General features: G+C 38.6%; 19 protein-coding genes and 2 long non-coding RNA genes across 32 annotated transcripts; 9 read left to right on the top strand and 12 right to left on the bottom strand.

Annotated features, from left to right (window-relative positions):
* Positions 1-1,882: 1,882 nt before the first annotated feature.
* Positions 1,883-5,314, bottom strand: LOC149692833 (uncharacterized). Its single transcript, XM_089868780.1, has one exon. It carries the CDS (start codon positions 5,312-5,314, stop codon positions 1,883-1,885), a length of 3,432 nt encoding a protein of 1,143 aa, XP_089724906.1.
* A 451-nt stretch (positions 5,315-5,765) lies between these two features.
* On the bottom strand, positions 5,766-11,888 carry LOC149692832 (uncharacterized). Its single transcript, XM_089868761.1, has 2 exons — positions 11,739-11,888; positions 5,766-8,828 (listed from the first exon to the last, which is right to left on the bottom strand). Exon 2 carries the CDS (start codon positions 7,449-7,451, stop codon positions 5,766-5,768), a length of 1,686 nt encoding a protein of 561 aa, XP_089724887.1. The 5' UTR covers positions 7,452-8,828; positions 11,739-11,888.
* Positions 11,889-20,050: 8,162 nt separating this feature from the next.
* LOC149692831 (uncharacterized) lies at positions 20,051-24,204 on the bottom strand. 3 transcript variants are annotated; one of them, XM_089868763.1, is made up of 8 exons: positions 24,119-24,204; positions 23,924-24,057; positions 22,900-22,976; positions 22,769-22,835; positions 22,540-22,710; positions 20,656-20,827; positions 20,351-20,574; positions 20,051-20,223 (listed from the first exon to the last, which is right to left on the bottom strand). In XM_089868763.1, exons 1-8 carry the CDS (start codon positions 24,144-24,146, stop codon positions 20,149-20,151), a joined length of 948 nt encoding a protein of 315 aa, XP_089724889.1. In that variant the 5' UTR covers positions 24,147-24,204; the 3' UTR covers positions 20,051-20,148. The 3 variants fall into 3 exon arrangements, with proteins under 3 accessions (XP_089724889.1, XP_089724888.1, XP_089724890.1); XM_089868762.1 differs by lacking the exons at positions 23,924-24,057; positions 24,119-24,204 and adding an exon at positions 23,603-23,683 and having other exon boundaries at positions 20,075-20,574; XM_089868764.1 differs by lacking the exons at positions 23,924-24,057; positions 24,119-24,204 and adding an exon at positions 23,050-23,166 and having other exon boundaries at positions 20,075-20,574.
* Positions 24,205-24,748: 544 nt separating this feature from the next.
* On the top strand, positions 24,749-25,765 carry LOC149692830 (uncharacterized). 2 transcript variants are annotated; one of them, XR_016382881.1, is made up of 4 exons: positions 24,749-24,983; positions 25,105-25,218; positions 25,331-25,409; positions 25,479-25,765. It is a non-coding gene; the product is annotated as an uncharacterized LOC149692830 (long non-coding RNA). The 2 variants fall into 2 exon arrangements; XR_016382880.1 differs by having other exon boundaries at positions 24,749-25,218.
* A 4,164-nt stretch (positions 25,766-29,929) lies between these two features.
* LOC149692829 (uncharacterized) lies at positions 29,930-35,108 on the bottom strand. Its single transcript, XM_089868834.1, has 4 exons — positions 34,943-35,108; positions 34,633-34,856; positions 30,843-31,150; positions 29,930-30,374 (listed from the first exon to the last, which is right to left on the bottom strand). The coding sequence occupies exons 1-4, from the start codon at positions 35,067-35,069 to the stop codon at positions 30,149-30,151; spliced, it is 885 nt and encodes a 294-aa protein (XP_089724960.1). The 5' UTR covers positions 35,070-35,108; the 3' UTR covers positions 29,930-30,148.
* Positions 35,109-49,390: 14,282 nt separating this feature from the next.
* On the bottom strand, positions 49,391-53,901 carry LOC149692828 (cytochrome P450 2U1-like). Its single transcript, XM_089868755.1, has 5 exons — positions 53,615-53,901; positions 53,438-53,547; positions 52,853-53,108; positions 52,043-52,227; positions 49,391-49,637 (listed from the first exon to the last, which is right to left on the bottom strand). Exons 1-5 carry the CDS (start codon positions 53,761-53,763, stop codon positions 49,459-49,461), a joined length of 879 nt encoding a protein of 292 aa, XP_089724881.1. The 5' UTR covers positions 53,764-53,901; the 3' UTR covers positions 49,391-49,458.
* A 5,142-nt stretch (positions 53,902-59,043) lies between these two features.
* On the top strand, positions 59,044-59,956 carry LOC149692827 (uncharacterized). The gene is made up of 3 exons (XM_089867519.1): positions 59,044-59,067; positions 59,249-59,508; positions 59,568-59,956. The coding sequence occupies exons 1-3, from the start codon at positions 59,044-59,046 to the stop codon at positions 59,833-59,835; spliced, it is 552 nt and encodes a 183-aa protein (XP_089723645.1). The 3' UTR covers positions 59,836-59,956.
* Positions 59,957-61,634: 1,678 nt separating this feature from the next.
* On the top strand, positions 61,635-62,697 carry LOC149692826 (uncharacterized). The gene is made up of 5 exons (XM_089867518.1): positions 61,635-61,670; positions 61,775-61,869; positions 61,934-61,976; positions 62,051-62,230; positions 62,289-62,697. Exons 1-5 carry the CDS (start codon positions 61,635-61,637, stop codon positions 62,601-62,603), a joined length of 669 nt encoding a protein of 222 aa, XP_089723644.1. The 3' UTR covers positions 62,604-62,697.
* Positions 62,698-63,274: 577 nt separating this feature from the next.
* On the top strand, positions 63,275-64,509 carry LOC149692825 (uncharacterized). Its single transcript, XM_089868833.1, has 2 exons — positions 63,275-64,025; positions 64,085-64,509. The coding sequence occupies exons 1-2, from the start codon at positions 63,769-63,771 to the stop codon at positions 64,350-64,352; spliced, it is 525 nt and encodes a 174-aa protein (XP_089724959.1). The 5' UTR covers positions 63,275-63,768; the 3' UTR covers positions 64,353-64,509.
* Positions 64,510-76,998: 12,489 nt separating this feature from the next.
* LOC149692824 (uncharacterized) lies at positions 76,999-81,280 on the bottom strand. Its single transcript, XM_089868832.1, has 3 exons — positions 81,029-81,280; positions 78,416-78,707; positions 76,999-77,963 (listed from the first exon to the last, which is right to left on the bottom strand). Exons 1-3 carry the CDS (start codon positions 81,256-81,258, stop codon positions 77,583-77,585), a joined length of 903 nt encoding a protein of 300 aa, XP_089724958.1. The 5' UTR covers positions 81,259-81,280; the 3' UTR covers positions 76,999-77,582.
* A 731-nt stretch (positions 81,281-82,011) lies between these two features.
* On the bottom strand, positions 82,012-90,758 carry LOC149692822 (cell adhesion molecule Dscam1-like). The gene is made up of 3 exons (XM_089868760.1): positions 90,202-90,758; positions 82,792-82,928; positions 82,012-82,342 (listed from the first exon to the last, which is right to left on the bottom strand). Exons 1-3 carry the CDS (start codon positions 90,327-90,329, stop codon positions 82,212-82,214), a joined length of 396 nt encoding a protein of 131 aa, XP_089724886.1. The 5' UTR covers positions 90,330-90,758; the 3' UTR covers positions 82,012-82,211.
* Positions 85,988-86,446, bottom strand: LOC149692823 (uncharacterized). Its single transcript, XM_089868759.1, has 2 exons — positions 86,250-86,446; positions 85,988-86,189 (listed from the first exon to the last, which is right to left on the bottom strand). Exons 1-2 carry the CDS (start codon positions 86,444-86,446, stop codon positions 85,988-85,990), a joined length of 399 nt encoding a protein of 132 aa, XP_089724885.1.
* On the bottom strand, positions 90,347-92,157 carry LOC149692821 (uncharacterized). 4 transcript variants are annotated; one of them, XR_016382878.1, is made up of 8 exons: positions 92,022-92,054; positions 91,923-91,962; positions 91,589-91,841; positions 91,344-91,511; positions 91,104-91,272; positions 90,757-90,940; positions 90,576-90,689; positions 90,347-90,518 (listed from the first exon to the last, which is right to left on the bottom strand). XR_016382878.1 is itself a non-coding variant. In XM_089868757.1 (8 exons), exons 5-7 carry the CDS (start codon positions 91,497-91,499, stop codon positions 90,765-90,767), a joined length of 501 nt encoding a protein of 166 aa, XP_089724883.1. In that variant the 5' UTR covers positions 91,500-91,511; positions 91,589-91,648; positions 91,733-91,841; positions 91,923-91,962; positions 92,022-92,054; the 3' UTR covers positions 90,347-90,689; positions 90,757-90,764. The 4 variants fall into 4 exon arrangements, 3 of the variants coding, with proteins under 3 accessions (XP_089724883.1, XP_089724882.1, XP_089724884.1); XM_089868757.1 differs by having other exon boundaries at positions 90,347-90,689; positions 91,589-91,648; positions 91,733-91,841; XM_089868756.1 differs by lacking the exons at positions 91,923-91,962; positions 92,022-92,054 and having other exon boundaries at positions 90,347-90,689; positions 91,589-91,648; positions 91,765-91,838.
* Positions 92,158-98,919: 6,762 nt separating this feature from the next.
* LOC149692820 (uncharacterized) lies at positions 98,920-100,613 on the bottom strand. 2 transcript variants are annotated; one of them, XM_089868754.1, is made up of 6 exons: positions 100,481-100,613; positions 100,239-100,403; positions 99,913-100,081; positions 99,569-99,786; positions 99,182-99,501; positions 98,920-99,121 (listed from the first exon to the last, which is right to left on the bottom strand). In XM_089868754.1, exons 1-6 carry the CDS (start codon positions 100,586-100,588, stop codon positions 98,920-98,922), a joined length of 1,182 nt encoding a protein of 393 aa, XP_089724880.1. In that variant the 5' UTR covers positions 100,589-100,613. The 2 variants fall into 2 exon arrangements, with proteins under 2 accessions (XP_089724880.1, XP_089724879.1); XM_089868753.1 differs by having other exon boundaries at positions 98,920-99,501.
* Positions 100,614-111,695: 11,082 nt separating this feature from the next.
* Positions 111,696-145,126, top strand: LOC149692819 (intermembrane lipid transfer protein Vps13-like). 2 transcript variants are annotated; one of them, XM_089868751.1, is made up of 18 exons: positions 111,696-111,917; positions 114,122-114,260; positions 115,532-115,668; positions 115,738-115,844; positions 117,084-117,255; positions 118,288-118,459; positions 121,088-121,256; positions 123,688-123,765; positions 123,832-124,033; positions 124,101-124,159; positions 129,861-130,013; positions 130,099-130,298; positions 132,511-132,625; positions 132,702-132,840; positions 141,039-141,182; positions 141,771-141,930; positions 144,798-144,917; positions 144,987-145,126. In XM_089868751.1, exons 1-17 carry the CDS (start codon positions 111,729-111,731, stop codon positions 144,836-144,838), a joined length of 2,376 nt encoding a protein of 791 aa, XP_089724877.1. In that variant the 5' UTR covers positions 111,696-111,728; the 3' UTR covers positions 144,839-144,917; positions 144,987-145,126. The 2 variants fall into 2 exon arrangements, with proteins under 2 accessions (XP_089724877.1, XP_089724878.1); XM_089868752.1 differs by lacking the exon at positions 111,696-111,917 and adding an exon at positions 113,784-114,060.
* LOC149692818 (intermembrane lipid transfer protein Vps13-like) lies at positions 145,005-159,689 on the top strand. Its single transcript, XM_089868779.1, has 11 exons — positions 145,005-145,135; positions 147,837-147,918; positions 147,992-148,181; positions 150,167-150,330; positions 152,087-152,164; positions 152,541-152,710; positions 154,131-154,245; positions 154,866-154,960; positions 157,708-157,831; positions 159,431-159,511; positions 159,579-159,689. The coding sequence occupies exons 1-11, from the start codon at positions 145,005-145,007 to the stop codon at positions 159,687-159,689; spliced, it is 1,341 nt and encodes a 446-aa protein (XP_089724905.1).
* Positions 159,690-162,643: 2,954 nt separating this feature from the next.
* LOC149692817 (uncharacterized) lies at positions 162,644-163,356 on the bottom strand. Its single transcript, XR_016382920.1, has 3 exons — positions 163,103-163,356; positions 162,944-163,029; positions 162,644-162,797 (listed from the first exon to the last, which is right to left on the bottom strand). It is a non-coding gene; the product is annotated as an uncharacterized LOC149692817 (long non-coding RNA).
* Positions 163,357-166,843: 3,487 nt separating this feature from the next.
* Positions 166,844-175,049, top strand: LOC149692816 (leukocyte elastase inhibitor-like). The gene is made up of 3 exons (XM_089868778.1): positions 166,844-167,142; positions 169,641-170,293; positions 174,749-175,049. The coding sequence occupies exons 1-3, from the start codon at positions 166,844-166,846 to the stop codon at positions 175,027-175,029; spliced, it is 1,233 nt and encodes a 410-aa protein (XP_089724904.1). The 3' UTR covers positions 175,030-175,049.
* A 679-nt stretch (positions 175,050-175,728) lies between these two features.
* On the bottom strand, positions 175,729-183,828 carry LOC149692815 (G2/mitotic-specific cyclin-B-like). The gene is made up of 3 exons (XM_089868750.1): positions 182,382-183,828; positions 181,518-181,824; positions 175,729-176,377 (listed from the first exon to the last, which is right to left on the bottom strand). The coding sequence occupies exons 1-3, from the start codon at positions 182,877-182,879 to the stop codon at positions 176,019-176,021; spliced, it is 1,164 nt and encodes a 387-aa protein (XP_089724876.1). The 5' UTR covers positions 182,880-183,828; the 3' UTR covers positions 175,729-176,018.
* Positions 183,829-187,328: 3,500 nt separating this feature from the next.
* On the top strand, positions 187,329-192,742 carry LOC149692814 (uncharacterized). Of its 2 annotated transcripts, XM_089868749.1 has the most exons (4): positions 187,329-187,646; positions 188,759-188,913; positions 191,201-191,696; positions 192,661-192,742. In XM_089868749.1, the coding sequence occupies exons 1-4, from the start codon at positions 187,529-187,531 to the stop codon at positions 192,672-192,674; spliced, it is 783 nt and encodes a 260-aa protein (XP_089724875.1). In that variant the 5' UTR covers positions 187,329-187,528; the 3' UTR covers positions 192,675-192,742. The 2 variants fall into 2 exon arrangements, with proteins under 2 accessions (XP_089724875.1, XP_089724874.1); XM_089868748.1 differs by lacking the exon at positions 192,661-192,742 and having other exon boundaries at positions 191,201-191,759.
* On the top strand, positions 192,717-209,740 carry LOC149692813 (uncharacterized). 3 transcript variants are annotated; one of them, XR_016382877.1, is made up of 11 exons: positions 192,717-192,987; positions 194,890-195,081; positions 196,362-196,589; positions 197,748-197,873; positions 198,000-198,059; positions 202,212-202,358; positions 207,485-207,577; positions 208,132-208,271; positions 208,369-208,683; positions 208,800-209,280; positions 209,413-209,548. XR_016382877.1 is itself a non-coding variant. In XM_089868747.1 (11 exons), exons 1-11 carry the CDS (start codon positions 192,717-192,719, stop codon positions 209,675-209,677), a joined length of 1,770 nt encoding a protein of 589 aa, XP_089724873.1. In that variant the 3' UTR covers positions 209,678-209,740. The 3 variants fall into 3 exon arrangements, 1 of the variants encoding a protein (XP_089724873.1); XM_089868747.1 differs by lacking the exon at positions 208,800-209,280 and adding an exon at positions 209,664-209,740 and having other exon boundaries at positions 209,413-209,596; XR_016382876.1 differs by having other exon boundaries at positions 208,369-209,280.
* The last annotated feature ends 61,767 nt before the right edge of the window (positions 209,741-271,507 follow it).

Below are 271,507 nucleotides of genomic sequence, written 5' to 3'. Positions count from 1 at the left end.
CGTAGCCAGTAGAGGGAGCCACTAAATTTGCTAAAAATGGGTTCATCCCTCATAGTATGATAGGCTCTTACGGGGTACTGAAAATGCTTTGTTCTTAATATGAGTAAATCAACAACAGAACAAATCTACTGGAATAGTTTTCTCCTTTTTTCGCGCTTATGAATGCAAATATTTGAGTATTGCAATTGTTCGTTCTGCGTCCCTTTTTTGAGTTTTATAAGCTCACGGTTTTTTGGATGTTCAAGAAATTTGAACTTGATTTGGTGATGGCAAGGGGAGCGGGTGACATGATGAAAGTCCAAGTGTTTCGAACAACGGTACTCAGACGAGAGATATTGAAATTCTTGGATCTACTCAAGAGGGTGTAATCGAGCGGCATGAAAAAGATGTCCATTACCTACGCGCATTTAAAATAGTTTCATGGTAGAAATCGAAACGGAAAAGTTGTATCTGACAGAAATAGCTCGGACAAAGGTAGGCTGAAAGACAGCGCTACCACTGACAACATTTTACATCAAAATACCATACTTCGGGAATATCATTAAATAAATCCATGTCTTCAACTTCGTATTTCGATATGAGAATTTCTTCGACACTGTAAAAATGAAAGGCAAAAATAATACAACATTAGACATCGATAAAATAAACTTGTTATCTTCATACCTAACATTGCCAAAGGATTGAAGAATTTGCTTCACTGTTCGAATGAAATTTCTAGTGATTTCTACAAGTAATGTTTCCTGATAACAATTGAGAAAATTACCGATTAGATTTCCCATTGTACTCGATTATTTCATTAAGGTATTCACTATCGTATTCTACAAAGGTACAACCCTTCAATTCTCTTGATAAGTGTGGATATTGACCTAGATACTAGAGAGCTGCATTTCAGTTTCAAACGTTACCATTTCGATACCATTTTTGTTAATTTTTTTTACCAATTCCAAGCATAGATTTCATCAACCTACCCATCCGTTATCTATCCGTGGTTTCCAAATACCAACCTTCCCATTCCCAATTTAGAAATGTTATTGCATTTCCAACCATGAAATGAACGAAAGCAGAAAACTATTTCCATTCCATAGTGTTTGGCCCAAAATTGCCACTACAATACTGTAGAATTTTTACTTTGACGGGATTCTACCAGACCGCGGAGAGCCATTTTAATTTTTTGCTCGCTATCAGACTGCTATAAAGTTTATTTTTAATTGGACTAAATCCGTAGTTTTTCTACTATTCGGCTATACTATAGTTAAAGAATTGCTATACCATTTCTAAGTTTCAAATCAAGTTTTATTTTTGCAAGTTTCTATTTTGGCTATTTTAAGTTAGCCCTATTTGGGAGCTTTTATGTCCCGCTACTGTTCAGTACAAATTTTGTTTTCATACTACCCAAAAATGGGTTTACAGTTTCGAAATATTTCAAAGAAGAGCCGATGCAATCAGAGGGTCACGTGACAGAGGGAGTGGACTATATATGAAAAAGAGTACGACCAAGGTGATGTTTTATTCTATTTATGGCCGGACCCGTATTTCTCCTCTGGGTCCAAACACCGACCCTGAGACCCTCTCCCTAACTGCCTCGGCTCTGCTCAGTTACAATAGAAAATATTTTAAGTGTTTTCTTACCGTTCGGTTTCTACGAAAAGACAGTTTTATGGTTACATATGATACAGTTCTTTGGAAAATGCCGCTTTTAGCGTGTATGTGAGAAAAGTATCTTTTCTTTATTTGCTTTGATTTTGAAAGTTAAGATAGAGAAAGGTATTTTAGTTTAAAGGTTTATATTTTAAATTAATTGATTTTATTTTCTTAAGACGCTTCTAAAGTTTTTACACTCCCCCCGTGAATACGGAGGAGTGAACGAGGTATTCACTTAACTTTAAATTTTTGCGTCTTGTAATTCTAGATTATATAACAATTGTACTGGTCGTCTAACTATGTGACCGTTTACTGTTCGAATCATGCACGACCTGACTTTTTTATCTCTACCTTCCATGGTTTCAGTCACTAAACCAATTTTCCAACACTGTTTAGGCAGTTTATCTTCCATTAAAAGCACTACGTCTCCCGTTTTAATTTTAATTTCAGTTTTAACGCTATCACTATGGTGGGCAGATCGTAGCTGCATTAGATATTCATATTGCCAGCGCTTCCACAGTCGTTCCGTTAACAACTGTGTATATTTCCACCTTTTGGTTGCTGCTAGATGTGTTAAGCTAATTTTAGGTTCTTCGAGATTAGCCGGTGGCAAAGAGCTAACTCTTTTACCAATAAGAAAATGGGCAGGTGTAAGCGGCGTTGGCTCTTTTGCGTCGTTGTAGACATAAGTCAACGGGCGCGAATTGATTATTGCCTCTGTTAGCACCGTAGTCATTTCAGAATAATTTAATTTTGCCTGCCCTAAAATCTTTTTGAGAGTTATTTTTGTCGATTTTACCAGGCGCTCCCACCAGCCACCTTGCCATGGGGCGCGTTCAGTTATGTATTTCCAACTTATTCTATAATTTCCGAGGAAGTCTCGAACCTTATCGTTTTCAATTGAATCGTATAGGTTTCTTAAATCTAATTCCGCTCTTTTAAAAGTTTTAGCGTTGTCGGAATAGACAATGCTTGGGGTCCCCCTTCTCGCTATTGTTCTCCGCAATGCCAAAATAAATTCCTCGGTGGACAAGGACGAGACTAACTCCAAATGCACTGCGCGAGTAGTAGCACAGGTATAGAGGCATATATATACCTTAATAATTTTTTCTTTGTCTTTGGTTTTTAGGAGTAAGGGGCCCGCAAAATCTATGCCTACAATCATGAAAGGCATTGATTCTTCTATTCTTTCGCGGGGTAAGGGAGCAGCTTGCATATCTCCCCTTTTTGCCTTTAAACGGTTACACTTTAGGCAATTTTTGACAATAACCTTGGCCAACTGCCTACCTGCCCATATCCAATACCTCTCACGTAATTGCGTAATAGTATCATTTACTTCGCTATGTTTGACCTCTTCATGTGCTTTTATTGTTAATAATTTTGTAAATCTATGATTTTTAGGCAATATAATTGGGTGTTTGTTTTCATTGCTTAATCTACTTTCGTTTAATCTACCTCCGACTCGCATTACACCGTTTTGATCCAAAATTGGGCTGAGCGTAACAATTTTTGAATCTCTGTCTATCTTTTTATTTTTCTTCAAATTGCACAGTTCTTTCGTAAATTCCGATTCCTGAACTGATCTAACCCACAGAGTCTCCATTTTTTCTAGCTCCTCAGCTTCTACTGATTTGAATTTTGGAATTTCAATCCTTCTAGCTTTATTTAGAAACCTCATTGCATAAGCAGTAATTCTAAGAACCTTCGGCAGCGAACTATATTTATTCAAATCTATCAACTTGTGCATACCCATTTCCTTTTCATAGCTTACGGCGAGGACTGTTTTTCTTTCTTGTAAGTCTAAATTGCCAGGGAGCTCTAAGTGAACATCGGCGTCCGGCCACTCTTCTTTGCTTTTACTTAAGAAGGGAGCGCCTTTCCACCACTTTTCACTATTTAACAATTCTTTCGCAGTGAGTCCCCTCGTGGGTAGATCAGCGGGGTTATGAACCCCTGGACAATGACCCCAATTTTTAACGTCCGATAATTTTCTAATTTCTAGGGTCCTATTTGCTACAAACGGCTTCCAAGATTTATCTAATCCCTTAATCCAATATAAGGCTACTGTGGAGTCGGTCCACATGTAAATTTTGCTTACTTTTTGTTTGAAGACATTTTTAACATTGTTTACTAGCCTTGCACCCAAAAGGCAACCCATTAACTCTAGTTTTGGGACTGTTATTTCCGTAGTATTCCCGATAGTTTTTAGGGGCGCGATTTTAGATTTGGAAGTAATAAAGGTTACGCCAATATTTTCATTTGCGTCGACATATCTAATGTACACAACCGCTGCGTAGGCCCTTTCACTAGCATCACAAAAACAGTGAATTTCTTTTTCAATTATCTCGTTATCTGTTTCGTGATGGTAGTATCTAGGTAAACTAATGTCATTTAATTTTTCCAAATCACTACAAATGTTTTCGAATTCCGTTTTTAATTCTTGCTCTAAGGGTTTGTCCCAATCCGATTTTATTTTCCATAACTCCTGGAATAACAATTTCCCTTTTACAGTAAATGGTGATAGTATCCCTATAGGATCAAAAATCTGAGCCACAATACTAAGCACAGATCTTTTTGTCTTAGGAAGTTTCCTTGAGCTTTCCATTAATTTTGAAAATTCAAAAGAAACGGAATCTAATACCGTATTCCATTCCATCCCTAGAATTTTGATTTGATTTCCTTGATCTATAGTGGAAAATAAATTTGCCTGGCCTGAATTTGAATGCTTTTCCCACATTTGTTTTAATTGGGGCGAATTAGATTCCCATTTTCGAAGCTTCATGCTCGCTTTCAGCATGAGCTCTGCGCATCCCTTTGACACTTGATACGCGCCTTCAACACTTTCATCTCCACCTGTCAAATCATCTACGTAAAGGGTTTCGCCTATTGTTTCCTTCACTCTTGCATCTTCAATTTTGCTCATTTCTAAGTGCAGCTTTACAGTCGCAGCCAACAAGAATGGTGATGTCGTCACTCCGAATGGAACTCGCGTCATCCTATACTCTTTAAATTTGTTCGTGCTAATTTTGCCATTCTCCTCGACCACCCACAGAAATCTTACACTATCTCTATCCTCTTCAGCGAGGCCTACCATCAAAAATGCTTTCTCTATGTCACTAACAAATGCAATTTTATGTTGTCTAAATTTGAGTAAGAGCAACAATAGATCAGGATTTAAATTTGGCCCAGACTCTAAACAATCGTTCAGAGAAGGGGCACCCTTTACCTTTGACGAAGCATCATTCACCACTCTTAGTTTTGTGGTTGAATGGTCTCTTTTGACAGGTTGTTGGGGCATGTAGTAGACTCCCTGCTGAGTCTCTTCTATATCTAATGGTGGGACTTCTTCTATAATACCTAAGGCTATTTGCTCGTCTATGACCGCATTGTACGAGGTGTACAAGTTCATGTCCCTTGAAAATCTGTTCACCAACCCTTGGATTCTTTTTAAAGCTACACTTTTGTTGTTTGGCAAATTCTTTTTATCCACTTTCCAGGGTAACTTAACATAGTATCTACCATCCTTAAATTCCGTATTTTTCTTAAATCCCTCAATGATTTTCTGTTCATTTTGATTAAGCGTTTCTTCCTTGCTATTAATTCCCAAACTTTCTAGTTCAAAGAACTGTTTCAGGGTTTTGGCCACATTTCTTTGTTCAATGCTAATTCTCATGACAGTGGTTAAATTACTTCCTATATGTGAGGGATTCTCTTTTCTATTTGTGGGGCCCAAAATCACCCAACCAAACATAGTTTCTTGGGCTACTACTTGTGGGTTAAATCTTTCAAAATTTGTTTCTGCCATTTTCCAGTAATTATCTCCCCCCACTAGCATGCTAATTTCTGATAAGCCCAAGGGTGGATCTCTTGGGTCATCTGCTAATGGTAAACCCTTTTTAATCATTAATTCCTCAATTTCTGGGCAGTCCAGACTTTGAGTTGGATTTCAAATAAATGGAACAACTACAGCTACTAGTTCCAGCCATTTTTTGGGGTCTTTTTGGTTTTGCAAAGTTAATTTTACGCTTTTTCTCATTGCTTTCTTAGGAGTTTTTTCCATAAAAGACCCTACATTGTAACTTTCTTCTCTAACAACTGGTAGATTCAAATTTTCTGCTACCTCCTCAGTCACGAAAGTTCCCTGACTCCCCCCCATCTAAAACTATTCTAATTGGGGTTCTATATTCGACTTGGGATGGATTCAAGGCTATGGCTTTCGCTGTTTGTAAAACCACAGTCTTTTGAGAAGTTTTTATTGAAGTTTGGAGCGTGTTTTCTATAGTAGCAACGTTTGCATTAACATTGTCATTCCCGTTCGCACTGCGGTTTTCATTGTTTTGGTTTATATTTTCACTACTACTATTTTGACTAATCCCAATTACCTTAGGACTTGTTTTTAAGTTTGATTCATTTTTCTCACAAATTGCCATATTATGACCTTTACGGCAAATTCTGCAAGTGCGAAATTTGGAATAACAATTTTTTGCAGAATGCCCAAGCTTAAGACATATAAAACAGCGATTTGCATCCTGTATGAATTTTCTTTTATAATCCAAACTATAGTTTGTGCAATTTGAAGTTTTATGAGTTTGCTTTTGACAAAAGATGCAAAACACATTATCAATACTCTTTTCGATTTGTGCATGCAAGGCAGAGGCGGTAAATTTATTATTACTTTCAGCTCGGGTAATTTTAAATGGTTTATTTTTATTAATGTTACCTCGAGAATTTTCCGACTTATGGTCGGAAACTAAACTTTTCGCCATTTCTTTACTTTCTAGCTGTTTACGCAGAAATTTAACTATCGAGTCAGTATCCCACTGCTGTTTTAAATCGGTAATTTGACAAAACAATTCTCTCATATCTCTGGGTAAACATCTTAGAAGCTTTGGGCAAAGAAGGGAAACACTATCGGCAATATTAACCCCTGTTAATTTTAAGCTTCTGAGGCTAATCTCGACAGAATCAAGGAGTTTGCGTAGTGCTTTCAAATCATCCGAATCCACCACTGTGGTTAAATCTAACAAATTATTCATGTGAGCATGCTTTATCGCTTCATTGTTCCCAAATCTATCTTTTAAAATAAATACAGCTTCTGCATAAGAATTTTCCGATTCGAATAGCTCATCTACTGCTTTCGCCGCATCTCCTTCTAGATTCGAGATTAAATAATGGAATTTGTTTACCTCATCCATATCCGATTCTCCTATTAAAGTGCGAAAACGGTTCCAAAAGGATGTCCATTTCATTGGATCACCGTTAAATTTTGGCAAAGTAATTTCGGGTAGCTTAATGTTGGCTTTACTAGATGAGTTTTGAGAAATGGGCGTATTTGACGCAACGTTGATATTTGTCGCTCCATTGTTCTGTTGTCCACCTAACGTTGAGATAATACTATTCGCTACTGAATTCACTCCGATGTGGGTTCCTCCGTTAAGCTCTTTCAGCCTGCGTGCTGCGTTAGCTTTGACCGTTACGATTCTATCCAAGTAGTCTTCAGCTTCTTCAGCTTCCTTTTCTATTTCTTCATCGCCTTGCAAGAGACTAGAAACTTTATTGTTCACCCTTTGCAAGTTCTCCTCTTTCGCAGCTAACACGAGGGCCGCGTTTTCAAGCATATCGTACGTAGTGGTGGCACGTTCACTTTCATCTAACAAGTTTTTGATGACATTAATTTGCCTTGTTATTGAACTTTTAATTCCTTTCCGCGACGCTCTGGCCTTTTTCAATTCTGGATCTTGGCCACTATTACTTTGCTTAGCTCGCATTAAAGCTCCATCGGCATCCGCATAAACATCATCTTCCTCCATTTTTAATCGTTTAAAGTTCACTTACAATTTTTAATCGGATTTCTTTAGTCCAAAACTATTTTTCCAAAGGTTTCCCGGGTTTCGGCACCATGTAGAATTTTTACTTTGACGGGATTCTACCAGACCGCGGAGAGCCATTTTAATTTTTTGCTCGCTATCAGACTGCTATAAAGTTTATTTTTAATTGGACTAAATCCGTAGTTTTTCTACTATTCGGCTATACTATAGTTAAAGAATTGCTATACCATTTCTAAGTTTCAAATCAAGTTTTATTTTTGCAAGTTTCTATTTTGGCTATTTTAAGTTAGCCCTATTTGGGAGCTTTTATGTCCCGCTACTGTTCAGTACAAATTTTGTTTTCATACTACCCAAAAATGGGTTTACAGTTTCGAAATATTTCAAAGAAGAGCCGATGCAATCAGAGGGTCACGTGACAGAGGGAGTGGACTATATATGAAAAAGAGTACGACCAAGGTGATGTTTTATTCTATTTATGGCCGGACCCGTATTTCTCCTCTGGGTCCAAACACCGACCCTGAGACCCTCTCCCTAACTGCCTCGGCTCTGCTCAGTTACAATAGAAAATATTTTAAGTGTTTTCTTACCGTTCGGTTTCTACGAAAAGACAGTTTTATGGTTACATATGATACAGTTCTTTGGAAAATGCCGCTTTTAGCGTGTATGTGAGAAAAGTATCTTTTCTTTATTTGCTTTGATTTTGAAAGTTAAGATAGAGAAAGGTATTTTAGTTTAAAGGTTTATATTTTAAATTAATTTATTTTATTTTCTTAAGACGCTTCTAAAGTTTTTACAAATACCGGTTCTTCATCGGGAATTTTAGGAAAACAAGGGGGCTGAACAACTGTAGAAAAATCTGACTGGACTGGGGGACTCTTGCTCGCCTTTCGCCAAGTAGCATGAGTCACTTCCCAAAATATTTATTCCAAGAGTTTGGCGCCTATGTTATATAGCCATATATAGTCTAATACAGTCAAAGGCAGAGAGCTGCCATTACTCTGTGGCTAAACCCTTTTTAAGTCTTTTCAGAATTTTAGGATCTTCTGCATAGAAAGAAAATAGATTCTATCCAATTACCAAGCACTTCCAAACTAAAATGTATATCAATTTAACCACTTCCATTCCATATTGGCTTTTTCCGTCCATTCCCGATCCGAATATGTGATATTACTATAGAAAAAATATCCATTCCCACGGTTTTCCATGGTTACCACGGTAAATGGATATTTACCGTTTCCATGCAGCTCTCTACTTGATACGTAAAGGTGGCAGTGCATGAACGTGGCGTTATTTCTTACCTCAATGACGCCAATTCGAATTTTGCGATTGACGTTATCCATTTTAGACCAGAAAGTTTATCTAGAAAAGTGTAACTATTTTAATATAAGCCTCCCTACATCTTTAGTGTGTTTTACATATTTTTATATATATTTATATAAAACAAGATGGCTGACCTCTTTTAATTAGCCTGAAACGTCGCGTCAAATTTTAAATGGGCTTATTTCAGTCTTAAAGTGCGCGATCATCCCCTTGTCTAAGTTAGATCGAAGAGGGTTATGGGAGAGGTCACCTGCTAATCCCTGTGTATGACGCTTAACCCCTTCCGCTCCATCGGGTGATCAACCTGGTGGAGCAGATCATAAGATAAGAAGGGGACTCGTCCGTGTTCGGTATGCCGGTTCGGGTGTTCCATGGTTTCGCCCCTGGTTCCACCCGTTCCTTGCCCCGTTCCGCGAACGTTATGCTCGGCCGCTTCGCCCTCGCCCAGGTGTTGCCTTGGCCCGCCCCCGGTTCTGGCACCCCTCTGAGGGTCGAGGATACACGTCTGGACCCTTTGGCCCGGCTGTGCTCGGAGGGAACTCCCCCGTCCCTTCGAGCCTTCTGCTGCCTTAGGGCTCCTGTCGGGGCTTGCCGCCGACGGTGTAACGCTTTTATCACCAGCTCAAGGGGCGATGGCCGTGCCTGCTGGCCGATCCCGCTTGCCTTGACGGTGGTTCCGCTGGTACCATTCGGGAACAGAGATGAGCGACAATTAGGGGAGGGGGGGGGCTGATAAGACTCTCCCGCTAGGTTCGGCGCCTAATCAAATGTACTCTATCACACAAGCTTTATTACGTGCCCTCCTTTAATACTAGTTCCAAGACGCCTCTCATTTTACATTTCGTTCGTGTCCATTTTATTCCATAATAGTAGGAGAATTAATCCATAATCCAATCGGAACATTTATACTTCGACTTAAAGGTTTAAATAGAAAAATCAATAATTCATTCTAATTTTCTCTAGATTACTTGTTAGTCTAGTGGTTATGATCTATGGATAGAGTGATTTTGAATCTAATAATGTGCCTTTAAAGTATTCATTTCATGAAACCAAAACAAAAATGTGTTTTTTAGAAAAGTGTTCAAAATTCGAGCTGTTAAAGGAGGAAAGTTTAACTATATATTTTCTTAACTATAATCTATCTAAAACATTTTGACAAAACTCAGTACAAATATTGGGCCACTTTTTCTTAAAAGATCAATGCCCATATATACACATTCACAAAATGGAAGTATTTCTCTTAAAAGCAAATTGAGCTTACTTTTGACCAGCAGAAACTATGCAATATTACAGTGGATAGTTTTTTTACTTCGAATTTTGTTCTTTCTTCAATATTCTTTGAAAACACATATTAGTTATATTTTTCCTTTAGTTCTTGAAATTACCCGCAAGGTAATTCGAGGTTTACTAGTTCACCGTTGTAGTTATTATGACTCAAGAACATAAGCTAAAGTTGGCTTCAGTCTCATGATCCTAAAGCCTACAGCAAGGCGCCAAAAAGCGAGACGTGTTTTATTGGATTTTTGCCTATATACATCATTAAATTAAGTTATAAACAAATTAAACTTCCCAAAAGCAATAACTTCAATTAACTCGACGGAAGTGTAATTATAAATCGCTTAGAAACTTCTGCTGCACTTCTACGCATTAAAACACTAGGAAATTCAGAAAACCTACTTTACATTCGTGTTTGTTTACGTAGTATAGGGATAGACGTAATTTTCGAGGGGGGGGGCTATGAAAGAAGAGGCGGGTCATAGTGACTGAGGTAAAAAGGAATTACATATTTTTCGCCGTCCCCCCCGATCAATGCCCATATATACACATTCTCAAAATGGAAGTATTTCTCTTAAAAGCAAATTAAGCTTACTTTTGACCAGCAGAAACTATGCAATATTACAGCGGATAATTTTGTACTTTTGTATTTTGTTCTTTCGGTATATCTTCAATATTCTTTCATTAAAGTTCGCTTTGAAAACACATACTAGTTATTTTTCCTTTAGTTCTTGAAATTACCCGCACGGTGTACTAGACTTTAGTTTAAACAATTTAACTGAAGGTTTACTAGTAGGTTTTATGACTCAAGGACGTTTAGTTCCTCGTCATTCGTTCCGTTCTCACTCGAATAAAATATTAAAAGGCGTATGATTCCCGTTACACATAAACAAGCTAAAGTTGGCTTCACTCTCATGATCCTAAAGCCTACAGCGCGACGTGTTTTATTCGATTTTTGCCTATACACAATTAAATTAAGTTATAAACAAATTCAACTTCCAAAAAGCCATTAACTTCAATTAACTCCACGGAAGTGTAATTATAAACAGAAACTTCTGCTGCACTTCTAAGCATTAAAACACTACGAAATTCAGAAAACCAATTTTAGTTTCGCGTTTATTTACGTAGTACCAGGGATGGATGTAATTTTAGAGGGGGGGTATGAAAGAAGAGGCGGGTCATAGTGACAGAGGTAAAAAGGAATTATGAATTTTTTGCCATCCCCGTCCGCAACGTCATCGAAATGTAGTTTAAGTGAGCCAATAAGATCATTTAAAATTTTCGTTTCGTCTTCAACTAAATATTATAAGAATTTTAAAAATTTCACCAGCGAATAATAGTAGACTCGAAAACTACACTAAGCCTTGACTATGTATCAGCGGTATCCCGATTCCCGAGCCGCCGGCGGCTGAGCTCGCCGCATCCGCGAGAATAGAAAACATTCCTCGTAAAAAAAACAGATACATGGCGTCTTAAATAGTCCAAGCGAAAGCTACCCAGATTGATAAGATCTTTGTTCCTTACTCCCAAATAATCTTTGCTATTGTGAATAGTTTTATCTAAAGAATATTTTAGACATCCTACTCAGTCTTTATAGTAGTTCCCTAATTTATGAACCTGGTAAATTGGTCCTTAAGGTGGAAGAATCCCAAGGATCCGAAAGAGCTGCGTTACCGAATTTTGTTCCTCCGCGTAAGGGGAGGTTGATTCCTAGGAGATTGGAGAATGTCGTGTAGCTCCCCCAGGCACATGTTACGTACTTCGCGGTGAGGCACTGGATAGGATGAGCGTCTTCTTGTACTTTTCTGCGGTCGTTCAAGCATTCCAAATCTGTTTTTTTTTAAAGCTAGGGGTTGGTAAATTTTAAATTGTTTGATTGGAATTTTTCCACAATGAGGAAGAGAAAAAAGTTAAGAAAACCATACCTAGCTAGACGAAACAGACTCAACAACAGAAGAAACATCAAGTAGTAGTTCAGAAGACAATCAGGGCGGACTCCCTAAGGGCTGGAAGAAAGAAGTAGAAAGAAAATCATGGGCAACGAAAGGACAAATTGATGAATATTTCCGAAACTCTGAACGAAAACGCATAAGGTCAAGACCGGAATAGAAATAGTATTTGAAACAAACTTAGCAAGAGATCGGCATAACGAAATTTTAATTTTTCGAAGACGAACGCGGAGGAACAATATGATGCTAATTTTACGCAAGTGACGATTCCACAATCATATGACGAAGCGATAAACTCACCTGATAACCTGTAATGGGCAGAGGCCATGCATGAAGAAGTCAAAATGCTAAGAGAGAGAAACGTCCTATCTCAGGTATAAGACATCAAGAATCTAGGACCCATTAAGAGTAGACACTGATAGGTAGGACTGTTCACGAGCTCGAGCCAGCTCGGGCTTGTGACGAGTGAGCCGAGTTCGAGCCGAGCCGCCACTTTTGCGGCTCGATTAATTAACGAGCGAGCTTTTTAATGGTCGAGCCGACAGGCATCGAGCCCCTACGACTCGCGAGCCGGCTCGAGAGCTTAGTCACTGATATAGTGCTTTCCCTTTAGTCTTTATTCTCTCTACCAATAGCGTTCCGTTGTAATTTTACATGAAATAAAGCGTGGGAAATATCTCTCGTCTCTAAGCTTGAGCATATTTTACCGAGCGGGTTTTACTGAACCACTACATTTCTAAACATGGGATGGCATTTATAGTCGTTCTCAAGGTTGACGTTGGCAGTAGCAATATTTTTTAATCATGCATATATAAATCGAGTCGCCGTTCTTTTGACTCGAGCCGAGCCGAGCTTTTAAAAAGCTCGCTCAGCTCGGATCGTGAACAGTCCTACTGATAGGAGTGGAACTTTAATGATCGAGTAGAGGAGTGAGAAAGGCTGTTATCACAGTAAGTGATTCAGTCTTCAGTATGAGTTGAGATACGAAAGATAGTGGTTGCACATTTAACTTAATAATAATCTTTTTGTCTAATAATCTAAGCTAAAGCAAAGTAATCCGTTTATTTATTACCACATATTACAACATAATTCTCTTTTGTAAATCATGACCGCAATTAGATCGCCGCGGTTAAAGGTATGATCGGAAATGCTTCCAATTTTTGTTGCATGTTCTTTTTTTTGAGCGGCCAATATCTTTAGTATGGAGAAACGTTAACAATCATGCCGGATAAATAAGAATATTATTGAGGTGTACATGAGAGGGTAGGTAGTCCAGTTGAGTTGTTGGAACTATTAATAACACTTGAATAATTTATTATTTAAAATTTCAAGGACTGTTTAGTTGCTTATATATTAATAGCGATAGCTGCATATCCAGTAAATTAAGTGGGTATATAGATAGCCCTCGATTCGGAGACGTAAAATTTGGTTTCCCAACTTGTTTATATAATCACCATCGAAGCTAAAACAACGTACTGCAATATCACTTGCTACTGTGTTATTTGAAGCACAAATTGTAAACTTGAACTGTGTATTCAATGATGAAAACTATAATTGCGATGATGTTTCCCGTGGCGTAGAGGAGAAATACGCTTTTGGCTCCTTCGAAAGTCAGCTCTGTGTTCTCTGAAACCGGTTCAGTCCATTTCAAGAATTCCAGTGTGAAATACACGGGCATGGCTATCTTGTCTCCGTAACGTTGTTCAAAAGCATTCCTCATCCTGAACAATAATCATAAAACATTATGCTTATTTATTTTACTTATTTCGGTAGAGTATACGCGTTTCATTATGGGAACATTACTGGGTGCTGTCGTTGGTTTTTGGTAGTTTTTGCTAGCGATATCTAGCCTTCTCAAAAAGTAAGTAGTGCGCGTTTTGCGGCTTCTATACCTTTCCACATAAGCGGAAACAAATTATACCATCGTATATGAATTGCCTCAGTGATTTAAGGTTAATTTTTAAAGTTTAACAATAATTTTAAATTTAAGTAGACCGTGTTCATTCCATTTTTTAGGGATTAAATATGTTGTTGTTTGACGCAAGAACGACTCTGGGTTTAACTGGTTATTAACTCTTTATTAATTTAATTGAAACATTTTAGTTAATTTCCGGGAACGCTACTGACAACTGATATCTGAGAACAGATAACTGGGAACTGATCAACTGTGAACTGACCACAGGCAACTGACAACCGTTATCGGAATGTTATCCGGTTATATAGTTAAGGCATCGCGATAAAAAATAAAGATTACAAGAATGACGCGATGCATAAAAAACACAAGTATAGAAAATATAATCTGGATATAGATAAAAAACACAACCGGTATTATCTCTAATTTACAACAGTCCCTCTTAATATCGGTGGTTTCAATCTTCTATCCAGGGGGTGGTCATTCAATTATTTCCAGTCCAAGGGCTTTGACGCAGAAGAAGTGCTTCGGACGGAACAGGCTCTTTGTACAGATGTCAGCTGGCATTTCCTCTGTTGGTAGATACCGCAAGGCTATATGTCCCTGGTCGTAGGTGTCTCGAATGAAGTGGTGCCGGATATCAATGTGCTTCGTTCTGGCATGGAAAACAGGATTATGAACGAGTTTCTGGGCACCCTGGTTGTCGTTGTACAGCTCGATCGCCTGAACTGATACTCCAAGTTCGTTGAGAAGTCCCTTGAGATATATGGCTTCTTTGGTTGCGTCGGACATTGCCATATATTCTGCTTCTGTACTGGACAAGGCAACAGTTCGCTGTTTCCGGGCTTCCCAGGATACTGCAGCGCCGGCTAGTTTGAAGACATCCAGTATATGACTTCCTATCTTTCGGACAGCCTCCATAGTCTGCATCAACGAAACCCTGGATTGGCAATCCGGTCTTCCGATAAAGCAACCCATGATGAAGAGTTCCCTTCAGGTATCTTAGAACTCTTTTCCCAGCAATCCAATGAGTTTCGTCATAACTTGTGTTGAACTGGCTCAATGCGCTGACTGAATACGCCATATCCGGTCGTGATGACACTACCAGGTACATGAGAGAGCCGACCAGAGATTGATACGAAATACGACTGATGTCTTCTGCTACTGGGTGTTCCGGATTTTGCAACTTGTTGTTGGCATCCATTGGAGTCGCTATTGCTTTGGAGTCTTGCATGTTGAAACGTTTCAGGACCGTTTCTGCATATTTCGCTTGGGAAATCCGGATGGTATTTTGTTTTAAATCTTGGTGAAATTCCATTCCGAGACAGTGATGGATTGGCCCCAGGTCCTTCATATCGATTTTTCTCCCAAGTTCAATCTTTACTTCAGTCATCCAATCCGGGTTGTTGCTTGCAAGGATCAGATCGTCGACATAGACTCCAATGATCATAATATCTTCCGCGACTCTTAAAACGTATAAGCAGGGGTCGCTCTTCAATGGTGTCATTCCGATTTCCGAAAGTCTTTGATGTAACTTCTTGTACCATTGGCGGCCCGATTGTTTTAAGCCGTAGAGGGATTTCTTGATACGACAGACTTTATGTCCCTCTTCTTCCAGGTCGCTGGTCCATTTCTTTGCTCTGGCAATGATTGACTTGTCGAACCGGGTTGACTTGACGATTTGTTCGAGGGATTCTGTCAATCCTTCCGGGACGACCATATATATTTCCTCCTCGAGTTCGCCATTAAGATAGGCCGTGACGACATCCATCTGGTGGACTTCCAAACCGATTTCCACAGCAAGGGCCATAAGCAGTCTTATCGAGCTGGATCTAATGACGGATGCGAACGTCTCTTGGTAGTCGATCCCTGGTCTCTGGGCAAAACCTTTCGCTACGAGCCTGGCTTTCCTTTTCTCTACTTCTCCGCTGGGTAAGTACTTCGTTCGGAAGACTAAACGATTTCCAAGGACCTTCTGGTTTTCCGGACAGTCAACGATGTCCCAGGTTTCGCACTTGATAAGTGAAAGGAACTCTTCCGTTACTGCTTTCCTCCAATCGTTTGCGTACGGAGAAGCCAGGGCTTGCTTCATGGACAAAGGTTCTGATAAGATGGCTAGGTTTGCTGACTCATCGGACAGGGTTTCTTGCTCGTCAGTAGCCTCTTCAGTAGACTCTTCTGAGACGCTCGGAATCATGTTGAACGATTTCTTCGGTCGTCCGGGTACTCCAGTTCTTATTTTCTTCGGTCTTCCAGGACATTTCTTCAGAACGAGGGTTTCTGAGGGTTCTTCGAAGACGTCCTCGTTTTCCTGGGCATTAAGTTCTTCCGGGGTTTCATCTTTGAACTCCTTTTTGACTTCTTTGAATTCTTCTCTGCCTGGCGGTTTTACAGCGTGTGTAGTGGCCGGGATTTCGATTTCGCCTTTAGCTTTGCCTCCGTATTTCAGGTTGACTTCTGGAGTGACGAAATCATCATATCCGCCTTGTTTATTGAATTCTCCCAGGAACTTGACATTGCGACTTCGGTAGATTTGCTTCTTGGACGGAACCCAGAGTCGATAGGCCTTCGAGACTTGAGAATAGCCGATGAAAACGCATTCTTTGCTCCTGGCTGCAAACTTCCCCTTCCTTTTATTTTCGTCCAACATCAAAGCTTTGTCGCCAAAAATCTTCAAATGTTGCAGGGATGGCTTCTTTCCGGTCCATCTGGTAAATGGTACTTCTCCATTTATGCTCCGGGAAGGACAACGGTTTCGAATGTAATTAGCCGTGGCCATCGCTTCTGCCCAGAATGATGGTGGAAGTTGCGCTTGTATCATCAGGCATCGGGCCATATCCAGGAGTGTTCTGTTCTTTCTTTCAGCAATGCCATTCTGTTCCGGGGTGTATGGTACGGTGAGTCTTCTTTTTATCCCAGAATCTTTCAGGAATCTGTCGAATTCATTGTTGCAGTATTCGGTTCCGTTGTCGGACTGCAATATCTTGATTTTTCTCCCGGTTTCCACTTCAGCTCGATGCTTGAATTCTTTGAAGGCTTTCAACACTTCGCTCTTGTGTTTTAGAAAGCTGACTTCACTCCACCGGGAATATTCATCAGTGAAAACGACGATGTACTTGGCTCCGCTCATCGACGTTACTCTCATCGGCCCGCATATGTCAGAGTATATTATTTCGAGGACATGCGAGGTTCGGCTATTTTCGGTTTTCGGGAACGGCTCCTTCGATTGCTTTCCTTTGATACAGATTTGGCAGAATCCCAGGCTCCCATCTTTTTCAATGTTGAGTTCCGTAGCCAAATTCTTCCGGGCCATTTCCTTTAAACTTCTCTCGTTCAAGTGACCGAGTAGGAAATGCCAGTTCTCCAGGTTGCTTCTAGGCTTTATTTCCGCTTGCACTGCACGGACCGATTCTTCAGCCTTTCCCAGGAAATAAAGGTCTCCAACTCTGTCAGCAACTGCAATCACTTCCCCGGTTGCCGTTTCAATCCAGGCCTGCGACTTCTTGAATGTGACCTCACGTTCTTTGTCTGTCATCTTGGCAATGGATAGGAGATTTGTTCTTAAATCCGGGACATGAAGGGCTCGTTCCAGGCGAAGAATTCGATTGTCACTGCCATTCGTTGCGGGTACTTTTACTTCGCCAACACCTCGTATCTTCGTTGACTCTGCAGTGGCCAGGTTTAAATATTTCGTGGTCGCTTCGTAAACGTTGAAGCAGTCTCTGCTGGGAGTCATATGTGAGGTGGCTCTGCTGTCCAGGCACCAGGAATCGTGATAAGCCTTCAGGTGCAATGCGAATTCTTCCTTGGCCAAATTTTCTGCCAGTACATGATGGGCGTTTTCTTTCTTTCTGGTTCTTATGCCTGAACCATGGTTTCTGTCGGGGCAATCGGCTACCTTGTGGCCGGGTTTCCTGCATCCATGACACTTGTACTTGAAGGTCGTGCTTCCTCGTCCACGTGAACCTCTTCCTCTACCCCTACTGCCCATCATCGCATTCTGCACGGGTTCGTCTTCTTTAGATTGCTTGGCGTCCGATTCCTCCAGGATCTTTATTTTCAAGGCTTCTGGATCAGGTAACGTATCCCTGGACTCTATTGCGCACCGGAAGTTCTCGTACGATTCTGGTAGACTGTATAACAACATAATGGCCAGTAGGTCGTTGTTTACAGCTACTCCCATGTCAGCCAACTTGTCTACTGCATCGAAGAATTCTCGGACGTGATCCCGGACATCTTCTCCCTCCTTCATTTTCTTGAGGGTCAGTTTCTTCAGCAGCGTGGCTTTCCGGGCAGGTCCACTGGACTGGTAGATGGATTCGAGCTTCTTCCATAGTTCCCGTGAGGTGGTGCAATTCTTTACTTGCTTCAACTCCGACGGACTGATCGACAAGATTAGGTCCGCTCTTGCTTTCCGATCATTACTGTCCCAGGTAGCGACCGCCTGGGCGTTGCCTTCCGTTCCCCGTACCAGAGTTGGCCTCGTTGAAGTTCCATCTACGTACTCCCAAAGATCGTTCTTTTGAAGCAGGGCTTCCACTTGCATTTTCCAGGTATCATAATTATCCTTAGTTAACGTCTCGATTCGTCCCAGGTGATTTCCGGCCATTCTATGTCTGACTCCGCACCTTAAAGGATAATCTTCCCGGCGTTGAACTTCTTATGACTTCTAAACCTTTGCGCAGTGGAAGCGTGCTGGGCCCATAACCTGTTGTTGTTTGACGCAAGAACGACTCTGGGTTTAACTGGTTATTAACTCTTTATTAATTTAATTGAAACATTTTAGTTAATTTCCGGGAACGCTACTGACAACTGATATCTGAGAACAGATAACTGGGAACTGATCAACTGTGAACTGACCACAGGCAACTGACAACCGTTATCGGAATGTTATCCGGTTATATAGTTAAGGCATCGCGATAAAAAATAAAGATTACAAGAATGACCGCGATGCATAAAAAACACAAGTATAGAAAATATAATCTGGATATAGATAAAAAACACAACCGGTATTATCTCTAATTTACAACAAAATATGCTGGTAGGGACTAAAAGGAGTAGAGATCTGTCAACTTCATTATGGTAACTGACAAAGGGTTCACATAGTGCTGTGAAAACGCCACCCCTTTACTCCATCTATGGATTAATTTACCATTGGCCAATGGGAAACGGCATTAGTTAACGGCTATCGATATTACCTAATCGGTACTAATATGTGGTCTTATACTATTTTTCAACATTTATCAGAAACGGCCGGATAAAAACCGATTTTTGGATTGGTTAAACCGGCCTTTTAAATTAATCGGCTAACCAAAACCAGTTTTTTTCGTGAAGTTGACATTCCTATACTACAGTCGCGTAAGATGGTGGCCTCCCCCTGTGTGTTGGTTTCTCTGTAAGTAATTAATGGAGTGATCCATTAATAGAAATGTAAAAGGTGATCGTTCTCACCTGATGTCTCCAAACTAAAGCGTTATAAGCCTAGGAGGTGTGTCGCTAAAAAATCGTAATATTCTTTGGAAAAACTAACAACTTATTAGTCATTTTAGCCAGGGGTGTTCCGGCAAAGTGTTTCGAGTAGAGAGCAACAGCGTAGCTGTTGTCGATGGGAGGCGACGTAAAGTAGCTCTCTTTCCAATTGTAGAGGTTCTCCCTATCGTAAAATCGGTGAGTCATGAGGCTCAAGACGACGATAGAGCCGGAGATTAAGACCAGTTTCCTTTCTTGAATGGCTTCGAACACGTTCCCGACGGAAAGTTCCTCAATCGACACTAGACGACCATATTTTTCATCCTGGAGAATTTCCTCCAACACAGCGAAGCTTGAATCCGTTGAACTCTAGAAGTACAGCAAATTGGCATGAACAAGTAATTATTCTACGTTGGCTTCATGGACTGTTATTTTTCTACTAAGAAAGCCGATCCTGCAAAACGCTTAATTGCGCTTGAAGATTTAGTATTATAATTAGTCACTACTGGTAAATTTTTCTGTTGATTAATCCAGGAGTTATTGACTTCTATCTTGAGAAGTTTAGTACTCATATTTGTTAGTCACTATATTAGAAATGTACCTACACTCCGGCTTTTTGAATTTCTTTAGTTGAAAACAAACGGTGGATTTGAAGCCGAACACCAATTCTTTGATCAGAATCAGAAGTTAATGTCAGAATGTCTTGCTTGCTCTATTGAAACAGCGGTTCTTGGATTGTTTCTCATTAGGTAACTCAAATCACACACCAAGTCACAGAAGAGGGCGTGGTGTGATAGGAACTGATAAAGAAGCTGGCTAACAGCGTTGCCTACACAACAAAGAAGTAAGACCAGTTCTCCATAGGGTTTCCAGACTATAATTTTTGATTTTTTGTTTGGCCTGTAAAGTAGTCGGCGGACCGTTGGATTACTTTTGAAAATGTAGTTCTGGGGTACCTTTTCTTGTATGAATCTCTGTTCTAAGCCTCCTTGAATAACTCCTATCTTGAATTTCCCACGTTGTTCGATCTGATCTTGCACAGTTTTGATTTTGGCGTAGCTTATCTCCGAGAATTCGGACTTGAGGTAACTCGAGATTTCGATGTTGACAAACATGACGCAGAAAAGCCAACACGCGCAAACTACCTTCCACTTGCCAATCAATGGAATACGAGAGTAAGCTGCAACATAAATAAGTTGATAACACGATTCATCGTGTTCTTAGTTTGCAATGAAGCTGTTTGTTTAGTGGCGATACATACGCTCGAAGAAGAATAGAAATGTATTGTTCCATATGTGATGTTCAACGTGTCTGAAAAAAGTTCTTCTTACACGAGACCATAGTTGTTTCTTTCTATTTGCGATTTCAACGGTGGTGAGCCAAGACATGACCACTGAGACTAGAACTAAGCACAAGACAAAGCATACGCAAACCTGACCAAAAAAACTTGATCATTAAAGATCTTCAACATCTTTTTCATCTATTACCAAGAAGTAAGAGCGTCTATTGGCAATATTGACTAATTATACCTTGCACTCATAGTTCTTCACAAAATTGTTATGGCTACTCTAATGCCCTAAAATTCGTTCATTGGGCTATCGAGAGGCTACAACGTCAAAGATTAACGTTTTTCGAACATTGTACCAAGTGAGAGCCACTAAATTCGCCAAAGAGGTTCATCCCTCATATTATGATAGGTTTTTACGGGCACGGGCCACTAAACTAAGAGGACATTTCAGCTCTAGCTTTGCCTATACGAACGGTTTGGCTCTTCAAAGAAACGGGCATCTATGTGAGTTAGGAGGGAAAAAGGGGGTCGAACCGGAACGTGTAACACGTACCGCAACGTCATCTACCGTACAATAGACTAATTACTCTGCCAGTCTGTCTTCTGCTTATATTATTATAATAGCTTTAGGCCTGTCTCGCTTTTTAGTTTTGACGTTTACTTCTTAATTTAACTCTATTTTTTATAATGGGTGTAAATTATTGTGTATTCCCTAACTGCAACAGCGATAGTTGCTACAGCACTAAGCCTCATATGCAAGTTTAGTTTATACCCTATAACTGCAACAGCGATAGTTGCTACAGCACTAAGCCTCATATGCAAGAAGTTTAGTTTATACCCTTTCCCAAACATAAAACTAAACAAGTATATTGCGATCAATGGGTAAACTGGCTAGCAAAGTATAAGAACGGATTTACAGTAGATGACATTGGACCTAATACGTACCTGTGTTCTAAACATTTAAAAGACTATTTTTTTTCAAAGTCAGCTATGGCTTAAAAAGACAGATGGTAAGCTTTACTCAATACTACTTAGTCTAAAAATACTGTTTTCCGGCCTCACTCGCCTTGTTACCGAAATGGGGTATAATTCCGCTTTTTAAAAATTACCGCTAGAGGCGACAGTAGTAAAATCCGTTTAGCTTGAGCGCCGCCCGATAGCAGAGCTGAAATGTCCTCTTAGTTTAGTGGCCCGTGTTACGGGATACTGAATATGCTTTGTTCTTAACATGAGCATAAGTTTATCATGCCACTAAGTAGAGATATGGCTGCTACTTCTACGGCAATAGTGTTTGTCTGGCTACCTTACTCTCCTCGTATCATTTATCACCTCAACTTCAATACAAAATTGTACTGTCTAGGCTAGCGGTTCTTTCATCCTTTTTGGAATGTTTCAGAACTGAAACCGCCACTATCTCACGAGAGAGAGAGAGAGAGAGAGAGAGAGAGAGAGAGGAATTTTGCGGTTGCTTAAGTAAAATTCTTCTCCCCCCCCTTATGCGAAACTAAAAAAATCTCCTTTATTTCATTGGATGATTTTTTTCATGTGACCCATTTAGTAATCGTCTCGACCGTTTGGTGGCTGCACCGCGACAGGAATTTCAAAGTTTTCTCTCTTTGGATCTTAGCGCTATACGAGTTCTCACGTCACAGTAGCCTGCGGAAGATACCCAGTCGTAACCCATATTTGTGTACTTAGAGGCATGATAAACTTATGATATGAGTAAATCAACGATAAAACAAATCTACTGGAATAATTTTCGCGTCTCCTTTCATCGCGCTTATGAATGCAAGTATTTGAGTATTAATTGCAATTGTTTGTTCTATTTCCTCTTTTTTTTAAGTTTAAAGTACTCACGTTTTTTTGAATGTTCAAGAAATTTAAACTTGATTTCGTGATGGCAATTGGAGCGGGTGACATGATGAAAGTCCAAGTGTTTCGAATAACGGTACTCAGACGTGAGATATTAAAATTCTTGGATCTACTCAAGAGGGTGTAATCGAGCGGAACAAGAAACATGTCCATATTCTATGCGCGTTTAAAATAATTAATAATAATAATAACATTTTGCATCTAAATATCATACTTCGGGAATATCAGTAAATAGATCCATGTCATCAACTTCGTATTTCGATATAAGAATTTCTTCGACGCTGTAAAAAAACGAACGGTAATTATATCATCATCCTTGATAAAATAAACTTGTAATCTTTTTACCTAACATTTCCAAAGGTTTGAAATATTTCCTTCGCTGTTCGAATGACATTTCTAGTGATTTCCAGAAGTAATGTTTCCTGACAAATAATAAAAACAAGTTGGGAGACCAAAATGAACCTCTACGAGTAAAGACAAAGGCTATCTACCTACCCATGTGGTTTTTGTTAAATAATAAAATAAATATAGTTGATATCAGGGATAGATTTTTTGGAAGTAGGAATGGAGAACAGAGTAATGTGAGCGCGTCAAAGTCCCGGACCCCATTCCATGGGACGGAGGGGTATGAAATAAGAGGCGAGTGATAGCGACAGAGATAAATCGGAACTACGTATTTTTCGCCGTCCCCGTCAGTAACGTCATCAAAACGTAGTTTAAGTGAGCTAATACTAATAAGATAATTTAAACTTCTCGTTACGTGATGGAGGGAGGGGCTCTATACTAGGCTATGAGTCGGACTGAAGTAAATACTAACCGTTCTCCATTCCTACTTAAAATTAAATCTTTTCCTGTTGATGTTAATTATTCCGATCGTCAGTAATTTAACTTAAGAAACGTTATTGCTAAAATCATTTTTAACATAGGCCTAACTATTGTTGACGTTTGTATCCAAGAATACGCGCCTTTTTGACAATTTTTGGAAATTTAGTGTACATAACTTGGGCGTTTCCCGATAAGTAATGAGAAATAGCGCAATTGCGTGTACCTTTGGTGGAAGCCACATCATTGGGAGGCTATAGACGTTTCTCACAACCCTAGCTTATCGCCGAGTTCAGCTTAATCCTAAAGATGATAATGGAGTGGAAGCCAATATTGCTTTCTGTGATCTGCGAACGCGGCCCGGATATTACAAATAAGTTTGTTCCGATTTGCCAACTGCGAACGTCCAGTGTAATAACTCGTCACTTGGAGAGGTACAAATTACTTCCTATCGTACTCGTGGATTTCACTATCGTATACTTAAATAACCTTTCAATTCTCCTGATACGCAAAGGAGGCAGTGCATAAACAGATCGATTCTTCTTACCTCAATGATGCCAATTCGAATTTTTCGGTTGCCGTTTTCCATTTTAGACTTGGAAGTTCTAGAACTAAGGAGACAGGGAACGTCCGCAGCTTGTGCCAGATCTCCAAAATCTATTGCAGTGGAAGGATTGGTATCTGAAAGGGAACATATGTCGTGTGTTTACCATAAACAAAAACTGATGGTTTTTCGTCCAACCGAAACTTGCAGCTGGTGTTTCCGACATAGAAACCTGCCTTTATCAGATCAGATCGGAGCCTCCGAAATGAACTAGGCCCATGCATGTCAAATTTTATGTGGGGATATATCCAGTTTGTTAAGGAAAATATTTTCACCATATATGTGTACGAGATGGCGCTTATATTACCGTTGTGACAGGGGTCTTCCTTAAATTATCGTTGATATTTTAGGGGTCAGTCATAACATTTTTATGATAGAGAAAAGTTTCATCCTAAAATTAACGTAAATGTTTTTGGGGCTATTCACTTTTTATTGAATCTTTCGGTTAGATTGTATTGATGACAACAAAATAAATCATTTCAATTAAAATAATTCAGTAAGAGTAATAAAAACGTAAACTTACAATCCGCGACCTTGGCCCAAATACTTAAGCAGTCGACAGGGTCACGGGGTTCAACTTTGTTTATTTTACGGTACTATAACCGCCCCCAAGCGTAAAACCACGGCGAACTAAATTGGTTATAAAAATATTCTCGCCTCGCGACACCCATGGGCCTAGTTCATTTCGGAGGCTCCGATCAGATATTGGAAGAAATATACGAGGCTTGTTATGTAGATGAATAAGTCTACGAACCACTCTTTAAACCAAAATATTTTCTGATTTAGGAACAGTTGGATACGCTTTGTTTCTTCTCCGAAAACAAATATGAATTCAGAGTACTACTTTCTTTTCCATTAGGTTAAGCATTGGCAATTCTTACCCTTTATCGTATTTTATAAAGTGCACTTTCACCAACTTATAATTCTACTTATGGAGAAAAACTGCGTTCACATTTCTATGTTTGCCGTCATAAGCTATTGGCGCACCTTTGTTATTAACCTTGTTAGTAATGTCTCCGTAATCGATGTGTATGATACGACTTTATTACTTACGTGCCCCCCTTTATTATTATCTCCAATACGTTTTTCATTTCGTTCATGTATATTTTTTTCTATAATAAAAGGAGAATTAACCCATAACCCAATCGGATCGCTTTAAGGGGAAGTCTGGTGTTTTGAAGTAATGAAAACAAACCCTGAACTAGATACAGGAAAACTAAATAAGATAGTACATCACGGTATGTTTTGAAAATAAATTTAGTGTGTTAGTTGTAGCGATTGAAATAGTATTGCGAATTTTTAAAGCATAATTACTATTCTTCGATTTTAATTTAAAATTCTCTGAACTAGAATCGCCAGTTCTTAGTACTCGAATTGCAAAATTCGATTGTCAGCGGTTCATACTGAAGCTTTGTAAAGATTTACTTTGGTGACTCTAGCTTAAATAGTTTTAAATTAAATAGCAAATTTTTATTAACTTCTGTTGCAATTGTGTTAGTGCAACACTAATGGAAAATGTGAGTGTGTAGCCCCTCGATGCGAACTTGAGAAGCCTTTAACTGCACTAAAATGATTACCTCTATATGCCTAACGCTCAAAAGATGTAATATTTTGAGTGAATAGTCCCTCGATGCGTTATCTTTAATTGTTCTAAAATGATTACCCGTAATCTTTACTTCTGTTATAATTGTAATTGTTAAATAAATTATTTAATCAAATGTTTAATCTTATAATCCTTTCAATCTCCCTTGAAAGCGGAAATAAGAACTCTTTTTTAAGTATATAGGTTTTGAATACATTGCAAGCATTTACATTCTTAATAGGTTTAAATCCAAAACTTCGTCCGATACCACAGATATCTGTTTCAACGGTCTACAACATCGTTTTTATCTCAGATAAGATGAGATCCGAAAGTGTTTCTGAAAATGTCATCTGATCTGAACAGCAAATGGCTCTCAACTAAGTAAACAATAGCTGAATTGAAGCAAACATCCCGTCACAAATTATATATCGGTGTACGGTTTAAAGCACAACCCCAGACTAGGAAAATTTAAGTATATTTCTAAAATCTCTTAACAACTTGCTATAAACTCATTTCACTTCACATCCGAATTAATCCCAACAAAAACAACTCTGTAAAAATATGCCAAGTTGTTTGGCCGTAAAAAGAAGTGAGATCTAAAATACGGCCAAGTTATTATCTCCAGGTGAACCAACATTTTATTCGACTTAAAACTTCTGAAGAATGTTTTTCTGACTTGGCTTTTCTTAAATCGACTTTTACCACATTACCACATTTATCACAGTTGTTAACCGTATTTCTATTCGAAGAACACTATAATCACATTTGTTAACCGTATTTCTATTCGAAGAACACTATATTGTGGCAAGTAACACTTTTAATCAACAGAATAGATTTAAGAAAAACTAAATGAATCAAAACACGCTTAGAACCATTTTAGACAAAATGAAAAGGAAATGAGTAAAAAATTTATTTACTAAAACATTAAGTAAAAAACATAAATTTTACAATACGAAAAAATCATATTAGTAAAAAATATTAATATTAAAAGACGAAAAAATTAAATTATAATGTCCTATTACGAGGGGATCTAAATTATAATGTCTTATTACGAGGGGATCTAAATTATAAAACCCCCATTTCAGGGGCTAACAGGGGAAAATTCCCGCTTTTGGGACTTTTTCCTTTCTTTGTATGCTAAGTCCTACTAGTATGCCAAATTTTATCATTCCCGCAACACCAGAAGTGCCCTAGAGGTTTAGATGATGACCATTATGGTGATCGAACCTTTTATTGGTCAGCTTCAAAACAAATATTGAGCCACTTTTAATGAGGCCGCAAAGATCTTTTTCTGAAAAGATCAATGCCCATATATCCATCCACAAAACCAAAGTAATTCTATTTAAAGCAAATTGAGCTTACTTTTGACCAGCAACAACTACGCATTATAAAGGTGGACAGTTTTTTACATCTAATATTGTTTTTTCCGTATATCTTCATTATTCTTTGACTAAAGTTCGCTTTGAAAACACATATTAGTTATTTTTCCTTTAGTTCTTGAAATTACCCGCACGGTGTACTAGGCTTTAGTTTAACCAAGAAGTTATATCAGTATCTCAGAGAGAAGGTATAAGATGCCTTTGTATTCGCGCGCCATAGTCCCAGTCCCCCTTTCAAAATACAAGGGGGGACGTAAAAGGAGGCGCCGGGCTATTTCGCCTCTCCCCAGTCGGAAAATATGACTGTAATTTTCGTCACTCGCGTCGTCGCGCTGACGTGAGTTTTCAAGAACCAATGAGATGCTGGTTGTAATTTAGAGACGGGGATTGACTGCGGACCTACGTTTGGACTGGAGATAAAGCTGGAAATCTGGAGAATGTATACCTTCTCTCTGAGATACTAGATATAACTTCTTGGTTTAACCAATTTAATTCAAGGTTTATAAATATTAAAATTCCGCTCCGTGGTGATTTAACTGTTAATTTTTTAATAATAATAATAATAAGTCCTGCTACTTCATGGATTTCAATAGTTTATTCAAACTAAAAGTCTTAAAAATTAATTCCGGGAGCTTTCGAACAGTGGTCCTTCTTCAGCCGTAACAACTAATTCATTCCGGGACTATTGAAATCCATGAAGTAGCAGGACTTATTATTATTATTTAAAAATTAACTCAAGGTTTACTAGTTCGCTGTTGTAGTTATTATGACTCAAGAACGTTTAGATATTCCTCATTCGTTCCGTTCTCACTCGAAGAAAATATTAAAAGGCGTAAGATTCCCGTTACACACAAACAAGCTAAAGTTGGCTTCACTCTCATGATCCTAAAGCCTACAGCGCGCGAGACGCCAAAAAGCGAGACGTGTTTTATTGGATTTTTGCCTACGCCATTAAATTAAGTTATAAACAAATAAAACTTCAAAAAGCTATTATCTTCATTTAACTCCACGAAAGTGTAATTATCACCCCATAGAAAATTCATGCTCTGCTGCACCGCTACACATAAAACACTAGGAAATTCTGAAAACCTATAAAACAGTCACGCAAAACGAGATTTTCGTATTTGTTTGGTACGTTTTGAGAAGGGGAGGGCATTTTAATTTCCTGTTTATTTACGTAACACAGTACAGTATGCCTACCAATATTTGAGAAAACACTAAAGAAATATACGAGATCTTTAAATAACCACTATTATTGAAAACCTTACTAGGTATATTGAAAACCTTTTTTAAATATGTAGTATTACACAAAAAAATAGGAAAATAGCAGCGAAAAGAATTATAGTCTTAAATTATTATATTATTATTATTGTTAATAAACTCATCCACCACTTTTTGTACTTACCTGCCCTTTTAGAAAAATTGAACTTTCAGGTCCATCAGGCTTCGCGTCACCGCTCCACCTTTTATATAACACATAATAGTTTACACCCCTTAATTCGGATGCAAAACATTTGAAATAAATTCAACGATATTTTTGATATTTTTTCTATTCAATTTTGTGAACTACATTTTGAATTGTTTACATTTTAATGATTTTTGAAATTACTGTACATAGATTCAAATTCTGACAATTTTATCAATTATTGAATATTGTAATCTGTACTTTGCTCTGTTTAATTTTTTATTGTTTCCTCATTTTTCTGTAAATATATTCTAATCCATGTAAATACCAATTTACTGTGTATCATCCCGTGAATCCTGCGTGATTCTTTTTATGCACAATAAACTTCTATTCTATTATTTCTAACATACCAAATAACCCATTCATTTTAGTGTCATTTTTATAATAATTTAAAGATACTGTGATGTCGTATGTGTATCGAGTTTTGATTCGCTAGCATAACGTCCAATGACAAGAAAGGGGCAAACAGCTAGGTTCTATCTCCGACTAGGCCGCCACAGTGCATCAGAGCCCCGGTTTTTACCGAAAGGCTTGCTAACGGTTTCAGGATCGTTCAAGCTCCTCTAGCGTATACTCCGGTTCTAATTCATGTTCCTGCACTCTCCTACGTCGAATTATATTAATTCGACTAAAGCGTCACAGGTTCTAAAAAGCTGTACTGGCGCCTCATATCTATTCATTTTAATTTTCGTTTTTAGTTTATAATAAACTAAAATTAATTGAGAAACACGAACTACTCATATCATGGCCTTTAATTTAAAATTAACATGCAAAAGTAATGATCCTTTCCTTTCAGTTCTTATAGGTAAGCTCTTACTGAAAGAGTTATTTTTAGGCTGGTTACATCAAAAGCTGATTATGCTTCACACATAAAGTACGCAAGTCCCACTTTTCCATAGCTTTGGCCATGGATTTCATGACATTCCCGAAGTAAAATTTAAGCAGACGAACAAAAAAGCTTTTAACCAATCATAAGCCCCCTAACCGTAGATAACCTCTTTAATGCCAGACCAATCGGTGACGGCTATTACTATTTTCTTGCATGGGACCTCGACTCGACCTCGCCGTCGACATAACCGGGAAGCTCGGAAGGCTTATTTGCGGTATCGTTCGTTAGTCTTTATATTATATTCAACGTTTTAAAGCTCAAGTTTCGAAAACTTTTGAGTCATTTAATAAGTCTTCAACTAAATATAATAAGAATTTTTTAAATTTCACCAGAAAAATAGCTCTGCGAATAATAGTAGACTCGAAAATTAGACACTCTACTCAGTCTTTATAGTAGTTCCCTAAATTATGTACCTGGTAAATCGGTTCTTAAGGCGGAAGGATCACAAAGATGCGCAGGAGCCGCGTTACTGAATTATGTTCCGCCGCGTAAGGGGAGGTTCTTTCCTTGGAGCTTAGAGAATTTCGTGTAGCTCTCCCAGGGCACGTTTTACGTACTTCATGTGTAAAGCCTAATCGGCTTCTGGTTACATATGCAATATGAATTAAGTATTTCATGAAAGTATGAAAAACCATCAGAAAAAATCAAAATGCCGTTTATTGCAATATTCAACGTGTTTTAAATCCCTTTCTGTTGAACATAGACCAACAAACCAGTCAGTCAAACGTTTCATTTAAGCTAATAAAAATATGCACGAATAATTTTCTTCGATGCACTTAAATTATGAGTGAAATACCAATAATTTGATTTTATATAATCACAATCGAAGGTTAAACACCATACTGCTATAATATTACTTGAAGCACAAATTGTAAACTTGAACGGTATAATATTCAATGGCAAAAACAGTAATGGCGATGATGTTTCTTATGATGTAGAGAAGAAAGACGCTTTTGGATCCTTCGAAGCTCAGGTTGGTGCTCTCTGTAACAGGTTCAGTCCATTTCAAGAACCCAAAAGTGAAGTACACAGGCCAGGCTATCTTGTCTCCGTAGCGTTGTTCGAAAGCATTTCTCAACCTGAGCAAAAATAATTTTATGTTATGCTTAACAAGCTTATTTGTTTCAGTTAAGTACAATTGTTAATCTAGAGAAAAAATAATTTGTGCGGAATTTGCTTCTTAGTAGTTTTTTATCACTATTTAACCTCAAAGAACAGCATAAGCTTGGGAATCCAAAATATTACGTCATTAAGTCGAAAGGAGTATAGTAACAAAATTATTTCCCTATAGAATTTCAATAATTGCTTTTTACTGATAAGCATCTGCAGACGGTAAAATCTTCATTGCTTCAGTGTTTTAGTTCTTTTTAAGATTTCAGATAATATTTTAATGATGATGTGTAGGACGTTTTCGTTCTAATCTCCGAACTAAGAAGGTGAATATTAAATATCTGACAACTGCAATCCTGGCAGCTGACAAACTAAATCGTCTAATATTGATTTGAGTCAATACGAAAGAATCGTAAAATTCCTTGGGGAATGCTCACATTTTATTGAATATTCTAGCCTGGGGTGTTCCGGCAAAGTGTTTCGAGTAAAGATTAACCGCGTAGCTGTTGTCGATGGGGGGTGACGTAAAGTAGATCTCTTTAAAATAGTAGAGGTTTTCTCTATCGTAAAATCGGTGAGTCATGAGGCTCAAGACGATGATAGAGCCGGAGATTAAGACCAGTTTCCTTTCTCGAATGTCTTCGAAAACGTTCCCGAGGGCAAGTTCCTCAACCGACACTAGACGACCATATTTTTCGTCCTGCAGAATCTCGTCCAACATTGCAAAGCTTGAATCTGTTAAACTCTGGAAATACAGCAAATTGCCAAATTGGCAGTAAGATGGACATAAAAAGTCAAATTGTCACGATGCATGGGATGAAGAAAAGCAGTATACTAAATAAATTATATCGGCGGATTGTACGGACGTTTATAATTTTCAGTTAGACAACAAGAAGAAATGTACCATAAGAAAGCATAAAATTGCGTCCGGTGTCGCCTGAGAATGTAGGACATAATACCCCTGGACATAATCCCCCGGACATAATCCCCCCATTAGAGAAGAAAAAGACATAATCCCCTCAGGTAGGAGACAAAATCCCCCGGACAATTTCCCCCGAATGGATGATGAAGACAAAATACCCCCAGCCCTAGGACAAATTCCCCCCAGCCCTAGGACACATTCCCCCCAATAAATGTAAAAAATAACATTTTGGAAAAGGCATACCTTTGTTGGTCGCTAATATATTTTGGAAAAGGTGGCAGCTAATTAATAGGAGAATATTTTAGAAAAGGTGCCTGCTAATTAATAGGAGAATATTTTGGAAAAGGTGCCAGCTAATTAATAGGAGAATATTTTGGAAAAGGTGCCAGCTAATTAATAGGAGAATATTTTGGAAAAGATGCCAGCTAATTAATAGGAGAATATTTTGGAAAAGGTGCCAGCTAATTAATAGGAGAATATTTTGGAAAAGGTGCCAGCTAATTTATAGGAGAATATTTTGGAAAAGGTGCCAGCTAATTAATAGAAGAATATTTTGAAAAAGGTGCCAGCTAATTAATAGGAGAATATTTTGGAAAAGGTGCCAGCTAATTAATAGGAGAATATTTTGGAAAAGGTGCCAGCTAATTAATAGGAGAATATTTTGGAAAAGGTGCCAGCTAATTAATAGGAGAATACTTTGGAAAAGGTGCCAGCTAATTAATAGGAGAATATTTTGGAAAAGGTGCCAGCTAATTAATAGGAGAATATTTTGGAAAAAGTGCCAGCTAATTAATAGGAGAATATTTTGGAAAAGGTGTCAGCTAATTAATAGGAGAATATTTTGGAAAGGTGCCAGCTAATTAATAGGAGAATATTTTGGAAAAGGTGCCAGCTAATTAATAGGAGAATATTTTGGAAAAGGTGCCAGCTAATTAATAGGAGAGTATTTTGGAAAGGTGCCAGCTAATTAATAGGAGAATATTTTGGAAAAGGTGCCAGCTATTTAATAGGAGAATATTTTGGAAAAGGTGCCAGCTAATTAATAGGAAAATATTTTGGAAAAGGTGCCAGCTAATTAATTAACTACGCCACCAGATCGCTGAGGCTTCCAGTGTTTTAGATAATATTGATATTGTATTTTTTATTGTCGGGGGATTATGACCGGGGAATTTGTCTAGAGCGTGGGGGATTTTGTCTAGAGGGTGGGTAGATTTTGTCTAGAGTGTGGGGGATTTTGTCTAGAGGGTGGGGGGATTTTGTCTAGAGGGTGGGGGGATTTTGTACTCTTAACTACGATGGGGGGAAAATGACCGGGGGATTTTGTACGTTTTTAAAAATGGGGGGATTATGACCGGGGGTCTTTTGTCTTGGGGGTATTTAGTCCGTATACCGTCGCCTGATAGTCGATAATCCCCTTTAATAGCTGGGGTGGGGGTGAAAACGGAGGCAGGACTTAAGGCGGATGCATACATGGGTTTGGGAGCGGTAAACGGAACGGTAGCGGCAACGGCCAACGGAGCGCGTCAGCGGAAAATCATGCACACCTACAGTTTGGTTTGACGCGTCGCTAGCACCAACGCCACCGATTTCCATAGATATATGTGGCGTTGTAGGCACAAAATATAATGAAACCCAGTAGCAGACGAATACTTGGGTAAAATGGATTCCCATTTATTGCTCTTGAGACGACGAAAATTATTATTAACTTTACTTGTTAATAATATAAACAAGAGAGAGAGAGAACCAAGTGTCTTAAAGGTATATTTCTCAAGAGGCGGCAACAAGGAGATTTCCAAATCCATATTATACACTATATACGGACCGCATGTAATTATGTAATAAAATATACATATATATATATAAAATAAAAATGTATATATAAATAAATATATAATAATAATATATATAAATATATATTATGTAAAATAATAATATATATAAATAAATATATATAATAATAATATATATAAATAAATATATATAATAATAATATATATTATATAAATAATATATTCGTCTGCTTTCAAAAGAAACCACGTGATCGTCTAAACTGTCGTGATTGGATTGCGCTTCTCCGCCGTTCCGTTACCTTCGGCGAAAATAGAAAAATATCCTATTCTCGTCAGGGCTCACGAGCGGCAAGTGGAGCACGGCGCGGCATGAACCGAGATGGTTTAGCGCATGCGCGCCGGCGACAACGGAGAGCGGCAACGGCTCAGCGGCGTATGTATGCATTCGCCTTTAAAACTTTATCTAACTCTATGTTTTCCACCATCTATCCCTTTTACCTTTTCGTTAAGCCTGGCTTTGGTTTTTGGAACTCTTTTATGAAATCGTAAGTATAGTACACCTGATTCGATTTAGAAATAATTATAGAACGATTTTCACGTAGAGACACATATTCAAAATCCATCAAGTTAGGTTCAAAATCTTTAACTAACTTGTTAATGGCAATTAAAAACAACTGGCGTACCGTTTCAGCACCGCGGGCAGCCACCATTTTATGTTTACTTTGCTCGAGGTTTTTTTTTTCTCTAGTCGGAATACGTCATTCGCGTCTGTATGACCTATCCTCACGGGATCCAATAGGAATGAGCAGAGCAATGACGAAAATGAAAAGGAGTGAGGCTTACTTGCCCACTGACACCGGCGTAAGAGTAGAAACCTAAAATCTCACGATTGATGCTTTTTATGGTATATTTCTTCTTGAGACAGTCAGTCAGGTCATTGAATTGAATTTGTTTTCGGGGTTTTAGCGCTCAAACGTTTTACTTACTCTTCTAGTTTTCTAAGAAACGTTTAGTTTTCACCTAGTGACGTGAGGAAAATACTTTTGTCTATTCCTCGACACATTTTATAACTACCAATTAAGTCGCAAGTTAATGACTTCTCCTGGAAAGTATAGTACCCTTTTATGTTACACAAACTGCTTAAAGTATCCGTAAGGATGGTTGAAACATTTTGTCCCATCTATCAAAGTGCTCCTGAATTCCTGAAATATCCCCAATAGCTGTTGCGCAAAGGCAAGGGTATGTTCCGAATACTCCCAAGGCTAATACCGGCTCTAGGAATGGTTTTATCTCCCACCTCCAACTCAAACAACGAAATGTCTCGCAGGGTCCATTGATACAACTGTACTTTTCTTACTGGGCTACACAAACCACTCACCATGCCTAAACGTTTCCCTTCTATGTCTATTAATCCGGCATCCAAGCACCGGAGGGAGTCATAAAAAATCTCTCGAATATACTTCGCAGGAAAGAAGTCATTAATTTTTGATACAAGTATAAGTAGTTCAAAGGTACCTTTTCTTGTATGAATCTCTGTTCCAAGCCTCCTTGCATAACTCCTATCTTAAATTTCCCACGTTGTTCGATCAGATCTTGCACAGTTTCGATTTTGGCGTAGTTTATCTCCGTGAATTCGGACTTGAGGTAACTCGAGATTTCAATGTTGACAAACATGACGCAGAAAAGCCAACACGCGCAAACTATCTTCCACGTACCAATTAACGGAATACGGGAATAAGCTGCAACGTAAATGACTCGGTAACACAAGTCCATTGATTTTTATGAGGCTCTAGGTTATAATTATGATTGCAATGGCAATACTTACGCTCGAAAAAGAAGAGAAACATATTATTCCACAAATAGTCCTTGAAGTGTTCGAAAAATATTCTTCTTAAATTAGTTCCTCGTGTTTTTTCTTCCTTCGCAATTTTATTAGTTTTAAAGAAGGACATGAACAGTGAGACCACAATCAAGCATGCGACAAAACATACGCCAACCTGACAAAAGATTTAATAATTTAACATTTTCAACATTACTTCAGGACTATCGAAGGCTATCTCTCTGTAAGTTATATTTAGTACCAGAAGTGAGATGAGACTAGAAGTGAAGGGCTCTAGCATTGGTAGTAGATCCTGGCACTAGTGAACAAATTTGAGGATTTTATGCCGCTTCAATCGCGCCTACCCTACAGAGAAAAAAAATTGGTCGAGTTCCAAAAACATTTCCTACCCCCTTCCCCTCACCCTAAAGCCGCGGAACACTGACGCCTGTGCTTGAATCTAGTTCGGCCGTCTACCGCCACGAGCGTCTCACGTTTTGGAGGGAAAATTCAGAAACCGCTACTAGAGGGCCAACCGTTGGTGTGTTATCAAGAATATTCACTTTCGCCGAGTGACAAATTTGGTTACCTCGATACTTCTAGTCTCATCTCACTTCTGTTAGTACTCACCTTTTCTTGGATGCTCAAGAAATTTGAACTTGATTTGGTGATGGCAAGGGGAGCAGGTGACATGATGAAAGTCCATGTGTTTCGAAAAACGGTACTCAGACGAGAGATATTGAAATTCTCGTTTCGACTCAATAGGCTGTAATCAAGTGGCATTAAAAAGATGTCCATTTCCTACGCGCATTAAAAATAGGTTCATGGAAGAAATAGAAGTGCAAAATTGCATCTGATAGAAATAGCTAAGTCAAAGTTTAGCTAAGTCAAAGTTTAGCTAAGTCAAAGTTAAGCTAAAAGAAAGTATCATATACTTCGGGAATATCAGTAAATAAATCCTTGTCTTCAAGTTCGTATTTTGATATAAGAATTTCTTCGACACTGTAATAACAAAACGTATTTTCAAAACTCGAAATTTTCGAGACACTCTATTGGATAAGATTTTCTACATAAACTGCATGTTTCAAGTAGATTTTTCTTTTTGACCCTTTTAAATCACAGATTTCATGAATAATCGGACCTTAAAAGCGTCGTAGAGCCGAACTTAATATTTTGTTTTATTTCTTCCATTGTAACCGAAACAAAACCGACTGCAACTACGACTGCTATGTTACCAAGATGGGGTTTTAATCTACACGTCGGTTTTACCTTTACTTTAAGAAAATGAACTAGCGAAGGCTAGTGATGATTGTTTTAGAAATTTTTACTTCAAGAAGAAGCTTTACTTAAATCGTAAAATTTTAAACACGCCATTAAACGTGTCTATTATTTAGTACATTATGAAAACAATAAAATATTTAAGCAATTAATTTAAAAATTTACTTTCTGATAGTATAGCTAAAAGGTGTTGGGATCACAATAGACATTAAATAATAGGTTAATAATAGACATTAAATAATAGATTAATAATAGACATTAGATAACTTTCCTGCGGAGAGAAGTAAACGACGAGGGCAGTTCGGCCGGAGATGGCATGCACAGAACAACATGGAATCTGTTTCATACGGGTAGTCTTTTAATTAGTAATGAATATATGTTTTTACCTTATCGCGTTCTTTCGCTTAATAAAAGACCTTAACATAAGGTATACAAGAATTAAGGCTTAGATTAAAATCCAGTATAGATTAAAACTTGGCTGAAGAAGGACCGCGGTCCGAAAGCTCCCACTATATTTTTTGTTTGTAAATAAACTTATGATTCTAATAAATTACATGAAGTATCATTTCCTTACTTAAATAACTCAAAATTGCAACTAAGGCTTAAGCCTAATCTTAATCGTAACGTTACTCCTAAGTTTAGTTTGAAGCATGAGAGCGAACCTCTCACGTAATTATGACACAGAAGAGGGGAAACAAATTAATGCACATTTCAAATATCAGAACAGATTAAAGGGTGAGAACCGGGTTTTAAAATTATTTCAGGAAAACAAATTGTATCTTGGTGAAATGTTACTTATTTTACCGAAACTAGTCTTACTTTGAAGACGAAAATTTTATTTAAAAAATACATTTTAAATGAGTCTTGTCCTTCAAGTAGCAAAGAGATCTGACCTTGACCGTCAGGCTTTTCTTTTTTGTTAGGTTAAACCTTGACGAAGGGCATGTGCAACCCGAAATGGCATCAAGCCCCTCAATAAGCAGTAGTACTAGTACTACCAGAAGTGAGATGAGACAAGAAGTACTGAGCTAACCAAATTCTTCACTCGGCGAAAGTGAATATTCTTGATAACACAAGAACGGTTGGGCCTCTAGTAGCGGTATAGTCTGAATTTTCCCTCCAAAACGTGAGACGCTCGCGGTGGTAGACGGCCGAACTAGATTCAAGGAGCCGCGTCCGTGTTCGGCGGCTTTAGGTTGAGGGGAAGGGGGTAGGAAATCTTTTTGGAACTCGACCAATTTTTTTCTCAGTAGTGTAGGCGCGTGGGAAGCGGCATAAAATCTTCAAATTTGTTCACTAGTGCCAGGATCTACTATCAATGCTAGAGCCCTTCACTTCTAATCTCATCTCACTTTTGGTACTAGTATACTAAGTATTATTGCTATCAGTGAAAACCTGCGAATGTGCATTTCTGATGACTGAGATTGATTTTTTTTTGTCTTGCAAGACTAGCTTCGGTTACCTAGGTAAAGCGAAGTGGCATCTTAACATTACAGGTCCCCCGTGCACTGCAATTCACTGTGCCCAACATAGTAATATATGTTTGAATCAAGGGGACCCCACAAGAGGCTCTGTGTGTGAAGCTCGTGGGCCAGTGCCCATCAGGCCCAATGGATAAGCAAAGGGTGTGATCTGGGCATTAATTATCATTAGTGAGTACTTTTACAGTTTTACTTATACCACAAGCAAATCATCTTTTAGAAGTAGCCATCAGTGGCAGTTTGGTGAAGCGTTTTGTGGGGGAGAAATTATCATAATGAACCCCTCGCCGGAATCTGCCTTTAGACAGAGTAGTCATCTATAGAAGCCATTCTGACTTACCTACGTATTGGAAGATCATAAGCTTATATATAGTTATAGGTAATAATAGTGAATTCGGTTCAAGAAAAATTACTTATTCTCTAGGTTACTTAATTATTTAAAAAATTGGTTTTGAATTTTTCTAGACTACTGTGTAGAAATGCGTTCTGAATGTTTGAAAAAATTTAAAAGCGTCATACCTGACATTGGCGATCATTTTTAAAACTTCCTTCACTAAGCGAATAACATTTTTGGTCACTTCCACATGTAATGTTTCCTGAAAAATGACAATTAGAGCTTTTAGAATTGGTTTGGTTGAATTCCTTAAGGTTGTGTCTGCGAACTCCTAGCCATTAAAGGGACACTATTGGCAAAAATTAAATATTTTTATTCTGATTCCTTATGTTAAAATATGTCGCCTTGAATTTTTTCTCATTTTTTGAAGCGCTATTTTTTGTATTAAACAATATTTGAAGTTTTGTATCGAAAACATGCATTTGAATTCTGATAAAGCGACCTACCGGCCAATCAGCGCCCGCGATTTATAAGAGTCAACTCCCAAACAGGGTAGGAAATAAGACAGGTTTACAGGTCAAAAACCAGTTTATTAATAGCTTGGACCACTTTTTTTATTCAAAACGTGATGGTCACTGGTCCCAATGACTAGTATATTAATTCCTACTTTTATTAAAAATTGATATGGGGACCTCTTTAATTATTTTCATTTTAACATAAATTTCGACTCCATGAGTCCAGTTGTGTATACAACCCTAAGCCGAGAGAGATTTTTTTAGAAGAGAGAACGACCACAAGTCCTGGGACCAGTAGAAAAATAATTAGGGGATGGGTCACTGGTCCCGGGACCAGTTTCATATTTAAGACATCAGGGGTCACTGGTCCGGAGGACTAGTTCAGAAATAAACCTTATTTCCAAGCCTGCTCCCGAAGGTTTTCTCGGGCGAGTCTCATTTGCGTCGTCTGCATTAAGTTCAGAAATATGTATTCTACTTTTTAGCACTCGAAAGAAAGACGCGTTTTAGATCGTCTAACCAAGGATTATTTAAAATGTCTAAGGATAAAACGCACACACAGATCTCTATAGTAAGGGAATGTTCTCTAGTTGTTCCGAAATTTTAACCCATCCCCCTCTTCTCCACCTACTGTTTTGGTGCGTCAAACGGAAAAGAACTACCGATATGGCGCCACCTATCTTATTATCGCGAAAGCATAGACGAAAGAGAGATAGTTTTCGAAAGCTGTATAGTTCTATTTCAAATTGTTAACGGTCTTTAAGAACATTTAGTTCAAGATTCAAGAATGAGGTTAGTTCCTAAAAATCATAATTTAATTTTAATAATAGATTAAAGCAACAATCCTTGATTAAAGCAAACATTCAGTTCAAGAATATATGAGGTGAGTTTGCACTAATTTAGTTTAATAGGCAAGGTTTAAGTAGATCTGCTAGAGCAGACAGAGAGCGACAAAACTTTCAAGAACCCGGTCACGTGTTGACGCTTCAAAATATTGGCTTTCCGGTTTGCCGATTGTGTCCGCTAGGTATCGTTTGGAACATCTACCTTCGATATTTCCTTCTCTGCGTTTTATCCTTAGACATTTTAAATAATCCTTGGTCTAACGATAAGCGGATTAGGAACTTTAGTAATTAGCAGGTTTATGCTTTTATACGTTTCACTTAAACTCAAATTACTCTCGTAATCATATTATACTAAAATGTGGCGGGTCGTATTTTGTTGTATATCTTGAGTGTCTAGTTATTAGCCTTTGGAATGGGAAGATCTGTGTTCTTAGATTATTGTTACTATTATTTTTTGTGATCTTCGAGTAGGAAAGAATTAAAAACCCATCTTTTACACTTCAGCAGAGTCAAGCTGCAACACAATTACTATCCTCCTCAAACTGTAGCAGACGACGGGCACCGCGGAGTCACTGGTAACGAGCCCACTCTAAAAAAATACTTATTTCCCGCCCTTGGGAACTCAGTTTTTCCTGTTTGAAGCAGACAACATACCACTTAATATTTTCTAACCCTCACGGGATTGGCTGATTTGGCTCTATCCCTAAAGAGGTTTTTATTGGCCGGTAGGTAAGTGCGCTAAAATCGAGATCCACTGCTAAGCCTAACAAATTTTAAAAAATTTAATTTTCATTGAAATTATTGTTTGAAAGATCCGAAAAAAATTTTAGACTTCATATTTAATAGAAACGAACCAGGAAAAAAAAAACATGGCACTAAGATTTTCAGCTGAGAGTCTCCCTTTAAGAGAAAGGTTCGCTGTAACTGACATTAATTAGTCTTTAATTGAAAGTCCTGGTTTGGAAAATCTCGAAATCGATAAAAAAAATCTTTCCTAATTACGATTAATACCCAATTAGTTGACCCTAAAATTGTAGAGTAGAACCGTGCCCTTTTTTAGTCACGTTAAAAAGTGGAATTCTCAAAATGCGGGAAATGAACACTTATTGTTTTCCTTACCTCAACTACGCCAAGTCGAACTATACGATTTTCGTAAACCATTTAGACAAAAGAACTTTCAGATCTAAGTTGCAGCAGTCATAGAGAACGATAGAAGACTAACAGCTATTTGGGTTAGCTGCCATGGATCGTGACATTAATTTATATTAGCTCTCTGAGTGTCGTGTGTGTTACCAAGAGGTTCTGTCCCCGACGCTTCTGTCTGTCTGTTTTGTCTGTTGTTACACTGCAGAGGACCGCGTTTACAATTCACTGAAATCTGTATTTCACTACGCTAACTAATAGATAATTAACCACCATTTTCACTTGCGATCATTGATCAATATTAGGTTGTGACACCAGTCTGTACTTATTGGCTTCTAAAAACACCATCATGTACTGATGTGCCGAAACACCAAAATGTCACATAGCAAAGAATAAGATTTACGCGACGATATGCAAGGGTCACGAGAAACGTCTAGCGTCCAAATGGCGTGGCTTCCACCAAAGACTCACGCAATTTCGCTGTTCTTACTCGAAGGGGTGATTCGAAACCATTATATATTATAACTGGAATGTATGGAGGGGCTGGAATGGCAAAGGGGGCTCTCGTTGTACCCTTGATGGTGGAAACATAAGGCGAGTCCTTTTTGTTGTTTAGCTGTCTACCGAAGGCGAAAAATGCCATGACTCGTTAAAAAAGGCATGGCAGAAGTGACCCTTTAGATTTTTTAAAGTTAAATGCGCTGATTCGCCGCCGTTCGCGTTCATATTCGATTCTCTCAGCCTAGGAAGAGCACCAAGGGTAGAGGGTGCAGAATTATAGCAAACAAGTTTTTTTTTTGGCAGCCAATGAATGAATGAAAATAATTTAACTGGTAAACACGATTTTTACGTCAGGCTATGACGTCACTAGCGTAAATTAAGTCACGCCAGTTGTTTCCAAGATCATTTCAAGCCGATTAGGATTTGAACTTAGCCATTCCAACCCCTCCATACATTCCTGATAATGATGATTTGAGTAAGGCAGAGCAACAGGCACTTGAAACGTTAATTTTAGTCACGTTTCTCAATAATGTTCAATTGTTCTTTCTTAAAGCGATGTAACGCTCAATAAGTTAAATAAATAACAAACAAAATATATTCTAGCAGAGCGATAGCTCTCTTAGATAAGACCTCATACCGACTTTAATGTATAAGGATGGTTTTTTGATTGGTTATAACTTTTTTTGTATCGTATTAACTGCTTTGAAAAAATTCCACAGAACTACAATTCGGGCCCTCAATATGTGGTTAAAATTTCAAGAAGATCCACCCATTAGTTTATTGTATGAAAAATAAAGTTGCTAAGGGTGGTTTTCATTTCCATAAAATTAATCAGCCCTTTTGGTGAAAAAGTTAAATTTTCCCATAAAAATAACATGGAGTTTTTTTCAAATTTAGCCATTTTGTGGCCACCTTTTTGACATGAAATATTCGTTTGTTGTGTTTGGGAACGGTTTTATATCAAAATTTAAACCTTTTTCTAGGACCATTTTTAAGGTTTTTGAGAAAAATTAATTTTAAGTATGTTTAATTTTAAAAACTACCCCAATCTGCGATATTTTAGCATTTATACACTGTTTTATTAGGAAATATCAGCGAGACCAATGTTGGCCTTTTTTAACGTATAGTTGCCTCATAATAATCCGATTGTTTCTTCTTAATGCCTTTTGGTTGGAATGGCCTATCGATAGTGAGATAAGACGGCTTTAATATTGCTGCAGTGACGTTGACGCGGCCGCTACAGCGACGCCATCAAAACACACGGGTCTAAATTGTCGCGGATATAGTCAAATTCAAACTAGCTTAATGGACATTTTAACTTTTCCCTGCTAATTATTCTGGATTACCAATAAAAGATAATTAAACTAGACTCCCAATTAAAGATAATTAAACTAGACTCCCAATTAAAGATAAAAAAACTAGATTACGAATTTAAATAATTAAAGTAGTTTACCAATTAAACGTTCTTAAAATAAATTATCAATTAGAGTTAATTAAACTAGACTACCAATTAGAGGTTATTAAACTAGATTACGAATTAATGGTTACTAATTAAATTACGAATTAATGGTTACTAATTAAATTACGAATTAATGGTTACTAATTAAATTACGAATTAATGGTTACTAATTAAATTACGAATTAAGGGTTACTAATTAAATTACCAATTAAGGGTTACTAATTAAATTACCAATTAAGGGTTACTAATTAAATTACCAATTAAGGGTTACTAATTAAATTACCAATTAAGGGTTACTAATTAAATTATCAATTAAGGGCAATTAATCTAGATTATCAATTAAGGGTAATTAATCTAGATTACCAATTAAGGGTAATTAATCTAGATTACCAATTAAGGGTAATTAATCTAGATTACCAATTAAGGGTAATTAATCTAGATTACCAATTAAGGGTAATTAATCTAGATTACCAATTAAGGGTAATTAATCTAGATTACCAATTAAGGGTAATTAATCTAGATTACCAATTAAGGGTAATTAATCTAGATTACTAATTAAGGGTAATTAATCTAGATTACCAATTAAGGGTAATTAATCTAGATTACCAATTAAGGGTAATTAATCTAGATTACCAATTAAGGGTAATTAATCTAGATTACAAATTAAGGGTAATTAATCTAGATTACCAATTAAGGGTAATTAATCTAGATTACCAATTAAGGGTGATAAATCTAGATTACCAATTAAGGGTAATTAATCTAGATTACCAATTAAGGGTAATTAATCTAGATTACCAATTAAGGGTAATTAATCTAGATTACCAATTAAGGGTAATTAAACTAGATTACCGACGACTGGTAATTAAACCAGATTACCGACGACTGGTAATTAATTCAGATTACCGACGAATGGTAATTAAACCAGATTACCGACGACTGGTAATTAAGCTAGATTACCGACGACTGGTAATTAAGCTAGATTACCGACGAATGGTAATTAAGCTACATTACCGACGAATGGTAATTAAGCTAGATTACCGACGACTGGTAATTAAGCCAGATTACCGACGGCTGGTAATTAAGGTAGATTACCGACGGCTGGTAATTAAGGTAGATTACCGACGGCTGGTAATTAAGGTAGATTACCGACGGCTGGTAATTAAGCTAGATTACCGACGGCTGGTAATTAAGCTACATTACAGACGAATGGTAATTAAGCTAGATTACCGACGACCGGTAATTAAGCTACATTACAGACGAATGGTAATTAAGCTAGATTACCGACGACCGGTAATTAAGCTAGATTACCGACGACCGGTAATTAACCTAGATTACCGACGACCGGTAATTAAGCTAGATTACCGACGACCGGTAATTAAGCTAGATTACCGACGACCGGTAATTAAGCTAGATTACCGACGACCGGTAATTAAGCTAGATTACCGACGATCGGTAATTAAGCTAGATTACCGACGACCGGTAATTAAGCTAGATTACCGACGACCGGTAATTAAGCTAGATTACCGACGACCGGTAATTAAGCTAGATTACCGACGACCGGTAATTAAGCTAGATTACCGACGACCGGTAATTAAGCTAGATTACCGACGACCGGTAATTAAGCTAGATTACCGACGACCGGTAATTAAGCTAGATTACCGACGACCGGTAATTAAGCTAGATTACCGACGACCGGTAATTAAGCTAGATTACCGACGACCGGTAATTAAGCTAGATTACCGACGATCGGTAATTAAGCTAGATTACCGACGACCGGTTATTAAGCTAGATTACCGACGACCGGTAATTAAGCTAGATTACCGACGATCGGTAATTAAGCTAGATTAACGACGATCGGTAATTAAGCTAGATTACCGACGACCGGTAATTAAGCTAGATTACCGACGACCGGTAATTAAGCTAGATTACCGACGACCGGTAATTAAGCTAGATTACCGACGACCGGTAATTAAGCTAGACTAACGACGACCGGTAATTAAGCTAGATTACCGACGATCGGTAATTAAGCTAGATTACCGACGATCGGTAATTAAGCTAGATTACCGACGACGACCGGTAATTAAGCTAGATTACCGACGACCGGTAATTAAGCTAGATTACCGACGACCGGTAATTAAGCTAGATTACCGACGACCGGTAATTAAGCTAGATTACCGACGATCGGTAATTAAGCTAGATTACCGACGACGACCGGTAATTAAGCTAGATTACCGACGACGACCGGTAATTAAGCTAGATTACCGACGACCGGTAATTAAGCTAGATTACCGACGACCGGTAATTAAGCTAGATTAACGACGACCGGTAATTAAGCTATATTACCGAGGACTGGTAATTAAGCTAGATTACCGACGACTGGTAATTAAGCTAGATTACCGACGACTGGTAATTAAGCTAGATTACCGACGACTGGTAATTAAGCTAGATTACCGACGACTGGTAATTAAGCTAGATTACCGACGACTGGTAATTAAGCTAGATTACCGACGACTGGTTATTAAGCTAGATTACCGACGACTGGTAATTTAGCCGTATTACCGACGGCTGGTATTTAAGCTAGATTACCGACGACCGGTAATTAAGCTAGATTACCGACGACTGGTAATTTAGCCGCATTACCGACGACTGGTAGTTTAGCCGTATTACCGACGGCTGGTATTTAAGCTAGATTACCGATGGACGCGCAACGGCCTAGGACTTTTTCTCCCATATTTTCTAAAGAATTTTAATTAATATGAAGACTGAAGTGACAGATATTAATAAAATCTGTCATTGTAGACAAAGACTGGAAAGTGTAAAAGATAAGGTTTGAAAATGAACTGCCTGAAGTAACAGATATTAAAATTTTCACTTTTGAAGACATCATTATAAAACATCAATTATTTTAAAAAATTCTTATCTTACTTTTTTTCACCAAAATTTCATTTTCCCAAAATATTTTTCAGCAATATTTACCAAGTATTTTGTCCTCAATAGTAGTTGTCACCTAGAAGGGTTTAAGGGATATTAGCTTGGTACTGGTTTTACTTTCAACTAACATTTGATTCTGGGAGATTCAAATGCTTGGATATCTGAAAAGATTTCTCTTGAAGAGTTTAAATTTTTATATTTTGAAATTGAAAATATTGCGTAGCGGAAAATAATATAGGCCTTTTCTTTGTGATTTAGTTATTAGTGTCGAAAAGATCTGTAGATTGATCGTGATCTTTGAGAGCAACACAGCACGTTAATATTTAATACTTTGAAAGCTTTACAATTTAAGAATATGTTTTGTAAAGTTTTAATACGGTTTATATTTTGTAAGCTCTCAACGATTTTCTCACGATATAGGGTCAATTTTCTACCTAATTTTAAATTTTTGATAAAAAATAAAATGTAAAGCCGTAGTATTTTTAAAATAACGCGCATGTTCCTTTTTAAAATACTTTCCCGAAGTAATTTTGGTGAAAAAAAGTAAGATAAGAATTTTTTAAAATAATTGATGTTTTATAATGATGTCTTCAAAAGTGAAAATTTTAATATCTGTTACTTCAGGCAGTTCATTTTCAAACCTTATCATTTACACTTTCCAGTCTTTGTCTACAATGACAGATTTTATTAATAATATTAGTTATTTTTATTTTAATATTTAAGCTAATCTTCTGTCCTAACTCAAACTTAATACTGAAAGAATAATAAAGTCGTTTGTCTGTGTGTGTTCGTCCGTTGGCACCGCTCTAGAAGTTAGCAGAATAAATGCATCCCAGGTCAGGAGCCTATACCCACTCAAAGTTTCCAAAACTTTATTTCAACACTCGAACTCAGGAACATAACCTCAACTAGGCCTAGATCGTCATAGTAATAAGTCATGTCGTTCTACACCTTCCATTCCTAAGTGCATACTCGCTGGGGGGTTTTTTTTTCAAGAGATCTTAAAGAACTAGGCTTAGAATGACAAAAAAATCATGCTGGGACAGTAGAATTTAGATAACTTAGTGCAAATAGCAACCAAGCTGTAAATAGACTTTTCTATTACGCAAGAATTATGAATAATTCATAAGTATAATTTTAACGAACATAAAAGATGCGTATTCAGGGAAAAATAAATGGGAAGATAATATTCCACTTCACTGGGAGAGGTAATATTTTGGTTTTTCCAACTTTTTTTTGTAATGAGCAAAACACAACAAAAGACGCAACAGACTGGCCTGGTAGTTTAATTTTAATGAAATACATTGTGTACCTAATTAAGATGGCACGAACTGTTTTTACCCTGCAGCGTTAATATTATTGTATAAGGACGTGTGGTATCAAAAGCGGATTATGCTTCACACATAAAGTATTTAAGTCCGACTTTTCCATAGCTTTGGCCATGGATTTCATGACATTCCCGAAGTAAAAACTAAGCAGACGAACAAAAAAAGCTTTTAACCAACCATAAGCCCCCTAACCGTAGATAACCTCCTTAATGCCAGACCAATCGGCGACGGCTATTACTATTTTCTTGCATGGGATCTTGACTCGACCTCGCCGTCGACATAACCGGGAAGCTCGGAAGGCAAATTTGCGGTATCGTTCGGTAGTCGTTATATTATATTCAATATAAAGTTTCGAAAACTTTTGAGTCATTTAATAAGTCTTCAACTAAATATTATAAGAATTTTTTAAATTTCACCAGAAAAATAGCTCTGTGAATAATAGTAGACTCGAAAACTACACTAAGCCTTGGCTATGTATCAGCGGTATCCCGATTCCCGAGCCGCCGGTGGCTGAGCTCGCCCAAAGAAAATATAGAGCTATCGTAGCCGCGAGAATAAAGGCGCGGGGGTAAAACTCTGCCTTCCATCTCGCTTTTTAGCGCCTGCGCTGTAGGCGTTTTGGATCTGAGAGTGCGCAAACACGGCACTGGAGCAACCTCCTTGTATCTCCTGATACTAAGGGTTGCCTACCCCCCTTTCCCCGTCGAAAGGGTGTATAGAAAACATTCCTCGTAAAAAAAAAACAGATACACGGCGTCTTAAATAGTCCAAGCAAAAGCTACCCAGATTGATAAGATCTTCGTGCCTTACTCCCAAATAATCTTTCGTATTGTAAATAGTTTTAACTAAAGAATATTTTAGACACCCTACTCCGTATTTATAGTAGTTCCCTAATTTATGTACCTGTTAAATCGGTTCTTAAGGCGGAAGGATCGCAACGATCCGAAGGAGCCGCGTTACCGAATTATGTCCCTCCGCTCAAGGAAGATGGAGATAGGGAAGTTTTTTCAGTATAGGAATCTCTCTTCACGGAATGTAGCAGGTCACATGACTTATATTCGGTGTTAGTTTGAACTGCGCAGGATCGAACAAATCGGTAGTGCCGCCTATCCTCAGCACGAGTCGCGAGAAAAGTGCGCACATGCACATCCTCGCCGAAAACGGGATTTTTGGGCGACCGGAGTTGTAGCGTAACACGAAACTTCCCTATCTCCATCTTCTTTGCTCCGCTTAAGGGGAGGTTCTTTCCTAGGAGCTTAGAGAATATCGTGTAGCTCCCCCAGGCACATGTTACGTACTTCATGTGTAAAGCCTAATCGGCTTCTGGTAGTATTGATTTCGGTCTTTTTTAATTCTGTATTTCACGAAGGTTATTTTCATGGGCAAATGGAATGCTATGTTTGCCTTGTTTCGAATATTATCTTGTGTTTACCTCGATGCATAATTGAAGCTATGTTCGATCGATAAACTTGCGCTTTATTGCAAAATTAACGTCATGTCGAAAGAATCGAGAAACGTACTATTAATATTAAAATAGAATAATCGTTTAGGTGCACAAATACTCAAAAGTCTTAACTTTTCATTTAATTTCTTGTACGAATTCTTTACTAAATGAAGTAAAGTTAAGTACAACCAAAAAAAACTATTTTAAAGAGAATAAATCTAATAAAAATTATCGTATCCCACGGAAAGCATATGGAAATGGGACAACTTGTTTTTGCAGGTAACTACAGCTACGTTTACAACATATAATTATTTAATGATTGTAAGGGGATTCACCATCACTTGAATATTGATCCTTTACGAAACCAAGAAGTTAGATATTTTGAAATGCGCTTTTGAAAATCATTACTATATGTTACTTATAATGATGTGAAGATATTGAATTATCAAGAAATTGCACAATATGAATGAATGGGTAACAATGGAATATGTATTTTGAAATGTTCTAATGACAGACAAAAGAAATTGTGTTTTTTTTTTAAATACTATATCTAAGCACTTCTCGACTTATACAGGGAATATCTTGCATAATTTGTAGGCCTAGTAGTCTATAATAAACTGCTTTCGAGAAAGAAGCTAAACACAAGAAACGTCTTGCTTTCTCCGTAGTGCAGTGACACAGATTTTCTACGATTAAGAAATTGACCCCTAATTGTTACAGTGTAATCATACACGGGTGCTGTAGTGGTCTGTTCTGTAGTCTGCTCATACTTGACAAATAAAATGGAAATGAAGAATAAAATCAAGTACGAAAGACAGTCACAAAGTACAAAACTTGTAGTGAAAAGAATCAATTTTGATCGGTGTGTTGCACTTCTTGAGGGTTATAGGTGTTTAGCTTCGTACTTTTTTGTGGCGAGAGTTTTACATGAACTAGATTATAACGAATTTTTCGGTGGTTAGGTTCTGTAACATTAGATACCTAGTGCTCGCCATAGAAAAAAATATTTAGTCACAAGTTCAATCTCACTTCTGGTTTGTTCGTGGATCATATTCAATTATTGTTTTGTAATTAAATTCTCGGTTAAAAGTTGTGTGTTCACACTTGCATTACTACGAATCCGTTTCAATTTTAAGAATGAGCATACAGGAACCTTCTGGTTTGGGGTGAATTTGCAAAATGAAGGGTCACAGTATAATAATCAAAGCATTTTAATAAGTGTTGTAGATTTGATTAAAACCAACATAACAAACTAACTATTTATTAACAGTGTCGTGGCTCGAATCGAAGGAAAGGCTTTTTTGGTCCCGTCACCAGGGAATTGTTTTCTTCTAGAGATACTCCTTCTACCGGTGGAAGTATTTTATGCTTCTGGATTACAGCCACGAGAAAAAGAAACAGTTCCATCATAGCTTGATTCTTTCCGGGACAGTCACGTTTACCTACAAGAATCAACAACACATGCATTTAATTTGCGTGTTATTTTTGTCTTCACAAGATGATGTAGAATTCCAAGGGACCAACTTTCTTTGTTAGTGTTACGGCTGAGGGTATTTTTTTCATGTTCTCTAAATGTGAAAATGTCTCATCTCTGCCGTTTATAAAATTTCTACAGCCTCGAACCTTTTTCACTGCATCTTTTGTGTCTAAATCAACGAGCCCCAGCCTTTTATATCTGGGCTGTATTTTTAGCCACATCGTAGTATACGATGAGGCTCTTAGTTTGACCCGACCCGTAGTAGTAATAGTAGTAGTAGTAGTAGTAGTAGTAGTACCAGTAGTAGTCGTGGCCGGAGTTTTCGCTTTCGTTATCGTCAGATTTTAGCTTGAAAGGAACTTTATAATACCACAACCCACCCATAGGGGTAACTGGGCACGGTTAGAGATTTAATTTTAATTAAAATTAAACCCGGGCCTCTCACGCAGTAAACAGAAATTCTACCACTGAGCTATAGAGACTTGATAGAAACCCCGAGTTTTTTACTATTTATTTTTATCTTTAAAATGTCGGGGTGATGTGGGGTGGGGTACCTCTTAATCTGTGGGGTCGGATACTTATGAATTTGTATGTTTGGGGTTTTTAGCCTTATCGTATCTTTGGGGTCGTATACTCCACCAGACTTCATTAATTAAAAAGGAAAGTGGCGAATTTAATTCTTAAATGAACTTGTATCTTTGGGGTCGGATACTTTTGAATTTGTATCTTTGGGGTCGGATACTTTTGAATTTGTATCTTTGGGGTCGGATACTTTTGAATTTGTATCTTTGGGGTCGGATACTTCTGAATTTGTATCTTTGGGGTCGGATACTTCGGAACTTGTATCTTTGGGGTCGGATACTTCTGAACTTGTATCTTTGGGGTCGGATACTTCTGAATTTGTATCTTTGGGGTCGGATACTTCTGAATATGTATCTTTGGGGTGGGATATTTCTGAATCTGTATCTTTGGGGTCGGATACTTCTGAATTTGTATCTTTGGGGTCGGATACTTCTGAATTTGTATCTTTGGGGTCGGATATTTCTGAATTTGTATCTTGGGGGTCGGATACTTCTGAACTTGTATCTTTGGGGTCGGATATTTCTGAATTTGTATCTTTGGGGTCGGATACTTCTGAATTTGTATCTTTCTTCTCGTTCGGTAGCTTTGGCGGTTAATTCAAATGTGTCTCAAGAGTCGAGGATGGGGGCGTGGGGGGAGGGTACCTCTCTATCTGTGGGGTCGGATACTTTTGAATTTTTATCTGTGGGGTCGGACACTTCTGATTTTTTTTCTTTTAGTTTTTTAGCCACATCGTAAGATGTGAGCTATTAGTTTCACTGGGGATGGAAGTGGGAGTTGCCGTTGGCGTTGTGGTGGCCGTGGGTGTGTTCGTCCTCCCTCGTAATACATTATAGTTAATAATAAAAAAAAAACTTTAATGATTCAAATAAAAAATATTAGATTTGCATTTAATTGAACAACATAAAATTAATTATGTAATAGAAAAATTTAAACATTGTAGTTTTATTTTTAATATTGTAGTTCGACTTGGTTTAAATAGATGTCGCTGTGTAAGTTGCCCTGACACTATCTCCCCGATTTCAAAATTTCAAAGAAATCGAGGGGAATTTTTAAGAAGCAAAAGCAAGTAAATACCGACGTTATATATAGAATGGTGTTTATTATTAGAATTTACGTGCATTTTTCCTCAAATCGAGAAGAATTTTAAAAGAAAGTCCGAGCGGGCGAGAATTCTACAAGCGCGCTTTGGAAGTTTTTTAGTTTCTTCACAGCTACAAGGTATCGATGGGATGGGACTAATAGTTTTACCTGATTAGTAGTGGTAGTAGTAGTAGTATTAGTAATTTAGTAACGGGCGTTGGCGATATTTGATTCTCTTTGCCAAGCAGCCATTGAAAAATTATTCCCTCTGACCGGTATATTAATGGATATTTCACTAGAAGTATATTTATTGTAGTAGGGATAGCGAGAGTACGTAAACGATGTGGCTTAATTATGGGCTAGACCATCTTGTTGTATCTACACCACTCTGTTCATTATCGTTGAATTTAGTACTTCGTTTCACCTAAGTCTAGTTTTTACTGAAGCAAAGAGCTGGAGTTTCCGTAATTGAACCCCCTCCCCTTTTACTTGTCGTCTATGATATTTTTTATTATTATTATTCTGAGTATGAGGCGAGAAGCGGTATCTAAAAAGCAGTGATTTTCTGTTCTCTCTGGTTACCTTGATTACGTCACATACCCTACACATCACAAAACTAGAGTCTATGACGAGAAAAAGAAGCTGGTCCCTTGGAATTGCATTATTAACTTTTGGCTTTTTTAAATTATTTTTTTTTCAGATTACCGTAGGAATATGCAAAAAATCTTTCGTTTATGTTGAGCTTCCCATCCTTTGTCAGATAGTGTTGCGGATTAAACTCAGCCGGTTTGTCCCAATGGTTCTCGTCGTGATGAATAGCCCAAATATTAGCCGCAATACTCGATCCCTTGGGGATCCTGTATCCTTTAACGGTAAAGTCTCGCAACGCCCTAAAACGTGAAAAAGTAATAGTATAAAATATTATGAATACTGATTTTTCGGATCAAGTTACCCGCCCCCCTTTTTTGCAAAAACAATAGAAAGGTGATTTAAAAATATTAAATTATCAGAACACCAACCAACCAGCTTGTTTTACAATACGTTTACTGTTTTAGTCTACGTTACTAATATGCGTCAGTACGAAAATGATATGTTATATATAAAATACATTATCGGTGATTCACGTTGAACTCAGCCAACAACGTCAACAAAGTAAGATTGAAAATTGAATGGCAAGCATAGACTCATATGCGTCAATAGTTTCTACGATCCCTATTTGGTTTGCTGTGTTTATGGTTTTTTAAAATAAAAACTCATGAACACAGCAAACCAAATAGTTCAATTAAATTAGAATTTGATACAATTTGCACTTTTTTAAGCATCCTGTAATCAAACACGTCAACAGGGAATCTAAGCCGTGAAAATTCCTATCAAGCACTGAAACTGGGAAAAGTCAGAAATATTGAAATAATAGTGGGCAATTGGTAAAAAAAACGCTTCATAAGTACGGAAAATACCGAATTAGAAATTATGTGACAACCCTGTGTAATTAATAAGTTAGTTTCAGTCGTTTACATTTTAGTTGTAATTATGGGAACTATAGTTTTCCAACGTTGACATTCCATAACAGTGGCCATTGTGTAGGGCAACAAATATCGCTGTTCCCATTTAGGCTTTTGATCCACTCCAAAAACTTCCTTTATTTCTTTAAAAATGTTCTCTTGAACTTCGGGAAACTTGGCCATTAACATGAACTCCCATTCCAGCGAGGTACGAGTCGTGTCACTACCACCCGCTAAAATTATTTGAATATTGCTGTTCAGCGTGCCATCTGTAATACAAAACCAGTCAGCGCTCTACTTTATTATTGCATAAAGTAATTCGAATTTAGATGCATTCGTGGCGTTAAAATATTTTTGATTCTCAGAGGTCTAGTTTTGTAGCGCATTAAAGGGAGGGTGAAATAAAAAATCAAGTGATTTTTATCGAACTAGGGGAAAAAAGCAGCTAGTATTGCCAAAACGTTTTCTCAATCATATTCTCCCTTATCATCATCCTCCTAGGTGCATCACATGTCGACTACGCTCTCCTTATAATTAAGCTCTCCAATTATCTTTTGTGTTATTATCCGATCACAAGTTGTGTTAAATATAAACAGACCCGAAAACGTTGAGCTTGTTCCACATTCTCGTTCTCTCAAAAGAGCATGTTCAATAAAATCCCTTGGATTGTCGGTATCGAGTGTTTTCTTATGATCCTCAATTTCATCACTGATGGTTACAAATAAATTTTAGTTTTATAATAAGTGGAATGAAAATAATGGGAAAAATTACGAACTCAACAAATTTCTCGACTATTTTGCACATTTTCTTTAGCTTCTTCTGTTTAGGTAAAACTCTGCGCGTGAACCATCGTAATTTAGGCAAACATACTGTCCAATCGGTGATCAACGCTACCTCGAGTAATAACTCCTGTTGTTCGGCCATTGCCAAAATAAACGGATGGTCAGGGGGCAAAGTTTTGTTGAAAATATATTTTAACAGTGTGTTATTGGTTCCTTCTCGAAACAACTCCCGTATGTTGACTGAATCCACCTTTTTGATCTTTTTTAAAACTTCTAGAAGATGATCTATTTCATCCTAAAATGCGGTAACCTTTAAGCCTGGTTCTCACTTGGCGAAAAAATGCATTTTTCGCCACGCGACTTGATGCCCGCGACTAAAATGAGCGAATTTTCTTCTATTCGTCGTCAAAATCGCCCCAAAGAGTCCCAAAGCGACTGTTCTATTTTTTTTCGCTAAACGCTCGGCGAAAAAAGACTTCAGCCAATCAGGTTCAAGTAGTGGGAAGGGGAAGGGGGAGTGTGCTACGTCGCCAATTTTAAGCCTTGGTCACTTGGTGTAAAATAACCATTGAGTTCTAATATACAGGGTGTTTCTGATAAGTCTGCCATAAATCAAGGGGCGTGTTCTTTGGGTCAAACTGAGTGGAAAGTGTCAAAGAACATGGGGTGTACAAGAATTTGCAACGAAGATATGGCCCCCCAAACATTGGCCCCTAAAACAAGAAAATATTCGAATATGTAGACTAAAACAAATTCAGCCTTATCAACTTGTTTAGAAATAATGAGACAATTTCAATAGTTTCCCTCTAACATCGTTATTGAACTTTCACCTGGCAGAAGTGTATTAAATGAGTAGAAGTATGCCTACTCTAGTAAAGTAAATTCAAAGTATCATGGTACCTTTCGGTTGGTATTACTTTTATTCTTAACAAGTTAACATGGACGTTACAGGTATTGTTCAAAATGTCCACCAACGGCTTTAAGACAAACATGAACCCGTCTTTCGAAAGATTCTTGGACATGTTGGAAGATTCCTGGCATGTTCCTGATTGTTTGACAACCTTCAATAATTCGTCTTCGCAAGTCTTCCTCATCACGGACTTCATTCTTGTACACGATGTCTTTGAGATGACCCCAAAGATAGAAATCGCACGGATTTAAATCCGGAGATCTGGCTGGCCACGCAACTGGTCCTCCACGCCCAATCCACCTCAAATTAAACGTAGCATTAAGATGTTCTCTAACTGCACGGCTGAAATGTGGGGGTGCCCCGTCGTGCATAAACCACATGTCACGAAGTAATGCTAACGGTATGTCCTCGAGTAGTTCAGGTAAAGTGTCTCTTAAGAACGTGAGATATGCTTCACCATTTAGTCTGGGTGGAAGAAAATGCGGACCTAGTAAATGATTACCGACAATGCCGCACCATACGTTTAAAGAAAATTGCTGTTGGTGACTTCTAACACTAGTTGCGTGTGGGTTTAATTGGCGCCATTCGTGGTGGTTGTGATAGTTCAGAATTCCATCCCGGGAAAAATGTGCCTCGTCGGTTACTAAAAGGACCCGTGGAAATTGATTGTCCTCTACTCTGGCCAAAAACCACTCGCAGAAGTCGATGCGTCTTGGATAATCTGCCGGGTTAAGAGCTTGCACCTTTTGAATATGATACGGGTGAAACTGATGTCCGCGGAGAATTCGCCAGACCAAAACGTGATTAACATGTAATTGTCGTCCAACTTGTCTGGTACTTGTCGAGGGGTCCTCATCAAACATGGCAAGGACGTCTTCCTCGATTTCCTCCATGTCTTCTGGAATGTCTCGCTCTCGAACGTTGTTGGGTTGTACTTGTCCGATGTCCCTCAAGCGCCTGTCAACAGCCTCGAACGTACGACGATTTGGTATGCGTCGTTGCGGAAATTGTTCCTGGTATCGCCGCTGTGCTTCCACTGAATTGCCCTGCGCCAGTCCATACATGAGATGCATGTCTGCATATTCTGCATTGGTATACGCCATACTGTACTACCACACGTTCGTTCGAAGTGATACTGTGACGTTATCAACAACATCGCGTTACTTTATAGCAAACCACCGTTTAGTTTTTACGTTTGCGTCATGACTGTCAGCATTGTTTTTTATTCACAAACGTAAACAATAAACGGTGGTTTGCTAAAAAGTCTTTGGGGTCATCTCAAAGATTTTTTTGACATCGTGTACAAGAATGAAGTCCGTGAATAAAAAACAATGCTGACAGTCATGACGCAAACGTAAAAACTAAACGGTGGTTTGCTATAAAGTAACGCGATGTTGTTGATAACGTCACAGTATCACTTCGAACGAACGTGTGGTAGTACAGTATGGCGTATACCAATGCAGAATATGCAGACATGCATCTCATGTATGGACTGGCGCAGGGCAATTCAGTGGAAGCACAGCGGCGATACCAGGAACAATTTCCGCAACGACGCATACCAAATCGTCGTACGTTCGAGGCTGTTGACAGGCGCTTGAGGGACATCGGACAAGTACAACCCAACAACGTTCGAGAGCGAGACATTCCAGAAGACATGGAGGAAATCGAGGAAGACGTCCTTGCCATGTTCGATGAGGACCCCTCGACAAGTACCAGACAAGTTGGACGACAATTACATGTTAATCACGTTTTGGTCTGGCGAATTCTCCGCGGACATCAGTTTCACCCGTATCATATTCAAAAGGTGCAAGCTCTTAACCCGGCAGATTATCCAAGACGCATCGACTTTTGCGAGTGGTTTTTGGCTAGAGTAGAGGACAATCAATTTCCACGGGTCCTTTTAGTAACCGACGAGGCACATTTTTCCCGGGATGGAATTCTGAACTATCACAACCACCACGAATGGCGCCAATTAAACCCACACGCAACTAGTGTTAGAAGTCACCAACAGCAATTTTCTTTAAACGTATGGTGCGGCATTGTCGGTAATCATTTACTAGGTCCGCATTTTCTTCCACCCAGACTAAATGGTGAAGCATATCTCACGTTCTTAAGAGACACTTTACCTGAACTACTCGAGGACATACCGTTAGCATTACTTCGTGACATGTGGTTTATGCACGACGGGGCACCCCCACATTTCAGCCGTGCAGTTAGAGAACATCTTAATGCTACGTTTAATTTGAGGTGGATTGGGCGTGGAGGACCAGTTGCGTGGCCAGCCAGATCTCCGGATTTAAATCCGTGCGATTTCTATCTTTGGGGTCATCTCAAAGACATCGTGTACAAGAATGAAGTCCGTGATGAGGAAGACTTGCGAAGACGAATTATTGAAGGTTGTCAAACAATCAGGAACATGCCAGGAATCTTCCAACATGTCCAAGAATCTTTCGAAAGACGGGTTCATGTTTGTCTTAACGCCGTTGGTGGACATTTTGAACAATACCTGTAACGTCCATGTTAACTTGTTAAGAATAAAAGTAATACCAACCGAAAGGTACCATGATACTTTGAATTTACTTTACTAGAGTAGGCATACTTCTACTCATTTAATACACTTCTGCCAGGTGAAAGTTCAATAACGATGTTAGAGGGAAACTATTGAAATTGTCTCATTATTTCTAAACAAGTTGATAAGGCTGAATTTGTTTTAGTCTACATATTCGAATATTTTCTTGTTTTAGGGGCCAATGTTTGGGGGGCCATATCTTCGTTGCAAATTCTTGTACACCCCATGTTCTTTGACACTTTCCACTCAGTTTGACCCAAAGAACACGCCCCTTGATTTATGGCAGACTTATCAGAAACACCCTGTATATTGGTTGGAGAAAGGATTAGAATGGAGTTAGCTATACCTTTACATTTAACATAAACTCTGCCTACCTTATTTATATCGATACTAGCATGAGTGAATCATATACTTGCTCCCTGTAAGTTCCTCAGTCACACTGGCCTACTGTATCCAGCATTTTCTTCCGAATAGTCGAGAGGAAGGGAGGTGGGTGAAAGTGATAGTAGACGGCGCTCTCTCTTAGGGCTTTGAAATTAATATATCAAGAACTTGAAAGTGACGATAGTCCAAAATGGTATAAACGGTTTTGGAGGTTTGGTTTCATCGCGTTACATTCATTCTTTTTCGTATTTAAAAACAATTTGAGTTTCACAACAGGCTTCGTTCAAAAAGGGTTGGGCCTTTCTTTAAGTTTTTCTATTAGTTCTTTAGACGCATTATTAAAACGTTCAGTAAGGTTTTCGAGATGACTATTAAGTTGTTGTTTAGCTCTTATTTTTTGATAAAGTTTGGTTCTCTCACCATAAATAGTTCCTGCCTCTGCATGTTGCCTACGGAATAAAAATTCCTATTCCGTAAGCAACGCTCTGAATTTAAATGAGTTTCTTTCATTTGGGCTTTGTCAAAAAATATCCAATATTCTGCCATTTTAACGCGAAAAAATAAAACTTCCTATTGCGTCAACCTTAACCCATTAAAATAATTTCAAGGATAACCGTCCGCAAACAATCACAACATATCTAAAACGTCGTCTGCTTTTACTAACTAACTTTCAGTTCAAAGTTTCATTGGGTGATCCCCTTTTCCGGTTTTTTTACCGGAAATACGAAAGTGCTGAGAGTAGTGTTTTTTTCTCTCACTGGAGGTCACATATAGTTATCACTTTCTTTGGCGGAAAGAAAATGCTGGATACATTACACAAGGCTAGTGTGGCTGAGTAACTTATAGGGAGCTAGTATATGATTCACTCATGATACTAGTATTATCGGAGCCTCCGAAATGAACTGGGCCAATGCGTGTCGCGCAGCGAGAATATTTTTCAAACCAATTTAGTTCGCCGTGGTTTTACGCTTGGGGGCGCTTATATTACCGTAAAATAAACAAAGTTCAACCCCGTGACCCTGTCGACTGCTTAAGTATTTGGGCCAAGGTCGCGCATTGTAAGTATACGTTTTACTTACTCTTACTGAATTATTTTAATTGAAATAATTTATTTTGTTGTCATCAATACAATCTAACCGAAAGATTCAATAAAAAGTGAATAGCCCCAAAAACAATTACGTTAATTTTAGGATGAAACTTTTCTCTATCATAAACATTTTATGACTGACCCCTAAAATATCAACGATAATTTAAGGAAGACCCCTGTCACAACGGTAATATAAGCGCCATCTCGTACACAATATATGGTGAAAATATTTTCCTTAAGAAACTGGATATTTCCCCACATAAAATTTGACATGCATGGGCCTAGTTCATTTCGGAAGCTCCGGTATTATAAACGTGAAAAGTAGTAGTCTGTGTGTCTGATACGTTGTCCCGATATTGTTGAATTTTAGTATGGTGGTTTTTTGAATGGCCAATGTGGATTAAAGAAAAAATCAGTGTTTATCTCACTGGAAACCCCTTTCTGGTATGCTGACGCGTATCTGACCAGCAAAATGCATATGCGCTTGCAGCAGACGGTAAAATTAAAGAAGTTGATTACAAAAGTGTTCACTGTTGCCTTAGGATGTTCTTTAATTCCTATAAAATCGAAAAGTTTTTCTCCTTATTTCAGTTTCCCTTTCACATATATTATGGTAAAAAGGGAAGGTCTTTATTTTCGAGTGTGTACTTTAGGAATTTATTTTTCTTTATAATTAGAAGATCCGTCAAGACGTTGTCTTAGAATACCTAAGAAGATTCCGAAAATTCAACAGAATAAAGGGTGACGACGACGACGTCTTCAATCGAGGGAAAGCCGTCTTCATCGCCACTCATACACATTTGGAATATTTTTGCCTTCACCACTACGAAGCGGGAAAAGCTTTACATTACGGCACAAATCCTTTCCACTCGGTCGCCTCCGCTTACCTCTTGTCGAAGGCTGCTTCGACTACAGTGAAAGACGTCGCCAATATAAGGTAATTAATAGACTTTTCAATTGGCCAATATAGTTAGGTGACACTCTCTTTCTCAACAGACTAATGAACTTTTGGGAAACTGGGCATCAAATGAGAGCCAACTATCTGCTGAACCAGCACGCCTGTTCAAAATACCTCAAGACAAAGCGAAGCTTGGAGTTTTCGAAGACGTCTCTCGGTGATGTTGGCGCCATATTTCTCGTGTACGTCTCTTCAGTGACCATGTCCATTTTGGTAATGTTTGGCCAGTTACGACACGCTTTCACCAACAGAGATGTGGAACGAAGACTTCAAGCTCTTGAACTGCGGACCTACAGCCTGAGCTGAAGATTAAAAAACCAGATGGAATATTTAGGACATATTTAAATTTATGTGAAGTATTAAAACATGTTTCCATTTGTGTAAAATATTTAGAACATGTGTCTGTAGAATATTTAAAATATGTTCCTTTTAAGTAGGCCTATAATATATGTTTCTATTTAATTAGAATATGTAAAACATGTTTCTATTTATGTAAAATATTTAACACATGTTTCTAGTGATACAAGATTTATACACTTTAACCTCTAATCACATAACAAGTTCACGAAAATAGAGCATTTGGACTAAATATTGGGGAGTGCTTCTAGTAGCATGTAAAATATCACGTCAAATTTTTCCGTGTTCTTACTTCTCCATGGTTTCTTAATCATAGCTTTTCAAGATGATCAACATCTTTAAGTGCAATTTGCTAGTTAGCTTTCTTTCAAAAGTCCGTTATTATTCTCCCTGTATAATTTTCTAATGCGTGAACTTAGTTATTCTGGGTTATTACTGCGAAGCAACAAGAGCAAAGGGATTCTTTAAAAAGTAACTTAATAAAGTTAATAGCTGGATATAATTATCAGGACAAATAATAAAACCCTTGATTCGCAATATTAAAGATAATGCATATTTTAATCTAGAGCCCATTTCATTTGACTCATATTCTCTAATGGAAATGTAGAAAATCGACTGAATATTAAAAGCTTTATACAAAACTTGGCTGTACAGTACATGTTATCTCATAACTCTGTACGGTGTAGCAGCTCCAAAGTAAGGCGTGTTATCGTTTCTTGTTAGAAGCTCACTTCTCTTCGTAGGAATACATCTATTTTCCACTTCTCTAAAAATTAATTACAATTTAAACCCAAAAAAGTCTTCTAAAATTTTTTCTTGCAATTTTGATGATCTGTAAGTCAATGACCAAATAAGGAAAAACAAGGCCACTTTGCCTTTAGATATTTCGCAAAATGCAATAGGTTCAAACTTGTAAGACGAATCATTTTGAAGTTTCATTTGAGGTGAAAGCACCTTGCTGGCCGTGAGAAATGTTCAGTGCTTTTTTTATACTTATTTTGACTCTAATTATAGGCGGTCGGTCGACAATTCTTCTGTTGGTCATATTCTTCTGCATTACAGTCCAAAAAATGGACCATTCGGTCGACTCTCCTTTTGATTGTCATATATTTCTTTCTCTGCAGTAAAACTGGGTCGGGTCAACTCTTTGGGGTTCAGGGTACCTAAAGAATAAAAATAACTCGTTTAGGAAAAAAATTAAAAATCATGATCAGTGTAATGTAGCGTCCATTTTTTATCGATCCCTATTGTTTCTCTAATGGAACCAACACACCATTAGCGAGATTCAAAATCGCGAGGAAATTACTAGTGCAATACTTAATGTACGCCAATAAACCTCTCGTTAAAAAACGCTATCATTGCGAAAAAACACTTCTCTACTTCGAAAGGTGGATTGTGTCAGAGATGGAAGTTCTCCAATTGCTGCTATCGAGACTTTGAAATATTTTTGAAATCATTGCGAATTTTATTATTAAATAGAACAAGAATTTGTTCCGACTTAATATGTCCATGAAGGTCGTGATATTAAGAGTAAGTATTACTTATGCCTTAATGCACCGGTTTCCACCTTCGAATCGCCTCTGTGTGCTCTTGGTTGTCACTTAATTTGAAAGTGAAAATAAAAGTAATCTATACCGTTGAGGGAAAAATAGACATTGACACAGCATGCAATGCATAACCCTCACATACCAAGTTAATATCCTCAATTGTGAAAATAGAGGATTGAACTGCAAACATGGTGAACGTTAATGGCGAGCTGCATGCTTGAAATCAGACGTTCTCAGGTTGTTCACGCGTCAATGATAGACAATCCGCTCCTATAACTACTCGAGGCGCTGTCGTTACTTTCTTGGCGAGTTGAGAAATGAATTGTAAAATCTTATTTTAGAACGAATATGACGTTGGGAAGAAAGTTCATGACATTGGAAAATATCACCCAGGCGATAGGCTCTCTTTGGAATTCCTATGCTATCCGAATGACCGGTATATTTTGAAAAGGTTGCCAGCTTATTTAATGTTAAAACAAATGTTGAATATTTATGGGCAGAATTAACTTTACGTACATTCCCAGCGATAATATTTTCAAGACGGTAAGTTTTGTTTTCGGATTAAAACTGATGTAACTGCGCGAATAAGAATTTCAATTATTTTACATTCGAATTAGGATGGAGAAGTTTATCTTAGTAGGGTAAGGGTAGATTCCAACTCTCTGGAGTTTTTCGAGAAGATTAATCGAACTCTAACGTACCCGAATTGGCTCTACGAGTCGAATACGCTGTCTTATTTCCAAGAAGCCGATTACCAAATATCACTTAGTGGAATTTTTGAGGTTTTTAGTCCGAAGGTGTGTACTTATACTAACTTTAAGATCCTTTGTCTACCAAAACTACTGTCTCTCGAAGGTGTGGACGGTTATCGTTCTTTTTCTCTTCGTGTTCAATTTCATGGCGATTGCGACTCGTTTCGTGCCGAGACTAAGGAAATTTTTCGTTGGGATTTCTGACAATTTCCCGAACAAATGCGAAGCTGCCAAGAAGGTTTTATTGTCCACCTATTTCGTCGGCTGTTTCATTTTGGTGGAAGTCTTTAAAGCCCATTTGTCGACCAAATTGACGGTGGACATTGATCGCAACATAAATACCTTAGACGATATTTTGAAATATCCTGGCATAACAATTGTTATTCATCATAGCACGCTACAGGAGCTGCAGGTATGAATCACTGTTTCCGAAGAAGTTATATTCGAGGATACCAAGGTCCATTAAGTATCAGAATAAATTAGATATAACCAAAAGTAATATAAGAAACCTCCCCTCGTTACTTCTGCTGTGAATTAGCAACTTCAAGAAGTTTTGTTTTACCCAATAAAACAACAATGTTAAAAATCTCATAATTAATTTTGTTTTCCACACAATCTAACCAAAAGATTTCATAAAAAATAAATGTCCCCATGGAAAGTAATAAAAAATGTCCCGACGGGCTGACGGGCAACGCCGAGTGCCTTCACTCCTAGGGTGCTACAAAAATATTAGTCATCAGTAAAATCTCCCCATTCTTTATATCATTTTGATGGAAGTTCTTATCACACGCGAGCGACGCCGCGGGTAACAGCTAGTGTTTTATAAAATAAACTATTGGATGGATCATCTTGAAAATTTTACCACTTATTAAGGGCTCGGAGTTTAGTTGAGTAAAAAAATTTCAAAACAGTAAACTTAATACGAAAAAAGTTATAACCAATCCAAAAACCCTCCTTGTACATTAAAGCCGTCATCAGGCCTTATCTTAAAACAAAATACCTCTATAACACAATATAGAGAAAATCCATCGTTTAATTTCAAAGGGATCAATTTGTTGAGTAGAACCAGAAGTGAGATGAGACTAGAAGTGAAGGGCTCTAGCATTGGTAATAGATCCTGGCATTACTGAACAAATTTGAGTATTTTACGCCGCTTCCATCGCGCCTACGCTAGAGAGAAAAAAAAATTGGTCGAGTTCCAAAAAACATTCTTACCCCCTTCCCCTCAACCTAAAGCGGCGAAACACGGACGCGGCTGCTTGAGTCTAGTTCGGCCGTCTACCACCGCGAGCGTCTCACGTTTTGGAGGGGAAATTCTGAAACCGCCACTAGAGGGCCAACAGTTGGTGTGTTATCAAGAGTATTCACTTTCGCCGAGTGAAGAATTTGGTTAGCTCAGTACTTCTAGTCTCATCTCACTTCTGGTAGAACATAGAAAGTGGACCCATAGTTTAGTGAAAGCTTTGTTAATAATTTGGATGTTCTTTAATTGCTGTATAGTCGAAAGGATTTTCCCGTTATTTCATCCTCTCTTTTACATATATTATGGAACTTTGGCAGTTATTTTTCATTATAATTAGAATATGCGTAAAGACGTTGTGTTAGAATACGAAAGAAGATTCCGAAAATTCAACAGAAGAAAGGGTGACGACGACGACGTCTTCAATCGAGGGAATGCCGTCTACATAGCCACTCTTTCTCATTTGGAATATTTTTGCCTTCACGCCTACGAAGCGGAAAAAGCTTTACATTACGGCACAAATCCTTTCCACTCGGTCGCCAACGCTTTCCACTTGTCCAAGGCGGCTTCGACTACAGTGAAAGACGTCGTCAATATTAGGTAATTAATAATCTATTCTATTTGCTAAAATAGTTCGGTGACACCATCTTTCTCGACAGACTAATGAACTTTTGGGAAACTGGGCATCAAATGAGAGCCAACTATCTGTTGAACCAGCACGCCTGTTCAAAATACCTCAAGATAAAGCGAAGCTTGGAGTTTTCGAAGATATCTCTCGGTGATGTTGGCGCCATATTTCTTGTGTACATCTCTTCAGTGACTATGTCCCTTTTGGTAAAGCTTGGCCAGTTACGACACGCATTCAACAATAGACATGTGGAACGAAGGCTCCAAGCTCTTGAACTGCGGAGCTACAGCATGCACTGAAGATTAAAAAAACCACTCTTGTCATACTTCAAATGAACAAAACTTTAAAATAATGTGTTACAATTTAAAAATAAGTTATATCAAATAAGTGACTTTGAACAGGTTCCTTTTTACGTCAAACACGGCAAAAGTGTTTCTAATTGAAGATATAAAATATATTCACGCGTTTCTATTTATATGTAAAACATGTTTCTATTTATATGTAAAACGCGTTTCTATTTATATGTAAAACGCGTTTCTATTTATATGTAAAACATGTTTCTATTTATATGTAAAACATGTTTCTATTTATATGTAAAACGCGTTTCTATTTATATGTAAAACGCGTTTCTATTTATATGTAAAACATGTTTCTATTTATATGTAAAACGCGTTTCTATTTATATGTAAAACGCGTTTCTATTTATATGTAAAACATGTTTCTATTTATATGTAAAACATGTTTCTATTTATATGTAAAACATGTTTCTATTTATATGTAAAACATGTTTCTATTTAAGTAGAAAACGAAAAATATAATTCTATTTATGTAGAACATATAAAACCTGTCTGTGTTTGTGTAGAATATGTGAAAAATGTTTCGATTTATATAGAATATAGATGAAATATTTCTGTTTGTATATAATATATAAAACATGTTACCATTTATGTAGAGTATTTGAAACATGTATTCATTTTTGTAGAATATTTAAAACGTGTTAATTTATTTGTGTAGAATATTTAAGACATGTTTATTGTTGTGTAGAATATTTAAGACATGTTTCTATTTGTGTAGAATATTTAAAACATGTTTCTATTTGTGTAGAATATGTAAAACATGTTTATCTTTATGTAAGGTATTTAAAACATATTTATCTTTATGTAAGCTATTTAAAACATGTTTATCTTTATGTAAGCTATTTAAAACATGTTTATCTTTATGTAAGCTATTTAAAACATGTTTATCTTTATGTAAGCTATTTAAAACATGTCTATCTTTATGTAAGCTATTTAAAACATGTTTATCTTTATGTAAGCTATTTAAAACATGTTTATCTTTATGTAAGCTATTTAAAACATGTTTATCTTTATGTAAGCTATTTAAAACATGTTTATCTTTATGTAAGCTATTTAAAACATGTTTATCTTTATGTAAGCTATTTAAAACATGTTTATCTTTATGTAAGCTATTTAAAACATGTTTATCTTTATGTAAGCTATTTAAAACATGTCTATCTTTATGTAAGCTATTTAAAACATGTTTATCTTTATGTAAGCTATTTAAAACATGTTTATCTTTATGTAAGCTATTTAAAACATGTTTATCTTTATGTAAGCTATTTAAAACATGTCTATCTTTATGTAAGCTATTTAAAACATGTTTATCTTTATGTAAGCTATTTAAAACATGTTTATCTTTATGTAAGCTATTTAAAACATGTTTATATTTCTGTGGATTATTTAAAACATGCTTATATTTCTGTGGAATATTTAAAACATGCTTATATACATGCAAAATATTTAAAACATGCTTATATACATGCAAAATATTTAAAACATGCTTATATACATGCAAAATATTTAAAACATGCTTATATACATGCAAAATATTTAAAACATGCTTATATACATGCAAAATATTTAAAACATGCTTATATACATGCAAAATATTTAAAACATGCTTATATACATGCAAAATATTTAAAACATGCTTATATACATGCAAAATATTTAAAACATGCTTATATACATGCAAAATATTTAAAACATGCTTATATACATGCAAAATATTTAAAACATGCTTATATACATGCAAAATATTTAAAACATGCTTATATACATGCAAAATATTTAAAACATGCTTATATACATGCAAAATATTCAAAACTCGTCTCTTTTTGTGTAGAATATTTGAAACATGTTTCTCTTTATGTAAAATAAATAAAACATGCTTCTAGTTATTCACATTTTTCTCTTTAAATGTTATCCTAATCTTATAACAAGTTTGTGTAACGAAAATAGAGCATTTGGACTAAATATTGGCGTCGACGATAACTGTTTGATTTTGGCCAATTGGCTGAATTCCTAGATAATAGATACAAGTGAAATATCACGTCAATTTTTTGTCTTACTCCTCCATGGTTACTAAATCACAGCTTTGCAAGATGATGAATATCTTTAAGGTCAAATTGAGAGCTCTATTTCACTAGTCCATTGTTAATGTCTCTGTGTACCTTACTTAAGTGCATCGCGTCAATTTGGTCGATTCTGAGTTATAACAAAATACAATTTCTAAAAACGTCGCGTCCTCAAGCACAAATTACGAGAACAAAGGGGTTCATTAAAAATTAAGGTAATAAAGTTAATAGTTGGATATAATTATCGGGACAAATAATAAAACCATTGTTTCACAATATTAAAGATAATGTATAGTATATTCTAGAGCCCATATCTTTCGACTCCTATTGTTTCTCTAATGGAACCATTAGAGTTGCACTAAATCGACTAAAATTATAAACTTCATATAAAACTTGACTGTACAGTTCATGTTATCTCATAGCCTTTTACGGTGTAGCAGTTCCGAAGTAAAGTGTGTTAACGTTTTTTGTTAGAATGTTAGAATTTCCATTTCTATATAAATTAAATACGATCTAAAACCCAAATTTCAAGTTTCTATCTCAGCGAGAAGTACCTTAGAATACGGAAAAATAAGGCCACTTTACCGTTAGATATTTGGTAAATAGTAATAGGTTCAAACTTGTAATGTTAAGGGTCATTGTGAAAAAAAAACGCTTCTATTTCTAAAAATGGATTTTATTAGAAAGGTACGCCTGTAGTAAATGAAGTCCCAATAACAGTCGGGATAGTCTCCACAGTTGCATGGGGTAGATGATTTTGAAGTTTTATTTGAGGCCAAAGCACCTTGTTGGCCGACAACATTTTTCAGTGCATATCTACATACTTATTTTGGTTCTAATTGCGTTCGCCAGACACTCCTTTTGTTGGCCATATTCTTGTGTTCAACAAATGGAATTCGTCCGACTCTTCTTTTGATTGTCATATATTTCCTTCTCTGCAGTAAAACTGGGTCGAGTCAACTTGTTGTGTTTCAGGGTACCTAAAGAATAAAAAGAACTCGTTTAGGAAAAAGTTGAAAATCATGCTCAGTGTAATGTAGCGTCCATTTTTAATCGATCCCTATTGTTTCTCTAATGGAACCAACCAACCATTAGCGAGATGCTAAATCGCGGGGAAATTACGAGCGCAATACTTAATTTACGTCAATAAACCTGTCGTTCAAGAACGCTATCATTGCGAAAAAAAACACTGCTCTACTTCGAAAGGTGGATTATATCAGCAAGGGAAGTACTCCAATTGCGGGTAGAGCTCGGCATTTTCTATCCATTATCCTGAAATTGGTGGATAACCGATTATTTATAAGCAAAGTTGTGGATTGTAATACGATTCAACATGTAAGTTCTGTGGATAATTTTCGAGTACGGATAAAGATAAAATAACGTGGATAATGGATAGATAATGCCGAGCTCTACTTTTTAGAATTTGAAATATTTTTGAAATCATTGTGAATTTCATTCTTAAAAAGGAACAAGAAGATAGAAGCCGTTGCTGAATTTGCTACGACTCAATATGTCCATGAAGGTCGTGATATTAAGAGTAAGTATTAATTATGTCTTAACGCATCAGTTTCCTCCTTCGAATCGCCTCTGTGTGCTCTTGGTTATCACTTAATTTGAAAGTGAAACTAAAAAGAATCTATACCGTTGAGGGAACAATAGACATTGACACAGCTTGCATTGTATAACCCTCACATACCTAGAAAACTCAAATGTGAAAATAGACTATTGTGCAGTACTGTATACATGATATTAAAGCCCAAGCATGATAAAGTGAGCTGTATGCTTGAAATCGGACATAATTATGCAGTTCCCGCTTCAATGATAATAATCCGTTCCCGAAACAACTCGAGGCACTGTCGTCATTTCCTTGGCGAGTTGAGAAATGAATTATAAAATCTTATTTTAGAAAGATTATGACGTCAGGAAGAAAGTTCTAGATATTGGAAAATATCACCCAGGAGATAGACTCTCTTTGGAATTCCTATGCTATCCGAATGGCCGGTAAATTTTGAAAAGGTTGCCAACTTATTTTAGGTTAGGATAAATGTTCCATATTTATTGGCAGAATTAACCTGTCGTACATTCCCAGCGATGATATTTTCCAAACGGTAAGTTTGGTTTTCAGATTAAAACCGATGAAGGTGCGCGAGGCTGAATTTCAAATACATTAATTTCGGTTTAGGATGGAGACGTTTATCCTAGCAAGACAGATATTATTCCTCATAATCTGGCGTATTTAGGGAGGTTTAATCGAACTTTCACCTACCCGACTTGGCTCTACGAATCGAATACGCTGTCTTATTTCCAAGAAGCCGATAACCAAATATCACTTAGTGGAATCTTTGAGGTCTTTCGTCCGAAGGTTTGTACATATTCTCTTCTTTAGAATATTTCTTTTACCTAAAACCACTGTCGTACGAAGGTGTGGACGATTATCGTTCTTTTCCTCCTCACGTTCAATTTCATGACGATTGCGAACCGTTTCCTGCCGAGACTAAACAGGTCACTTGTTTTGCTCACTGACAATTTCCCGAACAAATTCGAAACTACCAAGAAGGTTTTATTGTCCACCTATTTCGTCGGCTGTTTCATTTTGGTGGAACTCTTCAAAGCCCACTTGTCGACCAAATTGACGGTGGACATTGATCGCAACATAAATAACTTGGACGAAATATCCTGGCTTAAGGATTGGTATGCATCCCAGCGCGCTGCAGGATCTGCAGGTATGAATCACTGTTTCCGAAGAAAAAGTTATATTAGAGGATACTAAGGTCCAATATATATATCAGAATCAGTGAGATATAACCTAGAAATCTTCGATTATTGCTCCTTGTTTTAAACTATTGTCACTCAATTATTTTTTGTCAAATAACTCGCGAAAGTTGGCAAAACCAAAAACTTTGTTTACACAAGTGTGTTTGCTTAAGATGTTCGTTAATTCCTGTAAAATTAAGCGCGTTATTGTCGTGGCGCGTGGTCGCATGTATTTTCGCTCGCGCTATTCTTAAATTCTAGTAAATTTCAGTTTTAGACTTGGCGCATTTTGACAAATTTCTATTTTTCCAAATTCTTATTTTACAACCGTTTTCGATACTTCTTGTTGTTACTAAATTTGCTGAGTGAACAAGTGGCTCCAATCTTCCCCGAGGTCTTAAAGGTGTCATTTACTGGTACACGGATGGTTTAACGTGTTCGGATTCTTGGGTTGATCGCTCTATCTCTTTACAACACGCTCATCTATATGGTGACGTGGAATTCGGTTTCTCTGTTCAGCGTTTGGACACCAGCTACTCCTACGCACCCTTTGTTACGTACTCCACTGCGGACTCTATTGGTCACTTACGCTCACCTAATCAATTTCATTTGGTTCCGTCAACACTTGCCTTACTGGATGTGGTTTCTGAAGTTTCGCCACTAATGGCAGTGCGCTTTAACCAATTGAAATATAATGGTGACGTGGAATTGAATCCCTGGTCCGATCTTGAATTTGAGGTGGCCTTGCGGAAATTGCCAGAAATATGTCTTTGACAATCAATTGGCTCTTTTCTGCAAGGGCGACCTTTGCCAAAGATGGTTTCACATGAAATGTGTGTCCATGCGACGTGCGGAATACAATAGTCTCGGATCATCCGACGAGACCTATCTATGTCCCACCCGTTATCTACCGGCTTTCACTGACTCATTTTTTGCTGCGCAAGATGTGCCGTCCCTGGATAATTCTGCGTACTCTACAAAACCCCTGAACGATCGCGACTTGTCTCTTATCTACATGCCAATATTCGCAGCCTGCGCTCTAAGCATAAGGATCTGTCTCTCCTGAACTCTTCTCAATATGATGTCATCGGTCTATCGGATACATGGTCCTTCTGTTCTGGATTCCGAGTTACAACCCCCTGAATATGTCACTTTCCGGAAGGATCGTCCAACACGCGGTGGTGGTGTATTATTGGCCTTGTATGAAACCCTACATCCGGTTCTCATTGAGCTTCCCGCTTAACTCTTGACCTCTGAAGGTGGGATTTCTATTGAAGCGGTCTTTGCTATCTTTATTTGCGGTTCTTGCTCAGCTGTGCTTGGTTGCGTCTAACGTCCGCCGAGTTCTTATATGGTTACGTTTTAAGAACTTTTTGAACACCTACAAGACGTTTTTCTTTTGATAGGAGAGTTTAATTTGCACATACCTTGGTTGGATCCGTCTCCGAGAAGTGCGAATGAACGGTTGTTTTTTGACACTGTCCTTGGCCTGGGGCTTCAACAAACTGTATACACTCCCACAGGTTGCGACCAATCTGCGGTCACTGGTGCTCTCAAGATGCCGCGTCGCGACTCGCTTTACCCAACGCGTTAACCGTTTGGTCCTGAACTACAAAGAGTTGGTCTTGGAGGGCCTTCGTTATATGATTCGTGACGCTCCTTTTGACCTGGCCTTCTTTCCTAGCTATAACATTGATGAGACCTGGGAACTTTGGTTAGTCATTTTTTGGGCCACTGTAAGGGATAACATCAAGTCAACTACCATACGGGACAGAAAGCGATCGCCGTGCGTCTCTAAAGAACTCGTTCATCTGAGTCCTAAAAGAACTCGCTTTTAAGACCAATAAGGATTCAGACTGGAATAAATGTAGGCTGTTCAGTAATGTTCTACGTACGACGACACGTGAGGCTTATGACAGAATAGAATATTTAAACATGTTACTATTTGTGTAGAATATTTAAACATGTTACTATTTGTGTAGAATATTTAAACATGTTACTATTTGTGTAGAATATTTAAACATGTTACTATTTGTGTAGAATATTTAAAAATGTTACTATTTTTGTAGAATATTTAAACATGTTACTATTTGTGTAGAATATTTAAACATGTTACTATTTGTGTAGAATATTTAAACATGTTACTATTTGTGTAGAATATTTAAACATGTTACTATTTGTGTAGAATATTTAAACATGTTACTATTTGTGTAGAATATTTAAACATGTTACTATTTGTGTAGAATATTTAAACATGTTACTATTTTTGTAGAATATTTAAACATGTTACTATTTGTGCAGAATATTTAAACATGTTACTATTTGTGCAGAATATTTAAACATGTTACTATTTGTGTAGAATATTTAAACATGTTACTATTTGTGTAGAATATTTAAACTTGTTACTATTTGTGTAGAATATTTAAACTTGTTACTATTTGTGTAGAATATTTAAACATGTTACTATTTGTGTAGAATATTTAAACATGTTACTATTTGTGTAGAATATTTAAACATGTTACTATTTGTGTAGAATATTTAAACATGTTACTATTTGTGTAGAATATTTAAACATGTTACTATTTGTGTAGAATATTTAAACATGTTACTATTTGTGTAGAATATTTAAACATGTTACTATTTGTGTAGAATATTTAAACATGTTACTATTTGTGTAGAATATTTAAACATGTTACTATTTGTGTAGAATATTTAAACAAGTTACTATTTGTGTAGAATATTTAAACACGTTACTATTTGTGTAGAATATTTAAACACGTTACTATTTGTGTAGAATATTTAAACACGTTACTATTTGTGTAGAATATTTAAACACGTTACTATTTGTGTAGAATATTTAAACACGTTACTATTTGTGTAGAATATTTTGTAGCGCGGAGTTTAGGGCTTTGGAGTTTGGGGACGGTTAAAGCCGGTCGCGTACAAAATAACTTCAACTTTAAGTAACATTTAAAATAATATAACTTTATTTACATGAAGTTTAATAATGTGAGAAACATCTTTTCATAGAACCTCCTGGTTCCGCGGGTAAAGAGAATCTGCCTTTTTGGGCTCCTTCTTTTGGGGACTCAAAAGAGTTGTTATCTTTCATCTTTTGAAAGGGGATTCACCCCTTTCCTTATGGAAAGTTTTTAGGAGAGGACCGTAGGTATTTTTAACGGGGGAGGGCTAAAGCTAGAAGCCTCGACCTTGGTCCTCTCTCGTGGCAGGGCGATCTCAGCGATCTTTTAAGATAGGATATTTCGTACTATCAAAAGTAAATCATTGAAACATATGAAGTACGAAACTTGGGCGTCACAATCCCCCCCGGCCAGGGGTGCCGATATTTAGTTACAGGCACCAAAGGGGAGATAGTGGGTGAGCGCGGCATCGTAAAAACGAGATAAACAGTCAAACAAGTAAATACACAAAACAAAAATTACAAAAAGCTCAACAACGAGATATTTCAATTACACAATGTTAAAGGAAGGTGTTTGCGCGACAATCCAAAAAAATTTTTAACAAAAGAACAAAATAGTAATATTATAATGAAAACCATGACCTAAGCCGGATAACGGACGATTGGTTTTGGATCACGTGTTGGTTTTGTAGTGGCAATACAGTCTGACAACGAGCTAGTATTTCTAGTGCGCGCCCTGGAGGGTTTGACAATAGGGTTAGGCAAGACCTGCGCTGGGGACAGGGGAGCAGATTCACGAAGCTGATAAAGTTTCATATTCTGGACGTGGTGGGTGCCCATGGGAATGATTTTGGAGCCTTTGCGCTCAATTAAAACGTAGTTTACGTCTGAAGATTGGCGTTGGACCTCATATGGACCGACAAAGCGCTCCGACAGTTTCTTAGTCACACGTGCTGCCTTGTTTGACAAGACATGTGACCTAACCAAGACCTGTTGGCCAACATCGTATACGACGTGTCTGTGGTCCTTATTAGATGCCTTTTTCTGTTTCACACGCGCCTGTACCCTAGCAGCTATCACATTTTCGTGAATAATTTTATTCCGATCTACCAGTCTAGCAACGTGGGCAGAGGGAGTGATGTCCTCAACTTGAGCAACCTTAGCTAAGACCCTTTGTAATGGAAGTTTCATGTCCCTTCCGGTGAGCATTCGAAGTCTCTTCTTTTTTATCAAAAGAATAGGCGAAGAGTAGGGGGTATGGCTTCTTCGAGTTATGCTGTTGGCGAACATGTTTTCAAGCTGGGTTTCCATTATAGCGCGCTTGGGCGGTGATAAGGGGTACGGGCGTGATTTAAAGGGTACGTCGGTAGTAAGTTTTATGTCATGGCGTACCACATTCGTGCGCCCTGCATTCCCAGTGAAAACTTCCGGAAATTTTCCTAGAAGATTTTGCATAGTTTCTTCTCCCTTTATTTCCTCTTCTGTTAGGACGATTTCATTAATCTCAAGGGGAGAGGTGTCTAACAAGAGTTGTTGTTCGGGTATAGAGGCGATTGCGCTTATTTGAGCAGGGGAATCGTCGGTAACCCCACAATACTTTGAACCAAAAGTGGTTTTAGAGGCGAGGAGGGGAAATTCTACGCCTTCATCTCTAAAGGTGAAGGTCAGGTTATGCGGTTTAGCGTGAAGGCCGGTATGGATGCAAAAATCCCAACCTAACAGGAGTCCGGCAGCTAACTCTTCCACAACTATGAAATTCCACTTCCAAGTCCTATCGTGAATCTCAGTTACAAACATAGCTCTTCCCAGCGCTTTAAATTGAGATAAATTTCCCGCTTGTAGGTCTATTCCGGGAATGGGTTCTAGACTCAAACTGGGCGGTTTTACTTTATCGTACACGTCCTTGGCTATAACGGTAACATCGGAACAGGTGTCTAAATACGCGGACCCCTGCCATGAACCTAGCTTAATAGGGACTTTGGGACGAGCGTGACTTCGCTCATTGCATTGCACAATAGGCGGCTTCCCGTGAGTGAGCAAATCTTTCTTACTTCGAGGAATTGTTTCGGCCTCAGTCGTTGTGAGCTCCCGCCACGTGTTTAAAGCAGAAGCATTATCAGACTGTTGGGGGGTATTGCTAATTGTGGAAACGGTTGGTTGGGACCTTTCCACTTTGTCATCACCCTCTCCTTTGGCTTCGCGAGCTTTTCGTTTGCGACATTGCTCAGTCGTATGATTAGTTTTATGACAATAATCGCATTTCTTATCAGGCTTAAGTTTTGGTTTATGAGAGTGGTTCCCTTCTAGCGGAGCGTCACTTTCACGCGAGTTGGAACTATTTCCTTTCTGAAAGGGCGGTTGGTCGTTTCTCGACTTTGGTCGTACCCAATTGGAAAAAGTGCTATGATTTTTGAAGCTTTTATCGTAATCTTCGCATTGATCTTGAAGATACTGAGCTTCCTGAGCGGCAGACTGAACGTCCGAAAGAGTCGGTTCGTTCGGAACGCGCATGTTTTTAATCAAATGGGGGTTTAAGCCATTCAACACACGCCTGGCCACTTCGTGCGTGGACATTCCGGGGTCAAACTGTTTACAGAGCTGTTCCATGGAGAGAACAAAGTCGAGAACCTTCTCATTCGGGTGTTGACGCCGACTACTGATTTGGGCCTCGATTTGACGCTTGAAATCGCGACCAAGAAAAGCTTGACAAAATGTATGCCTGAACTGTTTCCAGTTTTCGACGAAATCCATTTCGCGATCCCACCAATAACTATTATTGCCTTCTAGCATAAGGGGTATATAATCAAGGATTTCTTCGTGCCCAATATTCCTGGTTCTCATGAATCTTTCAACCTCTGATAAGAATCTCATTGGGTCCCTCTTTGAATCGCCAAATTTTGGTACGTTCAGAGGTAGTTCCTTAAGAAATTGCGTCGGTATAGTATGCCGTTCGCGCCTATTTCCCTGGCGGCTCGAATTTGAACAATTGGGCCCTCCCAAGGCACCGTTAGGGTTCAGTAAGTCTTCTACGTTATATATTTCAGTAGATTGACTTCTATATTCATGAGGCGAATTATTCGCGGGAATATTTTGCGCATTACCCCTAGCGTTAGAAAACATTTGTTGCTGCATTTGAAGCTGTAAAGCCATCATCTGCTTCATACTCGCGGCTAGAGTTCTAACTTGCTCTTCTAACGATTCCTCTTCTGATTGATCAGCCATCGTTAGGATTTAATGTTTTGAAATTTTAAATTTCGGTACTAAACTAGTCTTTCCTGTTGGATTCAGGAGCTTTCCTATTGGGTTTAGGAGATAATTCTGCCCTACTATATACTAAACTATTACGTTTTTCGGCAGAAACTATACAAAAAGTATCTTGGCTTGAATTCGTAACCGATTTAAATAGTAATAAAAAAAAAATTTATCTTAAAAATTTAGTACTTAATATTACTATTGTAGTTGCTCCTTTCTGTCTTGGTCTTCCGGATTAGTTATTCAAAGTTCAATTGTTCACTTGCACAAAGTGCGGATGAACTGTTCAAAAGTTCGCGCTCACAAAGGGAGGATGAAATGTTCAAAAGTTCATTCCCACGAGAAACGTAGATCTTCTACCCTGGATAATTCGTCAGGAAGGTCTAGAAGTCTTCTTTCTTTTGATTGAATTTGAAACGTCGGATAGTTGAAACTTCGGAGTTCTTGGCTTTCGGCTTAACTATACGTGATGCGTTCCACGAGGATTTTTGGCGGGAAACTCGGATCTTCCTGGGGTTTGTCGTCAACGAGGGTTGGATTTTCCAGGGTTGGTTTTCGCCGTCTTCTTCTCGGTGGTTTTGGCTCGTACGTTATTTGCGAATTCACCGTGATATCTTTTAATTACTTGGGTGCATGGGCAAGCTGCTCTGCTACTGAATTACACAAAGCATGCCCCGCGCCTCCACCAATTTTGTAGCGCGGAGTTTAGGGCTTTGGAGTTTGGGGACGGTTAAAGCCGGTCGCGTACAAAATAACTTCAACTTTAAGTAACATTTAAAATAATATAACTTTATTTACATGAAGTTTAATAATGTGAGAAACATCTTTTCATAGAACCTCCTGGTTCCGCGGGTAAAGAGAATCTGCCTTTTTGGGCTCCTTCTTTTGGGGACTCAAAAGAGTTGTTATCTTTCATCTTTTGAAAGGGGATTCACCCCTTTCCTTATGGAAAGTTTTTAGGAGAGGACCGTAGGTATTTTTAACGGGGGAGGGCTAAAGCTAGAAGCCTCGACCTTGGTCCTCTCTCGTGGCAGGGCGATCTCAGCGATCTTTTAAGATAGGATATTTCGTACTATCAAAAGTAAATCATTGAAACATATGAAGTACGAAACTTGGGCGTCACAATTTAAACACTTTACTATTTGTGTAGAATATTTAAACACGTTACTATTTGTGTAGAATATTTAAACACGTTACTATTTGTGTAGAATATTTAAACACGTTACTATTTGTGTAGAATATTTAAACACGTTACTATTTGTGTAGAATATTTAAACACGTTACTATTTGTGTAGAATATTTAAACACGTTACTATTTGTGTAGAATATTTAAACACGTTACTATTTGAGTAGAATATTTAAACACGTAACTATTTGTGTAGAATATTTAAACACGTAACTATTTGTGTAGAATATTTAAACACGTAACTATTTGTGTAGAATATTTAAACACGTAACTATTTGTGTAGAATATTTAAACATGTTACTATTTGTGTAGATTATTTAAACATGTTTCTTTTTGTGTCCCTGTATCATTTGCCTAAGTGCATCGAGTCAATTTGGTCGAATAAGGGTTATTACTACGAAGCAAACGAAATAAAAACGCGCAAATTACGAAAACCAAAAGGTCCTTTAAATAAACGTAATAAACTTAGTTGGATATAATTATCGGGACAAATAATAAAACCATTGTTACACAATATTAAATATAATGCATAGTATATTCTAGAGCCCATTTCTTTCGACTCCTATTCTCTAATGGAACTATTTGAGTTGTTGAAAATCGACTGAAAACCCAATCCATTTCATAACCGTCCTTTGATTTTATTGGTTCCGAATTGTGTTGTCAATTTGTTGTAAAATTTCGAATCATAACAAATGCAATTAGAACCAAATTTCTCACATCGATTAAAGTTACTCTTTCAAATTGCAATGTATAAATTAATTTCAGGCCCTTTGTGGGTTTGATGAAATTTTCACGTTTCGGCAACGATAGTGTATAAATGAAGCGAAGCACACTGGTTTTTGTATAATTTAGTCTTTGTAAACAAGAAAAGCAGTCGTGCACGGCCGAGTAGCTTAGCAAGTGCTGTACAAAATAAATATAAGTAATGATAACCGGCTTAAAACAGATTTTATTTTAAAAGATATAAAAATGTCGTTATGTTAAAAATAATTTTAAAATATTTAACTCGATAGCGGTGGGAATTCTTGTAAATCGTCGATTGCGGAGGATGCGTTGTTGCCGTGTCCGAGGGCGGCTTCGATCGGTAATTGACCCATGGCGTTCAAGGATAGTCCTCGATCGCGTAAGGCCAACTGGATGCAAGTGGTCAATTGGAAGGAGTTCATTTCGAGGAGCCTGATTCGCGCTTGCTGTCCGTCTCGTTCTTCTTCCAGTTTGTGCAAGAGGTAGGCATCAGCAAGGACCATTTCGTTTAGGGACCGTTCGGCTTGCGCCAAGACCACAGATTCCCTTCGCGCCATTTTCATTTCAGATCGGCTCCCGCGTTCCATTTTCTCCCGCGATTCTTTCTCCAACGCGTATAATTCGTTCCGTTCTGACACCTGCAATTAAATGAAATTTAATTAAATTAAGAAGTGATCAGCCATATCTTGAGAAGTTCTGACAATTATAGTGCTAGTATCTGATTATGTACTAATGTTATATTTTTTCAAAGAGGACCAGTTAATTTAGTAACTTAACTACCTGAGCACAATGACTTTAGGGGAACACATCTTACATCTTTTATCCTCGCTACGGTACCTTTCAAATAGTGATCACTTTCAAACTTCTGGTGACCTAGATATACCAGAAACACTACCTTTGCCTTTTTCAGTTCCCCAGCCTATGTTTTCCAATTCAACTACTACAAAACCTAATGCTCCCACGCAACTAGCTTGTATACTATTTGTGCTGAAATTTGATCTTGATTTATAAGGGTTTTATTTGCGTATCCCGTGGTTTTTGTATCGACAAATGATTGTAATCCTACATTTATGAGATACTTGATAATGACCTGTGACAAGTGTTTCATGAAGTCACGGTTGTCTCTACTGGGTTTCATTGGTTTGGCCTCAGGTACTTGGCATCCAGCTTTGATAAGCAGATGAGCCAAGTGAAAATGAGCCTGATCTATGGCATACTTGGCCGCGTTGCGTCCCACGTCGTCGCGTATGTCCACTTGGACCTTGTCGGATTTCACCAAGATTGAAACCATCTCGATGTCGTTTCTTTTGGCGGCGAAATGCAGCGCTCGCTTCCCTCGGTTGTCACCCGCGTTGACGTCGGCGCCGTGCTCCAACAGCAACCTTTGGTTAAAGATAGGTAAATGAAGCTTAATCAAGACGACCCAAGGGCTCGTAATAGTAGCCACATCGTACCGTACTTAACAGGCGTACATAAAATTTATGTCAATAGCCCCTCGATGCGCTACTTTTAACTGTGCTAAAATGATTACCCGTAATCCTTACTTCAATAAATTTATATCTTATAATTGTAATAGTGTGACACAAAGAGAAATTTTGAGTAAGTAGCCCCTCGATGCGCTACCCTTAACATTGCTAAATAATTGCCCATAAGACCATTCTAAAAAGAACTATGCTAAAATGATTACACACAAGTAACCCTTAATAGAAGAACAGAAAGTTATTGTTTTTACCCCCTCGATGATCGAATTACCTTTAACAGTGCTAAAATGATTACGTACTTAACGCTCGATTAATACAAGTACAGTAGGTTTTACTTTACAACATAGCCTTATGCCGACGCATAATTTTCGCACCATGTCCAGAAGTTTTTGAAAGAGAAAGAATTCCGTAAAACACCCAAAACTTGTAATATCCCGGTGCCTTAAGACCATTATGACAGTAACATCAGTAAATACTATCTTTTGCTTTCAAAATTTGCCTCGATTTCTTTGAATATTGAAATAGGGGAGCGGTATTGAAAACGTAAAATCGTATTGACGACGGGTGAGAGGAATTTTGAAGGGAGAGTATATAGCTTAACAATAGACGAACGAACAATTTCATCTTCACCACAATCCTCTCCCTTTCACTTCCCTTTCAATGCCGAACGGAAATGTTTTTGCTGCCAAAGGTGCTAATGTGACACCCCTACTACTACCACTACGACAACAACAGGGTAGGTCAAACTAAGAGCCTCATCGTAGATGTACATCATATGATGTGGCTAAAAACGGCGATTAGTTGAGTTAGAATGTCATATTTCAAAGTTGCCACAGGTCAGGGAAAACCAGGACAAGCTCAATAAGTTTAGACGCGGCGCGAAAGGTTTCGTTAAGGGAAGGAAGTAAGATTACGTCTAAAAGGTCAGGGAAAATATCAAGAACTAGCTGTTACCCGTGGCGTCGCTCGCGTATAATAAGAACTTCCATCAAAATGATACAAAGAATGGGCAGATTTTACTGATGACCAATTTGTTTGTAGCAGCCTAGGAGCGAAGGCACTCTGCGTTGCCCGTCAGCCCGTCGGAACATTTTTTGATTACTTTTCACGCGGACATTATTCCATAAAGAAGGGTTTTTAAATTTCTGGCCGCCATTTTAAAAGATGGCAACAAATCAAGCCCAAAAGAGCATTCAGCCCGTCTATAGGTTAAAGGAAAGCAGTGTACTTAATATTTGCGAAATCGGTTGAAATGCGCGGACGTTGTTCCATAGAAAAGATTTTTTACATTTCTGGGCGCCTTTTTTTAAGATGGCGGCGGATTGGAAAACCTTTCTTAGTACGCGCCTACTACTTATGAGTAACGTTCCTGCAAATTTTCAGCCTTCTAGGGCAAGCGGTTTGGGCTGGGCGTTGATTGTCAGTCAGTCTGTCTGTCAGTCAGTAAGTCAGTCAGGACTTTGATTTATATAGATATAGATTAAAGAATAGGAACAAAAGGTGACGGAATCACTGGAATTTTTACTAAGTCGGTAATTTCGTTAAAATTAGCAAAGAATATTTCTTAGGTTTATGAAAATTCAAACAAGCTTCCTTTCACGTTAAAATAATTAATTTTAATAGATAATGTTCAAATGAAACTAGACCCCAATGTAAAAAAATAATTGATGAAAAGTTACTATCAAAACTTGTGACTAAAAAATATATAGGCCTAGATAATATTTGACTTTTTTTTAAATTTTAGATTGCTATCTTTATTTACAATTTACTGATTAAGCCTCAAAATATACTCTTAACATTACCAACTAAAAATAATAAGGACATATTATAATCTAGCATTAAAAGTCAGAAAACAATTCCAATTGTCACAACCCTGTACTAGCTCCCATTAAAGGGAGGAAATACTTCTGAAGGATTTTAAAATTCAAATTAATTTCAGATTTTGAGGATAATTTTATAGAAGGACCTCCAACCAATCGCATAACACCCTGAATTTTTATTAACAAAATTCTAGTGGCACGTTCCGTGTCGAATGAGATTTATCACGAGATTTGATAAAATTTGCGCGCGGCATGACAATCGTTCGGAAGTACTCCCTGAATGTTTGACCATGCAGACTGGTCTTATAATTAGTAGAAGAATCGATAAAAAAAAACTTTATTTTCTACTTCACCCTCCTTTTAAGGCGAATTTCAAATTGAAATTTTGAGGTGAATACTTACCGAGTGATATCCTTGTTCCCAATGCGCGTGGCGTAGTGCAAGGCGGTTCTGTTCATATTATCTCTGGTGTCGACTGGAAAACGATCTCGAAGTAAAGACGTGACAACTCGGGACTGTTGTTGAATAACGGCCAAGTGTAAACGAAACTTATCCTGTTGATTTGTGGTGCCGCCTATGGAGATCATAAGTGAAGACCCGAGATTGCTCAATTTAACATGAGAAGCCGACATTATTAGAGAGAATTTACGGCGTTTGAACTTGATCACGTTTGAAACAAAATGAAAATGATAAGCGTTTCCTTCTACTAACGTAAACGGCTCTCCTATAGACCGAGTAGCGCCAATAGACCAAAAATGACGTCCGTTCCCCATTTCTTTTCACAAAAAAAATAGGATTTTGACGTCATACTAAGCCTATAAAAAATATGCTTAAAAAAGTAAATTGTATTAGCAATTATTTGACTTAATGTTTTTCATAAAGTTAGATTAGACCAAAAACATCTGCTTTAACCTGTTTTATAAAAAATACACTCGAGAAGGTTGAAAAGTGAACCATTTCTTTTATGGTTAAATGAATTATTGTCGTGTTTAAAACTCGTGACTTATTATTAGCCTTGTTGCTTCGAAGTGCAGTCTAGTGATAAGTTTCTGATTAGAATCTGAAAACAGCCATTTTACAGCTTATTGGCACCCAATAGTTATATGTACTATCCCAATGGGAACCTTTTTGAAAATGTACTTTCCCCCTTGGGGGTAGGAAAATTTCCGTCCCCCTCCATGAATGGTTTTTGGTGCCATCTAGCGGTGCAACTTTCGTCCCATAGACACTTAAGTTAAAAATGGAATCTGAAAATGTACTCTCAAAAATCCAAATGTATTTTTGGTACTGAAGACTTAAAATGTACGGAAAAAGTGCAACTCAGAACATCACTAATGTGCAGCCCTAAATTTTTGTACGGGATACTATCGAGAATCAAACATATTGTCATTAAAAATTTTATTCATTTGTTCATGTTGCGTTAATCAGTTTACAAAATCACTCGGGATATAACAAAACTTTTAGTACGTAAGCGATCCTAGGGCAAAGTGCCTATAGGCTGGTTTACTCTGCACTTCTATTGTTTGTAAATCGCGCACAATCATGGTTCACTTTATGTACACCGCGCAAAACAGGCATAATGGTTTTACGGATTGAGGAAGATGGTCGATATTTGTTCTCTGTTCGGAACCATCCTATCAGGAGGCACCCAATGCAAGCGAAAAGTTCTACTGGCGTACTCGCTCACTTTCAGATCCTGAGGTGGGTCCGGTGCCTCTAAAAATTAAGAAAGTCAAATGAAGTTTACGAAGGATCAGGAACACTTTTTACAAATCTGGAGATTAAAATGTCAAATAAATTAATAAAGTGATGAGCAGGAAAGCCAATACACGTGGTTTCAACTATTTTGAAATGATTGCACCAATTTTTAGACTTCTCCGAAAAATACGGTCTAAAAAGCTAGAATACTGTCCTAATTTGGATTAAAATGGGACATCTCTGTCCTAATTTCAAATAAAATTGAAAGAAATCCAAGTTATAGGTAAATCTTTATTTATTTATTTTCAAATGGTCCCTGGCAAGCAAGTCAGGTTTTGTTCTGCCATAAACCAGAGAAGTTTTAGGTTTGATCAAGTGGTGACGGATGGTGCCATTTGCTGTAAGTGACCACTTGCGCACATGGGTAGTCGGCACCTATAGGTAGGATTACCGACAAGTTTAATTACCTTGAATGTTAGATTCATCTTGTCCGAAAGAGTTGGTTGCGGAACAAGAGTACAGGGCCGAGTCCCGTCGATCGGCTCTTAAAATTATGACTTCGGATATGATGCCGTTTGATAACACTGTTTCCATAGATTCGTATCTGCAACACAAAATATATATGACATTTTTAAAAGAGCTCTCTTCAAAATTTTCGGGTTTCTGTGGTGGGAATGCTAATTAATAGAATATGTTTAATTATCAATAAATAAACATCAACAACGTGAAATATTTTATCAAATCACAAAACCTCTGGTGAAATACCCAAATCCTTAACGACCAAATGATTTTTGTTTTTCTTAAAGAAATCAAAAATTTTCAAAAATAAATCTTTTTTTAAAGTTACATCCTTGGTTCGAATTTTTCTTTTTATAATCGAAAGTATAAAATTATGAATATATCAATTGGAACCATGTTTCTATCTACAGTATTAAAAAAAATATGTGCAATTATGTTTCCGTAATTGCGAGTTAGACTTCTCTGAAAACACTGGGGATCCTCTCTATTGGACGACTATTACCACCTGACGGATTCGTTTCGCGGGATAGCCTAACACGTAGTGTTCATGGACTAAACTTAATTGCTCGTATCTTCTGGAAAATTGTAAATAGAAGCATGGTTCCAATTTATATATTCATAATTTTAGGCGCATGGTTAAAATTGATATATTCATAATTTTAGACGATCATTAGATTAATAGTTTTAGCAAAAGAAACTTCGTAAACGTATTCCTATATATTTCAAAAATAAAGCGTGGATGATTAGAAATTGACTAAGCGATTTACTAAGTAGATAATTTTATATCGTATATTATAATATTCCAAGTTATATAATTAATTTATTTAATTCTTAATATGTTTAGTGTCATTTTATATCGGGCTTAAAACGCAGGACCATCATCAGTAAATGAAGCACTTGGGAGTCCAAATATTACAATCGCTCATCCGGAACGAGGACTGAACTTCGGCGTCAAGCCCAGCTCTTGTCTTCCAAAGTTAAGAGATTCCCTGGGACCGGAATTAACGACAACAGAATTACGCGAATGACTTTGCTTAGACAACAACAACACAATAATGAAAGGGTTTGCCTGAAATATTTGTTGTCATTAGAGCAGTTCCGTTTCCCAATTTTCAAAGCGGAAGCGATATTTTTACTTTTTGCGCTTTCATACATCATCTCAAGGACTTAACCACCTGAATTTACTGCACCAACCACAGTGGGCGTAGGGGAATACATCGCATTTACTTTGAAATTTATTTCAACTGATCTTCGTATACCTGATCCTCATCTAAGTCCCGGCCCGCACACCTAGTTTTAGACTATGCTGGAAAATTAAGAAGGACCTTGATATATGATAATCCTAATCTCACCAGTGTTTTTTTGGATCAACAAAGCGCCCAGTTTTTAGCCACATCGTATATATACGATGAGGCTATTAGTTTGTCCCGCGAGCCTGTGGTGGTGCTAGTGGTGGTGGTGGTGGTCGTCGTGGTAGTAGTTTTTCGCGATTTGGAATGTGGTCAGAGTTACCCAAAGAAATGGTTATGCCAGAGCTAACCGAAGAAATGGTTATTTTATGCCTTTGGTAGTATAAAATATTTCGTTCGTCATTGAAGGGAGGGAGAGTGAACGTGAGAGAATTGTGGTGAGGTGATATTTTTCGTTCGTGTATTTTAAAAGGATGGGAATTATAATAGCATGTTTAAGCATTGCATTTAATTGTACAGGTAAGGTTAGCTTTGTGAATTGAGGTTTACGTTTCCTCGATATATTTAAAGCTAGAGAGAGGGAGGATTTTAGTATTGCCTTAATTTAAATGGAAGGTTTAATACTCCCTTTAAAATTCCGGTCACCCGTCGACAATAAGGGTTTCACGCAATAAATCTTCCCGCTCCCCGATTTCAAAATTCAAAGAAATGGAGGGGAATTTTTAAGAAGCAAAAGCAAGTAAATACCGACGTTATATATAGAATGGTGTTTATTATTAGAATTTACGTGTATTTCTCCTCAAATCGAGAAGAATTTTAAAAGAAAGTCCGAGCGGGCGAGAGTTCTAGAAGCGCGCTTTGGAAATGTTTTAGTTTCTTCTTAGCTACAAGGTATCGATGGGACTAATAGTTTTACCTGAGTAGTAGTGGTAGTAGTAGTAGTATTAGTAATTTAGTAACGGGCGTTGGTGATATTCGATTCTCTTTGCCAAGCAGCCATTGAAAAATTATTCCCTCTGACCGGTATATTAGGGAATATTTCACTAGAAGTATATTTATTGTAGTAGGGATAGCGAGAGTACGTAAACGATGTGGCTTAATTATGGGCTAGGCCATCTTTTTTTTACCTCTCCGAGTGACGATGGTGTTACGGAGAGGTATTACACTGGATGTTTCTGTCTGTGTGTCTGTCACCGCGTTCGTAGTTCACAGAAAGCAAGCTCTCGTCTCGATTAGGAGAGGTTGATTTTGGTTTCCCAACGTGTTATCTTTTCCTTCAAAATAGCCCCATCATAAAAATTTCCAGTTTTCCTCGTAACTCGATGGAATTTTGTACGGCGTTGCGTTGTTAAGAAGTTTTTCTACTACGTTTTTTCAAAGAAGCCTAATTATTGCCAAGATTACAAGGAGCGATAAGCAAATTTTTTTAAGGTTAAATATGGAAAAGTGTTTTGAAGTATTTGACATTAATTGTTTCGTGGGATTTGGTACTTGGGTGTACTGTTGCGCTATCTATTTAGAAAACTGTTTAATTGAGTGAACGATAAAATTTTAGATTTGAAAATGCTAATTTCGTTTGCATCTATCGTTACCAAGTGATTCAAATTTAGTTTGTGCCATTTTCCAAGTTGCAAGCGGCAATTACTACCTCAATTTTGCCGTACGAGTGAAACTATTCTATTAAGTTTGTTGATGAAACGAAAACCATAACTACATCTTTGACAATTTTATTTAAAGCAATTCAATTAATTTAGTCTTATTTCGAGTGCTAATTAAGTTCACAATATAGTGCTAATGTTTGACATCATAAGTGAATTACTACACCCTATAAGTTAGAGTGGATTATTTGTTATGTAAGATGTGTTTTACAATATGATGCTGAAATGTTCGTTTTGTGTTTCCTCAAAATTCGATTTCGTGTGGTGTAATGCTAGACTTTCATCTTTCAAGTTAATTAGTGGAAGATTATTTCGGTGATGACGGCGGCTACTGTTGCTGACAACAGCAAGAAGAGAAAGTAGAAAGGAACGCTGACGCTACTCAGGTCCAATTCAGTTGTGCTTTTCAGCGGTCTCTTCCACTTGATTTGTTCAATGTAGTGAAGCTTCTCAAAATCCTGATAATTCAATGCTTGCGTTTCGAACAAAGGTACAAAGCTGTAATAAAAACAGTCGTCAAGTGTTTTAACCGGTTTACAGTAATAAGTTAATACCGACAGCAGTTGGAGGTTTTCTCGTAATTGCGGACTGCTTCTCAACCAAGATGTTTGGAAAACGAAGTGTAAATACTCGAAGCTAATTACGTGCTCCGAAAAGTGAAATCCTTCATTGTCCGAAAAGAACTTTTTACTCTCGTGATCTAATATGAGGAATTCTCCCGCCACCCAATTCAGATACGTGTCCTCTACGATCATAGCTTTCTCCCCATAAAGAACAGGCACACAGAAAAAACGATGTTTAGATTGTAAACATTTTCCTAAACGGGAAAATGCAACGCCTTTTTAAACACGAGCCCAGCCTATACGCGTTTAGTTGTGAAATTTTTATTTTTCAAACGCGTATAGTTTGCAAATGTTTACGTTTCAAACGCGCATAGATTGAAAAAGTATCTGTTTCAAACGCGTTTAGATCGAAAACGTTTATGTTTGAAACGCGTTTAGATCGAAAACGTTTATGTTTGAAACGCGTTTAGATTGAAAACGATTATGTTTCAAACGCGTTTAGATTGAAAGCGTTTATGTTTGAAACGCGTTAAGATTGAAAACGTTTATGTTTGAAACGCGTTAAGATTGAAAACGTTTATGTTTCAAACGCGTTAAGATTGAAAACGTTTATGTTTCAAACGTGTTAAGATTGAAAACGTTTATGTTTCAAACGTGTTAAGATTGAAAACGTTTAGGTTTCAAACGCGTTTGTTTTAAAAACGTTTAGGTTTCAAACGCGTTTAGATTGAAAACGATTATGTTTCAAACGCGTTAAGATTGAAAACGTTTATGTTTCAAACGCGTTAAGATTGAAAACGTTTATGTTTCAAACGTGTTAAGATTGAAAACGTTTAGGTTTCAAACGCGTTTGTTTTAAAAACGTTTAGGTTTCAAACGCGTTTAGATTGAAAACGATTATGTTTCAAACGCGTTTAGATTGAAAACGATTACGTTTCAAACGCGTTTAGATTGAAAACGTTTATGTTTCAAACGCGTTTAGATTGAAAACGTTTATGTTTCAAACGCGTTCAGATTGAAAACGTTTATGTCTAACCCGCATGTAGTTTTCCAACGTTAATATACAGATGTTGTATAGCTTAAGTAACACATAAACAACTATTTCAAATAATAATATAAAAAATATTCTTGGGATATCAAAATAAAACGGATCTTTATAGCTACAAAACTACCAAAGGCATCGAAATTACGAAAAACATATCTATATATTACTTTTAAATTATGAAAAAAGAAAATATTAAGGCTTTGTGGGATTTCTTTACACGAGGCGAACTGCTAACGCGTTGCACTAGTGTAACAAGTTGGAAAAACCAAAATATTACCTCTCCGAGTCAAGAGGAGGACTACTACTACAAACTTATTAACCTAGATATAGAATTATTTCTCGTTTTTGAAGTAAAAATTTACGAATTATTAAAGCAGTATTCCAAGCATAGCGAATATACAGTAAAGCAGACGACATTGACATCCAATAAAGATACGACTTGGACACATTTAAATCAGTAAATGGGAAAAAACAGGAAATGAAGTGTATAAATTTTGGAGAGATATAACCTTTATGTGTTTGAAAAGGCCCAATTGTCTACGTCTATACTGTTTAACCCTATGTTCTTATAGCTACATTCACAACTGGTTAGCAGTATAAACACTACTGTCTCGTTTCACTTCAACGATATTCTTAGTTTGCCAACTTGAGTGTTAAGGTTAAATATCACCAAAGCTGACTTGTGGTTAGACGCACTGAAAGTCAATACGCACCATAATAAGAATGTAAACTTCTAAGCTATAACCCTATAATGATTAGCCCTTTCACTGATCTAATTGCCACCATGATGCATTCTTCTATTATGAAATCTAAACCTGATTATTTAAGAGTGTGTTTAACTTTCGGCTCACTCTGAACCGTTAATGTTCCTTCAATACAGACACGAAAATAAAAACCCACAGTTTAGTTCACCTAAGGTCTAAATTATTTAGTCTTTGGTTCACTAAGTCTGTTGCGGATAACACTAGATTAACCCGATTGAGTCCAGGCATGAGCTTCCTTCTTGAAATCTTTATAACAAGGATTATTCTATATACAGATGTAGTATAGCTTAAGTAATATATAAACAGCAATTTCAAATAATAATATTAAAAAATATCCTTGGAATATCAAAATGAAACAGAGCTTTAAAGCTAGAAAAGTACTAAATGCATCGTAGTTACGAAAAATATTTCCACATATTCACTTTATATTATGGAAAAAGTGAATATTAAGGTTCTGTAGGATTTCTTTACACATCAAAGCAAAGCGAACTGCTAACGCAGCGCGCTAGTGTAACAACGGACGGACACACACAAACAAAAACATAGACTGCTTTTTAACTCTTTCCGTATTAATTTTGAATTGAGAAACAAGATTATCTTAAATATTAAAATAAATATAATTAATATTTAATATTTTCTTCGTTAGTTGTTCGCCTTATTGAGCGTTACATCGTTTTAAAAAAGAACAATTAAACATTCTTGAAAGACTTGACTAATATTGACGTTTGAAATGAAGCATACGCCTGTTACTTCGCCTTACTAAAATAGGTAGTATATAAAGGATAAGAATCGCTGCTGTAGATAAGAACGTCGCAATTGCGTGAACCTTTGGAGGAAGACCGCGCCATTGGAAGGCTAGACGTTTAGCGTAACCCTAGCCGATCGCCGCGTACAAATATAAGAACCCTCAAAAACGGATTTATGTAAGAAGAACGTTGAACGTAGCAAATTCAGTACCCATCCTCGCATACTTTATTGAGAAACTTCGTCTGCTTATATTTTGACTCCACCCACAAATTCTGTATATAGCAATTTGGAAAAAAAAAAATTAACCACGAAAAGAGAGATAAGAATGACATTTTCGATCTCTATTTACAGAACTAGCTGTTACCCGCGGCGTCGCTCGCGTGTAATAGGAACTTCCATCAAAATGATATAAAGAATGGGTAGATTTTACTGATGACTGATATTTTTGTAGCACCCTAGGAGCGAGGGCACTCGGCGTTGCCCGTCAGCCCGTCGGGACATTTTTTATTATTTTTCACGCGGACATTATTCTATAAAGAAGGGTTTTTAAGTTTTTGGCCGCCATTTAAAAAGATGGCAACAAATCGAACACGAAAGACCATTCAACCCGCCCATAGGTCAAAGGACACCAGTGTACTAAATATTTGCGAAATCGTTTGAAACACGCGGACTCTGTTGCATAGAGAAGATTTTTTCCATTTCTGGTCGCCATTTTTTAAGATGGCGGCGGATTGGAAAAATCTTTCTTAGTACGCGCCTACTACTTATGAGTAACGTTCCTGCAAATTTTCAGCCTTCTAGGGCAAGCGGTTTGGGCTGGGCGTTGATTATCAGTCAGTCAGTCAGGACTTTGATTTATATAGATATAGATTTGTGGGTGGAGTCAAAATATAAGCAGACGAAGTTTCTCAATAAAGTATGCGAGGATGGTACCAGAGGCTAAAGCGATGATCCGACGTTCTTAGTACATAAATCCGTTTTTTGTACCCTGGTAATGGTAAAACAGTCAACGTGGTCGTCCATTAGCAAAATCGTTGATCTGACCGGTCCCAGGTGCCTAAAAAGGCTTGAAAAAGAGTGTAAACATATTCTATACACTCATTTGCAAGTTTAGAATCATATTGATTTTTAATAGAAAACCCCATTTTGATGTTTTTACGTTGGTACACCAAGATAACAAATAATATATTTTGATCGGTTATAATTACTAAACCTCTGATCTAAACTTACAGTTCACAACAAAAATGGCATACTGAAACATTTTTGAAGGCAATTTTAGCGTGAGTCAAACCGTTTAATGAGCAACACTTTTCTAAAATTAGAATTCATAACTCAAATTTAAACCCAGTTATATTATAAACCATACTAATATAAAAATAAAATTTTATTACCTAATTACTAAATATGGGCGAAGTTCTAATATGGCTTTTTTGCGAGTAAATTCTGACTTTTGACGTGTCAAGCACCAGCGAATGAATGTACCCCATTCGCAAATTTTTGAACCTTGGCCTCTCGGCATGAGAAGGGGTTAAAACCGATTCACCAAATAAAATATTAATTATTCTTCCTCAGATGCTCGTGTTAACTACATGACGTCAATATGTTTATATCCTTTACACCTAGAGTAGGTTTTGAACACGTTTAAACCCTGGCGTTTCGGTTTATGCTCACTTTACGATAGTTGGTGTTTAGTTTTCGCACGTCAAATCTAGGGGTTTAGATTTTCAACATGTTTAAATCAAATGGATGTGCTCAAAACCTATACGTTGTTTTTTCTGTGCAGGTATCCATCACGAGTGAGATAATCAAAAACACTAGTGATCATATTGTCCTGATCTAGTGCGTCAAACCATTTCTTAACATCTGGGTCCTGGGCTGCCTGAAGATACGAAACCAGTGACGTCAGAAGAAGAGAGGAACTTAACACTTAAACAACGCCTATTCACCAAATATTTCAGATAGTCGATCCCGATTTGATCAAGTCCGAGAGGGTGACGATGCGATTGTAGCTTTCCGTCGTGAACTCCGTCCGCAAATAACAACCCAAGAAAAACAGAATGAAAGTCACTCCGATCAGCCATAACGCAGCCAGCAGACGACAAGTAATGTGGGGCAAAATGGAGGGAATCGCTGTAATATAGGGAACATATTTATATCCGATTATTTAAAGCTATAGCCATCTCTTATTATGAGAACGCGATTTAGGTGATTAGATACCCCCATACAAAACTCTCTCGCTACGTCATAATGGAAAATATTCTTTTCAAATGTAATCGAGTACTCAATTGCTTACGTTCGGCGCACAAGAGCGACGCGTTCTCCCAGACATTTTCCAGGGTTTCTCGGGCCAGTTTCTTGACAACTTTCTTCGTGGGCACCGATTTGTATTTGTTGGTTACGATGGAGTGAATGACGAGCAAAAGTGACAGAATGAATAAGGTTAACCCCGTTAATATCAGCACCTAATTGAGCCGATAATGGAAATTAATGAATAGGGTGATGAGGTTGTGGATTGTAATTGAGCAACATTTACTGGAGTGTCCATATTTAAGAAGGACAAGGAAGTGGACAAGACTCTCCTCGGTTGGCCGGACACGATAATCGTCCTGGCCGTTTCGTACACTGGAGACGGAGTGAAATATTCCTGTCGGCCATAGAATAGTGCAGCACGTGGCAAGGGAATCAGCATAAAAGTAGAATTCTAAAGCAAGATTAAGGATTATCAGAATTTTTTTCATAAGTAGACATAAATGTTGGTCTCGTTTCTCTTTCACTTACGCTGAAAGCATCAGACGTAGTAAGAAATCAAAATCCATTTTATTCCCTTCGTAAATTACCCTAAACACCACCGATAAAATCATATAACGTAACATAATATTATTAAATGCATTTGGTTTTATGTGAAACGTTTCACCCTTTTACATGATTCTAATTTCAAGGAATACGAAAAATACTTTATGTTAAGTGATCTTTTCAAATAGTACGCCATGTCAGTGTATTTTAATACTTGGCTCTCCATCACCCACGTTTCCTGACAAGAAATATTAAAAGTTGAATTACCAAAAAGAAAATAATTCTCAAACACACGCCAGCGAACGTTTTATAAACTCACCTCCGATGTCGTCACGTTTACGGGAGTCTCTTGGGCGTACCTATAATTTTATTTAACTTTGAAATTGACAATTACATTTAAGAGTTGAAAAAATTGTACCTGTATTTAAAATATCGATTATTTCCCATAAATTCCATTTCGTTCAGCGCCATTTTGGACTGAGCAGAAAATCCTAATGTTACTATCCTATACCTTCAAAGGCTGTAAAGAGTCGCTGATAGATTACCCATTTTTCATAAGTAAAAACGCAAGTTTATAAGATATGTTCCATCCATAAGTATGACACCTTCTAGAGTCTATACTTCGTAATGCTAGAGACTTACTAAGAGCTAGTTCGAGAACGACGGAAGCGAGAATTGCCTGACTACACGCGGTTTTGCAGTCCAACTCCATCTTAATATTTAGTCTGGACTAAGCCTTTGGCTGCGCCTCACCAGGCGTCGGTTTACGAGAATCTACGACGTTTTACCGACGTCACTTCCGTGACAAGCTCTCAGTAACCAGTGACAAAATTATGGAACGTATCTTATGAACTTATGGAAAAGCGTTGTTAAATCGGAAGTTGTTGTCCGTTCTTGCAGACAACAACAAGAAGCGTCCACGTTCTTTCAAAGCTCAAACATTAATACAAATAAATCCTCATTGTTTTTGTTACGTAACGCAAATTATAATAACAGCCACGCAAAGTGTGTCTGCCGGAAAGTAGTGAGTACCCTAGTTTTGATTAGTTACTGTGTGATAGGGTTACGCAATATTGAAGTGATAGTGGAAAATTCAAGTAAAGGTGCGATGTAACTAAGTGCGAAAGACACGGGAGGTCAGACTTTTCCTTCCATCTCGCTTTTAGGCGCATGCGCTGTAGTCTTTTTGTATCATGAAAGTGCATGCTCAGAGACGATTGGCGATGTATCAATGAACCATTCAACCCCCATGTACGTCCCGATACTCAAGGTTGCCCTTTTTACATCGAAAAGGTCTATTATGTGATGCCAGAAGTGAGATGAGTCCAGAAGTACTGAGGTAATCAAATTCTTCACTCAAACACACGAACGGTTGGCCCTCTGGTGGCGATTTCAGAATTTTCTCTCCAAAACGTGAGACGCTCGCGGTGATAGACGGCCGAACTAGATTCAAGCACCCGCGTCCGTGTTCCGCGGCTTTAGGTTGAGGGGAAGGGGGTAGGAAATGTTTTTGGCACTCGACCAATTTTTCTCTCTAGTGTAGGCGCGATGGAAGCGGCCATGAGTTAATAATGTGTTAGCTCCCAATAAGTTACTCATGAAATTCATTTTTATACTCCAGCGTTTTCTCCCGCGCCGCCGGCTTCCCAATTATATGCGACGCTCTGCGGCCGCCACGTGAACGAAAATCTTTACTCTTCTTTCCGGTTTTTCCCCGGAAGTGCGTGTAGTGGAAGCTAGCCAATGATATCGGAGCTATTTGAGCAGCCGAATATTTCGCTCAGTAGCCTCGGTTAAGAAAGATGTTAAGAGATCAATGGATTGGATTTTTCTAAGTTGTATAATTTTCTGGTTTCAATTCACAACAACAACTCTTATCTTTAGCATTCTTTATCAATATCAGCAAATTGCATTGAGTTCTTGCATTTTTTGTCTCAGTACTGACACAAACGCCACGATTTAATGTTAAATTGTTAAAACATAAAACATTCATGACTAAAACACTCCCTTGGTGAAAAAGTAGACGACGTCTCGAGGTCGAGGAGTACGAGCGGGATTTTTTTTTCGACAAGAGAGAGCGCAACATTCGGATTTTTTCCCGCGCTGGCGAAATGAGAAGAAATCGCTGGATACATTACGCCTATGGAGCCTGAGTAACTTATAGGGATGTTATATATGTATGATATTTGTAGTGTGGAATTTTGTATGTAGGGGGTGCCACTATACGGTGGTCAGGGATAATGAAGCCAGGGAGGGAGAACGGCATTCTGGCTAGGCGGTTACAAGGTGTAGGGTATCAAAATAATCTGTTCCTCAGTATTAAAATTCATTATTGTTCTAAACTATGTCTATTGATTAACCTATAACAATTAAACATAACAGTGGCGACGGAGATGGGATGAAGCCGTTTTTGAAGATCAGAAAAGTAAATACAACTTTCCTATCGTTAAGAATACGTTTCATACATCGTACCCCACGAGGACGAAAAGCGCCCTAAATTAAGCCTTGGCCATAGACCATAAAGCGTGGGCCAACAAAGCCAGAATCAAGCAAGTTCAAGCCGAGTCACAGTAAGATGGGGAAATTAACGGATTTCAACCAGGACGTAGAGCCATGGTCTCAATACAAGCAACGCCTTGAGGCCCATTTTATTATAAATAAAACTACTGCGGATGACGATAAAAGGGCGGTGTTATTAACAGTATTACCAGCTCCTACGTTAACATTGTTAAACAGTCTCGTATATCCAGACTCGGTAACGACCACTACTTACGCAGACTTAGCAACGTTGTTCAACACACATTTCAATCCAAAACCATCACGGATCGTAGAACGTTTGAAGTTCAACAGGCGACATCGCAAAGACGGTGAAACCATCGCGGAATATGTAGCCGAGCTGAAACGTTTATCCGTACATTGCGGTTTTGGAAAGCATCTAGAAGAAATGATCATGCATCAACTAGTTTGTGGCATCAATGATGATGAAATGCAGCATCGTTTATCAGAAGAAGACGATGACATTAAATTACAAGTTGCTATAGCTCTCGTGCAGAAAATAGAAACGGCTAAGGAAAACGCGCAGCAAATGAGACAACACACTCAATCAGAGCAGATGGGTTCTCAAGTAAACTCAGTTCAATCTTACAATAAGAAGAAACAGGCGCATCCTACCAAACAAATTCTGCCCCAAAAATCAAGTGGGCAAGGTCAACCAAACCAAACAGAATGTACCAGATGCAAGCGTACGGGACATGCCGCTTCAAACTGTCCTTTTATAGACGCCATCTGTCACACTTGCGATAAAAGAGGTCACATTGCACCTGCATGTAGAACCCCATCAACAATTGGTCGCAAAGAAGAGTCAACTAACAAGTCACGTCATAAATACAGGCGGAAAAATAACCGCACTAACCACATCCACGAAGATGAGGATACTGTAGAGATTGTAGAATATCCAGTTCATCAGGTGACTGACATCCAACAAACGACTGGCGAGGACGATGCACCTCCGCCCGAGTTGATAATATGTAAATTAAATGGAAAAGAATTTTCATTGGAAGTTGATTCTGGATCAGGCCACAAGCTGATATCTGAGGGAACGTATAATCGGATTCCGAATAGGTCAACGTTGGAGCCTTTCTCTAAGACATTACGCTCTGTCACTGGAAATCAGCTGGACATCATGGGCAAGTCCCAGGTTCATGCTCACTATAATGGACGGGAGGAGTTATTACCACTATTAGTCATCCGAGGAACACAGGACAGTCTATGTGGTAGAACATGGATATATTCGAAACTTGACATACTGCCTTCCGTAAGAGAGAATGAGCAAATCGTCAACAAGGTTTCAGTCCCACAGAACCAATCATCGTTAACCACGAAGTTAAACGACATGCTTCACGACTTTGAAGACTTATTTTCGGCCGGATTGGGAGAATTGAAGGACGTAAGAGTAAAACTAGCTATCAAAGATGGTCATGTACCTAAATTTTGTAAAGCCCGCTCCGTTCCATACGCCATGAAGGAAATCGTTGAAAAGGAAATTAGAAGATTGGAATCCTTAGGGATAATAGAGCAGATAGATCACTCGCCATACGCCTCTCCAATTGTTACGGTTATGAAACCAAGAAAACCAGGAGACGAACAAAAGATTCGTATATGCGGTGATTTCAAGACAACCGCTAATCCCGCCATTGACACAGCACAATACCCTCTGCCAAAGACGGAAGATATATTTGCTACGTTGGCAGGCTGCAAGTTTTTCGCCAGAATCGATTTAAAGGATGCCTACAATCAGATCGTTCTAGATGAAGATTCAAGGAATATCACCGTTATAAACACCACAATGGGTTTATACAGGTACACGAGGTTACCATTCGGTATTGCTTCGGCATCGGCCCTTTTTCAACTCCATATTGAAACCTTATTTCGCAATATGCATGGAGTATCGGCGTTCCAAGATGATATTCTGTTGGGAGGAAGTACAGAGGCCGAACTCTTACAACTGATTAACCAAGTACTCCAAATTCTGCAAACAAATGGCCTAAAGTTGAGAAAAGAAAAATGCTGTTTTCTCCAAGAGTCTGTGGAATTTCTCGGACATGTTTTGGATGCCAAGGGAATTCACTCTCAAGCCAGAAAATTGACTGCTATAATGCAAGCACCGGAACCAGAAAATGTGGAACAATTACGTTCTATCCTTGGGCTATTGATGTACTACGGTAAATTCATCTCCAACACGTCCACAAAATTAGCATCTCTATACGAGCTGTTGGAAAAGAAAACGGAATGGACTTGGGAAGATACGCAGCGCAAAGCTTTCAAGGAAGCAAAAGAGGCAATCAAAGACTCCAACATTCTCGCCCACTATGATCTTAATAAAGACGTTTACATGGCGTGTGATGCTTCTCCATGGGGAGTAGGTGCGGTCATATCGCATTTGGAAGATGGAGATGATAAACTATTTATTTTGCGTCTCGAACGCTGACTAAGGCAGAGAAGAACTATTCCCAGTTGGAACGGGAGGCTTTAGCCATTATTTTCGGTGTCATAAAGTTCAAGGATTACCTATATGGCAGAAAATTCTTCTTATACACTGATCATCAACCTCTAGTTACTCTGCTAGCTGCGAACAAGCCAATTCCAGTCTTAGCTGCATCCAGGATCCAGAGATGGGCAATTATTTTGTCAGCTTATCAGTATGAAATTCGCTATCGGCCCGGCAAACAAAATGGTAATCAGACGCACTAAGTCTCTTGCCACTTCCAATCAAGAAGGAGGCAGTAGCACCATTACCAGCGGAGTACGTTTTCTTGATCCAGTCGGTGGAAAAATCCCCATTGTCTAGCCGAGTTTTGGCTGACGCTACAAAGTCGGATAGTACTTTGCAGCAAGTAAGAAAATACATGATCGATGGATGGCCAAGAAAGCATAAATTCAAGGACGAATTGGCCATGTACCACAAGAGACGCGAAGAGCTATCGAATGTCAATGACATACTCTCGCTTGGCAACCGGATAATCATTCCCACGGCACACAGAAAGGTCATCATGCAGGAATTACATAGTTCCCATCAAGGAATTGTGGCCATGAAAGCTGTTGCCCGTTCAAGGGTATGGTGGCCACACATTGATTTGGATTTAACTACCACCGTTAAAGCATGTAAAAGCTGTCAAGCACACGCATCCATGCCAACGGCCCAATACCAAGCATGGCCCTAAGCAGAACAGCATTGGCAACGAGTCCACTGCGATTTCGCCGGACCAATTGAAAACCGATACCTCTTGATCACAGTCGATGCACATTCCAAGTGGATAGAAATAGACATCACGCGTACTACAACGACCGCTGCGGTAACGCAAGCTCTTCGTCCCCACATTGCAAGATACGGAGTGATGTCCACGCTCGTGACCGATAATGGGACTTGTTTTTCAAGTATAGATTTCAAAGAATTCACGAGCAATAACGGTATAAATCACATGACTACAGCTCCGTACCATCCGGCATCAAACGGACAGGCCGAGAGAGCAGTCAGAACCGTAAAAACAAGCTTGAAGAAGATTAACGGCGGATTCACCGATGAAATTTGTACCATTAATGATGGTTGAAGGTTACAAGGTGTAGGGTATCAAAATAATCTGTTCCTCAGTATTAAAAGTCATTATTGTTCTAAACTATGTCTATTGATTAACCTATAACAATTAAACATAACAAGGGAGCTATATAACATATTATTAACTCATGAAGCGGCAGAAGATCCTCAAATTTGTTCACTAGTGCCAGTATCTACTATAAATGCTAGAGCCCTTCACCTAGTCTCATCTCACTTCTGGTGATACGCAATTATGAACCCACCCTTCGTAAAAGTTTAACCTTATGCAAAATTTGAAATTTTAATGGATTAGAGGTTGAGAGAAACAAACAAGCCTGGTACTTTAACGGCAATAATCGAAGAGAATCGTAAGAATTGTATACTTGCCTTTGAACGGTTGGAATCATTTTCTTTTCTTCATAAGTAATATTTTGTAATTATCTCTCAGGATTTGAGTAATCCGCCATTATCACCGTGTTAACCGCGCTTGTCGTTAACCACTCTCTTTCCGAACATTAAACTGCGTCTGGAGTGATAATCAAAATGGCCGAATTGGGAGAAATATTTAGGCTTGACTCGATATAGAAGTACAACGTTAGAAGAAGTGGAGTTTTAATATAGGAAAGAACGGGTTTTCTATGGGAATATTTGCCCCTTCTAAGGTTGGAAACGAGCGAGTGTTTGGGAGTTTTTCTTCTTTGAATTTAATGGTAGAGCGTGGGAATTACTGGCACATGGCAGTAATACATATGCGCGTATAAGCGTTATGTATTGATTTGGCAAAAATAATTGGGGGCATGTTTTAAGTATTGCATTTTAGACTTTGGTGCATTTTAATCTCCGTGAACTTGAATAATTTAATAACATTTAAGATTTGAAAATGCAAATTTTGTTAACAAGTACTTCAAATTTAGTTTCAAATGTGTCATTTTCCTATATAGTTGCAAGCGGTAATTGTAACCGTAATTTTGCTGATCGAGTCAAACTGTTCTATTATGTTTGTTAATGAAACGAAAACCGTAACTGTTATATCTTTGACAATTTTAAGTTCAAAATAGAATGCAAATGTTTGAGATCATAAGTGCATTACTACACCCTATAAGTTAGGGTGGATTTTTAGTTATGTAAGATGTGTTTTACAATATGATGCTGAAATGTATGTTTTGTGTTTTCTCAAAATTCGTCTTCTTGTGGTGACGTATTTAATTTTCATCTTTCAAGTTAATTAGTAGAAGATAATTTCGGTCATGACGGCGGCAACTGTTCCTGACAACATCAAGAAGAGCAAGTAGAAAGGAACGCCGACGCTACTCAGGTCCAAATCAGTCACGCTTTTCAACGGTCTCTTCCACTTGATTTGTTCTAATAAGTGATGCGTCTCAAAATCCAGATAATTCAATGCTTGCGTTTCGAACAAAGGTACAAAGCTGTAATAGAAACTATCGTGAAGTTTTTTAATCGGTTTACTGTAATAAATGAATACCGACAGCAGTTGGAGGTTTTCTCGTAATTGCGGACTGCTTCTCAACCAAGATGTTTTAAAAACGAAGTGTAAATACTCGAAGCTAATTACGTGCTCCGAAAAGTGAAATCCTTCATTGTCCGAAAAGAATTTTTTACTCTCGGGATCTAATTTGAGGAATTCTCCCGCCAGCCAAATCATATAGATGTCCTCTACGATTATAGCTTTCTCCCCAAAAAGAATAGGCAGGTATCCGTCACGTGTCATGTAATCCCAAACACCAGTGGCCATATTCTCCTGATCGAGTGCGTCAAACCATTTCTTAGCATTTGGGTTCTGGGCTGCCTGTAGATACGAAACCAGTGACGTCAGAAGAACAGAGGAACTTAACACTTAAACAACGCCTATTCACCAAATATTTCAGATAGTCGAAAGCTCCGCCATTTTTCACAACTATAGGTGGAGTTCCCGATTTGATCAAGTCCGAGAGGGTGACGATGCGATTGTAGCTTTCCGTCGTGAACTCCGTCCGCAAATAACAACCCAAGAAAAACAGAATGAAAGTCACTCCGATCAGCCACGACGTAGCGAGCAAACGACAAGTGATGTGGGGCAAAACGAAGGGAATCGCTGTAATATAGGGAACATATTTATATCCGGTTATTTAAAGCTTTGGCCTCCCCCATACAAAACTCTCTCGCTACGTCATAATGGGAAATATTCTTTTCAAATGTAAGCGAGTTCTCAATCGCTTACGTTCGGCGCACAAGAGCGACGCGTTGTCCCAAACATTTCCCAGGGTTTCTCGGACCATTTTCTTTACATCTTTCTTGGTGCGTAACGATTTGTATTTGTTGGTTACGATGGAGTGAACGACGGACAAAAGCGACAGGAGGACCAAAGTGAACGCGATTAAAATCAACACCTAATTGAACCGAGAATATAATTCAATTAATTTTGTGGTGAAAGGAATGCTTATTTTATTTATTTATTTATTTATTTAAATGGTTTTCACTAGTCCACCCAACTAAGCTTAAACTTGTGTTTGGGTGGATGTGTTGAAGTTTGAGGGCGAAATTTACTGGAGTGTCCATATTTAAGAAGGACAAGGAAGTGGACAAGACTCTCTTCGGGGCGCCGGACATTATAATCGTCCTGGCCGCTAGAAAGACCGGAGATGGACTGATATATTCCTGTCGACCATTGAATAATGAGCGTGGCAAGGAAAACAGAATAATAGTAGAATTCTAAAACAAGATTGAAGATTATTAGAAATTTTTTCTGAAGTAAACAAAAATTTTGGTCCCGTTTCTCTTTCACTTACGCTGAAAGCTTCAGGCGTAGTCATAAATTTGGACAAGTCATCAAAATCCATTTTATTCCCTTCGTAAATGACCCTAAACACCACCGACAAAATCATATAACGTAACATAACATAATATTATTATATTAATAATAATAATATTAGGTTTGATGTGGAAAGTTTGACCCAATTACACACAAAAAAAATTGAGTGTTTCTTTGGAGTGAAAATGGCGTGCTTTTTAAATACACCTATATAACACCTAACATTTTCACATGAATAACCAAAACGGTGTTATATTGGTATTTTAAAGGTGACCATTATCTACGAACAAAATGCTAAGTTAATATAGGTGTAAAATGTATCTGGAATTACTCCTTTTTCTCAAAAAGGGTGTTATAAGGGTAGATCTCAGACTTCAAATTTTATAAACTGGTATTTTTTAGCACAATTCTGTACATTTTTAATTTCTATATATAGTTAAACTGTCTCATACAATAACGCGAGAGCGGCGAGAGAACAATTTCGCATTTTTTCATTGATTTATGATTATTATTAATATTAATATGAAATAGTTTTGTGGACAATTAATATTTAGCGAAATGGAAGTTTCAGAAGAGTGTAATTCAAGAAAACACTTTTTTACAAAATAAAAACAACCAAAATAGAGTTTCGTCACCTCGAGTTTTCCGGACAATTTAAGGTGTAAATTCGGTAATAAAAACCTTTAAAATACTGTTTGAAATTAAACATGGAAATTAAATAATAATACTGCGCGTTTGTTTCTTAAATGAGGTCTTCCGTATATGTTTTAATTTTGAAGTCAATCCAAAGATTATAAAGTCAAGGAAAAAGACTTAATTGATCGTATTAAATTAAATATAACAGCATTTTTAAAGATGATATTTTCTTCAGAAAATATTTTTATCCCTGAGGAGTAAAACGTAGCTAAGGAATTGACGATCAGGTGGTATGGTAGCTTTATAAAACCTGCTAAATGTGTTATGTGACACTTTTAAAAGCGTTACGCGACACTCTTAAAGGCGTTACGCGACACTCTTAAAGGCGTTACGAGACACTCTTAAAGGCGTTACGCGACACTCTTAAAGGCGTTACGCGACACTCTTAAAGGCGTTACGCGACACTCTTAAAGGCGTTACGCGACACTCTTAAAGGCGTTACGAGACACTCTTAAAGGCGTTACGAGACACTCTTAAAGGCGTTACGCGACACTCTTAAAGGCGTTACGCGACACTCTTAAAGGCGTTACGCGACACTCTTAAAGGCGTTACGCGACACTCTTAAAGGCGTTACGCGACACTCTTAAAGGCGTTACGCGACACTCTTAAAGTTGTTATGCGACACGCTTTAAAGTGTTATTTTAAGCTCGCAAAGGTGCTGAGACACATCCTGTAACGAATTGCACATACACATAAAAGAACAACAATTTTCTTTTAGTACGAATGACGAGTTGAAAAGGTGTTAAACTGCACCTCTGTTGAACAATTTCCCCTCTTATTTTCGACACCCATTGTTCAATTAAGTGTGTTTAAATCCTTTTGTCTTAATATCTAATGAAGAGTTTCGAAATCCACCTTATTTGACATTACCCATAAAGTTCTGTAATCATTAATTGTTTTGACTCATTGCGTCCCGAGTTTAACATTTTTAATCCAATCAAACAAGGTTAATATGTCGATAAGTGCTCAGGACGCCCACACTCTGCGTATACGGTCCAAAGTATCGGTTATCGGTTGAATTAATAGTTTAGAAAACCCATATAATAAGAAAATTTCTTCTGCACTAAAATTTCGTGATTCTGTGGATGTAAATATGAACTACAGACAAACCTTTCATTAAAAATCCATAAATATCTCAACAATTTACTGGAACATGTTTATTTACCATAATTTAAATGTAAATTTATCTTTTTAAGCATCATGTTACAATAATAACAAAGGATATGTTATGGATTATGGCTTATTTCTTCTTTCCCTTATATTTAGATAAGCCTTCAAATCGTTAGACAATGTATCAACTTGCAACTCTGTTATTATCAGAGAAGTTTTAGCAATGAACACTTTCGTTAAGTGTAGTCTTTTGAGGCTAATTACCACTTTTCGGAAACCGCCAAAATTGCGGGAGTTGGGTCGAATGGGACCTCCCAATTATGGTTTCGGTCTGTGTGAATTGTGGACCCATAAGAACTTTTAAAAGGTGTTAATAGACACTAATTAATTGTGTTTGTACAGTGAAAAGTATATATAGCACCTTTAATGAGAGTAGCACGATGTGGTGTCAAACTGTATTAAAATCACGCTATGTACAGGCTTCCTACAATATTTCACGCCTTTTCTGCACTATTTCCCACTTCAATAATTCAAATTCACGCGATTTGAAGAATATTGGAAGAACATACAAACACTTAAAGAACACCTTTTAAAAATATTATTCTTGAAAGGTGTAAGAAATAGCTCAATGAGGTGTAATAAATGAGTCAGTGGGAAATATTTTTAAGATGCAGTGTTAAAAATGGTCCATTTAACACTTTCAGTGGTGTTGTTTAACAACTTTAAATTAAGACGAAAGGTGCTAAATCACACCTTTTAAGAGTGTAATATTCCATTTCTGCACTATTTCACACTTCAAGCCAAAATTGACGCCTTTTGAAGAATATTAGAAGAACATACAGACACTTTAAGAACACATCTTAAATATATGGTTCTTAAAAGGCGTAAGATAAAGCTTTATAAGGTGTAATAAATGTGTAGGGAGAAAATATTTTTAAGACGAAAAGTGTTGAAAATGGGCCATTTGTTGCGACATCCATCCCAACATAAGAGTTTGTGATAATTCCTGATATCACATCGGCGGACTGAAACACCGATCTAAATCCCCAACTTATTTGCGTGTCTTTATTTTAATAACGAAGAAGCTCCAAATGCAATCATCAATAATTTCTTTAATTACTGTATTGTCTTACACTCTAAGAAATGGAAGTGTTAAAAAGGTGTTAAAACGGTGTAAACACCGTAAAAACACCCAAAAGAGTGTTTTATTACCTTGAGTTTTTAGAGGCCAATTTAAAGTGTAAATTCGGTGTAAAATAACACTATTAAAACACCGTTCGAAATTAAACATGAAAAATTATATTACTGCTGGTTTCTTAAATAAGGTCTTTCATTTAATTTTCATTAATGTCAATACAAACAGTAAAAAATTATTGAAAAACGTACTTGTTAAACCTTTTTTTAAAGATGATATTCATGAAATAAAACAGTTTTATCCTTTAAATAAAATTAACAAAGAAATTGGTAATCTGGCGGTGTTGTACCTTCATAAAACTATGCTAAACGTGTTAGGTGACACTCTTACAGGTGTTAAGCGATACTCTTAAAAAACGAGACTAGGTTAGATACTGGCCTCACAATAGGCCAGCTTGAGAATCCAAAGTGGGACACTTGCTTTTGTGACATGTTTTATCATTATTTTGAGAAAAATTAGAGTACTAAATGGATTTTTTTTTTGTAAAATCTGTAGTGCAAATTAGATTAAACGCGTTTCTGGTGCTCGAAAAACTCTTAGTGAAAAGAGATTATTAAATTTAACAAGAACGTCTATGTCTACTGCTTGAATATTATAGCCTCCAAAACTAATTTAATACCCTATGCATTTGTACGAAGTGAAAACTTTCTGCCTTTTTCAGAAGTTTATAAACCCGTAAAAATGACTTTATACGCAACAACCCTCGCTTAAAGAGGTATAGTTCTGCATGTGAGAACTTTCCTCCCTATAGGTGATGAAGTTTTCTCAAGGAAGAACCCTGCTATGAATATAGCATTGATTGCTAATAATACTGCGGAATGGCGGATAGTCAAAATTTAATTAAACAGGAGAACCATACTCGATATTTGAGTTATGCCTCATGAGTGGTCAAAATGTAGCTACTATAGTGTTTTTTACGTCATCGGTGTTGCTCTTAAGTCTAGGAAAAGTACTAGAATATCTACTACTATCCTACCAAATAATCTACCACTCTTAAAAGTGTTACGCGACACTCTTAAAGGTGTGAAGCGACACTCTGAAAGGTGCTATTCCGCACCCTTTAAGGAGTTGCACAACACTAATATGAGAGTAAAAATTCACTTTCAGTGCGATATAAGAGTTAAAAAGGTGTTAAACTGCACCTCTGTTGCACAATTTTATACTTATCTTTGCCACCAATTGCTCAAATAAGTGTTATTAAACCCTTTCAGGGGTGTAAATGAACACCTGTAACGGTGTCAAATTTGGACCCATATAAACTACTTTTAAAGGTGTTAAAGCACACCCCATTTTTTTGAGTGTAAGTGTGATTAAATCCCTTCAGGGGAGTAAATGTACACCTGTAACGGTGTCAAATTTGGACCCATATAAAGTACTTATAAAGGTGTTAAATCACACTCCAATTTCTTAGAGTGTATCAAATCATACTTAAATCAACATATCTTTACAATAATTTCCTTAAAAACACGTCCGTATCTAAAGTTTCTAAGTCTTTCTTTTACAACCTCTCTCGGCAGAGTCGGTTTGCGATCTATAATGTCCGATGGTAACAAGCGCTCTTTCTCCATCAAGAGTCCAATACGTTCTACTCATGCTTTGCTTCTGCTAGTTTTAACACAAAGTTCAAGTTTTTACCCTTATTGTTGTTACCAAGCGAGCGCTCCCCAAAATTCGTCACTCCTAAGTTTTATGACTTTACAGAGCCAGAGGGCCTTTTAACATACTAGTAACAAAAACCATCCGTCGAACCTTTCAAATGCATTACTATAGCCTTTACAATAGTACAGTATTTCTTAGCAATTACAAGCCGTGCTCTACGACAGTACTTATTTTGGTTTAGAGTACAATGTTATTCTTTAAAGTCTTTACATATAAAACATATCAAACATAAGTATTCACTATAAGTAAACCTTTACTTAACCTTAACTAAGCTAAATTCGGACCATAAAAACCCATAACTTCTGCTTATGGGAAAAAAGCTCCTGGGAAAACCCCAGTGGGGAAAACCATTAATTCAATTATTATTTAAGTATAAATGACCAGGCTTGTTTTGGATCGCCGGATTCAACACTCCCCGCCGAAATACATCTCTGTATTTCCTACAATTAAGCGATCCAACAACTTAGTTTTAATTGACTCAACATGCCTTCATTTGAATTTCTCATGTTTTTCTATTTAAATAACTCAACTTTACTATTTTAATTTACTTATTTCTTAACTTATTTTAAATTTCTTGAAGAGACTACATTTAAATTTACATTTCTTCATTTAAGTTTATCATTTAATTTTAATTGATTTCTGTTACTGAATTTGAAGTAACTCGACTCATTTTGTTTAGCGAAACAGCTTTTATAGGTTATTCTACATCTGTTCAAAGATTGGTTCCTCTTCTTTTACAATGAGAAGAAACCAACCTTCACCCTATGCTGGGGCAAAGCCTCTCGGTAGCGTGGGGACAAACTTCCTCAAATTTTTAGTAGGAGTTTTTAGTTAGGAGAACTAAGTATCCCACGCTCCGATCGCTACCCTTAAGTTACAAAGTTCAACCATAAATATTTTAACATGGATGTGTAAAGAGAAACTTATTGTGTTATTTTAGTCTTTTGACAATATAAGATTGCCCTCTTATTTTTTCTTTTATTTTGCTTTACTTTTAAGTTTTAACTTTTAACAGTGCACGTGCAAGTCATTATACCCAGCTGAATCTTTCAACTGTCCTATCCAAGCTAACTAGTTTTATTACTTTGTTTTTCATGGGAACCGATCCCTTTGGTCAAAGATTATTTTTAAAGCAGTTAAAGTTATTTTTCTTACAAAATATCCAAACTTAAAACTATTTATACAGTTTTCAACATAATTAACATATTTTCAAACTACAGTTTATACATCATGCAAATTTTAGTCTTTTAGCAGTTTTTAGGTGGTAGCACTTGTAGTACCAGAGGTATAATTGAAACGTTGCTTCTGTGAGCAGTGTTCTTCCCCTTTGTTTGAGGCGGCGATGCACCTTTTTCTTTTACTCAAGAATGTTATGAGCTGACTACTGCATTACTGCAAGAACTCTTAAATATCTTTCCAAAAATTAATACTTTTTTACAGTGTTTCGTTCATAAGACCAACTAATCATCAACCTTTGTCTCAGAACGTATCAACCTTTTACTTATTTGAAACAAGTTATACTAATGAACCAAATTGTTACTTTTCAATGAAATAACTCTTAATTTGAATCAAATAACCCTTAATTTGAACTCTATTTATAAACCATTGAATTTTCTCCTTCCTCAGGGAGATACAACTCTTCTCCTTTCTCAGGGAGATACAACTCTTCTCCTTTCTCAGGGAGATACAACTCTTCTCCTTTCTCAGGGAGATACAACTCTTCTCCTTTCTCAGGGAGATACAACTCTTCTCCTTTCTCAGGGAGATACAACTCTTCTCCTTTCTCAGGGAGATACAACTCTTCTCCTTTCTCAGGGAGATACAACTCTTCTCCTTTCTCAGGGAGATACAACTCTTCTCCTTTCTCAGGGAGATACAACTCTTCTCCTTTCTCAGGGAGATACAACTCTTCTCCTTTCTCAGGGAGATACAACTCTTCTCCTTTCTCAGGGAGATACAACTCTTCTCCTTTCTCAGGGAGATACAACTCTTCTCCTTTCTCAGGGAGATACAACTTTTCTCCTTTCTCAGGGAGATACAACTCTTCTCCTTTCTCAGGGAGATACAACTCTTCTCCTTTCTCAGGGAGATACAACTCTTCTCCTTTCTCAGGGAGATACAACTCTTCTCCTTTCTCAGGGAGATACAACTCTTCTCCTTTCTCAGGGAGATACAACTTTATATGAACCTTTTTGCATATTTCCCAATAAACTACTACAACGAGCCATGTCAGGTGGTCAAGGAAGTGGGAAAAGGAAGCGCCATGAAAAAAAGAGGCACCAAAGAGAAAGTAGGGATGCCACCATCCACGTCGTTCATCCCTTCACACCAGGGACACTAATTTATAATATTCCCTTTAAACCACCATTTTAGTAGCACTTAAAGTGCAACGACTTTTACCAGTATCAATGTTATTGTACCAAATTTACTTAACCATTTTTCACCAAATACTCATGTTATGGAATCACCTTATAAGTGTTACTTTTTAACCAACACAAATATATCTTTTACACTTTTTACAAATACCAACATTACCTTTTACAAATAGTAATTTACCTTTTACCAAACAACCTACTTAACGGCAATAACGATTGGACAAAGTCAGCCAGGGACTCGCGAAGGGACCACCACAAGGGAATATCCAAACTTCGGTCTGTACACCTGTTAATCACTCGTCGACGCCGTTCGAAATAAATCTTACAGCGCCGCTCGTGTCGTGAATGCACTACTAAGTCTATCGAAATCGCCAACTAATAAGCGTCGCCTTTTTCTTAGGTACGCCCCGATCAGGTCTTAAGAATGCCCATGTGCAACTCTTTTATCTTGGCTAACCCTTTTATCCATTTAGGAAAAGGTTCGTGCTCAATTAAGAGCTTTTTTTATGTCCTTTCATGGACTTTGTCTATGTCCTTTCATGGACTTTGTCTATGTCCTTTCATGGACTTTGTTTAACGCCCGTTCTGGGACGTGGGAGGGGATACCCGGCTAGGGTATTTACTTTTTGTCGCTCTTTCTGGAACGATACTAAATTCGCCCATTCTGGGGCATCTAATTTTTTACCGTGGCCACGCCATCATACACTCTCTCTTTCACAACAAGCCAAGACCGACCTATCGGTAATAAACCCTTATACCAAGCTCAACCAGAGCACTTAAACCAAGCTCAACCAGAGCACTTTTTTAACCAAGCTCAACCAGAGCATTTTTTTTAACCAAGCTCAACCAGAGCACTTTTTTAACCAAGCTCAACCAGAGCATTTTTTAACCAAGCTCAACCAGAGCACTTTTTTAACCAAGCTCAACCAGAGCATTTTTTAACCAAGCTCAACCAGAGCACTTTTTTAACCAAGCTCAACCAGAGCACTTTTTTAACCAAGCTCAACCAGAGCACTTTTTATCTTAGCTCAAAAACCCAGAGCACCTTTTTATCTTACGACAACTTAGTGTCAAACCTTTGTTTTCTCTTAATAAGTATTTTTCTACGAACCCAACTTCATTGCGAAGTGCGAATCAATTTTATCAACCTGAAGTCTAACGGTTGTTTGTTGCTTGCTTCCAAACTGCATATAGTTCCTTCGAACCTTGAGAAGGACCACTCCTTTAGCTTCTGTAGACTCTGATGTCTTTGGGCTGGGACTCCTTCATCCCGCTCCATATCGCTCCCCGCCGCTGGACTTCTTGCGGCACGTTCACGTTCCCTTTCGGTCTGGTATCGGCAAAAAAAGCATCCAACGTGGAGTTGACTTGGGACCACAATTTTCGAAGTTCTCGAACCAAGTCCAATTTTCACAAAATTGTCCAATTAACGTAATTTTTCCCGAGCACGTAATGAGTCCCGGGTACGTAATTAGTCCCGAGCACGTAATTAGTCCCGGGTTTCGGCACCATTTTATGTTGCGACATCCATCCCAACATAAGAGTTTGTGATAATTCCTGATATCACATCGGCGGACTGAAACACCGATCTAAATCCCCAACTTATTTGCGTGTCTTTATTTTAATAACGAAGAAGCTCCAAATGCAATCATCAATAATTTCTTTAATTACTGTATTGTCTTATCAAATCATACTTAAATCAACATATCTTTACAATAATTTCCTTAAAAACACGTCCGTATCTAAAGTTTCTAAGTCTTTCTTTTACAACCTCTCTCGGCAGAGTCGGTTTGCGATCTATAATGTCCGATGGTAACAAGCGCTCTTTCTCCATCAAGAGTCCAATACGTTCTACTCATGCTTTGCTTCTGCTAGTTTTAACACAAAGTTCAAGTTTTTACCCTTATTGTTGTTACCAAGCGAGCGCTCCCCAAAATTCGTCACTCCTAAGTTTTATGACTTTACAGAGCCAGAGGGCCTTTTAACATACTAGTAACAAAAACCATCCGTCGAACCTTTCAAATGCATTACTATAGCCTTTACAATAGTACAGTATTTCTTAGCAATTACAAGCCGTGCTCTACGACAGTACTTATTTTGGTTTAGAGTACAATGTTATTCTTTAAAGTCTTTACATATAAAACATATCAAACATAAGTATTCACTATAAGTAAACCTTTACTTAACCTTAACTAAGCTAAATTCGGACCATAAAAACCCATAACTTCTGCTTATGGGAAAAAAGGTCCTGGGAAAACCCCAGTGGGGAAAACCATTAATTCAATTATTATTTAAGTATAAATGACCAGGCTTGTTTTGGATCGCCGGATTCAACACCATTTAAAACTTTCAGAGGCGTTATTTAACCACATTAATGGTGCTGTTTTTGGACCCGTCAAAATTAAGACAAAAGGTGCTAAATCACACCTTTGATTTTAAGAGTGTAAGCTTCTTTGAACCACGCCTCTCCTCGGTCACGTGCCTCTGACGTATTTCAAATAATGTTTCCCACCCGCCGATGCTTACTTTACAGTCCTTTTTAAGAGTGGAAAGCTAACTTAATAAGTGAACGAAGCTTTTTTGGGAAGTCAAACAATGAGGCTGAATCTGATGTGACAGCTAGCTTCAAAATACCAAAAATATTAATAAAAAAGTCGAAGCCATTTTCTGATGGTGAAAGAGTGAAGGAATGCATTGAAACTGCAATATTTATGAGATAATTAAACATAAGAAATGTCACGTTTCTCACTAAAACTGGTAAAAAATAATTGTAAAATTTGTGTGGCCCGCTTGATGGTTTTAATTTTCAATTTGGCCCACCGTGAATTAAAGTTGGACATCCCTGAACTATAGGATATGTAAAAACATATTATGAACTATTAGAAAGAAAACTAATGATCTCTGGAACGTATATTAAAGGGAATGAGAAGCTTCGTTTGAAAATCCTCTGATTTATGTAACAAAAGATAGAACCAGGAGTTCATAATAACCCCCCTGATAGAATTAATTTCTGTGAATTCAAAAATATCAAGCTTTTAATTCTCCGATTTCTGCTTATTTGGCAATATGCATTTGAAAATGCTTCATATGAAATTAATTGAAATCCACTTTTTAAGAAAGTCTGAAAAGTTTCCCGTAGGCTGACGTCAGAGATATATTTTTTACGCGAGATGGTGCCACTCTCTCCGCTATCAGACCCAGAGTTTAGACTGGCGAGAAGCTCGAGACGCGTATAGGATTCCCGCGCTTTTTCCCCCCTGACGTTATAGTGATGTCATCAAACGGGCGAACAAGCTCGAGAAGACAAAATTGGTGATATATCGAAACTGAGTTTTCGCGATTCAATTTCAATGGATTTTAAAGGGTATGGGAATTTACAATTTCATATCATATTTTAGCACGAAAGTGGTATTATATTACACTTTCAAGTCTCTACTTTCAAAATATAAAGTTTTTAATATAATTGAACCAAAGTTTCTATTTTTAAAATCCATTGGAAAATCACGAAAACTCAGCTTCGATATATAAATTATTTTGTCTTGTCAGCTTGTTCGGTTGGTTTATGACATCACACGGGCAAACCTATACAAGCGAGAGCGAGCGCGAGCTATACCCGTCTCGTGCTCTGTCTATGCTTTGATAGCGGAGAGAGTGGCACCATCTCGCGTGCGTGACGTCAAAAACAAGAAAACGTTGTAGCCTTTCTTAAAGACTTTTAAAAAGTGGATTTTAAATAATTTCATATGAAGCATTTTCAAATGCATATTGCCAAATAATTAGAAATCGGAGAATTAAAAGCTTGATATTTCTGAATTCACAGTAATTAATTCTATCTTTTGCTATATAAATCAGAGGTTTTTCAAACGAAGCTTCTCATACCCTTTAAAAATAGAAACTTTGGTTCAATTATATTAAAAACTTTATATTTTGAAAGTAGAGACTCGAAAGTGTAACATAATAACACTTTCGTGGTAAAATATGATATGAAATTGTAAATTGGCATTCCCTTTAATGGTGAACGTTTTTCCTACGATATCCAATCAATATGTTTGTGTCCTGTCTATATTGCCCCGTATTATTTTGTCCCACAAAAACCCACTTATCGGAACAAGTAGGAACTGAACTATATTTTTTACGTTATCTTTGTGTCAGGTAACGAAGAGAAGAAGGTGGACACATTTGCGGAGAAGATGGTGACGCAGGTGATCAAGAACTTGCAAGTGAAGATCATGAAGATTCACATCCGGTACGAGGACGCTTTCACCAATCCCAAGATTCCCTTCTCGGTGGGAATCACTCTGCACAATTTGTCCTTCGAAACCACCGATGAAAATTGGAGGCCCTGCGTCCTGCAAGAAGACGCCAAAATGATTCATAAGGTCAGTAATTACTCGCTTTGAAATACCAGCTGACCAAACGCGCGTGTTCCAAACCAATTCAAGTTCTGCTCGTATAATGTCTAAGCTTATGGCATGGCCAACTTAGATAACCTTTACCCGAGCCCCATGTTAAAAAACGACTAGCAAAATCGCCCCTAGTTCCGACTTTGGCCGTTAGGTGCGCTACCAACCCTTGCAGTTTTCCTCGTAATGGTTATTCTATGGGAAAAAAAATCGGAAGTGGACTCGGTTTAAGAGCATTTTTAATATATTTCCCGATTTTTCTCGTGGCCGAATTTTAAATGAGAAGTCAAGGAAGTTCTAATTTATATTTTGAGACCAATTTCATAATTTTCCGTCCGTTATTTGACGAATAATCAACATTCAAAGTTGGGGTTGTTTTTTAGGCGGAGAAATGCGCCGTTTAGCGTTAAGCCTCGGTCTGATGGAAGATTACATTAAATCGAGGGGTCGGACGTTCGGCATTTTAGTGTACGGGATTTTGAGATTTCAAGATTTTGACAAAGATAAAGAGATTCTGACTCAGATTTTAGAAATCTGGAAATCTAGTCCAAGATTTTAAGATTTCGGGATTTTAAAGGAGATTTTCAGATTTTGAAGGATATTTTCAGATTTCGAGGAGATTTTCAGATTTCGAGGAGATTTTCAGATTTCGAGGAGATTTTCAGATTTCGAGGAGATTTTCAGATTTCGAGGAGATTTTCAGATTTCGAGGAGATTTTCAGATTTCGAGGAGATTTTCAGATTTCGAGGAGATTTTCAGATTTTGAGGAGATTTTCAGATTTTGAGGAGATTTTCAGATTTTGAGGAGATTTTCAGATTTTGAACGCGATTTTCAGATTTCGAAGAAGATTTCGGGATTTTGTTCAGGATTTTCAGATTTTGAAGGAGATTTTCGGATTTTGAGGAGATTTTCGGATTTTGAGGAGATTTTCGGATTTTGAGGAGATTTTCGGATTTTGAGGAGATTTTCGGATTTTGAGGAGATTTTCGGATTTTGAGGAGATTTTCGGATTTTGAGGAGATTTTCGGATTTTGAGGAGATTTTCGGATTTTGAGGAGTTTTTCGGATTTTGAGGAGATTTTCGGATTTCGAGGAGATTTTCTGATTTTGATATTTTAGGATGAGATTTCGGGATTTTACGTTAAGATTTCGGGATTTTTAGATTTTACGTTAAGATTTCGGGATTTTTAGATTTTAATGTGAGATTTCGGGATTTTAGGTGAAGATTTCGGGATTTTCAGATTTTAAGGTAGGGATTTTGGGATTTCTAGATTTTGACGTGAGATTTTAAGATTTTTAGATTTTGACGTGAGATTTCGGGATTTCGAGATTTTCGAGAGAGATTTTAAACAGATTTCAAACGAAGTGTACAGGATTTTGACAAACGTCCGACCCCTCGCATTAAATCATGGATTTACTAATAACTAGCGTTACTGGATTAATCGCTCGTACCTTCCACCGTGCATTGAAGAAAGCTCGCGCATTGGCTACCAAATTGTAGGGGGTGGGGAGGCGTCGGGTGTTAAAAACACAACCGGAAGTTCTTCGATGGGACAAACGGTAGTCTTTTCCGGTCGTCGTTCATTGGCTGAAATTTGTAGCTTTCTGCTGTTCACGACTTGGCGGGAAAAAATGTAAATACGTAACGTGATATAGCCAATAAACAAAGACCGGAAAAGACTACCGTTTGTCCCATCGAAGAACTTCCGGTCATAAGTTCGTACTTTTCTCGCCAGCCGGCGCTAGGGGTTATGGAGGAAAAACAATGGCCGCGTTTCAGGCTCAGTAATTTATCCAGTAACGCTAGTTATTAGTACATCCATGATTATATTTAGTGGCGCCGTTGGACCAAGGCTTAGGTTTGAATGTTGATAACTCGTCAAATAACGGACGGAAAATTATGAAATAGGTCTCAAAATATAGATTAGAACTTCCTTGACTTCTCATTTAAAATTCAGCCACGAAAAAAATCGGTAAATATATTAAAAATGCTCTTAAACCGAATTTTTTTCCCATAGAATAAGCATTACGAGGAAAACTAGGTAAAGTCGGAACTAGGGGCGATTTTGATACGCGTTTTTTAACATGGGGCGAAGCTGGCAGGCCTTCTACCGTCGGTAATCTAAGTTGGCCATTGGCCATGCTTAGGGTATTTATAGTATTATGGTTTACTTGTAGGTGGTTTTGTTGGATGGTCTAGCGATATATCTGAACAGCGACTGTCAACTCTTTTGCAAAATGTCCCCCGAGCAGCGAGAGGTGGCCCTGGAAAAAGCGGTGGCCACTTCGAAGGTCAAGCCTCAAGGAATGAAATACAGTCAGTAATTAACACCGCCCCCTCCCTTCGTTATTATTTAATTCAGGGTTCATACAAGCCTGGAAAACCGGGAAAAATCAGGGAAATAAATAGTTGACAAAAACCTCGGGGAAAATTCAGGGATATTTAGAATTTTTAGTAAAAATCAGGGAAATAAGGGAAATTTGCGTCAAACAGGGGCCGAGGAATTAAGTATAACTCTGGTTAAATTAGAGATACGGGGATGTCCTTTGAGTATGTTATAGTCCAATTTGTCCTCTTTCCAACAGTACTAAAAACTTAGGGCTACGACTAACAGGGGCCGAGTAATTAAGCAAAACGTAAATAAACATACTCCATAGGATTAACATTACAATATACTTTGGAGGCTCATAACTCTGGTTGTACTAGAGATACGGGGATGTCCTCTGAGTATGTTATAGTCCTATTTGCCCCCCATCCAACCATACTAAAAACTAAGGGATCGAGTAAAAAGGGGCCGAGTAATTGAGGAAAATGTTCGTGAACATCCCCTTCATAGGATTAACATTTCACTATACTTTGGAGGCTCATAACTCTGGTTCTACTAGAGATACGGGGATGTCCTTTGAGTATGTTATAGTCCTATTTGTCCCCCATACAACCATACTAAAACCTTAGGGCTACGACAAACAGGGGCCGAGTAATTAAGCAAAATGTTCGTGAACATTCCCTCCATTGGATTTATATTACATTAAACTTTGGAGGCTCATAACTCTGGTTATATTAGAGAAACGGGGATGTCCTTTGAGTATGGTATAGTCCTATTTTCCCCTTATCCAACGATACTAAAAACTTGTGGATCGAGTAAACAGGGGCCGAGTAATTGAGCAAAATGTTCGTGAACATACCCTCCATAGGAATAGCATTACACCCAACTTTGGAGGCTAATAACTCTGGTTCTACTAGGGATACGGGGATGTCCTTTGATTATGTAATAGTCCTGTTTGCACCTTTAATTCCTTCATTAACGTTCCCTCCATAGGATTAACATTACACTATACTTTGGAGGTTCATAACTCTGGTTCAATTAGAGATACGGGGATGTCCTTTGAGTATGTTATAACCCTATTTGCCCCCCCCCTCCTCCTTCGTAAACATTTGCACCATAGGATATACGGGAAAAATCTAGGAAACTCGGGGAAGTATATGGGAAAAACCTGGAAATCTCAGGGAAATTTGTTTTCCAAAAGTTGTATGAACCCTGTTAATTGCAAATTGATGTAATGGGATCCGTATTTGGTTTTGGTCAGTTTTGGGTCCAATCAACTCGGTGGCTCAACTCAAACTGAACCCCAAGCCGGAACTGGACGGTTCCAATTACAGTATTCCCAAAGTGGATCTCAATATCGCTATGGATGAGATTGCGCTCGGCATAACGAAATCGCAGGTGAATTTACGGTTCTTTCCTTTTGGCCTCTGGTTCCGAGTACTTGAACTATAATTTGCTGGTGTTTAGTATCAAAGGCTGATGGAAATGCTGGATTCAATGGACAGGATGGCGAGATCGGCTCTTTACATGAAATTTCGACCCGAAGTGCCTTTGCATGGACACGCCAAATCATGGTATTTAATTGATATTAATTGAATAGCATTCGCGATTGTTCGATCTGTCCCAAAAAAATAGGCCTATGACTCTCGATATTTCAGGGTTTATGCGGAACCTGGATTAGTCAGGGATTTGGGAAATGGGGGAATAAGTCAGGGATTTAAAGTTTCTTCCTAAAATGTCAGGGATACGTCAGGGATTTGGGAAATGGGGGAATAAGTCAGGGATTTAAAGTTTGTTCCTAAAATGTCAGGGATACGTCAGGGATTTGGGAAATGGTGGAATGAGTCAGGGATTTAAAGTTTACTCCTAAAATGTCCCTCCTTATATTTGGAGGGAGAAATGACTTGGTTTTCCTTTAACTCTTGGTATAACAGGGTTCATGCGGAACCTGGATTAGTCAGGGACAGTCTGGGACATAGCAGCACACTTCCGCTGGTCCAAACCAGTTTATTAATTGCTTGGACTAGTTTTTAAATGCAAGAAGTGCATGGGGTTACTGGTCATCGGGACCAGTTTATTAATTGCAAATCTATATCAGAACAAAGGCTGGGACCAGTCCAGAGACTGGTTTATTATTTCGGACATTGGGGGGTCACTGGTCCTAAGGACCAGTCTGGGAAATAGCAGTGCACTTCCTCTGGACCAAACCAGTTTATTAATTGCTTGGACTAGTTTTTAAATGCAAGAAGTGCATGGGGTTACTGGTCATCGGGACCAGTTTATTAATTGCAAATCTATATCAGAACAAAGGCTGGGACCACTCCGGAGACCAGTTTATTATTTCAGACCCTAGGGGGTCACTGGTCCCGAGGACTAGTCCAAAGAATATCCTTATTTCCCAGACTGGACTATGCGTGTAAACACGTACCAATGGTCCCAGGGATATTGCAGCAAAAGCTGTAAAAGTCGGGGATTTTCTATGTAAAAATTTCGTCCGAACCTTTTTTTCAGGTCAGGGTTCGTACGGAACCTGGGTTTGTCAAGGATTATGAAAATAGGAGAAAAAGTCAGGGATAACTAAGGGATTTAAAAGTTTCTTCCTAAATGTCAGTTATGTGTCGGGGATTTAATTTGGTATATCAATCCATGATTCGAGTAGTGTTAAATATGGGCTACAGGTGTGAATGATGAAGTGGACTCTGCATTTAAACACGTACTTAAAATGGTCCTAGGGATGATGGCGAAATTAACGGGGATAAGCTGTAAAAGTCAGGGATTTTCAATGTAAAAATTTCGTCCGATCCTTTTTTCAGGTGGAAGTTTGCGATGAATTGTATCTTGGAGGAGGATATTAGACGTAAACGGCGTAATTGGTCTTGGCGGAATATGCAAAATCACCGTCAATTGTGCAGGACTTATCGAGACGTCTACAAGGAAAAACTACTGGCTAAAAAAGTCCCCAAGGAAATCGAAAGTCAAATCGAGGTCATTTTGAAATGATTGCCAATTGCCAATAGTTGATTTTATAAAAGTCACGTGACCTAGATGTATTGCGAGGTAGCATTTCCGTTACCAAAAACATTTAGGGGCCTATCCCTTTCATTGTTTCTAAGCCTTGGCTGTGGAATTTTCGTGTTTCTAAGCCTTGGCCGTGGAATTTTCGTGTTTCTAAGCCTTGGCCGTGGAATTTTCGTGTTTCTAAGCCTTGGCCGTGGAATTTTTATATGGCACCATATCACGCTAGAAAGATAATTTTTAGAAGTTAATTTTTATACCAAATTGAACACTGATTTACATTCATTATGTTACTTAAACTATAAAATGAGTGTAGCCAAGGCTTAACGGTAGTAAGAAAGTGTTCATTTTAAGTATATTCCACTCGAGCAACCAGCGTGATCGAGTGGGCTATGCTTTAAGGAAATGGTCGGCTTTTATTGGCTCTTTCGAGATGAAGTAGAAAATGACGTCGAGGGCAACATTTCCTCTATAAGCTCCTCCTCTTTCATAAAATCACGCTTGTTCCTCGAGCAGCCAGCGTGATCGAGTGGGCTATGCTTTAAGGAAATGGTCGTCTTTCATTGGCTCTTTCGAGATGAAGTAGAAAATGACGTCGAGGGCAACATTTCCTCTATAAGCTCCTCCTCTTTCATAAAATCACGCTTGTTCCTCGAGCAGCCAGCGTGATCGAGTGGGCTATGCTTTAAGGAAATGGTCGTCTTTCATTGGCTCTTTCGAGATGAAGTAGAAAATGACGTCGAGGGCAACATTTCCTCTATAAGCTCCTCCTCTTTCATAAAATCACGCTTGTTCCTCGAGCAGCCAGCGTGATCGAGTGGGCTATGCTTTATGGAAATGGTCGGCTTTCATTGGCTCTTTCGAGATGAAGTAGGAAATGACGTCGAGGGCAACATTTTCTCTATAAGCTCCTCCTCTTTTATAAAATCAACTATTGCTCTTTGCCCTTCGCAAACACGCGGATTTCTAAAAAGATGGTATCGTACGTTTTATTTCAAAAAGGCAATTGAAAAGAGGTTGGATGTCTTCAACATTACCGTTGCGAGACGACAAGCCGAAATCGAGGCGGCCTTTTTGTCCAAGAAAGAAACCAAATCCTCCGGAGGCTGGTTTGGTGGGTGGTTCGGAGGCGGCAAACAGGAGGCCAAATCTGAATCAAAGGGACTCGAAATAGGTAAGAATACAAATAGGCAAAAATTAACTTAGGTTCCGGTAAAGGGACTCGAAAGAAGGCAGCAAGCAGAGGGTGGGGATAAATGGTTACGTCAGAGGCGCGTGACCCAGGAGGGGCGTGGTTTATAAGAAATTTGGTTTGTTGGGACTCAAAGAAGGCAGTGGCGGGTGAGGATAAATGATACGTCAGAGGCACGTAACCCAGGAGAGGCGTGGTTTGGAAGCTAGTTCGTTTTGCTACCACTTTAGGAAATTGGCGCTGCAGTCTAGCGAACAACAAGGAGTACGTGTCCAGTCCTACTCGATATGGAGTCTTTGGATTTTGGTGTCATGTCGTGCCTGTGACCTTTTCTTAAATAACATATAACCCGACAGTCACGTCGCTGCCTTCTTTTGGGACCCTTCAAAATAGAAAATAATACAACCATTTTTAATCGCTTTTAATGGATTAAAAATAATAGAACCATTTTTAATCGCTTTTAATCGATTAAAAATAATAGAACCATTTTTAATCGCTTTTAATCGATTAAAAATAATTCAACCATTTTTAATCGCTTCTAATCGATTAAAATTAATAGAACCATTTTTAATCGCTTCTAATCGATTAAAAATAATAGAACCATTTTTAATCGCTTCTAATCGATTAAAAATAATAGAACCATTTTTAATCGCTTTTAATCGATTAAAAATAATTCAACCATTTTTAATCGCTTCTAATCGATTAAAATTAATAGAACCATATTTAATCGCTTCTAATCGATTAAAAATAATACAACCATTTTAACCGCTTCTAATCGATTAAAAATAATACAACCATTTTAATCGCTTCTAATCGATTAAAAATAATACAACCATTTTTAATCGCTTTTAATCGATTAAAAATAATAGAACCATTTTTAATCGCTTTTAATCGATTAAAAATAATACAATCGCTTTTAATCGATTAAAAATAATACAACCGCTTTTAATCGATTAAAAATAATAATACAACCGCTTTTAATCGATTAAAAATAATACAACCATTTTTAATCGATTAAAAATAATACAACCATTTTTAATCGATTAAAAATAATACAACCATTTTTAATCGATTAAAAATAATACAACCATTTTTAATCGATTAAAAATAATACAACCATTTTTAATCGATTAAAAATAACACAACCATTTCTAATCGATTAAAAATAATACAACCATTTTTAATCGATTAAAAATAATACAACCATTTTTAATCGATTAAAAATAATACAACCATTTTTAATCGATTAAAAATAATACAACCATTTTTAATCGATTAAAATAATACAACCATTTTTAATCGATTAAATGATACCTAAGCATTAACTAATGTAGTGTTATAAGCAATCAAAAAGCTATAGTTAAGATAACAAGACGGCCCAAGGGCTCGTAATAGTAGCCATATCGTACGAGTGAATAGCCCCTCTATACCCTACCCTAATGAGTGGATAACCACTCTATACCCTACCCTAATGAGTGGATAACCCCTCTATACCTTACCCTAATGAGTGAATAGCGCTATCTTTTTCAATGCTTAAATGATCTACCGTGCATAAAATCAGAGTGAATAGCCCCTCGATTCCCTACTCTAAACAGTGATTAAATTATAACCGTATAAATTTACTTATGCTGTAATTCTAATATTCCGGCGAATCGAAGAACAGATAGTTTTTAGTGATAATCCCCTCGATGAGTTTACAACATAGACTTATGCCGATGCACACTTATCGCATCTTATAAATTTCTAACAAGGACTTATGCCCAGAAACTTTTGAAAGAGAAAGTTTAGTTATTGTGATTACGCATTTTAGTGATTATCCCCTCGAATTACCTTTAGCAATGCTAAAATGATCAAACGCATAACGCTCATTTAACACTATGTTAGCTCTATCTAAACCCACATTTGAATTAACCGCCAAAACGTTCCAGTCAAACATAACATAGATGACGATAGCTACCGAACGAGAACGAAAAACGGGGAAAATCGTTATCTATTTAATTAGCACATACATGAAAAAAAACATAAATATAAAAACCCCAAACATACAAATTCATAAGTATCCGACCCCACAGATAAAAATTCAAAAGTTTCCGACCCCACAGATTAAGAGGTACCCCACCCCACATCACCCCGACATTTTAGAGATAAGAATAAATAATAAAAAACTCGGAGTTTCTATCAAGTCTCTATGGTTCAGTTGGTAGAATGTTTGCCTGTTGCGCCAACGACCCGGGTTCGATTCCGGGGTCTGACCTGAAAAAACTTTAAATAAAATTAAATCTCTAACCGAGCCCAGTAACCCCTATGGGTGGGTTGTGGTAATATAAAGTTCCTTTTAAGCTAAAATCTGACGATAACGAAGCGACAACCCCGGCCACTACTACTACTACTACTACTACTACTACTACTACTACTACTACTACTACTACTACTACTACTACTACTACTACTACTACTACTACGACGGCTCGGGTCAAACTAAGAGCCTATCGTATACTACGATATGGCTAAAAACATGTTAGGCTTGTAGAAAGATAGTCGTTGAGTGGCTTTCTAGATTGTTAACATCGACATATAATCCAACAAATTTTATATATATTTGAATTATAGCAAAGAAAATTGAGGACGCCATGACGGAAGGTGAAAAATCGAAACTGTACGAGGCGATTGGTTACCAAGAGAACGCTGCTCCAACTGAATATCCGCACGAGTTTGTCGAGAACAAAGTCCAGTTTAATCTGCACAGTTTAACCCTATCCGTTATCGATGATACTTCCAAGTAAGTAGAATGAATCTGTTTGTTGGGTTACAATTTAGTGAATAATTAGTGATCGAAATACGCCCTTGGTCTGTCTTTGAAACCAAATGTGAGCTTTTGTCAGTTGTCACAACTAAATGGCTCCTCCTATGACCCTAGTGTAAGCCTGGTCCGATATAGAGTAATTGGGACGGGTCAAGGACCCATAGCTCGAGCGTCCCATTACATCTTAAAAGTGGATTGTGACTGAATGATATCATTAAGTTGCAGTCGACCCAATTATTTCTAGGGAAAGGTCAAAGGTACCACGGGTGTTAATCCTCTACTCTAATTTACTTTCACCCCTGGAGTAGAAGCTCGGGAGGTTCCTTAAATATGGCGGAGGGTTATAATATATTAATAAGAAACTGAATTATTAATCGATTAAAGCAAAGCGCGGGTCCAGTGAATTCCCTTTGCAAGGTTGACTTTGCTTACGAACTCCAGTTTTGGCTTGGCAAAGGCACAAAGCATTTGTGGGCGGGTTTTATAAGTGCGCTAATTAATCTCGTCCAGTAGGCCTTTGAAAAGCTAAAACACCGGAGTTCAGGAGGAAAGCAAACTTTGCTTTAATCGATTAATCGTCAAAACTCCAAACGAAACCTTATACGAAAATCTGATTTTATGAATTTTTGTCGAAAAGTCGAATGATTGGAGAAATCTAATTATCAAAACAAAAAATTTGATTAATCGATTATGAAATCGACTAATCTATTCTAAAACTGAAAATTAATACTGATGAGGTTCACATTTGTATATGACCTTGAAATTTTAGCTGTAAGCCTTCGACGAGCTAAACCCCGGAGTTCAGGAGGAAAGTAAACTTATAGGGACCCACGCTTTGCTAAATTTAATCGATTAATCGTCAAAACTCCAATAGAAACCTTAAACGATAATCTGATTTTACGAATTTTTGTCGCAAAGTCGAATATTTGATAGGAATCTTAATTGAAAAATCTATAATTTTCAAAACAAAATATTGGATTAATCGATTATGAAATCGAGGACCCACGCTTTGCTTTAATCGATTAATCGTCAAAACTCCAATAGAAACCTGAAACGATAATCTGATTTTACGAATTTTTGTGGAAAAGTCAAATAATTGATAGGAATCTTAATTGAAAAATCAAATTTTCAAAACAAAATATTGGATTAATCGATTATGAAATCGAGGACCCACGCTTTGCTTTAATCGATTAATCGTCGAAACTCCAATAGAAACCTGAAACGATAATCTGATTTTACGAATTTTTGTGGAAAAGTCAAATAATTGATAGGAGTCTTAATTGAAAAATCAAATTATCAAAACAAAATATTGGATTAATCGATTATGAAATCGAGGACCCACGCTTTGCTTTAATCGATTAATCGTCGAAACTCCAATAGAAACCTGAAACGATAATCTGATTTTACGAATTTTTGTGGAAAAGTCAAATAATTGATAGGAGTCTTAATTGAAAAATCAAATTATCAAAACAAAATATTGGATTAATCGATTATGAAATCGAGGACCCACGCTTTGCTTTAATCGATTAATCGTCAAAACTACAATAGAAACCTGAAACGATAATCTGATTTTACGAATTTTTGTGGAAAAGTCAAATAATTGATAGGAGTCTTAATTGAAAAATCAAATTATCAAAACAAAATATTGGATTAATCGATTATGAAATCGAGGACCCACGCTTTGCTTTAATCGATTAATCGTCAAAACTACAATAGAAACCTGAAACGATAATCTGATTTTACGAATTTTTGTGGAAAAGTCAAATAATTGATAGGAGTCTTAATTGAAAAATCAAATTATCAAAACAAAATATTGGATTAATCGATTATGAAATCGAGGACCCACGCTTTGCTTTAATCGATTAATCGTCAAAACTACAATAGAAACCTGAAACGATAATCTGATTTTACGAATTTTTGTGGAAAAGTCAAATAATTGATAGGAGTCTTAATTGAAAAATCAAATTATCAAAACAAAATATTGGATTAATCGATTATGAAATCGAGGACCCACGCTTTGCTTTAATCGATTAATCGTCAAAACTACAATAGAAACCTGAAACGATAATCTGATGTTACGAATTTTTGTGGAAAAGTCAAATAATTGATAGGAATCTTAATTGAAAAATCAAATTATCAAAACAAAAAATTGGATTAATCGATCATGAAATCGAGGACCCACGCTTTGCTTTAATCGATTAATCGTCAAAACTCCAATAGAAACCTTAAACAAAAATCAGAATTTAGGAATTTTTATAGCAAAGTCGAATATTTGATAGGAATCTTAATTGAAAAATCAAATTATCAAAAGAAAAAATTGGATTAATCGATTATGAAATCGACTAATTGAAATTTTAGCTGTAAACCTGAAGGGTCATCCTTTAATTTGTCCCTAATATTTTGTTAGGTATCCTCATGTTTTGAAAGCAAAACTTAACAGGGTGGAAGCTAAACTGGACCAACGCCCATCCGCCGCAGCTATGAAGTAAGAATTTAATTTAACCTTTTGACCTCGCTGTCAATGAAACCAATTAATACGTCACTTCCTTAGAGTTGAGAGTTCATTCAAGAGTTTCACGGTCTTCGGATGTCCGGTCGATGAGAATAACTGGCCTGTGCTAATATCTTCGCAAGCAGACGGTCACTCCAACGTCTCTCTACTCTCGGTCGTCTATGAAACTAATCCTTTGGATAAATCGTGCGACCAGAGAGTAAGAGTGCTGTCGCAATCGCTGGAAATTGCTTATAATGCCGTGAGTCTTATTTATTTGCTCAGGGATATTTTATGAAAATGTTAATTTTTAATTTTAATTAACGCAGCTTACGATCAACCAGTTAGTCGAAGTTCTTAAACCACCAGAGTCCCTTTCACTATCGCAGTAAGTACGCCATTTTTTTTACCATAGGGACTTGGCAATTTGGGTTTAGCTCCACCCCCCCCCTAGGGACTTGGCAATTCGGGTTTAGCTCCACCCCCCCCCTAGGGACTTGGCAATTCGGGTTTAGCTCCACCCCCCTAGGGACTTGGCAATTTGGGTTTAGCTCCACCCCCCCTAGGGACTTGGCAATTCCGGTTTAGCTCCACCCCCCCCCCCTAGGGACTTGGCAATTCCGGTTTAGCTCCACCCCCGCCTAGGGACTTGGCAATTCGGGTTTAGCTCCACCCCCCCCCTAGGGACTTGGCAATTCGGGTTTAGCTCCACCCCCCCTAGGAACTTGGCAATTCGGGTTTAGCTCCACCCCCCCCCCTTGGGACTTGGCAATTCGGGTTTAGCTCCACCCCCCCCCTAGGGACTTGGCAATTCGGGTTTAGCTCCACCCCCCCCTAGGGACTTGGCAATTTGGGTTTAGCTCCACCCCCCCCCTAGGGACTTGGCAATTCCGGTTTAGCTCCACCCCCCCCTAGGGACTTGGCAATTCCGGTTTAGCTCCACCCCCCCCTAGGGACTTGGCAATTCGGGTTTAGCTCCACCCCCCCCTAGGGACTTGGCAATTCGGGTTTAGCTCCACCCCCCCCCCTAGGGACTTGGCAATTCGGGTTTAGCTCCACCCCCCCCTAGGGACTTGGCAATTCGGGTTTAGCTCCACCCCCCCCCTAGGGACTTGGCAATTCGGGTTTAGCTCCACCCCCCCCCCTAGGGACTTGGCAATTCGGGTTTAGCTCCACCCCCCCCTAGGGACTTGGCAATTCGGGTTTAGCTCCACCCCCCCCCCCTAGGGACTTGGCAATTCGGGTTTAGCTCCACCCCCCCCCCCTAGGGACTTGGCAATTCGGGTTTAGCTCCACCCTCCCCCTAGGGACTTGGCAATTCGGGTTTAGCTCCACCCCCCTAGGGACTTGGCAATTTGGGTTTAGCTCCACCCCCCTTAGGGACTTGGCAATTTGGGTTTAGCTCCACCCCCCCCCCTTAGGGACTTGGCAATTTGGGTTTAGCTCCACCCCCCCCCCTAGGGACTTGGCAATTCGGGTTTAGCTCCACTCCCCCCCTCCTTAGGGACTTGGCAATTCGGGTTTAGCTCCACCCCCCCTAGGGACTTGGCAATTCGGGTTTAGCTCCACCCCCCCCTAGGGACTTGGCAATTCGGGTTTAGCTCCACTCCCCCCCTCCTTAGGGACTTGGCAATTCGGGTTTAGCTCCACCCCCCCCCTAGGGACTTGGCAATTCGGGTTTAGCTCCACCCCCCCCCCCTAGGGACTTGGCAATTCGGGTTTAGCTCCACTCCCCCCTCCTTAGGGACTTGGCAATTTGGGTTTAGCTCCACCCCCCCTTAGGGACTTGGCAATTTGGGTTTAGCTCCACCCCCCCCCCTTAGGGACTTGGCAATTTGGGTTTAGCTCCACCCCCCCCTTAGGGACTTGGCTATTAGGGATTAGCTCCACCCCCCCCCCCAGCGCCATTATGGTATGGTTTTTTTTCTACAGAATGAAAGCTACTTAAAGGGACTGCAAAGAAGGCATGGGCGGGTGGGTAAAATTATTTGAAATACGTCACAGACGTCACGTGACACCAAGATACAAAGACTCCTCATGGAGTGGAACTATAGTTAACATCTAGTCCTTGTTTTTCGCCAGATTACAGCGCCAATTCCATCAAAAGTGGTAGTTTTCGAAATAAAACGAACTGAGCTTCTTTGAACCACCCACGCCTCTCCTCGGTCACGTGGTGCCTCTGACGTATTTCAAATAATTTTTACCCACCCGCCGATGCCTTCTATACAGTCCCTTGAAGCCCCTCCTCCTGGTATTTTTTTAGCGCGTGACGTAGTACTTACTGCCAAGTCCCTACTGTTAGGGCCAGAGGAAACTCCTCTTAGCTTAAACTTCAGCGCAGTGGCGTGTTGTTAGTTGGTCGAGTACTGATTCAAACCACGGACCACTTAACCCATGTTGGACCCGCGTTAACAAATGGCAATTCGTAGCACGCGCTCTCTCGCGATATTTTTTAGCCAAGGCTTAGTGTTAAACAGACTTTATAAACAATACCAGAATGATACTTACAAAAACTAACTTGACAGATCTTTTTTGAATCTTTAATGAGAGAGAGAGGCTAAAATAAATAAATAATGAAACTCAATCTCCCCATATCGGTGACTGGAGACCTCTACTCCCCCAAAAAAATAAAATGGCGCGAATTTTACTAGGGTTTGGTGTAAAACTTCCAACATGCGCCGCCACAGAGCTAGGGCGCGTTCAGTAACGCTCAACGGAGGCTCCGTTGAATGCGCATTCGCCACTGAACGATTTTCGGAACTTCCGGTTTGACGTCACGATTGTAAGCGAAGAGGCATCGAAGTCATCGGCTGCAAGAGCCGATTACTTCGTTGAGCAACGCAATTTGTGACGTAGAGGCAATGGCGGAAACATATCTCCCTGAAGGATTTCGAGAAGTTAATTTGACTGATAATTTCGGAAATGTTAATAAAATCGGTGTTGCAGCGACTGAATGCGAAAAAATAATGTCTGATAGTATTTTATGGAATTTTTTTCGATTATATCTTTGAAGCTTAAAAGGTTATTGGGTTTTAAAGCTTATGCCTTGGCTAAGTTACCGGTCAGAGTTTGCTCTTATTTCGGCTAGCAGGCCCTCGCTTATACATTTCCATGAACAGTAAGCAGACGACACAACGCAAAGTTCGCAAAAAACCGTTCAGTAGCCTAATACGTCGCATGACGTCACGTTGATCAACGGAGCTCAACGCGTTTGGTCTCCGTTGAGCGTTACTGAACGCAGCCCTAGTGACAGGCAAACCTAGCTCCCTATTCATGGGTTAGGTGGTCTGAGTTCAAACTGAACTCTGCAATGAGTTTTAGCATGAATCTATATAACTATGAATATACAGCTCTATCATGTCGATTTGGTTTGGGTGTTAGCCTCCTAGCTTTGACGCGTTTTGCGTGGCTCTTATAGCCAATCACGAGACGAGACAAGAGGAAGTGACGTTTCGAATTTAACACACCCCCGGACTCCCCCTTCCTTCTCCCGCTCCTATCACTTCCAGATACGTGACTGATGTCTCCTTTCGCTAAGCCCCGCCCAAACCTAATCGAGAGGTTAGACAGCGTAATGCAGCTGCATATTCATAGTTATATAGATTCATGGTTTTATTCCTATATATCGCGTAAGTTTATAAGTGATAGGTTCCATAAGTTTGACACTACCTATACAGTTCGTAATGCTACTGAGAGACTTACAGCTCGAGATAACTAGTTCGAATGAGAACGACGGATGCGAGTCAATTGAAGTCCAACACTCGGTGGTTAATTAATATTGCAGGACTTCAATCTAGTTCCTATTTAGTCTGTATTACTAAGCCTTTGACAGCGTCTCACCAGGCGTCTTCGCTTTACCCTTCAATCACTTCATGACAAGCTTCAGTTTGTAACCAGTGACAAACCATAGATATATTAAAAGGGTAGATACACAATTCAATGGGAGGTCGACGCGGAAGGGGCAACGAGCAGACAGCCGCTATTTTCTGGGGGTAGCCGTATAAGACGCCATCTATCGGGGACAAATTAGCGGCCAAAATTGGAACTGTCATAAGGATGAGTGGCACTCTATGTTAACTCCCTATAGGGCATAATAAGTCAAACCCTCGCAGATGCCATTACTCCATTTCCAAATCTACTTCTACATTATGGCCATGACCAAGGCTTAGCTCGCCTTAAATGTTTTTATTACTAATAAATGTATAAAAAAAGACTCTTACCTTCAGAAAACGGTGGTATTTCCTCGAAAGTAAGTAGAAATACAAGTTCCAAGTGTTTTTTAAAAGATTTTACAGGTGTAAAGTTTATAAAATACGTTTTTCCGCTCTTAGCTCGTATAAAATGGAGTAATGGCATCTCCGAGGGTTTGACTTATTATGCCCTATAGGGAGTTAACATAGAGTGCCACTCATCCTTATAATAGTTCCAATTTTGGCCGCTAATTTGTCCCCGATAGATGGCGTTTTATACGGCTACCCCCAGAAAATAGCGGCTGTCTGCTCGTTGCCCCTTCCGCGTTTTTTCGTTAAGCCTAAGCCAGCGAAGTGGATCTAGACCCTTTATAGTTTTACTATATCTATGTGACAAACTTATGGAACATATCATAGGAACTATGATAACCGTTTTGTTCGTCTTTAAAAATCTATGAATCAGAACACAAAAATATCCTATTTCACTAAGAGGAATTTAAATTTTTGGCTTGATTCCAATTCGCTTAAAGGGACTGCATGGGCGGGAGGGTAAAATTATTTGAAATACGTCACAGACATCACGTGACACCAAGATACAAAGACTCCTCATGGAGTGGGACTAAACATCTAGTCCTTATTTTTCGCCGGATTGTAGCGCCAATTCCCTGGAGTGGTAATTTTTGAAATAAAACGAACTAAGCTTCTTTGAACCACCCAGGCCTCTTCTTGGTCACGTGGTGCCTCTGACGTATTTCAAATAATTTTTACACACCCGCCGATGCCCTCTTTACAGCCCCTTTAACCTAACCTAACCCAATTGAATAGCGACGAGTCGGGTCGACTTTCTTTTCGACCCGACCCGGCCCGAGTCCAACTTTAAAATTATAAACTTAACCCGACCCGACCCGAAAAAAAAAATTAAAATACAAACCCGACCCGACCCGAAAAAAAAATTAAAATAAAAACCCGACCCGACCCGGAAAAAAAATTAAAATAAAAACCCGACCCGACCCGACCCGAAAAAAAAATTAAAATAAAAACCCGACCCGACCCGACCCGGAAAAAAAATTAAAATAAAAACCCGACCCGACTCGACCAAGAAAAAAAAATTAAAATAAAAACCCGACCCGACCCGAAAAAAAAAATTAAAATAAAAACCCGACCCGACCCGACCCGACCCGGAAAAAAAAATTAAAATAAAAACCCGACCCGACCCGACCCGGAAAAAAATTAAAATAAAAATCCGACCCGACCCGACCCGGAAAAAAAATTAAAATAAAAACCCGACCCGACCCGACCCGAAAAAAAAAATTAAAATAAAAACCCGACCCGACCCGACCCGGAAAAAAAATTAAAATAAAAACCCGACCCGGAAAAAAAAATTAAAATAAAAATCCGACCCGACCCGACCCGGAAAAAAAATTAAAATAAAAATCCGACCCGACCCGACCCGGAAAAAAAAATTAAAATAAAAATCCGACCCGACCCGACCCGGAAAAAAAATTAAAATAAAAATCCGACCCGACCCGACCCGAAAAAAAAATTATAATAAAAACCCGACCCGACCCGAAAAAAAAATTAAAATAAAAACCCGACCCGACCCGAAAAAAAAATTAAAATAAAAACCCGACCCGACCCGACCCGAAAAAAAAATTAAAATAAAAACCCGACCCGACCCGACCCGAAAAAAAAATTAAAATAAAAACCCGACCCGACCCGGAAAAAAAAATAAAATAAAAATCCGACCCGACCCGACTCGGAAAATTTAGAAATTAATTTTGCCCGACCCAACCCGAATCGGGTTCGGGTCGGGTCGAAAAAGCCCGATTAAATCGGGGGCCCGACTCGTCTCTACAATTGAACGCACCGTGAATTTATCCTGATTCATGACTACTTTAGGCTCCAAGCGGCAGCTGCTTTGAAATTGGATGACTTCAAAGAAATGTCGGCTTATGGCCTCCAATTCGCCATTGAACGGCATCAGTATTTGGACTTACTGGTTGATCTTCAACCCTCTATCATCATTGTACCTGAAAATGGCGTTTACGACGAGTAATTACCTCTTTTTCCCGCCTCCAGATCGTGCCATTTGTCCAATAATAATTTTAATAATTTTAATAATTAATTTTGTTTTCAGCATTGGTCACCAATTGATGATTAACTTGGGTAACTTGAAAATGTCCAGCTTCGCCAGGAGTATGGACGATTCCGTCACCGTCAGAAGTTTAGTCAAGGCTGGCAGCACTGAAGATGAAATTCTATCGACCATGATGTCCGAAGCTTACGATAAGTTCGAGATCAAGATTGAAAATGTGGCCATTCTAATGACAGCATCGGGTAAGGCGGATTGTTTTCAATAATTTTAAATAAAGTAGGCTTAGACACGCCCCTTGACATAATTAGCCTTATTCCTGGTCAGCGCCATCTACCCATAGCGGCGGCGACTTTGAGAACTAGTGTAATCGGCAAGCCAACCACTCCAGAGTCCAGATGTCGCTAAAAATCTGGTGACGTCACTGACGGGCACTCTCGGCCCAGGGTCTGGCCAAAAATTAGCCCCCTTTATTTTACCTAAAGTAGCACGCCAAGGCTTAGCTTTAAAAGCTCCAGAAACGCCGTGAAATAAGTGTTTTACCCGAGGGGGCCGTCATTACTCATGAGAGGGTACGAGATTTGAAATCTTTCTCGATTTTGATGATTTCAAAGATTTAAGAATGATTTGACTGATTTGCTGATTTGGAGCCGATTTGAATGATTTGGAAGTGATTTTCACGATTTTACGATGATTTCGATTCGATTTATGTGATTTGAACGATTTGTACGATTTGAATGACTGGTGACTGACTTAACGAGGATTTGAATGATTTGTCGAGGATTTGAATGATTTGGTAGTGATTTGAATGATTTGGTGCGATTTGAATGATTTGTCGAGGATTTCAATGAATTGGTGCGATTTGCATGATTTGGTAGTGATTTGAATGATTTGGTGCGATTTGAATGATTTGTCGAGGATTTCAATGATTTGATGCGATTTGAATGATTTGGTAGTGATTTGAATGATTTGGTGCGATTTGAATGATTTGTCGAGGACTTCAATGATTTGATGCGATTTGAATGATTTGGTGCGATTTGAATGATTTGTCGAGGATTTCAATGATTTGATGCGATTTGAATGATTTGTCGAGGATTTGAATGATTTGATGCGATTTGAATGATTTGGTAGTGATTTGAATGATTTGGTAATGATTTGGTAGTGATTTGGTAATGATTTGGTAGTGATTTGAATGATTTGCTAGTGATTCGAATGATTTGCTAGTGATTTGAATGATTTGCTAGTGATTTGAATGATTTGGTAGTGATTTGAATGATTTGGTAGTGATTTGAATGATTTGCTAGTGATTCGAATGATTTGTCGAGGATTTGAATGATTTGTCGAGGATTTGAATGATTTGATGCGATTTGAATGATTTGGTAGTGATTTGAATGATTTGGTAGTGATTTGAATGATTTGGTAATGATTTGGTAGTGATTTGGTAATGATTTGGTAGTGATTTGGTAGTGATTTGGTAGTGATTTGGTAATGATTTGGTAGTGATTTGAATGATTTGCTAGTGATTCGAATGATTTGCTAGTGATTTGAATGATTTGCTAGTGATTTGAATGATTTGCTAGTGATTTGAATGATTTGCTAGTGATTTGAATGATTTGGTAGTGATTTGAATGATTTGGTAGTGATTTGAATGATTTGCTAGTGATTCAAATGATTTGTCGAGGATTTGAATGATTTAGTGCGATTTGCATGATTTGGTAGTGATTTGAATGATTTGGTGCGATTTGAATGATTTGTCGAGGATTTGAATGATTTGATGCGATTTGAATGATTTGTCGAGGATTTGAATGATTTGATGCGATTTGAATGATTTGGTAGTGATTCGAATGATTTGCTAGTGATTTGATTGATTTGGTAGTGATTTCATAGTGATTCTAGTGATTTGATTGATTTGATGATTTCTTGATTTGACTGCTTTGTATAGTGATTTGACTGATTTACGATTGATTTCACTGATTTGAATGATTTACTAGCGATTTCATTGATTTGTGCAGCGATTTGAAGGATTTGATTGATTTCATAGCGATTTTAGTGATTTTCTAGATTTGGGAAGTGATTTATGTGATTTGAATGATTTAAAAAACCAGGTGTACGAGATTTGAAGGAGCGACGGCCCCCTCGGTTTTACCTTTAGGCAAGTGTTGGATATGGTCGAGAAAGAAGTTTGGAGCCCCATTTAGTCCCTATTTCGTAATTTAATTCAAATAATGAGGCTGAAATTAACTTCAACTAGCTTTTTTAAAGCGCGGGCTAATTTTTGGTCAGACCCCGGGCCGAGAGTGCCCCCTTCAGTGACGTCACCAGATTTTTGGCGACATCATTCTGGAGTGGTTGGCTTGCCCATTACAGTAGTTCTCAAAGTCGCCGCCGCTATAGGTAGATTGCGCTGATCAGGAATAAGGCTAATAGCGTGGTGACGTCATCGTCTTGTTTGTTCAGGTTTATCTTGGCTTGATGTTGAGAAGCGTCAAGACGCCTTGCATATTCTGCAGCCCATGAATGTCAATGTTGAATTCCAAAAAGCCATCGTCACTGACGACCCGCGAATTCCCAAGTAAGTCCCCGCCCCCTTTTATCCAAAGGTGACGTCGTAACGGAGAGTGAAATACTTTGACACGCGCTTTTGATAGGATGAAGTTGAAAGGTGAATTGCCATCTCTGAAGATTAGCATTTCGGATATGAAGACGATGCAGTTGATGAAGATCGCCACCAGTATTCCCACACCGGAGAGCGCGCCAGCCCTCCCTGAATCGGCGGCCTCCGCTACCGTGAGTGTCTAATTTTAAATTTCGATTGTGGTAGTGTAATTGCGCCACCAATGTTTTTAATCGATTAATCAATTGCGGTAGTGAATTTGCGCTTCTAATGTGTTTAATCGATTAATCAATTGCGGTAGTGAAGGTGCGCTATCAATGTAATGAATTAATCAATTGTGGTAGTGTAATAGCGTTACCAATGTGTTTGTAATCGATTAATCGATTGTGGTGGTGAAGGTGCGCTTCTAATGTGTTTGATCGATTAATCAATTGTGGTAGTGAAGGTGCGCTTCTAATGTGTTTGATCGATTAATCAATTGCGCTAGTGAAGGTGCGCTTCTAATGTTTTTAATCGATTAAACAATAGCGCTAGTGAAGGTGCGCTTCTAATGTTTTTAATCGATTAAACAATTGCGCTAGTGAAGGTGCGCTTCTAATGTTTTTAATCGATTAATCAATTTTGGTGATGTAATTGCGCATTCAATGTTTTTAATCGATTAATCAATTGTGGTAGTGTAATTGCGCTTTCAATGATTTTAATCGATTAATCAATTGTGGTAGTGTAATTGCGCTTTCAATTATTTTAATCGATTAATCAATTGTGGTAGTCTAATTGCGCTTCCAATGTTTTTAATCGATTAATCAATTGTGCGATTGCGCTCGGGATTGCGAAGAAATATGGCACTAGAATTTGATGATTATTCGAAATTTTTATCGATTAATTTTGAGTAATCAATCGAATTCGATTATTAATTTTAGGATATATTTTCCTAAAATTCTCAAAATTAGAGAAGATACCCTTTATTACTTTTTTCGGTTAATTTTTGGAAGTTCTGGTATGTTTAATAAGTCTTGTAGATAGTTCTTTACAATAATATAATTCTTGAATTAATTGCTGGGTTTTAAAATAGATTAATGAATACAAGAGGTGATTAATCTAATTTTGTTTCGATTAATGAATACAAGAGGTGATTAATCTAATTTTGTTTCGATTAATGAATACAAGAGGTGATTAATCTAATTTTGTTTCGATTAATGAATACAAGAGGTGATTAATCTAATTTTGTTTCGATTAATGAATACAAGAGGTGATTAATCTAATTTTGTTTCGATTAATGAATACAAGAGGTGATTAATCTAATTTTGTTTCGATTAATGAATACAAGACGTGATTAATCTAATTTTGTTTCGATTAATGAATACAAGACGTGATTAATCTAATTTTGTTTCGATTAATGAATACAAGACGTGATTAATCTAATTTTGTTTCGATTAATGAATACAAGACGTGATTAATCTAATTTTGTTTCGATTAATGAATACAAGACGTGATTAATCTAATTTTGTTTCGATTAATGAATACAAGAGGTGATTAATCTAATTTTGTTTCGATTAATGAATACAAGACGTGATTAATCTAATTTTGTTTCGATTAATGAATACAAGACGTGATTAATCTAATTTTGTTTCGATTAATGAATACAAGACGTGATTAATCTAATTTTGTTTCGATTAATGAATACAAGACGTGATTAATCTAATTTTGTTTCGATTAATGAATACAAGACGTGATTAATCTAATTTTGTTTCGATTAATGAATACAAGAGGTGATTAATCTAATTTTGTTTCGATTAATGAATACAAGAGGTGATTAATCTAATTTTGTTTCGATTAATGAATACAAGAGGTGATTAATCTAATTTTGTTTCGATTAATGAATTCTAGACGTGATTAATCTAATTTTGTTTCGATTAATGAATACAAGACGTGATTAATCTAATTTTGTTTCGATTAATGAATACAAGACGTGATTAATCTAATTTTGTTTCGATTAATGAATTCTAGACGTGATTAATCTAATTTTGTTTCGATTAATGAATTCTAGACGTGATTAATCTAATTTTGTTTCGATTAATGAATACAAGACGTGATTAATCTAATTTTGTTTCGATTAATGAATACAAGACGTGATTAATCTAATTTTGTTTCGATTAATGATTACAAGACGTGATTAATCTAATTTTGTTTCGATTAATGAATACAAGAGGTGATTAATCTAATTTTGTTTCGATTAATGAATACAAGACGTGATTAATCTAATTTTGTTTCGATTAATGAATACAAGAGGTGATTAATCTAATTTTGCTTCGATTAATGAATACAAGACGTGATTAATCTAATTTTGTTTCGATTAATGAATACAAGAGGTGATTAATCTAATTTTGTTTCGATTAATGAATACAAGAGGTGATTAATCTAATTTTGTTTCGATTAATGAATTCTAGACGTGATTAATCTAATTTTGTTTCGATTAATGAATACAAGACGTGATTAATCTAATTTTGTTTCGATTAATGAATACAAGAGGTGATTAATCTAATTTTGTTTCGATTAATGAATTCTAGACGTGATTAATCTAATTTTGTTTCGATTAATGAATACAAGACGTGATTAATCTAATTTTGTTTCGATTAATGAATACAAGACGTGATTAATCTAATTTTGTTTCGATTAATGAATACAAGACGTGATTAATCTAATTTTGTTTCGATTAATGAATACAAGAGGTGATTAATCTAATTTTGTTTCGATTAATGAATACAAGACGTGATTAATCTAATTTTGTTTCGATTAATGAATGCAAGAGGTGATTAATCTAATTTTGTTTCGATTAATGAATACAAGAGGTGATTAATCTATATTTGTTTCGATTAATGAATTCTAGACGTGATTAATCTAATTTTGTTTCGATTAATGAATACAAGACGTGATTAATCTAATTTTGTTTCGATTAATGAATACAAGACGTGATTAATCTAATTTTGTTTCGATTAATGAATACAAGACGTGATTAATCTAATTTTGTTTCGATTAATGATTACAAGACCGGATTAATCTAATTTTGTTTCGATTAATGAATACAAGAGGTGATTAATCTAATTTTGTTTCGATTAATGAATACAAGACGTGATTAATCTAATTTTGTTTCGATTAATGAATACAAGACGTGATTAATCTAATTTTGTTTCGATTAATGAATACAAGACGTGATTAATCTAATTTTGTTTCGATTAATGAATACAAGAGGTGATTAATCTAATTTTGTTTCGATTAATGAATACAAGAGGTGATTAATCTAATTTTGTTTCGATTAATGAATTCTAGACGTGATTAATCTAATTTTGTTTCGATTAATGAATACAAGACGTGATTAATCTAATTTTGTTTCGATTAATGAATACAAGACGTGATTAATCTAATTTTGTTTCGATTAATGAATACAAGACGTGATTAATCTAATTTTGTTTCGATTAATGAATACAGGACGTGATTAATCTAATTTTGTTTCGATTAATGAATACAAGAGGTGATTAATCTAATTTTGTTTCGATTAATGAATTCTAGACGTGATTAATCTAATTTTGTTTCGATTAATGAATTCTAGACGTGATTAATCTAATTTTGTTTCGATTAATGAATACAAGAGGTGATTAATCTAATTTTGTTTCGATTAATGAATACAAGACGTGATTAATCTAATTTTGTTTCGATTAATGAATACAAGACGTGATTAATCTAATTTTGTTTCGATTAATGAATACAGGACGTGATTAATCTAATTTTGTTTCGATTAATGAATACAAGAGGTGATTAATCTAATTTTGCTTCGATTAATGAATACAAGACGTGATTAATCTAATTTTGTTTCGATTAATGAATACAAGAGGTGATTAATCTAATTTTGTTTCGATTAATGAATACAAGAGGTGATTAATCTAATTTTGTTTCGATTAATGAATTCTAGACGTGATTAATCTAATTTTGTTTCGATTAATGAATACAAGACGTGATTAATCTAATTTTGTTTCGATTAATGAATACAAGAGGTGATTAATCTAATTTTGTTTCGATTAATGAATTCTAGACGTGATTAATCTAATTTTGTTTCGATTAATGAATACAAGACGTGATTAATCTAATTTTGTTTCGATTAATGAATACAAGACGTGATTAATCTAATTTTGTTTCGATTAATGAATACAAGACGTGATTAATCTAATTTTGTTTCGATTAATGAATACAGGACGTGATTAATCTAATTTTGTTTCGATTAATGAATACAAGACGTGATTAATCTAATTTTGTTTCGATTAATGAATACAAGAGGTGATTAATCTAATTTTGTTTCGATTAATGAATACAAGACGTGATTAATCTAATTTTGTTTCGATTAATGAATACAAGAGGTGATTAATCTAATTTTGTTTCGATTAATGAATACAAGAGGTGATTAATCTAATTTTGTTTCGATTAATGAATTCTAGACGTGATTAATCTAATTTTGTTTCGATTAATGAATACAAGACGTGATTAATCTAATTTTGTTTCGATTAATGAATACAAGACGTGATTAATCTAATTTTGTTTCGATTAATGAATACAAGACGTGATTAATCTAATTTTGTTTCGATTAATGATTACAAGACGTGATTAATCTAATTTTGTTTCGATTAATGAATACAAGAGGTGATTAATCTAATTTTGTTTCGATTAATGAATACAAGACGTGATTAATCTAATTTTGTTTCGATTAATGAATACAAGACGTGATTAATCTAATTTTGTTTCGATTAATGAATACAAGACGTGATTAATCTAATTTTGTTTCGATTAATGAATACAAGAGGTGATTAATCTAATTTTGTTTCGATTAATGAATACAAGAGGTGATTAATCTAATTTTGTTTCGATTAATGAATTCTAGACGTGATTAATCTAATTTTGTTTCGATTAATGAATACAAGACGTGATTAATCTAATTTTGTTTCGATTAATGAATACAAGACGTGATTAATCTAATTTTGTTTCGATTAATGAATACAAGAGGTGATTAATCTAATTTTGTTTCGATTAATGAATTCTAGACGTGATTAATCTAATTTTGTTTCGATTAATGAATACAAGACGTGATTAATCTAATTTTGTTTCGATTAATGAATACAAGACGTGATTAATCTAATTTTGTTTCGATTAATGAATACAAGACGTGATTAATCTAATTTTGTTTCGATTAATGATTACAAGACGTGATTAATCTAATTTTGTTTCGATTAATGAATACAAGAGGTGATTAATCTAATTTTGTTTCGATTAATGAATACAAGACGTGATTAATCTAATTTTGTTTCGATTAATGAATACAAGACGTGATTAATCTAATTTTGTTTCGATTAATGAATACAAGACGTGATTAATCTAATTTTGTTTCGATTAATGAATACAAGAGGTGATTAATCTAATTTTGTTTCGATTAATGAATACAAGAGGTGATTAATCTAATTTTGTTTCGATTAATGAATTCTAGACGTGATTAATCTAATTTTGTTTCGATTAATGAATACAAGACGTGATTAATCTAATTTTGTTTCGATTAATGAATACAAGACGTGATTAATCTAATTTTGTTTCGATTAATGAATACAAGACGTGATTAATCTAATTTTGTTTCGATTAATGAATACAGGACGTGATTAATCTAATTTTGTTTCGATTAATGAATACAAGAGGTGATTAATCTAATTTTGTTTCGATTAATGAATTCTAGACGTGATTAATCTAATTTTGTTTCGATTAATGAATTCTAGACGTGATTAATCTAATTTTGTTTCGATTAATGAATACAAGAGGTGATTAATCTAATTTTGTTTCGATTAATGAATACAAGACGTGATTAATCTAATTTTGTTTCGATTAATGAATACAAGACGTGATTAATCTAATTTTGTTTCGATTAATGAATACAGGACGTGATTAATCTAATTTTGTTTCGATTAATGAATACAAGAGGTGATTAATCTAATTTTGCTTCGATTAATGAATACAAGACGTGATTAATCTAATTTTGTTTCGATTAATGAATACAAGAGGTGATTAATCTAATTTTGTTTCGATTAATGAATACAAGAGGTGATTAATCTAATTTTGTTTCGATTAATGAATTCTAGACGTGATTAATCTAATTTTGTTTCGATTAATGAATACAAGACGTGATTAATCTAATTTTGTTTCGATTAATGAATACAAGAGGTGATTAATCTAATTTTGTTTCGATTAATGAATTCTAGACGTGATTAATCTAATTTTGTTTCGATTAATGAATACAAGACGTGATTAATCTAATTTTGTTTCGATTAATGAATACAAGACGTGATTAATCTAATTTTGTTTCGATTAATGAATACAAGACGTGATTAATCTAATTTTGTTTCGATTAATGAATACAGGACGTGATTAATCTAATTTTGTTTCGATTAATGAATACAAGACGTGATTAATCTAATTTTGTTTCGATTAATGAATACAAGAGGTGATTAATCTAATTTTGTTTCGATTAATGAATACAAGACGTGATTAATCTAATTTTGTTTCGATTAATGAATACAAGAGGTGATTAATCTAATTTTGTTTCGATTAATGAATACAAGAGGTGATTAATCTAATTTTGTTTCGATTAATGAATTCTAGACGTGATTAATCTAATTTTGTTTCGATTAATGAATACAAGACGTGATTAATCTAATTTTGTTTCGATTAATGAATACAAGACGTGATTAATCTAATTTTGTTTCGATTAATGAATACAAGACGTGATTAATCTAATTTTGTTTCGATTAATGATTACAAGACGTGATTAATCTAATTTTGTTTCGATTAATGAATACAAGAGGTGATTAATCTAATTTTGTTTCGATTAATGAATACAAGACGTGATTAATCTAATTTTGTTTCGATTAATGAATACAAGAGGTGATTAATCTAATTTTGTTTCGATTAATGAATTCTAGACGTGATTAATCTAATTTTGTTTCGATTAATGAATTCTAGACGTGATTAATCTAATTTTGTTTCGATTAATGAATACAAGACGTGATTAATCTAATTTTGTTTCGATTAATGAATACAAGACGTGATTAATCTAATTTTGTTTCGATTAATGAATACAAGACGTGATTAATCTAATTTTGTTTCGATTAATGAATACAAGAGGTGATTAATCTAATTTTGTTTCGATTAATGAATACAAGACGTGATTAATCTAATTTTGTTTCGATTAATGAATACAAGACGTGATTAATCTAATTTTGTTTCGATTAATGAATACAAGACGTGATTAATCTAATTTTGTTTCGATTAATGAATACAAGACGTGATTAATCTAATTTTGTTTCGATTAATGAATACAAGAGGTGATTAATCTAATTTTGTTTCGATTAATGAATACAAGAGGTGATTAATCTAATTTTGTTTCGATTAATGAATTCTAGACGTGATTAATCTAATTTTGTTTCGATTAATGAATACAAGACGTGATTAATCTAATTTTGTTTCGATTAATGAATACAAGACGTGATTAATCTAATTTTGTTTCGATTAATGAATACAAGACGTGATTAATCTAATTTTGTTTCGATTAATGAATACAGGACGTGATTAATCTAATTTTGTTTCGATTAATGAATACAAGAGGTGATTAATCTAATTTTGTTTCGATTAATGAATTCTAGACGTGATTAATCTAATTTTGTTTCGATTAATGAATTCTAGACGTGATTAATCTAATTTTGTTTCGATTAATGAATACAAGAGGTGATTAATCTAATTTTGTTTCGATTAATGAATACAAGACGTGATTAATCTAATTTTGTTTCGATTAATGAATACAAGACGTGATTAATCTAATTTTGTTTCGATTAATGAATACAAGACGTGATTAATCTAATTTTGTTTCGATTAATGAATACAGGACGTGATTAATCTAATTTTGTTTCGATTAATGAATACAAGAGGTGATTAATCTAATTTTGCTTCGATTAATGAATACAAGACGTGATTAATCTAATTTTGTTTCGATTAATGAATACAAGAGGTGATTAATCTAATTTTGTTTCGATTAATGAATACAAGAGGTGATTAGTCTAATTTTGTTTCGATTAATGAATACAAAAGGTGATTAATCTAATTTAGTAATTTTATTTCGATTAATGAATACAGAAGGTGATTAATCTAATTTAGTAATTTTATTTCGAATAATTAATCCAGTATTGCAGCCATGCTACAATACTCATCCGTTTCAGTTGTTGATGAACAATTTGATAAGCTTAATTAGTCTTGTTATTAATTAACCGATTTCTAAAATGTTTCTCGTTAGACGAACGCCTTGGCAGAGAATATAAATGCCAAGGCCTTGAAGCAAGTTACGAAAGCGGGCGCTCTGACCGACTCCGAAACGACAACGACTGACAGAGAAAACACGCAAATGACCGACCTCGATCTGACCTTCAACATAAACGAGGTATAATGAACACTAATACCTTTAATTTCATCGCATCGCGTTCTTAAAGGGTTAGAGACACCTTTTTTGAAAAATGGCTAGTTTTGGTTTCTAAACATCTAAGCTTATATCCCAAGTGAAACGATTCAAATAAATTTATTCTTTTTGTAATATGAAAAAGAAAATACCCACCTTTGAACACGCTTCAAAGCAAAGAAATGTATTTGTACCCCTGGTGACGTCATTAAGGGTACCGTTTGCTATTAAAGCGCGTCAAGTATTTGTCATTTCTCGTTGCAAATGCTAAGCCTAATTATTGGTTTAGCGCCTAAGCTCCTGATAAAGAGTTCGGGGCACGTGCTCTCGATCGTGACGTCACCAGGGGTACCTCAATTTTAAATTGATAGAATGGTTGGATAAAGTTCAGTAAGTAGGTTTTGAATAAGACTTAAAAAATCAGAAAGAAATTATAAACTGCATATTCTGAATCAAGAAGATTTGTTCTTTCGGATAGGATTGCAATGGTTTAATTTTAAAAATTTTGATTTTTGGTGTCGCTAACCCTTTAAGTAGACTTTTCTCTTTGACGTTTGAACTGAACTGATCTAGATCGCGCTGGAAGTTTGTCGAGCCTCGGGACTGAATGAAGAGTCGAAAATGTTGAGTTTCGCTCTGTACGATATTGGGACCAAAGTGGTCATGCGCACACACGACATGAACGTCGCCTTGTTCCTGGGAGGCATCACCATGGAGAATCTGGAATTCACCAGTAAGTGCATGCATGACCAAGAGGGGATATCTAGTTTACTAGGGAGAAGGTGCAAGATGCCTTTGTATTCGCGTGCCATAGTCCCAGTCCCCCTTTCAAAATACAAGGGGGACGTAAAAGGAGGACACCTCGCTATTTTGCTACACTCTCCTCAGTCGGAAAGTACGTAATTTTTGCCATTCGCGCCGCGCTGAAGTGAGTTCTCAAGAACCAATGAGATGCTGGTTGTAATTTAGAGGGGGCGGGGATTAACTCCGGACTTACGTTTGGACTGCAGATAAAGCTAGATTATGAATGTGCAGACGAATTTATACCTTCTCCCTAATAAACTAGATATCACTTCTTGGTTAAACATAAGAACTTTTTTACTCCTACCCTTTAATTATCATTGGTGTTCACGATTGTGTCCAGTGTTCGATATTTAGGGTCTGGGTGTTCACATTTGGGGTTCTCTTATGGGTTTGGGAAATAGGATATTGTGCAAAATTTAGTGGAGTTGAAAAGCTAAAAACATAGCGAATTGTGTCTAAAGAATCATATCCTGGAAGTCTAAATTTCATCTTAAGCAAGTAGTCCACTAAGCCTTGCGAAACCGTATCGTTAACGTAACGTCACGTATCCAAATACGAACAGAACGCCATCTGATTACGTTTCTTAAACGATGCTTTCGGACTTAGGTAATGGGCGCCCTCTTTCGGATGATTTACGAATTTAAAGGAATAGCGACTTGATTTAAAAATTATCTCAAATCTAAAGAAAACCTTACTTTTTTGAGAGTTTAAACTCTTCTGATTCCAAAAATATGCTTGATTAATATTTAAATATGAAGGAAAACACAGAAAAACAGTTTGAAAACTTGAAATTTGGGGGACAAAAGCAAATTTGCGGAGAAGATTTTTGGCGGGTTTTCTCCTTGCTACGTCACTCACGGCATCTCGCGGAAAAGCCAAGCGCGAGACTCCCGAGTCTACTAATGCGGCGCGAATCTGAATAAAATAGGCTTAACGCGGCGCTGAGACACTTATAGGCGTCACGTGAGCGACATCTAGAGTGAAAGTTTCTGGTTTCTCCTTACTACGTCATCAAGCGAAACAAAATTTTAACTAGGCCTTTTCCAAACACAAAACTTTGATTGCAATTTTACAAATTTCTACGAAACCAAATACAAAAGTAAACATATCATAATAAACTAGATTTTTCAAGGATTTTTTTAGCATTTTAAGTTTGAGGATGACGAAAATTATGTCACTAACACTTTAAGCAAAACAGGGTTGCCACAGTACCTGGAAATCCTGGAAAAGTCAGGGAATTTAAAAATGGGTCGGAAAGGCAGGGAATTTAAAAATGGGTCGGAAAAGTCAGGGAATTTAAAAATGGGTCGGAAAAGTCAGGGAATTTAAAAATGGGTCGAAAAGGCAGGGAATTTAAAAATGGGTCGGAAAAGTCAGGGAATTTAAAAATGGGTCGAAAGGGCAGGGAATTTAAAAATGGGTCGAAAAGGCAGGGAATTTAAAAATGGGTCGAAAAGGCAGGGAATTTAAAAATGGGTCGGAAAAGGCGGAATTTAAAAATGGGTCGAAAAGGCAAAGAATTTAAAAATGGGTCGAAAAGGCAAAGAATTTAAAAATGGGTCGAAAAGGCAGGGAATTTAAAAATGGGTCGGAAAAGTCAGGGAATTTAAAAATGGGTCGAAAAGGCAGGGAATTTAAAAATGGGTCGGAAAAGGCGGAATTTAAAAATGGGTCGAAAAGGCAGGGAATTTAAAAATGGGTCGAAAAGGCAGGGAATTTAAAAATGGGTCGAAAAGGCAGGGAATTTAAAAATGGGTCGGAAAAGGCAGGGGATTTAAAAATGGGTCGGAAAAGGCAGGGAATTTAAAAATGGGTCGGAAAAGGCAGGGAATTTAAAAATGGGTCGGAAAAGGCAGGGAATTTAAAAATGGGTCGAAAAGGCAGGGAATTTTGAAAGTTTCAGCAGGCTGCCATTACAGAGGATAGATAGGAGGGTGTGACGTCATTAGAAAGTTCGTAGTAGCAGACTAGTTAGGGGGTGTAGACTGACCGCTTAGCCTAGCAAAGGTTAGTTTAAAGCAAAGCGCGGCTCCGGTGGATCCCCTACAAGTTGACTTTCCTCCTGAACTCCGGGTTTAGCTTGGCGGAGGCTAGTGGGCGGGATTTATAAGTGGACTTATAAATCCCGCCCACAAATGTCTCTTGCCTTCGCCAAGCCAGAACTGGAGTTCCTAAGGAAAGTCAATTTGTAGGGGATCCGCGCTTTGCTTTAAGCTCTGCTCTCGTGGACGAATTCTGATTGGTTCCTGACTTTGGTAAGGTAAAATTTGGTATATGTCCTTACCTTAATCAGCATGATAGAACCTCTACGGACGGGAGCCGACATTTGCTTTAAAGCAAAGCGCGTGTCCAGCGACTCCCCTATAAAGGTAACTTTCCTCCTGAACTCCGGGTTTTGGCTTGGCAAAGGCTAGTGGACGGGGTTTATAAGTGCACTTATAAATCCCGCCCACAAATGTCTCCTGCCTTCGCCAAGCCAAAACTGGAGTTCGTAAGCAAAGTCAACTTGTAGGGGATCCGCGCTTTGCTTTAAGGTTACCCTGTCGGTGTCCGAATATTCGAGAACTCTAATCGATTAATCGAACTTTCTTTATGGATCTATTAATCGTATCTAGTTTGGTTTCGAATATTTCATTTCTAATCTTATTTAATCCGAACTTTTCTATCTATGTTGAGAGATTACTCAGAGACCCGTTGCTAATGTGGAAAAAATATCACTTCTTGTTAAAAATCAAATGAAGTTAATTATAAAATGCCCAATTTTAAATTCAACTCGAAATTGTTTTTATTTGTTAGGAGGAAAAACTATCGCTGGACAAGGAAACGGCGGCTATTGATTTGAAAGGTCTCGCCAAGGACTATTTCTACCAAGAACAGAAGAGTTTCTTTGATAATCTACATTTCTCGCCATTGAAGGTAAAACCCCTCCACCCCTTCCTTAAATCGTATTTAAATAGGAGTAATTAAACGTGACTCCTTATTCAGGTTCATCTGAGCTTCTCAATGTCGGGGGGCGTGGATTCGGGATCGACGGATGGACACCAACAGAGTTTCGGAATCCATTCGGACTTTCTCAATCTGCTATTGCAAAGTATCGGTGTCACCATAACGGAAGTTCAAGACGTTGTATTCAAGTAAGACAAAGACATCTTTTAAAATTTTAAGGAATTGTTACTAAGAAATTTATATGAAAAATCATAATGGAAGTTAATGAGTTCTATCCTGAGAAGTATAAGACTTTAACGCTTTGTACAGTACATATTGCTGTTAGAAAAAATTCTATTTGGCATTGGAGATCGAAATTACGCTTCCCAATCCCAGTATCGAGATTCTCCTAAACTTACGAAAGAATTCGACAGTGGGGGAATATAGTTTTCTAGGTTAGGAGCGTGGGAAAGTGACGTAAAAGTTTCATTAGATCCTATAGAGCAGTCTAAAAGACTTAAGTGTGACGTCATCCATGCTATCTTGCCCATAGAACCAAAGCGGTACCAAACATGGCCACCGCCCACTGACAAAGCTAAGCCTACCTAGGCCATGACGTCAGAACTGACATAAATCTGTTGCTGACGCCAAAATTAGTCCTTAGTAGCTGCGTGGGAAATAAGGTGGTGGCACAGGGCAAATGACCGCAGTTAAAAATTGCTTGGTCCAGTTTAAAAATTAAATCGGAGGGGTCAGTGGTCCATGAGACTGCTAAGAAAATTCGAGAAAAACCAGAGTCCAGTCATTAACTCAACTATTTTAATAGACCCAACCAACAAATAAAGAAGCTGGCTGGGTCTCGTCTCCATCTAATTCTAAAGGATATGATCACGTGACTAACAAGGTTGCCTGTAGCACCATCTGTCGTTGAGCTACGAAAATAAATCTCTTATTTTTCTGATTGGACTAGTCTCGACAGAGTCTGACTCTTGTGGGAAAACAGGTTCTGCGCATGGCAAAATTGAGCCAATCAGTCTATCCCTTTCTCACCTCAAAACTGGTAGAACGAGATCTGAGCCGTTATAAGAATTCAAAAGATTTGTTGGTTGGGTGACCTTGGGTCTATTATCCACTTCTTTAGTTTAGCAGACGAAGCTCGATCCCTGGTCAATGGTCATGGACCAGTTTATTTATTCCAGACCCGGGTTCGCTGGCCTAATGTCCAGTTTTAAAAAAACTCCTTACTTCCCACCCGGGTCCTTAGCTTAGAATGTTGCCTACGCTATATCAAGGCCCGAGTACGCTCTTCTGGCTAGGGGGGACTTTTAAGGAACGCGACACCTTGTTTTTTGCTCTTTTCTTTTCGCAGACGGCGCTCGTAGCAGTCCCATTTTAAGGGATCTTCCATTTATTTGAAATTGGAGGGAGCGTGCATAAATATGATGGGCCAATTTTTTTAATAAAAAATTACTATTTTCCAGCATTTCAATGCTATTAATAATGCGTAATTATTCTAATATTCTAATAGTTATAATATATTTTTATTATTATTAGAAAGATTTATAATAATGATAATTATTATTTTTATCAAAAACGATAATTGAAACTATTCATTGTTATGTCATTGTTCATGATACGAAACAAGCATGTTGAAAGTTTTTCACTTAAAGGAATAGCGACGTGATTTAAAAATTATCTCAAATCTGAAGAAAACCTTACTTTTTTGAGAGTTTAAACTCTTCTGATTCCAAAAATATGCTTGATTAATATTTAAATATGAAGGAAAACGCGGGAAAAAACACTTTGAAAACTTGAAATTTGGGGGCCAAAAGCAAATTTTGCGGAGAAGATATTTGGCGGGTTTTCTCCTTGATACGTCACTCACGGCATCTCGCGGAAAAGCCAAGCGCGAGACTCCCGAGTCTACTAATGCCGCGCGAATCTGAATAAAATAGGCTTAACGCGGCGCTGAGACACTTATAGGCGTCACGTGAGCGACATCTAGAGTGAAAATTTCTCCTTACTACGTCATCAAGCTAAACAAAATTTTAACTAGGTCTTTTCCAAACACTAAACTTTGATTGCAATTTTACAAATTTCTACGAAACCAAATACAAAAGTAAACATATCATAATAAACTAGATTTTTCAAGGATTTTTTTTAGCATTTTAAGTTTGTGGGTGACGAAAATTATGTCACTAACACTTTAAACTTGTTGCAATTACCATTTAATTATTTATTCACATTTAAAATCTTTCGGGATAGTGTATAAATAAATTAGTGTTTTTCTGATTGTAAGAAGATCATAAGGGTCGCGAGCATGATTATGTAACAATGGCCTTAAATAATTTTCTAGAATGTCCCAAACTCCCATTCCCAATCGACGCCGAAATCGGCCGAAACCGCTGCCGCGTACAGCGTACACGCACGTACCCAATCCCGACCCGTTCTCCCTTAAGGCTTAAGCCGGGAGCTACTAGAGAGTTTAAGCATCCCCTAAACGCGTACGTGTAGCTACCTTCCACAGTGCATTAGACCAATGCATTGTCAAAGGTGGCTACACGTACGCGTATAGGGGATGCTTAAACTCTCTACTCGCCCGTCTCGTCGCCTTTTCTAGCGCGGGAAAATAAGTATTTCAAATAATATGACGTCACACAGGTCCTGCTACAAGCGCTCCTGGTGGGAAAAAACGGCGAATTAAATTGTCAGTTTTTCAATGGAAATTGGGTGCCGTACTCGGGCCTTGATATAGCGTAGGCAACGCTTAAAACTCCAAAAGCGTCATTCCATAACTGACGCCGAGATCGGAACTAATAAAGCACTTGGTTAACAACAGTCTTATACTTCCCGTGATAATAGTCTGTATCTTCTGGTCATTGTGCTAAAATCATTCTTTGGTCCAATTAGATTGAACTATTTCGAAAGAAACAACAGTTTCATGACCAATCAGCAGCTAATCAACGCAGCTGTTTCACACTACAGTAGTCAGGTGAGTTTTCCCAACATGTTTTTTTGCTGCATTCTCGAACATTTTCTGAGATTTTTGCGCTTTTGTCGTCAAGGCTATTAAGCAATTTTACGTGCTTCTGCTGGGATTAGACGTGATAGGCAACCCCGTTGGTCTTTTATTGGGCATCAAATCGGGTATCGGCGATTTTTTCTACGAGCCCATTCAAGGGGCTATCGAAGGACCCGAAGAATTCGCCGAGGGTCTGGCCTTAGGGGTCAAGAGTTTGCTCGGACATACAGTCGGTGAGTACTACCTACCTCCATTACAAATATAATTTCTTAATTTCTTAATCTCAAATGTCAATTAAAGTATAACGGTATTTAAATTTAATGTTAATTTTAACTAATTACTTAATAAATATGGCGCTAATTTTATTGATTAAGGTTTTACTGGAATTAATGATTAAGAACTTTGGTTCAATCACGATTAGAAAAGTAAATTCCTATTAGGAACACGATTAGATTAATCGATTATTTTCAAGGTCAAAAACTGTTCTATTAATCGACTAATATCAAATAATTTATTTTGTGAAAATCAGTAAATCAAATGATTTGAATTGATTATTCGAAACATCGATTAATCCTCAAAATTACAGAGGTCTTATATATAACCCGATTAATTAATCGATTAAATTCTTTTCGAATTGAATATTTGAAACCTCGATTAATCGTCAAAATTACACAGTCTTGTATATAACCCGATTAATTAATCGATTAAATTCTTTTTGAATTTATTATTTGAAACCTCGATTAATCGTCAAAATTACACAGAGATCTTGTATATAACCCGATTAATTAATCGATTAAATTCTTTTCGAATTGATTATTTGAAACCTCGATTAATCGTCAAAATTACAGAGGTCTTATGTATAACCCGATTAATTAATCGATTAAATTCTTTTTGAATTGATTATTCGAAACCTCGATTAATCGACAAAATTACAGGTCTTGTATATAACCCGATTAATTAATCGATTAAATTCTTTTCAAATACTGTTAGAATAGTTAATGCTTATTAGATCTCCAATTTGAGTATTCATCAAATATTACAAAATAATCGATGCTAAAAGCCAGTAAATGGCTATTGGTTTCGTTAATCGAGTGTTTCTAAAATAGCAATAAGATAGCCTTATAATAAAACCAAAAAAATTAATCGATTAAATTGTTTTCAAACACTGTTAGAATAGTCAATGCTTATTGGATCTCCGGTTCGATTAATCGTCAAAACTTACAGAATAATCGATTCTAAAAGCCAGTAAATGGCTTTTGATTTCATTAATCGATTAATGAAATTACAAAATAGTCATATATAAAACCCAAAAAATTAATCGATTAAATTTTTTACAAATACTATTGTTTATTAGATCTCCAGTTCGATTAATCGTCAAATATTACAGAATAATCTATTATAAAAGCCAGTAAATGGTTTTTGATTTCGTTAATCGATTATAAAATAGTAATGAAATTACAAAATAGTCATATACAAAACTCAAAAAATTAATCGATTAAATTTTTTCCAAAACACTATGAGAATAGTTAATGCTTATTATATCTCCAGTTCGATTAATCGTCAAATATTACAGAATAATCGATTATAAAAGTCAGTAAACGGCTTTTGATTTTGTTAATCGATTATAAAATAGTAATGAAATTACAGAATAGTCATATATGAAACCCAAAAAATTAATCGATTAAATTATTTTAAAATACTATTAGAATACTCAATGCTTATTGGATCTCCGGTTCGATTAATCATCAAAATTTACAGAATAATCGATTCTAAAAGCCAATAAATGGCATTTGATTTCTTTAATCGATTGTAAAATAGTAATGAAATTACAGAATAGTCATACATAAAACTCAAAAAATTAATCGATTAAATTCTTTTCAAATACTGTTAGAATAGTCAATGCTTATTAGATCTCCAGTTCGATTAATCGTCAAAATTAACAGAATAATCGATTATAAAAGCCAGTAAATGGCTTTTGATTTCTTTAATCGATTATAAAAGCCAGTAAATGGCTTTTGATTTCTTTAATCGATTATAAAATAGCAATAAAATTCTCAAATTTTCTAAAATAGACTAAAAAATGGCAGTTCAAAAATTACAAATTTGACCTAAGGGTTTGATTAAAATTCTGTAATAATAATAATAACGTTAGAGTTCTCGAATAATAATATTCTCGAATATGCGCAACTCCTGTTTATTAATCTATTACTGACTATAGGTGGAGCTGCGGGCGCCGTGTCTCGTATCACGGGTTCCTTAGGAAAAGGATTGGCAGCTCTGACCATGGACAAGGACTATCAAAGAAGACGGCAACAACAAATTAACAGAAGACCGCAAAACGCGGCGCAAGGAATGGCCCAAGGTGGAAAAAACCTCGTAATGGTATGTGCGCCAACCTTTTTTTTGTAACATAATAAAATTAAGTATGATATGCAATTTCCATTTCCGTAAGACTAAAAAAAAGTGTTGTTCCAATCATTTGAGTGAAAATGGAACTAGATGGGAGGGAACTTAAAGGGAGGGTGAAATGGAAAATCAAGTGATTTTTTTTTTTATCTATTCTTCTGCGAAATATAAGACCAATCAAGCAATAGTGAAACCGGAGCATCCGAGATGATCTAGGCCTGTGCCTATCGCGAAGCGAGAATATTTTTTTAACAAATTTAGTTCGCCGTGTTTTCTCGCTTGGGGGCGCTTTTAGTATCGTAAAATAAAAATTAGTTCAGCCTCGTGACCCCGTCGACTGCTACAATATTAGGGCAAGGTTTAGACGTAGAGCGGTGAAGCCGAGGTCGCGGATAGTAAAAAAGCGTTTTAGAAAATTGGCGAAGAACTTTATCACGGATGTGTATTGTAGAAGGAGTAGAGACTAGGCCTCTAGGGCCTAGACATAAGCGTACTAGTGGTCCGCGCACGATTTTCGCGCATACCGAGCCTATGTAAACAATCTCTGACGTCACGTGTTTTAAAGAAGGCGTCGTTTTCTTCTTTCCCGGCTTAATTCTTTGAATATTTTCCATATTATAATTAATATAAATAGAAATAATAGTAAAAATAAAAATTTGAATAAGATTTGCAAACGGACTCGATACACAAAAGACCGAGGCTTAACCCTCCTGAACGTTCGTAGCTCGCGGCCATCTTTATTGTTTACATGGGCTCGCCTAGGTTTGGAGGGAGGGTCAAAATTCATATCCCCTTTTTATGGACAAATAAGGTCTAGCTTTTTTTAGTAGAGGGGAAGCTACGAGTCTCTACTCCTTCTACAATACAGCTCCGTGCCTTTACTAAACAATCATGCCAAAGAAGTAAAGGATAAAAGAGCTAAGCTTAAAAAATGAAAGGTTACGAAGGAGTAAAAAAATTCCTCTTATGGTATAATAAAACTGTGAATTAGCAACTTCAAGAAGTTTCGCTTTACTAAAAAACAACAATGTTAAAATCTCATAATTAATTTTGTTGTCCACACAATCTAAACAAAAGATTCAATAAAAAATAATTACGTTAATTTAAGGATGAAACCTTTCTCTTTCATAAAAATTTTATAATTGGCCCCTAAAATATCAACGACAATTTATGGAAGGCCCCCTTCGCAACTGTAATAAATAAAAGCGCCATCTAGTACACATATTGGGTGAAAATATTTCCTCTATGAAACTGGATATTTCCCCACGTAAAAATCGACACGCACTGGCCTTGATATCTCGGTGGCTCCGGTGAAACATCCAAAAAATACAGTTTAAATTATTTTAAAATAATTTGTTTGAAATTAGCACCTCCGATTAATCGCGTAACACCCTGCCTTTTTATTAACAAAATTCTATTGGCACGCTCCGTGTCTAATAGACCTTTTCACTGGTAGAGCGGGGGTGAAAAGGGGGGAAAATTTCGAGAGGTGAGCATGCGTAGAAAGAATGTTTGGGGGCAGTGCAGTACTTTTAGCCATTCCTTTTGCCTTAATTGCTACGCATTCGAGTTTATTTTTATAAAACAGTGTTGTATTACTTATTGTAAAAGTATTAATTGAACTTCCGAGGTAAAATTTTATCGAATTCAATTGATAGACGTAAAATTAGGGCGTTTAATGAAATTCTACTCACTAAATTGGGCGCCCGGGCTTACGGGCATTTATACACAGCGCTTTCGGCACGGCATCGGCGGACATCGCCGTCTATTCGCCGATGAAGCGGTGATCCCGTACCGTCGCCAAGGCTTAGTGAGTTATAGCGGCCTACTAATATCAATGCACCGTTCCCATTAGAACTTAAACACTTTATTTCTTAACATGATTTTAATTGTACTATCTCGGTTTTAAATACTAGGCATTTAATTTTAATATTAAATTTCAAAAGGTCTCCCATACGTCCATCGTAGTTTAACTCCATAGAAGCGCTATAACTCATGCCCCCAAACATTGCAACTTCTCATGCGCGGCCTTTAATGTTAATAGGTCTATGCAATTTGTCACCAGATTTCAGAAAGTTTGCCCGTGATGTGTCAATCGTGACGCTTTTAACAACAAATTTTATATTTAACACACGAAACTTTTTATGTCAACTTTTTGTTCTTTTGTTAATGAAATATGTTATTAGGGTTTCGTGGAAGGTGTGACGGGTGTGGTGACGAAACCAATGACGGGAGCCAAAGAGGAGGGCTTCGGTGGCTTCTTTAAAGGCGTGGGCAAAGGCTTAATTGGTGTCGTTGCTAGACCAACGGCTGGTGCTATCGATTTTGCGAGTGGATCGTTGGACGCTGTCAAAAAGTAAGTCCTAATTAAACTATTCCACATTGTCACAAATAAATCGGGCCCGGTTGTAACGGAGATAATTAGAAAGGGAGTAGAAGCTGCTGCCTTTCACAAAGCAAAACATGACGCGGTCACGTGACAAATTTAACGCCTACAAGCGGGGGGGGAGAGATCAAACTTATCTTCCCAGTTGCTTCTGATCACGCGGTTTTCAGATCTCCATCTTACCCCCAAGTTTCCACAAATCACGTGATCATAATAGCTAAGATGACGGAATGCGAATAAATGCGATATTTACAAATTCATATCATATTTTACCACACACTTTCAAGTCTTTACTTTCAAAATATCAAGTTTTTTAATATAATTGAAGCAAAGTTTCTATTTTTAAAATCCATTGAAAAATCACGAAAACTCGGTTTCGATATATCGGCTGCGTTCAGTAACACTCATCAGGAAAAACATCGATGTTTGGGAAAATGAAATCGGTGTTCTTCTGACGTCATGATGACGTTGCAGTTGTTGAACGGCACAATTTTGTGTAATCGATGCTTTGCTTTTCTTAATGGCGACGATATTATGATAACGTTAGGGCAGAGGCTTAAATAATAAATCCGAAATATTTACAAAGATATTGTACTTCAATTTATAAATTAAATAAAAATTCTGTCAGAATCCATTTTTTACCGAAATAATATATTGCTTTTTAGTATTATTATCCATAAGGATAATATTTGTCAATTCTACATTATTTTAATTGTCGCGGCGCAAAATGACGAAATTTACGTCATGAATCCGATGCTCATCAAAAAAACCTCCTCTCACAGCTGATTTTTCTGATGGGCATCCGATGAGCATCATGACGTCACGCCCAAAGACGCGAAAAACCGTTCAGTAAGACATCGATGTCATCTTTTAGTCATCGATGTTTTTGATGCCGGTTACTGAACGCAGCCATCAACAACTCTGTCTTGTCGACATCACTATGACGTCAGGAAAAAATGCGCGGGAATCCTATACGCGGTGTCTCGAGCGTCTCGCCTCAGTCTAAACTCTGGGTCTGATAGCGAAGAGAGTGGCACCTCTGACGTGAAAAATATATCTGTGACGTCGGACTACGGGAAACGTTTTAGCCTTTCATAAAAAGTGGATTTCAAATAATTTCAAATGAAGCATTTTGAAATGCATATTGCGGCCAAATAACCAGCAGAAATCGGAGGGAGAATTAAAAGCTTGATATTTTTGAATTCACAGAAATTAATTCTGTCTTTTGCTATATAAATCAGAGGTTTTTCAAACGAAGCTTCTAATTCCCTTTAAAACCGTTAGCCCAGGGATTCCTTTCGGTTTCTTCGGAATGGCTTATTATAAGTCTCAAAAAAGAATTACGACTTTAGAATATTTTACATGGTTCGTAATATTACGTTATTCGCAGAGCGATGGATACCTCCGAAGAGGTCAAGAGGGTCAGACTGCCAAGGTTCATTCAACCTGATACCATTATACGACCATACATTACCTTTGAAGCTGAAGGATTAAGATTACTTCTCGTGAGTTCATTCATTTAGTGTCCCCAAATGTGGATGAGAGGGAAAGTATGACAATGGCCATAGAGCCTGTGTTAAAAAACGCGGACATCAAAGTTTCGCCAATAACTATTTAGTTTACTAGTGACTGATGAACTTGCAAACTCGCGACTGAAAGTAGTTCAGACATTTATGCTCCTTGGTTTAACCATAGCCCACTCGATCACGCGCATCAAGATGCAAGCTGCTCGCGCTATAGCTAAATTACCGAGATTTGGTTTAAACGTATCAAGTTTTATGTGCTCTTCTATTTCTTCGATAACTTTACTTAAATCCAAATTATACCTTCAAATACCTTTTAAAACATTACCAGCTACTCTGTCCTTAGTACAAACACAAATCGAGGAAGTTCTAGCATACACAATAGCAGACGACGGTAACCGCGTAACCGCGAATTAACACAAGACCTATTTTAGGGGAGTGAACAGGCCCAGTATAGCTACGCCAATAAAACGGTCAACTACGGCGAAACTCTGATGACTCGCCATCACTTTTGGCAATTTTCATACTTTTCCCCTCATCCACTTTTGGTTTAATCAATTTCGAACGGAGAGCTTATGTTTGGTTTTCTTTTGATCGTGCAGGACGTGGAAAAGGGGAAATTCGCGTCCACGGATACGTACGTGGCTCATGTCCCAATAACGGACGAAAAGAAAACCTTCCTGATGGTCACCAGTCAGTAAGTCCATTAATATTTTTCTATCTTTTATATAAAGCGCGCAAAATTACTTAATCAATTCATAAAATCAACTTCAAAACTAGGCTTAAAGGGGACTTTCCTTGCGAACTTCGGGTTTGGCTTGGCAAAGGCTTGTGGGCGGGATTTATACATGCACTTATAAATCCCGCCCACAAATGCCTCCTGCCTTCGCCAAGCCAAAACGGGAGTTCGCAAGGAAAGTCAACTTGCATTAATAATTCTTTTAAAGCTAGTTACTAAAATTAGTTACTATTTGTCACTTTTTTGATCACTTCGGTGTTATTTATCTTCTCGACCACAACGTAAAACGTAATGTATTTGACTGTATGACGGTTTGAACGCAAAAATAGCGAGATCACAGTTGATCAAACCCCAAAATCGTGGAGCTTGAATGTTTAACTTAATATTTAAAATCAATCCAATTGAAATATATGTTTTGTTTTTCATTTAAAATGGCATCAATTGCTTTGCACTCTGAGCTGTGCTCCAAAATAGTTTAATTGAATTTCGCCGTTGACCTTTTATTAGGTGACCTTTCCTTCGACTAAAGCCCATAGATTGGGTTTAATTACGACACCAACCTTCAAAATATCTTTTATTATGAAAATCGGTCATCTTTGAAAACATTTCACTTAAATCAAGTGGATCTTTTTATAGCTTAATTTGCCCTTATTTAGTCACTTTTTGTTTACTAATATCATGAGTTAATAATATGTTAGCTCCCTATAAGTTACTCAGGCAATTCATTTTTATACTCCAACGTTTTCTCCCGCGCCGCCTAATTCCCAATTATATGCGACGCTCTGCGGCCGCCACGCGAACGAAAATCTTATTTACCCTTCTTTCCGGTTTTTCCCCGGAAGCGCGTGTAGTGGAAACTAGCCAATGATATCGGAGCTATTTAAGCAGCCGAATATTTCGCTCAGTAGCCTCGGTTAAGAAAACAGTTAAGAGATCAGTGGATTGGATTTAGCTCAGTTGTATAATTTTCTGGTTTCAAGTCACAATAACAACTCTTATCTTTAGCATTCTTGATCAATATCGGTAAATTGCATTGAGTTCCTACATATTTTTTTTTGTCTCAGTACTGACATAAACGCCATGATTTAATGCTAAATTGTTAAAACATAAACATTCACGACTAAAACACTCCCTTGGTGAAAAAGCAGCCGACGACTCGAGGTCGAGGAGCCGTACCAGCGGTATTTTTTTTCGACAAGAGAGAAATGAGAAGAAATCGCTGGATACATTACGCCTATGGAGCCTGAGTAACTTATAGGGAGCTAACATATTATTCACTCATGCTAATATTTAAGTTAATTAGTCACTTGTTCAACTAAAATTGAGCGTATGAGTGAGTATCAGCGCCAGTTCTATTAGACTCAACGAATTTTTCCGTTGCTGAGTTTAGGATGCGCATTTTAGGCGAATGAGGTCATATTTTCTGTTACAGGGTTCATACAAACCGGGAGAACCTGGAAAAATCAAAGAAATAAATAGTTGACAAAAACCTCAGGGAAAATTCAGGGAAATTTCGAATTTTTACTAAATTTCAGGGAAATTTCGAATTTTTACTAAATTTCAGGGAAATTTCGAATTTTTACTAAATTTCAGGGAAATTTCGAATTTTTACTAAATTTCAGGGAAATTTGGCAAATTTGCGTCAAACAGGGGCCGAGTAATTAAGCAAAATGTTCGTTAATATTCCCTCCATAGGATTAACATTACACTATACTTTGGAGGCTCATAACTCTGGTTATATTAGAGATACGGGCATGTCCTTTGAGTACGTTATAGTACTATTTGCCCCCATCCAACAATACTAACAACTTGTGGATCGAGTAAAATGGGGCCAAGTAGTTGAGGAAAATGTTCGTGAACATTCCCTCTATAGGATTAACATTACATTAAACTTTGGAGGCTATAACTCTGGTATTACATTAGAGATACTGGGATGTCCTTTGAGTATGTTATAGTCCTATTTGCACCCCATCCAACCATACGAACAACTTGTGGATCGAGTAAAATGGGGCCAAGTAATTGAGGAAAATGTTCGTGAAAATTCCCTCCATAGGATTATCATTACACTGTAGTTTGGAGGCTCATAACTCTGGTTCTACTAGAGATACGGGGATGTTCTTTGATTATGTAATAGTCCTATTCGCCCCCCCCTTCCTTCGTTAACATTCGCCCCATAGGATACTCCATATACGGGAAAAAATGGAAAACTCGTGGAAGTATATGGGGTAAAACCTGGAAATCTCAGGGAAATTTGTTTTCCAAAAGTTGCATGAACCATATGTGTGTTGGTTTCTCAATGCATTTTGGCCTGGCGTTAGCCATTTCAATGGAATTGCTTTCATAAACGTACTTATGTCTTTCCCATTGACTGCAAAGGCTTATGTGCTGAAACCGATTGGAGAACTTGCCCTTTATTATAATTATGCAAAATATTTATTCGTTTATCTAATTATGGTAGACTTTTGCGACCGTGTTCTATGAATAGAGGGGTTTTCAATCTTCAAAATGAGCCCTTGAAGTATTAATTCGAAGCTCTCAAACATAAGTTACGAAGATTTTAAGAGAAAAGTGTTCCAAATTAGAGCTGTTCCAAGTTAGGGCTACTGACACTGTATATAAGCATTTTCTTCCGGCGCCTTTTCTTCCGCTGTAACGTGAGTATATTGAGATTGCTCTAAATTTGCGGGAATGTTATCTGATTGCAGGCGAATTATCTACATCGAGAAAGGTGACGTTTTTGGTCAATGGAACGCCCCTTGGAATTACACGTGGGACGAAGTCAAAGAGACTCCCGTCATCACGGAAAAGGGAATCAAAATATTGTTAAAGGTAATGTCAACATTTATTCATTTATGGGCCAAAATTCATCAAAGTTAGCAGCATGGATAAAGAATGCGCATTGCGTGAGGTTGAAATTTGTTTTCACGCTATAGGATCGGCAACTCCCTATCTTGAACGACAGCTTATTCTGTATATACTCTCTTACAACATCGGTTGTCAGCACGCGCAAACCTAGGTCTCTATGTAACCTAGCTTTGTACGTGCTGTCAAGAAACCAAAAACTTCAGGATCTAAAATATCCGCGAGTTTTTTAGCTCGACTGCATGCACGGATCTCTAGGCCTTAGTTTCAAATACGTGTGAAATTGCCTACAGCCTACTACACGTTTTCGAAACCAAGGCCTAAAGGTCCGTACACTCCAGCTAAAAACTCGCCGATATTTTAAATCCTGATGTTCTTCGTCTCTTAACAGCACGCGCAAGGCTAGATTACATACAGACCTAGCTTTGCGAGTGCTGACAACCGATGTTGTAACAGAGTATGTTCAGAATAAGCTGTCGTTTGAGATAGGGAGTTGCCTATCCTGTAGAGTGAAAACAAATTTCAACCTCACGCGCATTCTGTATCCGTGTTTAGCACATTAATAACCCCTAAATATGAAAGGTAAGCAAATCCGGGCCTTTGCAGTATCGCCACGTTACCCCACGCGATGGCACAGTTTGAATTGGTGGCAAGGCCTAGGAAACCTAAACGGTTTTTCCGCGTCTTTCTTATTAAGCTAATGTTATAAGAGTTTTTCAAGAATGTGATTGGATTTATAGTTTTATAGTTCAAAAAATTTTTGTCCTGAATTAGTGCCAAAAATTTCCGACTGAAATGAAATGCGAGTCCATACAGTTGAGGTCAGGAGAGAAACGAGGGATTAAAAGTAGCCAAGGCTTAAATAAGTAGTCGTAACCACCCAGATAGGCAGGAATGCAAGATGACCGCCATATTAAAAAATCCAATCAATCCCAAACTTAAACCAAAAATTTGAAACTCACTCAAAAATTTCCGCTCGAGCCCTGCCTTCCAGCGTGCTATTTCCCCCTCCTGTGTACTAATAACAAGGGAGGTGGGCAATTTAACTGGTTACGTACGTCTACGCACCGTTTAATCAATTACTTAGCCATGTAGATGTTCCAAGCCCGACGTATTTTTTTGAACGCTGAGCGAAAAATATTGAGTAAGTTTCAAATTCTTGGCTTGAGTTTGGGATGACGTCATAGCCGCCATCTTGGATTTTTGATGACGTTGTATGGCGGCCATCTTGGATTTTTGATGACGTTGTATGGCGACCATCTTGAATTTTTGATGACGTTGTATGGCGTCCATCTTGAATTTTTGATGATTTTATATGGCGGCTATCTTGAATTCCTGCATATCTGGGTGGTTACAACTACTTAAATAAAGTGGAGTAGCACACTCGAATGTATTTGGGGTGACTACTTGACAAAATTGGACCAAAGGGGGGCGCTAGAGTTGCGCTGTTTAAACATCAGTTCCTATTCCCATTCATACCCAGGAGTTAATAATTTGAGGTTTAACTGACACATGAACTCATGGATTTAATTGATTTTACGCTTAATTTTTACTAAATGTAATTAGGATCATAAGAAAAAAACTGGTTTCTTTGGACATTCGGAAAACGGCAAAATAGTTTGTTTGAAAGATGCCGAACTCTGCAAGGTAAGCTTTTCCCGAACCAAGGACACTAACAGTCGTTTTAACCGCAATTATTCCAAAAAATGTTCAGTTCATAATTGGTAAAATGGAGGAAGCCATGCGCAACACGTTGCAAGAAAGGCGATCCTCGGGTTCCAAGTGGTCTTCGACTCCCAGTTCATCCATTCATTCTCAAGATTAGAAATAGTTCAGGCCACGCCCCTTCCCCTCCCCTCCCCCTCCCCCTTGCAGCTGCGCTAACGTCGATAGATCGAAATAGTTTAGGCCACGCCCCTTCCCTTCCCCTCCCCTCTCCCTTGCAGCTGCGCTAACATCGATAGATCAAAATAGTTTAGGCCACGCCCCTTCCCCTCCCCCTCCCCCTTGCAGCTGCGCTAACGTCGATAGATCGAAATAGTTTAGGCCACGCCCCTTTCCTCCCCTCCCCCTTGCAGCTGCGCTAACGTCGATAGATCGAAATAGTTTAGGCCACGCCCCTTCCCTCCCCTCCCCTCCCCCTTGCAGCTGCGCTAACGTCGATAGATCAAAATAGTTTAGGCCACGCCCCTTCCCCTCCCCTCCCCCTTGCAGCTGCGCTAACGTCGATAGATCGAAATAGTTTAGGCCACGCCCCTTCCCCTCCCCTCCCCCTTGCAGCTGCGCTAACGTCGATAGATCGAAATAGTTTAGGCCACGCCCCTTCCCTTCCCCTCCCCCTTGCAGCTGCGCTAACGTCGATAGATCGAAATTTTTAATTGTTGCAAAAAAAAAGTAATAATTACGCGCGTTAGTACTTTGGATAAAAATTTATATTTTCGCACATTTGTAATATAACGACTAAGAAATATCTTAGTTGAAATTAATTACTTATTTTAAAAAGCCGGTAATTAAAATTATATATAGAAATAAATACCCTATATAGATACGCTATGGAAAACTGAATTTCTTTATTTGTTATTCGCGATTTTGAATGAGAGAGCAAACATACCCTACGTAGAATGCAAACAACCCGATCGATGCAAACTTATCTGTTAACGTAATTCGTTGGTGATAACCGAGGCTTAGCTTTGTTATTCCCGATAACGAGTGCAAGGCTTAGCTTTGTTATTCCCGGTAACGAGTGCAAGGCTTAGCTTTGTTATTCCCGATAACGAGTGCAAGGCTTAGCTTTGTTATTCCCGATAACGAGTGCAAGGCTTAGCTTTGTTATTCCCGATAACGAGTGCAAGGCTTAGCTTTGTTATTCCCGATAACGAGTGCAAGGCTTAGCTTTGTTATTCCCGATAACGAGTGCAAGGCTTAGCTTTGTTATTCCCGATAACGAGTGCAAGGCTTAGCAAATGTATTTTAAGCTAGCGGGTCTTGAAACAAACCGATGCAAGTTCTGCTTTAAAACTAACGTAATTCGTTGTTGATAACCGACTTTTAGCTTTGTTATTCGCGATAACGAGTGCAAGGCTTAGCAAACGTTAGCGGTTCTTGCACAAATTTACCAATTAGAACAAACCGATGCAAGTTCTGTTTTTAAACTAACGTAATTCGCTGTGGAAAAACGAAAAGAATCTTTGTTATTCCCGATGCCGAGTGCAAGGCTTAGCAAACGTATTTTGAGGTTTCGGTTCTTGCCCGAATTTATCAATTGAAACAACACGATGCAAACTTATCTGTTAACGTAATTCGTTGTTGATAACCGAGGCTTAGCTTTGTTATTCGCGATAACGAGTGCAAGGCTTAGCAAACGTTAGCGGTTCTTGCCCAAATTTATCAATAGGAACAAACCGATGCAAGTTCTGTTTTTAAACTAACGTAATTCGCTGTGGAAAAACCAAAAGAATCTTAAGCTTATTCGCGATGCCGAGTGCTAAGGCTTAGAAAACGTATTTTAAGGTAGCCGTTCTTGCCCGAATTTACCAATTGAAACAAGCCGATGCAACTAACTTAATTCACTGTGGAAAAAACCAAAATAATCCTCGTTATTCTCTACGACAATTGCGAGGCTTAGCCAAGGTTAGTTTTTTCTTGCCTAGATTTGCCAGTTAAAATTCGTTCGCTGATCTGTTTTTCTCGAGATCCTAATCGTAGTTGTGACAAAGTAGCCCCATGTTGTTGACGCTAAGAGACCAATTTCGCCTTTGAACATGAAAATCATGAACGTAACTTACCAAAAACTATCCATTGCGTTCCGAAATGTTTAGTCTGAACATCTCAATCTTAAAATTTTATATAAAATAAAAGGATAATTTTTGGTAATTTTTCTCATTGATTTTGATGTTCTTTAATTAGTCTTGATTCCCCGCTCAAATGAAATAAATGAATCCTATTTAATAATATATAGTTTGGGTGCTGATTTTAATCGGTTAATAAAAACCTTATTTCGACTAATTTTAATTTTTCGAGGGATTTAGATTTCTTTTTCTAATCGATTAATTTAATCTCATTTCGATTAAATTTCTTTTTCTAATCGATTAATTTAAAGTTCTTTCGATTAAATTTCCCTTTCTAATCGATTAATTTAAAGTTCTTTCGATTAAATTTCCCTTTCTAATCGATTAATTTAAAGTTCATTTCGATTAAATTTCCCTTTCTAATCGATTAATTTAAAGTTCATTTCGATTAAATTTCCTTTTCTAATCGATTAACTTTACTTTTCTAATCGATTAATTAAAACCTCATTTCGATTAAAAGAATTTTCTAATCGATTAATTAAAACCTCATTTCGATTAAAAGAATTTTCTAATCGATTAATTAAAACCTCATTTCTATTAAATTTCTTTTTCTAATCGGTTAATTAAAACTTCATTTCGATTAACTTTCCTTTCTAATCGATTAATTAAAAGTTCATTTCGATTAAATTTCCTTTTCTAATCGATTAATTAAAACCTCATTTCGATTAAACTTCCTTTTCTAATCGATTAATTAAAACCTCATTTCGATTAAATTTACTTTTCTAATCGATTAATTAAAACCTCATTTCGATTAAATTTCCTTTTCTAATCGATTAATTAAAACCTCATTTCGATTAAATTTACTTTTTTAATCGATTAATTAAAACCTCATTTCGATTAAATTTCCTTTTCTAATCGATTAATTAAAACCTCATTTCGATTAAATTTATTTTTTTAATCGATTAATTAAAACCTCATTTCGATTAAATTTCCTTTTCTAATCGATTAATTAAAACCTCATTTCGATTAAATTTCCTTTTCTAATCGATTAATTAAAACCTCATTTCGATTAAATTTCCTTTTCTAATCGATTAATTAAAACCTCATTTCGATTAAATTTCCTTTTCTAATCGATTAATAAAAACCTAATTTCGATTAAATTTCTTTTTCTAAACCTCATTTTGATTTAATTTCTTTTTCTAATCGATTAATTAAAACCTAATTTCGATTAAATTTCTTTTTCTAAACCTCATTTTGATTTAATTTCTTTTTCTAATCGATTAATTAAAACCTCATTTCGATTAAATTTCCTTTTCTAATCGATTAATTAAAACCTCATTTCGATTAAATTTCCTTTTCTAATCGATTAATAAAAACCTAATTTCGATTAAATTTCTTTTTCTAAACCTCATTTTGATTTAATTTCTTTTTCTAATCGATTAATTAAAACCTCATTTCGATTAAATTTCTTTTTCTAATCGATTAATTAAAACCTCATTTCGATTAAATTTCCTTTTCTAATCGATTAATTAAAACCTCATTTCGATTAAATTTCTCCTTGGAATCGCGTTGGTTTTCTACGGATTTGTTTGGTTTAACGGTAACGGTTTAATTAAAACCTTTTTTACTATTATTATTTTAATATACGTATTATATCAATTTAATTGTTATTTTAACGTCAGTTGAAAACTGAAAAATTCTATAAAGTGTGTACCGTTTTTATGAATTATCAGAAATGTATTACTTTACACGAAGTTCACTTCTCCCTACCTCGCGCCGGCCATCATCTATGAAGTATTTTTAAAGGCTAGAAACGGTACCGTTCCTCCCGAACAGCGAGGCAGAGAGGTGAAAATAGAAACACTAGCGTGCGTAAAACCGGTTTTCTTACAATCGTATCATTGTTGTATCTTATGCAGCGGCTTCCCACTTGCGCGAAATACAGTTGAATCCCGCCGTTTCTAGGAAACGTCAGATTATCTTGGCAGTGGCCATTTATCACAGTTCTCTCTCGAGAGGAAAATTTTTTCTCTTCGCGACTAGCGCGCGTCGGGAGGGGGAAAAATATTCACGCCTCTTCACTCTTGCAAAGTTTTTTTTCGGGTTTTCTCTTCATAGATGATGTCCACGGTACTAACCATTATTGAAGTGAACTTCGTGCAAGGTAATATATTTCTGGAATTATTTATCGGACCGGTGTATGGACTGATTGTTATCGAGTTTTGCTTCAGAATACAAAACGGTGTTCATTTTGAAATTCCAATGTAGATTTTTTTTTAAATCTTTACAATGCCGGACAAAATTGTTGGTACGGAAATAAATCTTTGAAACATCGGAATTGCTTGTTTTGTATTTTTTCATTAAAGGGACTGTAAAGAGGTCGGCGGACCGTTGAATTTTTATTTAAAAAAACTCACCCGACCCATCCTCCCCTCTCTTGTGATTGGATGAGTGCCACCCTGCTTCGGCGTTTCCCCAGTTCTGATTCGCGAGAGTCCGAGACCCCCGCTGCGTTTGCTAGAAGGAAAGACTTTCGTTTTGCTCACCCCCCCCCCCCCGGGGATTGTGACGTCAATAACGACGTTTTAAAAAAAAATTCCAACGGTCCGCCGACTTCTTTAGAGACCCTTTCAGGTGCAAATAGACCATTTTGGAAAATACGTACAGAGAAAGTGACACACAGGTGCGAAGCCGTCATCAGAGTCCGAGACCCCCGCTGCGTTTGCTAGAAGGAAAGACTTTCGTTTTGCTCACCCCCCCCCCCCCGGGATTGTGACGTCAATAACGACGTTTTCAAAAAAAAAATTCCAACGGTCCGCCGACTTCTTTAGAGACCCTTTAAGGTGCAAATAGACCATTTTGGAAAATACGTACAGAGAAAGTGACACACAGGTGCGAAGCCGTCATCAGAGTCCGAGACCCCCGCTGCGTTTGCTAGAAGGAAAGACTTTCGTTTTGCTCACCCCCCCGGGGATTGTGACGTCAATAACGACGTTTTCAAAAAAAAAAAAAATTCCAACGGTCCGCCGACTTCTTTAGAGACCCTTTAAGGTGCAAATAGACCATTTTGGAAAATACGTACAGAGAAAGCGACACACAGGTGCGAGGCCGTCATTGGGGTATTCTTACCTCTCGCCATGAAGCACTGCTAGGGGCAGTGCGAATGCCTCCTGCGTGTAGTGAACATGAACTCCATCTGGCGTGGCTTTTTGGCGCGAGAGAGAATGCCCCAATGTTGGCCTCGCCCCTGTGTCAGGGTTCATACAAACCTGGAAAACAGGGAAAACCTTGAAAAATCAGGGAAATAAATAGTTGACAAAAACCTCAGGGAAATTTCTAATCTTTAGTAAAATTCAGGGAAATCAGGGAAATTTGCGTCAAAAAGGGGCCGAGTAATTGAGAAAAATGTTCGTGAATATTCCCTCCATAGGATTAACATTACACCCAACTTTGGAGGCTCATAACTCTGGTTGTACTAGAGATACGGGGATGTCCTTTGAGTATGTTATAGTCCTATTTGGCCCCCATCCAACGATACTAAAAACTTGTGGATCGAATAAAATGGGGCCAAGTAATTAAGCAAAATGTTCATCAACATACCCTACATTGGATTAACATTACACTATACTTTGGAGGCTCGTAACTGTGGTTATATTAGAGATACGGGGATGTCCTTTGATTATGTAATAGTCCCATTTACCCCCCCCCCTCCTTCGTTAACATTTGCTCCATAGGATACTCCATATACGGGAAATACCTGCAAAAATTCAGGGAAGTATGTGGGGAAAAACCTCATGGAAATCTCAGGGAAATTTGTTTTCCAAAAGTTGCATGAACCATATGTGTGTTGGTTTCTCTCTATGTAATTTCGTAATCTTCCCCAACGGCGGGTGGGTAAAAATTATTTGAAATACGTCACTTGACGTGATACCAAGATGCAATGGCTCCTTATGGAGTGGGACTAGTTAACATCTAGTCCTTGTTTTTCGCCAGATTGCAGCGCTAATTCCATGAAGTGATATTTTTGGAAATAAAACGAACTAAGCTTCTTTGAACCACCCACGCCTCTCTTCGGTCACGTGGTGCCTCTGACGTAATTCAAATAATTTGTATCCACCCGCCCATGCCTTCTTTACAGTCCCTTTAAAGTTTGGTAGGGAAATCAGTACTGTACCATATCTAGTACAGTTTCCCCCACTAATCCCACTCGATATATATGTGACGGGGTTGAATGAAGCTACGGCCTCCACCTATTTCCAAAGGTACAAAAAACCTCGGAAGGTGATTACCTTAATGTCAAAAAGGCCCAACCTCGCCGGAAAGCCAATTATGATCGGTGACATTTATACAACTTTCAATTTCAGTGAAACGATGATTAATTCAGGGGTTGTTTATAAGGCTATGTTGTAACGGGCATGTAATGTTACGTTCTTTATAGGCTGAAGGCCTGGGCTGGAACTATGTAATAAATAACCAGTAAATATTAATTCACTTTTTTATTAATTTTATTTTGCGAGGTAACAATTACGGTTTTCGTTATAACAGAAATGTATTACTTTACACGAAGTTCACTTCTCCCTTCCTCGCGCCGGCCATCATCTATGAAGTATTTTTACAGGCCAGAAACGGTACCGTTCCTCCCGAACAGCGAGGCAGAGAGGTGAAAATAAAAACACTAGCGTCGCGTAGTGAGAAAAATATGCTTTTCTTACAATCGTATCATGGTTGTATCTTATGCAGCGGCTTCCCACTTGCGCGAAATACAGTTGAATCCCGCCGTTTCTAGGAGACGTCAGATTATCTTGGCAGTGGCCATTTATCACAGTTCTCTCTCGAGAGAGGAAAAAGTTTTGTCTTCGCGACTAGCGCGCGTCGGGAGGGGGAAAAATTCACGCCTCTTCACTCTTGCAAAGTTTTTTTTCGGGTTTTCTCTTCATAGATGATGTCCACGGTACTAACCATTATTGAAGTGAACTTCGTGTAAGGTAATATATTTCTGGTTATAACATACGACCAACTGTTGATGGAGAAAAAATTAAAACCGTAAAAGTAAAATATACACCGTTGGATTTTCCCTATAAAATTGCATTAAAACACGCAACTGGGAAAACCAACAACTGTTTCTTCACTTTAAATAAAGCCGCATTTCTACAGCTACGAACACTCTGTCGTTGAGGTCGTTAAGTCAATGATGCCTGCTACGTTAGAAAGTATTTCAATGATGTTAGGCTTAGTAATTGTTTTAGTATTATTTTCACGCTACGAAGCTCAGAATCAGGACTCTTCAGCAGTGGTTTCCACTCAAAATAATCAATTTACGGTTGATTTCTTTAAGAAAATAGAAGATTCCGACGCGAATGTAATTTCGAGTCCGTTTAGCGTTTCTACCGTTCTTAGTATGTTGTTAGTCGGAGCTAAAGGACAAACAGAGACTGAAATGAAAACGGCCCTCGAATATAGTGATTTAACCCAAGATGCAATCAATGATGGGTATGTTAAGTTGACTTTCATTTACCGCCATTTACACTAAATTATAATTTGAGGCGCTTTCTCTTGATCTCATCCTAAATTTGGGAGTAGGACTGTAGGAGCTGTACAGCTAAAGATGATTTTGAAAACAGTAGCAAAATGTTAATTACTTATTTCATTAACCAAAATCATACTAGATTGATTTTATTCGTAATTGAAATTATATTTGATATTCAAAAGAAAAGTATAAATAATATATATATAATAAGAAATTTTATAATACAAATTCTAGTCACTAGAGACCACGCAAAATTCTAATATGGCCGGGTCCATCTTGTTGGTTCTTAAACACCCGAAACACCACGTGACCTCGCGCGTTTCTACTCGGGCGGTCGCTAATTATTAAAAGTTGGGAAAGCAAAAAAAATCCTCTCCGGTCGAGACGAGGGCTATCTCCCCAATTAAGAGGTATATCTTAAATAATTAAACAAATATTTTTCATGTTAATTATTTTTAACCGTCAGTAGTTTACCATAATACTAGTTAAGTCGTTTAAAGAAACGTTATTCCTAAAATCATTTTAAACATAGCTAATGTTAACGTTTGACTTCAATCGAACACCTTTTTCACAATTTTTGGAAATTTAGGGTATATAAGGCGATTCACGGTAAATGATAAGAAAAACCGGAATTGCCTGAACCTTCGGTGAAAGCCCTGCCATTGGGAGGCTAGACTTTTCTCGTAATCCTAGCCATAGCCCTAGCCGATCGCCGCGTGCATCCTAACAATAACGATGATAATGAGGGTAAAAGCCAACGTTGCTTTTTGTGAACTGCGAACGCGGTCTTGTTATTGCCAATACGTTTGTTCCGACGCGAACGCGGTGACAGACACACACGCATAGACACGTCCAGTGTAATACCTCTCCGTGACTTCGTCGTCATGCGGAGAGGTTAAAACGAGGGGTCGGTAATTCATGAAATCCCCTACGCTACCCGCGAAATCCAAAATCAATGCTGATTTCGAAATCAAATAAAAAAATCCGAAATCAGCAACGAAATCACAAAATCAGTAAAGAAATCATAAAATCAGTTAAAAAATCACGAAATCAACATAGAAATCACGAAATCAGAAGCGAAATCACAAAATCAGTAGTGAAATCCATTACAAAATTCACGAAATCCAAAATCAAAAGAAATCACGAAATCATGGGGAAAATTTCAAAATCCGAGGAAATCACGCGAAAAACCTCAAAACTCAAAGAAATCAAGGGAAATATCGCAAAATCCGTCGAAAACACGGTAAAAATAGCAAAATCCGACGAAATCCATTGGATTTTATCGAATTCTGAAATCAAACAAAAATCCGACGAAATCCGATGAAATCATATGAAATCAAATGAAATCCGACGAAATCAAACGAAATCCGAAGAAATGAAATTGGATTTCGAAATCCCGTACACTTTTTCCAAAACGTCCGACCCCTCGGGTAAAAAATGTTTTACGTAAAATCAATGAAATATATTTAGTGTATATAAATTTTATAAGGATATTGGTGTTATTTTGATCAATTTAAAGGGATACTTTCATTTAATTTCATTGCAATAAATCCCTATAAGGTTAATTTATTTCGATAGATAGACAAATAAGGATTCTGAAAATATATATGTTTTTATATTTTAGTTTAATTAATGATTTTTAAATTACGATTAAAAGATCCAAAATTCTATTGTTTTGCGATCATGAGGACACCTGGTGATACAGAGTCGAACCACCGAAAAACGTTACTAGTTCGTCTCTACCAATAGTCTCTACCATAAGTCTCTTAGGCTCCGTAGTGTTTTTCCTACTGGTAGGGGGATTCATTCTGTGAGCGCAGTATGATACAGATTGACGGGAGTTCCGTCACTACACGGGGTAACGCTGCCGACTTTCGGCACGGCATCGGCCGCTTCGGCGATCCCATACGTTCGCCGAGGCTTAATGAGTTTAAACCAATTATTATCATTGCACCGTTTCCGTTAGAACTTAAACACTGTTTATTCTTAACGTGGTTTTAATTTTACTCTCTCGGTTTAAATATTTGGCATTTTATTTTAATAATAAATCACAAAATATTCTAAAACTCGTTAAATCGTAGTTCATTTTACACGTTAACTCCATAGAAGCGTAAAACTCAAGGCGCCATACATTACAACTGCTCAAGCGCGGCCATAAGTGTGAAAAGGCTAATTCTCGTTCCTACTACTTTTTACTCCTAAAACGACAGTTTTCATTCCAACTACTAGCAACCAATCAGAGGCCGAACTTTACCTACGTAGGTAATGGGTTGAAAATGGCGACCGGTTTTAAATCTGGCGTTCAAAATTAAAATTTTTATTCACGTTTATTTTAAATAATAAATTTTTCTCGCGATTTCTACTGACCCCCATGTTTTTAGGGGTGGTTAATTTATAGAAAACCAATGTTAGTTTGACCAACTCAGATAAATCCGATTCTATCCCTTTAAACTGTTTAATAATTGGTTTTCTGGGCTTTAAAATCATCTAGATACCAAAAAATACTACCAGCTCTTAACGGCGGCAATAACTACACTCTGAATCTGGCCAATGCAATCTTCGTCAATTCGCAATTTAAAGTTTTGGATTCCTTCAACGCAACCTTGACTCAATATTACCAATCTCAGAGTTACCAACTTACGGGAGTGGAGCAAGTAAATAGCTTCGTCAGTCAAAATACCAACGGGAAAATCCCGACCATCCTGGACGATTTACCGGACAACACGCAAATAGTTCTAATAAACGCCATCTATTTCTACGGAAAATGGAAAACGCAATTCGATAAACAATTTAGCGTTGTACAACCATTTACAAACGAAGATGGAACTTCGACCAACACGAATTTGATGCATGTCACCAGTAATTTTCAATACGAAGATAATCAAGATTTGAATTCTCAGATTCTCGTTTTGCCTTACGTTGGTGAAACCGTCAAATTCATTGTTATTTTACCTGAGGATTCGACCGCGAATTTAGCGGAAACCGAAGAACTTTTGAACGGGGTTAATTTGGTGTCCACGGCGCAAAATGCCGTTGTGCAAAAAGTAATTGTAACGTTGCCAAAATTCAAAATTGAAAGTTCCTTCGACTTGAAAGATCCATTAATGCAATCGGGTATGTATTTAAAAGTGTTTTAATGGAAGTTAATGCGGAAGGAGCCAAGGTGCTAGCTACAGCTAAAGTCTTCCAGTTTTCAAGCAAATAGTGGTTTATGCCTCCCGCTCATAACCCTATCATCACCAGTCTGGGAAATAGCACACTTCCTCTGGTCCAAAACCAGTTTTTTAATTGCTTGGACTATTTTTTTAATTCAAGAAGTGGGGGTTACTGGTCCTCGGGACCAGTTTATTAATTGCTTGGACTATTTTTTTAATTCAAGAAGTGGGGGTTACTGGTCCTCGGGACCAGTTTATTAATTGCAAATCTATAGGAGAACAAAGGCTGGGACCAGTCCGGAGACCATTAAATTATTTCGGGCACTAGGGGGGGTCACTGGTCCCAAGGACTAGTTTAAAAAATATACTGATTTTTCCCAGACTGATCATCACCTCAGCACCGCTTATTTTGACAGAATGTCTAGCAGACTCTCACAAAAGAGTCCCCATTCCATAACTCAAATCTCAAACCACCTCTTAAAACTACGCACTGGTAAACTATTCACTGCTGATGTCAAAATTAGTCCTTAGCTCCAAATACCAAATGCACCGATAAAGTGGCGATGCGATTCGAACTTTTGAACAATCTTGATGCCAACAGACGCGCTTTGGTAATGGTATGTTAACGGACGAACTTAGCTTTAGAGGAAATCTCTCTCTCTCTATATATATATATAACCATCACGGGAGGGTTAAGGATTTCTGATATATCGTTGTCTCTAAAGTCTATATTACGATAAACGACAACCTAATCGCGAGGTATTCTGGGAGACGCTCATTGCCCCCATTTAACTCTCTCCTCCAACGTATAAACACTCCGAATCTTACACTTCCAAACACTAAACTCATTAACTTCTAGCAGAAGTGAGATGAGACTAGAAGTGAAGGGCTCTAGCATTGGTAATAGATCCTGGCATTAGTGAACAAATTTGAGGATTTTACGCCGCTTCAATCGCGCTTACGCTAGAGAGAAAAAAATTGGTCGAGTTCCAAAAAAATTTCTTACCCCCTTCCCCTCAACCTAAAGCGGCGAAACACGGAGGCGGGTGCTTGAATCTAGTTCGGCCGTCTACCACCGCGAGCGTCTCACGTTTTGGAGGAAAAATTCAGAAACCGCTACCAGAGGGCCAACCGTTGGTGTGTTATCAAGAATATTCACTTTCGCCGAGTGAAGAATTTGGTTAGCTCAGTACTTCTAGTCTCATCTCACTTCTGCTTCTAGCAAGAAAAGATTCAGCCAGAAGGGGATAATAAAAGAGAAGTATTATATACTTCCGATATAGCTTATATCCCAAGTTAATTTCTACGCTACATAATTCTGATGTGTTTCTATGATTTCATTGCTTGGTAGCAACGCAGTGAAAATTCTCCATTCATAATGTTTAACCTAGCTCAGCCCTAGATACGTTGAGTCAGAAGTCCATTAAATTAGCCTAGGAAGTAACTAAAGCGGGGTTTGGGACTCCCCTCTCTTGTGTAGCAATACTGAAGAAGGGCGACACATTCGCCACCTCGCGGTAATTTTTCTCAGATCTCCGGTTTAAGTGCGACTCGTCCGCCAAAATTTGCCCTATCGAGAGAGAAAAAACTATTGGCCGAAAACGCCCCCTTCCACTCTAAAACCGAGCCCTCTTTAGCATAGAATCAGGAGAACGAATGGGGGTGTGAATTTTGGAACAGTCAAGGTCATTCAGTTTTTTTATGATTCTTCATAAACCTATTGATAAAAAAACTATTTAAAGGGAGGGTGAAGTAGAAAATCAAGTGATTTTTTATCGATTCTTCTACTAATTACAAGACCAGTCTGCATAGTCAAACATTCAGGAAATACTTCCGAATGATTTTAAAATTCAAATTAGGTTCAGATTTAAAAGATAATTTTAAATAAGGACGTTCGACCAATCGCGTAACCCCCTGCCTTTTTATAATTAGTAGAAGAATCGATAAAAAAACAACTTGATTTTCTACTTCACCCTCCCTTTAACAACCGTGGCCGTTCCTTTTTTTAATTTTTTATAAATCAAACAAACTACCCTTTAGAGATCCAGCGTTTATGGGTTGAAGAAGTCACGCCCCGCTCACGTCAAGAAAGACTTCCTAGAGAGGAGCTCGAGATTTTTAACTGTGTTGGGAAAGGGGGAAAAATTTAACCCCCTATCCATGGAGTTAGGAGGAGTTTTTATCCCAGCAGAGACGTACGCTATACCAGCCATTGTAATTGTTCACTTCCTAGGCTAATTTAATGGACTTCTGATATTAGCCATGCGTATCCCTGCTTCTATACAGGGTGTTTCTGAAAAGTCCATCACAAATTAAGGGGCGTGTTTATGGGACCAAACTGAGCGGAAAGTACCAAAGAACATGGGGTGTACAACATTTTGTTACGGAGATATGGCCTTCCAAACATTCGCCCCTAAAACAAGGAAATATCCAAAAATGAGGAGTAACACTTAAGACCGACTAACCAGCTTGTTTAAAATTACTAGACAATTTCAATAGCCTTTAATCGAACAATTGATTTCTACCTTTACTAATCAGAAGCGTATAAATGAGTAGAAGTATGCCTACGGTGGTAATGTAAAATTAATCCCAAGTGACATGATGTTTCAAGATCTTCCCAGCACCAAGTAAAATGGTTCTGATTGAAGGGACTTTTATTAGCACAGCGTAAACAACGTTATTTTCAGGAATTAGTCCAAATGTCCACGGGCGGCATTACAAAAACGAGGCAGTCTTTCGAATGATACTTGGACATGTTGGAAGATCCCGGCTTGTTCCTGTTATCTCAAACCGTAAAAAGCTACGCAAATCTTCATCATCACGGACAACACTCTTGTACGTTAGGTATGACCTTGAGAAAACCTAAAAGGACATCTCGAATGTATTTGAAAAACCCATCTCCAATTAAGGGGCGTGTTGTTTGTTTCCAACAGAGTAAACTCGCCCAGAGAACAATTACAATGCAGAGCCACGTTTCGGCGTTAATGGCCCACAAAGGTGGTCCCAAACAAAAGAACAAACTTTAATTTGTTTCGTTCAGTAAGTATTTCATGTGTCATAGATAAAACGCCATGATTAATGCACAAAGAAAATGTTATTGACAAGTTTTCGGACCGCGATGCTGAAATGTGGTGGTGCACCATCGTGCATGAACCACATTCTGTTTATTAAACCTAAGGGTACGTCTTCGAGTAGTTCTGGTAAATCGTCCCGTAAGAACTACAAGTAAGCCACACCGTTTAACCTGGGCTCTAGGAAATATGGCCCAATTAAATTGTCACCCACAATACTACACCACACGTTTAAGCTGAATTGTACTTTGTGAATTCTAACGCAAGTTGCGTGTGGTTTTTTCTTAATCAGCAAACCAATTGGCGGCTGCTTCTCAAGGTCATACCTAACGTACAAGAGTGTTGTCCGTGATGATGAAGATTTGCGTAGCTTTTTACGGTTTGAGATAACAGGAACAAGCCAGGGATCTTCCAACATGTCCAAGTATCATTCGAAAGACTGCCTCGTTTTTGTAATGCCGCCCGTGGACATTTGGACTAATTCCTGAAAATAACGTTGTTTACGCTGTGCTAATAAAAGTCCCTTCAATCAGAACCATTTTACTTGGTGCTGGGAAGATCTTGAAACATCATGTCACTTGGGATTAATTTTACATTACCACCGTAGGCATACTTCTACTCATTTATACGCTTCTGATTAGTAAAGGTAGAAATCAATTGTTCGATTAAAGGCTATTGAAATTGTCTAGTAATTTTAAACAAGCTGGTTAGTCGGTCTTAAGTGTTACTCCTCATTTTTGGATATTTCCTTGTTTTAGGGGCGAATGTTTGGAAGGCCATATCTCCGTAACAAAATGTTGTACACCCCATGTTCTTTGGTACTTTCCGCTCAGTTTGGTCCCATAAACACGCCCCTTAATTTGTGATGGACTTTTCAGAAACACCCTGTATAGTCATAACTAGAGATGGGCCGATACCAGTTTTAACCGATACCGATATCATTCGATACTTGGGAAACCGATACGTACCGATACCGATATTTTACCCGATCCTTCGAATAAACCGATATTAAACCGATACCGATATATTAACCGATATCAATAAGAAAATAGATGCTATAATATAGGTTTTAGAGATGGGCGGATACCGATCCCATATCGGTATTGGTACCGATATTTGACTTTAACCGATTTATCGGTATCAGTTTAACAATGAACCGATATTTTTCTTCAAAAAATATCGGGTAGAAATATCGGTTCATTTTTAACCGATACCGATATATCGGTTAAAGTCAAATATCGGTACCGATACCGATATGGGATTGGTATCGGCCCATCTCTAGTCATAACTAAAGATCTTGAAATTACATAAAACCAATCAACAATGGTTTTTATTTGTCTTAGGTATGAAGGTGGCATTTAGCGATGCGGCTAATTTCAGTGGAGTAAGCGACATAACTAGTATCAAAGTGTCGAAGGTTGTACAGAAAGCTATAATCGAAGTGAATGAAGAAGGGACGGAGGCGGCCGCTGCTACAGCGGTTGTCGGTGTTAGGACCGCGGCTGTTGAGGAAGAGCCCGTCGAACCAATAGTATTCTTGGCTAATCGGCCATTTTTATTCGCGCTGTATCATCAACCGACTAATTCCGTGCTCTTCATTGGAAAATATACCAAGGCTTCATAAAAATAACAATGTGTTTCTTAGCCTCGATTATAAAAGCACTTTATAAATCCAATTTTATGAGTCTTCTCTTTAAAGTAAGGCGGGTTGCGTTAAATTCGGTTAACATTTCACCAAGTGACCGTCAATAAACTACGTCACATTCTTATGGGGGAGGGGGCTTGTAAGTTTGTGACTGTCCGTGACAAGGGGGAGGGAGGGGTTCTTCGATATGTGACGTCTCATTTAATATTGATTTTATTACAAAGTCAGTAAAAGGCCGATGACTCTTTCGTTATAGAAGAAAAATTATTATTTTTTATTTCCCGTCAGCCCGTCGGGAAATTTTTTGCTATTTTTCACGCGGACATTATTCCACAAATAAGGGTTTTTGAATTTCTGGCCGCCATATAAAAAGATGGCAAGAAATGGAACCCGAAAGACCTTTCATCCCGTCTAAAGGTTAAAGGAAACCAGTGAACTAAATATTTGTGAAATTGGTTGAAACGCGTGGACTTTGTTGCATAGAAAAGATTTTTTACATTTCTGACCGCCATTTATTAAGATGGCGGAGGATTGGAAAACTCTTTCTTAGTACGTGCCTACTACTTATGAGTAACGTTTCTGCAAATTTTCAGCCTTCTAGGGCAAGGGGTTTGGGCTGGGCGTTGATTATCAGTCAGTCAGTCAGTCAGGACTTTGATTTATATAGATATAGATAATACAACCTTTATCGTATATCCTTATGTTTATGTAGTTTATGTTCTAGTCCGCTATGTGGTCGGTTGAGAAAAAAAGGTTTACTTCAATGAACCTGGAAAATGGGCTAATTTACGTACTTATGTTTTATTATTCTACTTATGACGTAAGTAAAATATATAAACCATATTTAAAATGTCGTAGTTTATTAAAAATAAATTAATAAACAATTGTCTTTAATTGATTATGGGTATAGCAATAAAATTAATAAATAAAAACCAATGTTAGGTTAAAACTCTCAACGTCTAATATAATTAACAATATCGACTCTTAACATCCTCGAAACCGGATACTATCGCTTCTACTTCGGGCATCAAACTGACCCTGAGGTTCCTTCGACTCGAGTACTTCTTGGCCAAAGCTGGCAACTTATCTAGGTTGAACTTGTAGACACTGTCCGTGACTTGGCTAACAACGGGAAGCAAGTCAACTTCGTGGTACCCCGAATAACGAGTCAACTGAGCGTCCCAAGTGAATGTTGAACTCAGAGCTTTATTGGCTACTTGGAATGACGCGGCAGCTATCGTCGATGGAGGATGGGCCACCATGTCTTCGTCCAGTAAAGTCAGTTCCATGATGTATTTAGAAACGGCGTAGACCTTGGCGTTGCAACCTAAAGCAGTACCAGAAGTAAGATGAGTGTACAAGTAAAGAGCTCTAGCATTGGTAGTAGATCCTGGCACTAGTGAAAAAATTTGAGGATTTTATGCCACTTCCATCGCGCCTACACTAGAGAGATAAAAAATTGGTTTAGTTCCAAAAAAAATTCCCTACCCCCTTCCCCTGAACCTAAAGCCGCGGAACACGGACGCGGGTGCTTGAATCTAGTTAGGCCGTCTACCGCCACGAGCGTCTCACGTTTTGGAATATTAGCGTTTCGTTATCGTTGCTTATCGTTAGTAAATAATACGTTCATGTTTGTAATAAAAAAAAGAGGTTTAAGTTTAATAGTTACGATACAAATGAATTTACATGACGAGGCTTAAGTTACATTACGTTGTGATCAGACTCGTATCTACAACGAGAGTGCGTTATCGATTTATCCCTTTCCTCTCCTCGTGGATGGGGAAAGGGGGGGGGGTGAAAAAAAGAGTTATGTTCCTTATTGCGACAGTGTCGCCATCTATCATAGCTAACATTCGACCAATCCTGACTAACTAAATCCCCAGATTTACACATACAAAAAATAATATTTGGAACGGTTACGGCCCACGATACTTAGCAGCTGTTTTCAACGATAGTCCCGTTGCTTGTGGGGGTCTCTCGACCACCACCAAATCGCCTGGTTGGTAAGTCTCTGCTTTTGCCCGTTTGATATTGTAGCGTTGGCGTTGCTTTTCCTGGTCAATGCGAATTGATTGAATAGCGTCGTCTCTACGTTTGAGAGTCGTTTCGTCGAAGTCGATCGTTTCTTCTAACGTGTCTTGAATCAAATCTGAGGTTGGATTTCGTGATTTGAAGTTAAAGAGAAGAGCGAAGGGGGTGCTTTTCGTGGCATTATGGTACGTGTTATTAATTCCCCATTGAATCTCGTACAAATGGGTATCCCAATCGCGCTCATCTTCTCTAATGCACATGCTGGCTATAGCAGGAGTTAACTGTCTATTAACTCTCTCTATCTGGCCGTTACCGCGTGGCGTTGCTGTCGCGTTTACGATGTGTTTGACGTTCGACTTTTTACAAAGGTCTTTGATCGCCCGACCTGTGTATGAAGTACCCTGATCGGTAATCAATCTCGTTGGAGCACCAAATAATCCGATAATGTCTTCTAAAAAACGTGTGGTGGCTCGCATGCCGGTATCTCGAACAGCTCGTAGGATAGTGTACTTCGTAAACCCGTCGATAGCTGCTATGACGTATGTGTTTCCTTTGGTGCTACGAACGAACGGACCCAGGTGATCCATATGAAGGGTATGTAGTGGCGTTCCTACTTTGTCTATGGGGTGTAACATCCCCGCGGTTGCCTTCCAGCTGGTCGTTTGTGGAAGAGGCATTCTAGACACGATGAAACGTAACGGCGAACGTACCGTCTTAGTCGAGGAAACCAATATGATTCCGCTACTTTCTTACACGTTTTGTCTATGCCTACGTGACCTATGTCATCATGGCAGTTCTTGACGATTCTCCATCGAGCTGCATCTGGTACGACCCAAAGTAGAATCGGTTCTTCGTTTTCGTTGACAATTATTTTTCGATATATTCGTCCGTTTGATAAGCTGTAATCAAGAAGTTATATCAGTATCTCAGAGAGAAGATATTAATTCGCCAGATTTCCAGCTTTATCTCCAGTCATAACGTAGGTCCGCAGTCAATCCCCGTCTCTAAATTACAACCAGCATCTCATTGGTTCTTGAAAACTCACGTCAGCGCGACGACGCGAGTGAGGAAAATTTCCGACTGACGAGAGCGAAATAGCCCGGCGCCTCCTTTTACGTCCCCCCTTGTATTTTGAAAGGGGACTGGGACTATGGCGCGCGAATACAAAGGCATCTTATATCTTCTCTCTGAGATACTGATATAACTTCTTGCTGTAATCTTCGATGAGACGAGTGTCTTCCTTCGTACGTTTCCCTGTCTTCAATAGTTGTTCCCTGATATAACGTAATTTTGGGTCGCTAAACTGGGCTGCCGTTAGCCAATCTTCCGTTTGAACTTCGGTGTGCATGACGCACAGGCCTTTTGCTATTTGCATTTCCTCGGCGTCCTCAAAGGGTGCTCTACTTAAAGCGTCAGCGTGAGCCATCCTTATTCCCGGTCGATGCATTACTTCGAAGTCAAACTCTTGGATCCTCAGCCACCAACGACCAATTCGTGGGACTAAATGCTTCTTTGCCAACGTTGCTCGAACTGAGCTGCAATCCGTAACAACGGTGAATTTCAGCCCGATTAAGAAGACTCTGAACTTTTCTAATCCCCATATAACCGCGAGAGTTTCCAGTTCGCTGGAGTGGTAACGTGACTCTTCGCGGGTGGTTTTTCTACTAGCATAATAAACGGGGTGGAATAACGTGTCTTCAGCGTCTTCTTTTTGCATGAGTATAGCACTGAGTCCAATTTGGCTGGCGTCAGTGTGAACTTCGGTGATAGCGTGTGGACTATAAAGGGCTAACACTGGTCGGTCAGTTAACCGTTTCTTCAGGCAGGCGAAGGACGCTTCCTGTTCATTCGTCCAAGTCCACTCGACATCGTTTCGTATGAGTCGTGATAGAGGTTCGGCTTGAACTGCGAACCCCTTAATGAATCGTCTAAAATAACTTGAGAGTCCCAAAAATCGTCGGACTTCATGTACGTTTCGCGGTTGTGGAAAGTCTCGGACGCATTGAATTTTCCGTTCTCCAGGTCTAATTCCTTTCTCGCTGATGTCGAACCCGAGGTACTCGATGTTGGTTCGCAGGAAGTAACATTTTTTTAAATTCAACGTGAGTTTGGCGCGTCGGAAAACTTTCAATACCTCTTTGAGGTGCTCTAAGCCTTGGCCTTCGTCGATCGAGGGAATTAGCACATCATCTAAGTACGTAAGTGCTATAGCGTATCTAAGTGGTCCGAGCACAGCATTCATCATCCGTTGGAAGACTGCCGGACCGTTGCTCAATCCAAACGGGAGACGTAAAAACTGATAATGTCCGTCTGGTGTACAGAATGCGGTTTTCGGTTGCGATTCCTCAGCTACCGGAATCTGGTAGTAACCGGACATTAAATCTAGACTCGTAAAATATTTGTTACCACGTAAACGTTCTAGCTGGTCGTCAATTAATGGCAAGGGAAAAGCATCCTTTTTCGTAATTCGATTTAGAGCTCGAAAGTCCACGCAAAGGCGTTCGTCGCCCGTTTTTTTCTTGATAATCAAAATTGGACTTGAATACGGAGACGTTGATTCCGTGATTATTCCAGCAGCTAGCAATTCGGAAATTTTTGTGCGTACCTTTTCTCGCTCGCTGTAAGACAGATGGTACGGTCGATACGTGACTGGCGTTGTTGTGATTAATTAGATGTCCATTAGCGCTTGATCCGTTTTACCAAGTTCCGTTAACTTATCGGCGAAGCAGTCGCGATATTCGTTTAAGGTATTGCATATCCGCTTTTTCGTTTCCGGAAATGCATTCGGATCGACGTTGATTTCGTTGATGGTGAAGAGCCTCAATTCGTTTCGTTCTATGCTCAGCACATTGGCGTTTTCATTCTCGACGGCGGCTTGGCAAGGTGTCGCTCTTGCCAGATTTTGACCTTTGGCTATGGTCAACTCCGTACCTGAGACATTCATAACTGGCATAGTCGTGTGGCCCTCTTCGATTTGATACACCCCTTTTGGGATGCAGTACTCTGTATTCTCGAACGCTCGAAACTGGCCCTCTACAAAGACATCTTGCTTGTCGATGCTTAGGTCGTCTGTCATCAAATCGATATATCCTACGAATTTAGGAGGGATTACCGTCGCTGCTTTCACCCATAAATTAATAGGTTGCGGTGGGAGGTTAGGAATCTGGATTTTTAACAGTTGGTCGTCTTCTTCCGCGGTCGCATGTTCTTCTTGGAATAGCCTTAACGTGTTTTGGTGTTTTACTACGGTGACGTTCGGAAGTTCGGTGAGCGGTTGTCCGATGAGTAAGGATATCGTTTGGGACTCATCTGGAACCACGAACAGTTCTACGTTGGCCTTCACTTGGTCTACTTCGATCGTAGCTGTGGTTACTCCTTTTGGCTTCGTCGTACCTTCGCCGTAACCACTGATTACGCAAGTGTCGTTGACTGGTCCGTAGTTTAACGAAATGTTTGCGGCATCGCTTTCCCTAATGAGTACGCATTTGCTACCTTGGTCAATGTAGGACTTGACTGGTTGCCCGTTAACGATAGCATTCTTGAAAAACTTTTCGTTTGTGTCGGTAGCAGGAGTTTCGTTTGTGTCGGTAGCAGAAGTTTCGTTGGGGTCGGTAGTAGGAGCCGTTGTATTGTCGCATATGGTGAGTGCTACTATTTTAACCGCCGTAGTGTCAGGCGTGCTCGGGGGTTTCTTTTCGTTTCGGCAATCTTTTGCGACATGTCCTGGTCGACCGCATCTTTCACATCTAGCTCTTCGCTGAGGTTGGAGACAGTCTTTGGACACATGTCCATAATTACTACAGTTGAAACAGAGTGTTTCACCTTTGTCGTTATAACGTGGCTTGAATGGTCTCCTTTCGGTACTTCTTGCATTCTCTTTACTTTCGTTTCGTGTTGGCTGGTCAATGCCTTGATTAGCAGCGTGTCGTGGGCGATCGTGATGAGGTCGCTTTTTAACTTCTTCCGAATCCGCTAAGTCTAACCTCATTTCGAGCTGCTTCATGCATTGTAATAACTCTGGAGGACTGGCGAACTCTCGGACGCTGAGTGCCGTAATCAACGATTGATCCTTTAGACCCGTTATCAAGTATTCAATCATTGCCTCTTCGGTTAACCCGCATAAACGTGCTTTCGCAATTTTCTCGTGAAACAGGAAGGAAAACTCAGAAACCGCTACCAGAGGGCCAACCGTTGGTGCGTTATCAAGAATATTCACTTTCACCAAGTGAAGAATTTGTTTAGCTCAGTACTTCTAGTCTCATCTTACTTCTGGTAGTACGCGTGTAAAGAATTATTTGGTTTTGCCTTGAGCAAGTGAACGCTAGACACGCGGTAATCGGCAATGTGGCGAGCGACTACATGTCAATAGAACATTTTTTACACTTCAACTAAATACTCTCGGGCTTGATTTACTCCCACCTTAATTTCATAGTTACCTAAAGCTTTGCATAAACATCGCAGAAAATGAACCGGAAGTGGAGAGCCAACTGCAAACTTTAGGGTCTTCAACATGTCCAGTTCCATATTCAAGACCTCGTTTTTCGTGTAAGAATTATCGGTGAGATGAACGAGTTGGGCCACTTTGGGAGCGCGAGGCTCTTCGTACTTGGCGGCGATAAGTAACGCCGTGACGCCGACTAGTTGCAAGTGAACCGCCTTGACTGTCACACGTTCCAGGAATCGATCCAGTAAAGAGACCGTTAAGAATAGGGTTTCGTTTAGAAGTTTGTACTTCATTTGAACCTGTGGGATTAGAAGCATGTTAAGTATAACTCGGTGCTGTGTTTTCATCAACATGACAACAATAAGTAAACTCAGTGAGCTCCGTTAATATTGGTGTGTTTCAGAGTGAAACCTGTTTATAGCCTATCAAATAAAGCTTTCCTAGAAGAATTCAACCCCTAATTCGAAACCTTAACTTATTAAAGATGACTTTATTACTACACAGCGAGCTTGATGGAAACAGATTATACCTCCAGTTTCGGCCTTTCAGAAGGTAAAATTGGTATGTAGTACATTATCTACCGCATGCTAAGGTCGCCAATGAACCAGAGGTTACCTTTGAGAGAAATCAGCATTTTATATCATACTTATCGATATTTTGTTAATTATGGTTCTATATCTGCCGTCAGATAGTTAACACTTCGGCTAGAAGACGACAACATGAATCTTACTTAAGCCTAACCATAAGCCTAATCCTATCCCTAAGGCCAGGCTGATTTATTAATCACGTACACCATAAACACAAATGTGACCAGGTTCCCGAGTTATACCCAATATTTCCGGCGTTTAAATCTTACCTCCACGAGCCAATCGATCAATATTTTTCGCATGTGAACGGTAACGTACACTTGTCTCTTCATAAACCCTTTCTTGATGGTGAAGACTTCCTGGACTTGTCGTAAATATTCGTAAAACTCGTCAACATAACACGAATCCGAACAGACATTCACGCTACGCTCATCCATGTCCATCAAGTAATTCTGGATACGCCTTGACGAAAACGACACCGTCAAGACTTCTCTGTTGACTTTGTGGTCTTCTGGACCAGAACTAACGTTGAGACTAGTACCAGGGGTTCGTGGTATAAACGGGAACGGTACCGTACCAACAACTTTCAAGGCTTCTTGAACGAGGATCTTTGATCGCAAATTATCAGGCATTTCTTTTCTGCAAATTCTCTTCGCAATTTGGTTGTTGACATCCGCGGGTGATTTATTGCAGTTATCAAGGTTGATAAAAGAATGGGTTTCGAAGCGCTTTTTTGCGCTGTAAGAGGGTGAAATTCTTATAGACATAATTTCTGTTAGTTAAGAAATCGGGTAACAGCTTCAACAGCGCGCTGTAGTTAAATGAGAAGCGTCAGTCGCACGCGAGCGATTTTAAAATTTATCAGTTTCCCGGACGAACAATTAACCATAGACCAAATATTCTTTCACTGACGTTGTCACGTGGTACACTGTTTCTCCATGACGTCACTTAATGTCGTCAATAGCATTGAGTTGAGAAAATTACCACTAGAGTGGCCTTTGCGCTAACCTGCCTATTGTGGTACGTGGGGCACTTTTGAAAACATCGGGACGGACAGACAGCTACCAAGTTTATCACTCGATGGTGTCGCCATCTCGAAGCCTAGATAATAAATGTATAAATACATGTATTCTTGAAATCAGTCAAATTTCCCGCCTTTCCTTGATTGCCCCCGGGATGGCGCCACAAGCGCGTGATATAGTGTATTGGGTCTTATATCCTAGCGAATGAAAGGCCACTCTAGTGGTAATTTTCTCAACTCAATGGTCAATAGTATTAAAGTGGAATTTTCCAAGAAGTGGTTTATCGGAGTGAAATTGAACGTTACATTAATAGTGCATTAAATACAGTTAATATTTATCCATTTTTACTCCAATAATTTTACTCTATGCTCTGGATATTACAGTGAAAATTTGACTTATCTTGTCTAATAAATATCCTTCAGTCTAATCCAATATTTCCTTTTTAAATTGCATGCCACCATGGAGTGATATTTAATAGTACAAAGCTTGAAAGTCATACTTTTACCGAAATTTTTATTTTCACTCCAATAATTTTACTCCACAAAAAAATGGCAATGGAAATAGACGAAAAACATTTTAAAAATTTCGTACTTTTTTTAATCTTGTCAAAAATTACTCATGTCAAACCAATCAAAAAACAAATTTTTTAGGTTCCTAATTCGTGAACAGTAGGCATAAATTTTTTAAAAAAACCTTAAAGTAGATTATTTTAACCAATTTTTTAAACCGTAAAAAACATTGCCTTAAATCTTCCTTAAAATATTTGGGAGAAAATTATCGTTATTACCGTTTCCTCGGCTGCGCTGAACAGTTTAGTTGAAATTGGTTAAATATTTTACTTTGTACGGAACAAATGAGTTTTACTTTACGTGTCGTTTTATTATGCATAACATTTGCTTTGATAACGTCGTCGTCTGTCTTTCACTTGAATTTCATTAAAGATTTAAATGGGAAAACCGTCGTCGAAGTGGAAAATGGCAATAAATTCACCTCTGACCAACTAATGGTAAGTTTACGTTTAAACTTGTAGTTTTTGTGCCAATGTTCGGAAAACATAAGCTTGTGTAATCTCGCTATGGGTTCAGGGGAACTGGTTAAAAGTATTTGCTTTATTTCCCGTTGAAGAAGATTAGGGCTTAGTATTGCATTTAGTTAGTAGCTCCAGAAGTAAGATTAAGGACTATTAGTATCGAGGTAACCAAATTCTTCACTAGGCGAAAGTGAATATTTTTGATAGTGGTAGTGTTTTCTGAATTTTCCCTCTCCAATAGGTGAGACGCTCGCGGTGGTAGACGTCCGAACTAGATTCAAGCACCCACGTCCGTGTTCCACGGCTTTAGGTTGAGGGGAACGGGGGTAGGAAAGGTTTTTTGGAACTCGACCAATTTTTTTCTCTCTACTGTAGGCGCGATGCAAGCGGCATAAAATCATCAAATTTGTTCACTAGTGCCAGGATCTACTATCAATGCTAGAGCACTTTACTTCTAGTCCCTTATCTTACTTCTGGTAGCTCCAAGAAGCGATATCTTGTTTACTAGGGAGAAGGTATAAATTCGTCATATTTCCAGCTTTATCTCCAGTCCAAACATAATTCCGGAGTTAATCCCCGCCTCTAAATTACAACCAGTATCTCATAGGTTCTTGAAAACTTACGTCAGCGTGAAGCGAATGACGAAAATTATGTATTTTCCGACCGAGGAGAGGCGAAATTTCCCTGCCTCCTTTTACGTTTCCCCTTATATTTTGAAAGGGGGACGGGGACTAGGCATGTTAAAACTTCTCCCTAGTAAACTAAATATCGCTTCTTGGTAGCTCTCAAGCCGTGTTACCTCCTACGGTGACCAACCATGGAACCCATCTCTAATCTAGATTTAATATGTAAGAAAAAAAAGCTACCCTTAAAAAATTAAACCGCTTAGTTACAGAGACTAGAAACGTTTTTACTGTGTTAAATGAAATTAAAGGTTAATTCAATTTAATGAGGTAGGCCTATTGGTTATTTTTTATCTTGAAAATAAAACTAGTTTCTTTTAAAATCGGTTAATATTTCACCAGGATGCAAATATTTGAAATAATTTAAAACCCGGTTCACACATAAATCTCGAATCATTTTCTTTCCCCATACGCGTCATAATTACGTAAGAGGTGGGCTCACGCGCCAACTCTCTCGCTCTTCAATAAGCCTTTTCCAGTCCCATATATAAAATATATTAGCCGGGGGGGGAAAGCAGAGATTGCAGGCATTTTTCCCACCCTCTTTTGTTCACGCGTAGCTGGTGAAACGTCATTTTCAATATTTCATATTTTAAGTTTCGAACGGGATTTAGCAATAATGCATGCCAAAGCTTTGGTTCTTGTCTACTTTTCACCTCCTACGTCACAAAAAAGCTAGCACGAACTTCCGGTAGATTTTTTTTGGGGGGGGGGGAGGCAGAATTTCCTTGCGCATAAGTTTGTAAGATACGTTTCTTAAGTATGACACTACCTATATTTCATAATGCCAGGTCTAGATAGTTCGAGAGCGATGCGAGAATTGACTATACACTCGGTTAATTTTGCAGTCCATCTTCCTATTTAGTCCAGTAGCGCCGCCAGCAGTAGGCACGGGTAGGCACGTGCCTACGTTGAAAAATTTTGGCCTACTTGGGGGGCCTCCATATTTTTAAAAACGTGCCTATAGAGGCCTTCAAATAAAATTTTATTTCTTACTGTAACAGCGTTTAATTACTTTATGTACTTTCACGGTTTATATTTCTATTTGTTAAAATCAAACACAACATCACACACCTGCATTCACTCCCCTAAGGGTCCGTTAGTACCTGTTTGATATATTCGCTACATTATGCCTTTTTAATGTACAAGAGAGCATTTCAAAAACCCGTTCTCTTTATATTCTAAAGAACAAGATCCCCCGCTAAATTGTTGACCGTTGACCCCAGGTTACACCTCTCGCATTAAAACTAGAAAGGACCTAAAAACGTAGGCGGCATACGTCGCGCAGAGGAATAAAATCTTCCAACTCTAAACTAGTATCGACAACACCCGAGATTATACGAGAGTAAATTTTTGGGTCATTCAGGCTTCGCTAGTGGTGTCAAGCAACAATGGCGAAGGCGAACGAAAGACGCGTTGTGCACGTGCCTAGGGATAGCTGGGACACGGGTGCCAAAAAGTCCGTACTTCTAATAATCTCACAAAAAAAGGAAAACCCCCTTAAAAACTAGAGATATTCCTCAAAATCCTGAAATACATTCCAAAATTCGAAAATATTACTGAAATATACAAAACCACTTACACTAAGCATCATGATGCATGATAATTTTTTAAAAACAAAGGGGGAGGGGGCCTCTAGATCACGCTGTGCCTACGCGAGAAAAAATCCTGGCGGCGCTACTGATTTAGTCTGTACTAATTATCCTTTGACAGCGCCTCACCAGGCGTCGCTTTACGAGAATCTATGACCTACATCACTTCATGAAAAGCTCCAGTTTGTAACCAGTGACAAACTTATGGAACATATCTTATAAACCTTTTCTTTGATTTGATTTGTAGAAGCAAAAATGGATGAGAGGAAAAGTATGAAAATGGCCAAAACTGGCGAGTCATCAGAGTTTCGCCGTAGTTGACCGTTTTATTCGCGTAGCTATACTGGGCCTGTTCACTCCCTTAAAATAGGTCTTGTGTTAATTCGCGGTTACGCGGTTACCGTCGTCTGCTATTGTGTCTGCTAGAACTTCCTCAATTTGTGTTTGTAGCAGGACAGAGTAGCTGGTAACGTTTTAAAAGGTATTTGAAGGTATAATATGGATTTAAGAAAGGCTATCGAAGCAATAGAAGAGCACATAAAACTAGATACGTTTAAAACAAATCTCGGTAACTTAGCTATGGAGCGAGCAGCTTGCATCGTGATTCGCGTGATCGAGTGGGTTATGGTTAAACCAAGGATCATAAATGTCTGAACTACTTTCAGTCGCGAGTTTGCAAGTCCATCAGTCACTAGTAAACTAAATAGTTATTGGCGAAACTTTGATGTCTGCGTTTTTTAACACGGGCTCTATGGCCATTGTCATACTTTCCCTCGCATCCACATTTGGTAGAAGATAAAATTTGGAAGAAGATTAAATTAAACAAAAGTTATAAATGTATTTATATACAAACTAAATAATAGACATTTTTTACGGAGTTTTTAAAAATTTTACTATTGAAAGAATAGTGATATGTAAAGGAACAGAGTAATATGAAACACCAGAGTTTTTTATTAAAATGGGCGCAACATTATAAGACTGTTTATAGAAAATTTTGATATTAACATGACTCTTGCGTTAACTTTTAAACACTTTCATTTTTAGAATGGAACAAAAATTCACTTGATCTGCGAGGACGCGAATGGGAATATGGTTCCTTCTAAGAAGATGAAAAATGTTAACGTCAAACTATGGGCTACAAAATTAAAAACTGGCTACGGTGCAATCAACGTATCAGTCAACGTTTCAAAAAGGCTAACACCGAAAGGTATTTCGTGTCGTGAACCAAAATACAATAGCTTCTATTAACGATTTTGAGTCTTAAATATCATTTCAATATTCTTTGGCCCTAAGGGGTGCCGTACCGTTTCCAAATTATGATTGGAGTAATTTACGGATGACCCAAGTAATTAAATTATCATTGTCTTTCAATTTATTAGTCAAACTAGCTGTTACCCGTGGCGTCACTCACGTGTAATAAGATCTTCAATCAAAGTTATATAAGGAATGGGTAGATTTTACTGATTTGACTAATATTTTTGTAGCACCCTAGGAGAGAAGGCAATCGGCCTTGCCTGTCAGCCCCTAGGGATGCATTTTTTATTACTTTTCACGCGAACATTATTCCATAAAAGAGGGTTTTTAAATTTCTGGCCGCCATTTTAAAAGATGACAACAAATCTAACCCAAAAGACCATTTAGCCCGTCTATAGGTTAAAGGAAACCAGTGTACTAAATATTTGCGAAATCGGTTGAAACGCGGACTTTGTTTGCTTCGGAAGATTTTTTACATTTCTGGGCGCCATTTATTATGATGGCGGCGGATTGGGGGAAATCTTTCTTAGTACGCGCCTACTAGTTATGAGTAAGGTTCCTGCAAATTTTCATCCTTCTAGGGCAAGTGGTCTGGGCCCTCGAGCCTTCTGCTGCCTTGGTCCGAGCCCTGTCACCGACCACCTCCTGGCTGGGCTCGCCGCCGACGGTGTCCCGCCTCTGTCACCTGCTTAAGGGGCGTTGCCGGGCCCGCTGGCCGATCCCGTGTGCCTTGACGGCGGTTCCGCAGGTACCATTTTGGGCACAGGGATGAATGGCAGGAGGGGGGGCGCTGTAGATGCCCCCGCGCGCAGGAGCAGCGCCTAATCAAATGCATTCTGTGTGGGCTGGGCGTTGATTATCATTCAGTCAGTCAGTGAGTCAGGACTTTGATTTAAAAGGGTCATCGTTGAAAACTCTAATCATATCGTGCTTAGGTCTCCTTTGTGGCAAATTGTCATAGAACCTTTTCGACTCAAAATCGCCTGTAGAACCGTGCACTTTAGTACGATTTTACCAAACTTTTAGGAACGCCATGTATATAAATATTAAGCGGTTTATTCATAGGTAAACGCCAAATTGAATCTTATTCCGGGTATGTTGTGGATAATCATAATACGAGACGCTCTCCTGTTGGTGGAAGTATTACCCTAAAATGCCAAATCAAGAAGCCCGAAAATGCAAGACTCAAACGATGGTCGATTTTCTATTCCGGAGGAAAAGTAAGAACTCTTATGAACTTTCTCTGCTTTTAGAGAATAAATGGGCGAGACGATCATGTTTTATGACAAATATTTATTACATTATGCGGCAGTTAATTTTATGAACATTGACCCTTTTCAAAGATTGGGGGTATAAAGTGTTATTTTTTACCACAACCGGTGCGTGGATTCAAACACGTTAGATGTGGCTTCAATGACTTTGCTGAAGGACTGGTAACGCTGAAGTCAGATCTAATGTCATAGGATCCACATACTGCGTGGCTCATCTTAAAACTATATCAGACTATTTACAAATTTGTTAATCGTATCACTGATTTTAGGGAATTTACAAATCACGATGTAGAAATAGAATCGATATCATGTGTGAAAATCAAAATCCTGAAATAGAATTGGTCGGAAATTTGGAAGAGTAAAATTTTACAATAGAAGTAATGATATAAACTAGTAGATCATGGTACAGTACTATCAGAAGTGAAATGAGACTAGAAGTGAAGGGCTCTTGCATTGATAGTAGATCCTGGCACTAGTGAACAAATTTGAGGCTTTTATGCCGCTTCCATCGCGCCTACACTACAGAGAAAGAAATTGGTCGAGTTCCAAAAACATTTCCTGCCCCCTCCCCTCAACCTAAAGCCGCGGAACACGGACGTGGCTCCTTGAATCTAGTTCGGCCGTCTACCGCCACGAGCGTCCCACGTTTTGGAGGGAAAATTCTGAAACCGCTACTAGAGGGCCAACCGTTCTTGTGTTATCAAGAATATTCACTTTCGCCAAGTGAAGAATTTGGTTAGCTCAGTACTTCTGGTCTCATCTCACTTCTGGTACTATGGACTTAGTTTTGAAGGGAATAATCCGGCTAAAGCCTCGTTTTCATTGAAGCTAGAAATTCAGGTCTAGCGAGTAGCCGGTCGTTGTAGACAAATTCACTTCAATATAGACAAAAAATTATGCCCAATGGGATGTAAGTTACTCTGGCCACGGGCCACTAAACAAAGATGACATTTCACATACAATCGGTTCGTCTCTTCCAAAAAAACGGGCTCCTATGTGAGTGAGGAGGGTAAAAGCGGGTTGAACCGGAACTTGTAATATGTACCGCAGCGCCATCCGTGAACTTTGACTCTGTCTTCTGCTACAGTTTATAGCGAGGGCTGCCCGGCTGGCGTTCGAAGATGTTTACATTTTTACCCAACAGTTAACCTGTGTTAGGTTTCAAGGTTTTAATTTAACTTATAATTAAAATGGTTGTACATATATTTTCAATATCAATCACAATTATAAACTATTGCATTTAAAAAGTAACCCACCTTTGAGCTACGCGATATTTTCAAAAATACTGTTTTCCAGCCTCACTCGACTTGTTACCGAAATGACGTGCTTCCGCTTTTTTAAAACGTCCGCTTGAGGCGAAACTAGTAAAAACCGTTTGCCTAGAGGGACGCCCGATAACAGAGCTGGAATGTCCTCTTAGTTAAGTGGCCCATGCTCTGACTAAAACCCCGTAATTGTATATTCGAAGAAATTAAATAATAATCAAAGAAAAGAAAAGTAAATCCACTATCTTTATATTTGAATATATTCAATGTTTCAAGATTTTCTTTCAAAACTTAATCGCGATGGAAAACTTGAGTTTTATTTCTTGTGCAGACAGTGCATAGTAAAAAAATGTCTCATCCCGATAATAGTTAGCGTAATTTTCTGGTTCTAGTTCTTTTATTTTATCTCGTCTAGTAAACGCGTCAAACGGCTATGAGAAGGTAGGTTTCTAGCGAAAGTTCTTGGCTCTTGCGTCTATGAAAATGCGTCTGTGAATGTGACTTAAGACTATCACGGAAAACCTGGAAAAGTCAAACATTTTGAAACAAGAAATCTTTGACAACCTTACATTGTTAAATTGACAATGTTTAGATTATTTAAGAATGGAGAAACTTCGATACTGGGTGCTCCGTAAAGGGTGCTAGAACCGAAGTACAGTGGGCTTCAATATGATTCTACAAACGATAGTTTGACGAAAATGTTCTCTAACATTTAGCTCTAAAGGTTACAGTTTACCACACTTTATGATTAGTGTTTTCATTAAATTATCATTGTCTTTCAGTTTTTTAATGCAATTTAAGGGGTCATACTTAAAACATTCTATTAACTTGCAAATGGTGGCCTTTTGGGTGAAATGTCATGGAACATTTTCGACTCAAAGTCCGAAATAGAACCTTCCCACTATTCTCAGTCCTACCAGCCTCTTTGGAGTAACCTATAATTTAAGCTGTCAAATCTCGACTACTTACAGACAACTGCAAAACCTGTCAAAAAAACTGGAACAACTCTTCTGTCAAAAACGTCAACTGCTGCGACTTCAACTACGGAAGATGATTGGTGGAATTTTAAGGAAGATGATTGGCCGTTTAAGAATATGGAAGACCCATTTTCAGAAACAACAACAGAATTGAGCCCAACTATCTCTGAAAAACCCGAAAATACGACCAACAATACTGGAAACTCGAATGATTTAAAAGGGCATCATGAAACACCAGAAATAGCTTCGAAAGTTGAGAAAGGACATTCATTTACTGAAAGCCGCTCGGAGTTACCAGAAACAACTACGACCAAATGGAGTGGTCATTACGAGGGTAAAAAAATTATTATTCAAGATGAAGATGAAAACCCCACCAAGTTAAATGGAGCGACTACAACGAAACTACCTGGTTTGTACACGACCCGACCTAAAACTACAACCCAAACATATCTGACTGAAACCTCAACCAAATTGACGAGAAAAATTTATGGTAAATATGGCTTATTTGCAAGGTTTACTTCTATAGTATGGCGTCCATTCTTAGGCCCTTGAGACACGGTAAATGATAAGAAAGGAAATTATAATTGGTAAAAGACCCAACTACTATTTTTAACCCATAAGTATTGATAAAATACCGACAAAATTATCAGGAAATATCTTCTATTCTTCATATAATTTTTTTAAAAGCTGAAGTTTAAGCTTAGTTATCGTAATTTTGGACTACAATACCTCCTTAAGAAAATGGACAATTTTTCAGTGTTGCATTAGATAGCCCCCAATGGTGTTGATCCGGCACTGCGCTGTGGTCAAATTGGACAGCGAATCGCGACTGTGCAAACATTCAAACAAATCTATTTTTGATATATATATTAAAGGCTAGCTTTTACCCGCGGCGTCACTCGCGTGCAATAAGAACTTCCATCGAAATGATATAAAGAATGGGTAGATTTTACTGATGACTATTATTTTTGTAGCACCCAAGGAGCGAAGGCACTCTGCGTTGCCCGTCAGCCCGTCTGGTCATTTGTTTTATTAATTTTCATGCGGACATTATTCCATAAGAAAGGTTTTCAAGTTTTTGGCCACCATTTAAAAAGATGGCAACAAATAGAACCCGAAAGACCATTCAGCCCGTCTATAGGTTAAAGGAAACCAGTGTACTAAATATTTGCGAAATTGGTTGAAACGCGCGGACTTCGTTGCATAGAGAAGTTTTTACACTTCTGGGCGCCATTTTTTAAGATGGCTGCGGATTGGGGGGAAATCTTTCTTAGTACGCGCCTACTACTTATGAGTAAAGTTCCTGCAAATTGTTAGCCTTCTAGGGCAAGAGGTTTGGGCTGGGCGTTGATTATCAGTCAGTCAGGACTTTGATTTATATAAATAAAGATGAAATCATCGTTTTTACGTGACATTCTTAATCTGAACAGATTTTCATAATCAATTTTTTTAAGTCAATAAATCTTAGCTGCCTGAAACCGGAAGAAAAGATTTGGAAACCACGGTGTCGATGAAGACCGTTACATCGAAAGGATTCTCCGGAAATATTATTCCCATTCACGAGGATAACGTTGGTCCAGATACTCAAATAGGAAATGTAGAGAACCTAACATTTATTTGCATCTGTCAACGATTCAACGCCGAATGCATCTATAACGACTTAGAAATGTGGTGTCAATGTCCGAATAAATTCGAATTCAAACCTACGTGTTACGTTGGAACGAAATTTCGCTGCGATTGCCCCAAGGGACTGACTTACGACAATCATGGAAACTGTATTGGTAATATTACACTTTTTACCCATACATCGGATGATTTTCATAATTTTAGGCCTACTGTTTTGGACCTGTTGTTAACTTCAAATAGAAACAAGTTTTAAGGAAGTTTACGGCCAACTATAATAACAGGGTTGCTATGGGTCAGGGAAAACCTGGAAAAGTCAGGGAATTAGAAAATGGGCCGAAAAGGTCACGGAAAAGTCAGGGAATTTGATTTTGGTGGGTAAAATTTCTGGGGATAAATCTTTATTGAAAGAGTAATGAAAGTTTATCCTCGTCGTTTCTTAACACAGAAAACTCTAGAGCAATCCTTAAAATTGTCTAGAATTGTATTTACAAAGTAAATGCCTTTAAAAATCTCTTAGACTGTTATTTATAGTTAAATTGATTCTTATTGATTTTGGTGCAACAAATGTACTGGAAAACTTAATATAGATCGAGTTTATTTAATTATAAGCACTTAAAACGTGCTGTAAACATTTACACTTTCGGCCTAAAACGTCAGGGAAAACATGGAAAAGTCAGCTGGGAATTTGGTTTTGAAAATTCCGTGGCAACCCTGAATAAGTCGACTGTAGTTTGAAGGTTTATCTGCTACGAAGTGAGTCTGATCGCACTGTGTTAAAGTTTGGGTCAAGGAATTTGGTTTTGAAAATTCCGTGGCAACCCTGAATAAGTCGGCTGTAGTTTGAAGGTTTATCAGTTACGAATTGAGTCTGATCGCACTGTGTTAAAGTTTGGGTCAAGGAATTTGGTTTTGAAAATTCCGTAGCAACCCTGAATAAGTCGGCTGTAGTTTGAAGGTTTATCAGTTACGAATTGAGTCTGTTCGCACTGTGTTAAAATTTGGGTTACGGAATTTTCATCAAATTAAAATTTTTATTAAACGAAAACCCGGGAAGCAAATGCTTAGAGTCTTGCACTATGCAGCTGTTTACAAAACGCTGGAGGCTAGAAAACTCGCTCAGCCTCTAGCGGCTGTTCTTGACGCACCTCTACACCCTGTTAAGCTCTCTTCAGCCAAGTCAATAATCGAATAGTCTATTGATGGTTATAGTTTCGACTGTTTCTTTTGCCACGCTTTGGAGGAAGATAGACGTCACATATATACAGAAGTTTATGACTTCTTATCCTGGGAAGTATTGGACTCTAACCATCACCGCGCCACCTACGGCACTTCTCTCATTTTGAGTTGGCAGGCTGACTTGTGCGCCAGCAGCGGGCAAGAAACGAAACTTTAAGGTGTGTCCTGTGGTTTGAGGTAACGAATCAGAAACGGTGACAAGAACAGCTGTAAATAGAGTTTGCTAGAAATTCCGGTCAAACTAGTGTGGGGTCCTAGGCCCACGGATTTTAATGGACTTTCATAGAGTTCTAGCCAGACGGCTTTTCAACGATTGGCGCTGAAGAAGTTTTGAACACGCCCCACAGTTTGAGTGCCACAGCCTCTCGGCGTGGCATTTTTTTCAGTAGATTAGATAGTTTTCCAAGTGGGGAGGAAACTTTCGACCCTCTTTTACGATTGCCAGAGGCAATTTTCACTTGCAGTGATGGATACTATATAATGCCTTAGTGTCCAATACTTCCCAGGATAAGAAGTCAATTTTTGCGTTACGTAACTTGAAAAGAGCCCCTATGGTAACTTAGCTTAACCGAAGACTTGGCAATTAAAATTTGGATTTAAATGGTTGATGGTTGCATTCAGTGACAAAAATCTGTAGCGTGTTATTTGATATAACCAGTCTTTTCGTTGTGAGCGGCTAAACGCACCATTGTGACGTCAATCCGTCTTAGAACAATATTATGAATCGTCTAATAGTTTCTCATTCGCAGAATAATTTATCCGTCGTAATTAACAAAATTCCGCTAATTATTTAATTTTGCGGTTTTCTTTTCACTTTCAAGAAAATGTTTGCAGAACTAGAGGCAGAAAAGAATGTTCAGAATTTAACGCTCGATGTCGTTTGAATCGTGAGGATCCGACCAAATTCGAATGTTTGTGTAGGAAAGGGAATTTCATGAGACAGAATAGAACATGCATTCCGCTCAAGGATACCAACGTCAGAGTCTATGACGGAAATCAAACTGTTCATCAAGGTAAATGTTCCTATGAAAATGGATTAAATGTGCTGGTCCCGTTTCGCGAGTTATTCATCCCAGGGGGTATGCAGCTGTTTATTTTTACCAGAAGTAAGATGAGACTAGAAGTAAAGAGCTCTAGAATTGGTAGTAGATCCTGGCACTAGTGAACAAATTTGAGGATTTTATGCCTCTTCCATCGCGCCTACATTAGAGAGAAAAAAATTGGCGAGTTCCAAAAATATTTCCTACCCCCTTCCTCTCAACCTAAAGTCGCGGAACACGGACGCGGGTGCTTGAATCTAGTTCGGCCGTCTACCGCCACGAGTGTCTCACGTTTTGGAGGGAAAACTCGGAAACCCCTACCAGATGGCCAACCGTTGGTGTGTTATCAAGAATATTCACTTTCGCCAAGTGAAGAATTTGGTTAGCTCAGTACTTCTGGTCTCACTCATTTCTGTTTTTACTGGTAGCAGTGACCAGGGCAGACAACGCAGAGTAATGGCCGATTTTCAAATTATTTCTTTCGGATTAGGCTTAATTCTTGAAAGCTATGATGAAATTTAGAATTAACAAACTGTACTGCACTGTGTCTAAAGTGGTTCATGTTGATGTAAAATTTTCTTGGTTGGGTTTTTCATGGATCTTCTCAAAGAGGGTGTAAAGAGGGGAGTATTCTCGCTATGAAAGTTTCCCTCAAGCTTCCGGTGTGCGCGCGCGTATCCTTTATCTGCCCTCTTATTGGTTGAAATACGGTGAACCGGATAATAGGAAGAAAATATAACAAATTGATAAATAAAATGCCTTGCCAAAGTTGCTAGCTTCAACTCCCTCTCTTTAGTGCCTTTTTGATCTTCTATCCAGGGTGTGTGGCTGAAGTTTAGTTTATGCTTTTGGTCAGAGTTTAGAGCGCAATAGACCCAACAAACAAATCGTTTGAATTTTTACAACGGCTTAGATCTCGTTCTCGGGTTTTGAGGTGAGAAAGGGATAACCTGATTGGCTTGATTTTGCCATGCGCAGAACCCGTTTTACCCCAAGGGTCAGACTAGAAACCAATCAAAAAATAAGTGATTTATTTTCGTCGCTCAACGACAGATGGTTCTATAGTCAATTTTGTTAGTCACGTGATCCTATCCCTTAGATGGAGGCTAGGCCAAGCCTACTTGTTTATTTGTTGGTTGGGTCTATTGTTTTCGACATTTTATCCCAACGACAAACTTAAATTACTTGTGGTTAGAGTGCTTTAAGGTTTATGCTGAAAAATCAAACTCAAAATTTAACAAAAAATTTTATAGGTCAGACGGTGTTTTTCCGTTGTAGAGACGAGGGCAATACGCGACTTCCGGTTCATTGGAGACGTCCTCGCAATCTGACGCTTTCAAAATTTACCATAATGGAAAAATCCGGCACTCTGGTCATTCGGTATTCGCAACCCAGCGACAGTGGCGCCTATTACTGCTACGCTGGTCTAAAGTACTCTAAAAGGGTCCCGCACAAAATTGCCCATGTCAAAGTTATTCCACGTATGTAAAACCATCAGCAAATTAATAAGTTCATAAGATATGTTCCATATGTCGCTGGTTATTGATATCTTGTCATGAAGTGACGTATAGGTGAAACCTTGTAGCTTCTCGTAAAGCGTTACCTGATGAGGCACTCAATAAATAGGACTAGATGGACTGAAAATTAAGAGATTAGTCTGTAATTCTCGCTTTTCGTTCTCGAACTAGCTCTCACTTGTAAGTCTCGAGCATTACGAAGTATAGGTTGTGTCATACTTATGGAACATATCTTATAAACTTATGATAAGACTGACATAACCTGTAACCCACAACGCAAATATTTGGTCATATATTGTCACAATATTAATTAAAGAAAAAAAAGCCCCAGTAAATTACAGCATATCAGAAGGGAATAAGGGAGAAGGGACACACTTTATATCTCCATAATGCTTTACACTCGTAACAACAGTCTTACTAACCTCAAATCAACTACCCTTCACTGATTGGCTGCTATCTAACTTCTGTCTTAGCTGTGACGTCACATAAGAGGGTGACGTCTCGGTTGACGAATAAAAAGTAGTTTTGTTTACAACTTTACATTGAAGGAGATAAAAATGGCCGAAGTTCATGTTGTTAAGCGAAATCAAGCTGTGCAATTAATTTAGATGCACGGGAATTGAGAACATACCAAAATCAGATAATTTGAAGGTATTAAATAGATGAAAACTAATTATTCTGAATTAATATTAAAAAATAAAATACATGCTTGAGGTTATAATTACACAAGAACGAAACATCGAATGAAAATCTAGCAGACAAATAGGCCGCCTGATACCGCGGAGAACTTAAAAAACTATTTTTGCAGTAAATTGGATAAAAGCTGTGTACTTGCGCGAAGTTTTCGTGGTTTTCTTGAGGTTGGTCGGACTCTCGTTACCAAAGCAGGCTCTAATGTCTCCCTTCTCTCTTATTCCCTTCTGATCATATTTGTTTACCAACAAACGGGACAAATAATTAAAATCTAACTCTCTAACGTTGATACTAATTGAAGTCGACTTTGATACTAACATCTTTTCCAAGCATGATCTCGCTGGCATTATGCAAATTTTTGAGCCTATCGCTGCCTTACATATATCAGTAGCGCAAACATACTTGTAAATATTTCGTTGTTTTAAATAGGGCCTTGTACGAAAAACCAGTTCGAATGCGGCACCACGAAACAGTGTATTGACCAACGAAGTGTTTGCGACGGTCTAATGCATTGCGATGATAATTCGGACGAAATAGATTGCAAGTGGAACGAAGGTGAGGAACGAAGTTATTGCTATTCTCGTTGATTGATATCGTCAATCTAGACACTCGGTCATTTTGTAGCCACGCCACTAGACCCGTCTCTTTAATCTCTCATATGAAAATTTGTATTCATTTCAGAGAACAATAGTGATGTTGAAATTGAAGTTGATAAAGAATGGAGGAGGACTGTAATTCAAGGTATGGACACTTTAGCCTATGACATCAATTTCAGAACCTATTCAAATTATGCTACAATCTTGCATATAGTGTTATCAAGAAGCGATATCTAGTTTATTTGGGAGAAGTAATAAGATGTCTAAGTATTCGCGAGCCATATTCCCAGGTCCCCCTTTCAAAATACAAGGGGGGACGTAAAAGGTGGCCGGGCTATTTTGCCTCTCCTCAGTCGAAAAATGCAAGTAATTTTCGTCATTCGCGTCGCGCTGACGTGAGCTTTCAAGAACCAGTGAGATGCTGGTTGTAATTTAGAGGCGGGGATTAACTCCGGACCTATACGTTTGGAATGGAGAAAAAGCTAGAAATGTGGGGAATTTATATCTTCTCCCTAGTAAACTAGATATCGCTTCTTGGTGTTATAGAAAAGGCCTACGTTTTAAAATATACTGGATTTATACTGTGGGGAATATATTTTAATTGGAAAGTTTGCTTATGGTTATATTTCACCTCGCGCAATACCTACTTCAGTTTGAATCGAGAAGTTTCCGTTCCCTTATTTTTACCTCTCCGAGTGACGTATGTCACGGAGAGGTTCTAAAATCGACAGGCATGTCTGTGTGTGTGTGTGTGTGTGTGTGGGTGGGTGTGTGTGTGTGTGTGTGTGTGTGTGTCAGGCTGTTGTTATTGACTTACACCCCAGGGGACCGCGTTCGCAGTTTCCGAATCGAAGCAAATGTGTTCGCCATTTCCGGACCGCATTCACAGTTCCCGGAAAATTCAAAACTTGAGGCTATCCACAATTCAACTGGCCATTACTATTTCATCTGACTAGTCAATTGTCCATTCCACAGGAACACCAATCTGTATTCACTGGCTTCTAACACCACCACCTTCTGGGCGTTGCTTTTGTCCATCCCACAAAGACACCAGTCTGTACTTACTGGCTTCTAACACCACCATCTTCTGGTCTTTGTTTTTGTCCATCCCACAAAGACACCAGTCTGTACTTACTGGCTTCTAACACCACCATCTTCTGGTCTTTGTTTTTGTCCATCCCACATGGACACCAGTCTGTACACCTGGCTTCTACACCACCATCTTCTCGTCTTTGTTTTTGTCCATCCCACATGGACACCAGTCTGTACACCTGGCTTCTACACCACCATCTTCTGGTCATTGTTTTTGTCCATCCCACATGGACACCAGTCTGTACACCTGGCTTCTACACCACCATCTTCTGGTCATTGTTTTTGTCCATCCCTCATGGACACCAGTCTGTACACCTGGCTTCTACACCACCATCTTCTGGTCATAGTTTTTGTCCATCCCACATGGACACCAGTCTGCACACCTGGCTTCTACTCCATCATCATCCTTAAGGTTAAGACATACGCGGCGATCGGCCAGGGTTACGAGAAACGTCCGGCCTCCCAATGGCGGGGCTTCCACCAAAGGTTCACGCAATTGCGCTGTTCTTATCCATAGCTGCGATTCGAAATCCTTATATACTACCTATTAGAATAAGGTGAAGCAACCGGCGTATGCTTCATTTTAAACGCCAATATTAGTCAAGTCTCTCAACAATGTTTAATTGTTCTTTATCAAGACGATGTAACGCTCAATAAGGCGAACAACTAACGAAGAAAATATTTAATATTAATTATATTTATTTTAATATTTAAGATAATCTTGTTTCTAAACTCAAAATTAAAACGGAAAGAGTTAAAAAGCAGTCTATTTTTTTGTCTGTGTGTGTCTGTCCGTTATCACACTAGTGCGCCGAGTTAGCAGTTCGCTTTGTTTTGATGTGTTAAGAAATCCTACAGAACCTTAATATTCACTTTTTCATAATATAAAGTGAATATGTGGAAATCTTTTTCGTAATTACGATGCATTTAGTACTTTTGTAGCTTTAAAGCTCTGTTTCATTTTGATATTCCAAGAATGTTTTTTAATATTGTTATTTGAAATGGATGTTTATATATTACTTAAGCTATACTACATCTGTTTATAGCATAATCCTTTCTATAGTGATTTCAAAACGAACGCAACGATATTGGTCAAATGTACTTTTATTTTTCAATAGGCCTAGTGAACCAAAAAGTTAACGCTTGGGTTTGGTTTTCGTTTCTGTAATGCAGAGACATTAACGGTTCAGAGTGAGCCGAAAGTTAAATACACTGTTAAATAAATAGGCTTAGATTTTATAATCATGTGGATATCTGGGCCGCGTTCAGCAGAGCTCAGCGCTGTTAGCAGTGTCGTACAGGACGGGATTTTGCTTTTGAATTTGACGTCACGGTGCTCAGCGCTGAGCCAGCGTGGTCTTCAAAGAAAATAGTCGGGTTTTGGGAAAACGTGACGTAAAACGCGTAGTTCTCAGCTTGGCGAAAAAACATGGAGGAATTAATACAAATAGCTCTTGCTGATTCTGATGGGACTATAGCTATTTAATTGGCGTGAAACCATTTGATGACGCGAGAATTTTAAGAGACATGTTACTTTCTAATTTTAATTATAAAAGACGTTGTTATCTATCTCTTTAAATATGTTATCATACAATTTTTGTTAAGCCTTGGTACCTTGCACGCTTTATTGCGCTAGCGTCATTTTTAAAACACCGATGACCGGAAAAAAGCTATGACGACAGATCTCACCGGTAACCGTTTTCCAAAATCCGCTGTCATTTTGGGGAGCTCTGCTGGACGCAGCCCAGACCAGTGAAAGGTCTGATCGTAATCGGATTATAGCTTCGTGTTTTCATGCTATTTATGGTGCGCATTTACTTCCAGTGTGTGTAGCCACAAATAAGCTTTGGTGTTATGTAACGTTAACAGTCATGTTGACAAACTAAGAAAATCGTTGAGGTGAAACGAGAGGATAGTGTTTACATGGCAACCCTGTTGTGAATATGGCTTTGAACATAGAGGGTATACAGTTGAGGAGTAGAAAATTCGGCCTTTACAAAAACGTAAAGGTAATATCCCTCCAAAGGTTTAGCTCTTCATTTCCCGTTTTTCCCCCATCGGATGATTTTAATGTGTACAAGTATATCCTTATTGGATGTAAAATGTCGTCTGATTTACAGTATATTTGCTATGCTTTGTATACTGCTTTAATATTTCATAAATTTTAACTTCAGTATTTGTTCTTAAAAAAAGAAACATTTCCATATCTGGGTAAGTAAGTTTGTAAGTAGTCCTCCTCGGAGAGGTAATATTTTGGTTTTCCCAACTTGTCATGTAATTTGTCAAATTTTGATAATTTGACTTTGAAGTCTAAGATAGTTTTTATAATAAAAACCAGGGTAATGCGAATAACCAATGAGCGACTGGCATCTCATGTGCTTTGTTGCACGATTAAAAGCGCGCCCTTAGCTAAGGGTTTCTCTTCGTTAATTGGTTGTCTGATCATTTAATTCTCCTTTTAAAGCTAAATTGTTACGTATTTAGAATAGGAAATTCTTTTCGGGGATCTATGTTTAGCGACTCTAGGACCAATATTGAGCACAGCTGAACCATACCACTTTTAATGAACTTTCTCCTGTAGATACGACGTGATGCGTCAAATTTCTTAAAAGGAATGCGAATTTACAATTTGATATCCTATTTTACCACGGAATTGGTATTATGTTACACTTTCGAGTATCTACTTTCAAAAGAAATATCAAGTTTTTAATATAATTGAACCAAAGTTTATATTTTTAAAATCCATTGAAAAATCACGAAAGCTCAGTTTCGATATATCAATAATTTCGAGCCTTGTCGTGAGGAAAAAGGCGCGCGAATCCTATACGCGTCTCGAGCTTCTCGCCAGTCTAAACTCTGGGTCTGATAGCGGTGAGTTTGGCACCATCTCACGTGAAAAATATATCCGTGACGTCAGCGTACGGGAAACGTTTTAGCCTTTCATAAAAAGTGGATTTCAAATCATTTCATATGAAGAATTTTCAAATGCATATTGTGGCCAAATAAGCAGAAATCTGAGAGTTAAAAGCTTGATATTTTTGAATTCACAGTAATTAATTCCATCTTTTGTTATATAAATCGGAGGTTTTTCAAACGAAGCTTCTCATTCCCTTTAACGAATTGTGAATGAGCATAAATAAGGAACGTACAAACATAGCACTTTCTCAAAATACATTAATTATCTCGTATCTTTCATTTAATTTAGGAAATGATGTCCGTGTGTTCTGCCAGGACAAAGGTCCGAGGAAACTTCCGGTGGAATGGTTTCGCACTAATGACCAACCACTACCATTAAGGTCGACTGTTAGTGATGGTCATTTGCTGCTTAAAAACGTACAGCCCAGAGACAAAGGTTATTACGTGTGTAAAGCAGTTGGTGTCCTTCAACAAGATAGGTGTTGTAAGAAATATGTTCACCTTAGCGTCAGACTATCTTAACGAGTTAGAATATTATTTGCAGTTTTTGTTATGTTTATATATTTAACTATTAAACTTTAATTTGTGTTTTTCAAAATTTTCATCGGTCTTTTACTTGGGAACATATTATGAAGTGTTGGAAACAATATTGTTTGAAACTTATACGCTTTCGCTTAAAGGAAAAGTTCAGGGTACCTAACATTAGGCCTCAAATTAACGGCCTCGTTTAGAAGATATAGAAATGATTGATAAAAAAATTATAATTTCCCTAATTACGATTAAAATCCAATTAATTGACCCAAAAATTGAATAGAGCAGCCGCGCCATTTTTTAAAGTCACGTGATAAACTCGCACACACGACGTTATTGGCCAAATGGCTAGCGAATAGGAAAGTTAGATTTCTCTACTGCAGACGACGATATTATGACGATATTTATTGATATATTCAAGGTTGACTTTCAGCATAGCCCACTCGATCACGCGCATCACGACGTAAGCTGCTCGTGCTATAGAAGCCCGTTCAATCGGCCAAAAAGGGCAACTTTTGGATTCTTGGCGAGAAATTCGAAGTCAGCGAAAATTAACATTAAGTTCTATGGGATGAGGTAGGTTTTTTGACCAGATCCTCTGTCCTATTGATCGAAATGACCTGAAATTTTAATGAGACGTGTGTTTTGACGTGTTTTATTAATCTTAAAAGGATTCAAGCTTCTAGATTGGATAGCTTTTTTTAAAAAAAATTATTTTCATAGCCAAATTGATGGGTTCAGTGCTAAGACTGAATATATCTTCAGATCTACTGGTCCAAATGTCCTGAAATCTTAATGAGAGGTGTGATACAATCGTTTCTATTATATTAAAAAGAATTCAAGCTTTTAGAGTGGATAGTTTTTCAAAAAAAATTAATTTCCAATGTCATAATTGTAAATTAAAAACTTAATGCACTATATCTTTGGATCTACTGGCCCAAATGTCTGGAAAATTTAATGAGAGGTGTGTTAAAATAATTTAACTTTCACTCCCTTTCCAAGAATAAACGTATTGCTTAAACATTACGTTAAAAATCTTAGAAATAAACAAAATTATAGGCCCTAAAGCCTAAAGCACACCTATTTTGGGGAAGTTCAGAAGAACCCCTGTTTTTCTGCCAAAAGCACTTTATTATGTAAACGCAATTTTAGTTCAAAAATGTATTTATTGGAAATATCACATATTTTACAAAAACCAAAAATTAAGCATAGAAAAATCATGATTAAGAAACTAACTAAAAAGGGTTGGTGAAAAGTGTCATAATACCAGTTGCAGTTGGTAAAAAACAAAGATTTAGTCGAGAGATAATTTTAAATTATAATTAATTGTCAAAGAGGTCCAAGAAGAAAAAGCTTCCTCGCAGCGATCCTATACTTGTTCAAAGACATTCTGAAGCATCTTGAGTGGTGCTTGATCTTAGATTTGAAGATTTGTTTTAGCATTTGTCAACTTTTCTTATTTTGACGATATACTTTATATTTTAATCGATTAATCTTTTAAATGCCCCGCCCAACAAGTAAGGATAACAATTAAAAATCGCCAAGGGTTTTCGAGACATCTGCCCCTCTGCATGTTTACAAATCATAGAAAATTGGTTCAAGAGGTCTATGATTTATAATCTATTAATCCCCAAAAGGCAAGTTTTGGACAAGTAGAATGGGGCTGGTTTTTTATCGCAGAAAAAGGTTGTAAGTTCTTAATTTACAATTGTGACATGGGATATTAATTTTTTTTTTAAATATAATCGATTGTAACATACCTCTAAGTAAATTTTCGGGACATTTGGGCCATTAGATCCAAAGATATAGTGCATTAAGTACTTAGTTTAAAATTATGACATTGGAACTAAATTTTTATCAAAATAATTATCCACTATTAAAGCTTGAATCCTTTTTAATATAATACAATAGATTGTAACACACCTCTCATTAAAATTTCAGGACATTTGGACCAGTAGATCTGAAGATATATTCAGTCTTAGCACTGAACCCATCATTTTGGCTATGAAAATAATTTTTTAAAAAAAAACCTATCCACTCTAGAAGCTTGAATCCCTTTTAGAATAATAAAACACGTCAAAAGACACGTCTATTTAAAATTTCACGTCATTTCGATCAATAGGACAGAGGATCTGGCCAAAAAACCTACCTCCTCCCTTAGAACTTAATGTTAATTTTGGCTGACTTCGAATTTCCCGCCAAGAACCCAAAAGTTGCCCTTTTTGGCCGATTGAACGGGCTTCTATAGCACGAGCAGCTTACGTCGTGATGCGCGTGATCGAGTGGGCTATGATGAAAGTCAACCTTAAATATATCAATAAATATCGTCGTCTGCAGTAGAGAAATCTAACTTTCCTATTCGCTAGCCATTTGGCCAATAACGGCGTGTGTGCGAGTTTATCACGTGACTTTAAAAAATGGCGCGGCTGCTCTATTCAATTTTTGGGTCAATTAATTGGATTTTAATCGTAATTAGGGAAATTATAATTTTTTTATCAATCATTTCGATATCTTCTAAACGAGGCCGTTAATTTAAGGTCTAATGTTAGGTACCCTGAACCTTTCCTTTAAAATTGTACGAAATGACTTATAGTGTTTTTATGACGTCACAATGACGTTTTCTAATGTAGCCGCCTCCATCTCGTGTGTCCAATGTTCTTTCATTTGGTGACTCATTTGTTTCATAATTTGTATTATGGCAATCCAATTATGGGCAAAATGATGTAATTATGATGTTTAATGGAAACACTTGTACAAGTTTCAATCTGTTACCACTCAACTATTAGTAGAAATTATAACAATAAGCCAGGAGTTTTAATTTAAAAAAAGTTCAAATAAACCATACCGTAAAACTCTGACGCAAATCAATTTAAATTAAGGGTTCAAAGAAGAACCCATACCCTAGAAGTTAATAAGAAAAAACCCACAATTTCCAAAGAAAACTACTTCCTAACAATACATTAACCAGAAGTTGATGACTTCTTATCCTGGGAAGTATTGGACACTAAGGCATTATATAGTATCCATCCCTGCAAGTCAAAATTGCCCATGGTAATCGTAAAAGAGGGTCGAAAGTTTCCTCCCCACTAGGAAAACTATCTAATCTACTGAAAAAAATCCCACGCCGAGAGGCTGTGGCACTCAAACTGTGGGGCGTGTTCAAAACTTCTTCAGCGCCAATCGTTGAAAAGCCGTCTGGCTAGAACTCTATGAAAATCCATTACAATCCGTGGGCCTAGGACCCCACACTAGTTTGACCGGAATTTCTAACAGTCTATTAAAACAGCTGTTCTTGTCACAGTTTCTCATTCGTTATCTCAAACCACAGGATACACCTTAAAGTTTCGTTTCTTGCCCGCTGCTGCCGCGCAAATCAGCCTGCCAGCTCAAAATGAGGGAGATGCCGTAGGTGGCGTGGTAATCGGACCTAATAAGAAGTTGACTAACAGAGATGGTTACGGATATGGTTAGAGTCCAATACTTCCCAGGATAAGAAGCCATAAACTTCTGCTAGAAGTTAATAAGAAAATTTCCTAAGAAAACTACTTCCTAACAATACATAAACGTGTAAAATTATGCCAACTTCTAACCGTTAAACGTTATGAGATCTACAGCTAAGATCTATATAAAGTTGAATAGAGTTTAAAACATATCGTCACCTGGGTATCGCGGGTAAGTGCAGTACATACATACGTACGTTCAGAAAAAATTTATTTTTGGGGCGACGTTATGAAAAATATAAACAAACTTTATAAAACTGTATAAAACCAGAAGGGGATAATAGAAGAAGGATGACACTCTTGTATACTCTTGATACTTTAGTTATTCCCAAAATAATCATCCAACAAACCTCGTCTAGGGGTGGGACAAAATCCACAAGCTCGTCTTGCCAAAGAGTTAAACGATGAGGGAACTATTTATCGCGTATGTGATTAGGTTTAGTAACCTTGCTCCAAATGTTCCGAAGTTGGAAATAATGACGTTACACTTCCCCCGCTTTGTTGTACACTTCTCTCGAAGTATTTTATACTTCTAATAACACTTCATATTTGACTAGGGATATTTTAGTGGGATATCGAAACTTTCAATAGTCCAAGGTTTTTATATAAGAAGGCATAAGTCGCGAGATTTTACGCTTCTATAAAGTGGGGTGGCGTAGCGGTTAGCGCTTTCGCCTCGCAGCAAGAGGATCCCGGGTGGGATCCCGGACTGTGGCACCGGGTGAAAATCTGGGAGCAAATCCTTCCGCGTAGAGTTTGCAAGTTCTCTCCCCACTTGTTAAAAGGAGTTTTCCTCCGCGGTCTAACCCGGTTTCTCCTTTCCATCAAAACTTGCAGAGGTTAACGGTAATAGTTAGTGTAGGGCGCTGTAGGTTAGCTGTGGGGGCGTAGGGGCTAGCCACCAGCCCTCGATGCAATATAAAGGGACCCACCTGTAAACAAGCCACAGGCTTAGTGTGGACACATCCCTTCGTATACAAAACTTGGATTATTATTATTATTATTATTATTATTACTGTTACGCCGGTGTCAGTGGACAAGCAAGCCCCACCCCTTTCAAGCCCGTCATTGCTCTGCGCTTTCCTATTGGATCCCGCGCGGATAGGTCATACAGAGTCGAATGACGTATTTCGACGAGGATTGACCATATCCGATGTTTCATTATCGAGACATAACGCGTATCAGTTTGAGCTCTTAATCCATCCCTTAATGTTTTTAAATATGACCTCGAACGGTCGAAAATATGAAAGGGAGTTTTAACGATCCGTGTCAACTCGTTTGTAATAAACGTGACTCTATATTCCCGTGTGCCAGGTTCCAAAACCATTAAGATGTTAGAAGACAATCGTGTTTTTAAAATAAACCCGAAATGATGTTGGGAAATGACTCTTATTTGGAAGCTGAGTAATTAAAGATATAAATTGGATCTTACAAAGCGCGGTTGATGAAATCTTTAGACACGACACGAAAATGGTCGCGAAAGCTTGTTGTTTTCTAACCATTATTCTGCTCATTAACGCCTCTTTTGTAGTTAAAAAGGGAAATTTGCGAGAAGAAATTTGTAAAAATGCCCACGTAGACGCTGCAACTAGAACACAAGATGGAAGTATTTACTTGTTTAGAGGTACGTCTACGTTACAAGATTTGTTCCATAAGTTTGTCACTTGTTACTGAGAGCTTGTCATGAAGTGATGTAGGTGAAACGTCATAGAATCTCGTAAAGCGACGCCTGTTGAGGCGCGGTCGAAGGTTTAGGACAGACTAAATAGGAAGGTGGACTGCAAAAACCGAGTGTAGTCAATTCTGGCGTCGTTCTCGAACTAGCTATCAGTAGGTCTCTAGTAGGGGTGTGCGAATGCCACTTTTTGGGTATCGAACCGGTTACCGAATGCCAAAAGAGTTTCCTTATCAAATACCGAATCGAATAGTTTATTCCAAAATCCAAATCGAATATCGAATAGTTTATTTCAAATCGAAGGAGCCGGTGGTAGACGGCCGAACTAGATTCAAGGAGCCGCGTCCGTGTTCCGCGGCTTTAGGTTGAAGGGAAGGGGGTAGGAAATGTTTTTGGAACTCGACCAATTTTTTTCTCTCTAGTTTTAGCGCGATTGAAGCGGCAGGATCTACTACCAATGCTAGAGCTCTTTACTTCTAGTCTCATCTTACTTCTGGTTATAGGTGATTATATCTGGAAAAGAGGAGAAAATGGTATACTTGAAGGATATCCCAAGCGTATAGAGCAAGAATGGAAAGGTATGGAAGCGGGACCGATTGATGCTGCGTTCACTTGGCTTGATGGCAGCACTTTCCTTTTCAAGGTTCGTTGTTTTCATGTAAAATCCAGCCAATTGGAACCTACGTTTAATATGATGGTTTTAGTAATTAATGCATAGAACGGTGTGATCTTTTTGGCAGGGCGAAAAATACTGGAAATTCGTTAACAAAGAGATCGTACACGATTATCCCAAGAAGATTCAAGATGGATTTCCCGGAATACCCGACAACTTGGACGCCGCAATGTCTTGGGAAGACAACGGTTACTTATTTTTTTTCAAGGGAGACAAATATTGGAGATACATGCCCGAAGCTCCGATTTCAATTAGCGATCATTACCCTCTGAAACTATCTGTTTGGACTGGCGTTCCAAATAACATCAGCACCGCTATTCGTTGGAAAAGGAGTCCCTCCTACTTATTCAAGGACTCTCTCTATTTTCCTTATATTAATGACGTAAGTAGGCGTGCTTCTTCTAAAGCACCTTGAACAAAATTATAAAGATACAAATATAAAAGTACACTTCGATGAGACTTCCGCCGTTTAATATAAGAAGCCCTCCTTCATTCCAGAATAGTTCAGCTAGCTAATTGGACCAAGTCATCTTGCGACTTATTGCCACTTATCTAACGCCTTTACAATGCATAGAGGGGTGGTGGCTAGCCCCTATGCCACAGCTAACCTACAGCGCCCTATACTAACTATTACCGTTAACCTCTGCAAGTTCTGTTGGAAAGGAGAAACCGGGTTAGACCGCGGAGGAAAACTCCTTTAACAAGCGGGGAGAGAACTTGCAAACTCTACGCAAGTGTCGACCCTTCTCTGCGTATGATTACCTACATGACCGTGGTACAGGGAATAAGTCGTGAATAGGCTCCCAAAGTAGCGGATGCTAGCTCTAGTACCAAAAATTAACGTTTGGATTGCCAGAATCACGCACTACTTTCTATAAACCTATGACGTCAAGCAGCTCTTTCCTGATTGGTTAATTCGTGTATGGTGTTGTGAGGCGGGTAGTTGGCTTCTCACTTTACGTGTCGTCTACAGACTGAGGTAGGGAATTGTTAATGAAGTGTACTTTTCGTTTTAACATCTATATACTTTTGCCTTTGAGTATCGTGGGATAATTCTCGATAGAAGCCATTTAGTTTTTTATTTAATGAATTTTCACTATTTTGTTTAAAGGAAATTAAAGTTTTCAAAAAACGTACAGCAAAATCATGGTTCAAATGTACAAATGGTAGCGATGACATCACCAGTACCATAAGAAGGGAATTTTTCACTCGAAAAGAGGCGAACGAATCGACTAATAACATAATCTCGAGAATCGAAGAACTTAGGCTGCTTCGTGGATTCATGCAACAAAATGGTAAGAAGTACCTTGCGAAAACAAATTTGAAATATTAATTTCGACATTATTGACACCAACCTGACAGATGACGATAATTGAATGGAAAACAATGGATACAAATCTAATTTAACGATAACATCATTGTCTATAATGTAATTCTACCAATAAAAGTTAATTAGATTAATCCATTTATTTTCAATTTTCACTCGGGTTGTCTCGGGCCCCATTAAGATTTTCGTAGTGTTCGTCACGATTCGCTAAGAGCGAGGTCCGAAACGTTAACGCCGTGCTACGTAGGACCACAAGGAGATAATAAACATCAAGGGGATATCTCTCCAGCCTACGAATGAGGGTATTGTGTGTCAGGTTCTCGCTGACGAACGTCTCATCTCCAGTGTTCATAAAAGTTAATATCCCAAGGCGAGGCCGAACGTATTTACTGTAGTGTAAAAGGCAGTTGAACAGCCAAACATTTTCTCTCTAAACATTATTATGGAAAGCTGGGTCACCTTAGAAAAATTTTGCCCTCTCCCTAAAAGGCACGATACTTCAATTTTTGGATTGTAGATTTGTTCCGCACGTGATGAGCTAGCCTAGTACGTTTGTGTTGTCTTCCAGGTATCGGATGAGCCTTTATACGCAACCGTTAAACGGACGCCAAGGCCTCCAAAATCAGATCTTCATATTTATCATTATCCAGGTTGGTGTCATCATTCGTTTTTCAATAAGAATAGCTCTTGATGCACAAATTGAAAAATAGTCTGTCATCAATCTATTCTTAAACCTTCATTTCAACGTCTTGTTGCAAAAAATATCTAAATTAATTAATATCTCAACTAACTCTGGGAAATGAGATTCATTCTAAATAATCTTTCACAGTCTAAGGAAAATTTTTGAAAGTGACAAAAAAGAAAGAGATTTATTTCCATCATGAGTTAATAATATGTTAGCTCCCTATAAGTTACTCAGGCAATTCATTTTTATGCTCCAGCGTTTTCTCCCGCGCCGCCAGCGTCCCAATTATATGCGACGCTCTGCGGCCGCCACGTGAACGAAAATCTTATTTACTCTTCTTTCCGGTTTTTCCCGGAAGCGCGTGTAGTGGAAGCTAGCCAATGATATCGGAGCTATTTAAGCAGCCGAATATTTCGCTCAGTGGCCTCGATTAAGAAAGCAGTTAAGAGATCAGTGGATTGGATTTAGCTCAGCTTGTATAATTTTCTGGTTTCAAGTCACAATAACAACTCTTATATTTAGCTTTCTTTATCAATATCGGCAAATTGCATTGAGTTCGTGTAATTTTTTTTGTCTCCGCAAAGGTCCGCAAGGGTCCGCAAAAGTCCGCAAATGTCCGCAAGGGTCGGCAAGGGTCCGCAAGCCTTGTTTATTGCTAAGAGATACAGATGTGTTTATACATTTGAGGAAACCGAACCAGATATTTATGAACCATGTGACGGGTATGAGAGAGCGTGCATTAATCATGTTTTTTTGGTCTGGTCGCGAGAACTAACGCAGCGCGACCGCGGACCCCAACTCCCCCTCCCTCTCCCCTATTTTGTCAGCCTCAAAACAATCCTTTTATTTTTGGTAAATGTCTTTTTCCGGAGCTAGGCCACGCACGAAAAAAAGTTACTTTTATTTTTGAACTAGAGTCCCTAGATAGTTTCAGTTGGAAAATGATCAGACTATCCCAGTTAAAGACTTGATTTTTATATAGGGTTTCGGATCCCCCTCAGTTTGCCACGACGTTATGGAGTTTAAGGAAGTTACAACGAAATGTTTGCGGCTCATTTGATTCCGACCCAAAAATGTTTTTGATTCTCTAGTGATTAACGTCTAAAACAAAAATCGGAGAAAGTTTTTACATAAGGACTTTGACTCTAAATTTTTCTTTAAATCGTATTACAAAACTAAAAGAACTCGTTATGAAATGCCAGGATGGGGAGGGGCAGAAAGCCGCTGATGCTAACGATTCTCTCTTTTAATCTTTTTATTTCAAGGGAAAGACAATGGAACTGTTATTTTTTTCTCAGTGGAACTAATCGTACCATAAGGTACGACTCCAAGGAACCAAGTCCTTATGTATTGTGCCTTAGATTCCCACTCTCGAACGTTTCATTCTCACCAAGAAGGAATTTACTATAAGAAGACCTAAGTAGCGCGTATTTACGCTTCTACTCTTACGCCGGTGTTAGTGGACAAGTAAGCCCCACCCCTTTCATGTCCGAAAAATTTGTCTAAAAATATTTGGGACACAAAAAATAACGAATGTAGGACATAATCCCCCCATTTGAGAAGAAAAGGACATAATCCCCCCAGGTAGGAGACAAAATCCCCCGGACAATTCCCCCCCCGAATGGATGCCGAAGACAAAATACCCCCAGCCCCAGGACAAATTCCCCCCAGCCCCAGGACAAATTCCCCCCAGCCCCGGGACAAATTCCCCCATACTGTGTTCTTCGGAAGAAAATAAATGTAAAAAATAATATTTTGGAAAAGGCGTACCATTGTTACAATATTTCCAAAATATTACGAACCGAACCGAACCGAACCCAACCCAACCTAACCTAACCTAACCTAACCTAACCTGGGATTATGACCGGGGAATTTTGTCTAGAGCGTAGGGGGATTTTGACTAAAGAGTAGGGGGATTTTGTCTACAGAGTGGGGGATTTTGTCTACAGAGTGGGGGGATTTTGTCTACAGAGTGGGGGGATTTTGTCTACAGAGTGGGGGGATTTTGTCTACAGAGTGGGGGGATTTTGTCTACAGAGTGGGGGGATTTTGTCTACAGAGTGGGGGGATTTTGTCTTGATAGTGGGCGGATTTTGTACTCTTAACTTGGATGGGGGAAAATGACCGGGGGATTTTGTCTTGAGAGAGGGGGATTTTGTACGTTTTTAAAAATGGGGGGATTATGACCGGTGGTCTTTTGTCTTGGGGGTATTTAGTCCGTATACCAAAAAGAATATGAAACGTTCAAAATTAAAAAAGTACGTTAGATTTTTTGAAATTCACACTAATCGCGAAATACAAACTGGGGCGTTTTCCCGATGTGACTTCAGTAAGGGACCTTGTTTCATTGGTTGTTTGGAAATATGAGAGTGTAGGGAACTGTAGACGTGTATAGTAGTTTTATGAGAAAGCCTATTGAGATTTCTCGGAAACGTCACTTGTAAAATGAGCGAAGCAAATTTTGAGGGGACTTTTGTGAACACAATTGGACTATTCATGCTTATTATCCATTCGTATCAAAACCCATGGTGAGGAATGGTAAAGAATGTGAGTTCGTTATTTATGCTTCGTTTATCAACATGAAATTCGGCCATTTTTATCTCCTTCAAACAAAACTACTTTTTGTACGTCAACCGAGACGTCACCTTCTTATCTGACAGAAGTGAGATAGCCAATAAGTGAACGGTAGTTGATTTGAGGTTAGTAAGACTGTTGTTACGAGTGTAAAGCATTATGGAGATATAAAGTGTGTCCCTTCTCTCTTATTCCCTTCTGTTATTATCCATTCGTATCAAAACCCATGGTGAGGAATGGTAAAGAATGTGAGTTCGTACCTACATTTGATTCTAGGTAAACTGTTATCTTTATAGTCGTTTCTAAAACCAACAAAACACTATAGTTTTCGAAATGTCCGACGAACCATCTATTTTGAACATAACGTAGCACCGGTAGCGGACGAAGGTAGTCTCGGTAATTTAGTATCAAACGAAGTATGTTGTTGAACAGTTCAGCTGCTGTGAAAATACCTAATCGGTTTGAACGAGATTTAAGAACGACCCATTTTTCACCCACACATCTTGCCAAGAGGTATAGCTCACGGCAATAACCGTTCCAAGATAGTACAAGTATAAATTCTTCATCTTCATTTTGATATAAATTATTCATAAAAGCCGAGAAATCAATTAAAAGGATTTTTACGAGAAAAAATCTCTTAGAGAAAACGTGGCAGGGAAGTCCTCGTTCCAGTTTGATGAAGAGCGCATAATTTGAGAAACTGCACGTCAAGGGATTTCGGAAACACGAAGAAGAAAAACAAGCTGGTCCAGCAACCAGAACATTTTGCACACCCAATCAATTTATAGGACATTGGTCCAGTGAGACAGTGACCCCTATAAGTGTCTCAAAGTTATCTTATTTCCGTCCCTGCTTAAAATAAAACCGACGAAATAAATCACGGCTAGAAAAGGTTGAATTGGGGCGGAAATAACTGAAATACTTTGAGCCTCCTGGAAATTCGCGAGAGCGGAAATAAGCAGAAAACTTGAAATGTATCCAGGGGCACTATTCTCTAAAAATTTTAATGATTAAATACCCAAATCCAAATGTAAACATTAGGGTTGGTTCCATAAGGAGAGAGAGCTTAAAACCCTATTCTTTAATAGCGTTTTCCTTTGGGTCCTCGCGGAGCGCTCCCAAGGAGCAATAAAAATGGTAGTAGTAGTTTCCAGCTTCGTTAAAGACTGTTTTTGAAGAATAGGATCTCCTAGTTTTATTCCTCCATGGGAGCGCTCCGCGAGGACCCACGCTATAACCCAAATCCAAATCGACATTTGAATCTCCCGCCAAACATTTCACCATCTCAAATTATTCTCTTATTTCTTTAACCCAAATCGACATTTGAATCTCCCGCGAAACATTTACCCAAATGTACGTCACTTCCTCTTTCATTGCATAATTTATAAAACTAATTAATTATGAACATTTTTAACCATTTTTGGATATAATCGATTGTAACACACTTGTCATTAAATTTTCAGGGCTTATACTTAGCTTGAAAAATTGATATTTAAATCTAAGTAGGAGATTCAGTTAAGATTTTATGTTCGGCTCTAAAGCCTTAATAACAATGTTTAGTAAATAAATCATTTTTAATGATTTATTTACTAATGTTACATTAATCACAATGTTTAGAGCCCGGCATTATCTATCCATTATCCAAGTTATTTTATCTTCATCCATACTCGAAAATTATCCACATAACTCATGCTAAATCGTATTATAATCCATAACTTTGTTTATAAATAATCGGTTATCCACCAATTTGTGGATAATGGATAGATAATGCCGAGCTCTAAACATTAATCATAATGTTTAGTAAATAATACAATTAGTCGCAGTGTTTACAAAAATTATACTTAGCTTGAAAAATTGATATTTAAATCTAAGTAGGAAATTCAGTTAAGATTTGATAATTTTCGTTTTATTTGAACTAGTTTCTATATAGGAACTTAAATCAATTGGCCATTTGTATACACTTACCGACAATTGATTTTACTAATCGGGAATCTGTTTATAACATTAAATCGGAACTTCAAGTGTCACAAGACAGTAGATCACAAAAATTATATTTAGCTTGATAAAATAAAATTCAGTTAAGCAAAGGCTTAAACATTGCCGTCGGCAGTCCGCAAGATTCCCGCGTACGCAATATAGGACTCCCGGTCTACTCTACCGTCTACCGTAAAATCTGGCGCGTTTAGACCAGAGATCTATCCTTCGTTTATTCTCAGTATCATCTTAAGCTAAAAATATGAGGTTTTCTACGTACATAATTTACGATACCCCGGATAACGCGTGGTCTCTAGAGCCGCGCCAATCTTCCCTTATTTATTCTCAGTATCATCTTAAGCTTAAAATACGAGGTTACTAACCGACACGTCGCGCTCGGGAGCACGCCGCGCTCGGCATTCGAGGGATCAGGCAACTAGCGTAATACGCTTCCCATCGTACACCCTCAGAAAGACTTTATTACGGAGCGGCTTTCCCCTCGTCAACGAGAAACGCACGCCGTCCGAGGGATCAGCCAATGGCGTATTCCCCGGGTATTACCTTTTTGGTGGTTTTAATGCCGTAAATTCGGGAGATATGCCTTTAATCCGTTCTAATATTGAAATAAAAACTGTAAAAAGTAATCCCGAGTGTATTTCCGCGTTAAACGGCGTAATACGCTTCCCATCTTACACTCTCAGAAAGACTTTATTACAGAGTGGCTTCTCCCTCGTCAAATTTTCCGTATAGAGAAATATTTTGCAAACGCCATCAATGATGTCGTGTGCAAAATAACAAACGCCATCTATGATGTCGTGTGCAAAATAAAAATGGCGCAGTCCCTAGTAAGCTCATGTCGCTTCACTTCCCCAGTACCCTTTGGTTGCTGGAGCAACGAGAATCTACTAAAGGAGTAGCAGACTTAGCCATAGATGAAGGATGCGCGTAAAAAACATTCGACGCTCTACAGGATGTGCAACTCCCTATACAAAAAAGTAGACAAGTCGATACTAGCGCCGCCTGGCTAGCAGCGCTTGAAACCCTAGCGGGAAAAATAAAAAATACTGGTCATAAGAAAAAAACCCACCGTTTTGCTTCTAGCAGACAACGCTAAGGAAAAAAATCGACGGTAGCGCGTGTTTTTTCTTATGTCCAGTATTTTTTATTTTTCGCCCGAGGGTTTCCAGCGCTGGTAGCCAGGCGGCCCTAGTATCGACTTGTCTACTTTTTAGTATAGGGAGTTGCACATCCTGTTGAGCGTCGAAAGTTTTGCACGCGCATCCTTCATCCATGACTTAGCGTTAATTAATAACCATGAAAGTTAAGGTTCTATTTCCGGTAGCGAAATCAACACCAGAGTTCACTACACGCTAGGAGACTAGTCAACTCTTACTGCCTCTAGCGGTGCTTCCTGACAAAGTAAAGTTCTCTTCACCCATGCCAATAATGGAATGTTTTATATTCATTACTTATTTCCTGACTTTTCTTAAAAACATCCAGTTTTTTAGTGCTAAGATTCGGATATATAATAATTTTAATCTTCAAGCAGACTGCAAAACACCAAGCAATGAAAGTTGTAATGAATAGGCCATTAATCAGGAACCGAACGTAGTCTCACCGCTCCTCTTCAATGTTCTCTTGGGCTGGATTTTTTTTTAATATTCTTGCTAGAGGCACCTCATTAGCGGTTTCAAGCGATGTAAAAACTTTGGCCAAGGGTTAAAAATGACGCTCGACAAGGGAACAATATTTCTTTTAGGGTTAGCTTTGGATCATTGGGTATGCCTGGAAGTATAGCTCGCTATAGCTGTTTCAAATTCTTATTACAACGCGGCCTTTAAATATTGTACACCAGAAACCCTTAGTGTATTAGGATTTATGGGTAGTGTACAAAATAACACCCACGCTTTTAAATTTGAGGGCTTGCGATATTTCAAAGTCTTTAAATAGGTTAAGAAAGTACAGTACCATAAAACGCACAGTATGTCACATGGATATCAAAATTTCAGATGATGCTTTAAAACGTATATGCTTCACTCCAACGCTAGATAGCGCGAAAATCGGCAGGTTTCAATGGAACCAAAATGCCGACATTCACCTGCCTGAATATAGGAAGAAGGGCGGTAAGGTGCACCACTAGAACGTGAATGATAAAATAAAATCGTCCATTAGTTTTTAATCATAACTGTAGGAGATGATGCGAAAGAAAAAAATCGTTATGCAGCGTTAAAGAATGAAGCAAGGCTTAACTGCTCTCGGACCATTTGCTTAAGGATCGACCTACCGCCAATCCCAAACGAAAATCAATATCCAGGTTTTTCCCCACTGAATTTTCCAGAGTTACGAGCCTCCAAAGCTTAGTGTAACGCTATTCCTATGGAGGGGGTTGTTTGTTTACGTTTTGCTTAATTACTCGGCCCCTGTTTGGATGGGGGACAAATTGAACTCTAACATACTCAAAGGAAATCCCCGTATCTCTATAAGAACTGAAGTTACGAGCCTCCAAAGTTTATTGTTAAAAATCAAAAGTAACCTAATAACAATAAATGAGACACTAACATAAAATGACGAAGATATTCCTTAATTACTCGGCCCCTGTTTGTCGTAGCACTAGGTTTTTAGTATCGTAGGATGGGGGACAAATTGGACTATAACCTACTCAAAGGACATCCCCGTGCCTTTAGTAGAACCAGAGTTACAAGGCTCCAAAGTTTAGTGTAATGCTATTCCTATGGAGCGGGTTGTTTGTTTACGTTTTGCTTAGTAACTCGGCCCCTGTTTGTCGCAGTCCTACGTTTTTAGTATGGTTGAGGACTATAACATACTCAAAGGACATCCTCGTATCTCTAGTAGAAATAGAGTTACGAGCCTCCAAAGTTCAGAGTTAAAAATCAAAAGTGGGTTAGCTAAACGAGTGCGTTTCAGGGTGGGTTAGCTAAACGAGTGCGTTTCAGGGTGGGTTAGCTAAACGAGTGCGTTTCAGGGTGGGTTAGCTAAACGAGTGCGTTTCAGGGTGGGTTAGCTAAACGAGTGCGTTACAGGGTGGGTTAGCTAAACGAGTGCGTTTCAGGGTGGGTTAGCTAAACGAGTGCGTTTCAGGGTGGGTTAGCTAAACGAGTGCGTTTCAGGGTGGGTTAGCTAAACGAGTGCGTTACAGGGTGGGTTAGCTAAACGAGTGCGTTACAGGGTGGGTTAGCTAAACGAGTGCGTTACAGGGTGGGTTAGCTAAACGAGTGCGTTTCAGGGTGGGTTAGCTAAACGAGTGCGTTTCAGGGTGGGTGAGCTAAACGAGTGCGTTACAGGGTGGGTGAGCTAAACGAGTGCGTTACAGGGTGGGTGAGCTCAACGAGTGCGTTACAGGGTGGGTGAGCTCAACGAGTGCGTTACAGGGTGGGTGAGCTCAACGAGTGCGTTTCAGGGTGGGTTAGCTCAACGAGTGCGTTTCAGGGTGGGTTAGCTAAACGAGTGCGTTTCAGGGTGGGTTAGCTCAACGAGTGCGTTTCAGGGTGGGTGAGCTAAACGAGTGCGTTTCAGGGTGGGTGAGCTAAACGAGTGCGTTTCAGGGTGGGTGAGCTAAACGAGTGCGTTTCAGGGTGGGTTAGCTCAACGAGTGCGTTTCAGGGTGGGTTAGCTCAACGAGTGCGTTTCAGGGTGGGTTAGCTAAACGAGTGCGTTTCAGGGTGGGTTAGCTAAACGAGTGCGTTTCAGGGTGGGTGAGCTAAACGAGTGCGTTTCAGGGTGGGTGAGCTAAACGAGTGCGTTTCAGGGTGGGTGAGCTAAACGAGTGCGTTTCAGGGTGGGTGAGCTAAACGAGTGCGTTTCAGGGTGGGTGAGCTAAACGAGTGCGTTTCAGGGTGGGTTAGCTAAACGAGTGCGTTTCAGGGTGGGTGAGCTAAACGAGTGCGTTTCAGGGTGGGTGAGCTAAACGAGTGCGTTTCAGGGTGGGTGAGCTAAACGAGTGCGTTTCAGGGTGGGTGAGCTAAACGAGTGCGTTTCAGGGTGGGTGAGCTAAACGAGTGCGTTTCAGGGTGGGTGAGCTAAACGAGTGCGTTACAGGGTGGGTTAGCTAAACGAGTGCGTTACAGGGTGGCTTAGCTAAACGAGTGCGTTACAGGGTGGGTTAGCTCAACGAGGGCGTTTCAGGGTGGGTTAGCTAAACGAGTGCGTTTCAGGGTGGGTGAGCTAAACGAGTGCGTTTCAGGGTGGGTGAGCTAAACGAGTGCGTTTCAGGGTGGGTGAGCTAAACGAGTGCGTTTCAGGGTGGGTGAGCTAAACGAGTGCGTTTCAGGGTGGGTGAGCTAAACGAGTGCGTTTCAGGGTGGGTGAGCTAAACGAGTGCGTTACAGGGTGGGTGAGCTAAACGAGTGCGTTACAGGGTGGGTGAGCTAAACGAGTGCGTTACAGGGTGGGTGAGCTAAACGAGTGCGTTACAGGGTGGCTTAGCTAAACGAGTGCGTTACAGGGTGGCTTAGCTAAACGAGTGCGTTACAGGGTGGCTTAGCTAAACGAGTGCGTTACAGGGTGGCTTAGCTAAACGAGTGCGTTACAGGGTGGCTTAGCTAAACGAGTGCGTTACAGGGTGGGTTAGCTAAACGAGTGCGTTACAGGGTGGGTTAGCTAAACGAGTGCGTTACAGGGTGGCTTAGCTAAACGAGTGCGTTACAGGGTGGGTTAGCTAAACGAGTGCGTTACAGGGTGGGTTAGCTAAACGAGTGCGTTACAGGGTGGGTTAGCTAAACGAGTGCGTTACAGGGTGGGTTAGCTAAACGAGTGCGTTACAGGGTGGGTTAGCTAAACGAGTGCGTTACAGGGTGGCTTAGCTAAACGAGTGCGTTACAGGGTGGCTTAGCTAAACGAGTGCGTTACAGGGTGGGTTAGCTAAACGAGTGCGTTACAGGGTGGGTTAGCTAAACGAGTGCGTTTCAGGGTGGGTTAGCTAAACGAGTGCGTTTCAGGGTGGGTTAGCTAAACGAGTGCGTTTCAGGGTGGGTTAGCTAAACGAGTGCGTTACAGGGTGGGTTAGCTAAACGAGTGCGTTACAGGGTGGGTGAGCTAAACGAGTGCGTTACAGGGTGGGTGAGGTAAACGAGTGCGTTACAGGGTGGGTTAGCTAAACGAGTGCGTTTCAGGGTGGGTTAGCTAAACGAGTGCGTTACAGGGTGGGTTAGCTAAACGAGTGCGTTACAGGGTGGGTTAGGTAAACGAGTGCGTTACAGGGTGGGTTAGCTAAACGAGTGCGTTACAGGGTGGGTTAGCTAAACGAGTGCGTTACAGGGTGGGTGAGCTAAACGAGTGCGTTACAGGGTGGGTGAGCTAAACGAGTGCGTTACAGGGTGGGTGAGCTAAACGAGTGCGTTACAGGGTGGGTGAGCTAAACGAGTGCGTTACAGGGTGGGTGAGCTAAACGAGTGCGTTACAGGGTGGGTGAGCTAAACGAGTGCGTTACAGGGTGGGTGAGCTAAACGAGTGCGTTACAGGGTGGGTGAGCTCAACGAGTGCGTTACAGGGTGGGTGAGCTCAACGAGTGCGTTTCAGGGTGGGTGAGCTCAACGAGTGCGTTTCAGGGTGGGTTAGCTCAACGAGTGCGTTTCAGGGTGGGTTAGCTCAACGAGTGCGTTTCAGGGTGGGTTAGCTAAACGAGTGCGTTTCAGGGTGGGTTAGCTAAACGAGTGCGTTTCAGGGTGGGTGAGCTAAACGAGTGCGTTTCAGGGTGGGTGAGCTAAACGAGTGCGTTTCAGGGTGGGTGAGCTAAACGAGTGCGTTTCAGGGTGGGTGAGCTAAACGAGTGCGTTTCAGGGTGGGTGAGCTAAACGAGTGCGTTTCAGGGTGGGTGAGCTAAACGAGTGCGTTACAGGGTGGGTTAGCTAAACGAGTGCGTTACAGGGTGGGTTAGCTAAACGAGTGCGTTACAGGGTGGCTTAGCTAAACGAGTGCGTTACAGGGTGGCTTAGCTAAACGAGTGCGTTACAGGGTGGCTTAGCTAAACGAGTGCGTTACAGGGTGGCTTAGCTAAACGAGTGCGTTACAGGGTGGCTTAGCTAAACGAGTGCGTTACAGGGTGGGTTAGCTAAACGAGTGCGTTTCAGGGTGGGTTAGCTCAACGAGTGCGTTTCAGGGTGGCTTAGCTAAACGAGTGCGTTTCAGGGTGGGTGAGCTAAACGAGTGCGTTTCAGGGTGGGTTAGCTAAACGAGTGCGTTTCAGGGTGGGTGAGCTAAACGAGTGCGTTTCAGGGTGGGTGAGCTAAACGAGTGCGTTTCAGGGTGGGTGAGCTAAACGAGTGCGTTTCAGGGTGGGTGAGCTAAACGAGTGCGTTTCAGGGTGGGTGAGCTAAACGAGTGCGTTACAGGGTGGGTGAGCTAAACGAGTGCGTTACAGGGTGGGTGAGCTAAACGAGTGCGTTACAGGGTGGGTTAGCTAAACGAGTGCGTTACAGGGTGGGTTAGCTAAACGAGTGCGTTACAGGGTGGCTTAGCTAAACGAGTGCGTTACAGGGTGGCTTAGCTAAACGAGTGCGTTACAGGGTGGCTTAGCTAAACGAGTGCGTTACAGGGTGGGTTAGCTAAACGAGTGCGTTACAGGGTGGGTTAGCTAAACGAGTGCGTTACAGGGTGGGTTAGCTAAACGAGTGCGTTACAGGGTGGGTTAGCTAAACGAGTGCGTTACAGGGTGGGTTAGCTAAACGAGTGCGTTACAGGGTGGGTTAGCTAAACGAGTGCGTTACAGGGTGGGTTAGCTAAACGAGTGCGTTACAGGGTGGCTTAGCTAAACGAGTGCGTTACAGGGTGGGTTAGCTAAACGAGTGCGTTACAGGGTGGGTTAGCTAAACGAGTGCGTTTCAGGGTGGGTTAGCTAAACGAGTGCGTTTCAGGGTGGGTTAGCTAAACGAGTGCGTTTCAGGGTGGGTTAGCTAAACGAGTGCGTTACAGGGTGGGTTAGCTAAACGAGTGCGTTACAGGGTGGGTGAGCTAAACGAGTGCGTTACAGGGTGGGTGAGGTAAACGAGTGCGTTACAGGGTGGGTTAGCTAAACGAGTGCGTTTCAGGGTGGGTTAGCTAAACGAGTGCGTTTCAGGGTGGGTTAGCTAAACGAGTGCGTTTCAGGGTGGGTTAGCTAAACGAGTGCGTTTCAGGGTGGGTTAGCTAAACGAGTGCGACAGGGTGGGTTGTTTGTTTAGGTTTTGCTTAATTACTCGGCCCCTGTTTGTCGTAGCCCTAAGTTTTTAGTATGGTTAGATGGGGGACAAATTGTGCTATAACATACTCAAAGGACATCTCCGTATCTCTAATATAACCAGCCTGCCTCCAGAGTATAGTGTAATGTTAATCCTATGGAGGGGGGTATGTTTATGAACATTTTGCTTAATTACTCGGCCCCTGTTTGACGCAAATTTCCCTGATTTCCCTGAATTTTACTAGAAATTCGTAATTCCCCTGAATTTTCCCTGAGGTTTGTGTCAACTATTTATTTCCCTGATTTTTCCAGGTTTTCCATGTTTTTCAGGTTTTTATGAACCCTGTGAGAAGAAATAGGTTAGCATACGCGGGTAAAGCAAGGTTGCGGATATATGATTGCATATTTCATTTATAAGTGCAAGTAATAAAACTTTAGCCTGTCGAAGAAGACTAAAAATTCCAAGGATAATATATCTTCTACTCCTTTTAGTATATTCTCTTTGCTCTAAGCAAACAGTCGTGTGTAAACGACATGAGCTCGCTAGGGACTGTGCCATTTTTTATTCTTCGGTTTCAGAAATTCTTTGACGAGCAGTTTCTCAAATTAGGCGCTCATCATCACACTAGAACTAGAACTAGTCTACCCAGTTAACTAAAATATATTTTATTCGCTTAAAATTAATTCCTTTTAATTGACTTTTACGCTTTTAGAACTAATTATATAACGGGGCGATTATCATTTACTGATAAGTAAAGATGCATTTCCGTGAAGGACATTTTCACTTTTTACTATAAAATTTCGATTATAATTTCAATCAGAAGTTTATGACTTCTTATCCTGGGAAGTATTGGACTCTAACCAGATCCGGAACCATCTCTGTTAGCCAACTTCTTATTAGGTCCGATCTAGAGAGCTGCAACTCCGTGGAAAAACTCCGAAACCCGCTGGGTTCCGCGTTTAAGCGATGGGAACTCCAGGAGTTGGAAATGTTTTTCTAAGATAAAATTGGAGTTGGGTGGCAGTGGATGTTTTCGTGTGCGGAGTTGGGAGGCAATGGGAATAATGATAATTATAATTGCGGAGTTGGGTGGCAATGGAAAATTATCTTAAAACATGGAAATCTACGGAGTTGGTAAACTTAAGTGTGGTAAGTGGTAGGACTCCAATTTAAAAGCGTCATAAGTGGATCAGAAGCTTCATACGAAATTCTTTTTTCACTCGTAACCCCACGTGACACGTCCCCTCAGTGAGTCTCTCACACAATGTAGCCACGGGCGCTTTCCTTTTCTCTTAAACCCATTGACAAGAGTCTCCTTTCTAGCTATGAGGCATATTAAAGTAAGTTAGTAGGCATATTGGCAGGCACAACTAATAACAGAATGGACTCTAGTGTTAGTATTTCTTGATTCGTGAAGTTTGTGGCCTTGGCCTTCAAAATGGCATTTGCGAAGCGAATCAGTCCGATTTTAATTAAATAGCTAATTTAAGAAACTAAGCGTAAAATATGACTCAACATCAACGCGTAGCGCCTTTTTCCCCCAAATCTTAAGTTTTAATGTCTATATAGAAGAATTTTATGTATAAATATTATTCCTTACTTGAAAATCATAACCCGTTGTATCAATCTTAGGCCAAATTTGAAAGAAAACTAATGAGCTACACTTTCTACTTAAACTTTCTATTTTTCCAATTAGAAACTAGAAAGGTTTTAATGGACGAAGTTAGGAGTTTAAGAAATTTTACTTTTCATGGAAGGAGTTGGGAGGAGTTTAAGAAATTTAAATTTTCATGGAAGGAGTTGGGAGGAGTTTAAGAAATTTTAATTTTCATGGAAGGAGTTGGGAGGAGTTTTACATTTCGCTGGGTGGAGTTCTGCGGAGTTGAAACTTTTGATTATGGCATTGGGAGGAATTGGAGTCATTGTTGTGTATTGCCTTGGAGTTGGAAGGAGTTGGAGGTTAATATTTTCGTTTTGCAGCTCTCTAGTCCGATCACCGCGCCACCTACGGCATTTCCCTCATTTTGAATTGGCAGGCTTATTTAAGCGCCAGCAGCGGGCAAGAAACGAAACTTTAAGATGTGTCCTGTGGTTTGAGGTAACGAATCAGAAACGGTGACAAGAACAGCTGTTAATAAAGTTTGCTAGAAATTCCGGTCAAACTAGTGTGGGGTCCTAGGCCCACGGATTGTAATGGATTTTCAGAGAGTTCTAGACAGACGGCTTTTCAACGATTGGCGCTGAAGAAGTTTTGAACACGCCCCACAGTTTGAGTGCCACAGCCTCTCGGCGTGGGATTTTTTCAGTAGATTAGGGAGTTTTCTGGTGGGGAGAAACCTTTCGACCCTCTTTTACGATTGGCATAGGCAATTTTGACTTACAGGGATGATGGATACTATATAATGCCTTAGTGTCCAATACTTCCCAGGATAAGAAGTCATCAACTTCTGTTTCAATGTTTAGTTAGGTATGGTTTCATTCACGTTAATCTTGAATAATTTTAAACGAACCACGAGATGGCAAGTATAATAAAATATTCCTATGGTAACTGAATGTTTTGTATTCACTAAAATGCATCGCGGGAACAAGAAAAAGCATTTCGAAAATTCATGACAAATCCCGCCATCTATTGAGGAAAATGGCAGTCGTAAAAATTAATTTTAAGTATGTTTAATTTTAAATTTTAAAAACTACCCCAATCTGCGATATTTTAGCATGGATAATAGTCAGTTTATGATGTTAGCACGGTTAAGGCTATTTGGTCCAATTTTCGTAGTGGTAAAAAAACAAGAGAACCTAAGCTTGTGTTAGCTGACAAGTTAAGTTGGAAAAGTACCCCACACATATATATTAAGTTAACAAGATTACCTACGACTGGTAATTAAGCATGAAAAACATGGCGTTTGAGCTCTTGTAGGTGCTTTGCCCGGGTGCTTGTAGGTGCTTGTAGGTGCTTGTGGGTTCTTGTGGATACTTGTAGGTGCTTGTGGATACTTGTAGGTGCTTGTGGATACTTGTAGGTGCTTGTGGATACTTGTAGGTGATTGTGGGTACTTGTGGGTTCTTGTAGGTGCTTGTGGGTACTTGTGGGTACTTGTGGGTGCTTGTAGGTACTTGTGGGTGCTTGTAGGTACTTGTGGGTGCTTGTAGGTACTTGTGGGTGCTTGTAGGTACTTGTGGGTGCTTGTAGGTACTTGTGGGTGCTTGTAGGTACTTGTGGGGGCTTGTAGGTACTTGTGGGGGCTTGTAGGTACTTGTGGGGGCTTGTAGGTACTTGTGGGGGCTTGTAGGTACTTGTGGGGGCTTGTAGGTACTTGTGGGGGCTTGTAGGTACTTGTGGGGGCTTGTAGGTACTTCTGGGTACTTGTAGGTACTTATGGGTACTTGTAGGTACCTGTGGGTACTTGTAGGTACTTGTGGGTACTTGTAGGTACTTGTGGGTACTTTAAGGTACTTGTAGGTACTTGTGGGTACTTGTGGGTACTTTAAGGTACTTGTAGGTACTTGTGGGTGCTTGTAGGTACTTGTGGGTGCTTGTAGGTACTTGTGGGGGCTTGTAGGTACTTGTGGGGGCTTGTAGGTACTTGTGGGGGCTTGTAGGTACTTGTGGGGGCTTGTAGGTACTTGTGGGGGCTTGTAGGTACTTGTGGGGGCTTGTAGGTACTTCTGGGTACTTGTAGGTACTTATGGGTACTTGTAGGTACCTGTGGGTACTTGTAGGTACTTGTGGGTACTTGTAGGTACTTGTGGGTACTTTAAGGTACTTGTAGGTACTTGTGGGTACTTGTGGGTACTTTAAGGTACTTGTAGGTACTTGTGGGTGCTTGTAGGTACTTGTGGGTGCTTGTAGGTACTTGTGGGGGCTTGTAGGTACTTGTGGGGGCTTGTAGGTACTTGTGGGTGCTTGTAGGTACTTGTGGGTACTTGTAGGTACTTTTGGGTGCTTGTGGGTGCTTGTAGGTACTTGTGGGTGCTTGTAGGTACTTGTGGTAACATGTAGGTACTTGTGGTAGCATGTAGGTGCTTGTGGGTGCTTGTAGGTACTTGTGGGTGCTTGTAGGTACTTGTGGGTACTTGTAGGTACTTGTGGGTACTTGTGGGTACTTGTAGGTACTTGTGGGTACTTGTGGGTACTTGTAGGTACTTGTGGGTGCTTGTAGGTACTTGTGGGTGCTTGTAGGTACTTGTGGGTGCTTGTAGGTACTTGTGGGTACTTGTGGGTACTTGTAGGTACTTGTGGGTACTTGTGCTAAAGTATTTTTAGCCACATCGTTTGATGTACATCTAACGAACCAATCAAAATAAACAAACTAAATTAAGCAATTAAAAACGAAGGGGTTTTCGGTTGTTTAAAAAAGACAAATATATAAACAAAAGAAAAGGGGTAAAAAAGTTACTAGGGGGGAAGGGTACTGGCGAATCGAAAAATCCCACGCGAAATTCCATGGATGTTTAGAAATTCAGGATCGTCACCTCCAGAGCATAGAGCAGAAACTCTAGCAATGGTAAGGCGACGATGCCTGGAAACAAGGCGGTCAACAATTATTTCAAAGTCTAAGGGGTTCAGGGTATTGTGCGGGATGGTGCTATAGAATTCGTAAAAAACGCGTTTCAGCAAAATAAAAGCAAGGTTACAAAAGTCATGTTTCTTGCCTAAGGGAAGGAACCAGACATCAGCGTCATCATGAGCGTGATGTCGGACCTCGTGAACCCAAAAGAGGACGCGAGAGGAGACGCTTCGCTTAGATTCGCTTAGCTTAGCTTAGCTTAGCTTCGCTTAGATTCGCTTATCTTCGCTTCGCTTAGCTTCGCTTAGCTTAGATTCGCTTAGATTAGCTTCGCTTAGCTTAGCTTAGCTTCGCTTAGCTTAGCTTAGCTCAGCTTAGCTTCGCTTAGATTCGCTTAGTTTCGTTTAGCTTCGCTTACCTTAGCTTCGCTTAGCTTAGCTTCGCTTAGATTCGCTTAGCTTCGCTTAGCTTAGATTCGCTTAGATTCGATTAGCTTAGCTTCGCTTAGATTCGCTTAGATTCGATTAGCTTAGCTTCGCTTAGATTCGCTTAGCTTAGATTCGCTTAGATTCGCTTAGCTTAGCTTCGCTTAGATTCGCTTAGATTCGCTTAGCTTAGCTTAGATTCGCTTATATTCGCTTAGCTTAGCTTCGCTTAGCTTAGATTCGCTTAGCTTCGCTTAGCTTCGCTTAGCTTAGCTTAGATTCGCTTAGCTTCGCTTAGCTTAGCTTAGATTCGCTTAGATTCGCTTAGCTTCGCTTAGCTTAGATTCGCTTAGATTCGCTTAGCTTAGCTTAGATTCGCTTATATTCGCTTAGCTTAGCTTCGCTTAGCTTAGATTCGCTTAGCTTCGCTTAGCTTAGCTTAGATTCGCTTAGCTTCGCTTAGCTTAGCTTAGATTCGCTTAGATTCGCTTAGCTTCGCTTAGCTTAGATTCGCTTAGCTTAGCTTCGTTTAGATTCGCTTAGCTTAGATTCGCTTCGATTCGCTTAGCTTAGCTTTGTTGGAACTCCAAAGAAATTCCATCGAATCTTTACTTTACTTTAGAATAATTTACTTTATAACATTTATATACTTCTGAAGAAATAGTTTACTTGTAGTCGAAGAATAGATAAAATCGTCCATTTCATTGGAAAAACTCTTTATAAAGCCAAACCGTAAGAGGGGCGATTTATATACTTCTGTAGAAACTCTTTATAAAACCAAACCCTGGAGAAATATTTTAACTGTATTCTAAGAATAGTTAAAATCATGCCTTTCCCTAGAAAAACTCATGACAAAGCCAAACCCTAAGTAAAGCCAAAATAAAAAACTTTCACCGATCGTAGGGAAAGGAGAGAAAAATTTGAAAATAAGTATCAGAACGAATATAAAATTCAACCAGAGAAGACGTTCTCGAAAGTAAAATTTTTTTTGTAACAAATATGTAACTGTTTGAATTTTAAACTATGTTTCTTATTAAAAACTAAAAATTACCAGAAGACTTACTATTTCTAACCTCGTACATTATTATCATCGTATAAGATGTGTTAAGCTTCGCTTAGCTTAGATTCGCTTATATTCGCTTAGCTTCGCTTCGCTTAGCTTAAATTAGATTCGCTTAGCTTAGATTCGCTTAGCTTCGCTTCGCTTAGCTTAGCTTAGATTCGCTTAGCTTAGCTTAGCTTCGCTTAGATTCGCTTCGCTTAGCTTAGATTCGCTTAGATTCGCTTAGCTTCCCTTAGATTCGCTTAGATTCGCTTAGCTTGGCTTAGCTTCGCTTAGCTTAGATTCGCTTAGATTCGCTTAGCTTCGTTTAGATTCGCTTAGCTTCGCTTAGATTCGCTTAGATTCGCCTAGCTTCGCTTAGCTTAGCTTCGCTTAGATTCGCTTAGCTTCGCTTAGATTCGTTTAGCTTCGTTTAGCTTCGTTTAGCTTAGCTTCGTTTAGCTTCGTTTAGCTTAGCTTCGTTTAGCTTCGTTTAGCTTCGCTAAGCTTAGCTTCGTTTAGCTTCGTTTAGCTTCGCTAAGCTTAGCTTCGTTTAGCTTCGCTTAGCTTCGCTTAGCTTCGTTTAGCTTCGTTTAGCTTAGCTTCGTTTAGCTTCGTTTAGCTTCGTTTAGCTTCGATTACCTTCGTTTAGCTTAGCTTCGTTTAGTTTAGCTTCGTTTAGCTTCTTTAGCTTCGTTAAGCTTCGTTTAGCTTCGTTTAGCTTAGCTTCGTTTAGCTTAGCTTCGTTTAGCTTCGTTTAGCTTAGCTTCGTTTAGCTTCGTTTAGCTTAGCTTCGTTTAGCTTCGTTTAGCTTAGCTTCGTTTAGCTTCGTTTAGCTTCATTTAGCTTCGTTTAGCTTCGTTTAGCTTCGTTTAGCTTCGCTAAGCTTAGCTTCGTTTAGCTTCGCTAAGCTTAGCTTCGTTTAGCTTCGTTTAGCTTAGCTTCGTTTAGCTTAGCTTCGATTAGCTTCGTTTAGCTTAGCTTCGTTTAGCTTCGTTTAGCTTCGTTTAGCTTAGCTTCGTTTAGCTTCGTTTAGCTTAGCTTCGTTTAGCTTCGTTTAGCTTAGCTTCGTTTAGCTTCGTTTAGCTTAGCTTCGTTTAGCTTCGTTTAGCTTCGTTTAGCTTCGTTTAGCTTCGTTTAGCTTAGCTTCGTTTAGCTTCGTTTAGCTTCGTTTAGCTTCGTTTAGCTTAGCTTCGTTTAGCTTCGTTTAGCTTCATTTAGCTTCGTTTAGCTTCGTTTAGCTTAGCTTCGTTTAGCTTCGTTTAGCTTAGCTTCGTTTAGCTTCGTTTAGCTTAGCTTCGTTTAGCTTCGTTTAGCTTCGTTAGGCTTCGTTTAGCTTCGTTTAGCTTAGCTTCGTTTAGCTTCGTTTAGCTTAGCTTCGTTTAGCTTCGTTTAGCTTAGCTTCGTTTAGCTTCGTTTAGCTTCATTTAGCTTAGCTTCGTTTAGCTTAGCTTCGTTTAGCTTCGTTTAGCTTAGCTTCGTTTAGCTTAGCTTAGCTTAGCTTCGCTTAGCTTAGCTTAGCTCAGCTTAGCTTCGCTTAGATTCGCTTAGTTTCGTTTAGCTTCGCTTACCTTAGCTTCGCTTAGCTTAGCTTCGCTTAGATTCGCTTAGCTTCGCTTAGCTTAGATTCGCTTAGATTCGATTAGCTTAGCTTCGCTTAGATTCGCTTAGATTCGATTAGCTTAGCTTCGCTTAGATTCGCTTAGCTTAGATTCGCTTAGATTCGCTTAGCTTAGCTTCGCTTAGATTCGCTTAGATTCGCTTAGCTTAGCTTAGATTCGCTTATATTCGCTTAGCTTAGCTTCGCTTAGCTTAGATTCGCTTAGCTTCGCTTAGCTTCGCTTAGCTTAGCTTAGATTCGCTTAGCTTCGCTTAGCTTAGCTTAGATTCGCTTAGATTCGCTTAGCTTCGCTTAGCTTAGATTCGCTTAGATTCGCTTAGCTTAGCTTAGATTCGCTTATATTCGCTTAGCTTAGCTTCGCTTAGCTTAGATTCGCTTAGCTTCGCTTAGCTTAGCTTAGATTCGCTTAGCTTCGCTTAGCTTAGCTTAGATTCGCTTAGATTCGCTTAGCTTCGCTTAGCTTAGATTCGCTTAGCTTAGCTTCGTTTAGATTCGCTTAGCTTAGATTCGCTTCGATTCGCTTAGCTTAGCTTTGTTGGAACTCCAAAGAAATTCCATCGAATCTTTACTTTACTTTAGAATAATTTACTTTATAACATTTATATACTTCTGAAGAAATAGTTTACTTGTAGTCGAAGAATAGATAAAATCGTCCATTTCATTGGAAAAACTCTTTATAAAGCCAAACCGTAAGAGGGGCGATTTATATACTTCTGTAGAAACTCTTTATAAAACCAAACCCTGGAGAAATATTTTAACTGTATTCTAAGAATAGTTAAAATCATGCCTTTCCCTAGAAAAACTCATGACAAAGCCAAACCCTAAGTAAAGCCAAAATAAAAAACTTTCACCGATCGTAGGGAAAGGAGAGAAAAATTTGAAAATAAGTATCAGAACGAATATAAAATTCAACCAGAGAAGACGTTCTCGAAAGTAAAATTTTTTTTGTAACAAATATGTAACTGTTTGAATTTTAAACTATGTTTCTTATTAAAAACTAAAAATTACCAGAAGACTTACTATTTCTAACCTCGTACATTATTATCATCGTATAAGATGTGTTAAGCTTCGCTTAGCCTAGATTCGCTTATATTCGCTTAGCTTCGCTTCGCTTAGCTTAAATTAGATTCGCTTAGCTTAGATTCGCTTAGCTTCGCTTCGCTTAGCTTAGCTTAGATTCGCTTAGCTTAGCTTAGCTTCGCTTAGATTCGCTTCGCTTAGCTTAGATTCGCTTAGATTCGCTTAGCTTCCCTTAGATTCGCTTAGATTCGCTTAGCTTGGCTTAGCTTCGCTTAGCTTAGATTCGCTTAGATTCGCTTAGCTTCGTTTAGATTCGCTTAGCTTCGCTTAGATTCGCTTAGATTCGCCTAGCTTCGCTTAGCTTAGCTTCGCTTAGATTCGCTTAGCTTCGCTTAGATTCGTTTAGCTTCGTTTAGCTTCGTTTAGCTTAGCTTCGTTTAGCTTCGTTTAGCTTAGCTTCGTTTAGCTTAGCTTCGTTTAGCTTCGTTTAGCTTCGCTAAGCTTAGCTTCGTTTAGCTTCGTTTAGCTTCGCTAAGCTTAGCTTCGTTTAGCTTCGCTTAGCTTCGCTTAGCTTCGTTTAGCTTCGTTTAGCTTAGCTTCGTTTAGCTTCGTTTAGCTTCGTTTAGCTTCGATTACCTTCGTTTAGCTTAGCTTCGTTTAGTTTAGCTTCGTTTAGCTTAGCTTCGTTTAGCTTCGTTTAGCTTCGTTTAGCTTCGATTACCTTCGTTTAGCTTAGCTTCGTTTAGTTTAGCTTCGTTTAGCTTCTTTAGCTTCGTTAAGCTTCGTTTAGCTTCGTTTAGCTTAGCTTCGTTTAGCTTAGCTTCGTTTAGCTTCGTTTAGCTTAGCTTCGTTTAGCTTCGTTTAGCTTAGCTTCGTTTAGCTTCGTTTAGCTTAGCTTCGTTTAGCTTCGTTTAGCTTCATTTAGCTTCGTTTAGCTTCGTTTAGCTTCGTTTAGCTTCGCTAAGCTTAGCTTCGTTTAGCTTCGCTAAGCTTAGCTTCGTTTAGCTTCGTTTAGCTTAGCTTCGTTTAGCTTAGCTTCGATTAGCTTCGTTTAGCTTAGCTTCGTTTAGCTTCGTTTAGCTTAGCTTCGTTTAGCTTCGTTTAGCTTAGCTTCGTTTAGCTTCGTTTAGCTTAGCTTCGTTTAGCTTCGTTTAGCTTAGCTTCGTTTAGCTTCGTTTAGCTTCGTTTAGCTTCGTTTAGCTTCGTTTAGCTTAGCTTCGTTTAGCTTCGTTTAGCTTCGTTTAGCTTCGTTTAGCTTAGCTTCGTTTAGCTTCGTTTAGCTTCATTTAGCTTCGTTTAGCTTCGTTTAGCTTAGCTTCGTTTAGCTTCGTTTAGCTTAGCTTCGTTTAGCTTCGTTTAGCTTAGCTTCGTTTAGCTTCGTTTAGCTTCGTTAGGCTTCGTTTAGCTTCGTTTAGCTTAGCTTCGTTTAGCTTCGTTTAGCTTAGCTTCGTTTAGCTTCGTTTAGCTTAGCTTCGTTTAGCTTCGTTTAGCTTCATTTAGCTTAGCTTCGTTTAGCTTAGCTTCGTTTAGCTTCGTTTAGCTTAGCTTCGTTTAGCTTCGCTAAGCTTAGCTTCGTTTAGCTTCGCTAAGCTTAGCTTCGTTTTGCTTCGTTTAGCTTAGCTTCGTTTAGCTTCGTTTAGCTTAGCTTCGTTTAGCTTAGCTTCGTTTAGCTTCGTTTAGCTTCGTTTAGCTTAGCTTCGTTTAGCTTCGTTTAGCTTAGCTTCGTTTAGCTTCGTTTAGCTTCGTTTAGCTTCGTTTAGCTTAGCTTCGTTTAGCTTCGTTTAGCTTCGTTTAGCTTCATTTAGCTTCGTTTAGCTTCGTTTAGCTTAGCTTCGTTTAGCTTCGTTTAGCTTAGCTTCGTTTAGCTTCGTTTAGCTTCGTTAGGCTTCGTTTAGCTTAGCTTCGTTTAGCTTCGTTTAGCTTAGCTTCGTTTAGCTTCGTTTAGCTTCATTTAGCTTCGTTTAGCTTCGTTTAGCTTAGCTTCGTTTAGCTTCGTTTAGCTTAGCTTCGTTTAGCTTCGTTTAGCTTAGCTTCGTTTAGCTTCGTTTAGCTTCGTTAGGCTTCGTTTAGCTTAGCTTCGTTTAGCTTCGTTTAGCTTCGTTTAGCTTAGCTTCGTTTAGCTTCGTTTAGCTTCGTTTAGCTTCATTTAGCTTCGTTTAGCTTAGCTTCGTTTAGCTTCGCTAAGCTTAGCTTCGTTTAGCTTCGTTTAGCTTGCTAAGCTTAGCTTCGTTTAGCTTCGTTTAGCTTCGTTTAGCTTAGCTTAGCTTCGTTTAGCTTCGATTAGCTTCGTTTAGCTTCGATTAGCTTCGTTTAGCTTCGCTTAGCTTAGCTTAGCTTCGTTTAGCTTACCTTTGCTTCGTTTAGCTTAGCTTCGTTTAGCTTCGTTTAGCTTCGTTTAGCTTAGCTTAGCTTAGCTTCGTTTAGCTTCGTTTAGCTTAGCTTAGCTTAGCTTAGCTTCGTTTAGCTTAGCTTAGCTTAGCTTAGCTTCGTTTAGCTTCGTTTAGCTTCGTTTAGCTTAGCTTAGCTTCGTTTAGCTTCGTTTAGCTTAGCTTAGCTTAGCTTAGCTTCGTTTAGCTTCGTTTAGCTTAGCTTAGCTTCGTTTAGCTTTGCTTAGCTTCGTTTAGCTTCGCTTAGCTTAGCTTAGCTTAGCTTAGCTTCGTTTAGCTTCGTTTAGCTTAGCTTAGCTTCGTTTAGCTTCACTTAGCTTCGTTTAGCTTAGCTTAGCTTAGCTTCGTGTAGCTTCGTTTAGCTTAGCTTAGCTTCGTTTAGCTTCGTTTAGCTTAGCTTAGCTTCGTTTAGCTTAGCTTAGCTTCGTTTAGCTTCGTTTAGATTAGCTTAGCTTCGTTTAGCTTCGTTTAGCTTAGCTTAGCTTCGTTTAGCTTCGTTTAGCTTAGCTTAGCTTCGGTTAGCTTAGCTTAGCTTAGCTTAGCTTAGCTTCGTTTAGCTTCGTTTAGCTTAGCTTAGCTTCGTTTAGCTTCGTTTAGCTTAGCTTAGCTTCGTTTAACTTCGCTTAGCTTCGTTTAGCTTCGTTTAGCTTCGTTTAGATTAGCTTAGCTTCGTTTAGCTTAGCTTAGCTTCGTTTAGCTTCGTTTAGCTTAGCTTAGCTTCGTTTAGCTTAGCTTAGCTTAGCTTCGTTTAGCTTCGTTTAGCTTAGCTTAGCTTCGTTTAGCTTCGCTTAGCTTAGCTTAGCTTCGTTTAGCTTAGCTTAGCTTCGTCTAGCTTAGCTTAGCTTAGCTTCGCTTAGCTTCGTTTAGCTTCGTTTAGCTTAGCTTAGCTTCGTTTAGCTTAGCTTAGCTTAGCTTCGTTTAGCTTAGCTTAGCTTCGTTTAGCTTAGCTTAGCTTCGTTTAGCTTCGTTTAGCTTAGCTTAGCTTCGTTTAGCTTAGCTTAGCTTAGCTTCGTTTAGCTTCGCTTAGCTTCGTTTAGCTTCGTTTACCTTAGCTTAGCTTCGTTTAGCTTCGCTTAGCTTCGTTTAGCTTCGTTTAGCTTCGTTTAGCTTAGCTTAGCTTCGTTTAGCTTCGTTTAGCTTCGTTTAGCTTCGCTTAGCTTAGCTTAGCTTCGTTTAGCTTCGTTTAGATTAGCTTAGCTTCGTTTAGCTTCGTTTAGCTTAGCTTAGCTTCGTTTAGCTTCGTTTAGCTTAGCTTAGCTTCGTTTAGCTTCGCTTAGCTTCGCTTAGCTTCGTTTAGCTTCGTTTAGCTTCACTTAGCTTCGTTTAGCTTCGTTTAGCTTAGCTTAGCTTAGCTTCGTTTAGCTTCGTTTAGCTTAGCTTAGCTTCGTTTAGCTTAGCTTAGCTTCGTTTAGCTTCGTTTAGCTTAGCTTAGCTTCGTTTAGCTTAGCTTAGCTTAGCTTCGTTTAGCTTCGCTTAGCTTCGTTTAGCTTCGTTTACCTTAGCTTAGCTTCGTTTAGCTTCGCTTAGCTTCGTTTAGCTTCGTTTAGCTTCGTTTAGCTTAGCTTAGCTTCGTTTAGCTTCGTTTAGCTTCGTTTAGCTTCGCTTAGCTTAGCTTAGCTTCGTTTAGCTTCGTTTAGATTAGCTTAGCTTCGTTTAGCTTCGTTTAGCTTAGCTTAGCTTCGTTTAGCTTCGTTTAGCTTAGCTTAGCTTCGCTTAGCTTAGCTTAGCTTCGTTTAGCTTCGTTTAGCTTAGCTTCGATTAGCTTCGTTTAGCTTCGGTTAGCTTCGTTTAGCTTAGCTTAGCTTCGTTTAGCTTAGCTTAGCTTAGCTTAGCATAGCTTCGTTTAGCTTCGCTTAGCTTCGTTTAGCTTCGCTTAGCTTAGCTTAGCTTCGTTTAGCTTCGTTTAGATTAGCTTAGCTTCGTTTAGCTTCGTTTAGCTTCGTTTAGCTTCGTTTAGCTTAGCTTAGCTTCGTTTAGCTTCGTTTAGCTTAGCTTAGCTTCGTTTAGCTTCGCTTAGCTTAGTTTAGCTTCGTTTAGCTTCACTTAGCTTCGTTTAGCTTCGTTTAGCTTAGCTTAGCTTAGCTTCGTTTAGCTTAGCTTAGCTTAGCTTCGTTTAGCTTCGCTTAGCTTAGCTTAGCTTCGTTTAGCTTCGTTTAGCTTCGTTTAGATTAGCTTAGCTTCGTTTAGCTTCGTTTAGCTTAGCTTAGCTTCGTTTAGCTTAGCTTAGCTTCGTTTAGCTTCGCTTAGCTTCGTTTAGCTTCGTTTAGCTTAGCTTAGCTTCGTTTAGCTTCACTTAGCTTCGTTTAGCTTCGTTTAGCTTAGCTTAGCTTAGCTTCGTTTAGCTTCGTTTAGCTTAGCTTAGCTTCGTTTAGCTTAGCTTAGCTTCGTTTAGCTTCGTTTAGCTTAGCTTCGATTAGCTTCGTTTAGCTTCGCTTAGCTTCGTTTAGCTTCGTTTAACTTCGTTTACCTTAGCTTAGCTTCGTTTAGCTTCGCTTAGCTTCGTTTAGCTTCGTTTAGCTTCGTTTAGCTTAGCTTCGTTTAGCTTCGTTTAGCTTAGCTTCGTTTAGCTTCGTTTAGCTTCGTTTAGCTTCGTTTAGCTTCGTTTAGCTTAGCTTCGTTTAGCTTCGTTTAGCTTCGTTTAGCTTAGCTTCGTTTAGCTTCGTTTAGCTTCATTTAGCTTCGTTTAGCTTCGTTTAGCTTAGCTTCGTTTAGCTTCGTTTAGCTTAGCTTCGTTTAGCTTCGTTTAGCTTAGCTTCGTTTAGCTTCGTTTAGCTTCGTTAGGCTTCGTTTAGCTTCGTTTAGCTTCGTTTAGCTTAGCTTCGTTTAGCTTCGTTTAGCTTAGCTTCGTTTAGCTTCGTTTAGCTTCATTTAGCTTAGCTTCGTTTAGCTTAGCTTCGTTTAGCTTCGTTTAGCTTAGCTTCGTTTAGCTTCGCTAAGCTTAGCTTCGTTTAGCTTCGCTAAGCTTAGCTTCGTTTTGCTTCGTTTAGCTTAGCTTCGTTTAGCTTCGTTTAGCTTAGCTTCGTTTAGCTTAGCTTCGTTTAGCTTCGTTTAGCTTCGTTTAGCTTAGCTTCGTTTAGCTTCGTTTAGCTTAGCTTCGTTTAGCTTCGTTTAGCTTCGTTTAGCTTCGTTTAGCTTAGCTTCGTTTAGCTTCGTTTAGCTTCGTTTAGCTTCATTTAGCTTCGTTTAGCTTCGTTTAGCTTAGCTTCGTTTAGCTTCGTTTAGCTTAGCTTCGTTTAGCTTCGTTTAGCTTCGTTAGGCTTCGTTTAGCTTAGCTTCGTTTAGCTTCGTTTAGCTTCGTTTAGCTTCATTTAGCTTCGTTTAGCTTCGTTTAGCTTAGCTTCGTTTAGCTTCGTTTAGCTTAGCTTCGTTTAGCTTCGTTTAGCTTAGCTTCGTTTAGCTTCGTTTAGCTTCGTTAGGCTTCGTTTAGCTTAGCTTCGTTTAGCTTCGTTTAGCTTCGTTTAGCTTAGCTTCGTTTAGCTTCGTTTAGCTTCATTTAGCTTCGTTTAGCTTAGCTTCGTTTAGCTTCGCTAAGCTTAGCTTCGTTTAGCTTCGTTTAGCTTGCTAAGCTTAGCTTCGTTTAGCTTCGTTTAGCTTCGTTTAGCTTAGCTTAGCTTCGTTTAGCTTCGATTAGCTTCGTTTAGCTTCGATTAGCTTCGTTTAGCTTCGCTTAGCTTAGCTTAGCTTCGTTTAGCTTACCTTTGCTTCGTTTAGCTTAGCTTCGTTTAGCTTCGTTTAGCTTCGTTTAGCTTAGCTTAGCTTAGCTTCGTTTAGCTTCGTTTAGCTTAGCTTAGCTTAGCTTAGCTTCGTTTAGCTTAGCTTAGCTTAGCTTAGCTTCGTTTAGCTTCGTTTAGCTTCGTTTAGCTTAGCTTAGCTTCGTTTAGCTTCGTTTAGCTTAGCTTAGCTTAGCTTAGCTTCGTTTAGCTTCGTTTAGCTTAGCTTAGCTTCGTTTAGCTTTGCTTAGCTTCGTTTAGCTTCGCTTAGCTTAGCTTAGCTTAGCTTAGCTTCGTTTAGCTTCGTTTAGCTTAGGTTAGCTTCGTTTAGCTTCACTTAGCTTCGTTTAGCTTAGCTTAGCTTAGCTTCGTGTAGCTTCGTTTAGCTTAGCTTAGCTTCGTTTAGCTTCGTTTAGCTTAGCTTAGCTTCGTTTAGCTTAGCTTAGCTTCGTTTAGCTTCGTTTAGATTAGCTTAGCTTCGTTTAGCTTCGTTTAGCTTAGCTTAGCTTCGTTTAGCTTCGTTTAGCTTAGCTTAGCTTCGGTTAGCTTAGCTTAGCTTAGCTTAGCTTAGCTTCGTTTAGCTTCGTTTAGCTTAGCTTAGCTTCGTTTAGCTTCGCTTAGCTTAGCTTAGCTTCGTCTAACTTCGCTTAGCTTCGTTTAGCTTCGTTTAGCTTCGTTTAGATTAGCTTAGCTTCGTTTAGCTTAGCTTAGCTTCGTTTAGCTTCGTTTAGCTTAGCTTAGCTTCGTTTAGCTTAGCTTAGCTTAGCTTCGTTTAGCTTCGTTTAGCTTAGCTTAGCTTCGTTTAGCTTCGCTTAGCTTAGCTTAGCTTCGTTTAGCTTAGCTTAGCTTCGTCTAGCTTAGCTTAGCTTAGCTTCGCTTAGCTTCGTTTAGCTTCGTTTAGCTTAGCTTAGCTTCGTTTAGCTTAGCTTAGCTTAGCTTCGTTTAGCTTCGTTTAGCTTAGCTTAGCTTCGTTTAGCTTAGCTTAGCTTCGTTTAGCTTCGTTTAGCATAGCTTAGCTTCGTTTAGCTTAGCTTAGCTTAGCTTCGTTTAGCTTCGCTTAGCTTCGTTTAGCTTCGTTTACCTTAGCTTAGCTTCGTTTAGCTTCGCTTAGCTTCGTTTAGCTTCGTTTAGCTTCGTTTAGCTTAGCTTAGCTTCGTTTAGCTTCGTTTAGCTTCGTTTAGCTTCGCTTAGCTTAGCTTAGCTTCGTTTAGCTTCGTTTAGATTAGCTTAGCTTCGTTTAGCTTCGTTTAGCTTAGCTTAGCTTCGTTTAGCTTCGTTTAGCTTAGCTTAGCTTCGTTTAGCTTCGCTTAGCTTCGCTTAGCTTCGTTTAGCTTCGTTTAGCTTCACTTAGCTTCGTTTAGCTTCGTTTAGCTTAGCTTAGCTTAGCTTCGTTTAGCTTCGTTTAGCTTAGCTTAGCTTCGTTTAGCTTAGCTTAGCTTCGTTTAGCTTCGTTTAGCTTAGCTTAGCTTCGTTTAGCTTAGCTTAGCTTAGCTTCGTTTAGCTTCGCTTAGCTTCGTTTAGCTTCGTTTACCTTAGCTTAGCTTCGTTTAGCTTCGCTTAGCTTCGTTTAGCTTCGTTTAGCTTCGTTTAGCTTAGCTTAGCTTCGTTTAGCTTCGTTTAGCTTCGTTTAGCTTCGCTTAGCTTAGCTTAGCTTCGTTTAGCTTCGTTTAGATTAGCTTAGCTTCGTTTAGCTTCGTTTAGCTTAGCTTAGCTTCGTTTAGCTTCGTTTAGCTTAGCTTAGCTTCGCTTAGCTTAGCTTAGCTTCGTTTAGCTTCGTTTAGCTTAGCTTCGATTAGCTTCGTTTAGCTTCGGTTAGCTTCGTTTAGCTTAGCTTAGCTTCGTTTAGCTTAGCTTAGCTTAGCTTAGCATAGCTTCGTTTAGCTTCGCTTAGCTTCGTTTAGCTTCGCTTAGCTTAGCTTAGCTTCGTTTAGCTTCGTTTAGATTAGCTTAGCTTCGTTTAGCTTCGTTTAGCTTCGTTTAGCTTCGTTTAGCTTAGCTTAGCTTCGTTTAGCTTCGTTTAGCTTAGCTTAGCTTCGTTTAGCTTCGCTTAGCTTAGTTTAGCTTCGTTTAGCTTCACTTAGCTTCGTTTAGCTTCGTTTAGCTTAGCTTAGCTTAGCTTCGTTTAGCTTAGCTTAGCTTAGCTTCGTTTAGCTTCGCTTAGCTTAGCTTAGCTTCGTTTAGCTTCGTTTAGCTTCGTTTAGATTAGCTTAGCTTCGTTTAGCTTCGTTTAGCTTAGCTTAGCTTCGTTTAGCTTCGTTTAGCTTAGCTTAGCTTCGTTTAGCTTCGCTTAGCTTCGTTTAGCTTCGTTTAGCTTAGCTTAGCTTCGTTTAGCTTCACTTAGCTTCGTTTAGCTTCGTTTAGCTTAGCTTAGCTTAGCTTCGTTTAGCTTCGTTTAGCTTAGCTTAGCTTCGTTTAGCTTAGCTTAGCTTCGTTTAGCTTCGTTTAGCTTAGCTTCGATTAGCTTCGTTTAGCTTCGCTTAGCTTCGTTTAGCTTCGTTTAACTTCGTTTACCTTAGCTTAGCTTCGTTTAGCTTCGCTTAGCTTCGTTTAGCTTCGTTTAGCTTCGTTTAGCTTAGCTTAGCTTAGCTTAGCTTAGCTTCGTTTAGCTTCGTTTAGCTTCGATTAGCTTCGTTTAGCTACGTTTAGCTTAGCTTAGCTTCGTTTAGCTTCGTTTAGCTTAGCTTAGCTTCGTCTAGCTTAGCTTAGCTTAGCTTCGTTTAGCTTAGTTTAGCTTCGTTTAGCTTAGCTTAGCTTAGCTTAGCTTCGTTTAGCTTCGTTTAGCTTCGATTAGCTTCGTTTAGCTACGTTTAGCTTAGCTTAGCTTCGTTTAGCTTAGCTTAGCTTAGCTTAGCTTCGTTTAGCTTAGCTTAGCTTCGTTTAGCTTCGCTTAGCTTCGTTTAGCTTAGCTTAGCTTAGCTTCGTTTAGCTTCGCTTAGCTTCGTTTAGCTTCGTTTAGCTTCGTTTAGATTAGCTTAGCTTCGTTTAGCTTCGTTTAGCTTAGCTTAGCTTCGTTTAGCTTCGTTTAGCTTAGCTTAGCTTCGTTTAGCTTCGCTTAGCTTCGTTTAGCTTCGTTTAGCTTAGCTTAGCTTCGTTTAGCTTCACTTAGCTTCGTTTAGCTTCGTTTAGCTTAGCTTAGCTTAGCTTCGTTTAGCTTCGTTTAGCTTAGCTTAGCTTCGTTTAGCTTAGCTTAGCTTCGTTTAGCTTCGTTTAGCTTAGCTTCGATTAGCTTCGTTTAGCTTCGCTTAGCTTCGTTTAGCTTCGTTTAACTTCGTTTACCTTAGCTTAGCTTCGTTTAGCTTCGCTTAGCTTCGTTTAGCTTCGTTTAGCTTCGTTTAGCTTAGCTTAGCTTAGCTTAGCTTAGCTTCGTTTAGCTTCGTTTAGCTTCGATTAGCTTCGTTTAGCTACGTTTAGCTTAGCTTAGCTTCGTTTAGCTTCGTTTAGCTTAGCTTAGCTTCGTCTAGCTTAGCTTAGCTTAGCTTCGTTTAGCTTAGTTTAGCTTCGTTTAGCTTAGCTTAGCTTAGCTTAGCTTCGTTTAGCTTCGTTTAGCTTCGATTAGCTTCGTTTAGCTACGTTTAGCTTAGCTTAGCTTCGTTTAGCTTCGTTTAGCTTAGCTTAGCTTAGCTTAGCTTCGTTTAGCTTCGTTTAGCTTAGCTTAGCTTAGCTTCGTTTAGCTTAGCTTAGCTTAGCTTCGTTTAGCTTCGTTTAGCTTCGTTTAGCTTAGCTTAGCTTCGTTTAGCTTCGCTTTGCTTCGTTTAGCTTCGTTTAGCTTAGCTTAGCTTAGCTTAGCTTCGTTTAGCTTCGCTTAGCTTCGTTTAGCTTCGTTTAGCTTAGCTTAGCTTCGTTTAGCTTCGCTTTGCTTCGTTTAGCTTCGTTTAGCTTAGCTTAGCTTAGCTTAGCTTCGTTTAGCTTCCTTTAGCTTCGCTTAGCTTCGTTTAGCTTCGTTTAGCTTAGCTTAGCTTCGTTTAGCTTCGCTTAGCTTCGTTTAGCTTCGTTTAGCTTCGCTTAGCTTAGCTTAGCTTCGTTTAACTTCGCTTAGCTTCGTTTAGCTTAGCTTAGCTTAGCTTAGCTTAGCTTCGTTTAGCTTCGTTTAGCTTCGTTTAGCTTCGTTTAGCTTCGATTAGCTTCGCTTAGCTTCGTTTAGCTTAGCTTAGCTTCGTTTAGCTTAGCTTAGCTTAGCTTAGCTTCGTTTAGCTTCGCTTAGCTTCGTTTAGCTTAGCTTAGCTTAGCTTCGTTTAGCTTCGCTTAGCTTCGTTTAGCTTAGCTTAGCTTCGTTTAGCTTCGTTTAGCTTTGCTTAGCTTCGCTTAGCTTAGCTTAGCTTCGTTTAGCTTCGCTTAGCTTAGCTTAGCTTAGCTTAGCTTCGTTTAGCTTCACTTAGCTTCGTTTAGCTTAGCTTAGCTTAGCTTCGTTTAGCTTAGCTTAGCTTCGTTTAGCTTAGCTTAGCTTCGTTTAGCTTCGTTTAGCTTAGCTTAGCTTCGTTTAGCTTAGCTTAGCTTAGCTTAGCTTAGCTTCGTTTAGCTTCGCTTAGCTTCGTTTAGCTTAGCTTAGCTTCGTTTAGCTTCGCTTTGCTTCGTTTAGCTTCGTTTAGCATAGCTTAGCTTAGCTTAGCTTCGTTTAGCTTGGCTTAGCTTCGTTTAGCTTCGCTTAGCTTAGCTTAGCTTCGTTTAGCTTCGTTTAGCTTCGTTTAGATTAGCTTAGCTTCGTTTAGATTAGCTTAGCTTCGTTTAGCTTCGTTTAGCTTAGCTTAGCTTCGTTTAGCTTCGTTTAGCTTAGCTTAGCTTCGTTTAGCTTAGCTTAGCTTAGCTTAGCTTAGCTTAGCTTCTTTTAGCTTCGTTTAGCTTAGCTTAGCTTCGTTTAGCTTCGCTTAGCTTCGTTTAGCTTCGTTTAGCTTCGCTTAGCTTAGCTTAGCTTCGTTTAGCTTAGCTTAGCTTCGCTTAGCTTAGCTTCGTTTAGCTTAGCTTAGCTTAGCTTCGTTTAGCTTAGCTTAGCTTAGCTTAGCTTAGCTTCGTTTAGCTTAGCTTAGCTTAGCTTAGCTTCGTTTAGCTTCGTTTAGCTTTGCTTAGCTTCGTTTAGCTTAGCTTAGCTTCGTTTAGCTTCGCTTAGCTTAGCTTAGCTTCGTTTAGCTTCGTTTAGCTTAGCTTAGCTTCGTTTAGCTTCGTTTAGCTTAGCTTAGCTTCGTTTAGCTTAGCTTAGCTTCGTTTAGCTTAGCTTAGCTTCGTTTAGCTTCGTTTAGCTTAGCTTAGCTTCGTTTAGCTTCGTTTAGCTTAGCTTAGCTTAGCTTCGTTTAGTTTAGCTTAGCTTAGCTTCGTTTAGCTTCGTTTAGCTTCGTTTAGCTTAGCTTAGCTTCGTTTAGCTTCGCTTTGCTTCGTTTAGCTTCGTTTAGCTTAGCTTAGCTTAGCTTAGCTTCGTTTAGCTTCGCTTAGCTTCGTTTAGCTTCGTTTAGCTTAGCTTAGCTTCGTTTAGCTTCGCTTTGCTTCGTTTAGCTTCGTTTAGCTTAGCTTAGCTTAGCTTAGCTTCGTTTAGCTTGGCTTAGCTTCGTTTAGCTTCGCTTAGCTTAGCTTAGCTTCGTTTAGCTTCGTTTAGCTTCGTTTAGATTAGCTTAGCTTCGTTTAGATTAGCTTAGCTTCGTTTAGCTTCGTTTAGCTTAGCTTAGCTTCGTTTAGCTTCGTTTAGCTTAGCTTCGTTTAGCTTCGTTTAGCTTAGCTTAGCTTCGTTTAGCTTAGCTTAGCTTAGCTTAGCTTAGCTTAGCTTCTTTTAGCTTCGTTTAGCTTCGTTTAGCTTAGCTTAGCTTCGTTTAGCTTCGCTTAGCTTCGTTTAGCTTCGTTTAGCTTCGCTTAGCTTAGCTTAGCTTCGTTTAGCTTAGCTTAGCTTCGCTTAGCTTAGCTTCGTTTAGCTTAGCTTAGCTTAGCTTCGTTTAGCTTAGCTTAGCTTAGCTTAGCTTAGCTTCGTTTAGCTTAGCTTCGTTTAGCTTAGCTTCGTTTAGCTTCGTTTAGCTTTGCTTAGCTTCGTTTAGCTTAGCTTAGCTTCGTTTAGCTTCGCTTAGCTTAGCTTAGCTTCGTTTAGCTTCGTTTAGCTTAGCTTAGCTTCGTTTAGCTTCGTTTAGCTTAGCTTAGCTTCGTTTAGCTTAGCTTAGCTTCGTTTAGCTTAGCTTAGCTTCGTTTAGCTTCGTTTAGCTTAGCTTAGCTTCGTTTAGCTTCGTTTAGCTTAGCTTAGCTTAGCTTCGTTTAGCTTAGCTTAGCTTAGCTTCGTTTAGCTTCGTTTAGCTTCGTTTAGCTTAGCTTAGCTTCGTTTAGCTTCGCTTTGCTTCGTTTAGCTTCGTTTAGCTTAGCTTAGCTTAGCTTAGCTTCGTTTAGCTTCGCTTAGCTTCGTTTAGCTTCGCTTAGCTTCGTTTAGCTTCGTTTAGCTTAGCTTAGCTTCGTTTAGCTTCGCTTTGCTTCGTTTAGCTTCGTTTAGCTTAGCTTAGCTTAGCTTAGCTTCGTTTAGCTTCCTTTAGCTTCGCTTAGCTTCGTTTAGCTTCGTTTAGCTTAGCTTAGCTTCGTTTAGCTTCGTTTAGCTTAGCTTAGCTTGGCTTAGCTTAGCTTAGCTTCGTTTAGCTTAGCTTAGCTTAGCTTAGCTTAGCTTAGCTTCGTTTAGCTTAGCTTAGCTTAGCTTAGCTTCGTTTAGCTTCGATTAGCTTCGCTTAGCTTAGCTTAGCTTCGTTTAACTTCGCTTAGCTTCGTTTATCTTAGCTTAGCTTAGCTTCGTTTAGCTTCGTTTAGCTTCGATTAGCTTCGCTTAGCTTAGCTTAGCTTCGTTTAGCTTCGCTTAGCTTCGTTTAGCTTAGCTTAGCTTAGCTTCGTTTAGCTTCGCTTAGCTTCGTTTAGCTTAGCTTAGCTTCGTTTAGCTTCGTTTAGCTTTGCTTAGCTTCGCTTAGCTTCGTTTAGCTTAGCTTAGCTTAGCTTCGTTTAGCTTCGCTTAGCTTAGCTTAGCTTCGTTTAGCTTCGTTTAGCTTAGCTTAGCTTCGTTTAGCTTAGCTTAGCTTCGTTTAGCTTCGTTTAGCTTAGCTTAGCTTCGTTTAGCTTAGCTTAGCTTAGCTTCGTTTAGCTTCGCTTAGCTTCGTTTAGCTTAGCTTAGCTTCGTTTAGCTTCGTTTAGCTTCGTTTAGCTTCGCTTAGCTTAGCTTAGCTTCGTTTAGCTTCGTTTAGCTTAGCTTAGCTTCGTTTAGCTTAGCTTAGCTTAGCTTAGCTTCGTTTAGCTTAGCTTAGCTTAGCTTCGTTTAGCTTCGCTTAGCTTCGTTTAGCTTAGCTTAGCTTCGTTTAGCTTCGTTTAGCTTAGCTTAGCTTCTTTTAGCTTCGTTTAGCTTCGTTTAGCTTAGCTTAGCTTCGTTTAGCTTCGCTTAGCTTCGTTTAGCTTCGTTTAGCTTCGCTTAGCTTAGCTTAGCTTCGTTTAGCTTAGCTTAGCTTCGTTTAGCTTAGCTTAGCTTAGCTTCGTTTAGCTTAGCTTAGCTTCTTTTAGCTTCGTTTAGCTTCGTTTAGCTTAGCTTAGCTTCGTTTAGCTTCGCTTAGCTTCGTTTAGCTTCGTTTAGCTTCGCTTAGCTTCGTTTAGCTTAGCTTAGCTTAGCTTCGTTTAGCTTAGCTTAGCTTAGCTTAGCTTAGCTTCGTTTAGCTTAGCTTAGCTTAGCTTAGCTTCGTTTAGCTTAGCTTAGCTTAGCTTCGTTTAGCTTAGCTTAGCTTAGCTTAGCTTAGCTTCGTTTAGCTTAGCTTAGCTTAGCTTAGCTTCGTTTAGCTTCGTTTAGCTTTGCTTAGCTTCGTTTAGCTTAGCTTCGTTTAGCTTAGCTTAGCTTCGTTTAGCTTCGCTTAGCTTAGCTTAGCTTCGTTTAGCTTCGTTTAGCTTAGCTTAGCTTCGTTTAGCTTCGTTTAGCTTAGCTTAGCTTCGTTTAGCTTAGCTTAGCTTCGTTTAGCTTAGCTTAGCTTCGTTTAGCTTAGCTTAGCTTCGTTTAGCTTCGATTAGCTTAGCTTAGCTTCGTTTAGCTTCGTTTAGCTTAGCTTAGCTTAGCTTCGTTTTGTTTAGCTTAGCTTAGCTTCGTTTAGCTTCGTTTAGCTTCGTTTAGCTTAGCTTAGCTTCGTTTAGCTTCGCTTTGCTTCGTTTAGCTTCGTTTAGCTTAGCTTAGCTTAGCTTAGCTTCGTTTAGCTTCGCTTAGCTTCGTTTAGCTTCGTTTAGCTTAGCTTAGCTTCGTTTAGCTTCGCTTTGCTTCGTTTAGCTTCGTTTAGCTTAGCTTAGCTTAGCTTAGCTTCGTTTAGCTTCCTTTAGCTTCGCTTAGCTTCGTTTAGCTTCGTTTAGCTTAGCTTAGCTTCGTTTAGCTTCGCTTAGCTTCGTTTAGCTTCGTTTAGCTTCGCTTAGCTTAGCTTAGCTTCGTTTAACTTCGCTTAGCTTCGTTTAGCTTAGCTTAGCTTAGCTTAGCTTAGCTTCGTTTAGCTTCGTTTAGCTTCGATTAGCTTCGGTTAGCTTAGCTTAGCTTCGTTTAGCTTCGCTTAGCTTCGTTTAGCTTAGCTTCGTTTAGCTTCGCTTAGCTTCGTTTAGCTTAGCTTAGCTTCGTTTAGCTTCGTTTAGCTTCGTTTAGCTTTGCTTAGCTTCGTTTAGCTTAGCTTAGCTTAGCTTCGTTTAGCTTCGCTTAGCTTAGCTTAGCTTCGTTTAGCTTCGTTTAGCTTAGCTTAGCTTAGCTTCGTTAAGCTTCGTTTAGCTTAGCTTAGCTTCGTTTAGCTTAGCTTAGCTTCGTTTAGCTTCGTTTAGCTTCGTTTAGCTTCGTTTAGCTTAGCTTAGCTTAGCTTAGCTTAGCTTAGCTTAGCTTAGCTTCGTTTAGCTTCGTTTAGCTTCGTTTAGCTTAGCTTAGCTTCGTTTAGCTTCGCTTTGCTTCGTTTAGCTTCGTTTAGCTTAGCTTAGCTTAGCTTAGCTTCGTTTAGCTTCGTTTAGCTTCGTTTAGCTTAGCTTAGCTTCGTTTAGCTTCGCTTAGCTTCGTTTAGCTTCGTTTAGCTTCGTTTAGCTTCGTTTAGCTTAGCTTAGCTTGGCTTAGCTTAGCTTAGCTTAGCTTAGCTTCGTTTAGCTTAGCTTAGCTTAGCTTAGCTTCGTTTAGCTTCGTTTAGCTTCGATTAGCTTCGCTTAGCTTAGCTTAGCTTCGTTTAGCTTCGCTTAGCTTCGTTTAGCTTAGCTTAGCTTAGCTTAGCTTAGCTTCGTTTAGCTTCGTTTAGCTTCGATTAGCTTCGCTTAGCTTAGCTTAGCTTCGTTTAGCTTCGCTTAGCTTCGTTTAGCTTAGCTTAGCTTAGCTTCGTTTAGCTTCGTTTAGCTTTGCTTAGCTTCGTTTAGCTTAGCTTAGCTTAGCTTCGTTTAGCTTCGCTTATCTTAGCTTAGCTTCGTTTAGCTTCGTTTAGCTTAGATTAGCTTCGTTTAGCTTAGCTTAGCTTCGTTTAGCTTCGTTTAGCTTAGCTTAGCTTCGTTTAGCTTAGCTTAGCTTCGTTTAGCTTCGTTTAGCTTCGTTTAGCTTAGCTTAGCTTCGTTTAGCTTAGCTTAGCTTAGCTTAGCTTAGCTTCGTTTAGCTTCGTTTAGCTTCGTTTAGCTTAGCTTAGCTTCGTTTAGCTTCGCTTTGCTTCGTTTAGCTTCGTTTAGCTTCGTTTAGCTTAGCTTAGCTTAGCTTAGCTTCGTTTAGCTTCGTTTAGCTTCGTTTAATTTCGCTTAGCTTAGCTTAGCTTCGTTTAGCTTCGTTTAGATTAGCTTAGCTTCGTTTAGCTTCGTTTAGCTTAGCTTAGCTTCGTTTAGCTTCGTTTAGCTTCGTTTAGCTTCGTTTAGCTTAGCTTAGCTTCGTTTAGCTTCGCTTAGCTTAGCTTAGCTTCGTTTAGCTTAGCTTAGCTTCGTTTAGCTTCGCTTACCTTAGCTTAGCTTCGTTTAGCTTCGTTTAGCTTAGCTTAGCTTCGTTTAGCTTCGTTTAGTTTAGCTTAGCTTAGCTTAGCTTAGCTTCGTTTAGCTTCGCTTAGCTTCGTTTAATTTCGCTTAGCTTAGCTTAGCTTCGTTTAGCTTCGTTTAGATTAGCTTAGCTTCGTTTAGCTTCGTTTAGCTTCGTTTAGCTTCGTTTAGATTAGCTTAGCTTCGTTTAGCTTCGTTTAACTTAGCTTAGCTTCGTTTAGCTTAGCTTAGCTTCGTTTAGCTTCGTTTAGCTTAGCTTAGCTTCGTTTAGCTTAGCTTAGCTTCGTTTAGCTTCGTTTAGCTTAGCTTAGCTTCGTTTAGCTTAGCTTAGCTTCGTTTAGCTTAGCTTAGCTTAGCTTAGCTTAGCTTAGCTTCGTTTAGCTTCGTTTAGCTTCGTTTAGCTTAGCTTAGATTCGTTTAGCTTCGCTTTGCTTCGTTTAGCTTCGTTTAGCTTAGCTTAGCTTCGTTTAGCTTCGTTTAGCTTCGTTTAGCTTAGCTTAGCTTCGTTTAGCATCGCTTTGCTTCGTTTAGCTTCGTTTAGCTTAGCTTAGCTTAGCTTAGCTTCGTTTAGCTTCGCTTAGCTTCGTTTAGCTTCGTTTAGCTTAGCTTAGCTTCGTTTAGCTTCGCTTAGCTTCGTTTAGCTTCGTTTAGCTTAGCTTAGCTTAGCTTAGCTTCGTTTAGCTAAGCTTAGCTTAGCTTAGCTTAGCTTCGTTTAGCTTAGCTTAGCTTCGTTTAGCTTAGCTTAGCTTAGCTTAGCTTCGCTTCGCTTAGCTTCGTATAGCTTCGTTTAGCTTCGTTTAGCTTCGTTTAGCTTAGCTTAGCTTAGCTTAGCTTAGCTTCGTTTAGCTTAGCTTAGCTTAGCTTCGTTTAGCTTAGCTTAGCTTAGCTTAGCTTAGCTTAGCTTCGTTTAGCTTCGTTTAGCTTAGCTTAGATTCGTTTAGCTTCGCTTTGCTTCGTTTAGCTTCGTTTAGCTTAGCTTAGCTTCGTTTAGCTTCGTTTAGCTTCGTTTAGCTTAGCTTAGCTTCGTTTAGCATCGCTTTGCTTCGTTTAGCTTCGTTTAGCTTAGCTTAGCTTAGCTTAGCTTCGTTTAGCTTCGCTTAGCTTCGTTTAGCTTCGCTTAGCTTCGTTTAGCTTCGTTTAGCTTAGCTTAGCTTCGTTTAGCTTCGCTTAGCTTCGTTTAGCTTCGTTTAGCTTAGCTTAGCTTAGCTTAGCTTCGTTTAGCTAAGCTTAGCTTAGCTTAGCTTAGCTTCGTTTAGCTTAGCTTAGCTTCGTTTAGCTTAGCTTAGCTTAGCTTAGCTTCGCTTCGCTTAGCTTCGTATAGCTTCGTTTAGCTTCGTTTAGCTTCGTTTAGCTTAGCTTAGCTTAGCTTAGCTTAGCTTCGTTTAGCTTCGTTTAGCTTAGCTTAGCTTAGCTTCGTTTAGCTTCGCTTAGCTTCGTTTAGCTTAGCTTAGCTTCGTTTAGCTTCGCTTTGCTTCGTTTAGCTTCGTTTAGCATAGCTTAGCTTAGCTTAGCTTCGTTTAGCTTCGCTTAGCTTAGCTTAGCTTCGTTTAGCTTCGTTTAGCTTCGTTTAGATTAGCTTAGCTTCGTTTAGCTTCGTTTAGCTTCGTTTAGCTTAGCTTAGCTTCGTTTAGCTTAGCTTAGCTTAGCTTAGCTTAGCTTCTTTTAGCTTCGTTTAGCTTCGTTTAGCTTCGTTTAGCTTAGCTTAGCTTCGTTTAGCTTCGCTTAGCTTCGTTTAGCTTCGCTTAGCTTAGCTTAGCTTCGTTTAGCTTAGCTTAGCTTCGCTTAGATAAGCTTCGTTTAGCTTAGCTTAGCTTAGCTTAGCTTAGCTTCGTTTAGCTTAGCTTCGTTTAGCTTCGTTTAGCTTTGCTTAGCTTCGTTTAGCTTAGCTTCGTTTAGCTTAGCTTAGCTTCGTTTAGCTTAGCTTAGCTTCGTTTAGCTTCGCTTAGCTTAGCTTAGCTTCGTTTAGCTTCGTTTAGCTTAGCTTAGCTTCGTTTAGCTTAGCTTAGCTTCGTTTAGCTTCGTTTAGCTTAGCTTAGCTTCGTTTAGCTTAGCTTAGCTTCGTTTAGCTTAGCTTAGCTTTGTTTAGCTTCGTTTAGCTTAGCTTAGCTTCGTTTAGCTTAGCTTAGCTTAGCTTCGTTTAGCTTAGCTTAGCTTAGCTTCGTTTAGCTTCGTTTAGCTTAGCTTAGCTTCGTTTAGCTTCGCTTTGCTTCGTTTAGCTTCGTTTAGCTTAGCTTAGCTTAGCTTCGTTTAGCTTCGTTTAGCTTCGTTTAGCTTAGCTTAGCTTCGTTTAGCTTAGCTTAGCTTAGCTTAGCTTAGCTTCTTTTAGCTTCGTTTAGCTTCGTTTAGCTTAGCTTAGCTTCGTTTAGCTTCGCTTAGCTTCGTTTAGCTTCGCTTAGCTTAGCTTAGCTTCGTTTAGCTTAGCTTAGCTTCGCTTAGATAAGCTTAGTTTAGCTTAGCTTAGCTTAGCTTAGCTTAGCTTCGTTTAGCTTAGCTTCGTTTAGCTTCGTTTAGCTTTGCTTAGCTTCGTTTAGCTTAGCTTAGCTTCGTTTAGCTTAGCTTAGCTTCGTTTAGCTTCGCTTAGCTTAGCTTAGCTTCGTTTAGCTTCGTTTAGCTTAGCTTAGCTTCGTTTAGCTTAGCTTAGCTTCGTTTAGCTTCGTTTAGCTTAGCTTAGCTTCGTTTAGCTTAGCTTAGCTTCGTTTAGCTTAGCTTAGCTTCGTTTAGCTTCGTTTAGCTTAGCTTAGCTTCGTTTAGCTTAGCTTCGTTTAGCTTAGCTTAGCTTAGCTTCGTTTAGCTTCGTTTAGCTTCGTTTAACTTAGCTTAGCTTCGTTTAGCTTCGCTTTGCTTCGTTTAGCTTCGTTTAGCTTAGCTTAGCTTAGCTTAGCTTCGTTTAGCTTCGCTTAGCTTCGTTTAGCTTCGTTTAGCTTAGCTTAGCTTCGCTTTGCTTCGTTTAGCTTCGTTTAGCTTAGCTTAGCTTAGCTTAGCTTCGTTTAGCTTCGCTTAGCTTCGTTTAGCTTCGTTTAGCTTAGCTTAGCTTCGTTTAGCTTCGCTTAGCTTCGTTTAGCTTCGTTTAGCTTCGTTTAGCTTAGCTTAGCTTGGCTTAGCTTAGCTTAGCTTCGTTTAGCTTAGCTTAGCTTAGCTTAGCTTAGCTTCGTTTAGCTTAGCTTAGCTTGGCTTAGCTTCGTTTAGCTTCGTTTAGCTTCGATTAGCTTCGCTTAGCTTAGCTTAGCTTCGTTTAGCTTCGCTTAGCTTCGTTTAGCTTAGCTTAGCTTAGCTTAGCTTAGCTTCGTTTAGCTTCGTTTAGCTTCGATTAGCTTCGCTTAGCTTAGCTTAGCTTCGTTTAGCTTCGCTTAGCTTCGTTTAGCTTAGCTTAGCTTAGCTTCGTTTAGCTTCGTTTAGCTTCGCTTATCTTAGCTTAGCTTCGTTTAGCTTCGTTTAGCTTCGTTTAGCTTAGCTTAGCTTCGTTTAGCTTAGCTTAGCTTCGTTTAGCTTCGTTTAGCTTAGCTTAGCTTCGTTTAGCTTAGCTTAGCTTCGTTTAGCTTCGTTTAGCTTCGTTTAGCTTAGCTTAGCTTCGTTTAGCTTAGCTTAGCTTAGCTTAGCTTAGCTTCGTTTAGCTTCGTTTAGCTTCGTTTAGCTTAGCTTAGTTTAGCTTAGCTTCGTTTAGCTTCGTTTAGCTTCGTTTAATTTCGCTTAGCTTAGCTTAGCTTCGTTTAGCTTCGTTTAGATTAGCTTAGCTTCGTTTAGCTTCGTTTAGCTTAGCTTAGCTTCGTTTAGCTTCGTTTAGCTTAGCTTAGCTTCGTTTAGCTTAGCTTAGCTTAGCTTAGCTTCGTTTAGCTTCGTTTAGCTTAGCTTAGCTTCGTTTAGCTTCGCTTAGCTTAGCTTAGCTTCGTTTAGCTTAGCTTAGCTTCGCTTAGCTTAGCTTCGTTTAGCTTAGCTTAGCTTAGCTTAGCTTAGCTTCGTTTAGCTTCGCTTAGCTTAGCTTAGCTTCGTTTAGCTTCGTTTAGCTTAGCTTAGCTTCGTTTAGCTTAGCTTAGCTTCGTTTAGCTTCGTTTAGTTTAGCTTAGCTTAGCTTCGTTTAGCTTCGCTTAGCTTCGTTTAATTTCGCTTAGCTTAGCTTAGCTTCGTTTAGCTTTTTTTAGATTAGCTTAGCTTCGTTTAGCTTCGTTTAGCTTCGTTTAGCTTCGTTTAGATTAGCTTAGCTTCGTTTAGCTTCGTTTAACTTAGCTTAGCTTCGTTTAGCTTAGCTTAGCTTCGTTTAGCTTCGTTTAGCTTAGCTTAGCTTCGTTTAGCTTAGCTTAGCTTCGTTTAGCTTCGTTTAGCTTAGCTTAGCTTCGTTTAGCTTAGCTTAGCTTCGTTTAGCTTAGCTTAGCTTAGCTTAGCTTAGCTTCGTTTAGCTTCGTTTAGCTTAGCTTAGATTCGTTTAGCTTCGCTTTGCTTCGTTTAGCTTCGTTTAGCTTAGCTTAGCTTCGTTTAGCTTCGTTTAGCTTCGTTTAGCTTCGTTTAGCTTAGCTTAGCTTCGTTTAGCTTAGCTTAGCTTAGCTTAGCTTCGCTTCGCTTAGCTTCGTTTAGCTTCGTTTAGCTTCGTTTAGCTTAGCTTAGCTTAGCTTAGCTTAGCTTCGTTTAGCTTCGTTTAGCTTAGCTTAGCTTAGCTTCGTTTAGCTTCGCTTAGCTTCGTTTAGCTTAGCTTAGCTTCGTTTAGCTTCGCTTTGCTTCGTTTAGCTTGGTTTAGCATAGCTTAGCTTAGCTTAGCTTCGTTTAGCTTCGCTTAGCTTCGTTTAGCTTCGCTTAGCTTAGCTTAGCTTCGTTTAGCTTCGTTTAGCTTCGTTTAGATTAGCTTAGCTTCGTTTAGCTTCGTTTAGCTTAGCTTAGCTTCGTTTAGCTTAGCTTAGCTTAGCTTAGCTTAGCTTCTTTTAGCTTCGTTTAGCTTCGTTTAGCTTCGTTTAGCTTAGCTTAGCTTCGTTTAGCTTCGTTTAGCTTCGTTTAGCTTCGCTTAGCTTAGCTTAGCTTCGTTTAGCTTAGCTTAGCTTCGCTTAGATAAGCTTCGTTTAGCTTAGCTTAGCTTAGCTTAGCTTAGCTTCGTTTAGCTTCGTTTAGCTTTGCTTAGCTTCGTTTAGCTTAGCTTCGTTTAGCTTAGCTTAGCTTCGTTTAGCTTAGCTTAGCTTCGTTTAGCTTCGCTTAGCTTAGCTTAGCTTCGTTTAGCTTCGTTTAGCTTAGCTTAGCTTCGTTTAGCTTAGCTTAGCTTCGTTTAGCTTCGTTTAGCTTAGCTTAGCTTCGTTTAGCTTAGCTTAGCTTCGTTTAGCTTAGCTTAGCTTCGTTTAGCTTCGTTTAGCTTAGCTTAGCTTCGTTTAGCTTAGCTTAGCTTAGCTTCGTTCAGCTTCGCTTAGCTTAGCTTAGCTTCGTTTAGCTTAGCTTAGCTTCGCTTAGATAAGCTTCGTTTAGCTTAGCTTAGCTTCGTTTAGCTTAGCTTCGTTTAGCTTCGTTTAGCTTTGCTTAGCTTCGTTTAGCTTAGCTTAGCTTCGTTTAGCTTAGCTTAGCTTCGTTTAGCTTCGTTTTGCTTAGCTTAGCTTCGTTTAGCTTAGCTTAGCTTAGCTTCGTTTAGCTTCGTTTAGCTTCGTTTAACTTAGCTTAGCTTCGTTTAGCTTCGCTTTGCTTCGTTTAGCTTCGTTTAGCTTAGCTTAGCTTAGCTTAGCTTCGTTTAGCTTCGCTTAGCTTCGTTTAGCTTCGTTTAGCTTCGTTTAGCTTTGCTTCGTTTAGCTTCGTTTAGCTTAGCTTAGCTTAGCTTAGCTTCGTTTAGCTTCGTTTAGCTTCGCTTAGCTTCGTTTAGCTTCGTTTAGCTTCGTTTAGCTTAGCTTAGCTTCGTTTAGCTTCGCTTAGCTTCGTTTAGCTTCGTTTAGTTTCGTTTAGCTTAGCTTAGCTTGGCTTAGCTTAGCTTAGCTTCGTTTAGCTTAGCTTAGCTTAGCTTAGCTTAGCTTCGTTTAGCTTAGCTTAGCTTAGCTTAGCTTCGTTTAGCTTCGTTTAGCTTCGATTAGCTTCGCTTAGCTTAGCTTAGCTTCGTTTAGCTTCGCTTAGCTTCGTTTAGCTTAGCTTAGCTTAGCTTAGCTTAGCTTCGTTTAGCTTCGTTTAGCTTCGATTAGCTTCGCTTAGCTTAGCTTAGCTTCGTTTAGCTTCGCTTAGCTTCGTTTAGCTTAGCTTAGCTTAGCTTCGTTTAGCTTCGTTTAGCTTTGCTTAGCTTCGTTTAGCTTAGCTTAGCTTAGCTTCGTTTAGCTTCGCTTATCTTAGCTTAGCTTCGTTTAGCTTCGTTTAGCTTAGCTTAGCTTCGTTTAGCTTAGCTTAGCTTCGTTTAGCTTCGTTTAGCTTAGCTTAGCTTCGTTTAGCTTAGCTTAGCTTCGTTTAGCTTCGTTTAGCTTAGCTTAGCTTCGTTTAGCTTAGCTTAGCTTAGCTTAGCTTAGCTTCGTTTAGCTTCGTTTAGCTTCGTTTAGCTTAGCTTAGCTTCGTTTAGCTTCGCTTTGCTTCGTTTAGCTTCGTTTAGCTTAGCTTAGCTTAGCTTAGCTTCGTTTAGCTTCGTTTAGCTTCGTTTAATTTCGCTTAGCTTAGCTTAGCTTCGTTTAGCTTCGTTTAGATTAGCTTAGCTTCGTTTAGCTTCGTTTAGCTTAGCTTAGCTTCGTTTAGCTTCGTTTAGCTTAGCTTAGCTTCGTTTAGCTTAGCTTAGCTTAGCTTAGCTTAGCTTAGCTTAGCTTCGTTTAGCTTCGTTTAGCTTAGCTTAGCTTCGTTTAGCTTCGCTTAGCTTAGCTTAGCTTCGTTTAGCTTCGTTTAGCTTAGCTTAGCTTCGTTTAGCTTAGCTTAGCTTCGTTTAGCTTCGTTTAGTTTAGCTTAGCTTAGCTTAGCTTAGCTTCGTTTAGCTTCGCTTAGCTTCGTTTAATTTCGCTTAGCTTAGCTTAGCTTCGTTTAGCTTTTTTTAGATTAGCTTAGCTTCGTTTAGCTTCGTTTAGCTTCGTTTAGCTTCGTTTAGATTAGCTTAGCTTCGTTTAGCTTCGTTTAACTTAGCTTAGCTTCGTTTAGCTTAGCTTAGCTTCGTTTAGCTTCGTTTAGCTTAGCTTAGCTTCGTTTAGCTTAGCTTAGCTTCGTTTAGCTTCGTTTAGCTTAGCTTAGCTTCGTTTAGCTTAGCTTAGCTTCGTTTAGCTTAGCTTAGCTTAGCTTCGTTTAGCTTCGATTAGCTTCGTTTAGCTTCGTTTAGCTTCGTTTAGCTTAGCTTAGATTCGTTTAGCTTCGCTTTGCTTCGTTTAGCTTCGTTTAGCTTAGCTTAGCTTCGTTTAGCTTCGTTTAGCTTCGTTTAGCTTAGCTTAGCTTCGTTTAGCTTAGCTTAGCTTAGCTTAGCTTCGCTTCGCTTAGCTTCGTTTAGCTTCGTTTAGCTTCGTTTAGCTTAGCTTAGCTTAGCTTAGCTTCGTTTAGCTTCGTTTAGCTTAGCTTAGCTTAGCTTCGTTTAGCTTCGCTTAGCTTCGTTTAGCTTAGCTTAGCTTCGTTTAGCTTCGCTTTGCTTCGTTTAGCTTCGTTTAGCATAGCTTAGCTTAGCTTAGCTTCGTTTAGCTTCGCTTAGCTTCGTTTAGCTTCGCTTAGCTTAGCTTAGCTTCGTTTAGCTTCGTTTAGCTTCGTTTAGATTAGCTTAGCTTCGTTTAGCTTCGTTTAGCTTCGTTTAGCTTAGCTTAGCTTCGTTTAGCTTAGCTTAGCTTAGCTTAGCTTAGCTTCTTTTAGCTTCGTTTAGCTTCGTTTAGCTTCGTTTAGCTTAGCTTAGCTTCGTTTAGCTTCGCTTAGCTTCGTTTAGCTTCGCTTAGCTTAGCTTAGCTTCGTTTAGCTTAGCTTAGCTTCGCTTAGATAAGCTTCGTTTAGCTTAGCTTAGCTTAGCTTAGCTTAGCTTCGTTTAGCTTAGCTTCGTTTAGCTTCGTTTAGCTTTGCTTAGCTTCGTTTAGCTTAGCTTCGTTTAGCTTAGCTTAGCTTCGTTTAGCTTAGCTTAGCTTCGTTTAGCTTCGCTTAGCTTAGCTTAGCTTCGTTTAGCTTCGTTTAGCTTAGCTTAGCTTCGTTTAGCTTAGCTTAGCTTCGTTTAGCTTCGTTTAGCTTAGCTTAGCTTCGTTTAGCTTAGCTTAGCTTCGTTTAGCTTAGCTTAGCTTCGTTTAGCTTAGCTTAGCTTCGTTTAGCTTAGCTTAGCTTAGCTTCGTTTAGCTTAGCTTAGCTTAGCTTCGTTTAGCTTCGCTTAGCTTAGCTTAGCTTCGTTTAGCTTAGCTTAGCTTCGCTTAGATAAGCTTCGTTTAGCTTAGCTTAGCTTAGCTTAGCTTAGCTTCGTTTAGCTTAGCTTCGTTTAGCTTCGTTTAGCTTTGCTTAGCTTCGTTTAGCTTAGCTTCGTTTAGCTTAGCTTAGCTTCGTTTAGCTTAGCTTAGCTTCGTTTAGCTTCGCTTAGCTTAGCTTAGCTTCGTTTAGCTTAGCTTAGCTTCGTTTAGCTTAGCTTAGCTTCGTTTAGCTTCGTTTAGCTTAGCTTAGCTTCGTTTAGCTTAGCTTAGCTTCGTTTAGCTTAGCTTAGCTTCGTTTAGCTTCGTTTAGCTTAGCTTAGCTTCGTTTAGCTTAGCTTAGCTTAGCTTCGTTTAGCTTTTTTTAGATTAGCTTAGCTTCGTTTAGCTTCGTTTAGCTTCGTTTAGCTTCGTTTAGCTTCGTTTAGATTAGCTTAGCTTCGTTTAGCTTCGTTTAACTTAGCTTAGCTTCGTTTAGCTTAGCTTAGCTTCGTTTAGCTTCGTTTAGCTTAGCTTAGCTTCGTTTAGCTTAGCTTAGCTTCGTTTAGCTTCGTTTAGCTTAGCTTAGCTTCGTTTAGCTTAGCTTAGCTTCGTTTAGCTTAGCTTAGCTTAGCTTAGCTTAGCTTAGCTTAGCTTCGTTTAGCTTCGTTTAGCTTAGCTTAGATTCGTTTAGCTTCGCTTTGCTTCGTTTAGCTTCGTTTAGCTTAGCTTAGCTTCGTTTAGCTTCGTTTAGCTTCGTTTAGCTTCGTTTAGCTTAGCTTAGCTTCGTTTAGCTTAGCTTAGCTTAGCTTAGCTTCGCTTCGCTTAGCTTCGTTTAGCTTCGTTTAGCTTCGTTTAGCTTAGCTTAGCTTAGCTTAGCTTAGCTTCGTTTAGCTTCGTTTAGCTTAGCTTAGCTTAGCTTCGTTTAGCTTCGCTTAGCTTCGTTTAGCTTAGCTTAGCTTCGTTTAGCTTCGCTTTGCTTCGTTTAGCTTGGTTTAGCATAGCTTAGCTTAGCTTAGCTTCGTTTAGCTTCGCTTAGCTTCGTTTAGCTTCGCTTAGCTTAGCTTAGCTTCGTTTAGCTTCGTTTAGATTAGCTTAGCTTCGTTTAGCTTCGTTTAGCTTAGCTTAGCTTCGTTTAGCTTAGCTTAGCTTAGCTTAGCTTAGCTTCTTTTAGCTTCGTTTAGCTTCGTTTAGCTTCGTTTAGCTTAGCTTAGCTTCGTTTAGCTTCGTTTAGCTTCGCTTAGCTTAGCTTAGCTTCGTTTAGCTTAGCTTAGCTTCGCTTAGATAAGCTTCGTTTAGCTTAGCTTAGCTTAGCTTAGCTTAGCTTCGTTTAGCTTCGTTTAGCTTTGCTTAGCTTCGTTTAGCTTAGCTTCGTTTAGCTTAGCTTAGCTTCGTTTAGCTTAGCTTAGCTTCGTTTAGCTTCGCTTAGCTTAGCTTAGCTTCGTTTAGCTTCGTTTAGCTTAGCTTAGCTTCGTTTAGCTTAGCTTAGCTTCGTTTAGCTTCGTTTAGCTTAGCTTAGCTTCGTTTAGCTTAGCTTAGCTTCGTTTAGCTTAGCTTAGCTTCGTTTAGCTTCGTTTAGCTTAGCTTAGCTTCGTTTAGCTTAGCTTAGCTTAGCTTCGTTTAGCTTAGCTTAGCTTAGCTTCGTTTAGCTTCGCTTAGCTTAGCTTAGCTTCGTTTAGCTTAGCTTAGCTTCGCTTAGATAAGCTTCGTTTAGCTTAGCTTAGCTTCGTTTAGCTTAGCTTCGTTTAGCTTCGTTTAGCTTTGCTTAGCTTCGTTTAGCTTAGCTTAGCTTCGTTTAGCTTAGCTTAGCTTCGTTTAGCTTCGTTTAGCTTAGCTTAGCTTCGTTTAGCTTAGCTTCGTTTAGCTTAGCTTAGCTTAGCTTCGTTTAGCTTCGTTTAGCTTCGTTTAACTTAGCTTAGCTTCGTTTAGCTTCGCTTTGCTTCGTTTAGCTTCGTTTAGCTTAGCTTAGCTTAGCTTAGCTTCGTTTAGCTTCGTTTAGCTTCGTTTAGCTTAGCTTAGCTTCGCTTTGCTTCGTTTAGCTTCGTTTAGCTTAGCTTAGCTTAGCTTAGCTTCGTTTAGCTTCGTTTAGCTTCGCTTAGCTTCGTTTAGCTTCGTTTAGCTTCGTTTAGCTTAGCTTAGCTTCGTTTAGCTTCGCTTAGCTTCGTTTAGCTTCGTTTAGCTTCGTTTAGCTTAGCTTAGCTTGGCTTAGCTTAGCTTAGCTTCGTTTAGCTTAGCTTAGCTTAGCTTAGCTTAGCTTCGTTTAGCTTAGCTTAGCTTAGCTTAGCTTCGTTTAGCTTCGTTTAGCTTCGATTAGCTTCGCTTAGCTTAGCTTAGCTTCGTTTAGCTTCGCTTAGCTTCGTTTAGCTTAGCTTAGCTTAGCTTAGCTTAGCTTCGTTTAGCTTCGTTTAGCTTCGATTAGCTTCGCTTAGCTTAGCTTAGCTTCGTTTAGCTTCGCTTAGCTTCGTTTAGCTTAGCTTAGCTTAGCTTCGTTTAGCTTCGTTTAGCTTTGCTTAGCTTCGTTTAGCTTAGCTTAGCTTAGCTTCGTTTAGCTTCGCTTATCTTAGCTTAGCTTCGTTTAGCTTCGTTTAGCTTAGCTTAGCTTCGTTTAGCTTAGCTTAGCTTCGTTTAGCTTCGTTTAGCTTAGCTTAGCTTCGTTTAGCTTAGCTTAGCTTCGTTTAGCTTCGTTTAGCTTAGCTTAGCTTCGTTTAGCTTAGCTTAGCTTAGCTTAGCTTAGCTTCGTTTAGCTTCGTTTAGCTTCGTTTAGCTTAGCTTAGCTTCGTTTAGCTTCGCTTTGCTTCGTTTAGCTTCGTTTAGCTTAGCTTAGCTTAGCTTAGCTTCGTTTAGCTTCGTTTAATTTCGCTTAGCTTAGCTTAGCTTCGTTTAGCTTCGTTTAGATTAGCTTAGCTTCGTTTAGCTTCGTTTAGCTTAGCTTAGCTTCGTTTAGCTTCGTTTAGCTTAGCTTAGCTTCGTTTAGCTTAGCTTAGCTTAGCTTAGCTTAGCTTAGCTTCGTTTAGCTTCGTTTAGCTTAGCTTAGCTTCGTTTAGCTTCGCTTAGCTTAGCTTAGCTTCGTTTAGCTTAGCTTAGCTTCGCTTAGCTTAGCTTCGTTTAGCTTAGCTTAGCTTAGCTTAGCTTAGCTTCGTTTAGCTTCGCTTAGCTTAGCTTAGCTTCGTTTAGCTTCGTTTAGCTTAGCTTAGCTTCGTTTAGCTTAGCTTAGCTTCGTTTAGCTTCGTTTAGTTTAGCTTAGCTTAGCTTAGCTTAGCTTCGTTTAGCTTCGCTTAGCTTCGTTTAATTTCGCTTAGCTTAGCTTAGCTTCGTTTAGCTTTTTTTAGATTAGCTTAGCTTCGTTTAGCTTCGTTTAGCTTCGTTTAGATTAGCTTAGCTTCGTTTAGCTTCGTTTAACTTAGCTTAGCTTCGTTTAGCTTAGCTTAGCTTCGTTTAGCTTCGTTTAGCTTAGCTTAGCTTCGTTTAGCTTAGCTTAGCTTCGTTTAGCTTCGTTTAGCTTAGCTTAGCTTCGTTTAGCTTAGCTTAGCTTCGTTTAGCTTAGCTTAGCTTAGCTTCGTTTAGCTTCGTTTAGCTTCGTTTAGCTTAGCTTAGATTCGTTTAGCTTCGCTTTGCTTCGTTTAGCTTCGTTTAGCTTAGCTTAGCTTCGTTTAGCTTCGTTTAGCTTCGTTTAGCTTAGCTTACCTTCGTTTAGCTTAGCTTAGCTTAGCTTAGCTTCGCTTCGCTTAGCTTCGTTTAGCTTCGTTTAGCTTCGTTTAGCTTAGCTTAGCTTAGCTTAGCTTAGCTTCGTTTAGCTTCGTTTAGCTTAGCTTAGCTTAGCTTCGTTTAGCTTCGCTTAGCTTCGTTTAGCTTAGCTTAGCTTCGTTTAGCTTCGCTTTGCTTCGTTTAGCTTCGTTTAGCATAGCTTAGCTTAGCTTAGCTTCGTTTAGCTTCGCTTAGCTTCGTTTAGCTTCGCTTAGCTTAGCTTAGCTTCGTTTAGCTTCGTTTAGCTTCGTTTAGATTAGCTTAGCTTCGTTTAGCTTCGTTTAGCTTCGTTTAGCTTAGCTTAGCTTCGTTTAGCTTAGCTTAGCTTAGCTTAGCTTCTTTTAGCTTCGTTTAGCTTCGTTTAGCTTCGTTTAGCTTAGCTTAGCTTCGTTTAGCTTCGCTTAGCTTCGTTTAGCTTCGCTTAGCTTCGTTTAGCTTAGCTTAGCTTCGCTTAGATAAGCTTCGTTTAGCTTAGCTTAGCTTAGCTTAGCTTAGCTTCGTTTAGCTTAGCTTCGTTTAGCTTCGTTTAGCTTTGCTTAGCTTCGTTTAGCTTAGCTTCGTTTAGCTTAGCTTAGCTTCGTTTAGCTTAGCTTAGCTTCGTTTAGCTTCGCTTAGCTTAGCTTAGCTTCGTTTAGCTTCGTTTAGCTTAGCTTAGCTTCGTTTAGCTTACCTTAGCTTCGTTTAGCTTCGTTTAGCTTAGCTTAGCTTCGTTTAGCTTAGCTTAGCTTCGTTTAGCTTAGCTTAGCTTCGTTTAGCTTCGTTTAGCTTAGCTTAGCTTCGTTTAGCTTAGCTTAGCTTCGTTTAGCTTAGCTTAGCTTAGCTTCGTTTAGCTTAGCTTAGCTTAGCTTCGTTTAGCTTCGCTTAGCTTAGCTTAGCTTCGTTTAGCTTAGCTTAGCTTCGCTTAGATAAGCTTCGTTTAGCTTAGCTTAGCTTAGCTTAGCTTAGCTTCGTTTAGCTTAGCTTCGTTTAGCTTCGTTTAGCTTTGCTTAGCTTCGTTTAGCTTAGCTTCGTTTAGCTTAGCTTAGCTTCGTTTAGCTTAGCTTAGCTTCGTTTAGCTTCGCTTAGCTTAGCTTAGCTTCGTTTAGCTTTGCTTAGCTTCGTTTAGCTTAGCTTCGTTTAGCTTCGATTAGCTTCGCTTAGCTTAGCTTAGCTTCGTTTAGCTTCGCTTAGCTTCGTTTAGCTTAGCTTAGCTTAGCTTAGCTTAGCTTCGTTTAGCTTCGTTTAGCTTCGATTAGCTTCGCTTAGCTTAGCTTAGCTTCGTTTAGCTTCGCTTAGCTTCGTTTAGCTTAGCTTAGCTTAGCTTCGTTTAGCTTCGTTTAGCTTTGCTTAGCTTCGTTTAGCTTAGCTTAGCTTAGCTTCGTTTAGCTTCGCTTATCTTAGCTTAGCTTCGTTTAGCTTCGTTTAGCTTAGCTTAGCTTCGTTTAGCTTAGCTTAGCTTCGTTTAGCTTCGTTTAGCTTAGCTTAGCTTCGTTTAGCTTAGCTTAGCTTCGTTTAGCTTCGTTTAGCTTAGCTTAGCTTCGTTTAGCTTAGCTTAGCTTAGCTTAGCTTAGCTTCGTTTAGCTTCGTTTAGCTTCGTTTAGCTTAGCTTAGCTTCGTTTAGCTTCGCTTTGCTTCGTTTAGCTTCGTTTAGCTTAGCTTAGCTTAGCTTAGCTTCGTTTAGCTTCGTTTAATTTCGCTTAGCTTAGCTTAGCTTCGTTTAGCTTCGTTTAGATTAGCTTAGCTTCGTTTAGCTTCGTTTAGCTTAGCTTAGCTTCGTTTAGCTTCGTTTAGCTTAGCTTAGCTTCGTTTAGCTTAGCTTAGCTTAGCTTAGCTTAGCTTAGCTTCGTTTAGCTTCGTTTAGCTTAGCTTAGCTTCGTTTAGCTTCGCTTAGCTTAGCTTAGCTTCGTTTAGCTTAGCTTAGCTTCGCTTAGCTTAGCTTCGTTTAGCTTAGCTTAGCTTAGCTTAGCTTAGCTTCGTTTAGCTTCGCTTAGCTTAGCTTAGCTTCGTTTAGCTTCGTTTAGCTTAGCTTAGCTTCGTTTAGCTTAGCTTAGCTTCGTTTAGCTTCGTTTAGTTTAGCTTAGCTTAGCTTAGCTTAGCTTCGTTTAGCTTCGCTTAGCTTCGTTTAATTTCGCTTAGCTTAGCTTAGCTTCGTTTAGCTTTTTTTAGATTAGCTTAGCTTCGTTTAGCTTCGTTTAGCTTCGTTTAGATTAGCTTAGCTTCGTTTAGCTTCGTTTAACTTAGCTTAGCTTCGTTTAGCTTAGCTTAGCTTCGTTTAGCTTCGTTTAGCTTAGCTTAGCTTCGTTTAGCTTAGCTTAGCTTCGTTTAGCTTCGTTTAGCTTAGCTTAGCTTCGTTTAGCTTAGCTTAGCTTCGTTTAGCTTAGCTTAGCTTAGCTTCGTTTAGCTTCGTTTAGCTTCGTTTAGCTTAGCTTAGATTCGTTTAGCTTCGCTTTGCTTCGTTTAGCTTCGTTTAGCTTAGCTTAGCTTCGTTTAGCTTCGTTTAGCTTCGTTTAGCTTAGCTTACCTTCGTTTAGCTTAGCTTAGCTTAGCTTAGCTTCGCTTCGCTTAGCTTCGTTTAGCTTCGTTTAGCTTCGTTTAGCTTAGCTTAGCTTAGCTTAGCTTAGCTTCGTTTAGCTTCGTTTAGCTTAGCTTAGCTTAGCTTCGTTTAGCTTCGCTTAGCTTCGTTTAGCTTAGCTTAGCTTCGTTTAGCTTCGCTTTGCTTCGTTTAGCTTCGTTTAGCATAGCTTAGCTTAGCTTAGCTTCGTTTAGCTTCGCTTAGCTTCGTTTAGCTTCGCTTAGCTTAGCTTAGCTTCGTTTAGCTTCGTTTAGCTTCGTTTAGATTAGCTTAGCTTCGTTTAGCTTCGTTTAGCTTCGTTTAGCTTAGCTTAGCTTCGTTTAGCTTAGCTTAGCTTAGCTTAGCTTCTTTTAGCTTCGTTTAGCTTCGTTTAGCTTCGTTTAGCTTAGCTTAGCTTCGTTTAGCTTCGCTTAGCTTCGTTTAGCTTCGCTTAGCTTCGTTTAGCTTAGCTTAGCTTCGCTTAGATAAGCTTCGTTTAGCTTAGCTTAGCTTAGCTTAGCTTAGCTTCGTTTAGCTTAGCTTCGTTTAGCTTCGTTTAGCTTTGCTTAGCTTCGTTTAGCTTAGCTTCGTTTAGCTTAGCTTAGCTTCGTTTAGCTTAGCTTAGCTTCGTTTAGCTTCGCTTAGCTTAGCTTAGCTTCGTTTAGCTTCGTTTAGCTTAGCTTAGCTTCGTTTAGCTTACCTTAGCTTCGTTTAGCTTCGTTTAGCTTAGCTTAGCTTCGTTTAGCTTAGCTTAGCTTCGTTTAGCTTAGCTTAGCTTCGTTTAGCTTCGTTTAGCTTAGCTTAGCTTCGTTTAGCTTAGCTTAGCTTCGTTTAGCTTAGCTTAGCTTAGCTTCGTTTAGCTTAGCTTAGCTTAGCTTCGTTTAGCTTCGCTTAGCTTAGCTTAGCTTCGTTTAGCTTAGCTTAGCTTCGCTTAGATAAGCTTCGTTTAGCTTAGCTTAGCTTAGCTTAGCTTAGCTTCGTTTAGCTTAGCTTCGTTTAGCTTCGTTTAGCTTTGCTTAGCTTCGTTTAGCTTAGCTTCGTTTAGCTTAGCTTAGCTTCGTTTAGCTTAGCTTAGCTTCGTTTAGCTTCGCTTAGCTTAGCTTAGCTTCGTTTAGCTTAGCTTAGCTTCGTTTAGCTTAGCTTAGCTTCGTTTAGCTTCGTTTAGCTTAGCTTAGCTTCGTTTAGCTTAGCTTAGCTTCGTTTAGCTTAGCTTAGCTTCGTTTAGCTTCGTTTAGCTTAGCTTAGCTTCGTTTAGCTTAGCTTAGCTTAGCTTAGCTTCGTTTAGCTTAGCTTAGCTTCGTTTAGCTTCGTTTAGCTTAGCTTAGCTTCGTTTAGCTTAGCTTAGCTTAGCTTCGTTTAGCTTAGCTTAGCTTAGCTTCGTTTAGCTTCGTTTAGCTTAGCTTAGCTTCGTTTAGCTTCGCTTTGCTTCGTTTAGCTTCGTTTAGCTTAGCTTAGCTTAGCTTAGCTTAGCTTCGTTTAGCTTCGTTTAGCTTCGATTAGCTTCGCTTAGCTTAGCTTAGCTTCGTTTAGCTTCGCTTAGCTTCGTTTAGCTTAGCTTAGCTTAGCTTCGTTTAGCTTCGTTTAGCTTTGCTTAGCTTCGTTTAGCTTAGCTTAGCTTAGCTTCGTTTAGCTTCGCTTATCTTAGCTTAGCTTCGTTTAGCTTAGCTTAGCTTCGTTTAGCTTAGCTTAGCTTCGTTTAGCTTCGTTTAGCTTAGCTTAGCTTCGTTTAGCTTAGCTTAGCTTCGTTTAGCTTCGTTTAGCTTCGTTTAGCTTAGCTTAGCTTCGTTTAGCTTAGCTTAGCTTCGTTTAGCTTCGTTTAGCTTAGCTTAGCTTCGTTTAGCTTCGCTTTGCTTCGTTTAGCTTCGTTTAGCTTCGTTTAGCTTAGCTTAGCTTAGCTTAGCTTCGTTTAGCTTCGTTTAGCTTCGTTTAATTTCGCTTAGCTTAGCTTAGCTTCGTTTAGCTTCGTTTAGATTAGCTTAGCTTCGTTTAGCTTCGTTTAGCTTAGCTTAGCTTCGTTTAGCTTCGTTTAGCTTAGCTTAGCTTCGTTTAGCTTAGCTTAGCTTAGCTTAGCTTAGCTTCGTTTAGCTTCGTTTAGCTTAGCTTAGCTTCGTTTAGCTTCGCTTAGCTTAGCTTAGCTTAGCTTCGTTTAGCTTCGTTTAGCTTAGCTTAGCTTCGTTTAGCTTCGCTTAGCTTAGCTTAGCTTCGTTTAGCTTAGCTTAGCTTCGCTTAGCTTAGCTTCGTTTAGCTTAGCTTAGCTTAGCTTCGTTTAGCTTCGCTTAGCTTAGCTTAGCTTCGTTTAGCTTCGTTTAGCTTAGCTTAGCTTCGTTTAGCTTAGCTTAGCTTCGTTTAGCTTCGTTTAGTTTAGCTTAGCTTAGCTTAGCTTAGCTTCGTTTAGCTTCGCTTAGCTTCGTTTAATTTCGCTTAGCTTAGCTTAGCTTCGTTTAGCTTTTTTTAGATTAGCTTAGCTTCGCTTAGCTTCGTTTAATTTCGCTTAGCTTAGCTTAGCTTCGTTTAGCTTTTTTTAGATTAGCTTAGCTTCGTTTAGCTTCGTTTAGCTTCGTTTAGATTAGCTTAGCTTCGTTTAGCTTCGTTTAACTTAGATTAGCTTCGTTTAGCTTAGCTTAGCTTCGTTTAGCTTCGTTTAGCTTAGCTTAGCTTCGTTTAGCTTAGCTTAGCTTCGTTTAGCTTCGTTTAGCTTAGCTTAGCTTCGTTTAGCTTAGCTTAGCTTCGTTTAGCTTAGCTTAGCTTAGCTTAGCTTAGCTTAGCTTAGCTTCGTTTAGCTTCGTTTAGCTTCGTTTAGCTTAGCTTAGATTCGTTTAGCTTCGCTTTGCTTCGTTTAGCTTCGTTTAGCTTAGCTTAGCTTCGTTTAGCTTCGTTTAGCTTCGTTTAGCTTAGCTTAGCTTCGTTTAGCATCGCTTTGCTTCGTTTAGCTTCGTTTAGCTTAGCTTAGCTTAGCTTAGCTTCGTTTAGCTTCGCTTAGCTTCGTTTAGCTTAGCTTAGCTTCGTTTAGCTTCGCTTAGCTTCGTTTAGCTTCGTTTAGCTTAGCTTAGCTTAGCTTAGCTTCGTTTAGCTAAGCTTAGCTTAGCTTAGCTTAGCTTCGTTTAGCTTAGCTTAGCTTAGCTTCGCTTAGCTTCGTTTAGCTTCGTTTAGCATAGCTTAGCTTAGCTTAGCTTAGCTTCGTTTAGCTTCGTTTAGCTTAGCTTAGCTTAGCTTCGTTAAGCTTAGCTTAGCTTAGCTTCGTTTAGCTTAGCTTAGCTTTGTTTAGCTTCGTTTAGCTTAGCTTAGCTTCGTTTAGCGTCGTTTAGCTTAGCTTAGCTTAGCTTAGCTTCGTTTAGCTTCGTTTAGCTTAGCTTAGCTTCGTTTAGCTTCGCTTAGCTTAGCTTAGCTTAGCTTAGCTTCGTTTAGCTTCGCTTAGCTTCGTTTAGCTTCGTTTAGCTTAGCTTAGCTTCGTTTAGCTTCACTTAGCTTCGTTTAGCTTAGCTTAGCTTAGCTTCGTTTAGCTTAGCTTAGCTTCGTTTAGCTTAGCTTAGCTTCGTTTAGCTTCGTTTAGCTTAGCTTAGCTTCGTTTAGCTTAGCTTAGCTTCGTTTAGCTTCGCTTAGCTTCGTTTAGCTTAGCTTAGCTTCGTTTAGCTTCGCTTTGCTTCGTTTAGCTTCGTTTAGCATAGCTTAGCTTAGCTTAGCTTCGTTTAGCTTCGCTTAGCTTCGTTTAGCTTCGCATAGCTTAGCTTAGCTTCGTTTAGCTTCGTTTAGCTTCGTTTAGATTCGTTTAGCTTCGTTTAGCTTCGTTTAGCTTCGTTTAGCTTAGCTTAGCTTCGTTTAGCTTCGTTTAGCTTCGTTTAGCTTAGCTTAGCTTCGTTTAGCTTAGCTTAGCTTAGCTTAGCTTAGCTTCTTTTAGCTTCGTTTAGCTTCGTTTAGCTTCGTTTAGCTTAGCTTAGCTTCGTTTAGCTTCGCTTAGCTTCGTTTAGCTTCGCTTAGCTTAGCTTAGCTTCGTTTAGCTTAGCTTAGCTTCGCTTAGCTTAGCTTCGTTTAGCTTAGCTTAGCTTAGCTTCGTTTAGCTTAGCTTAGCTTAGCTTAGCTTAGCTTCGTTTAGCTTAGCTTAGCTTAGCTTAGCTTCGTTTAGCTTCGTTTAGCTTTGCTTAGCTTCGTTTAGCTTAGCTTCGTTTAGCTTAGCTTACCTTCGTTTAGCTTCGCTTAGCTTAGCTTAGCTTCGTTTAGCTTCGTTTAGCTTAGCTTAGCTTCGTTTAGCTTAGCTTAGCTTCGTTTAGCTTAGCTTAGCTTCGTTTAGCTTAGCTTAGCTTCGTTTAGCTTAGCTTAGCTTCGTTTAGCTTCGTTTAGCTTAGCTTAGCTTCGTTTAGCTTCGTTTAGCTTAGCTTAGCTTAGCTTCGTTTAGCTTAGCTTAGCTTAGCTTCGTTTAGCTTCGTTTAGCTTCGCTTTGCTTCGTTTAGCTTCGTTTAGCTTAGCTTAGCTTAGCTTAGCTTAGCTTAGCTTCGTTTAGCTTCGCTTAGCTTCGTTTAGCTTCGTTTAGCTTCGTTTAGCTTAGCTTAGCTTCGTTTAGCTTCGCTTTGCTTCGTTTAGCTTCGTTTAGCTTAGCTTAGCTTCGTTTAGCTTCGTTTAGCTTCGCTTAGCTTCGTTTAGCTTCGTTTAGCTTAGCTTAGCTTCGTTTAGCTTCGCTTAGCTTCGTTTAGCTTCGTTTAGCTTCGTTTAGCTTAGCTTAGCTTGGCTTAGCTTAGCTTAGCTTCGTTTAGCTTAGCTTAGCTTAGCTTAGCTTAGCTTCGTTTAGCTTAGCTTAGCTTCGTTTAGCTTCGTTTAGCTTCGATTAGCTTCGCTTAGCTTAGCTTAGCTTCGTTTAGCTTCGCTTAGCTTCGTTTAGCTTAGCTTAGCTTAGCTTAGCTTAGCTTCGTTTAGCTTCGTTTAGCTTCGATTAGCTTCGCTTAGCTTAGCTTCGTTTAGCTTCGTTTAGCTTCGATTAGCTTCGTTTAGCTTCGATTAGCTTCGCTTAGCTTAGCTTAGCTTCGTTTAGCTTCGCTTAGCTTCGTTTAGCTTAGCTTAGCTTAGCTTCGTTTAGCTTCGCTTAGCTTCGTTTAGCTTAGCTTAGCTTCGTTTAGCTTCGTTTAGCTTTGCTTAGCTTCGTTTAGCTTAGCTTAGCTTAGCTTCGTTTAGCTTCGCTTATCTTGGCTTAGCTTCGTTTAGCTTCGTTTAGCTTAGCTTAGCTTCGTTTAGCTTAGCTTAGCTTCGTTTAGCTTCGTTTAGCTTAGCTTAGCTTCGCTTAGCTTAGCTTCGTTTAGCTTAGCTTAGCTTAGCTTCGTTTAGCTTCGCTTAGCTTAGCTTAGCTTCGTTTAGCTTCGTTTAGCTTAGCTTAGCTTCGTTTAGCTTCGTTTAGCTTCGTTTAGCTTCGTTTAGATTAGCTTAGCTTCGTTTAGCTTCGTTTAACTTAGCTTAGCTTCGTTTAGCTTAGCTTAGCTTCGTTTAGCTTCGTTTAGCTTAGCTTAGCTTCGTTTAGCTTAGCTTAGCTTCGTTTAGCTTCGTTTAGCTTAGCTTAGCTTCGTTTAGCTTAGCTTAGCTTCGTTTAGCTTAGCTTAGCTTAGCTTAGCTTAGCTTAGCTTAGCATAGCTTAGCTTAGCTTCGTTTAGCTTCGCTTAGCTTAGCTTAGATTCGTTTAGCTTCGCTTTGCTTCGTTTAGCTTCGTTTAGCTTAGCTTAGCTTCGTTTAGCTTCGTTTAGCTTCGTTTAGCTTAGCTTAGCTTCGTTTAGCATCGCTTTGCTTCGTTTAGCTTCGTTTAGCTTAGCTTAGCTTAGCTTAGCTTCGTTTAGCTTCGCTTAGCTTCGTTTAGCTTCGTTTAGCTTAGCTTAGCTTCGTTTAGCTTCGCTTAGCTTCGTTTAGCTTCGTTTAGCTTAGCTTAGCTTAGCTTCGTTTAGCTTCGCTTAGCTTAGCTTAGCTTCGTTTAGCTTCGTTTAGCTTAGATTAGCTTCGTTTAGCTTAGCTTAGCTTCGTTTAGCTTAGCTTAGCTTCGTTTAGCTTAGCTTAGCTTCGTTTAGCTTAGCTTAGCCTCGTTTAGCTTCGTTTAGCTTAGCTTAGCTTCGTTTAGCTTCGTTTAGCTTAGCTTAGCTTAGCTTCGTTTAGCTTAGCTTAGCTTAGCTTCGTTTAGCTTCGTTTAGCTTCGTTTAGCTTAGCTTAGCTTCGTTTAGCTTCGCTTTGCTTCGCTTTGCTTCGTTTAGCTTCGTTTAGCTTAGCTTAGCTTAGCTTCGTTTAGCTTCGCTTAGCTTCGTTTAGCTTCGTTTAGCTTCGTTTAGCTTAGCTTAGCTTCGTTTAGCTTCGCTTTGCTTCGTTTAGCTTCGTTTAGCTAAGCTTAGCTTAGCTTAGCTTCGTTTAGCTTCGTTTAGCTTCGCTTAGCTTCGTTTAGCTTCGTTTAGCTTAGCTTAGCTTCGTTTAGCTTCGCTTAGCTTCGATTAGCTTCGTTTAGCTTCGTTTAGCTTCGTTTAGCTTAGCTTAGATTCGTTTAGCTTCGCTTTGCTTCGTTTAGCTTCGTTTAGCTTAGCTTAGCTTCGTTTAGCTTCGTTTAGCTTAGCTTAGCTTCGTTTAGCATCGCTTTGCTTCGTTTAGCTTCGTTTAGCTTAGCTTAGCTTAGCTTAGCTTCGTTTAGCTTAGCTTAGCTTCGTTTAGCTTCGTTTAGCTTAGCTTAGCTTCGTTTAGCTTCGCTTAGCTTCGTTTAGCTTCGTTTAGCTTAGCTTAGCTTCGTTTAGCTTCGCTTAGCTTAGCTTAGCTTCGTTTAGCTTCGTTTAGCTTAGCTTAGCTTAGCTTAGCTTCGTTTAGCTTCGTTTAGCTTCGCTTAGCTTCGTTTACCTTCGTTTAGCTTCGTTTAGCTTAGCTTAGCTTCGTTTAGCTTCGCTTAGCTTCGTTTAGCTTCGTTTAGCTTCGTTTAGCTTAGCTTAGCTTGGCTTAGCTTAGCTTAGCTTCGTTTAGCTTAGCTTAGCTTAGCTTAACTTAGCTTCGTTTAGCTTAGCTTAGCTTCGTTTAGCTTCGTTTAGCTTCGATTAGCTTCGCTTAGCTTCGTTTAGCTTCGCTTAGCTTCGTTTAGCTTAGCTTAGCTTAGCTTAGCTTAGCTTCGTTTAGCTTCGTTTAGCTTCGATTAGCTTCGCTTAGCTTAGCTTCGTTTAGCTTCGTTTAGCTTCGATTTGCTTCGATTTGCTTCGCTTAGCTTAGCTTAGCTTCGTTTAGCTTAGCTTAGCTTAGCTTCGTTTAGCTTCGCTTAGCTTCGTTTAGCTTAGCTTAGCTTCGTTTAGCTTCGTTTAGCTTTGCTTAGCTTCGTTTAGCTTAGCTTAGCTTAGCTTCGTTTAGCTTCGCTTATCTTGGCTTAGCTTCGTTTAGCTTCGTTTAGCTTAGCTTAGCTTCGTTTAGCTTAGCTTAGCTTCGTTTAGCTTAGCTTAGCTTCGTTTAGCTTCGTTTAGCTTAGCTTAGCTTCGCTTAGCTTAGCTTCGTTTAGCTTAGCTTAGCTTCGTTTAGCTTCGCTTAGCTTAGCTTAGCTTCGTTTAGCTTCGTTTAGCTTAGCTTAGCTTCGTTTAGCTTAGCTTAGCTTCGTTTAGCTTCGTTTAGTTTAGCTTAGCTTAGCTTAGCTTAGCTTCGTTTAGCTTCGCTTAGCTTCGTTTAATTTCGCTTAGCTTAGCTTAGCTTCGTTTAGCTTCGTTTAGATTAGCTTAGCTTCGTTTAGCTTCGTTTAGCTTCGTTTAGCTTCGTTTAGATTAGCTTAGCTTCGTTTAGCTTCGTTTAACTTAGCTTAGCTTCGTTTAGCTTAGCTTAGCTTCGTTTAGCTTCGTTTAGCTTAGAATAGCTTCGTTTAGCTTAGCTTAGCTTCGTTTAGCTTCGTTTAGCTTAGCTTAGCTTCGTTTAGCTTAGCTTAGCTTAGCTTAGCTTAGCTTAGCTTAGCTTCGTTTAGCTTCGTTTAGCTTCGTTTAGCTTAGCTTAGATTCGTTTAGCTTCGCTTTGCTTCGTTTAGCTTCGTTTAGCTTAGCTTAGCTTCGTTTAGCTTCGTTTAGCTTAGCTTAGCTTCGTTTAGCATCGCTTTGCTTCGTTTAGCTTCGTTTAGCTTAGCTTAGCTTAGCTTAGCTTCGTTTAGCTTCGCTTAGCTTCGTTTAGCTTCGTTTAGCTTAGCTTAGCTTCGTTTAGCTTCGCTTAGCTTCGTTTAGCTTCGTTTAGCTTAGCTTAGCTTAGCTTAGCTTCGTTTAGCTAAGCTTAGCTTAGCTTAGCTTAGCTTCGTTTAGCTTAGCTTAGCTTCGTTTAGCTTAGCTTAGCTTAGCTTAGCTTCGCTTAGCTTCGTTTAGCTTCGTTTAGCTTCGTTTAGCTTCGTTTAGCTTAGCTTAGCTTAGCTTAGCTTAGCTTAGCTTAGCTTCGTTTAGCTTCGTTTAGCTTAGCTTAGCTTAGCTTCGTTAAGCTTAGCTTAGCTTAGTTTCGTTTAGCTTAGCTTAGCTTCGTTTAGCTTCGTTTAGCTTAGCTTAGCTTCGTTTAGCGTCGTTTAGCTTAGCTTAGCTTAGCTTAGCTTCGTTTAGCTTCGTTTAGCTTAGCTTAGCTTCGTTTAGCTTCGCTTAGCTTAGCTTAGCTTCGTTTAGCTTAGCTTAGCTTCGTTTAGCTTAGCTTGGCTTAGCTTCGCTTAGCTTCGTTTAGCTTCGTTTAGCTTAGCTTAGCTTAGCTTCGTTTAGCTTCGTTTAGCTTCGTTTAGCTTCGTTTAGCTTAGCTTAGCATAGCTTAGCTTAGCTTCGTTTAGCTTCGCTTAGCTTCGTTTAGCTTCGCTTAGCTTCGATTAATTTCGCTTAGCTTAGCTTAGCTTCGTTTAGATTAGCTTAGCTTCGTTTAGATTAGCTTAGCTTCGTTTAGATTAGCTTAGCTTCGTTTAGCTTCGTTTAGCTTAGCTTAGCTTCGTTTAGCTTCGTTTAACTTAGCTTAGCTTCGTTTAGCTTAGCTTAGCTTAGCTTAGCTTAGCTTAGCTTAGCTTAGCTTAGCTTAGCTTCGTTTAGCTTAGCTTAGCTTCGTTTAGCTTAGCTTAGCTTAGCTTCGCTTAGCTTCGTTTAGCTTCGTTTAGCTTCGTTTAGCTTCGTTTAGCTTAGCTTAGCTTAGCTTAGCTTCGTTTAGCTTCGTTTAGCTTAGCTTAGCTTAGCTTAGCTTAGCTTCGTTTAGCTTAGCTTAGCTTAGCTTAGCTTCGTTTAGCTTAGCTTAGCTTCGTTTAGCTTCGTTTAGCTTAGCTTAGCTTCGTTTAGCTTCGTTTAGCTTCGTTTAGCTTAGCTTAGCTTCGTTTAGCTTCGTTTAGCTTCGTTTAGCTTAGCTTAGCTTCGTTTAGCTTCGCTTTGCTTCGTTTAGCTTCGTTTAGCTTAGCTTAGCTTAGCTTAGCTTCGTTTAGCTTCGTTTAGCTTAGCTTAGCTTCGTTTAGCTTCGTTTAGCTTAGCTTAGCTTCGTTTAGCTTAGCTTAGCTTCGTTTAGCGTCGTTTAGCTTAGCTTAGCTTAGCTTTGCTTCGTTTAGCTTCGTTTAGCTTAGCTTAGCTTCTTTTAGCTTCGCTTAGCTTAGCTTAGCTTAGCTTAGCTTCGTTTAGCTTCGCTTAGCTTCGTTTAGCTTCGTTTAGCTTCGTTTAGCTTAGCTTAGCTTCGTTTAGCTTCACTTAGCTTCGTTTAGCTTAGCTTAGCTTAGCTTCGTTTAGCTTAGCTTAGCTTCGTTTAGCTTAGCTTAGCTTCGTTTAGCTTCGTTTAGCTTAGCTTAGCTTCGTTTAGCTTAGCTTAGCTTCGTTTAGCTTAGCTTAGCTTCGTTTAGCTTCACTTAGCTTCGTTTAGCTTAGCTTAGCTTAGCTTAGCTTAGCTTCGTTTAGCTTCGTTTAGCTTAGCTTAGCTTCGTTTAGCTTCGTTTAGCTTAGCTTAGCTTCGTTTAGCTTAGCTTAGCTTAGCTTAGCTTAGCTTCGTTTAGCTTCGCTTAGCTTCGTTTAGCTTAGCTTAGCTTCGTTTAGCTTCGCTTTGCTTCGTTTAGCTTCGTTTAGCATAGCTTAGCTTAGCTTAGCTTCGTTTAGCTTCGCTTAGCTTCGTTTAGCTTCGCTTAGCTTCGTTTAGCTTCGCTTAGCTTCGTTTAGCTTAGCTTAGCTTCGTTTAGCTTCGCTTTGCTTCGTTTAGCTTCGTTTAGCATAGCTTAGCTTAGCTTAGCTTCGTTTAGCTTCGCTTAGCTTCGTTTAGCTTCGTTTAGATTAGCTTAGCTTCGTTTAGCTTCGTTTAGCTTCGTTTAGCTTCGTTTAGCTTAGCTTAGCTTCGTTTAGCTTCGTTTAGCTTCGTTTTGCTTCG

The sequence above is a fragment of the Phalangium opilio genome, unplaced genomic scaffold (assembly GCF_054372755.1).
Source record: "Phalangium opilio isolate 3A_F unplaced genomic scaffold, DU_Popi_V2 ptg000024l_1, whole genome shotgun sequence".
In the NCBI taxonomy this organism is placed as follows: domain Eukaryota; kingdom Metazoa; phylum Arthropoda; class Arachnida; order Opiliones; family Phalangiidae; genus Phalangium; species Phalangium opilio.
The sequence above is the reverse complement of the archived record's forward strand: the minus strand, read 5'-3'. Positions and strand labels throughout refer to the sequence as shown.

Bases quoted from the DNA above. Each gene is read 5' to 3' on its own strand.
- LOC149692814 (XM_089868748.1), top strand. From the start codon at position 187,529: ATGGTTCCTTCTAAGAAGATGAAAAATGTTAACGTCAAACTATGGGCT. The intron at 187,647-188,758 runs GTATTTCGTGTC...GTTTATTCATAG, and splicing joins AAAAAGGCTAACACCGAAAG to GTAAACGCCAAATTGAATCT. The intron at 188,914-191,200 runs GTAAGAACTCTT...GACTACTTACAG, and splicing joins TTTTCTATTCCGGAGGAAAA to ACAACTGCAAAACCTGTCAA.
- LOC149692826 (XM_089867518.1), top strand. From the start codon at position 61,635: ATGGCGAGCTGCATGCTTGAAATCAGACGTTCTCAG. The intron at 61,870-61,933 runs GTATATTTTGAA...ATTTATGGGCAG, and splicing joins CTATGCTATCCGAATGACCG to AATTAACTTTACGTACATTC. The intron at 62,231-62,288 runs GTGTGTACTTAT...TGTCTCTCGAAG, and splicing joins TTGAGGTTTTTAGTCCGAAG to GTGTGGACGGTTATCGTTCT.
- LOC149692815 (XM_089868750.1), bottom strand. From the start codon at position 182,879: ATGTCTATAAGAATTTCACCCTCTTACAGCGCAAAAAAGCGCTTCGAA. The intron at 181,825-182,381 runs GTAAGATTTAAA...CTAATCCCACAG, and splicing joins TGATCGATTGGCTCGTGGAG to GTTCAAATGAAGTACAAACT. The intron at 176,378-181,517 runs GTAACTATGAAA...GTACTGCTTTAG, and splicing joins ATGTTTATGCAAAGCTTTAG to GTTGCAACGCCAAGGTCTAC.
- LOC149692813 (XM_089868747.1), top strand. From the start codon at position 192,717: ATGAAGACCGTTACATCGAAAGGATTCTCCGGAAATATTATTCCCATT. The intron at 197,874-197,999 runs GTGAGGAACGAA...TATTCATTTCAG, and splicing joins AGATTGCAAGTGGAACGAAG to AGAACAATAGTGATGTTGAA. The intron at 208,272-208,368 runs GTTCGTTGTTTT...TCTTTTTGGCAG, and splicing joins GCAGCACTTTCCTTTTCAAG to GGCGAAAAATACTGGAAATT.
- LOC149692820 (XM_089868753.1), bottom strand. From the start codon at position 100,588: ATGTTACGTTATATGATTTTGTCGGTGGTGTTTAGGGTCATTTACGAA. The intron at 100,082-100,238 runs GTAAATTTCGCC...CGGTTCAATTAG, and splicing joins TCTTAAATATGGACACTCCA to GTGTTGATTTTAATCGCGTT. The intron at 99,502-99,568 runs GTGAATAGGCGT...TCGTATCTACAG, and splicing joins TCGACTATCTGAAATATTTG to GCAGCCCAGAACCCAAATGC.
- LOC149692832 (XM_089868761.1), bottom strand. From the start codon at position 7,451: ATGGAGGAAGATGATGTTTATGCGGATGCCGATGGAGCTTTAATGCGA.
- LOC149692824 (XM_089868832.1), bottom strand. From the start codon at position 81,258: ATGTCGGCTTCTCATGTTAAATTGAGCAATCTCGGGTCTTCACTTATG. The intron at 78,708-81,028 runs GTAAGTATTCAC...CTTTAACCAAAG, and splicing joins GGGAACAAGGATATCACTCG to GTTGCTGTTGGAGCACGGCG. The intron at 77,964-78,415 runs GTCATTATCAAG...ATTTAATTGCAG, and splicing joins TCATGAAACACTTGTCACAG to GTGTCAGAACGGAACGAATT.
- LOC149692827 (XM_089867519.1), top strand. From the start codon at position 59,044: ATGCATATGCGCTTGCAGCAGACG. The intron at 59,068-59,248 runs GTAAAATTAAAG...CTTTATAATTAG, and splicing joins ATATGCGCTTGCAGCAGACG to AAGATCCGTCAAGACGTTGT. The intron at 59,509-59,567 runs GTAATTAATAGA...CTTTCTCAACAG, and splicing joins AAAGACGTCGCCAATATAAG to ACTAATGAACTTTTGGGAAA.
- LOC149692822 (XM_089868760.1), bottom strand. From the start codon at position 90,329: ATGCCGAGAGGCCAAGGTTCAAAAATTTGCGAATGGGGTACATTCATT. The intron at 82,929-90,201 runs GTAATAAAATTT...TTTGTGTTGCAG, and splicing joins CGCCCATATTTAGTAATTAG to ATACGAATCTATGGAAACAG. The intron at 82,343-82,791 runs GTAATTAAACTT...CTTAATTTTTAG, and splicing joins AGATGAATCTAACATTCAAG to AGGCACCGGACCCACCTCAG.
- LOC149692819 (XM_089868751.1), top strand. From the start codon at position 111,729: ATGGTGACGCAGGTGATCAAGAACTTGCAAGTGAAGATCATGAAGATT. The intron at 121,257-123,687 runs GTAAGTAGAATG...ATATTTTGTTAG, and splicing joins GTTATCGATGATACTTCCAA to GTATCCTCATGTTTTGAAAG. The intron at 132,626-132,701 runs GTAAGTCCCCGC...CGCTTTTGATAG, and splicing joins GACGACCCGCGAATTCCCAA to GATGAAGTTGAAAGGTGAAT.
- LOC149692821 (XM_089868757.1), bottom strand. From the start codon at position 91,499: ATGCTGATTCCCTTGCCACGTGCTGCACTATTCTATGGCCGACAGGAA. The intron at 91,273-91,343 runs GTAAATGTTGCT...CGGCTCAATTAG, and splicing joins TCTTAAATATGGACACTCCA to GTGCTGATATTAACGGGGTT. The intron at 90,941-91,103 runs GTAAGCAATTGA...CCTATATTACAG, and splicing joins GTCGCTCTTGTGCGCCGAAC to CGATTCCCTCCATTTTGCCC.
- LOC149692828 (XM_089868755.1), bottom strand. From the start codon at position 53,763: ATGGCCGAACAACAGGAGTTATTACTCGAGGTAGCGTTGATCACCGAT. The intron at 53,548-53,614 runs GTTCGTAATTTT...TGTAACCATCAG, and splicing joins ATAGTCGAGAAATTTGTTGA to TGATGAAATTGAGGATCATA. The intron at 52,228-52,852 runs GTAAACGACTGA...TTCACGTTTTAG, and splicing joins CCCATAATTACAACTAAAAT to GGCGTTGCGAGACTTTACCG.
- LOC149692833 (XM_089868780.1), bottom strand. From the start codon at position 5,314: ATGAGAATTAGCATTGAACAAAGAAATGTGGCCAAAACCCTGAAACAG.
- LOC149692816 (XM_089868778.1), top strand. From the start codon at position 166,844: ATGCCTGCTACGTTAGAAAGTATTTCAATGATGTTAGGCTTAGTAATT. The intron at 167,143-169,640 runs GTATGTTAAGTT...AACTGTTTAATA, and splicing joins CAAGATGCAATCAATGATGG to ATTGGTTTTCTGGGCTTTAA. The intron at 170,294-174,748 runs GTATGTATTTAA...TATTTGTCTTAG, and splicing joins AGATCCATTAATGCAATCGG to GTATGAAGGTGGCATTTAGC.
- LOC149692818 (XM_089868779.1), top strand. From the start codon at position 145,005: ATGTCGGGGGGCGTGGATTCGGGATCGACGGATGGACACCAACAGAGT. The intron at 145,136-147,836 runs GTAAGACAAAGA...TGGTCCAATTAG, and splicing joins GTTCAAGACGTTGTATTCAA to ATTGAACTATTTCGAAAGAA. The intron at 152,165-152,540 runs GTGAGTTATAGC...ATATGTTATTAG, and splicing joins CGTACCGTCGCCAAGGCTTA to GGTTTCGTGGAAGGTGTGAC.
- LOC149692829 (XM_089868834.1), bottom strand. From the start codon at position 35,069: ATGTCCTTCTTTAAAACTAATAAAATTGCGAAGGAAGAAAAAACACGA. The intron at 34,857-34,942 runs GTAAGTATTGCC...TTTACGTTGCAG, and splicing joins GTTTCTCTTCTTTTTCGAGC to CTTATTCCCGTATTCCGTTA. The intron at 31,151-34,632 runs GTACCTTTGAAC...CTGTATTTCCAG, and splicing joins AGAGATTCATACAAGAAAAG to AGTTTAACAGATTCAAGCTT.
- LOC149692825 (XM_089868833.1), top strand. From the start codon at position 63,769: ATGCGTAAAGACGTTGTGTTAGAATACGAAAGAAGATTCCGAAAATTC. The intron at 64,026-64,084 runs GTAATTAATAAT...CTTTCTCGACAG, and splicing joins AAAGACGTCGTCAATATTAG to ACTAATGAACTTTTGGGAAA.
- LOC149692823 (XM_089868759.1), bottom strand. From the start codon at position 86,446: ATGATCGTAGAGGACACGTATCTGAATTGGGTGGCGGGAGAATTCCTC. The intron at 86,190-86,249 runs GTCGGTATTAAC...TTTTTATTACAG, and splicing joins CGAGAAAACCTCCAACTGCT to CTTTGTACCTTTGTTCGAAA.
- LOC149692831 (XM_089868762.1), bottom strand. From the start codon at position 23,623: ATGATGTGGCTTCCACCAAAG. The intron at 22,977-23,602 runs GTACACGCAATT...ATTATTTGTCAG, and splicing joins TGATGTGGCTTCCACCAAAG to GAAACATTACTTCTGGAAAT. The intron at 22,836-22,899 runs GTAAAAAGATTA...GTTTTTTTACAG, and splicing joins CAAACCTTTGGAAATGTTAG to CGTCGAAGAAATTCTTATAT.